At 40.3% G+C, this 288,358-nt stretch overlaps 13 protein-coding genes across 19 annotated transcripts in view; 9 read left to right on the forward strand and 4 right to left on the reverse strand.

The window, feature by feature from the left end:
- Window positions 1-23,487: 23,487 nt before the first annotated feature.
- Window positions 23,488-34,032, reverse strand: LOC114445163 (protocadherin-16-like). The gene is made up of 2 exons (XM_028420122.1): window positions 33,727-34,032; window positions 23,488-25,386 (listed from the first exon to the last, which is right to left on the reverse strand). The coding sequence occupies exon 2, from the start codon at window positions 25,363-25,365 to the stop codon at window positions 23,488-23,490; it is 1,878 nt and encodes a 625-aa protein (XP_028275923.1). The 5' UTR covers window positions 25,366-25,386; window positions 33,727-34,032.
- A 14,905-nt stretch (window positions 34,033-48,937) lies between these two features.
- Window positions 48,938-60,559, forward strand: urb1 (URB1 ribosome biogenesis homolog). Of its 4 annotated transcripts, none has more exons than XM_028419952.1 (39): window positions 48,938-49,179; window positions 49,298-49,437; window positions 49,517-49,668; window positions 49,755-49,884; window positions 49,969-50,065; window positions 50,147-50,232; window positions 50,321-50,446; window positions 50,530-50,660; window positions 50,740-50,935; window positions 51,018-51,155; window positions 51,241-51,414; window positions 51,495-51,636; window positions 51,723-51,845; window positions 51,940-52,052; window positions 52,148-52,261; window positions 52,499-52,615; window positions 52,719-52,857; window positions 52,940-53,098; window positions 53,251-53,450; window positions 53,531-53,749; window positions 53,828-54,013; window positions 54,139-54,970; window positions 55,089-55,293; window positions 55,372-55,558; window positions 55,627-55,685; window positions 55,770-55,957; window positions 56,053-56,163; window positions 56,236-56,299; window positions 56,377-56,545; window positions 56,930-57,032; window positions 57,112-57,272; window positions 57,384-57,495; window positions 57,711-57,817; window positions 58,021-58,164; window positions 58,271-58,380; window positions 58,475-58,681; window positions 58,850-59,094; window positions 59,469-60,047; window positions 60,229-60,559. In XM_028419952.1, the coding sequence occupies exons 1-39, from the start codon at window positions 49,053-49,055 to the stop codon at window positions 60,417-60,419; spliced, it is 6,783 nt and encodes a 2,260-aa protein (XP_028275753.1). In that variant the 5' UTR covers window positions 48,938-49,052; the 3' UTR covers window positions 60,420-60,559. The 4 variants fall into 4 exon arrangements, with proteins under 4 accessions (XP_028275753.1, XP_028275754.1, XP_028275755.1 ...); XM_028419953.1 differs by having other exon boundaries at window positions 58,853-59,094; XM_028419954.1 differs by having other exon boundaries at window positions 50,536-50,660.
- A 1,607-nt stretch (window positions 60,560-62,166) lies between these two features.
- On the forward strand, window positions 62,167-78,493 carry LOC114445005 (splicing factor, arginine/serine-rich 15-like). The gene is made up of 18 exons (XM_028419928.1): window positions 62,167-62,379; window positions 63,191-63,274; window positions 64,160-64,204; window positions 64,294-64,455; window positions 64,649-64,766; window positions 64,917-65,050; window positions 65,139-65,285; window positions 65,369-65,442; window positions 65,609-65,702; window positions 65,818-65,898; window positions 66,002-66,078; window positions 66,285-66,454; window positions 66,930-67,030; window positions 67,129-67,242; window positions 67,324-67,480; window positions 67,592-67,683; window positions 77,271-77,409; window positions 77,543-78,493. Exons 1-18 carry the CDS (start codon window positions 62,350-62,352, stop codon window positions 77,971-77,973), a joined length of 2,250 nt encoding a protein of 749 aa, XP_028275729.1. The 5' UTR covers window positions 62,167-62,349; the 3' UTR covers window positions 77,974-78,493.
- A 491-nt stretch (window positions 78,494-78,984) lies between these two features.
- LOC114444967 (T-lymphoma invasion and metastasis-inducing protein 1-like) lies at window positions 78,985-115,425 on the forward strand. 3 transcript variants are annotated; one of them, XM_028419878.1, is made up of 29 exons: window positions 84,751-84,778; window positions 85,925-85,985; window positions 86,577-86,726; window positions 95,429-95,516; window positions 95,610-96,525; window positions 97,512-97,968; window positions 98,298-98,470; window positions 98,663-98,887; window positions 99,778-99,963; window positions 101,009-101,155; window positions 101,264-101,338; window positions 101,649-101,819; window positions 101,975-102,079; window positions 102,432-102,513; window positions 102,696-102,782; window positions 103,434-103,646; window positions 104,366-104,466; window positions 109,464-109,649; window positions 110,601-110,669; window positions 110,978-111,103; window positions 111,193-111,301; window positions 111,937-112,116; window positions 112,209-112,327; window positions 112,406-112,514; window positions 113,018-113,076; window positions 113,165-113,270; window positions 113,362-113,449; window positions 113,578-113,750; window positions 113,951-115,425. In XM_028419878.1, exons 5-29 carry the CDS (start codon window positions 95,620-95,622, stop codon window positions 114,448-114,450), a joined length of 4,752 nt encoding a protein of 1,583 aa, XP_028275679.1. In that variant the 5' UTR covers window positions 84,751-84,778; window positions 85,925-85,985; window positions 86,577-86,726; window positions 95,429-95,516; window positions 95,610-95,619; the 3' UTR covers window positions 114,451-115,425. The 3 variants fall into 3 exon arrangements, with proteins under 3 accessions (XP_028275680.1, XP_028275679.1, XP_028275681.1); XM_028419879.1 differs by lacking the exons at window positions 84,751-84,778; window positions 85,925-85,985; window positions 86,577-86,726 and adding an exon at window positions 78,985-79,118; XM_028419880.1 differs by lacking the exons at window positions 84,751-84,778; window positions 85,925-85,985; window positions 86,577-86,726; ... (12 more) ...; window positions 103,434-103,646; window positions 104,366-104,466 and adding an exon at window positions 106,758-107,149.
- A 3,213-nt stretch (window positions 115,426-118,638) lies between these two features.
- On the forward strand, window positions 118,639-119,390 carry LOC114444968 (claudin-17-like). Its single transcript, XM_028419882.1, has one exon. It carries the CDS (start codon window positions 118,680-118,682, stop codon window positions 119,367-119,369), a length of 690 nt encoding a protein of 229 aa, XP_028275683.1. The 5' UTR covers window positions 118,639-118,679; the 3' UTR covers window positions 119,370-119,390.
- An 847-nt stretch (window positions 119,391-120,237) lies between these two features.
- On the forward strand, window positions 120,238-121,607 carry LOC114444766 (claudin-8-like). Its single transcript, XM_028419565.1, has one exon. The coding sequence runs from the start codon at window positions 120,289-120,291 to the stop codon at window positions 121,165-121,167; it is 879 nt and encodes a 292-aa protein (XP_028275366.1). The 5' UTR covers window positions 120,238-120,288; the 3' UTR covers window positions 121,168-121,607.
- Window positions 121,608-122,341: 734 nt separating this feature from the next.
- Window positions 122,342-124,415, forward strand: cldn8.1 (claudin 8.1). Its single transcript, XM_028419654.1, has one exon. It carries the CDS (start codon window positions 122,423-122,425, stop codon window positions 123,194-123,196), a length of 774 nt encoding a protein of 257 aa, XP_028275455.1. The 5' UTR covers window positions 122,342-122,422; the 3' UTR covers window positions 123,197-124,415.
- Window positions 124,416-124,731: 316 nt separating this feature from the next.
- LOC114444981 (claudin-8-like) lies at window positions 124,732-126,102 on the forward strand. Its single transcript, XM_028419898.1, has one exon. It carries the CDS (start codon window positions 124,861-124,863, stop codon window positions 125,938-125,940), a length of 1,080 nt encoding a protein of 359 aa, XP_028275699.1. The 5' UTR covers window positions 124,732-124,860; the 3' UTR covers window positions 125,941-126,102.
- Window positions 126,103-128,354: 2,252 nt separating this feature from the next.
- Window positions 128,355-148,436, forward strand: LOC114444429 (glutamate receptor ionotropic, kainate 1). 2 transcript variants are annotated; one of them, XM_028418970.1, is made up of 16 exons: window positions 128,355-128,454; window positions 135,957-136,124; window positions 136,209-136,466; window positions 138,833-139,014; window positions 139,512-139,565; window positions 139,954-140,127; window positions 141,099-141,242; window positions 144,472-144,579; window positions 145,060-145,101; window positions 145,435-145,548; window positions 146,254-146,457; window positions 146,548-146,771; window positions 146,918-147,036; window positions 147,125-147,342; window positions 147,823-148,048; window positions 148,147-148,436. In XM_028418970.1, exons 1-16 carry the CDS (start codon window positions 128,364-128,366, stop codon window positions 148,434-148,436), a joined length of 2,616 nt encoding a protein of 871 aa, XP_028274771.1. In that variant the 5' UTR covers window positions 128,355-128,363. The 2 variants fall into 2 exon arrangements, with proteins under 2 accessions (XP_028274771.1, XP_028274770.1); XM_028418969.1 differs by lacking the exon at window positions 145,060-145,101 and having other exon boundaries at window positions 128,364-128,454.
- Window positions 148,437-153,467: 5,031 nt separating this feature from the next.
- Window positions 153,468-157,665, reverse strand: LOC114444520 (transcription regulator protein BACH1-like). The gene is made up of 5 exons (XM_028419144.1): window positions 157,567-157,665; window positions 156,402-156,659; window positions 155,133-156,299; window positions 154,823-155,029; window positions 153,468-154,628 (listed from the first exon to the last, which is right to left on the reverse strand). The coding sequence occupies exons 2-5, from the start codon at window positions 156,639-156,641 to the stop codon at window positions 154,260-154,262; spliced, it is 1,983 nt and encodes a 660-aa protein (XP_028274945.1). The 5' UTR covers window positions 156,642-156,659; window positions 157,567-157,665; the 3' UTR covers window positions 153,468-154,259.
- Window positions 157,666-157,774: 109 nt separating this feature from the next.
- usp16 (ubiquitin specific peptidase 16) lies at window positions 157,775-162,679 on the reverse strand. The gene is made up of 18 exons (XM_028419143.1): window positions 162,394-162,679; window positions 162,180-162,246; window positions 161,893-162,089; window positions 161,706-161,809; window positions 161,513-161,625; window positions 161,203-161,435; window positions 161,029-161,124; window positions 160,820-160,950; window positions 160,628-160,715; window positions 160,175-160,256; window positions 159,995-160,086; window positions 159,867-159,920; window positions 159,622-159,786; window positions 158,924-159,503; window positions 158,750-158,844; window positions 158,491-158,577; window positions 158,252-158,399; window positions 157,775-158,175 (listed from the first exon to the last, which is right to left on the reverse strand). The coding sequence occupies exons 2-18, from the start codon at window positions 162,238-162,240 to the stop codon at window positions 158,057-158,059; spliced, it is 2,445 nt and encodes an 814-aa protein (XP_028274944.1). The 5' UTR covers window positions 162,241-162,246; window positions 162,394-162,679; the 3' UTR covers window positions 157,775-158,056.
- A 16-nt stretch (window positions 162,680-162,695) lies between these two features.
- On the forward strand, window positions 162,696-166,678 carry rwdd2b (RWD domain containing 2B). The gene is made up of 4 exons (XM_028419146.1): window positions 162,696-163,070; window positions 163,165-163,232; window positions 163,350-163,718; window positions 163,819-166,678. The coding sequence occupies exons 1-4, from the start codon at window positions 162,861-162,863 to the stop codon at window positions 164,069-164,071; spliced, it is 900 nt and encodes a 299-aa protein (XP_028274947.1). The 5' UTR covers window positions 162,696-162,860; the 3' UTR covers window positions 164,072-166,678.
- Window positions 166,679-177,348: 10,670 nt separating this feature from the next.
- The window catches only part of cadm2b (cell adhesion molecule 2b), a 115,211-nt gene continuing 4,201 nt past the window's right edge, over window positions 177,349-288,358 (reverse strand). The window contains exons 2-10 of the mRNA XM_028419863.1: window positions 213,678-213,704; window positions 200,267-200,416; window positions 190,949-191,101; window positions 190,252-190,389; window positions 183,393-183,551; window positions 183,017-183,107; window positions 182,714-182,892; window positions 177,574-177,696; window positions 177,349-177,467 (exon numbers count right to left, since the gene is read on the reverse strand). Coding sequence (XP_028275664.1) covers window positions 177,349-177,467; window positions 177,574-177,696; window positions 182,714-182,892; window positions 183,017-183,107; window positions 183,393-183,551; window positions 190,252-190,389; window positions 190,949-191,101; window positions 200,267-200,416; window positions 213,678-213,704 — 1,139 coding nt within the window. The remainder of the gene's footprint in view (window positions 177,468-177,573; window positions 177,697-182,713; window positions 182,893-183,016; window positions 183,108-183,392; window positions 183,552-190,251; window positions 190,390-190,948; window positions 191,102-200,266; window positions 200,417-213,677; window positions 213,705-288,358) is intronic.

Below are 288,358 nucleotides of genomic sequence, written 5' to 3' on the forward strand. Positions count from 1 at the left end.
GTCTGGCTTTGCAGTTCTATATGTTTGGAATGTTTGTTTAAGTTTAGTAAATATGACAATGGACAATTAAAGGCATCTCTGTGCTCTACTCAGAATTTGGCTGTGCCATTGCTCTAACATACACTCTCCATTCATGAAGCAGTTGTCCTGTTAGTCTATCTATTTAGGGAACAAAAGTGAGTCTGTCCTCCACAGACTGCAGACACAAAGCACACCACTGTGCCTGACACATCTTCATCACCATGATGAGAGAGTGAGCATTAGGGAATATTTAGGCACTGTCAGTAGATGTTAGCAGTGATTGAAACATGAGGCTGCAGAGAAAGACTGACAGGTGGTGGCCTTAGCTGTCTCCATGTGTTTGTCTGGGGTGTGTGTGTTCGTGTGGGTGAGTGGGAGTATTGTTGGAATCTTGGTAGGACTATTGAGACACAGTAGAAAAATACACCACCTTGAGTTATGTCAAATTGTAATTGGACAAAGAGAAATTACTATGTGTAAATTTGTAATTTGAATTTGAAATTACTTTATCCCTTTTAAATATTTTTTTTTTCTGTGAGAAATACTTTCCACGCCGGTTTTTGATGTAATTGCTAAAGCTTTGAACGTACTTTTTTTTTTTGGCCAACTAATTGAAGATAAACACAGTTTGGTTGTCAGGGGGACGAGCATGCAGTGCTGTTATTTTAACATCTTAACTGGCAGTCACAGAATGGTCTGCTTTGACTGATCCTGCTGAGATAATAGGAAGAAGTCTTTGATTTAAGGTAATTCCAGGTAATAGTTTCCAGAAAGCCATTCAGCACTGAGGAATGCAAAGTAATCTGGTCACACTGGCTGTGTTGAACCTCTTGAGGATCCCGCAGGGTCGTCACCCTCATAGCTCCAGCCCACATTTACACTCCTGTCCAATAGAAGGTTAAGAAAAGGGGAATGAATGGAGGATGGAAAGCAAGTGGGACTCACACATCATCAAGTGAACCATAGCTACTGTTCACATGTGCAATGAATGCATTGGACTGTGCCATAATCTGCAGGTGTAAGTTGTTGGCTGGCTAAATGGAAATGAATGTTTAACAGTGTTTCTGCCTCAAAGATGAGTGTGAGAGACGAGTGAAAAGGCTCTGCTGCTGCTCAGCTCAAAACCTGCTACTTTTATGCTACAAATGCCATTTAAAATTCAACTTCTCCTTCTTGATGCTAATTTTAATGGCTTGTGTTTGAAATTTTGCCACGGCAAAGGGAAGACAACAATTCAGCTGCCAGGGCCCTTCTGTAGTGGTGTAAGCCAATAAATTAAGAACGCCTGGCGTACTTTGTGAAATCCTGTTAGGGATACTGTTGATGGGCAGGGACTTTGTCACTGTGCAGACAATGGCTTCACTCTCTGCTCCCGGGTCATTTTCATTAATTAAGCAATGTGGCGCTCAAAAGTTAATCCAATCACACAGCAGTGCTTTCTCACGGTTCGAAGCCTGGCTTCTGGATGACTCTGGTGGACCTGCTGCTTGACACCACAAGCAACACAACAATGTGCGCTGCCAAACAGAGCCAAACAGAGGAGGAAGCAACGGAAATAACAAACCACCCATACATAAACCAACAAAGGAGAGGCTTAACAGTCACCTAAATTCACTGCAGTATGTCAAGATTTTATTTAATGCTTCATGGCACTGAGTTTGGACAAAAGCAGAAAGAACAAATACATCCTTTCATCTATTTACATTTTCTTTGCAACAGCCACAGGATGTTGACAGCAATGTGCCACTGGATTCACAGACACTGTGTGTGTACTGTTGAAAAGAATATTTTTCAAAGGTCAAATCAGTTTTATTGTAGCTTCTTGACCTGTCTCCCCCTTTTTTTTCTGGTATAGTCATTTGGACTTTAAAGGAATCCCTTTGGGTCAGTCAATTTGTTTGCCATCCTCTCTCTCAGCTTCATAACTTCCTGTGCACAGCACAAATGCTCTGTGTACAGCCTTGCTTTAAAACCACCGACATCTGGACTACAAAAGGGTCACAGTTAAAAAAACAACCCTTTTCAAAAAGAAACTAATGTAGGTCATTTTTTGTTAAAAAAAAAAAGCAGAAAGCTGTGAGGTCACTGATGACTGAGACTTGGGAAGAGAGAGAGGTGGGGTGTGATATCTATCACATCTGATTTAGGACCTAGAAAAACTCAGGTGCATCCTTTATTTTCTCTTGAGCCGTTTACATGTAAATGCCAAGTATATTCATCATTCTTTCCTCTAAACACTTAAGATAATCGATCAATCTGCAAATTACAAACTAATACCTTTAGTCTGTTTTTGGAATGTCAAAGCTCAGACAAATAGTCTCCATGGTTATTGGCTGACGGACTTCATTCATTCTGTCTGTCAGCCTTTTAGCGGTTTCTCTTTTGAAGCCCATGCTTTTAATTCTCTGCGTGATGCTATGTGCCAATAGACCATACACTGCTAACAGTTTGACATATTCCCTCAGACAAAGAGCCACGGGCCTCCTTGGGCTAATGGATATAACAGATCACACCAGACCCAGACGAAAAAGATAAAAGTGGAGAGAGCAGCAGAGGTAGAAGACTTGGGGAGAGACCCTCTCAGTGTTGTATTTCTTCTTGTTCCCTTTTGGAAAAAAAAACTTGATTTGATTGAGAATCCTGGAGTATGGCTCTGAGTAGAGAGTATGTCTTCAATTTACTGAAGCTTAAAGCCCCGGAGACTTGCGTAGCCTGCCCATCAGCTGACCCCTAACCCTTGGCCTTACCTACCCTGATGATCTGTGGCCAGACAAGGACAGAGTAAGTTACAGCCCTGCTACTCAAGACAATTTCATGCCTTTCACTTCTAGGCATATATCATGCCTAAATATGCATTTTGCCAATGCAAGATGTTGATTCTGTCTGTTCTGCTGCTGCCTTTTTTTATACTCGAGAAATCACCGTGTTTAAAAAGATCAATTGCAAACAGCTGCCAGCTACATGCTGCTGCACGACCCCACCCTTTATACTGTACTTTTCATATGCGGTTCATCATGTGGAAAAGAACGAATGATTACGCTAAGATTCGATCTATGACTAATTAATTATAGGTTCTTTATGAGTAATTTTGGTCTTGATGACAGCAGTGATGAAGGATGCATTTGTTTTCAATCAGTCGAACAACTGCAGGATTAAGCCAGAGAAGTCCCATCACCGAGTCAATGAAGGGCGATACCATCTAACAGCCATATTTTTACAACTGTCAGCTTCAGATTAGTGCAGCTGACGGACAACATGCGAGTGTTGATGGAATTCGTGCTAAAGCCCGTGATCCAAGCTCACTGCTCTCGCCTACACTCGGTCACTAATGCTCCCACCTGGGCATTATGCAATCCTGTGCCGGGACAGCTGCCCAGAGAAACCACCTCGCCAAACCAAACCAGTCAGCCCATGGAGGTACGCACAACATTTTCTCATTTACTGAACTGAAAATCAAAACAGAAGAAGAGTGGAAACTATTCGATTTCACAGCATGAGTAGTGTGAGACTGGGCGGACCTTCACCTCATTCATGCACTTACTAAAATAACAGTTTCACATGCTATTGGGTTAATTCTTTGGCTAGAAATATGGGTCCCAGTTCCTAAATTGAGAACAAATTAGGCAGACTAATTTCCCATCCATGTCTCATCCAAGAAAAAAAGATTTCTCAGTCTTTTTTTCCAGATAAGAAAAAGGAAAGGAAATTGAGCTTCTGGACATGGAGAGAAACTCCACGGGGCTGTAATCTGAGACACTGCACAAAGCAGAATGAAATAAATTACAAATAATGCAAAATAAATGATGTGATACCCACAAATTTTATCTAATCCACAGTAAATGCACCAGCTTTCTGTCAGTGTACTCCTGCCTGGTGCATCCTGTAGATAAGGATAACAGTATGCATAGTTGAACTGTAGCACACTGTGTTAAAGGGGTAAAGTTAGACTACTAGGTGTGCTGCAGAAAATGTACAGTTCCAGAGAGGAAAATATTAATTTGTTATTTTTTGCAAGGATGCATTTAATACCATGTGCAAAAACATAAGAATGGACAAAAGCTTAAATGGCACCATTCTCACTTTGCCTACTGTAGCCAAGTTCTGGTAATCTTTCGAAAATATTGTTCTCCAGTCTAGCCAGATCTCAGCAGACTGCTGGACTAACTCAGTGTGACATCTACTTCTAACATAAAAAAAAGGAAAACCCACCCTCAACATGCAAACGTAAAGACGCCTCTCTTTCTCAGACAAAAACACACACACGAGAAGTCTAAAAACCAGGAGAGCAAGCGGCGCACTGTTCACGGAGCCACTGGGGACACTGCAGGAACACAGAGGTGAGGGGGCTACAGACCTTGCCTTCTCTGTTATGTCCCAGAGGAGTCCTGTGCTACTTCCATTTCACAAACAACCTAAGGACTGCTGCGCAGGATGCGGGAAGTAGAGGAGCCAGCTTACAAAACAGAGAAACAGATATAAGTCTGAGTCTGGCATGGCACCAGGTTTACATCTGAACGACGAAACCTTGACAAGAAGGAAAGAGAGAAAAAGTCCTTAGTGCTTTGGAATTCCTTAAATGGTGTTGAACATTTTCTGTCTAATCATGATAAACATATACAAGAGTTACAAAACTGGCTGAACTCTTGACTGAACTTTCAGTTTGAAATGTGAATTTTTGACCTGTGGAAGTTACTGTTCAGCACAATAATGCAAAAAGTCTATATTTATTCAACAATGTTCTTCTCTATCATTTCAGTTATACAATGTAAAGTCTCTTGGTACATATACATTAAAATATATTCCAACATAAGCCAGAAACCTCTGTGGTGCAATAATGAAACAACCAATTCCTATAACACAGCCTCAGAGGGCTCAGGAGATACAAGAGGGTTATGTGATACCCAATCAGAGCGGAGCCATAACACACGTGCTTGCAGACAAAGATGAGAAGCAGCTGCTGACTCCTGGCTATTCGCTGGTCTTTACTTCACCCTGTAAAACCATTCATGTAAATGAGAAAACAAAGAGGACCAAAAATCTATATCATTAGCATGAAGTGCTGGGCATGTTGTTTAAGTTGTGTGTAAATGTACCCACTTCTGTTGAAACATACCAAGAAACACCCTTCATAAATGATGTAGTTTTAGATCTTTATTTTTGACCAATCAGCAAAAGGTTACAAGGTTAGCGGTTATGTTATGCATGAGTATAAAGACATAGTTGCTCTCAGTAATAGCCTTGGTGGGTGCTGTTATAGACGGTGGATTGCTTCAGCTCTGGTCACGCTCCGTCTCTTTGGAGCGTAACCGGAGCGTGGACTTTTGACCTGGACTGATACTGTTATATAAATTTGCATAAGGTATACATGAAGCTGCCTTAACAAGGCTTATCCCTTGTTAAGAAGAAGAATTGTATCCCCATTATATTTCAGCAAATAAAAATGTAGCAGACAATACTCACAGATAATCCATAGTCCTCCCTCATTGTTATCAAATGGCAGTAAATTAACAGCAAAATCTCTGGAACATCTCGGTGATGTTAAAAGATCCATCCACCCACACATCTACTCTGGATGCATCAATTCAATAATGTTATCTGAAGTAAATGGCTAAAGTTAAAAAAACACTACGACTTGCCTCAGACTTGGTCATGTTTAACTCAGATACTCTCATTGCTCTACAAGAGACATGCAATAATGTGGAGAAGAAAAAAAACAGTCTCCAACAGCTGTGATTAGCTAGAGCGCCTCTTCCTTATTCCTTTTTGTCTCTTGACTCTTCCTCCTCATTTATCCCTATATTATCCTAAAGTTTAGCTCATCTCGAGCCTCAAGTGAATGTGCGCTTTTTGTCTGACTCATTTTGCCTGGCTTTATTTAGACACCTCTCATTTCCTTCTCTCAGTCTAGTAAGGGCAGACATCCTGCAACCCATAATCCCGTGACGCAGCCCTCCATTGACCTCTGTGAAAGGACGCAGTGCAGCATTGACTGCATGCCCAATGCTCAGGGCAGTGAGTGAGAAGGCTGCATGCTCTTAGACAGCTTTTCATCTGTTTAGGCAGACAGTTAATATTACCCCTTATCCCAGGTCTTACTCTTTAAAGTCAGGCGAATATGAGTTGTTTTATGTGTGGGAGATAGCTGAAGGCTGTCCTGTCCTTCTATGACCTGCTGTGCTGTTATCATGTGTCCACAGGCTCAAGACAATTTGAATTAAAAAGCATGGAACCGGTTAGCGGTGTAGGTAAATATGGCTCCACTATGTGAGGACCTTGGGAAGGATTTATAAAAAAGGATATGCAGTCTACTCTCCTGAAAGAATACATATGGTGCGTATAATCTGGCAACAATCACTTACATTGCATGCACACAGCACCCATTCCCCCTGTTTGCATTGGAGTTTATATAATCTGGTGCTCATTTTCCACATCAAACCCAAACAGTGTGTGGTGACAGTCTCATGAAACATAAAAGAGGAGCCAATTAAAACCAGTCTAGTGTATAGGAGTGAAATAAGCACATTTAACGGTAATCCCACTGTTATCTTTGGGGCAACAAGTTGAAAAAGAGAAAATGTGTTTTACTTAATGCCCTGTGTTCATCTTAAAATAAATAAGGGAGTCGCTGAATTGATTTCCTTATTTTACTCTTCCCAAAAAAGCAATTATGCACAAATGAAGTTTAAACTGGTATTTTCCATTTTAAAAGAACATTATGCCTCTGTACGTTTACACTCCCTTTCACATTTCATTGCGGCACATGACAGTGGCTGATGGATTGGGCTTTTGGTGGCTGAAACTGCTCACAGGGAGATTGCTACCAGATGAAAAGGTCTTAGAGTGCAAACTGGGCGGTTTTGAATAAAGCCATAACTCTACACTCTCCCAGGAGTGTTATCAAGGACCACACTAAATAAAGAACACCAGTTTGACGTGGATAAAAATGAAACTTGCCCCCAGCAGTATGATAATGACAATTTTGAATAACAAACAGCAAATACTGAATCAAAGTCTCCCATTTTCCTGGAGCAATATATCAGAGGTATTAGAGGTATGTTAAGGTCATCTACTTCCAAAGACAATTAAAAAATTAACTCTAAGCTTTGCAGAAATTCTCATCGGCAGTGTTTTGTGGCTTCAGTCTTGTCTGAGCTGTTGGGTGATTAAGTCTGAAGGGAAATAAAACATTTACAAGCTTGCAGCTGGATGAAAGTATGTTGCATAGATGTCTGAGAAGTTTGGCTCTGAGTAAGGTCACTGACACGTGTTCTTGTGATATGAACATTTTCAGCAAACATACTTCAAAAGAAAATAATGAGTTTGCACTAAATATGCACAACATGCATCAGATGGAACCCTGGATGCATGGGCCATGTATTGACATTCTCAGACCAATTAGATGAATCCCTGTCTCCCTGTCAGTCCTCAGATTAATTGGTGTCAATTCGGTGGCCAAGTTTTCTAACACAATGGCTGAGCAGATTGAGAAGGAAAACTCCACTGTGCACAGACAAGAGCAGATAGATTATTTTTCAACTTCATTCCAGCAATTCTTTATCATTTCCTCTTTGCACTACTTACAAATTCCAACAAAGCAATGTACCCATTTAGAAAATCTAATATATACCATTTACCGATAAGCATGGTGCGCTCTATATACAAGATTTACAGAGAAGAGAATTCAGATGCCAACAAAAATAGATAAAATACCACATTTTTGTTCATATTTTAAGGAAGTTCTTTGTCTGACCAAAAAGTGGCAAATCTAAAGAAGCATAATAGCCTTTCTTAAGACACTACTAATGCAATCCAGATGTTCTTTTTTTGAATTGGGAGGAAAATATGTGTGTACAGTCCCCTTAATCCGCTTAATATGTAAAATTTCAAACAGTTATGAAAATATTTTTCCTCTGAATATCCTCCAGATGAGCAAGCATGTTGAGCTGTCTAGCTCTCTTCCCTTCTTTGTCTGTCAATATTTCCCAGATGACAGCGTAGACTTCCTGACAGATCAGGCTCAGTTGTTTTCATATGCAGAAAAAAAGTCAATTTTACTTACTGTACAAAGACACTACAAAGCAGATGCCTGGTCTACAAACAATACTGACGATTCCTTTACAAGTCAGACATCTGAAAACCGATGCAAGACTGAAATCTATTGCAAATTATGCACTTTGGATTTTTACTTGATTTTCAAAAGTGAAAGTGATAACCAAGCTGTCACATCGCAGAGCACAGAACAGGAAGAAATGTCAAGTCTGTGGAATTTTACTCTTGGGTCTTTGACCTCCTGCCAGGTTCATGTCTACTCCATCATTCTTCAACTTTCTGTGACTGATACAACCTAAGCCACAGCTTGCAGTCATATTGGCTGAGCAGGTCAAATCTCCGGCGTCTGACTCAATAGCAACCATCTCCCACACTGAGTCTGTAACTCTGATAAATCATCAGAACCACCCCAGCAGTCACACTCTCACAGGTCTGAGGTGACACCTGGCTGGAATCTTGTCCTCACTCTGGGGCATGAGTGGCTGCCCTGTCATCTAGAAAGGGGTAGCAGAGCTTTGTTGTGTTACAAAGTCTGAGATGCCCAGCCCCCCCATGAGCAGGCTGACAGAGTGAAAGAAAGAGAGAGAGAGAGAGTCGGCCTGGCGCTGGAGCCTTGGCAGTCAGAGAGATGTGTGGTGTGGCCCCTCCTTTTCACTGGGCTGGGATAAGCCAGGGAGTGTGGCGCCTCTGAGGTTAGCGGGCTGCCTCATCGAGACACCATCTCCATCATGAGCCTATTTTTATTCCATTTTCTCGCTCTCTCTTTTTCTTCACCCCTACTCAGACCACTTGAGCTCTTTTTTTCACCTCTAAAGTCTTGCCTTTCTGTCCATCTCTTTACCACCGTCGTCGTCTTCGTCTTCTTCTTCTTCTGTGATGCTGAGTTATGTTTCACTGTGTTTGCATGGCAGAGGAAAACAACAAAAAAAACCTGCTTGGCTCGGTTTCTGGTTTGGATCCTTGCACTCACTTGCTTTTTTTCCCTCTTTTCTTTTCTGCTGTATTTACTTTGTGCAGACACTTGCCAAGACAGTCAGAACTCCCCGTCACTGGTTTGGCAGTATGAGCGGAGTGTATATGAAGGGCTTTAACCATTACGCCCCAAAAGCCATTTGTCTAGGCATCTATCTGCAACAGAGGTAATGTAACCTACGTCCAGTCTTGCAGCTTTTCATCAAACATATCGTACTTACTGAATTAATCTCAACATACAGAATAAATCCTCTTTGCACCGAGACATATAATTAACCTGCAGTTTGCCATCTTCCTCACTTTAGGCAAAGAATAAATAATAAAAGCAAGACCTGAAAAGGAGTCTCTGTGGTATTAAAATGCCCTTAAATGTCACGATTGTACCTATGAGGGGAAGGATCAGTCCGTTTAACCAGCTAATCCAACATGTAGAGTCAATTCACATGCAATGTGGTTATGCTGGTGAGGTAGCAGGGGGTCCCCAGTTTACCATCATAAAGCAGCTGTCCCACATCAACAACCCCTACAGGCACAGACAGTGCCGTGTTTGTGCCATAAGCCATTCTATACCAGCACATTGTGGCAACTCCTCCGGCATTTTTTAACAGCCTGGCAACAGCGAGCTCACCAACTGAAAAGCGTCTAGACTGTCTTCTAAAGAGAGACCCTCACTCCACATTAGCACTGGGATTAAAGGAAACATTGCAACAAGGATACTGATTGTAAATACGGCATTAATTAGGACTCGTTACCAAACCCCTAATAGTAGCTACTGTAAATGTAATGAGGGTAGAAATGAGGTCATGACCACAATTATCAAACACCACTGACACTATTAATATTTTGACACTTGAGGCTTGTTTTGCATACAGGGCAAAAGCAGACAGAAGCTCCTTGGCAAAAGACAAAAGAATTATTTGATTTATTTAGAAAGACTCTGCTTTCCTCTCAGCCTCGCCCATCACTCTGCTAACAACCATAGCTAAATGAGCTCAAAAAAGAGTTTCACACAAAGTATTCTGTGAGCTGTCCTGCCTGAGTTGAATTCATTTGAATAATTTACCTTGCAGAATAGCATGAGTATGGGGAAATGGTTGATCCATCAATCTAGTCTGACATTGAGCTTTAGAAGAACACTGTTTCCTCTCTGTTCTTTGTTTCTATGTATCTAATGAGCTGCGACAAAAAAACTGCAAACAAAGGTAGGGAGTTATATAATAAAGTCTTCTTTGGTAAGCCTGGAAAGGATTCAAAAACCCGTGAATTAGTTTGGTGCTGTATGAGCAACCTATTTCCTCTCTGTCATCCACAGAGCACACCGCTGCCACAGTGTTCATTTCCACTGGTTTCCTACTCTACCCACATCTGACGTTTCCCAGGCTTAAGCAGAGACTGGAAACTAACATACTGTCCAGTGTGAACACAGTTATGTGAGCATATCATGCTACTCTTTCCAGTCAGAGCTTCCCTCTGACGTCACACCATTAATCCCTTTCACCATACCACCCAAGCCTTGAGAAGACCACACCAAATCAGTGCCCCCTGAGCTGCAGAGTGAGTACTCCTGGGGTTTATTTAATGAGGTTTGTTACATACTGTAAAGGAGTAATGAACTTCACAGAAGGCAAAGAATGAGCGGGGAGCTGCACAACTGAAGAGGGGATTGATTCAAAATTCAAAATTATATTGCTTGCCAGTTTTGAGAGCTTGTAAAAGAAAAACCCCCTGGCTGCTGTCAGGTGCAAGTTCTATTTCTTTTGGTCCACACCCTCATTATTTTAACTTTGTTATGGAATGAAAAATTAGTTGGTAGAACTTTGTAATAAACAAGACATGTATTCATTTTACTCTGTAACAATTGGGGCAAACTTTTCAAATCAATGATTCACTGCCTCAAAGAGATTAGCTGTCACTAAAGCTGGTAAAGGACTTCAGACCATCATTCTCATTCAAAAGCAATGCAAAAGTGCTTCATTCATCTTCATATACGCGATGTCTTGTGACACAAAATTTGTAATTAAAGAGCTAAAACTTTGACATGAGCCTGCAAATTGCATCAAACCGTCTCTCATAGACATTAACTGACTTCAAGGAAAAGACTGAACCACTTTAATTTTGTTTATAATAAATCAGCAGTTTCTTTTAAAGCACTAGTGCTTTTAATGGTAGCACTGCTCCTACAGATGAGAGGAGGCCCTTGAGAGAATAACAAATGACCTTAGTGGTTAGAATCATTTACAACAGCCTGGAAGTTTCTCTGGAGCTGCTGCCACAGTTAGACAAAATATTCACTGGCACCATTTTCATTCTTTTCTCTAACAGTTGTGTCCTATAACCTAAAGGAGGTTATTCCTCATTTCCTTCCCCAACCAACACTATAAATAAATACGATGTTTTTGTATTTTTCTAGTCTGCATACAGGCCTTTCCGACTGTTTAGTTCCCTTTCCCCCACAATACTGTTGAACTGTGTGTGTTAACATAATCTAATTTCCTTGACTAAGCTCCCATCTTTAAGTACTTGTCCAGTCTTATAATACCATTAACAGGCCAGTATTATGACTTCAACTCAGTCTCAAGCACACATAGAAGAACCCAGTCAATTGAGTCACAGATTGCTTTCAGATCCCACTGGCCCTTCTGTATGGATCTGCTATGATTGAAGCATTGTCTCTTGTATGCTGATGCCAAAAAAATCTTTGTGTGCTTTGGCCTCAACGTGATGCACAACTCTCTGTCTGCACACACCCTGGCTGAAATCCTGCTGCTTTGTCCCACCTTTCCAGACTGGGACAGGAACAAGTCTGTTTTCCAATTTTTAAATGCGTCACTGATTCATTTTGCAACTTATGTTCTAAAGATTTTCACAGATACTAGTTAGTTACTCGCTTCAGCCATACCAGACAAAATAAACATTATCTTGTCATGCATTCACAAGTCCCTCTTGCACAAAACACCAAACCTTTTGACAAATAGATTAAAACTATCAGGCATGTTTTCCTATTATGTGAACACATGTCCGAACTTCTGTCTGACAAGACAAGAGTAGTGTAACCTTCAAACTTGTTAGATTGAAACTTCAGACAAACACATCCTGTTTCCCCAGACAGACGCCCATCAGTCCAATGAAAACCCTCTGTGAGTGTATACACTGTTGTCAGTGCCCACATCAGCTTTGTCCAGTCTGAGATAAGAGATTTGTATTTGTTTCTTCACATGGCTAACTGTAGGAGATAAAGGCTGAATGTTAGCAGAAGCCTGGCAGCTGCTGCTAACAGGGGGATGTAGGTGTGGGACAAGTCTGTTTCTGGAGGGAAGTGTTTTTCAGACTGATAGCTCCACTCTCCCTAGAAGAAAACGAGCAACAAATTGAATCTAATCATGCTGGCACTTCATTAGGGTGCCCCTCGATCTATTATCAGAGCTCAGGAGAGCTGGGAGGGACAGGCTGAAGGAAAGTCCCTACAGTGAGACAAAAAGCAGGGACAAAGACGTCTGAGCAGAGAGGTTTGGGAGAGAGGAGGCCTTGTGAACTTAACCCCCCCCATGTGTATCCATCATGACAGATGCAGAGGCCCAGCCACCAACAACAGTTGATATACAATATAGATTCATCTGATAGCTCAGTTTATACTCTGTGTTTACACACCAGGATAAATGTACCTTCTCTAGCCAAGGGATCATGATGTTTCTATCTCCAAACAAACATCCTCAGACCCTGCTACATGTTCCCCAGACCTCTAGGATGTGTTGATAATGTCGTGTGATAGCTGAGACAGCAAGACAGTCCAAAAAGAAACAGCGATGAACTCTGGGAAAAGGACAGCTTAACTCTAAACAGGCCACTGCCTTGAAAAAAAAAAAAGTCAAAGAGATGTGTTTGCACAAGCTGCGAAGTAGCTGAACTTCCGAGGTTTCATGAGTTCACCTCTCTGCAATTCATTCAGGGACTGTCCTAGCACGTAAATACTCTGCTGCAATTACAACGGAAAAACAGGCACTTAGGGACGATGATTTGCCCATGAAATTGATGGGGTTTCTTGTTTACGCTACTCTCCACCCTCCCTTGTTTCCCAATATTGCCATGGCAACAAACCACCGCTTGAGCTTCATATACACGCCACTTTTGCACGCACACCACATGAGGTAAATCGCCTCCTTTTCCTTCTCAGCATCTGCTTTCTTTCTCACTCTGCCTCCTTCCGCGTTCCACATTTGTTTCAATCATTTTCTACTTTAAGCAGTTAGTTTTTTTTTCTGCTCAGTTTTTCAACCAATATCTTCACATTTGTTTTCTTTCACACTTTTTCTCAGTTAAAGAATTTCAAACTTTATGCATAACTTAATGCTGCAGCTCATTAGTACAACTACCAATGGTTAAATGGGAAGTTTTTAACTTATTTAGAACTAAATATACACAATTACTCACAAACTCAATTTTAAGCAAGCAGTGACTTAAAGTGACTTTTTTCCTTTTTAAAGAACTTGTCTGTAGTATTTCTTATGCAGAAATAACTTTCTGCAGAGTGTGTCAGAGCTTGGCCCAGTCCCACAACATCAGCGGTGCCCTTCCCCCAGCTCTTTAGCAAAAACATTCACCATACTTCTATGCATATGTGTGTCAGTGTGATGAATAAAGAGCGGAAGAGGGGCATAGGGTGACTTCACACTTAAACAGCCTGTTTACAAGTCATTTACACAACTGCAGGAGGGGGAGAGGCTTCGAGGAGTTTCCCAAATAAAGCCCCCTTTTCAGAAATACACAAGTGGAGCAGAAAAGTGGAGGCTTCAATCTAAAATAGTGGTTTCTTTAAAAGGAAATTTTGCTTCTAGTTGAGGTAGAAATATTATATGAGCAGACTTCCATGCAGTTCATTTTATATTGGCGATGGCGATATTTCAAAGATGACTCCTTGGTAGTAAGAGAATACAAAATTGCAGATACCCACTAAGTATGCTTGACTGTAGAATTAGTATGCTTGGGGTAAAACGGCATGGAGGAAAGACCTATGAATAAAAAATGATGCTGTAACAGCGATGACAGAAACAGTGACAGGGGAAGAGAGCTGACTGGAACTATCTGAGATTTAAAGCCAGAGAAGATGATTATTTTCTCATTTTTCCCCTTACACCGTCATGACAAACTCAGCAGATGATTTCTCACTAAAATGTCACCAATTCCAAAGCAGTGGGGATTAACTCAAATTACACATATACATTAAAAATCAGTGTTTAAAGTCTAATTTTCAGTCATGATTTAATTTTTTGAGGCACACTGATAAGGGGGACATTTCTAATACAGCCCTTCGACCTTACAATTCCAAAAGCTTTTGCATAGAAAACATGACCATGAAAGGAGCATGAGGGTCGAGGTGAGTCTCTTACAAGTGAGAGACTCTAAATTTCAGCTGTCCTGTTTACTTTGGAGCCTACACATCTATTAGATACAGCCCAGGAGTCATCTTTAAACATGACTGAATACTTTCTTATTGGTTGAAAACAGCATTTATTTTTAATCATAGCTCTTGTTATAATAAAAATGATAAAACGGTCTGCATTCAGAGTGTTGGCTGATCTGTCAGGGGTCTTTGAGCTTCGCATTACTGAGAATATGACAGCTGCGCTCCCGATGGACTGGGAAAATGTCAGCAAAAATGTGACTTGAGTAATTCACTCTTCCTCCCTCACTAACTAAGTGCTCTTATACAAAACCTGCTCACTGATCAGGAGGAGAACACTTTAGTTGTGCTGAACAGCTCTAAATGGTATGCAACTATCCCTCCTTAAATGAGCTACACTCCAGCGTGCCGTGGCTTCACATTCAAAGGGAAAATTGCTAATCACCATATCTGCTGTCTGAGCTAATCAGGGCCTGTGAGCAAAGAGTTGTAGATGGTAAGAAATTGACAGCAGGTGACATTCACTCCAGGCATCAAACCAAAGTTGTGCACAACTCTGCATGAAGATCATTCACATCTGTACGCCCCCACAGTCCAGCTCAGAGAGATTACATGAGAGCATCAACACTCACGACATGAAAGCAAGGTTGTACTCCAGCCTCTCGGCAGCTAAAAATAAGCCTCTGAAGGTGTTTTGTTTTTACCAGAGCAGCAGGTGATTGACCCTCTTTCACACACGCACAGCTGCCCCTTAAATTTTCTGGACATTACCCAGAGGAGTCGTGTGTGAAGATGCAAATGAATGATTAAGCCTGACCAGATTTTTTTCTGTCAGCTGTAATATCCAACTGAATTAGTGTGTAAACAGATCAGGTATTTGAATAGTGAGTGGGCCTGTTAAAATGTAGCTGCTCATCTATCCATTTAACTAAAACCATTAGGGACAGATATCGCAAATAGTCAGGACTAAGGCTTTGCCAGTAGTGACTTCTCTGACTCTCCAGTCTTGGTTGTGTGTGTGTGCAAATAAGAGCATATGAATCCAGTACAACAGCTGCTCAAAGATAGATAATACAGTATTCTGTGGAACGTGGCAGAAATGTCATACTGGGATTGGAGGCTTTTGCAGTTGCAAGAGGGAAGTGATGAAAAACATCATGTATAAGCTTCTCAAACCAGATGTCTGGATTCTTCCAGCTCGGACGATGATGCATTGGCCTGTTGAAATCATCTTCTTGTTTCTCCATTATTCCGGTAACTCCGCTGACCAGCTCCTTGTCTGCATCGATTTGAGTATTGAACTACTGAGTCTGCTGCAGACTATACACTTAACCATGTAGTCATTTTTCATGTATCCTCTGAGGGTGATCAACTTCACCTTAAACTCTGAAAGGGAACCTCGTCAGAGTGCACACAAAAATGTAAGGTATGATATTGTGCTTCACGTTCCAAGGCGCTGCAACTCAGTATAGTTCTGTCCCATTTACCTGCACTGGGAAGAGTGGTACAGAGCAGTGATGTGCATCATTATAGTTTGGCAATGGACAGCAAAAATCATCTTTGCTCCATCAATTTCTCTGCTCCTGAGTCTGCTGTGTTGATGCATCTGTGAAGTGATCTGGGAGAAACCCAGGGCACTGATTAGAGAATTCCTACCACCCTGAACCTTGTCTACACACACACCCTGGCTCTTTGTCTCACTTGCTCTGTTACCACATCACACATCATGTGCCCTGCATACCATCTCTGCCTAATTACAGCACAGTCCCACTGCTCCCTGTGCTCTGTCCAGGCTCCTCACAGCAGGCTACGCACAGCAATCTAAACAAAGATTTGGCCTTTCTACACACTTTCTAAAAGAAGCAGCACACTACTCGCAACATAAATTCTGCAGCACAGGACCAAATTAGCCTTATTGATGAGGCACGCAACCCTACGGTAATTAGTTCCCCCGCTAAATCTTTAAATCACCTCTGAGCACTCAGTGGACGCCAGCATTAAGCCAAGCAGTTGTCTCCTTATTACAACTAATCTACTGGGTGGATGCATTTTCACAGAAAAGAAGAGGCAAAGCAGATGTCCTCCCTTATAACACAAGGGGTATTTTCTGGTATATGTGGTGAAGGCTTCAAGATATGCAAACAACAGGGTGAGGCTGGACCACCATGGAGCATCAGTGCACACAGACTGGGAGTCTGGTTGAGGCAGACCCGGGGGCCTTTCTGTCTGAAGCCAAGACAGACAACGTTGGCAAACCGCAATGTAAAAGTGGAGCGTCTCTCGCCACAAACCTCCTTCTCTTTGTGGTTTTGCTGTTCTTTCCCTCATGCTCTGTCTTACAGGGCTTGAATAGACTGCTTTCTGGGTAGAACTGGGTCGGTTACAAGTGCCAGAAAACGTTTGCTGCTCATATATTTGATGTTTTTGTTCTAACAACTGGGTGTCATCTGAATATGCATAATACATAAATATCGGGAATGTGTTTATTGCTTTTGCAGAAAAACATGTAAAAAGGCTACATGTTAAGCTAAGAATAACTTGGATAAGTGTAGGAAATGTCATGGTTTTGGTCAAACGAACGTCTCCCGATGTTATATAACATATGCCATGAGGCAAAGTCCTACCACCAACAAGGTTTCCAGTCATTTTGTTAGTGGTTAAATCCAGACCATCCATTCTCATCGCATTAAGAATTTAGCCCCTGTTGTCCTGGTGAGGACAGGCTGCTCTAAGCACTTTTTTTGTCCACATAGGAGAAAGAACTTCCATGATGTCATCTAGTGTTAACAAACATCTGCAAAACATCCTGTTCTTAAGTGTCAAAGTAGGTCCCACATTTTCTTGGCCACACAGCGAGATAGCTTGCATGTGCTTACCTCTCTTTTACCACCTCATTCCTGAAGCAACTACCCCCTATCACCTTCTTCTCACATGGCTCAGCTAAGCCATCTTCCCAGCCCTCATCAGCCCCTCTTGTAAACCAAACCTGATCTAATTGAGAGCAGACACAACTGACTGCAGCACTCCTTCCATGAGTTCGCTGGGCTCAGTAACATTCTTCTCAGTCGTTATTTCAACTGGCAGTCTGTGCAGCAGAAAGGCCAGAGCAAAGGGGGGGGTGCTGAGGTTGCTGGCAGAGCAAAGCGATGCATTCTTTGTAACAGTCAAGTCCTGGATATGGAGACATTTGTTCTGTGGTTAAGATATTTTAGGACTGTGTATATATATATATATATGTGTGCTTTTCTAGGAAGAGGCACTTCTGTCATGATAATTCAACAAGTTGGAGACTGTTAGCTACATTACAATATGCGCCCTTTATCATCACACCAAAACTGATTTGTTGCTGTTTGTTTGGTATCTAGTCTCCTGGTTACTGATTTTTGTTACCTGGCAAGCTGTCACTCAGTGTCTGCTTTCCAGTCTGGTGGCTACTGATGGACAGCAGGGGACTGGATGGGTGATTTAACACAGATTTGCTTTGGAACAGGATGAATATCATGAGCAGATGATGCTTCCTGATGCCCAGCTTGTTTAGCACCGCCAACTGCCTTGCATGTGTGCAGCGGGACCACGGGCTGTGAGAACAGAAGGCCTGGCAGCCGCCATCGCAGTCAGCCTTGAGGTCTACCCCCCTTCTTCATTTCATTTGTCTCCAAGGAGAAGGCAACGTGAGTAACTGTCTCTATTTACAAAGGTCGAGCACAAGTGCTCCTTTTGAACTGTGAGGACACACACACCTGCAGCTTGACTTCACTCTGTTGGCAATTTACGCCCATTATTTTGTGCGTCATCTAGCTAGATTAGCCTGGGCTTGGTCTGCCTGAGACCCACAAGGCAGCCTGCTCGAGCACACTCCAAGGAGACCTGAACATCCCCAGGCAGGCAGATGTGCTGGTCTCACCTGCTCCGATCCACATGTCACTGCACCGCAGGGACACGGGAGGAAGTAAGGAGGTGTAATTAAATGACAGAGGGGACACAGCAGTGTGGGAAAAGGAAGCGAGAAGAGATAAGAAGTCTGGTCAAGCACAAAGAGTAAAGTGAGACAAACACAGACAGTGAGACAGGAAGGGTGATATCCAACCCCTCAGAGTCAGAGCATAGATGTTAGGGATCAACAGCTGGATCCATCTGCGGAGCTGGAGCTTTGTCACAGCTGCCAGATGCTGTGCGTCCCTCAGGAGACTCTCCTCTGTTTTCTTTTGCTCTCATTGTCTCCTTTCACTACACTCGTTCATAGAAACTTGGAAGCAGTGCTGTGAGGTCTGCCTCACCTGCAGCAGACAGTCTAGGCGACAGACTGTACTAATCAAATTTTGTGTCCCACAAGACAGATATATCTATAAGCCCATCTTCCTTCCTTGCCAGATGTGGGCAGGAAACCCCTCCAGCAGACTTTTATCCCTTGCAACTTTCACTTTACAGCCAGAAGTTAGAAGGCTGCACTGTTTCACTGCACAGTGATCACACAGTGTACAACAACTCAAACAGAAATGCTCATTTCATGCTTTGTAAAGCATCTGTGGCTGGTGGATGCACCTGTGTGATGCATTGTTGAAAGAGGAGGTGATGGTTAAAAGACATTTATTGTCTTTGTGTGAATAAACAGACCTAGTGTCACTCTGAAGCACCTTATGTAATCAAACTCCTGCTGCTGCTGAAATGATTATCTATGCAACTCTTGGCAAATGCATCCTTCATGAGTACATTTGAAGCAATTACCGCTCTTGTACAAAAGGTCTTTTACCAAAACACTATGTGCATATGCAGGTGAGCTTCTGATGATAAACTATTGTCTGTTGTTGAGTAATTTAGGACACATAACAGCTACATGTTTTCTGAGAACCCTTTGGTTTTTTAGCCAGAAGCTTCGCTTTAATCAACATCTCTTCTCAAATGCACTTAAACATATTCTGTCTCACCGCTTTGGCTGCAGGAGCAATTTAAACAACAAAAGGTGACTCACATAAAGCAATTTTGTTGCAACCCTAAACACAGTCGTGACACTTTTAGTCCATAAATGCAGCGGTGTTTCACTTTGCTTTTAAACTAATGAGCAGTGTTTTCTCTCTGCTTCTGTGTTCAGCCATATAACATGTAGACTTTCAGCACACATTTCTCCTCTTCCTGTTCTGCTGAACAGAAGGAGGCCTTGGATTTGCTGATGGACGTCTGAGCACAATAAAATGCATTCAGCTGTCTAAAGCACAGCAACTTTGACCTGAACACCCACACTCCATCCAGATGTACATCAGTGTTTATGTTCGCTTCATTGCCCCGTCTAGGCCCAGGAGTAAGTGTTCAAGGAAGTATTACATTCGCGAACACATTAAGTAGCACATCCAGTTTCCTGCAATTTTACCATTCCCTGAAAATACTGTTATACCGCAGAGCCACAGTGAAGCTTGGTAGTTAGCAGGAGGAAAAAGAAACAGCGAGACCAAAAAGCAGAGTCAGCTTGCCTCAAGCTAAACCAGTCTCACAGAGGGACAGGCCAGTCTGGTATTAAAACAGACAAGTGAACATTTCTTTGACACAAACCATCCACACAAAAATGTTTGGTGAGAATTGATTACATGGTTTGTGTACTGAAATACCAGCCCAAAACTGGCAATTTCCCTCATCCCCACAGTTAGTCTCACTCATTTTCAAAAAGTCTTGTTTGAATACCCTGAAAATCTTTTCTTGAGAAGGTGTCTATACATAGAATTAGTGATAGAGCAGTAAAGTGTATTTTACATGCCTGTTCAGCATAATTTCATTTTAGGTGGGAGGGAAACCAAGCACTTTTATTGCCTAAACAAAACAATCTGATATTGACGAAAAGGGTTTTAAAATCATTGACACAAATAAGGCCAAACATATCTGCAATTAAATAGTGAATTCTGATTATGAGCATTGCTGGATTATTTTTAATACATAGAAGCAGACATCAAGGCTTGCAGTGTTAGAATCTGTGTTAGCACCTGCCTGGAGATTACCAGTGGGTGGTCACACTCATGTGAAAGAAGGAGATCCTTTCAATCATTCATACTTTCTCTCCTGGGCAATTATGCATTTTCTTTTTTCCCCTAGACTGTTGGCAGGAATGGAGAAGTGCCACTTCACTGAGGTACCTCTTTCAACTCTGCTGCTTTTAAAGATTTCACTGTCTAATAATGAGTATATTTGAAATGAGACCTGCTGAAAAAGACTGTGCCCTGGTCTTAACTATAAAACTACTACTGCTGCACACAAGAAACCACAGCCAAGGCACAAGGACTTCTATTCTATAATATAACAACGGTTTTTTTTCCAAAGGAAATGATGTTTAGTAAAGAGGTTCCCAGGGCATCTTTTAAACAGGAAGCTCTTTGGGCGGTAAAGAAACTGATAAATGCAAACGTTTCAGTTACAGCTTAAAGAAGGAAAAAAAGCTGAAATGTTTGTTCCGTCAATCGCAGCAATCAGTGTTGGTCTCATGTTGCTAAGGGGGCCGCAGTGATGACAAGCGGTCCATTCTGTCATGATCATGGGGGAGGTGAGTTTAAAAATTAGGTCTGGTCTACCCTCACACCTAGGTAATGAGAAATGAAGTGAGATCAGATAAGAATTTAGAGAGAGCCAGACCAATGGACAGACAGGGAAGCCCCCCTACTCATGTCACCTCCGCCACTCATGCAAGCACTTGTCAGGGTTCATTTCCCCCTCCGCTGCCTGGAGACCCCCTCTCGCCTTTCTACTGGAGCCAGGACAACCCCCCCAAATCAGACAGAGGGACAATTCTTAGCAGAGAGCCTCCACATTAACCAAAAACCGCAATGATGTGAGGTGTAAATTATCCCCAAGTGCACGATCCTGATGTAACCAATGAACCAAGCGTCATTACTTTGTAAGTAAAATAACACATAAGAGAATGAATGGATAACTTTCAAGGCAAAGACAACCATGCTTTGCTTTACTGAATTTGGATTTATTAAAGCTGGCTCATGTGCCTCATTATCCCTAACAGCATCTTGTCAGGAATAAAAAGCCTCCATGCCTAACAAACCTAATTAAAAAAGATTGTAGTAATTACTTTTTTTCGTCTCATTACTTTTGCATTTATACTCAGAAGAACTCACACACATTTGTAATAAACCCTACACTGGCATGATATGGTTTCTTTTGAGTGCATACCCAGTCCTAATCTAAAATGGAGATTTAAAAGGGAGCAGAAGAACATAATATGCCTTATAAATGGATCAATCAGATGCAAAGATTATTGCTAGTTATTTTGGGATTGTGGTTTCTTTATGGCATTAGATCTGCGGTGTGGCATGTTATATTTGACCTCCACACCATCCAGAAATCTTGGACACAGTTGGAAAACTAATAATGGAGAATAGAATTAGTAATGCCTCATGAAACACATTCCACTGTGCAGCTCATAGTTTCTAAAATGTTGGTTTTAATGTCATATTAGATTTCCACTTTTAAGAATGACCTACTTTCTTTGCAGTAGATCTTAAATCTTGAATTGCAAAATTGATTGCTGTTAATAGGCTTAAGTCCTTATTTTTAGTTATCTTTACCCTCCATGCATCTAGTTAAAAAGTCATCTGTGTAGCAAATGATAAACATCACAAGAACAGCTCTGTAAAGTCAGAATATTCATGTGTTCGTGACCTGCATACAGAAGAAATCAAGCAAATTGACTGTCTCAATCAATGATCACAATACCCACATTGTAATGTTTTTGGACACCATTGTGTATGGAAAAGGGGACACAGAGGATTTCATCTAGAGAGCGAAAAAAGCCGTCATCAGATGTCGTGCTGAGATGTTTGGATGTAGACCTGGCACCCTAAGTAAGAGCAGTCTGTTCTCACATGGCCTGCCAAACACATGTCTGCAGCATCCAGGCAGGCCAGAGAGCAGTGGCTTTGAAGAACTACTTCATACTTGGAGCCATCATACTCTTCAGAACGGTCAGACAGCAGGTAGTGGGGTAGGCAATGGAGAGTAAAGACAAGAATTGCTAGTTTTAAAGAGAACACAATATGAGTTTTTACATATTTTCATAGAAAAGCTCTAGAACCCACATCAGAAAACAGTGATTTCAGAGTTTGACTGAACTCCTACATGCAACTCCATTTTTTAATTATTCTTTGGATCACTTTCCAAATTCCATAATCAATTTCAGTACACCTCCCTCTCTCCTTATGCTTGTGGTCCTTCTGATTTATAATTGAAGGGACCTCCCACAAGAAGCCCTCAGCTTCTATTTCAACCTTTAAGCCAGGTGTCGTAGTAAGTCCCGCATCTCCTTTCACCCCCTTTCTCTCCCATAGCCAAACCCCGGGCCAAGATCTCATCTGCTGGGCCCTCCATCTGGACTGTACTCTGTATCCAACTCCTTGATCCATGTAATACTACTGCAGCCACTTGCAGAATAGATTTTGTATGAAGCTCTGCACTTGAGAAAAGAAATGTGAGTTTGCCGACATGATAAATTACATGAATGACTTTAACACCAGACGAGCTTCTTGTTTTACACTAATTGCTCTTTTTTCAATCTGATGGCCAAGAGCAACTTCAGGAAACAATATTTTTAAAGAGACAAGACTGCAGTTACATGGGGTGCTGTAATTTGTCTAAACTCTAATTCATCTTGTCGCCTATGGCCCATTCTTCTCACGCTTAACAAGCCTCATTAAGGTGCCTTTTGAGGTTGAAGTGACATCTATTTCTTTGGATAAAGCCCTAAATTTGTCTCTGCCCGTGGAAATGTGAAAAACCCCTTTGTGCCTGTGCTGACAGAGGACTTTGCACTGCCTCTGTTACCCTGGAAACCTTTGGAGAGGTGAGAGAGAGGACAGCCAAGAAGGAGATCATCTTGGCCTAAAATCGCAGGTAAATCCTCACTAAAGCTGTCCAATATAAACAGCTTTACTATTACAAAATAACTTTTCATAGAGAAAATGAAAGGAATCAACATATTCTGACAAATTTGTCTTCTATTTATCTAACAAATTTCCATTTATTATGTTCTCCACAGTTGCCCCCAAGTTAAGTGCATGAGCTCAGCGCTTAAGTGTGGGAGTGTTGACAAAGTTAATAAATCCGTTGTTAAAAAATGCATGTCCAAGAAAATGTCCTACCTCAAGAATGCAGGTCCCCGCTGCTGTGTTCTCCTTGATGGACACGTTGTAGAAGTTTTTATCAAAAACTGGCTCGTTGTCATTTATATCCTGAAGTAAGATGTTTACCACTGCAGTGGAGGAGAGAGGTGGTTTTCCTCCATCTGTAGCCACCACAGTTATACTTGGACTTGGATTCTTTTCATAATCCAGCTGAGACAGAGTGGTGATAATGCCTGTAATGGAGTCTATACTGAACCAGCTGTGGTAAGCACTTTGGTCTTGCAGGATGCTGTAGCTAATGTCCCCATTGGGTCCCTGGTCTTTATCTCGAGCTGTTACTTGTAACACAAAGCTGCCTGGAAACACAACTTCAGGGATGACCTGCCTGTACACTGGCTGGTCAAACAGAGGGGGGTTGTCATTGATGTCAGTCACTTGGATGACAAAGGAGGATTCAGCCCTCAGAGGGGGCATGCCCGAGTCTGTCGCCATCACCCTCAGCTCATAGGTGTCTCTCTCCTCCCGATCCAGTATCTGATCCACGCAGATGAGATAGATGATGCTGTCCTTAGTAGTCAAAGCAAACTTTCCATCACCTCCCTCAAGTGACACGTTGACATTGGCATACTCTCCATAGTCAGGGTCAGTTACTGAGATCCGGGCTACATACTGTCCTGGCTGTGCTCCTTCTGAGATTCTGGGAGATCCATCCTCGCTGAGAAAGATGATGGTCATCGTGGGCTGGTTGTCGTTGTAGTCTCTGACGTGAATGGTGACAAAGGCATTGGTCACTTCTGGCTGGGTCGCGTTGTCTTGTGCTTGGACCACCAGCTCATGGACTCTCCTCATCTCAAAGTCCAATGGCTTGTTGAGGGTGATGACACCGGCGCGTGAGTCTATGACAAAGTAGCGTTCAGGGTCACTTTGTCTCCTGTTGATTTCGTACAGTACCATCCCGTTATCTCCCTCATCAGCATCTGTGGCAAACACCTGCAGGATGTTGCTTCCTGGTTGGAGGTTCTCAGATATTATAGCATGGTAGCGGCTCTGGTTGAAAACTGGAGCGTTGTCATTAATATCTTGTACAATAATATCTAATGTCATCTGATCAGTCCTTTTAGGGGAACCTCCATCAAAAGCCTCCAAAGATAAGGTATACATGGATCTTTTCTCTCTGTCGAGAATGGCATTGACCACCAAGTCCAGAAAGAGAACCTCACTGCTTCCCCTCCTGGTCTCCAACGTGAATGCCTGCCCAATATTTCCATCCTTGATAAGGTAACCCTGTGTTGTGAGCTGGCCTTTATCACTATCAACAGCTGGCTCAAGAGGAAACCTGGTGCCGATAGCCGTCTGCTCAGGAATCTTAAACGTGGCCCGTTTCCTGGGGAAATTTGGGGCATGGTCGTTTATATCATTCACCTTGATGGTCACCTCCACAGTCACACCTGTCATGGTGACTGCAATAAAGTTGTACCTGTCCCTCAATTCTCTGTCCAGCACTTTGGCAGTTTTGATAATGCCTGTGCTTTCATCTATGTCCAAATCACTGCCCACTCCTGTGCCCTCGTGGTCTGAAATGAAGTACAGGGATGCAGTGACACCAGGAGGAAGTCCTGCACTGATGTCACCTACAATTGTGCCTGCTGGTTGTTCTTCATCTAGCTGTAGCTCAAGGGTCCCCAGCACCACAGGTGAATGGACTGTCACAAGCTCCAGGGCCACATACACCATAAGCACTATCCTTTTGCTCCACCAGCCCTGGCAGTGCGAAGGATCCATTACAGACTTCCCAAAACCCTTGGCAGCTGTCTTCATTTTGGCCCCTTCGTTTTAAACCTGGAGACACACAAAAAGAGGAAAAGCTGAGCAATATCAAAACCTCACAACAGCAGAAACTAAGAAAAGGTGTATTATTTTCATAGTACGTTAGTGTAAGTTAAATAGGTATGAGCCTTAAACACTTTCCCACATGTTTTATTGGCTCTGTTCCCCACCACACCGCACGCAACAGGCTGAGCGCATAACATTCTCCTTCGCTTCTTAGTTCACCTAATAAGTCAACACCTTGTTCCTCCTACATACCAGAGAGAACCCCTTTGCTAAAGAAACATCAAAACCACAGGCTGCAGCATACCGCCTCAGATGGGGAGTCTCTGCCTGTCACCATTCAGCTCTAATTAAAAAGGTGCGAGAATCACTTTTGCCAGGCTACCCAGTGTGTGTATTCACCACAGCAGTATGCTGTATGATATCATGTCAAAGTCTGAGAGGTGAAGCCCTGGATTTAATATTTACCACCACATTTAGCTCTCATGGAGTGAGCAGTTTTAACATGCCTGCAAGAACCATTTGAAATATTTCACTTTCCCTAAGCAAACATATCTATCTATCTTGTGAGAATTAAGAGCGTGAGTGTTAAATATTGATATTTAAATGTAGCGAGGGTGTTAGAATTCCTTGCATAAACATTAGACAGACTCTGGCAATGGAACCACACTGCTGCAAAGGATCTGTAACAGAGACAATGTAGAGCAATGTGGAAATTGTTCAACAAGACTGTCACCATCTGCAGAATAATCCAAAACCACCAAGTGTCTGGCACACAGAAAATTATTGTGTCATTTTTATTAAATAAAGAGACAAGTTTCCAATTGTCTGTGGTTCTGTCTAAATTTATGTAATTCATGAATAACTATAACTTGTTTTCAAAGTAAATGTTTCCTTAATTTTAAGGAAATATATACTGAACATTAGTATACCATATTAAATCTTGTGGAAGTGAGTTTCCAGTGAAAGCTTTGCATGGCTCCCTCCAGTGGTTTAAATGATGACTGCAAGGAAACATTCTCAGGACATCTGTGCATCTGTGTGTGAGCATGCATGTGTGTGTGTGTGTGCAGTAAATGCCTCCCATGTGTGCCTGAGCGCAGTGTGGCGATCTGTCTTAGCCATGGTAGTAACAGTGTGTTTGAGTGACAGAGTAGTGCAGCAGAATTGAAGGGCTCCATGCAGTCTACCTCTTTCCCTTTTTCTGGCTCTGCAGCATTATAATTGAGGTCTGCTGGAAGTTGGCCATAAGCACACACACAAGATTCCAGGGCTAATTTCAGTCTGCTGTGATCCGGAGCCCACAACACTGAAGATGCTAACTTTAACGTCATAAATCGGATGCAACTCTGTAGTGAGAAACGTTGGAGGGCTGCTTGTTGTGAAATATGAGGTGTGAATCAGAGCCGCTAACATGGTTTCTATGATACAAGTCCAAGATTGTTTGAAAGGTCAGAAATAAAAATGAAATCTAGCTCTAATTCATATTGCAGAGAGCATAACAACTCCAAATGACAAGACCGTAACAGGCAAGCAGCACAAATTTACCCTTACATACTCTACTTCGGGTTGTTTTGTGTGCGCTGTTCTTGGCAGAAAAACATAAGCACATCTATGACAGGCTGAGAATCCTGACAGCGCTTGAACTTTAAAGTCTCCGTATTGATTTACTTTACTGCAACACTGGGGATGAACTTTTACAAAGCTCTCTCCAAAGCACAAAGGATAGCTTTTCAAGGCCAGAATCTTTGACCAAATGCCACAACTGAAATAATGCACTTTCTGGTTGAGCTACAGTGGAGGACCTCTGCTGAGCCGCGCAGCCTAATGGATGTAGCAGACACAGCTGGGTAAGCTAATTGCACAATACCAGGTTAAGTAGGACATATGGTTAAAAAAAGGATTCAATGTGAAGTTAAAGAGAAATGTCTGCACTTTAAAGCTAGGAAGTTCACCAAACACTGTCACACACCCACACAGGCCTCCATCACTGTGAGCTTCATGCCTGAAAGCGAGTAGCCACTTAGCAGTCAGGATATATTCATGTGCAGGGCCTCAGGGAAACTGATCCATAAAAAAAACAGTTCAAAAAAGCAGCTGATGGTTAAAAGCTGTTGTATTTAGTAAGCCAACCCCATTGCGGTTTGGATTCAAAACTCCTCTTGCATCACTGTCCTCCATCATGCTGAGTCCCTCCTACTGGTAGTTAAACACTGTTAATGAGTTTTGTTAAGATGACGTAACTGCCACAGAATTAACCCTCAACACAAACACTAAAACAATATTCCATTTGCACATTACAGAGGCAATTTTCCTTAAAATGACATTTGCATTATGTTCTTCATTGTTAGCAGTAACTATAGCATTGACCCAGTTTCTTTTGAATCCTCTACACCAAGTGAACTGAACAAATCCAAGGTTTGTAGGATTTACATGCAGAATGAAACTCTGTTTGAATGTAGTGGATCATTCTGAGCACTCTGCTAGCATGACTGAAATCACTATCAAAATCCCTGGCAGCCATGAATACTGCGAACATCAGGGCAGCCGTTTTCCCTCTGCTCTGGATCCCAGATCATGTTTGGCAAAAGGTGTCAGATATTCTAATTTATAATTGCTGAAAATACATACAATGCTTATTTATAGTTGGCTTTTCACTTTCTGGTAAGTATAATTTTTCTCTCTTGTGCAATTATCAAGACAAGCAGGCCTTTGGTTTGGCATATCGTGCAACAGACAATACGTGTAAACAAACACAGAGCCATTACTCAGATATGTTACTCTAAAGTTTGCCAAATGTTGTATAAAAATGTAAATATGATTCTTAAAAATGTAGAAAAAAGAAACTCTTAAACAACATAATCAAAACAGTGAACTTGCCATAGCATCTGCCAAGTCATATTATTTCATTTAAGAACACGTATTTTGGTTATTGCTGCTAAGAAAAGTTAAAATGTGTAATAATTCATGTGAAACTGGTTTCTTAGGGGTATCTGGTCTACAGATGACTGGTTAAAAATCTATCCCAGTTCATTAAAAACTTAAAAACCAAATACAGTACCTCAGCTGCTTTAATTAGCACGACCAAACGATCAAACCATTTTCAACACCAACACGCCAAGAGGGACAACTATAGTGACAGGCTACGTAAAATGAGCTTCTAATTCCATGTCATGATTCCAGTTAAGTCAAAGAAAACTTCAGTGGTTTCGAGAACATGCCAGCCTGCCTGAGGCTCAATGGAGCCATAATGGAAACCACAGACAGAACTGCAGATTGACTGGACATGAGGATGACAGGCTTAGCACAAAGCAAACTAAAACGTTCTGACTGTTTGCCAGACTAAGTGCCGCGTCTCTGTGCCGTGCATTACTCTTTGAAACTTTAGTCCCTGGGCATGAAAACAGGGCCAGGAAAAGCCATCACAGGCCTCAGATACATATGCACTTCCTGGCCATAACAAACATAGTATTGGGAAAGCACACTGGTGATCCATTCAGATCAAGCTTCTGAGGGTCCGTGACAAGGCGGATCATCGCTTTCCCACAGAAAGAGCAGCATGGGTTGGTTCAGCTGTTTGTGTAAGATGTTCCGGATAAAAAAAAAACACACCTAATGTCTTTGAAGATGACACCATCTGATGTTGCACTGGCGGTACCAGAGATTGCATCATTAAAAACACATGTGCATCGAGTTACAGTAGCAGGGGAGCAAAGATTAACAACAGTACAACTAAGGTAAAAGTTCACCTCACGTGCGAACAGCCACATATATTATCATATCTGATGAGAACTCTGGGATTTAAAAAATGCAAGGGTCTTCACAGGGGCTTTCTGCTTTCAGCATCGATGTATTCATTTTAAAGTTTGGTCACACATGATAAAATGAACTCCAGAGGTGACAGCCCTCTGGCACAACGCCCTGAAAGACCATGAATGACGTGCAAGTGACTTAAATTGTTGATGACGACACCGCAAAGAGGAGTAAAAAACCCACAGACAGGCAATTTTCAGTAACACGAGGCAACAACAAAACTCTCTGGGTGGTGTTTGTGTGGTGTGTTTTTCATTCTTGTTTTAGGAATCTGGAACACTAGCTTCATCAGCAGCATATGCACGCTACAAAGACAAGATTACTTCATGCTCCGTGCCAAGGGCTTGTGACACAATTCTTGGATTTTATTAAAAAGCTGTAAAGGTCCAGAATTCTTGATTTCATCCACCAGTGCTTTTTGTTGTTTGTTTTCTCTGTGAGTTACACATTATAACTCAAAGCAAAATCTGAAAAAATATTATTATCAGGTTCCATTGTGGAGATGGTGCAAACAGAGGAACTGATGGGCATTTTATCACACATGCAAAAGGCAAAATCCAAAAACATGTAGCCTGCAGAAATGAATGCATGCAACATTTTTAAAGCATTAGTGCTGTGTATTAAACCAAAGGCAGGATTTAAATTATTCTCCTCAAGCTGATGACTGGCATGAGTGGGAGAATGAGAGAAAAGGAGGAGTTTCTAAAAGTTTACCCAAAAAAATGCTGCATAATTACGCAGCTGCACCATGGCAACCATCACACTCACATCTAAAGTGCGCGCTGATGGAACCCAGCGGAGACTTAATTAATTTATTAATTGAGGGAAAAGAACACCTATTCACGGTCAGTGAACACAAAGTCTACCGTCACAATAACTGTGCCGACATGTGGGTAATCATTTGGTATGCTGGGAGGCAAGAAGGAGCAGCGGCTGCAGGGGCAGCAGACAATACAATAACTCTATAGGTTGGACCAATTTATGAGGAATGTCTCCGTCTCAGGGAGGCTTTAACCCTCATGCGTTGTTCGGGACATTTTTGTCCTCTGAGAGAAATTTTTCTGTTTATTTTGGCCATAACTTTGTCAATATGTGGACAAATTGAATCATTTTTCCTCAATAAGCTTAATTTTACATAAATTTTGTTAATATGATTTTAAAATTTTTCATAGGTCAACGGTACACTGTGGGCAAATTTTACCCCCTAATGTGTTGTTCGGGGACAAAAACGTCCCCTAACTTTAACGGTTTTAAAAATATATTAGATAAATATTTTTTTGAAATTTTTTTGCATAGCCCTTTTAATTAACTTCAGTTCTAATCAACAGTAGTGAAAAAATCATTTTCCCCCAGGATTTTAACCCTTTAATCACCAATTTTATAAGGGGTGGTGCTGAAAATTGAAAAAAAAACACACAAAATGGCTCATTTTTAATAGAAAAGGTGAATGTGGACTGGATTCTTTTTAACCTTTATTATAGTCTTGGTCATGTCAAACATCAGTAAAAAAATTGACTTTATTGCATTATTAGTTTTTGCACAGCACTGGATTTTCTTTTTTTCTCCCATTTTGTCCCATAGACTTACATTATAAACACACTTTTTTTGACTGCACAGCCATGGCACTAAATAATCATGCATTCTTGATTGTTGGTGGTTTACCCTGTTGGTAGGAGGTAACATTTGTGATTTTTACAGTTAACAACTTAATTACCATATTAACCCTTTACCTGCAGGCCTGTGCTCATGTACTGTAGTTTCTGGCTTAAGTATATGGAGTTATAGGGAGTATTTTAGCACATAATTGTGTGTCTACACACTGTGTGTGTATGTTAGAGAGGAAGAGAGCCATTTGCACACTGTCAGGGAAGGAAAGTCAGGAAAATAAAGTTACTAAGTAAGTGAAGTGTACCTAATTCAGATGTACAACGGCAATGCATAAGCATGTAAAATGAAAACATCCAGGAGTTCTGGCGTCTGAAGTTGTGGATGGGTAAAATACCTTTTTTTTTTTAGCTTTCGGAAAACACGTCCTCCAGTAGAGTGACTTTACTTTTAGGTTAGTGTCTCAGTTGAGATCACTGAATTAGTCTAAGTGAAGTCTAAGTGCCCCTTTTCCATGGTGTGTTGCGCTCCACACGACCATACGTACATGTGCATGTTACTAAATAGACACCATAGATAGATAACTTGATAACATAATAAATAATCATTGACTAACCAAATCTAATCTACAGTTTAGTCCCCTACTAAAATTAGTATTAAAAGTAGTTTAGTAAAGTAAAGTAAAGTAAATTTGTTGCAGCCCTAAAAGTAAGTGCCGGGCCCTTTGATGCTGAGAGGTTCAGACTAAACAAAACAAAAACACTAGTGGACTTGCATGCATCCTCCTGGTCATTTAATGGTGACAAGAGCAGCAAGCAGCATGAAGAGAGGATTCACCTGTGCATGAGTGAAGGATTCACTTGTGAACGAATGAAGGATTCGCTTGTGAACAAGTGACGGATCTACTTGTGCAGCCTTCACAGCTTCACAGCCTGGCCCTTCATAGAGCCAGGCTGCACAATCATTTCCAGAGATTGTGCACAAGTGAATCCTCTCTTCATGTTGCTTTCTGCTCTTCTCACCATCAAATGACCACCGCCTTTTTGTTTTGTTTAGTCTACACCTGTAGACATCAAAGGGCCACACGTGCATAGCAACACTTTCTTTGTTTTTGTTTACTATGAAGACTCTGTGGTTGTGTGTACTCACAGACAACAAGATCAGTGTGCAAATGGCTCTCTTCCTCTCTAACATACACACACAGTGTGTAGACACACAATTATGTGCTAAAATACTCCCTATAACTCCATATACAAGCCAGAAACTACATTACATGAGCACAGGCCTGCAGGTAAAGGGTTAATATGGTAATTAAGTTGTTAACTGTAAAAATCACAAATGTTACCTCCTACCAACAGGGTAAACCACCAACAATCAAGAATGCATGATTATGTAGTGCCATGGCTGTGCAGTCAAAAAAAGTATGTTTATAATGTAAGTCTATGGGACAAAATGGGAGAAAAAAAGAAAATCCAGTGCTGTGCAAAAACTAATAATGCAATAAAGTCAATTTTTTTACTGATGTTTGACATGACCAAGACTGTAATAAAGGTTCAAAAGAATCCAGTCCACATTCACCTTTTCTATTAAAAATGAGCCATTTTGTGTGTTTTTTTTTCAATTTTCAGCACCACCCCTTATAAAATTGGTGATTAAAGGGTTAAAATCCTGGGGGAAAATGATTTTTTCACTACTGTTGATTAGAACTGAAGTTAATTAAAAGGTCTATGCAAAAAAATTTCAAAAAAATATTTATCTAATATATTTTTAAAACCGTTAAAGTTAGGGGACGTTTTTGTCCCCGAACAACACATTAGGGAGAAAAAAAGAAAATCCAGTGCTGTGCAAAAACTAATAATGCAATCAAGTCAATTTTTTTACTGATGTTTGACATGACCAAGACTGTAATAAAGGTTCAAAAGAATCCAGTCCACATTCACCTTTTCTATTAAAAATGAGCCATTTTGTGTGTTTTTTTTTCAATCTTCAGCACCACCCCTTATAAAATTGGTGATTAAAGGGTTAAAATCCTGGGGGAAAATGATTTTTTCACTACTGTTGATTAGAACTGAAGTTAATGAAAAGGTCTATGCAAAAAAAATTCAAAAATATATTTATCTAATATATTTTTAAAACCGTTAAAGTTAGGGGACGTTTTTGTCCCCGAACAACACATTAGGGAGAAAAAAAGAAAATCCAGTGCTGTGCAAAAACTAATAATGCAATCAAGTCAATTTTTTTACTGATGTTTGACATGACCAAGACTGTAATAAAGGTTCAAAAGAATCCAGTCCACATTCACCTTTTCTATTAAAAATGAGCCATTTTGTGTTTTTTTTTTTCAATTTTCAGCACCACCCCTCATAAAATTGGTGATTAAAGGGTTAAAATCCTGGGGGAAAATGATTTTTTCACTACTGTTGATTAGAACTGAAGTTAATTAAAAGGTCTATGCAAAAAAATTTCAAAAAAATATTGATCTAATATATTTTTAAAACCGTTAAAGTTAGGGGACGTTTTTGTCCCCGAACAACACATTAGGGTAGTGTTTGCGAACAATGCATGAGGGTTAATAGGGTGCGACAACAGAGCCTGTTATAGTTTTTGGCAGCTCCTCAAAGTCTGCGCGCAATGCGGGACTCCTGTGTGGTATTACAGAACAATCACTGCTTAGAGGAGGCAAAAAATCAATCCCTAAGCTTCAGCAACATGAAGAATTTAACTTCTAGGTGACCCATGGATTCAGGGTCTGACTATGACAAGAAGAAATTCAAACCAGTACTCAGAGTCAGGAGTTTCACATAACTAATCCAGATCCATCTAATAAACGCCAGAAGATCCGTGAGACCGTGGAGAAGTGAACGAAGCGTGGATGTGGATAAACTGTAACTGGAGTGAGGAGGTCTGCGCGCTGCTGGGATGGATACTCACATTCATGTGTTCCTCTCCTGTGTTTTGAGATGATCAGCCAGATGTAAAATGTTTTCAGTATTCCTTCATGAAGACAGAGTGAAAGTTACATCCATCACAGGAAAACCGTGTTTTCTTTGCCAGTGACTCTGGAGACTTTCCCCGCCGCTGCGCACAATGTGTGTCTCTGCTAAAATCCTGTTCCTCGAAGTCTTGTCAGTGGACAGCATTAGAAGTAGAAATGCAAACTTGTACAAACTTTCCCGTCGTCCTCTCTTAGTGGACGTTATCAACTTATCGGCATCCACTGTCTGTCTGTCTGTCCGGTCGCAGACACACTGCTGCAGCACGCTAACTGAAACCAAACGTTGTGGGGGCCGAGCGGTGGACGTCCGTCTCCAAAATCTAATTTATTCAACACGTGACGGAGCACAACCTCCTGCCTACCTCTCCTCTCGCAGTGCTGCTGCTGCTGCTGCTGTAATCACCACAAGGAGCCACACTGACTGCAGAGAGGCAGGACAGGTTATTGCTGAACTTTGGTGCCACCATCCTCTGCAAAAGGGAAGTGTAAATGCACCCAACGCACTGATCCACATGGAGCTGCTTCAAGTCCAAAAACAGACTAAAGACTTGTGTGTGACAAAATGTACATGACAACACACACATGTGTTCCAGTTTCAGGAACAAGTAGCATATTTTCTATACTGAGTAGAAACATGATCTGATAAGTTGATCCATCACTCCACCAGTGATGACAGATAACTAGAAACTCACTTCTTGCACTGTTCTGTATTGATGTAGCCTTACCACACACATTTCTATACAAGGTGAACAAACACAGTGTCCACAGTGCTGAAAACATTTAACAGTCTGTGTCCTTATGTCCAGTCAACCTGCAAAGATGCAGCAGTGGGATTTAATTCACCCCAGACTGCAGACCTGGTGGTTGCAAGCATCAGCCTCTGAGGCATGAAGCCCATGCAGAAATTGCAGTTCACCCTTCAGCCTCTAGGGGCTGGCTTCAAAAGAGAGTCAATCCCCATAGACAACTATGTGAAAATATCCAACATTACAGCAGAAGAAAACATGTTTACTGCTACAAAAACATTGAAAGACATATTTATGAGAGTGGCTTGCCTCCTGCTACTTTCTGCCTGCCTCAGCTCTGCTTACCCCTCACCTATTTGCCTCTATTAGAAGTTTAGGCAGACTGTGACACTGCCAACATGACCAGGTCAGAGTCTTATGTGTGATGTCATTGACACTATATATATAGTCTATAGTTGGTTGTTTATTGTTTGAAGTGTCTCATGTCTTGGGAAACCTACTTCTTCTTTCTCTCATGTTGCCTCGACACTGCTTTTCTTGAACATATTTATTTCTTTTCATTATCTTGATGGGTTACACACACACACACACACACACACACACAAGCTAATTTTGTCTATGTAAATATCACATTCAGTTCATAATTCATTTCCTATCTGGTGCACAGTGAGGCTCATCCACCTGAAACACCTTGACAAATCAAACTCAACCAAAACACTGCATCATAAAGATAGCCTAGCTATCATGCAGACAGTAATTTCCTTCAGATGTTGGAAGACACAAAACCTCCTGGGGGTGTTTTTCATGTACGTCTAGAAAAGAGACAATGCCTGTAACTTATCCTCATATCTCAGGACTCTTTAAAAGAGCATAGTCTACATCTTCTGTCAACTCCCAAGAGGAGCTGCACTTTTATCTCTTGGAGCCATAGTGTAAGAATGCTTTGCTTTCTTGTCAATCCTTGAAAGCTCTGATACTTATTAAACCCATGTCACTTTGTAATTATAATGAGAACAGCAAAGGGACATAAAAGAGATGATTTTTATTATTATAATTAATACAGAAACATATTATAAAGCCTACAAACCCTTGGCAAAATTAAACAAAGTCAAATGATTTATACAACAATTTCTTATGAAAAAACAAAAAAAAAACTTTTGGTCAGAGTTATCCCAGAGTCATAATTCAACATTTCTCCAGCTTAACCTTGGTTTTTTTTCCATCTAGGCACCGTACTTATATCTCGCTTCTCTCAACTCCATCACCAAGTGCAATGAGTTCCAGTGGTGGCAGATTTTCATTATGACTGTGTCAGAAGAGCTGGGGAGGCAAACACACCAATCAACATGCTCCGAACAGCCGACAGCTTTGTTTCCACAGGGACAATCATCCATATTGTCTGCCCTACCTGTCTTCCCTTTAATGCCAGATAGGCGTCTCAGCTGAGAATGCCACTGAGCACTGTTTGTGCTACATGCATAAAAAGTGATTTAGGATCAGAAGAGTGATACGCTGCAGACAAAACATTTGCAAGACTGCATTCAGTGAATGAAGACACCGATGAAGCGTATAAAGAGATCTAATAAATGTTTGCATAATAAAAGAAGTATAGATCGAGCTTTATAAGGAAAACAAAGGGCTTTGTGTATGTTTATTTCTTAGATAACAGGTTGTTTTGTATTATCAAGTAATGAATGATGGATATCTGCAGTTTGATAAGCAAAGCAATATTCCATTCTCTATCAAGGTTCATTTTTATTGTAAATATCCTTTTGCTTTTATAAATGTTGTACAAATATGAATAACACCCACATACACACACGTAAGCACTGCCCCTTGACAAGATAATGGATTGTCAAATATCCTGTTAGCATACTAATCAGACAAAATGTTCCCTTGACAAAATTGTCAACTCTGACTTTAATAAAAGATGAAAAATGGAAAGATGCACTATAGCTTAAGTAAAAATGTCAAACTGAAGCATTTGTTTACGTTTTTTCAAACAACAACAGGCAGATTAGTTTTTGTACTGTGGATAAATCCCATCAAAACGTCGGAGGAGCATCTGTTGCTCATTTAGCATTTAGTTCCACTCAAAAGTACAGCTTTGGTTTCAAGCTTCTTGTTTGTCTGTCTGCAAATTTAACTTCATTCATTTTACACAAGGTCACTTCACACTTGAATTTTTCATGTCCTTTTTTCCATGCATGAGATTCTCCAGGATTTATAATGAGTTCAGTTTAGAGCCTAGTTGGTATGGAGTGTCTTGACTGCGCCTCTGAGTCATTGGAGACCATGAATAAAAAACAAGGTGCTGTAATGGTGGATAAATCTGCAATTCTACTTTGAGGTTAGATGCCGTCCACATCACAAGGTTGTGGTTTTAGTAATTTCTCTGTGATGCCTATTTTGGTGACATTTGACCATGGATTAGAGGGGAAACCACACAGCTTGGCTCTTTCAGCCTTGCTGAAAGTCCATGGAAGAAATAATAAACAGATCAAGTTTAATCAAGATGAAAGGTGAGTGTGTGTGACAGCCGCTCTGCTGGAGGAATTGAGATCAACCCGAATAAAACTGCGACCAACCTGATACACAAGGTGTACTAAAATATGATTGAGTATGTAGTTGATGCACTCTGGAAAACATTATAAATTTAGCTTCCCAAACAGTGGCTGAAGTCAATAATTATTGAGCTGCCACATGCAATATCAATACAGTGGGAAGCTGAATTATATTCAGCTGTGCCTGCAGCGTCTATATTTTTTGTATTATATTGAAAACACACTCAAAAACTTTTTCATGTAATTTCCAATATTCTTTTGTACATGAGTTGACCCATAAATCACTAATGTGTGTTGTGTTATAAAGATTTTATGGTTGGCATTTACAAGAGTGCCTTAGGCACCACAAAAGCTTTTAAATGTTTGCTTTTTTACAGTGCGTATAAACACAACTCTGAGTTTTATCAAGACTTGGAAAACAAAGCTGAGGAAATATGGCACTGATTCCACAGCACTGTGCTATGATAACATATTGTGAAAATTAAAAATAATCATCAGTGTTTGTCGAATATTGATGAAATAATAGACACTATTTTTATTAGTAGCTGTGCAAAGGTATCATAAGTAAGCAGGTGAACCAGGTCTCTAACACTGCTAATAATACCTTGTATCACAAGGTTGGACTATGTTCACATCTAGTACTGCAAGACACTCCATCTTAAAAAGGCTCACATAACCAACCTGCATGATGATCTATGGAATAAACTAGGGTCTTTGGTTGCAGACTTACCTAGCTGGTTGTCCAGTGTCTTCCCTCTGGACAATAATATAGAGTACATCTGTAACATGGTGGGTGTTTGGTCACTTCTCTTCTAGTGCAGCATTCTGGATGCTCACTTTGTTGCCAGTTCCTGCACAGATTGGTGGAAGAACCTTCTTCTCATTGCTAACGGAGTAGCAAACCTAATCTGTAGTTTATGTTTTCACATTGTTTGATGATATATAATTGTTCATTACATTGTTTCTGCACCAGCCTAATACAGTTTGAGTCACATTCCTTCTTATAACACAGCAGATCATGAAGAGCAGGGCTATTTAACAAAAACAGCAATAGCTTCCATCCCTCTAGAGAAAGGCGGTGCAGCTTTTCAAACTTTTTACAAATTGCTACTTAAAATGTAAATATCCTGCATGCCAGAAGTCATTAAGAATACTGATTGCACAACACTGTTGCGGGAGCCCCATCTGGATCAAAACACAATGAAAGGTATGTTTTCAGGTGGTTTAAATGTTCGAGGGGGGAGTGGGGGGGGGGGCACATGTTGTGGGGACAACATCTAATATAGACTTTTATTGAGACAAAACACTAACCAGAAGCACCAACGGATCATTTCCTCCAGACTGCTTTGCAGCTGAGGAAATATGAGCCTTGCTTTGTTAAATGTTACCTTTAAAAGATGTGGATGGGACCAGTTCATAAGAAATTTTAACCATGTTGTGTAAATCAAATAGAGAAACCCGAGATCACTTGATGATCATGTTGTAGACTGTACTAAAATACGCTGTATTTACACACTGTGTGCTTTTATTGTGTGTATTAACATAGCACGATTCTTCAGAGGATATTAGATATTGAGTGCACAGATGGCTTTCATTTAAGACAAAGTTGAAGGAGTACCTAGCTCTTTGTCATCTTCTGGTTAATCATGATGTACAAGATCTTTTATAGATTTCTGCTTAGTATTACTACCACCTCCTGTCCCCAGAAATTGCAGCCATAAATCTTTTATGTTAGGAAAAATAAAAATCTAAATTTTGAATCTAAATAAGTCGACGCTCATATCTATCTCATCATGGTGATGGTATAAAGTGAGTAAGCATGATGATAGTAATCAATATAAATTGGAAATTAACAGAGTATAAATCTTGATGTTTGACTTTAATCCCACACATGCAGTGTAAAACATGACAGGAGTCAATGCATACATTTAAGAGAGCAGCCTGCACAGAGGATTGTGCAGCTGTTGGGTTGAACTCACAGGGGATGCTAACCTGAAAACCTTTGTCTGAGCTGAAACAGACCTGCTTCCATTTCATTGTACTCTTTGATTTTTTTTGGTGATTACATTTGTTTCATATCAGAAGACAATTGGCAGAGGTGATGCAGCATATTAACTGCGAATAAGAAGAAAAGGCTATAAAGCATCAGGCTCATATGTCAGAACCTTAGAGGCAAAGTGTGGATCTGGGAGGATCCTGCTCAACAATTGGGGCCTCACAGAGCTCTGAGGAAAGATGCTGTACATATATATATATATAACATATATATAAAACAGGGCTGTGCTGACAAAGATCCTGTCTGCACACTATGTGTGGATTAAAAAATACATCACTGAACACAAGAACATTGTGTTTCCCATACCTCCTGCAGCAACAAAGCCAGCAAGTTTCCTGTGACTTATTTGTTATTTCTCTCATGTTTAGACAGATCTTTAAATAGTTTATTGCTGCTGCAGAACAACCAGTGCTGTGCACCTGCATGTTGTTTGTTGGTATCGTCAGTAATTCCTGGAAAGCTCTGCATCCTGTTTAGACTGTGGTTGTCAAAAATCACATTTATTTTTCAGGGCAAAAACTGTTTCAGAAGCAGTTTTATATTTCTTTAACTAATCTTCTGGCCTGGGGCATTTGTAGCTGTGATGTGTTTTAACTCTGACACAACATGATTTATTCAGTTATCATTAGTCCCACGAGTTTAATAGTGTTAAAAAATGTCTCTAGTTGCCTTTTAGACTTTACACAATGCTACACTTAATGAGAATTAATCTGCACATGAAGGTTTTAACAACAGCATCAGGACAAGTAATATACATATATATAGATAGATAGATAAAACCATATATAGCCTAGAATTGAGGAGAAAATCAATAAAGGTGGCATATTGCCTGAAGCAATGCATAAAGGAGCTATCTTCTTGTAGTGGAACCGAACCCGCTGCCAAGCATGAGAATAATTCAGCATGTCAGCAAAAGAGGATTTTTCTTGCTCTAATGTGATTTAAAATTAGGATTTGGATGCTGTTTGGAAAGCAGAAGGAAGCCCCCAAAAGCTGCTAAAACAGAAGACATCCCATCGTTTTTTATTCTTAACTCTTAAAATGTCATTGTTTATATGATACAGGATCAGATCTGCGTACCTTGGGCCTCTGTCCAGTGAACAGCAGTCTGCCTTATAACAATGACACCCACTTGAGCAATGAATGCTTCCTAATTAATACTCTATCAATCACACAGTCCAACATGTCGTTCTCCTGCAGGACGAAATTCCTGAGACATTGTAGGGAGTCTAACTGATTCTGATGGAGATCACTTTTAGTCTCCAGGAATGCATTGTGCTATGGAGGAAAGGAATGCACAGCACTGAGAGGAGATGCCCTGGAATTCCCAAAACAATTAAATTGCTCAAGCAAACATTTCTTTGAGGACTGAGAGAAAAAAAACTTGAGAGAAAAAGCCTCTAATCCCATTACTCCACACTTCACAATGCTGTCACTTGAGAAAGTTTAGAATTTGTTGACTCTACTTAGTCTGTTGTTTTTGAAACACACCACAGCAATGAGCCTTGGATCTGAAGTGAACAATCACTGTCAGGGTCAGCACGGAGCAACCTGGGTGAATTCCTCCATCTCCTCACCATGGTAGCCTTACTGAACAAAGGTTGATCACATCCCAACAAAAGGGTTGTTCAAAGCATCGTACAAATGGAGTGACAGGATAAACTGAAATAATATACAACTGTGGAAAATATTTTTCTCTGCCATGAGTGAGCTGCTGTGATCATTTTCTTTGGCAGATGTGCAACTTCTGGTTGGTTCCACAGGAAACGTACATGACCCACACCCTCCCACACCAGTAAATGACATTCCTTTATTTACGGCATGCGAGAGCAAAAGTCATCTCACTTCACAGCTTCCTCTGAACTTTAGTCAACATTATGAAAAACTAACATTAAATGATGAATGTACAGTCAGCTGCAGTAAATCTGGCTGATAAGGAGAAGTTAACCTAATATGTAGAATTGCCAAAGGAAGTGTCAATCTAATGTGGTCCGTGAAGTAGAGGATGCCAAATTCAGATCAGTCCTCATCACATGGATGGTTTGAGCTCAGACTTTCCAACTAGAGATGAGAACCAGGATAATTTATTTGTTTTGTTACACTTTAAATAAGAGCCACAAGGAAAGTTTGTTTTACCGGTTGCATGCATTTGGAGATATGACACCAACCCTCAAGGCGACCAACTTCACCAACAATTTGTCCAAGGGTCACATGATCCATATGGTCATGCTCATGAGTGAACATTTACATAACCAGAAACAGTGCTGGGTACTTAGAGATGGTAAACAGTTCCTTATGGAGATGCTAATACAAAACAGCTTTCTGTGCATAAATCTGCTCAAAACATAGAACTGATGACGTTCCTCTGTTTTATTTATTTAATGTGGTACTTCATTAAAAAAAATATATTGCCAACAGCAAACTTTTTTTAATTTTTATCAGATCAGAAGGCCCGGTTGTCACATTGCAGTGAGTTTATGGTTGTTCCAGACTCCCTTCAAATGTACCAAGTAGTTTAAAGTTACCTCAACCAAACACTTTTGAATGCTGCTCTTATCTCCCCAACCATGCTCACATCCATTCACTGGCAACTTTTATAATCCAGAGCTCAACACAAATACAAACATGACTGGGCTCTTGCTGTGTCCCTCTGTGTTTTTGTAATTGGTTTTTATGCACTTCTGCAGTTGAGTTTTCTGCAGCTTGAATTCCCTGTAAAGGGACTCCAATTAATTAATTTTATTTTTATATCAATTATTTCTGGAATTGCACGTTTAGCTTTGACTTAAAATGAGCTATATAAATACTTAATGATGGTTCCTTCTGCTGTTCCCACAGTATCAAAGTTTAATAGTCTTTAAACTGTCTTTATTTGCAGTGGTGGTTTTCTTGGTCAATTAAAAACAGAAGTCTGTAATGAGCCCAAACTGGTATCCACAGACTTACTGCCAGGTGTACAGCAGCTACAGAGCGGAGTGCTATTGTCATCATCATTCAGCTATGAGGAGAAACCCCAAAAGAGATGAGAGGTCAAGTGTATCTGGCCATCTGTCTGAGGAAGCGTGCGCTAGACGTATGCATCTTTGTGGACAATTAAGTAAAAGCCATTTCTCTTCAGCTCCCAGTGGTGATGATGGAAAGGCTGTCAGCCAGAAGAGCTATATTTATTTTAAGTGTTTTTCTTTAAGTGTCGGCAGCCTGGCATGGTATGGTCCAATTATCTTTCTGCTTGTCTTTCATAAATCTTCAGTAAATTTAAATTCCATAAGTTTGAAATATGCATCTTGACAGGTTTGTATTTAAAATAACAAAATATATATATTACTGCAAACCATGAAGGCTACAATAAAGTGTACACAACAATAATTAGAAGCTGGCAAGTAACACATGTTAAGAGAGCGAGACTTCAAAAGAATACATCAACCTACAGCATGAGTAATGTATTTTTATCATCATATTCTCAAGGGAAAGTGAGGAAAATACTTCTTTCATTTTCACAATCAACCTTCATTCTTCTGCATCTGAGGGTAAATATAAATATTTACTGAGGGATGTGCAGAAACATCCCGCTGGAATGCTATCTGGCACTTTCATGCTCCGTTGTGATTAATATGACCGTTTGATAAATAACATAAAACAAATGACTCCCTACGGACCTCTATGTACTCTCTGGTGTTTTTGTCCTTCAGGCAGAGCCTTCAAATTATAAAGACTTGTGTTGGCCGGGCTCAGCTGCTGGATGCTGGAATCCAACCTCAAATTTATACTGTGAGAATCTCAGAAATATAGTGACATCAAAGGGCCATAACACACAGCTGTGACCATGTACATCCATTTTCTGGAGGTTTGGACAGCTGGACAGTTGTAATCTCTGACTTTAAATTATCTCAGTGAAAACTGCCATAGCGTGCAACACAGGCTGAAGTGTAAAGTCTTGGGAAACGTAATAAATGCTTGTCAGAAGTTAAGGAACAATGCTAAATAGTAAAGCTAAAGAAATCCGTGGCACACGGAGGAAGAGGGATGGAGTATAAAGGTGATGGGGAGTAAATCTAACATATAAAGGACCCATGGGACGATCTTACATCAATAAGTCGTGTTTCAGTGTTAGTCATGCACAGATGTTCAAGAGGAGAGCTGCTTCGATACTGTCAAAGCCATATGTGCTTTTGGTTTGCACAAACACTATAATCAGCAGCACTCTATAAACCATCTGCTGAGGCCACAACTAAAAATATACAGTCAAGGTTTCACATTAGAAATTACAGATAAGTATACAAGTATAATCATTTTAATGGTGAAAGAAATCATTTTATAACCTCAGATATAGAAAATATCCACGTCCTGTGTTCACCCTTTGATGATTTGCTGAGGTTTTTTGAGCTCAAATCCTTTTCCAGGAGCACACAGAGACAGTTTATTCCCCAGCTCATCAGTTCAAGAACCTACAGCCAAACCCTGCAGCCAAATAATTAACAAATGGTGAGGCTGTCGCTGCAGATAAAGTAGCTGTATGATCACAGTGGTGTGAAATAAGCTCAAGATGCAAGATAGCAGACAGCTTGTGTGGCTCCTGCATGTCGCTAAAGTCATCGACCAGTTACCAGAGCCGCATCACTGTTTCCAATGGTGGAGGGTCTTTTACTCGCAGGCACTCTCATGCACACCACCCACAGTCAAACTTATAAGATAGAAAGTAGTATTAATAAGAACAAGTGGCTTCATGCAGAGAAAACTAAAGAAAATGAATGTTCAGTCAGATTAGAATTGTCTTCCAGAACTTTAAAAAACTTTAATTAAATGTTAGAATAAAAGGCTGGAGGTTGTATCATTAGTGACATTTAACCTCATTCTCTTAGTAAAAACTGAAAAGAAAACTTTAAAAAGTATGGCTTACCTTCAAATGAGAATTTTCCCTGTGATCTCTGCAACGTCAAGAGATCGGTTAATAATTAAAACATCATATGCTCACAAAAAAAGCCTCTGAAAGATGTATCACTGTCAGGCAGAGCTGCAATAGCACATCTACTGACTGATGTATCAAAATTTCATATTAACACTTCTCACCACAGCACCACATATGTGGAGTGAGGATATCATGAAGGAAGGCAGTGACATCCTCTGACAGGTGACTATTCCCTGACATTTAAGGCCTCTGAGTACATGCATGGTTCCACTTTAAGTAGCATCAAAGACCACCAGGTAGGAGCAAAGAGAGAGATGGCAGACATCTAAATCTGAGCTTAAAAACAATGGCATAGTAAGGGCACTGATATGTCTACGAAAGGAGACCTACTCATCATTACTACACTGTAGGAGAAGGCTTCAGGAGGAGATATACAGCCAGTTAAAGCCAGTATAAACAGAAACCCTCCCTTTGATGTACAGAACAAGACCATTTCATTCATGAGGGGACAAGGAGGTCACGGTGAGGGTACTTCACTGAACTTTGCTTCCGATGTCATGCTCGGCGAGACTCAGCCAAAGATGTTGCTTTAATGGTGTGCAGAGAAAGGGAACAGGCAGACACATGAGAGGGAAAAAATAACAGGGTGTAATATCCACCAAAGTGTTTTTGTGATCACCACGGGGAACCCACAGCAGCGGAAGACTCTCTCCAGACCGTCTCAAATCTGGTATTAACATCACACCCACTGCATTAATATGTCATCAGTGCAATCACACTATGGGTATTTTCGTGTCTGTGTATCATTAACTTTACATGTCCACAGGGAGTTCTAATGCATAGAGTATAATGCCACTTGTGTTTTTATCGTCTGTGTTAATCTGTCATTAGGTCACAGTGTGTGGGTTTTTGAAGAGTGTTCTCTTAAATGTGTAAAAACTCCACTTAACAACACTGTGGTGCACACTCGGATTCTAATCTAACTCAGAAATTGATGGACACACCTGTCCATGTAGGTGACATAATCTACTAAAAGTCCACAAAAGGAGGTGAAAGTAGCCATTATTACCTTTTTACTTAAAGGTTTGGATGTTAAAGACACCTGGTTAGGTTAAGGAAATAATTGTGGTTTGGTGTTTACACTGTTTCTTTTACAATATTAGGAGGCAGAATTTTCTCACTTCAACATTTTTGGCTTCCATTGTGAGGAGTCTGACCCTAAACAAAAAACCTGATGTGATTGTTATGTATATATTTTTCTGCTAATAGCTTCTCCTGTTCTGATAAGTAAATATAACTAAACCATTTATGTGTAACTGGGTGTTTTAGTTTCTGTAGAACACTTTCTGGGTTTCGACACAGAGATGGTTTGGGATGTAATAAAGTGTCCTGTGGTAAACATAAAACTGCTCCAACAGGCACCAAATTTAGGCAGCATATTTCTAGAACTGTATATACCTTATGTATGTAATATAAGCAAAATATATGCTTATATTCTTGTAGCTTTATCATCAGTAGGGTCAGATGTGATGATTGTGGTTCACGCTTTGGAAAAAAAACTCAATTTTTTGCATTCTTTACTGTAAACACTTTATACATGCAGCACTGTTTTCAATCAGCTTGGTGAATAGTGACAACCCACAAGCCGGTGGCATATCCCAAGGCACCGAACCCAATCTGGGTGCAGCACAAACAATCTAAATTTAATAGGACTTCAGAAAGCATCCCACTTCTCCTTGTGGTGAATGTCTCTGAGGAACAGAAACATCTGTACCTTACGTGAGATGATCCCCACATCTGGCCCGAGTCCTGATTGTTTCAGGGGTGTGGGCACACACCAACAGCTGCAACCAACCACTCCCAGATGTTTCTGATAGGCCAAGTGTCTAGCTGTTTGTTAAGCGTGAGATGATCTTTGATCCTTCAACAGCGTTGGCTGTAGTGTTATCGTGAGGAGGGCCTGAGAAGCTACGAGAGGCACACAACGGAAGCACAGCAACCCCACTGAAGGGCCTGTGGTTCGCTGTGGTGAAAACAGGCATGGTAAAGTGGCTTCAGCTGTGGAAAAGAGCGCCTTGGAAACCACCCAGCATCTCTATCCAGACCCAGTTGCGCTACTGGCATCGTAATAGAGGAAGTTAGAACAAGCATAGCTATGTGATTTACAGTTGCACCAATAGAACAAAGTATGTTATCTTTATATTTTTATGTAAAAGTGATGGAAATATCTGAAAATTGTAATCAAGACTAAAACCGCATAAAACCATCAATGTTATTGTATTCAGCAAAATTATGCTCTCCTCTGTTTCTAGATCCTTTTTCCATATTAGTGCTGAGTGGTGTAGCACATTGTGGTGTGGAAGCAAGAACCCAATGTCATAAATAACCTCTTTACTCTTCCATTGTAGAAAGGGAAGAAGTTTTCCCTGACATGATCACACGTGGCTGAAAACCTCTTTGAACTAATGAACATCCTGCTCCCACATCCCAGGGCTATAAAGACCTAACCATCCCTGTCAGAGCTGTGACAGGCTTTGTACACCCACCAGTTTGATTCACAGAGATGGTATTTGAGGAAGTGAAGCACACCAGGCCAGAACTTCAAAAATAAACATAACATTTATGGACGGAAGGCTGTGCCACTCCTGCTTTCTCTCTCATTCAACATACCGTCCAGCCCAGTATAGTACAGGACTTCAGGAACAGGTCCAAATCAGAGGGCACATCTGATTTTTACTACATATTTTAGCTTGCCCTGAGTCAAAATGATCAAACCTACCTGAAAACATCCTCTAATGTAGAATTACTTCCAGAACACAGAAGCCTCATCCAGAACTCACATACAGTTGACAGGTGCCAGGAGGTTCCTCATTTTTATCACAAGTGTCACAGTATTCAAGAAACACCCTGGATGAATGGAGGAAAAAAAAGAATAAAAAATGACCTCTCCTTTTACACATGAGGTGAATTTGATTTTTATGCAGCCTGAAAGTAAAGAAGTTTTTAAGAAGAACATTTCAAAGAACATTTCAGCCAATTCTTGGCTTCTTTATTCTTCTATCGTTAGATGCAATTTGAGAGTCAAGAGTCAAGACAAAGAGGGGTATCTACAGGAATGGATTTGCCATTAAAAGTCCTGTTAGTACATTTTGATATTTTAAAAAAATATAGCTCAAGGACTCATTTTCACAACACTTGACTGTCAAACCTGATGGTTACATGCATCACAGTGTGAGCTCTCCTTGAATGATTTGAAAGTGTTCAGTGATTTCAGAGGTCCAGTGTGAGGTGTTTTGCTTCTTTTTCATGTATTTTTTAAATGATCTAAGGCATGTTTCACATGCCTGTACCAAGATTAAAGCTACACCTTAATCTGTTTTGCCCTGCCTTACAGGCATTTCATCTCTAAATATTCTGTTCAGGCTGTAGCTTTGAACGACCTGGCAATCATCTTTGGCTATAGCTGCATCAGATCACACAAGTAAAAAGCCTTATTTATTATCTTGTATAAAAAAACGGGCCACAATTTAGAGCAAGACCATTGGTTTTAGTTCCAGATATCAGGCAGGAGGTTAAAAAAATAATTCTAAAAACTGAGCAGTGAGCTGAGAGTGAAGGGTTATTCTGTGTCCTGTCATATCACATAAATTTGGGACCTTATTCCAAAAAAAATTGCCATTAAAGTGAATTTTTGTGGCTTTTGCACCACAAACAGATGTGTTTTATAGCAAGCACAGCAGTGAGCTATAATCAAATCACCAGAATCCTGAGTAGCATCCCAGACAATAGCAGACTCTGCAGGCCCAGCCTCATAGTGGGTCTTAAATAATTATGCCTTAGCACAGTGAATCTGGCAGCCGGATGACTAAACTATTTCAATATACAACGTATTGCACCAGCTTCCAAAATGATTCGCATCAGCATGTCTGTCTGACTGGATTGCATCTGTAAAAAAAAAAACTGCTGTTTGACAGTCACCCTGCATGCGCTTAAACTTGGCAATGGCGCCCCCTGTTGACTGAGCAGTTGAATAACAATTTAATGGAATCATCAGAAGCTGTATTAATTTTCTGTTATTTTGAAATCCATTCTTACATGATGCCTATTCCTATTATATGATGTAAATTTTATGTAAATTTGGCCTGACTGATATTAAAAGTGGTCAACCTGAGTGAAAAAATAGATGTAATTCAGAAAGCATCTTTCAGATGCTCTGACTGAACCTCTGGGCCCTTATCACTTACACATCAACTTTTAGATTGGGTTGGGCTGGAAGAATAACTGAGAAGAGGCTCCACTTTGGTTGCAAACCACATACTCTTCAAATAGGCTACAAAGCTAAACCACAACTATGTCTACATGGTCTCAACCAAATGTGTGTTTCCCCTTGCTTATTATGTTGTTGAGTAAAGCTAAAACAAGGCATGTTGGAAACTGGAGGGTATAAAAATAACATTGCATTTATGTCAAAGTCTCTTTCTACAGGCTTATATGTAAATGGAAGAATATGAAAGTGGGTGGATTTGATTAAACAGTCAAAAGTCAGTTTTAATCAGTTTATGGATCATATGTATTTTTTCTGATGAACTATTATCTGCCATTATTTATTTTACAATAATCTATAAAAATGTTAGTATCTCACAGTTTGTACAGCTTTGTGTGTCAGGAAAACCTAAATGTAGAATGTAGAATGTCATTGTATAATTGTATAGCATGTTTATAATGAAAACTAACCTAAATGAAATCCAAATGTAAACAATATCAATAAAGAAAAACTTTTTATCAGTTTCTTAAACGTACATACAGAATACGGAACTTAAGTTCAGCAGCAAATGTTTCAGACCGGACAGCAATTTCTCTGGACGCTCCCTCTGTGTTTACGCCACAACGTGGGTCGCTGACAGCGCTTTTATGGCAGCAGAGTACGAAAAATACACAATATTGATAAATAGTTATTAGTCAGTATTTGATCTTTATCTCGTATTTAAAAATGGGTAAAAAGCGCAGCAGTGACGTCCCGCCGGACTCAAACACTCCGGCGAAAAAAAACAAAGTTCCGGAGTTCAATGGGACTGTGTTTAAATCGATGCTAAAGGAACCGACCACTGCCATGAAGGGTAAGTTCACATGAAAATCCACGAACTGATACTAAGTGGTTTATTAATCTGTTAGTTTATCACTGGATCAGTTTCTGTATAGTTTTTAATCTTCCTATTCTTCTACTCTCGCCTGCAGGACTGGAGACTTTCATATCAACTGCTAAGAAGCTGCCATGCTCTGACTTGTATGATGTGGTTGAAGGTTACCTTAAAATTTCCATGGAGTGTGCAGAAATATTCAAATTGCTAGAAGGAGAAAGGCACATAGAATCTGAGGTGAGCCAAAGTGCTTTCCTAGATTGATGCCACTGACTGTCTGTCTGATAAATGCTGATCAAATCTTATTCCTGTCTAGATGATGCTGATTTTTGAGAGCTTGGAGGTGATCCTTCTCAGGACAGCCAGTGACCTGTCCCACTTCAGCATGGTTGGCAATGCGATTGTGAAAAAGACTCTCTCTGGCTACATGAAGCTCCTGCAGGGATCTTTCCATTCAGAAAATCACAGGTTGAGTGAATGATCTCAGTTAAGGGAAATACAACTTGAAATAATCCTTCATTGTACCAAAGTTGTGTTTCTGTGGTTCTGTGCAGGTTTGTCCGTCAGTGCCTCAGCCTGCTGACTGCGTTGGTGTCTCAGGGTCAAGAAGCTGCCAGAGAGGTGTTAAGTCACATTCACATTAATAGAGGTCTGTCTGCACTGGCCAAAAGGAGGGATAAGAAGGTACGATGCAACCTTTATCTTTTCAGTTTACAGTTTGTGTCAGGATACTTTAGCTGTTGTCCTCCTCCCTCTTTATTTCTGCAGGGGAGACCTGATGTACGCCAAGCTTTTGTCCAGTTTATTCTGTCCTTTTTGGTATCTGGAGATAATGGAACTATTGGACAAATATTGGAAATCAAAGGTAATATAAGGATTACAATTGACACATCATACTCTTATATCATCAATGTGTGTGGACACATTTGTTAATTTTGTGTGGCAGAGCTGCTGCCAGAGATCCTGCGTATGGATCTGAAGGAGGACAGGATGTCCACAGTCAGTCTGATTTTGTCCACCTTAAAAAGCAGAGTGAGTCCTCGGCAGCAGTTTACATTTTTGATGTAAAATCTGTCATAACTTGTTCTAACCACGTTTATTGTTATGTGTCTTTCTGTAGGTTTTACTCAACAAGGCCATTAGTAAAACACAGAAAGTGCGTTTTTTCACACCTGCTGTCCTGGCCTCGGTTGCATCTCTGTATAAATGGAATGGGATTGTGGATGCAACCACTGATGATAACAGAGTAGGCTACTTTTTGTTCTGTCAAAACCAAGTCACACTTAAATTTGTCAGGTTATAACTTATATTTAATTACTTCCCTGTAAGATACAGGGAAACTCTGAGCTTGCTGCAGTGTGTATTATCCGGGAACTTGTCCACAGCTTCCTTCTTGACCTGTGTTGCTCCCGTAAGCATGGTCTCTGCTTCTATGATGCCAGCCTCGGCACAGCCGGCAGGTGAGTTCTTTAAAAGATACCTTGTACTCTCCTTGAAACTCTGCATGCCTGTTATAAGAGTTTACCTCCTCATTTTCAGGGGTGGCAACATTGTCTTGCTTCAGTTCTTGGTGGGGCTGAAACAGGTGACTGAGGATGAATTGGTGGCAGACTTGGTGGTGAATATCCTGAAAGCGAGCCCTGACATTCTCTCCAGATATTTCAAGGAGACTCGATATTCATACACCCCGCGCCTTAAAAGCGCTTGGCAAGACAATGTCAAGTTACTTAAAAAGGTACTTGTGCCTATATTTGGTATATTTGTTTAACTAAGAGATAACATGTGACAAAAACTACTACTTTGTGTTTTTATGTCAGATCTACGAGGCCCAGCCAGACATTTCCACAGTCTTTCAAACTCAGGAGGTTGTCCCTCTGCCTCGCCTGCTCTCCATGATCATGGTGATATCTCTTCCTCCAGTTTGTAACAAGGCCTTCTTCACTCAGGGCCTCAATGTAAGTGACTGTATCTGTTTAATAAATGCATCAGTGTTGTCAGAAGTCTGACTGTGTTATGACTGTTTTTTCTTCAATTTTACAGCTTTCCAACAAAACAGTGCAGCTCACGACTCTATCCATGATGAACTTCCTTTTGAAAAGAGCCAGTAAGAATGTGGAGTATCTTTTAGACAAGTCTGCATGCTACAACTCTGATGTTTACACTGTTGACATGATGGGGGAACTGATGCAGCAGTACAGAGAAACACTCAGCAAGGTACGCTCAAGACCATGCTGTCTGAATAAACACGTTTGATAAGGTGCATCCAACAAGTCTCAATTTTTTATATTTTGTAGATTTTGCCCGACATGACAAGCATAATCGCGACATGGCAATCGCTGAGCAAGAAGGAAAGGTCTGATGGTGAAGAAAAAAAGACAAAAACTGGAGGGAATGCTGAGCTGACAGCACTGACAGAAACTGAAAAAGAATTGCCTGGTAAATTCATACTGCGGCTTGCCTGTCCTTTAAAACAAGGTAGAACACTGTCCATTAACTGGCTTCTGTTCTTTATGTTCATGTAGGAGCTGAGACGGCTGAGGTCATTCTGCTGAAGGCGTTGATTCTTCAGGTCATATGTCTTTATCAGAAAGTGGTGCCACATCTGGTTAGCCAGTGCAAATTTGACTTCAGCAAACTCTTGAAAGGTAAGATTTTATTGGTGATAAGATCTGTTTTTTATTACCATTGTAATTGTTAAACAACAGGCCTTTAAAGCTAGCATTGTATTTGCCTCCCCAGGAATTGTGTCAGAGAAAGGACTGAGGGAAGAAGTCCCCCCAGTTTTGCAGTATCAGATACTGCAGTTAGCCTTAGACCTTCCTGCAAGCAAATTCTCCTGGTTCCGCATACAGGTGAATATGTATTGATATACAGGTGTCAGTTGTCAGTGCTTATTTTTTCTAATACATCAAGTTTTTAAAATATTCTTTATTGCTCGTCTTCATAGGATTCTTCAGATACAGAATCACCATCTGGAGAAAAATCTGTACTTTACCTGCTTCTCAAGATGTTTGTCAGCAGTAGCCACCTGAAAACCTCTACACAGATGCTGGTTCTAAAAGTAGGAAGCCTTTTCTTGTGCAAGATGAGCCATGGACATTTTTTAACAGTACAATATCCTGAATAACATCTGCAAAACAACAATTTGTGAGAACTGAATGCAGCAGTGCTCCAATGAATGTTAAAAAATGCTTTTTTTAATTAAATGGGGAATCAGCTCATCAAAAAGAAGTTGTAGTCCTAATGTCTCCTGTTACTGCTCCTAACCATTGTTCTGAAACCTCTGCTCTATATTCAGGTGCTAAAGGACACTGGAGTCTTTGAGCACACTTGGTCAGAGCTCGAGTTCTGGCTCAACCAGCTGGCCAGATTAGAACCAACCCACCAGGAGACTGTTATACAGTTTTTGGAGAGGGTAAGTCTACGTGTTTAAATTTCAACTTTGATATATATATTTCTGTTTTATATAAGATAAAACATAGTTGTACCTAATAATAAACCCCTGGCTCTTTCTCTAGGTGCTGGTTAAACTGGTGTGTAATTCTTACACATACATGGATAAAGTCGCCGGCCTGGTGCAGGAGGCAGGTTATCTGCAGGCTAACCTGAACAACCAGGAGGGCGAAGCAGCTAGTATCCCAGTCTCACACATAGATGGTGAGTGATTAAAGATGGAAACAAGGTTGAATTTGTTGAGTTATGTGCAGGTCGGTAAGATAATTCTGACATTGTGTTTCAGATGTCTTAGACATGCTGGATGTCATTATGGAGGGTAGTGATGGAGAGATGGAGGAATTTGGGCCATCACTGAGTGAAGACCTCATCATCCAAACCTTCCCCTTCAGTGCAGTGGTACCTGCTGCTCTTGAGGCTCGGAACAAACTGCCAGCAGATAAGGGTCAGACATCTGCTTCATCAAATCTGTTTAATTATTACATGAAATACTGCATAGGGAGATCTCTTGTTTTGTCTTGCATATAAAGCCTCTTCTTTATGTTTCTCCATCCTGTTCACTGTACATTATGAACCATCTGCCTTTTCCTCCCTCAGGGGTTGTATATGAATACTTGTCTGCAGTCCTCTCAGATGTGCTGCACTGTCAGAGAGATCCGCTCCCTCTCTGTCTGGCTCTGCTGCAGTATGACAAAGAGCTTGTGTCTTCCGAACTCTCTGCTCCTGCTCATTCATCCGTCATACACCTTCATCACTACTACTCCAAATGGCTGCCAAAGCAGTGCCATGAGGAACTGGTCAGTTTTTAGTGCTACGTTTGTTAACTAAATTTGTATTTTTTTAATGTATTTTTAAAATGACTGCTTTCTTTTTGCAGTTCAAGCCTTTTGAGTGCCATCCAGACGGAGGGCCAACCCCCTCCTCTTGCACTGCACTATTGAAAGCTGCCTACATCCAAGGACAGAGCGCTTTCCTCGAGGAAAGCTTAAAGAAAGATGTAGATGTGGCTCTAGCTTCCATGTCAGTGACAGAGTTTCCAGTTGCAATCAAGCAGATTTTGCTCTACATAAAAACTACAGTAGAAAACTTTGGCACAGTAAGAAAACAAAAACTCACACCTCAGTAAATTTTTGTGTTAAATCATGTACACTAAACACAATATATCTCTGCACAGTTCTCCAAAGACAGTGGAACTGCCCTTCTGAAGACCTTAATGAATATAGTCCACGATATGGTGACTAAGCTGCAAGGGTTCCATGAGACCAAAACCTTTGAGCCAGCAACAGAGGAAACCCAAGAAGGATCAGACCTTTTTCTGGAACTCAACCAGTCTTCCTCAGCAGAAGCCAGTAAAGAGCAGGTCAGCGAAAAATTAACTTTTACAATGATTTGTTTGATGGATCAAACATGGATTTTGGAACTACTAACTATAATATCTGCTTCCTATCAAGTATTTTTGAAGGTAATCCATATTTCTGTCTTTAGATCCTTGTTTCAGCTCTTGGCTCCATTTTCAAGCATCCGTGTTTAGAGCAGTGGTTTTTGGCTTTGGAGTTGTCTGCGTTGCCTCCTCACTCTCTGAACCCTGTCGGACTGAAACGCCTGTGTGCACAGCTGACTGATGACATTCTGGCCCTGCTGAAGATCAGCGCCCCCATACTTCGTGGTCTAAATCATCTGGAGCTTCTTCACAGCTACATGGAGGCTGTAGAAAGAGCTGTTCTTAAGGAACTGACAGAGAAGGTTTCTCAGCCTGTAAAGACACACTCGAGATCCTTCCAAGCACTTCTGTCACTGCACAGCTACATGCATTCCTGTAATGTCAGGGGGGTGGTCTCCAAGTTGCTACTTCTCCCCCATGATGGCCTCATCTCCCCCAGTAATGAGGGGACACATTCTGAGCTCAGTGTTTATGGTCATGCAGCACTGCAGATCCTCACAGAGTGTGAATCGACCCCAGGCCATGGCACATTCCTGACGCAGGCACACCTCCATGGTCTTGGCACTCTGCTGCTGTCCTGCTCCAACCCAGCACTGGAAACCTTCTTGCTCCAAACGCTGTCAGCTGAGCCAGGCAGCGCCAAACTCATCCACACAAATGTGCTCTTGCACTGTCTCCAGCAGCCTATCGCAGACACACTGGCAATCAGTTCTCTTTTGCTGCAGAACTGCTCCACTCACCGCCTCTGCTTTGAAGTGTGGTGTCTAGAACCTACAAACATGGAGAAGCTGTCCAGTGAGACAGAAGCCTTCCTTCCTCTCATTAATACCTACTTGCAGGTGGCCAGTAGAGAGGACCCAGCAAGACCCAGCGATGGTGGGTAGAAAATTAAATTCTGTGTTGACTTAAAACATAAAACACAAGAATTGCTTTCACACTCTATTTATATAGCCATGTATGTATTAATTTCAATGTTGCTGTTTTTTTTCCAAAGTGCAAAACGAAGTTTTAAAATCCTTGAAGCAAGCACTGCTTGTGAAATTGTCCAAGTCTCTCCTGGAAACCCTGACAGCAGACTCCGGAGCCCAGCTTGCAGAAACATTAGCTAGTCTCATTAAGCTCTCTGCAAACATTAAGGACATCAGGGATTTGATCAACGATCTCCCCGGTGCTCTTCAAAATGTGGACAGCTTGCAAAGGTAAAACTTACAGTAACACATAATACAGAGCGATCACTGTCAGACATTGTTGGCTAAATCAGTCAGTTTCTCTTTCAGATGGCAACTAGTGGATGTTATTACTGAGAAAATTGCTGACTGCACAGAAGAACAAGACAAATGGAGGAAGTCTGTCACCTCTGCAGCTGTCAAGTGTCTCAGTGCAACTTACAGTCACTTTAAAGATCAGGCCACCTCCCCATCAGACCAGGAGCAGAACATCTTAAAAAGACTGCAGCATCTTCCGGTGGGTTTACGGTCTGTGTTCATTTTGTAAACTTAGTGTTGCTGTACTAATTTATCTTCCTCACACAGACATCAGCTGAAGACATTGCTGCATCTGAGTGGAACAGTTTTGTCAAAAATGGACTAAAGTAAGATGTTTGAAATCAACTCATATACAAACAGTATTGTATCTTTTTTCATGGATGACCCAAACATATTTTTAAATATTGTAGGTATCGCTACAGAGACCACCACTTCCTGAACATTTTGAGCAGCCTGTTGGAGCTGATGTATGGTGGCAGTGAAGTCCAGAAGGACCTCATACCTTTATCCACTCTTCACATGATGACCTGCAGCCATTCTCTCTTCCTACCCATCATGCTGGACTCTAGTGAAGAGCAGAGCATGTATCAAGCTAAAGGTAACATACATTAAAAATGTTAGAAAACCTAAACCCCTCAGTCTTTTATTGGTTTCTTATTAAGCACAATCCTGCTTGTTTTGTTCTCATTTTAGAAGAGTTGGTGTCCCTTCTCCTCTTTCTGGTAAAGAAATGTCCAACTGTCTGTAACGTCAGTCACTTTGGAATTCTATTGGGAGCATACGGAGCTACACTGTGTTCTTTAGGTAAGGCTTCACACCATAAAGGTTGTGTATTGGTTTGTGTTTTCTCCTTTCAGTTTACATTTTGTTTTGCAGATCAGAAACTGTTACTGCTTCTTCAGGAATATGAAAGAAACCAAGTCAGCCTGCTGAAGTTTCAGTACGTTGCATTGTTGTTTTGACCATTTAACAGATGCACTTATTTGTTGCAAACGCTTATTAAGTTTTGAACCACAGATCCTTCTTTTGGGGCCCGGCAGCTGTGGAGCACCACAAGACCAGGAAAAGCCTGGGAGCCTCCCTGTGGAAGCAGGCAAGCTCAGACGAACTGTTGGCCCTGCTGAAAGCTGACAGGATGCTCCAGACTGTTGCACACTTTCCACAGCAGCGCAAACTCATCCTACAGGTTCATTTTTAATCACATTTGTTGTTCTAATCTGCATTTAAAAAGATATTTAGATTTTGTTTGATATTGATTCAGAATGGCACAAAAATAATCTGTTGGGTGGCACCGTGCCTGAATTTTGCATACTGATTAGAGTGCGGTGCCTCTGCATGGTGAAATATATTTCTAGAATAGATGTACAGAGAATTGTGGCCAACGCCTAGTTTGGTGAGGCTGTAAAAATGTAAGTAGTTATAGCATAAAATGTATTTTTTTCATTTTTATGATGTATGGCATTCCATTTGTGTTATATGCACGAAATGCATTTTTGAGTATCTCTTTTCCAGAACGTTGCAGGAATAAAATGAGCACACAGTGCTCATAAATCTTTTGCTCTCTTTTTAGGGTGCAGATGAACTGCTGAATAATAACGTTGCACTGAAAAACCCTGGGAATGTATATGACCCCTGTTTTCTTTTGCCTCTGTTCAGTGCCATATTGCGACCAGGTAAGATCATTGCCTGTCATTACTCAGAGTCATGGGTTTAGGTCATCAGTCAGTGTATCTGTTGCTTCCTCTGTTGCAGAATGTGTCATTGACTGTCTCAAGTTTGTATCGAGTCATGCATTCGGAGTATGTGTAATGGCACTAAGTAGCTATGATGAAAAGGTGAGAGCGGCAGCGTACCACGTCCTTAGCAGCTTCTATCATCACCTGGAGGGTGCTCGGTTCAGAGAGAAGAGACAGGTAAACTGTCAGTGAAAGTAATGTGTGTCTGTGTGTGGTGTGGGTGTGTAAAAGTTATGTGTGTGGAAAATCACCTCCAGAAACACTGACATGCTTGTTTTTGCCTAACAGCTTCTGTATTTGATGGACACCGTGAAAAATGGAATTACACAGCAGAATCAAAGGCTTCCGTTTGTCCTGACTACTTACATCTGTAAAGTGGCTCAGCAGATGCTTAAACCAGGTGCGTAACCCTTTTATTTAGGCTCTATATCTAATCACATGATCCCTGATCTGCTTTAAACATAATGTAATTCAATACTTACTTAAGACTTAGCCAAGACTAAGGAATTACAGTGAGTGGACTCTTTATTTATTGTATTTTTACATATAGCATAGTATGCTAGCCCTGCTATACCATACATATCACTGACCTCTATTCTTTTCCTGTTTCCTCAGAGGACCACATGTATGTAGTGTTAAACAGGTTCCTGCTCTCCCACCAGAGTTTGGACTTCAGAAGAGTCCCTGAGTTCTTCAAGCTGTTCTATGGCTTTGACTTAGAGGTATTACAGGAAAACATTGTTTTTGTTTTCTATTCTGCAGGTTGGTGATGTGTCCCTGAACTCATAAATCACTGTCTAAATAGCTCGTTCTTGTGTCAACAGTATTTAGCCTTCTTGTGTTTGTTTTTGTTTGTTTTTAGATAGTTATCTCTTTCTGTGAACAGGTAAGTGATCAGAGTATGATTCTGTTTTTCTTTTTGTAGCACAAGATAGAACGTGAGTGGATCCTAAATGTGCTAGAGGAAGGAATAAGTGATGGACACTGCTATGAACTGTGCAACCAACAGGGGATCTTTCAGATCCTCCTAGGCTTCAGCAGCAGTCCCCTGTGTGATGACCACTTCCAGGTACACACGGTTGGAAACATGAAAGCCCTAAGACCATAGATCAGTATGCTTATGAAGAAGAGAAATTGTTAAATGTGAAATTGTTCATGCGTGTTTCTTCTTATAGGCTCAGATCATCAGAGTTTTGTCCAAAGCTTCCTGTGCAAACAAAGCAGCTTATAATCTTACCAAGAGCTCTGCACTCCTAACCTGGATTATACAGGTAGTGGAAAAAAGGTACGCTTGGAAGTAAAGTTCGGTCATAATTTCATACTATTTATCTCTATACTCAGATTTGCAGTAGCTGTAAAATTCTCATTGTGCTCCTTAGGAACCTAGGCCAGCAGCTACTTTGTGCTGTCATTGATCTGCTCCACGTGCTGTGGTTCACAAACCTTGGACAGAAAGACAAGCAGGTGGATGGAGCCAAGGCCACCTCGTCCGCAGGGGAGAAACCTCAGAGCCGAGTCAAATGTCTTCCACTGCCACTCATTAATGAATTCTTGTGTGTAGCAGCAAGTATCAGCAGACACATCAGGTAATGCACAAACCTCAATCATGGAAAAGTGTAAACTGAATAAAACTGTATCTCTTCAGGCACAGAACTGCCTACATGTGTGTGATAACCTTGAAGCTAAAATAACACATAGTGAATGTTTACAGCCTTTTGGTGAAGGATGACAGTGTTTGTTTGTTCTCCTCTTAGCAGGTTGGGTGTGAAGGCCGCTCAGCTCAGCCTGTTTCTGCAGACTCTGTGCTCTGTGCTGAAGCATCGTAGGACTGCTCTCAGTGTCAGCAAACAGGCTGACCGGCTCACACTCCACCCACAGCCACTCTCCAGTATTGAAGCCATCACTCTACTTCACTGCTGGGCCTCCTTGTCCCATAACACAGCCCTCCTTACACAGGTGCAGGCCCTGTGTGAGAAGCACAAAGTAAAGGAGTGTATTGGTGAGTGCTTTCTACAAATGATGTTATACTGAGCTGCTTCTTTATCCCAAGTGATGGGCCAAAAAATATAAATTCCCATATTTAGAAACTGTAGGACATTTTAGCCAAATTTTCACAGACTGCATTCAGTTTAAATACTGACTAATATTTAATATTAGGACCATGTTAACAAGTTAACACCAATGGGCCCTGGCCTGTTTTTGGGCTTGTTCTCCTTACTGTAAAAAAATTAACAGCACGAAGGGTTAAAAAGTGCGCTGCTCTTTCTATATATCCTAGTTTTTAAAACATTTGGAACATTGCGTGCTTTGTTCCGTTTCATAGTAAATAACTCACTCCTTTAATGAGATTGTTTTGTTTGTCTTCCTCTTCAGGGACAGGGAAGGAGAAGGCCCGAGGTAAAAGCTTGTCTTCCCAGACCCACACACAAAAAGAGAACCTGGCAGAAGACTCTGAGACTGAGCAACATAAGGAGCGTCTCCTGACAGAATGTAAATTTTATCTCACCGGTATCTTTGTTCATTGGGAGCCTGCGTGTCACCTTTTTGAGCCCCAGACAGCTCAGCCAAGAGACAAACTGGATCCCAGTTGGCTGGCCAGTGATACTGCACACCTGCTTACAAAGTGGTCCCTGAGGTGGTTGGTGGAAGACCTCTATGATGAAAACAGAACAAAGGAATTCCTGCACTGGGTTGAAAAGGCTGTGATAAAACACAAGCAAGTCGTGGATGTTGTGCTGGTGGATCTTGGCTGGAAAGCAGACCTCCTACGGCTCTACCACCAGGCCTTTGAAACTCTGCAACACGCCAGCATTTCACCAAGAGAAGGAACCCTCCAGATGTTTACCAACATTATGACCTGCTTACTGGAGGCCCAAGGCAACCTTCCAGAACTACATCAGGCAGTCGTCTCCGCTTGCAGACCTGAACCAGGACATGATCAGTCTAGGCATGGTAAGAACATACATACAAAAAACACTCTTTTCTGTTCCTTACTAATAAAACACAACTACAATTAATGCAAAAACATTAAGATTCATGTTTATTGTCTGTTAGTATCTCAAAAGCCACACAATACCACTTCAAAACAAGTTTTACTGTAAATGAATGAAACTTCCTGTCGTCTTCCTTCCAGACTCAGGGCTGTTTCTGTTGTCTTTGTACATCCATGATATGTGGAGTGGAGCCACATCAGCAGAGCTGTTCCTGTCTCATGTCAGTCTGGTCACCAGAGTGAAGTGCAAGACGCAGAAATCCTCAAAATCACCGCAGACCCCAGACGTCATCAGAGCCATCTGTAGTGACATCATTACCATGAAGAGTTAAACATAATATCTGATAGCTACATTCTTTAAAACGTACTTTTTTGTTATTGTACACCAATTTTGTAAACATTTGTAAAAAAAAAAAAAAAAAAAAAAAAAAAAAGTTCATATTAAATGTTGAGTTACAACATTTTTTCTTAACAGTTAAGGTGTGATGTTTTTTTTTCAAATGTGTATTTGCAGGGTTAATACAAACACTGTTTAAAAGTAGTAAAGCTAATATGTTTAATCAAGGTTGATATAAATCTGTTGTCCATGTTTTTTTACACCCAGATCAGGGTTTACATACGAACACACTACTGTTTAAAGCACAAGATCAATAGGTGTTACATAACATTTGTTTATCGTGTAGCATTGCACTTCATAGGGATTCAGTCAAATGACAAGAAAAATAAATCATTTGCCAAATTGTTTACACTGCTACAAATCATCCCCTGCTACACTTTCACTAGTGATTCAGAGTTTGCGTTCAGTACCTTAAATTTTAAAGCAATTTCCTTTTGCTTTTGGTTAAGCACTTGATGCTCTGTGACATCCTTTGATTTTTGACCTGTGGCTCCTGCAACAGCATGCAAGATATTTTTGTTGTTAAATTACAATCCTGTGTTTTTAGTATAGAGTCCCTTTGAAAGATGAATACACTTACTTTTGCAAGTTACCACTGCGAGACATTAGATTCAAGCTGAGAAAGAGAAATCCTACAAAAGCTGCCAGAATGATCCAAAATATTATAACAATTGAGTCTGAAAGGGAAAAAGAAAGCTGTTATTTCTGTGTATAAAAAAAGAGGTAAATACAAAAAAGGAGAGAAACTTACATTTATTGTATTTCAGTTTGCTCTCATCCACAATCACAGGATCAAGATAATCATAATAGTATTCCCATTCATACGGAGTAATGCTGGTTGAATTCTCTGTAACATCCATCATCCCATTTTAATGTTGCTTTCTTCTCTCCAAAAGCTGGTAGAAAAATACAAAAACTAAAATTACAGCAACACAAACAACAAACAAACAGAAAATAAAGAGAAATATTGACCTGGCTGTCTGTAATTTTAGAGAATAATACGTCAAATCCTTACCCACATGCACGTATGCTCACTCTTCAGTCGTTTCTTATCAGATTTGTTGGAGCCTTACATAAACACACACACACAAACACACTCTCCCGTACAGTAGGGGGCGTAGGAGTGACCCGAGTAATAAACCTCTGCTGTACTTGGAAATGTTATAATTTATGGCACTAGCGAATGCAAATCAATATTTCATTTGTATAAGGGAGACAGAAAACAATGAGCTTCGACACCTAATAGTGCTACAATAGTGTTTCAATGCTAAAGTAAAAGTTGTTAATCAATAATATACATTATAAGGAGGGCCCAGTAACTTGGGTATTGTTAAAACTTGGTATTTTTTTATATTATGTCTGAGCTGTGAAAAGCTCAAGTAATTCTTGATTCTTCTGGTAATTACATCGAGTATTTGTTTTCGTGTCCCTGCGCCCCGCCGACAGTGCAGGCACATTCGGGTGTGTGGGAAATTCGGGTGTTTCTAGCTGCTTTTTTGGTTTGTCCACTGCAGTTTATGTCGTTAAAATGCGTTTTAGAGTAATACTGCTAAAAGACTAACATATCCTTATCACTAGCCACACGTTTGTAGATAGAAATGTAAGTCATTTGCGTGCTTATTAAACGTAGTTGACATTTTTCTGATGGTCTTGAAGGCAACAGTGTCCCGTGACATCACACGATGTCAAACGCTCACAGGGTGGAACCGCGAAGCTAGTAGCAACCTCCTAGCTAGCGTTCTGCGTCGGAGTCAAAAATACAGTGTTTTGATGTTGGTTCCTATGCTGACGGCTATGTTCTTAGGATTGAGTAGACTTAGAAAATACAAACGCTAATCAGTCGATTTCCAATATAACCAACGGTCATGGATGCGGTGAACGCTTTCAACATGGAGGTAAAGTTTCACGTATTCTAATTCAGTCCCAAAACCAAAGCTAACGCTTATGCTAACTCATAGCAGTCTCTTTGGCCCAGTCTTTTTATTTGCCAGTTAACGTGAATTACTTTGAATCTAAACCTAACTAACTAATGGCTAACTAATTTTGGTGACAACCATAGTTCTGTTGAATGTGTCCTTTTGAAAACACAGTTGTGACTTGACTGGATTTGTTAGTCGTTAGCTTAAATCGAGTAAAATGCGAGTGTGTTAATCCTACACAGCCTCTGGCTGTAGTCCACCGCTAGCATAACTATTAACTTAATACTATACTCTAGTAAAATAATAAGTAAGCTAGCAGCACACGTAGCGTTATATGTAAATGCAATGGTAACGGCTGCACGGAGTAATGTTACTTGTTTTTGAGATATTACGTGTAAGTTAATGTCAGGCATGACATCTAATAAATAGTTAACACCTATAATTATATCCCTGATGTATGCCTTTCGTGCTTAGTGGTTGTGAAATCATGATAAACGTATCTAAATGTATGTAGAGTTGGGCAAAGGTCTCTCTTACTCAAGTAAATAAGGTGATCTATTTATGTCAGGTGGTCTCCACGATTAATGTGAAGCTTCACTATTAAAAAAGGGGTATACAATTCTATTATACAGATGAGATTTCTTTTTCTATTGGTTTCATGTTGCTGTAGTGTAGAGTTCTCTGTGCTACCTGTATTATTTATAAAAGACACTAAATGTTTTCAGTGTAATTGAATGTCAGTTGTTTGTTTAAAATGAGCTAATGTAAGTCTTTTAAAACCCATCAGTTGTTCTCCATGATTGAAATGAAGCCTCCAGTATCCCGCGCTAAAATGATGTCTGTAACCAAATCAGCCATCAAAGCTATAAAGGTAAAGTATGAGTATTGTTATGTTTGAACTCCACAGAATACCAGAAAGACTCCTAACTTCTGGCTTCTTGCTGGCTCAAGCAAAAAAGTTGTTCCTGTGCTTAATGAGCATGAATTTAAACCAAACATCATTTGTGGGGGCGAAAAAAATCTCTAATTGACTGGTTCTATGTTAAAACAAAGCAGTAAATGTTATTTCATTCTTTTTACATGTAAAAGTAAAAATATGAAGAATAAAGATAGAAAAAATACTAGAAATGGGCATTTCCTGAAGAAAATTCAAGTTTGATTGCTGCAGCTGAAGGATTGCTTTGAATGCTGATGTAAAGAACTGAATTGCTGAATTATAATTTGTTTGATTGCCGTTGCGCAGTGTATCTTCAGCCTAGATTGATCGATTTCAGCCATTTAACTATTAAAATGTTCATCTCACAGAGGACATTCAGGGTCAACTTCAAGTTCTTTTCCAAAAATTATAATTTTTCAAATATTAAGCAATTTCGGTGCGCCAAAAAACGTACGGAAGAAGAAGAAGAAGAAAGAAAAATAACAATAGTTTGATTGCCAAGCAACGGAAATCAAACTAACCTAGTCCAAGTTGTCAGCTGTCACACACAGATGAGGGGTCTTGATGAGTTTGTAACAGGAAAGATTCCCTGTGGCGGTCCTTCAGACAATAAAGCTGAAGGTGCTTTTGGAGAAGGTGCTCCGTTCATTGTCCAGTACATTGTGAAGAGAGTAGTCAGGATTATCCATTTGGCTGCTGACTGGGAACCGAGGTCATGTTGTAAATGACAATTTTAGCATTAAAACATTATTCCTAGTCTTGGTTGGGAAAAGTGGCACCCACTATGGTCTGATACTATTTTTGTTTGTTTTTTCTTAGCTTTACAAGCATGTGGTCCAAATTGTTGAAAAGTTCATCAAAAAGGTATGTATAATATAGTTCACCACTGTAAACACAAGCTTCAAATCTATATTGAAAAGGAGGAATAATTTTGACCTTTTCATTTATTTCAGTGCAAGCCAGAATTAAAAGTCCCTGGGTTATATGTGGTTGATTCTATTGTCCGACAGTCACGCCATCAGTTTGGTGTTGACAAGGATGTATTTGGACCCAGATTCTTGAAGAACTTCACAGAAACCTTCCAAAATCTTTACCGCTGTCCTGAGGATGATAAGGTACTTTGTGTTGCTAGGCATTTTGCATGATTACATTGAATGAGTAGAAGCAAACTTTGGATTGGTTGGCTGTTATGGTGTCTCAGATATACTGTATCCAGTTGTGTCATGGTCAAATACACATGAATGAGTTGCACAGATGTTTCATCTTTACTAAAGAATGTTTTATCTGTTTACCTGTCTTTCTCATCAGAGTAAAATCATCCGTGTTCTAAACCTGTGGCAGAAGAATGGTGTATTTGACATGGACATCATTCAGCCTCTGATGGATATGGCCAATGGCATCATCGTACCTCCACCTGCTTTAGCAGGTAGTGATATGAATGTTGTTTTCTTGTGGCATTGCTTAGTAAAACCTGAGAGTAAAGGAAAGTGAGGATGTAATTTGTGAACTGCTTGATGTTGTGTTGCCATGCACGTCTACATAGTTTTCTTCTCTTTCTATTTGTGTATCTGAACAGTTCCTGCTGGCCCTCAACCAGAAACACAGCCTCTGGACAATAATGCCTCAACTGTGCCTGCTGTGTCCCAGCTTCCCAGTGCTGATGCCTTGGCTGCTGTGGCACAGTTGTTTCAGTCTCCCCATGGCCTGGAGGTATGCTGTTTTGTCTAAGCAATAAGTAGGTTTAAGAGGTCTAGCAGTATTGTGTCATTTCTAAATGGCTGTTTTCTCACTCTACTAGCTACAACGGATGCTTCAGAACCTCCAGCAGGCTGATAAGACCTTATCAGACCCTCTTGCAAACAACATACCAAATCCACCCGAGATGACAGGGGCCCAGCAAAACTCATACAGTTCACACTCTGAAAAGAAGAACTCTATAGCTGAGGTAGAACTAAAGCTCAGCATCTCAAAGTAATGTGATCCAATACAAATTGTTATATTAATTAATTGTATTCTATATTTCCATAGAAACTCCTTGATCGGTTTGATTATGATGATGATCCTGAGGATAATATGGCTACAGAAGGCAGAGCGCAGTCACAGTGAGTTTCAGAGAATGTTTACATTCGGTTATGTTTGGGTCTCTCTATTATATATGTTAAAATATCTGCCATAGTCTGTTAAAATGTAAAGTTTTGTGGTCCTTTAATTAAAATGTGTTTCCTCTGTATGAGTTCGTAATGTCCCGTATGTATTTTGTCATGACAGGGGCATTCTTGAAAATATGTTTAACCGGTTTCATGGTCAGATGCCCAACACAGATGTTCATCCTCACATGATGGAACAGCCTGGTAGTATGCAGGTATTAAGTAATAACTGCATCATATAACAACTCTGTCGGACCACATATATTGGCTAATACCAGCATGATACTATAATGTATGTTTCTTTGACTCTTTACTTTGTCAACCCCTCAGCACAGTGGAGAAATGCGTCATATCGAGCGTCACATGATACTGGATGGGTACCATTCTATAAATGAGGATTATTCTCGATCTGTAAGCAGTTGAACATTGTTTTAGTTCTAAATCCCTACTTACTAATTGTAAAATAAAACTGCGGTTGTAATGTAATTGTCATGTCATTCTTGTTTCTTAATAGGCAAATTCAAGAGAGGACCCTCTTAGGCGGGAGGGCAGACACAGAGGCTATAGTAGAAGATCCAGGTCTGGATCCAGGTAATATCTTTGTTAGTAGTATAGATACTTGAGCAATATTTTAGACTACATGTATATTATGCGTTCAAAAGCCTTTGTAACTACTTTTTCATGTAACGGTGAACTAAGATGTGTTTTGATAATTTGCCACAGTATGTTAATGTATTGGTGAACAGCAGTATTTTTGACACTGTTTGCCCAACTGTTGCAATCCTTTTAAATTTTAGATCTCCCAGGAGAAGGAGATCAAGATCTTCATCTCGCTCTAGAAGGTCAAGGCATCGACACTCTCGTTCTCGCTCCAGAGAACGCCACTCTCAGGATAAATTTGAAAGGGAGAAGGACAGAGAGCGGCGACAGAAGGGTCTTCCTAGCATGAAGAGCCAGACACTCAGTGGTATGTGACACAAAGAAAGATTGCAATAGCTAGGTTTATTTGTAGAGGGGAGTAGCCATGCATATTCCTAATATATGGATACCTATAGTACTTTGTACTCAATATATTTTACTTAATAGCTTAAAAATAATGTTTGTTATTCGATTTTATTCCCTTATGTATCAGAACACCAGTGAATTTGTATTTGATTGGTATGTAGCAATATCTTGTATACACTGCACACTGGTTATTTCCCATACATGACTAACAAAACATAAAACAGAATACAAGGGCGCAGTAAAGCACCTTTAAAAGTGTGGTTGGGGGAACAAGCAGATCATATATTTATCAGATCATTCATTTATCAGATTATAAATAAGATGAGTCTACAAAAATAAAATTCTTACAGTACGCTGGAAAAAGTAGATGAAATGCAAAGCTGACAACATTTATTTCATCCAACAACCCTTTTTTTCCTGTCTTTTTTTTCTTTCAGTTTGCACTACTACACTATGGGTTGGACAGCTAGACAAGAAAACCCAGCAATCTGACATAGAGTCTCTTCTGGAAGAATTTGGCCAGATTGAATCCATCAATGTAAATATGAACACATCACATCTAAGATTCTTGTCAGCCTCGATGTAAAGCAATGTTAACCTGTATTTCACTAAATACCCTTTTTATGTTGTGTCCAGATGATTCCTCCGAGGGGTTGTGCCTATATTGTTATGGTTCACAGACAAGATGCTTACACAGCCTTGAACAAACTCAGTCGAGGGTCATACAAAGTAAATCAGAAACCAGTTAAGGTAAATGTCCTCTTATGCAATATGCTTTTATTTGCAGTTATGTGTATGTTGGTAATTATGCTTAATGTCTTTTCTTTCTAGATTGCTTGGGCGTTGAACAAAGGTATAAAATCAGCACACAAAAAGTTTTGGGATGTAGAGCGGGGAGTTACTTACATTCCCTGGAACAAAGTCAAGGTTGAGGAGCTGGAGAGTTATCGGGAAGGTGGTATGCTGGATGCAGAGACCCTAAGTCCAGGTAAATTCTACAGCATTGGCAATTCTATAGCATACAACATCTGCTGTATTTATTTTTGTAACAAAAAACTTGTTGTTCTCATATTGTCATTGTTTTTTTATATCTGTACAGAGTGGAATCTAGCCAAAGATCTTAACAGCCAGGCACCTGTAAATGGAGCATTGGAAAGTGTACCAGAGGGGACGGTTGCTGCTCATGTTCAGGTAAAGCTAATACAGTCCTTACACACCTTCTTTTCAAAACTGTGGGTCTTCTCTTATCATTGATTTAGTGGCCTTGATGAAAGATTACTTTGCAATCTTTCTCTGGAGGGCTGTAAAGAAATAAATTGTTTCATGTGAGTAGTGGAGCCTATCTGAATCTCTGTCTGGTTTTCTTTCAAGAAGTCTAAGCTGAAAGTTAAAGACAACACACAATAAAACCTAGTATCCCTCTGAGTTTTTCTCTGCTTTAGCAGACTTTTATATAAAGTCCTAAAGCATTGGCAGTATTTAAGAGATACAAATTAATTTTCCATTTTAAGGGCTCATTAGGATCTGTAAAAGGTTTAAAGTTAGGCAGCAGAGGTGCTATCAACCACTGGCTTGGTAAGAAGTGCTGATGTCAGTATTGCGATTGATCTACAGTACCTACTGCGTTACAGTGGTTTTACTGTAAGTATTGCTATGACAGCTAGTGACCTTGTCTGGTCTGACTCACAGTAGACTAGCCTGTAACTGGTCCAGTCGTTGGTTGTGATTTTTCTTTTTTTTTTACTTGGCCATTTTAATACTCGTAGAAATCATAGAGGCTATATTCTGCACTTCTTTGTGCAGTTATTTCAAATGTAATTAGCTTGAATAACTACACTAAAACATCGTCTTAATAGGAATCTTTTTAAATAGGGTAAATGATCAACTGCATTTTCATTCGTGCATGTGTGCTCCAAGTGCATGCATACACATTCGCACAATTATATCACAATCTCCGATTGATGGAGTAACAGTAACCGATTAGAAAATTTGACACATTGCCTAACAGCAGAACAAATGCCCTGTTGGTTGGTATTTTTATTTCTTGTGGATTTTAAAATTCATGTTTCACAACTACTTGGTGGGGCTCTATAGTCCTGACTTGTTGTTGAGTGTGTTGAGTTTCCAACAATAGTTTTTTGGAAAACACACAATATCAGAATGGGAATATAGCACAGAAATATCATATGTCTTTCTATTTGTCACACATGTGGATCAAGTATTTATATACCAAATTTGATGATTGTTAACCACCGTGACAGTTCAAATAGGCTCCTCTGCTGGTAGACATGATATTCAATGGTGCTTATTCATCCTTCACTTACTTGCTTATTTATCACTTCTTACTTGTACTGTCATAAACTTCAAATAAAGTGGGAAAATGTTTATTACTGTGGTATGTGTAGAGGGATGCATTTCTGTTATCCTTTCTGTTTTCTGCAACTAAGCACTGTGATCCACAATGTGTAGGTTTAGCTTAACACTTTTTTGGTACCTATGAATGTTTCCAACCATTCATTAGTGGTCACATAATTACACTTCTAATAAGCAGGCAACCTTTTTCCTCTGGGATTAATACAGTTTTATCTTATCTTATAACAACAGAAATAAGTGGATAGATTGATCTGCAAAATTGTGTTGCCTAGGGTATGACTTTTACGCTTACAAATATACTTACATTTTTCTGCACCAAAAATTATTTTTACAGAAACTTGTTTAAAAGCGAGAAAATAAATGTGCATAGTTGCTTCATGACATTTAAGCTGAAATTATTACAAATATGTATTAATTTAGTACAGCCGTGACTGGGAGGAGCTGGATCATTGGTCAACAAATTAGGTTAAATAGAATGAGCTGTCATGCTAAACTGAACACCTCACCTTGGAAGAAAAGTTGCTCACATGTTTTGAAGTATATGTGACTGTTGGCTGCTGGTGGGACTTTAAGGTCCAATTGGGAAGAAGAAAGTCAAAATGGGAGAAAAAGGTAAGCCGACAGTAATGTTCCAAACCCAGTTATCAAATACTAGACAAGATACTGTGTAGTTTTTGTTTTATTTAATACAGGGCATACTGCTTAAAACAGTAGTGGCAGCTTACACCTAAATTACGTCAGCCTCTTCCAAGAATTCTTTTTAAACGGGAGGATCACAATGTTTTCTTTCTTACATTACCTGCTCATACACTGCAGCACATACAGCAGGTTCACTGTTATTTATACTAGACGAAATTCCGAAATGTCTGTCATTGGTTAAATGAAGGGAAAAATCTTAAGCTTCATAATAAAATTTTCATGCCTCTAATGTCATAGTCTCATTGGGTGGGGACGTAGGTACATATGAATTTTGAGTATTCTTTTGTGTACTTATTTTACTTCTACAAGTCAGTTTTTGCTCTTGGAGTTCACTGTGTTTGCTTTTGTCTGCCTTTGTTGTACTGTGACTGTTTCTCTGATCCTCAGAAAAGATTAGAAGAGATAGTGGGGACTAGGTCTAACAGCTTGCAGCCTTTCAAACATTTGCAATGGTGTGCACACTGCATCCTAATGTATACCCAGGGATCCATCTTAAGGGCACTTTATATCAATGAACGCAGCGTCTAATGAATATAAAGATGACATACAGCCACAATATAAAATATATGCATGAACTGGAGACCATATTGTAACAGGATAATCATGTAAGCAGATTGACGTCCCTACCTGTTGGCATACATTTATTAACTTTTTTGTCTTGGGTTCAACCACTCACCTGTAATGTTGTGACTGCATCTTTCATGGTTGTTTTATCAAATCTGTCTACAAATAGACAGGTACAAAAAAATCCCTCAAAGGGGGAGTACAGTATCAGCCATGTTACTGCAGCTGGTAATGAAAGTACCTCAGTTACATTGAGTGTTAAAGAGGGACAGTGGCATGAATTCAGTTCTTTTTGGTAAAAGTTTTGTAGTTTATGTATTGGGCCAGTCCAGAGCTGCCAATTTCCCTCCCTGTTATTTGTTTTTAGTACAGTTGTTCTTCAAAGAACATGTCTTTGATGAACAAGCAACATTTTCTCACAGATGCTGCATCTGTTGCTGTGGCAATGGTTTGTCTGTATGCATATGCCCATTGCTGTTATACAGTAACCCACACAGCCAGCCATAACCTGCTGTACTTTTATTTTTTTACATACCCAGTGCAGTGATAAACATTTTACTGTGATGGCTAATAGTTGGAGAAACCTACATTCTCTGCTGAGGTTGAGTGATTTACCTGCCAGCTGTGGAGGTGCCCAGGTAGGTCTGTCTGCAGTGGTCCACCATTATGTCTGCAGCTTGGGTGTGAATGTGCAGTCAGCACCTCCTGATGACAAAGTGATGACACCAGTATTGACAATAAGTCAAAGAAATCCCATTTCAGCTGAACTCTGAAGTTCACTCATTCAAACAACTTCAGACTTGACACTGCACTGTGTTGTATGTAAGAAAGGCATACAGAGACTGACACATTCTTAGATACCTGCCTTCATTGCTGTATTTATATTGGCTTTATTTCCTTTGGGGGAAACTGTGCAATTCAAAATTGTTAGTGTCATACAGCTAAAACTCCCTTTTGAGTTTGTGCGTTTTAGGATTTTAGATTAGATTTTGAGTTGTCAGCCTTTAATCTCATGGACTACATTTTTTTCTTTCTGTTAGAAATCTGTTCGATCACAGCTCTCGATAACTTTTATTTTGGATGATAGAAACTGCACCCATGGGAGTCATGTAGGTTTGAATTTTCTTTGAGACACCTTGTTGGTGTGTATAGGTTTGGTTGTCTGCCCCTTTGCACTTTCAGTATTTTTGATCAGCTATGCTGTTTTGTTCCACCTGTATGAATGACATGCACCACAACACCAGCTCCTATTGTTATTCATATATTTTTCAATATAATCCTGCTGCACAACATGTGTGGATGCACTTTTTATAGCTACGGTATTCTAAAAAGCCTGTACATTTTAGTTAGTTTACCTTCACAGAAATTCACTGTCTGGTGTGTGGTATGGATGTCACATGATTCTCCTTTAAGAATACCAGCTCCCTGAGAGAAAAAAACAGGTTTGCAACATTGAGACTCTTTTTCAACCATAAACTCCAGTTAAAGTCCAGAGAATCAGGTCAGGACATTTGTATGTCCCGTGACATGCAGCTCACAGCGGGAGGCTGTCTGTGCAAGACTTGCTGTGGCTGCTACACACGAGGGAAGGTGCCTCAGCAGATCCTACAAGAGGAGGAAGAGGACTCATCAGGAATATTGATGGTTTTTGTGTCAGTATCAGAACTACATAAAGTTGAGCATATTTTGTAATATTGGAGTGCAGACCACAAATCAACAGACAAAAGTATAAAGCTGTTGAACTGCCATGCTTTGCCATCAACAGCAGTGACGCTATAAACATGCTGTATCACCCAGCTTTAGTGTTAGGGAACCAGCAGGTTAAAGTCTGGGTAATGTGCAGTGAATCTGAGTCAGACATTTGTGTTCACACATACAACAGTTTAAGGGTTAGGAGGATTTAGTTTTCTCTGTCCAAACCTCCACTGTGGGAAGCTTGCAAAGTGTACACAACCTTCTTTGTCTTAATCTTAGTTAAATACTAAATATCGCTCTCGGCGTCATGGCATTCGTGTTAATGCGTCTTTTTAAAGCTTAGTGTTTTCTTCGAAGGTTAGAAATGGCTTCTTATGAGAAAAAAAATACATTCTGGGGTCTATATTTAATTTATCAATTTCTACAAACAGCAAGCCATAGCATGTGATACATACACACACATGCAGCTTTCTCAAAAGGCCTCGAAATACTATAGAATATTAAATATTTACATATAGACGATGCTTAAAGCCTAGAGTAGCTCTTCGGAATGAGCTATTCCTCTGTGTTGTAAGTCGTAAAAAAGTCAAAACTGATTTCTAGTTCCTCCACCAGCTACTGTTTCGACAGGTTACCTGGCCTGTTTACACACACATAGCCCATTGTCCAAGTGGCTGGTTGATGCTATGCTGTTTACACAGGGTCTGTTATGAGTGCACTTCCTCCTTTATGTAGTCAAAGTTACTTTTCTATTTTAAAGCCAAATTGCAATCTCAACCCATTTTCTTTCAGGTGGACGTGCTTTAGCTGAAGGGCTTTTATTTTCTGTTTAACCCACACTGCATTTTTACGAATATAAAACTTTGCACCTCGACTGAACCTAATGTGTTGTTACATAGTATTTACACACTGGGTTGTATTTGAATATAGAATTTTCATACAGGTTTTGCATTGTTAATATTGAGCATGCACATAGAAATACAGAACTGTGAACACACTATTGATTTTCCTTCTTTGTTTTTTTTCTTTATTATCATTTTTTTTTGATATGGTAGACATCACTGAATCTTAGCCACCTAGAGCCTTACAGACACTAATCAGGTCGTCCTGAATTAGTATTTATTGTTAAATCTGAGCAGTGTTCTTCTTTCAGTCATTTTCAAATGAGGTGACAGTTCAAGAAAAAGAGGGGAAATCCTCAGTTGCATAAACTAATGCAACAGTGGCCTAGATCCATGTGTGGACAACATCAGACTCACATGAGGCCTCACAAAGGTGAGTGATTTTTGGATATTCGCATTCCCACTCTTGGATGATGCGATGGCTGAAAGGTAATGAAAGGCGCATTCACAATAAAATGGACCATAGAGTGTTTTCATCTTATTACTCAGGCCAATTTACCATAGAGCTATCTCATTACCATCTGTTTTTACATGTCTTCTAAGTAACAGACAGACAAAGTAATTGTGCCTGGTGAAAGCACTGAGTCGATACCCATCATGGTTCAGAGTCCTGATCAAAGATCTAATGCCGTGCTGCCTGCCTTGTGTGGTTTCCTCTGAGGAGTTAACCTGCAGGAAAAATGAAGCAGCTGTTATCCTCTGTTTTCTGCTGATGGAGAAAAACCCCGGGGTAAGCACAGACTGCTATCTTGATATCATGGAGTACTGACTGCATCAAGGCTGAGTGGCTTGTGAGCCGCCTTTTCTTCATTTATATCTAGTTATTTAAAAACATGAAGGTCCCCATAGAAAAGGCTATTTATTTATCTCTTTTGGGTTATCTGTGTTTGTGTTTATTTCTGATGCTAAGGTTATGAATTGTTATACTTAATCTGTAAGTATTTGATGGCTTTGCTTTTGGATCTAGTCATGCAGATTCTTTAAGTTATAGGTAATTTACGTTATTGTGTGTGTAGATAACAAACTTAAAGTCCCCCTGTGCAGGACTGGAATTCCCCAGTTTCCCCTCCTACAAGATTTAGAATTAATTATATATCAAGAATAACGTGATGCACAATCAAAACGACTACAGTATTTTTTTGCTTGTCAACTACACTAATATGGCCAAATGATAATGATTGTGCAGTTCAGCCAGTGGCCACTAGATGGTCTCTAAAGTGTTAAATGTTTGTTGTATAGATACACGGGGCCAAATGTACCTAAAAAATAGTGTGAATTCTGTCCTATATAAAAATAATTTTCACCTAAAGACCACAAATTTGGGTTATGGTTAACATTTGTGTCCATCAGTCCTTGTTATTGATATAAGACAGTAAAGATGCAGCATATGTTCAGTGCTAACAGTGATAAGAAGCCTTTATCTCTTTCACAGAGCCACAGTTTTTGTCCATCTGTTTTAATGGACATTACACATGCAAACCTGTGATTTTATATAAATATATATATATATATATATATAGTACACATCCCCAAGTGCAGGACGAGTCATACTATAAGAATATCTGTGAGGATATTGTCACTGTTTGAGTGAATCCTGTCATTGTAACACAGTGTGAGATCATGTGACACACAACACAAACATTTAATTAATGACACATATTAAGTGGATATTTTTTTAAATTTCATTTTTAGCATTATTGGTCTTGTGTTTTTGAATGTAGAAAATATATTGATTATATATATGTTTTTTTATATATATATTTTTACTTGTGCATATATGTATGAATACCATCCTTTTTTGATTACCCTTATTGTGGCTCCTTAGTTTCAGTCAGAATCAGAATGCTTTTTTGTGTTTAATGAAAATCATTAAGATAAAATTGCAATACAACTGAATACAGCTTTAATGTGCATTTAATCTGTCATGCTGTGTCTCTAAAACCTTTACTTATACTGGCAGGAAAGCCTTTACAGAAGTGTAGCATAATGAACATCACTTTGTGCATGCTAAGTGATTAGTTTGTGACTCATCTATGCAGAGATAACAATTCATTCTATGACACTAATGAGATTAGTTGGAATAGAATTAGGAGCTTTTCACTTTAAGGTGAGATTGATGTGCCTTGCAGTCATGATGTTCAGTTATGACTTCTTATATTTAGACCTATTAATCAAGATTGTTTTTTTGTGTGTATTTGTTGTCCTGATGTTTTCTTGCACTGGGAGGTAGCACAGCAAGGACAGCGACTTATTGCATTCTGTGTGAGTAACAAGATTTGCTCAGTAGTCTGGGTGTCTACTGCCAGCTTGGCACCAAGGAGAAAATGTCGGGGCAGAAAACTTGGATGTGTTCAGTGACTGTGACCGATGAGAAATGTAATTTGTGTTAATTTAGGATTGTAGGTTGAAACCATGACAGGTTATTTCCATTATGGATAAAAATAAGGATACATTTAAATCAAAGTAACACATCAAAGAGCTTACATACATGTTTAAATACTACGTGCCTCATTAATTATACTTCCTATCAAACTAAATTATCAAATAGTGCCATTCAATGACTGTGTATTTAGCATAATAAATGCAATTTAGATACAGTAGCTGACCTTTAAGAATATAAGCATCTTTACCACAAATGTCATTACAAACATTAGTCAGACTGCACATTAACCATTATTTGCCAAAGACTGTCATTCACAAAAAATATTGCTAGTACTAGTATGTATATATATATATAATACAGTATACTGTGTGATGCTGTGTGAACATGAACTTTTCTTGTTTATTCTTCATTATGTCATTGTTGCATTTGTGCGTAAACCTATGTTGTCTGAGAGTGCGTGTCTTTTGCAAGCTTCACAGTACTGAATAATCTTATCAATCTAGTTTAAAGTTTTAATCAATGTAAATGTAGGTATTGCCTTGTTATTGATAAAAGGCAGTTAAGATGCAGCATATGTTCAGTGATATTGAACTTGTGTGATTATGGATATATATTGATGATAATAGTTGTCTGGCTTTGTCAAAATTATTCTTTGTCCTAAACTGTGAACTCTCTTAACTATCCTTTAACACTTCACTTGCCTGGGTATGCACCTCAGTGTTACCTCAATAGCTGATTTGGTTGCTTTGGGGTCTCGGCAGTCTCCTGGTGAAATGGTAATTGTTCAGCTTGATGATTTATACCCATGGAATGAATAAGTTTGCATATGTGTCACTCCCTCAGATTACCAACAAGTTGAAGTACCGCTCAGTCGTATAGACATATGTATATGACAGCATTAGGTTATTAATATCGCATCAGTGCGATAGATCGGTATATTACTACTATTACTATTACTAAAAAAATTATAAAATGTTCTGATATTCAATTCTGTTTTTTAGTTTTTAGACTTTTTATCTTCTTTCTTGCTGGGATATTTGATCATTTGAACATTTATTGAACTAGTACTGCTGGAGGGGAAATTCACTATTTAGTACAGCTGTCAGAAGCTCACAGAGCTCTGAAATATGAGTTTAAACTATGTACTGCTTTTAGTTAAAGGGAACCGCTGGTGTAATCTCTAATAATATCTTGTGTTTTAACAACTTTTTGAATGATCTGTTATGTCAGATAAATGTACTGGGGCAGATTTGACTACATTTTAAGTGCAGTAGAAAAGTAGAAATGCAGTAAAGTAAAAGTATTGAATAATTTGTACAGTACTTCAGAAAATGTTCTCATTCACTTTATACCAAGTAATAATATTAAAGTGTAATGCTGTGCACAAAATAAGATAATTTTAAAGACGAGTGTGACCGCTGCCTGTTAAATACAAGACAAGCCTGTGCCTGCAGGCTACAGAAAGGACAATAATGGATGAAAACCGTGGGGTTAAAACTGTATATAGTAGCTACTGAACATTATGGGTAAGTAAAAATGCCACATGTAGCTTCTTTACTTGTCCCCCCAGTTCACATTAGTAGAGTTTAAAAAAACAACTTTGACATGAGCATTTACTAGCCAGATTTTGTTTGTGATGCATATATATTTCCCAATTAACTGTATTCTGGTGAGGAACATTCTGTGTGTACTGGTCAGCATTATATACTGTGTGTGTATATATCAAAGCCTGCCTGTTCATAAACCTGACTGAATTACAGCAGTTTCATTTTTCTTCAAATATATTCAGACATGCTAACACACTCAATCCAGTCGAGAGTTTCCATCTTTGACATCCCTTTGCCTCCTTTTTTAATGTTTAATTTAAGGTTAAATTATGCAATTTCCCCATTGTGGGACTGATAAAGGTTTCTTAATCTTAATCTTAATTTTTATGATTGAATCCTTTTTATGTTTTAATATTCAGTAATTGATGTTGCTGTGCACTACTAAAAACTTCGACTGATATACATATTTCATCGAGCAAATATGAATACATATACTTCATTGTCTGGTATCATAACAGCATACAATACTAACACGCTCTCTCTTTTTTCACTTAACGAAGGTTTTGGTGGCATTTAATTTTAACAGTCGAGGCATTGTGTTTATTTGTCTTTCAGGCGCCTCCAGTTCAACAGACAGATCATATAGGAAGTCCACCTGGTTTTGCTGTCCCCATCATGCTGTCTCCTACAGCCATGCCTCCACCAGGAGCTCCTTTCATCCCCACAGACTTTGACCCTGCAAATTTGACAGCAGGTAAAAATATCTATAGAGGATAAAACACTATTTTTCATGTTGTGAGTGTTTTATCACATCTATTTTGCATTATTGTCACTGTTTTGCCTTGATATTGATTGCTTAAATAATCTTATCTTGTCCTTTTTTGCAGGCGTAAGTGTAAAAACTCCAGAGGAGTCAACAGAAGATTCTAAGGGAGACAAAGCCTCTTCCTCAGACAGTGGGACCGTCAGCCAGCTGGGATCTCCAACAACACCTGTGATGCCAAGTCCCACAATCATGCAGGTACCCAGGCCTGGTGGTATGCCACCTCTCCAGCCTCCTCCTGGCATGGCCAGTCCTCCTGTTATGCCTCCTTTCCTGCCTCCTCCAAACATGCAGCACATGCCCCTACAAATGATGCCTGGAGGAACCATGTTTCCTTCAGACAGGTTCAGAATGCCAATGCCCTTCCCGCCTCGTGTTCCTCCTTTTCATCGACCTCCATCTATGGGACCAGAGGGCATCAACGACAGGGAAGGGCATTTCCAGAATGGGAGGCCAGGGTTCGGATACCCTTCTTTTCCAAGAGGGAGGTGGTAGAGGACATTGGAGGATAAAACTGAGGGAGGAAGATGTTGAACCACTGTGATGGATACTAATCAATGTAAGGACATATGTGAACATTTGGTGGTGCTGAAACTTTTTACACTACCAGAACCTTTTCTCTGCTGTACATACTGTATGTGCTTGTTCTGAATCTTTTTGTAAATTTAAAGTTGAGTAGATAAAGCTTGAGTTTATAATGTCGGTAGGTGCAGCTATTAAAAAAAGGCAATGTCTGTATTTTTGATCCTATTACTTTATCTGAGTTTTTGTGTAAGGATGAAGACTGTAAAACCTCTTAATACCTTTTATGGTATTCAGTTTTTAGTACAAAACAAATGCCTTTGTACCACACTGATATTTAAAGCCAATTAAGCTGATTTTCATTTGAAGGAGATTTCATATCCTGCCAGTAGAGGGTAGAATAAACCCTGTTTCCATGGCCAACCTCTGTTGTACAATTAAGGTCACACCTTGTAGGATCATGTGCTGTGAATATTAAAAAGATTTTCTGCCATGTGGTCAGATGGTTTTATTTTTGTTGATCAAACTGACGTTTTGAAATTTTTTCAAAGAAAACAAGTGTGTTCATGTTTCATTACAACACATCAGCAGATTTCTGCAGACACCTTCTCAACCATGATTGTGATTCCACAGGTTATATAGATGTATCATCTAACACTGGTAAGTATGTTTTGGTTCATTTAAGTATTCCTCACATGTGTTTGCACATATTGGCATAAAAGGCATCAGTATGCATGTGTGGGGCTAATGGGATGCATAGACTGCACCAAGGAGCTTTTCAGTAATGTGTGGGGATTATTTTCAGTTTTTTTTGTATAAACCATAACACTCATTGCATTTTGACACACAGTCAATGCCGTTCGAGGTGAGCCGCACCTGATTGGCTCTGAGAATAAATAAGTGGCATTCTCATGATCCACTTGCGATCCGTCTCCAAGGGCCACGGGCTCCGCCCCTCTCAGCGGTGTGGAAATAACACGCATGGTCCGTGGACAGGCAGGCAGACCTTTGAGAAGCGGCAGGATTCTGAGAACACGGATGGGAAACACCGGCATGTGAATTATGGAGAATTTAAAGTCAGGACTGATACAGCCGAATCCCCGCGGAGGAGGAGACAGGTATGTGAGGAGACCGGGGACCATGCTGTCTCTATCATGTGAAGGAAAAATATAGCCTCGATGTCCGATCATGCTTCCGCGTGGTCCTAGCGCCTTCTACACGCATGACCGTGTCACTCAATCATACAAGTTTATCAGAGGTGGCAGACGCTGCAGCACTGAGGCGGTCGGTGCGGATCATCCCGGCGACAAGCTGCGTAATTGTGCACGGAGTGTTTTGCAGCTGGTGCCCATTCATTCAGTCACACATCAGTTGCTTTTGGGGGTATAAACATGAGCCGGGATGACAGGGGGACATGTAACAGGCGTGTGCGGGTATTTGCATTTCTGCAGAAATGCAGCTCGGATGTTTTGTAGGACTCGCAGAACAGAATTTGCCTTTTAAACCTTGGAGGTGTTTGAACGCTTCTGTGGTCAGTTTGGAGAAAGCATGAAGCCTCGAGTGGCCTGAGTGCGGTGAATTGTTGCGTTTGGATTTAATCGGAAAGCTGATCCGGCTTTGTTGTTTGTTGTGTTTACACCTTATCTTAGTAAACTGATCATGTGCAGGTGACTCAACTGAAAGGCGATATCTCGTTTGTGCAGCTGTTTTACTCCAATGACCTTATGGTGTCACGTTTGTTGCAGCGTCACTGCCACATTCTGTTGTTTTCCTGTGTGGCTGCCTGTGTAGGGATGCTTAGAAGCATTACTGGGTTGGACCAGTTTTGCTGTGACTGTGTAGAATAAATACAGCGTAGTATTTGGCAGACTTGTGTTTTGTGAACTAATGCTGCTGAAAAAAATTAGTTTTTTTACAAATAGTCTGTCTCCTGGGAGGTTTGGATGCAGCTTCTCAGTCAGCAGCTTGTGTTTATGGTTTTGCAAATATCTGCCTGGTAGCTGTAAATACCTGAAAGAGGAAAATACCCACAAACTAATGAAGTAATAGGATAACCTGCAGTGGCATGAGTTCAAACAAAAGAGCCTTTTTTTCTATTATTTTCTGCGACGTTCAACTGAAAACATACTGAGGAGGCCTCTCTCATACTGCTGCTGTCTGCAAGTCATAGCTGGCACTGCTGGAGAGACAATATATGCAGACCAGGTAGTTGTTAGGCAAGAAAGTAGCATCCAATTAAACAAGCCCAAGCTGCAGACATGTATGACATTATGGCATTAAAATGGGTTGTTCCAGTCAGCGAATCAATACTACCTGCAAAAGGGGGAAATACCACTAACCTCCTCACCCATGTTCACATCCACTGGTTCAGTAAGACTTGATTTGCCTTAAACCATGTTCTGGGCAAGAGCCAGAGGTTCAGAGGTGTGTGATCTTTGAAGATGCCCTGAATGTTTGAGAGTGTAATACTTAAAAGTTTAATATGTATGTATTTGTTGGTGAGTTTGATAACCTAGGTTACCCTGAGTGAAGTGTGGAGAGTCTTTTTGCAGAGGTCACTGTTTGAAATGGGCTTTGTTTTTTTATAGTGGAGAACTGTGTGAATAACAAAGCACACTGTGAGCATCCAGCAGAGTGACCTCAGTGTTTAGAGATGTGTCCTTAAGGTGGTAACCTGAGCCCATCTCTGTGACATGCCTGTACAGAGACCTCACCCCCCACCCCCTCTGTTAGTTGTAACTGGTTGTGCTGCTTCTATCCACACTCTTTAACTCTCAAAGATCTGCAATGTTAACTTGAGGCCTTGTAGCGACTGAAGGAATGCCCACAGATTCATATGGTAATGTGTTGGCTTTTTGTACAATCCATGGCTTTGTTCTTCATGCATGTACAACCAAACACAGTTGATTTCTTCAAATGCGCATAATCTGAGTCTCATAAGTGCTCTTTGTGAATTATTCATTTCCATCCCACTTGCACATAACTCCTCATTCATTTGCAAAGTGGTGCAAAGTAAATACTGAAGACAGCCTAGTGTGTTTTTCTTAGTGAAGTGAATAATATACAGAACCTAGTGTGATAACGTTAACACAGACTATTCATTTAATACTACTGCTACTTACAATGGGTTGAATTGTAACTTCTGTGGTTAGATTGATGTTAAATTACTGTGTTGTCTTATCAAGCCAGGCAGTTAAAGAGTGAGCAAAATAAGAAGAGGAGGTCTGTTGTGGAAATATTAATTATATGTTAGACCACAACCACAGAGCTGGAAATCTTTCACAACAGGAAACTTGTGTTTTTCTGCCAAGTGGCTGATTGTAGGTATCACAATGAGAGCACTGAACCACACTAAAGCCTCAGTGGGTGCCATGCACGCATATCTCCTGAAAATATTATCAGCAATTATTCTGCATGTTGGGTTTAAAGAGTGGAACGACCACCTCTATACTCTTTAAATGGACGCTGCTTGTAAAGTTGCTTAAATATTTGAATAGACTGCAGGCTTGGGTGGTATTTGTGAGTGTCTCTCTCAATATTAATTGTGGCTAAAGCTGAATAGAAGCTCTTAAAATATTTCAGCACTGATAAGTTGAGCCACAATAAAAACTGGAAAAACAGCATCTGACAACAGATAAATAATGAGTCACTGTGAAAATGTTAAGCATTAGGACCTCTCTTCCTCATTTGTAAGTTTAGTGGTTTTGGCTTGTCGTGCAAATTATAAAGATGAGTGACAGAAAAAGAGAATCAGTAGTTGTAGCTCTGACATTTAAATCTTGTAGCCAGTGCAGCCATGTTGTGTCACACTCTCGTGTCCATGTCTGTGTTGTCCTCTCTGATGGTTGCCAAATTTATCTTGTAAGAATGATCTGCTCTTCTTGCTCAGACTCCTTATATGCAGTACAAAGTGAGGTTGTGTCTGTCAGATTTAGTGTGAGAGTTTCAAGTTGATGGATGAAGGACAACCATGTCTTCCTCTCCACCTGTGTGCCTAAATCCATGTTATATTGAGTTTCAAACGGGAGCTCAGCCTACCCATGTTTCTCCTGACAGGACATCCGTCTCCATTAGAGGATACGTTGATGTGCCGCTCTGTCTTTTTGTCTTCTGCTACCTTCAAAAGAAAGAAATCCTCCTTTTCTGAACAATTAACCGCATTGTACACAGAGTGTAGTATATTTGTGTGTTCTGACCCACACATTGATGCACTGACTCTTTGAACCCTACTCATTCACATCACATATATTTTAAAAGGCCCTGCATGTTTTCCTAATTTATCGCCAGTTGCACATATTCCAGCAGTGAGGTCTTGTGTGATGAATTCATGATGTGCTGACAGTCAGCATAATCTGGGAAAACATCAAGATGGCTTGCCAAGATTGGATCCCAAATGCTTTCCAGAGGACAACGCCTTCAGCAATGCTGCAGATCAGGGTGAATACGATGCACTGCATGTTAGTGTTCCACTAACCTTAGTAAGCAAGGACGAAATCCAGTGTACTTTAACCTCCTCCTCCTCAGTTTAACTTCCATGTAATAAAGACACATGAATTATTAGCATCCTAGATTTACCTCCTCATCCCGTGGCTTGCACCATAGAAATAATTAAGAGCTCGACTGCTGACTGACTCGTGCTTCAAAGCCTCTTTTGAGGTTGATAGCGACTCAAAAAAGTAATTTCTGAAAGGGTTCTGTTTACAGTGGTCTGCTCCTCCAAAGTGAGAGGTCAGTGTGGGTGTGTGTACTGTATGCCGACCTACACATGGCATTTGGTTTTACTTGCATCCCATGGTGGATATAGGGTTTGCAAAGACATGACAAATGATCTCATTAACACTCTGTTCCTTCTATTTTTGAGCTGTGGGCAGGAACGAATGACCCGCTGTCAAAAATGCACATGCTGGTGATCATCAGCTTCTCACGGCTGGTTGAGTCTTGTGGTTGAGGATGAATAATAGATACTTAAGTGCACTAAACTGCTGAGGCAATGAGTCATTTTGGGGTCTCTGGAGTTGAAGCTCCAGCATGGTTGCATGGTGCTACTCGTAGCTGCCCACTGCCACTTGGTGGTGGTGTAAAAAAAATATATGTAGGGAAAGCTTGGGATGTTTTGTGTCCTTTTACTGTGGAAACATCTGGACAAAGAACTCCTTTCTTATGGTGAATTTAATGAATCAATCACATTACTGTGATTGAAATGGTAAAGGGAACAACCAGCTTGTGGTAACTGCACTTTAAAGGCCGTTTTGTTATGTTTTGATGTGTCACACATTGATTTTAAGTTATGCTGTTAGTAGAAAAATTAGTCCACAATGCTATTAAAGCAGTAAAATGTGTATATTCATTCAGTTTTATTCTTAATAGAGGTTTTCATGCAGTTTAGCTTCTTGTCAGGCACATGTTGGTCATGGTGCTTTGTGTAAGTAGCTCAGTATACAGTTGGGTCCACCCAGTAGCTTAAGGGCAGACCCCTGCTTTAATATGCTTCAAACATCTTTAATAACTAATACTGGAGAGCCACCTATGCTGTATAGTTTCGGTCCTGACCAATCAATTCCATCTTTTTCTCTGCAGTCTAAATTATTTCCCTCTCTGTACCGGCGTCTTTGATGTCGACTCTTGAGAGGCAACTCTCTGCTGGAGACCACTGGATCCTCCGCTAATGATCTCTACCCGAGCTGGGGTTACTGCTTTCATGTCTTGCATAACAGTTGCATTTTTCTTTTCAGATATCAGTTGTACATGGGGCTCTTCTTCTACAGTACAATGGATCATCCCTCTCCTCAGAGGAACATGGGTTCAGAGGGGGGGCTGCTGTGATTCAGGACACCTTTAACAGTATAAAAACAAATGCTTAAACCCTTGTGGTGATCAGTGTCCTTTCAAGCATTGTGGTCGATTCAGTTGCTGCAGGCACAGCCGACCCATATCTTTAACAGTAAAATAAACATGATGCAGTTTGTATTTTTAGACTAGAGGTTTTGTCTATTGGTCTGAGAGAAAAATTCAAATCAGCACACAGTTGCTGTTAACTCTACTGTTTGATGCAGAACTGTGGGTAATACTCATCCTCTGCATGCTAATTAAGAGATTAATTGGTGTGAGACAAGAAAGCGTGTTGGCTTTGTAGTTCAAAACTGCTGAAAGACATCAGAACTTTCATTGCACTTGACGTTTCATAGCATTTTCATGTTATTCCACAGGCAATACCAGGAAATACACACACAAACCTTAGTCCGTGGTAAAGTCTTAATACTGCAGAGCTAAACAGCCATATCTTGATATCCAAAACTGAGGTTGTGTGTATGATCCATACTTTATTTGAATCTATTCTTGGGGTGCAGTGCTATGATCAAGCTAGCCAGACATGATGGGCTCCTGTGCCTTGGGAAAGTGTTGAACCCTGTTGACTCTTGCCACATCTTGTGGTGTTAGCAGTCTGACTGCAGAACAAAGGAGGGAGAATTTATGTGACTGATCGCCATGCAATAACTGAACATGGCATTTTTTTTTAAAGAACTCCCATCCTTTTTCCCGTTCCCCTGTTTTAAATGAGGTCTGTGTTGTAGACAAAGCAAGGATCCATGCAGCAAATTCTGGTGGTAGCATCATCATTTAGTTTTTACTGGGAAAAGGTGAAGCACATGTAAATTTTGTCTCTGAAAAATTGTATTTAAAAACAGGTTTCCTGACTCAATTAAGTTAGCTCAGCTTTTACAAAACTAATGGCTAAACAGGAGGTTAGATCTGCACAACTACACAGCTGGAGAGGAAGGTACATTCTCTACCAATTGTGCTTTTTTTAAGATCTTTGACTTACTGCAAATGTATCTCTGCCATTACTCTGTCTTCAGCTGATTTTCTTTTTTCACACTATGGGTGATTGGCAGTGATTGCAGTAGGTTGTGACACCTGGACAGCATCAGCAGTCTGAAGTGTTGCTGTGGATCTGTAACAGGAGTCTCACCTGCCAAATTGCTCCAGCGGTATTGAATGGCCCGTCAATGTATTGGATGTCCAATTCAATCAGCTCCTAAATTGAGTGCGGATAGGACTGGGTTTAATAGCCTTGTGTTGGTGATGAGAAAGCAGAGCATTTTGTTTAGCTGAGCTCCATAGAGGCAATCTGCATTTCTGAGATGCCTGTGGTGACAGCAGACGTGGATTCAGCATTAGCCCACATTTCACTGATAGATGCATTTATTGCACTGCTGCCTTTTCCAGTACTGTTTGGGTGGGGAGCAGTGCAGATAAGGAGAACTCCTCATCTTGCACTTGTGAAAACACAACAGAAATCACGTTTGTGTAATATTATCAAATATTAGTAGGTTTTTGTGGTCTGTATTGGCAATGAAACCTGTTTTATGTGCTTTCAAGACTTTTTGGATGCAATTCCAGCAAATTGTTTTACTAATTGACAAGATGAAACTGGCAAACGGTGTGTTTGTGTGTCTTGGCACAACATTTCAAAGTGAAAATGAGCTAATCTGACAGATCACCTGAGCTGATGGATAAGAATGCCTCTGCAAACGGAGCGATCCTACAAAATCCCAGTGGTTCTGTTTAATATCAGGGTCACAACCTTGGCAGGACATGAAGCTACACCGAGAGGAAGCCAGCCTGACCACAGTGCTGAGTGCCTTTTATTTTGGTCATAGTCATCACAAAGTCTAGACATGGCAATTCACTCCTCCAATCTCTGGACTCCCCTCAGACAGATTAAGCTCATTACTCCCTCTGCCTCCTCTCTGTGCAGTTGTTAGGTAGCTCAGGGCATGTTTTACTGTTCAGCCTGTATACAAAGCTGCGTCTGGAGCCCATGACGCAGGCTGCAGCTGAACACGCTGCTGTGCCCTCACTCCTCCGTCATACCCCTGTCTCTCTCTCCCCCTCATGTCCTCTGCCTGTTTCATCATCTCAGAGTGAATCGGGCAACTCTGTTTCTGTGGATGTGAAGCCACACGACATCATTGCTGCTAACAGTGAGTCCTTCCTCTCTTTTTCAGATTCACAAGTTCATTGCGGGCTGTCGCTGATTTTTGCAAATTGCATGTTGCAACACATTAAGACGGTGACCTTTCGAGCCCTCAGTGCCTTTGAGGCAAACATTTGTCTCATTTTCCAGAATCTTCTTTATACAAATCCTGCTCTTTGAACCACAAAGCAATGCGATGAAAGCAAGATTAAGCTCTGTCACTGTCAAAAATAAGCTGACATTTATTCAACACTTAAGCTTTCACTGTCAAATACAGTCATGAATCTTGCTGATCTCTTTTTTTTCCTGCAATAAGAAAGGCTGCAACATTTTGTGTAAATATCATACTTCTAATAGGGGAGTGGATGGGGCAATTACAGAGGAGACGAGAGAGGGAACACACATTCCTGCTGGCAGTAGGTTTATAGTTTAGGGGGATGGAATTATAGAATGAAGGAGGGAGCAGCATGAAGGAGAAGGAGGGAGCAAAGAGTGTGAAAGAGTCAGCTGGAGGAGGGGGAAGGAGGGGACAAATGGGAGGGGGTTTACAAACAGTCACTCCCCCTCCCTCACTTCTTCAACTCATCCTTGCATATAGGAGTTAGTCTGCTGTGAAGTAGCAAGAGGAATATCAATAATCCCCTCACGTGGAGCTTGAAATTTGCCCTCTTAACTGATGTGTAGGATTTCTCTGGGTCACTGCGGGTAGAACAAGCAGTGATAACGCTTCCTGGTTGGACACAGTGAGGTAAGTTAGTTCTGTTTACTGTGCATTTCTTCTTTTTTTGCCTCTTTGCGACAGTGTGTGTTTGTGTCTGGGTAAGAGAGACAAATGGCTCTCCGGCCTCAAACCTGTGTTCCAAAAGAGGTGCTAAATATCACCAGTTTTAGTCACACACACTGAATCATTGTGTGGTCTGCAGCAAGTTAATTTTGTCAGATGCAGCCATGTGAATCATCTTGTGCCTTTAAGGGTTTGTATTTTCAGGATGCTCTCATTAGTTGCTATTAGTTTCTGTATTTTCATGCTTTCATGGTTTAGTGGCTGTGTGTAAGAGTGTGTGTGTGTGTGTGTGTGTAACCACATCCTGGGGTCTTCACAGCCTGTGTTTAGGGTGGGGTTTTCATCATGTTTGTACCTGTAGCTATCCTGTGTGGGGCAAAACTTTACCTGCAACCATTGTATTGCACCCCCTCACCCATTCACAGCCAGACGCAAACAATACTGCGTGTGTCTGTGTCGTTGTAATGACAAAGCAGCAGCAGCAGCGGTGGTGGTGGTGGTTTTGTGATGCTGAGAAAGAGAGATGATGAATTGCAAATGTTAGATGGTCAAAGTCAAGGAGAATTCCCAGAGCACATCCTGCAGGGGGGCAGGAGGACTTTATGATGTGTGAGTTCATTTAAAATCCTGGCTTTGTGTTAGAAAGCCCACTGTGACTCCTGCGGTGGGGAGAGGGGCGGGAAATGGTCATCTGGTGTCATAGTTATGGTAATGTATTGACCGTTCAAGGCTTAGTAGAACAGGAGGTCAGACTCTGGCTTTCAAGCTTGTAAATCTTGACAATGCCCGTGTTATGACTGGTGGAGAATGAGCTAAAAAAACCTTTAGGTCTGACTCCTTTTTTAAAAAGGTAGCACGCAATGGGACCTTGTTTTAATAAAGTGATTGTTCTCAGAAATGAAAACAGTACAAAATATGTTGTAAGCTTGTCTTAATTGAAAGGTACAGTGTGCAGTGAAACAAAGGCTTTATTGTAGATTTACAAGCAGCAGGGTTCATATGAGATCATGTGGTCGTTCAGATACTTGGCTTATTATAAAAGTTGGGCTATATATGGAGAGTTCAGCATAAAGGCACACATAGCTATACAGTGAGACTTTTCAAGCATGTCTCATCACTCCACTTTGTTAGACTTGTTTGTAGATGTAAACAAATGTGTCTATTCAAATGCACATGCCCAGCCCTCACAGGGACTGTCAGCTGCCAGATATTTTATTTCCTGATATTTACGATAGGATTAGGATTGTGGTCTTACTTTTATTCACTCATGAGCCTGTTGGGTTATTTTTTTTTACAGAGTAATCTGAAACTAATGTTTTCTTTATTTAGTACTGCAAAAACTGGAGTGCTAATAGACATGGTGCCATATTACTGCTGGGCTAACATAAGGCTCCTTTAAATGGAAAGTTTATTTCAACTGTTGCATCCCATTGATCCTAATGGATGATGTATTCATCAGCGTGTTTAACCTGGTAAAAAGTTGGATGAACTGGAGTCCCTTTTAAGTGACCATACCACAGGTCAGGAAACTGTGATCAGGATTGCTTGGAGGAAGCAGACACATTTTCTACCTTGCTTTGTGTAGTCGTGTGTGTCAGGATCCAGATCGACTCTGCTCCAGTGCACAATGCAACACAGGAGGGAGCTGAGGGCTCCAGGGGGTTTTATGGTTGAGGTGATGCTTAGGGATGACTTCATGGGCTGCATCCAATGATATGAAGATAGAATCTCTGCTGTGTATGTAAATCTTGGACTAGTATATGGAACATTTAACTAAAAGGAACAGCCCTGTCTAAAGAGGGCCTGTGCCTGCTGTGTTTTTGGATGACTGTTATTGGGAGTGTGTTTTTGAAAAGTTGTTCCAGGATGAGTTGGGTAACACACAGCTGCAGTCTCCTCTAGTTTACCAGGATTATAGATACACCTTCTTCTGTTTGCAACCTAAATGTGAGATGTGTATTCCCCGCTTATTAATATTGGAAACAAAATGTTGAAAACCTTGACGTTGACCCAGATGCGATTTTGAGTGCAGTGTGTGTACTTGTGGTGTATAAAAGGAAACACACTCAAAATGAAGGCATGCTTGGTATTCCCACTCACTGACCTGGAAGCAAATGATTGCATTTGTGGAAAAGCCAAAGTGAACCAGACAAAAAAAATTCTGTATTGCCAAATATTGACCTGTTTTGATTTCCCCCATTTGTACTTCAGCTCAGTGCCAATTCAATGCAGACTTTTTCAGTTTTAAGTTACCGGTACATCAATGTATCACTTACAGCTCTCTGTTGAATCAAATCATCTGAAGACAGTGGATAATATCACCTGATGCCTATACACAATTTGCTGCCAAGTTGTTTTTTTGTTTTTGTAACTGCACACCAATTCCACTGATCACAAATCCGTACTCCTAAAACAGCTAGCCTCCTTCTGTGTTTGTAATATTGTTGAGTTTGTTTGCAGTCAGACTGCGGGGGTGCAAATTGTACATCTGGAATGTGAAGCATGTAAAGGCAGAGTGGCGTTGATGCTCCATGTAGCCAGGGGAGACCTTATCACTGACAGTGACAGTTACAGGATATGAGAAGGTCAGCTTGTGAAAGTCTCTGGTGATTGTGGTTGTGATACTTTCTCACAGCAGCTGAAGCATTTTTTATTACATGACACATTTTTTTATGGTTGTGGATTCTTGTCTGGTCCTGCTGCTACTCCTAAGCAGTGAATATTTCCTCAGCTCATTACACATTTTAGGTGACAGAAATAACAACCAACATTAATGTGTAAGGATCATCCATGTGTCCTACATAATCACCACAATTAGTAATCAGATTGAGTACTTTTATTCTGGGAAAAAAACTTCATAAAAGCTGATACTTTACACACACTTTTAAAGATAACTTTACTGCTAACATCTATGGACACATTTGCCAGTGCTGTCATTTAAATAGGCAGAAATCCTCCAGCTTCCTGTTTCAGATTTTAAAACCGTTTCCCTCCGCCACAGAGCTGTATAATCATTAGAATCTCTACGACCTGTACCCTCCCCCGTATGTCCTAAACGGTGATCTGTGGGTTACATATGCTTTAGCTAACAGCTGTTTAACTACTTCAAAGGTTGTCAATGAGGAGCTAAAGAGCCGTAAGCAGGATATGGCCTGATAACACCTCAGTTGTGACCCTGCAGACAACCAACTGGCATTTGCATTGATGGTGGAGATAAAAGCACTCTGGCTCAAAACAGCCCCACACAGTGTTATTCAATGTGGAAACGTGTGAAAGGTGTAGAAAGTTTAAAAAAAAGAGCTGGTTTGCCAATTAATGGCATCACTTTGTATGTGATATAGAAATTAGACTCTTATTGTTGATTTCACCTCTCCGTATAAAGGCAAGGCATTCATCCAACCCGCTTTGTCCTGCAGCGCCGGGTCACGGGGGGCTGGGAAGCCTATCCCAGCTATCTACAGGCGAGAGGCGGGCTACACCCTGGACAGGTCACTAGTCCATCACAGGGCTAAAGGCAGGGCATAAACAACTTAATACACAAAACTATTCTGTAATTTCTATGGCACATAAACATCAGAGTAGTAGTAGTCCCTCTGTTCCTCTGCTAAACACTGAATAACCATCCAACCAGTATGATAAACTGCTAGACAAGTTTCACTATCTCTGCCAGCTGCAGCAACTAGGCCCTCTCTTGTTTTTACTTTTTAAACAATCTGACAAAAACCTGCAAGTTGTACTTTAAAGTATTTTTTTATCCGTAGATTGGACAAAGAATTTGTTGACCCAACAAATACCATGCAGCATCTGCTGTGTGCATAGGCCATACAGCTTAAATGGCAGTAGAAGAGGTGACCTCTGCACACAGTGATGCCCCAGAGAAAACACTGGCAGGGACAAAGGTGCCACTAGGCTAAACAACACCAGCTGCTGCTCAACAACGAGATCCAAAATAAGAGTCTTTATTGCAAAGATTGCTTTGTTTGCACAAACAAAGTGTCAATGAATGGATCCTTTGTGAAATGAAGTTGTATTTTTGTGCAGATTTTTAACTAGTAAAACAGAACAGTAGTACCGTACATAGAGTACATTTAGCAATAACCTTGTTTAGTTGTAGTTTGAGCTCATATGCGTCAAAGCTATTAATAAAAGAGTATGACAAAAGGAAACTGGCTTTATATAAAACTCTTGACTCTATATTCCCGGCATCTTAGTCAGTTTTGAAACATAGGTAATAACTCTAAACCCTTAAAAAACAGACAGCTTGATGTGCAGCAGCCACAGGTAACAATCTACCTCTGTACCCAAAATTCAACATTAAATTGCCAATCTATCCTTACCAAGGGTTGTTGCTGTCTGCCAGGTTTCACACCAGCTCCACTGTCAGCCATTATTCTGCTTGATATGTGCTGGCATCCTTCTAAAGGCTGCTCTCTGCTATTAACAATGTCCCATATCACACAGCCACCTGAGCCTCTTATGACGGGGTCGATCAGGTCACACACACACAGCAGCAGCATTTACCACAGTGCACTGAGAAATGTAATCAGCTCTACAGCAAATGAGAATGACAGATGGTTCGGCTTATCGCCTGCTTATATGTTTTTTCGTTTAATTGCAGTTGTTATACCTGCTCCTTATCAGTGTATTTTATACGGATTTGTTGTGAGTAGAGCTGTATGAGTATTGTCGGGATGAACCAAATGCTGGCTAGCCCATCGCTTCATGTTGCATTCTGTGCCATTACTTGGCACAAACTATTCCAAGACGAGTAGAGCTGCTTTCATTATCACTGCAAGCCCACTTTTCCAGCTGTTTGCTATTCAATGTTTCTAGGGTTACCGAACCCAGTCAGAAAAATACTCTTTGGCTATACAACACTAGGATATAGTTTCATTTAAGCTATTAAATGAAGACTTGGAGGAAGTTTGCCCCATCAACATCCCAAATAATTGCAACTTTGGAAAGAAACTCTGAATGAGGATGCAAGCTTTTCTGATGCTAAATTTCCCAGTGGCCTAATAGAATCTTAAATACAGCTGAGCACTCTTGAGAAAAGAAAATGAGTCATGAGAACAAGCATTGCTGTTTGGTACTTCCATTTCCACAGAGGCATATGACTGTACATCAGCTGGGAAATGTGAGCTGTCTTTGAGTGCAGTCTTTCAGAGGTAACCCCCCCTTTCCCCTTCACCCTCCTCCATACAACTACCTATGTTATTATCTCAAGAGACTGGAGTGTTCAGATTACAGGGCTTTGTGTTGCAGCTTGTAACTATACAGCCCCAATGCATTCTTTCCTTTCACCGGAGTGGTTAATGGCAGGAATGTGTTGCAAGAGTCCACTGACAACCTATAGACTTGACTTTTTTATCTTCTGTCATCACGTGTCTGATCTAAATTTACACTGTTAGTTATGTCATTATCTGTTTTATTTGGTGTTTACTTAAATTGTATACACTGAGCTCCTGATCACAGAAAAATGCAGCCAGGTGTTTCACAACGTGAGCAGGCCTTGTTTTTGAAACATCATAAGTTAGATTTTGGCTGCAGGGCAAGAATGTTCATTGTTTCCTCCAATGATACACACAACTTGACATTTTGTCCTTGGGGACCTAAAGGAGAAGAAGAAGAGCAGGTGGGGGTTAGGACAGTTTTCTCTTGTTCCTGTTCCAGCAGGCCCAAGAATTTGTCAAGTAGAAGTCAGACTTCTAAAGTGTTCTTTAATAACAAACGGACCCTAAATCTACCTGTCACATATTTTAGGGATGATGAAATTCCAACCCCAGTAAATTCTTTGGAAATATGAATACGACCCTCCAAAAACAGCACTGTTGTATAATCATGTGTTTCTGGGATAAATCACAGTGTGTGACATAAATGGTTCAAATCAGTCATGCAGATATTAGAAATATGTTGTAGATGGTGTTTTGAGAAGTCTCTAGTAATCTGAACTTTGAATAAATCATAAAACCTGAGAAGACATCTCACGAATTAAAAAAACTGCACCCAAACAAAGCCAGGATTTTCTGAACTTGATGTTGAGCCTGATGCTGTTAATGTTCTCACTTTTTACAACGTCCCAAATTGGTGTTAGCTGTGCTTCTCTTTGGAGCTGTTGTGGTGTTAATCTTGATCCACAATAAAACTGTTCTTCCCTCTGATTGTGTGTAGCTGAAATCTACTGTGGTTAGAATGGCTTGTGGCAGGATAAGTCTTCCGAGTCCTGCTGTCCTGTGCTCTTGTACAGCTGGCAGAAAATAAGAGGTGACCCACTTAGTCAGGTCGTCTGTCACACTGCCTAATTTGGTTATTGCCAGTTAGTTGTATACGAAAGATTATAACAGTGCTAAAAGCCTGAGACACCAGGTATGTCTAGAGGCAACATTCTGGCTGTTGGGTGGGACTCGGTGCTCTAGAATATCTTTTCCAGCCCTGGTATTTCTTCCTCATGTATTAATAAAGAGCTGATGATGGATTCTGTGCACCAGCAGCGTTGCAGCTTTAGAAAACATTGTGTTGGGGAATTGAGGCCATTTTAACCTTGTATTCAGATATTCTAGTAACTCACAGGCAATGATGTGTAATCATCTTTTTTTCCTGAGTGCTTAACCTGTTGTGTTTTCTTAAGGCCAGCCTCTTATCTGTTGTCTTCTATCTTTGGTGGAAATCACTGAGGAAATCTCTGTTCTCTTATCTCTTTCAAGGGAGGCAAAGGTAGCTTTGATTCATCCTGGACCTGCTGCAAAAAGAATTGTTCTTTAAAAAAATATTCTAAGATAACAATGATGGTGAGGTAGATTGATTTGTGGCTGTGCTGTTAAAGAGTAAATCTGTTTCCCAATAAACCTCTGACCTGTTAGTGGCTGAGTAGTCTCATGCGAGTTTTACTTCACTGGGCTTTTAATCAATTGGTTGTTTCATGTGTTTGATTAAATATACTAGTGCACAGTACCTACTGATGTAGTATCCTAATTGAGGGTACATCCACACTGAGGTTTTGCTATAGCTCAACAACTGGTAGAACTATAGGTTGGACAGAAATGTCCACACTTGCTGCTTGTCTTATCAGTCACTACATGTTTGTCATGCACAACCAGATTACCCCTTTTCTGGAAGAAAAGCAAAGACATCAGTCTTAATGTCAGAAATCATCAACAGGCATGGCAGATCATCAGCAGTTTTGAGTGTGTTGTTAGTTCCTAGCTCCGTTTGTGGTTTTATTTTGCATTTTCATCATGCAGCTACTTCCTACACACACAGGAGACATGCTATTTCTCAGGTGATTTGCAGCCACTCCCATTTTCTGCAGCATTACAATGTGCTGCTATGCATTTTCATGAGTTTAATGTTGACAGATATTATTTGTGAACCCTTCATGAAACATTAATTTGTGGTGAATTTCATAACGTATTAACATACAGAGTAACGTATAAGAACAGCCTTATAAATAACAGATACTTACACCAGGGCAAAACATGCAGTGGACATGAACTCTCTCTCTGGGGATAACATCTGCAGTGTCATTAAACTTTAACCTACACATATAAAAAATGAACAGTATTGTGTGGGAACATGCATAAAAGCCATGTCATAATGTCAGGGCCTGCATTCTGTAAGCATGTGTGTGTTTTTTCTTCCTATATAAGTGCAGTGGTATGTCATAGTTCTATCCCTCCTCCTGTGACATTCTGTTTTTTTCCTTCTTCCAAATGGAAATAAATGAAACGGACTGCAGTGCTGTATGAAAAATACATGCACATCAAACAGTGAGTGGTGGCGAGTGGACACAATGAAGAGGGAAAAGGGAGCGACAAGGTAGAAAAACAGGGTCAGCTCCAGTTTATGTAACGCTCCTCTCCACAGTAAGCATGAGTGCATGCAGCAGAGGGTTGGGCTCACACTGCTCTGCGTCAGCTACACACACAAAAACACTGCACCCCCCAAAGCGTCTGTCCTAAAAGTATGTGAACACACATCAGGAGAAACAACAGCCACAACGTGGTTAGTTAATCTTCTGTCCCATCTGTTGATGGTCTCAGGCATGGAATGGGACCTTTTTTTAGATCAGCATGTCCAGCCTAAAGGCAGGTAGATGAGTCCAAATGTGCATTATGAAGAAAAACCTCTCCTCCTCTTCTCAGCCCTCTCTAATGCAGAAGGTAGTTCCTGAGAGCAAACGACAAGACTACATGGATGTTTCACATGTAGCTATGAATAAGTCATCTTCACTGAGTCTGTCACTATGCTTGTACTGTCATTACATACCCACCACTTCACTAAACTCCTGTTGAATGGTGGTAGGTCAGTCTAAAGCTGGCTTGACCAAAACGTCTTGAAGTTATGTTGGCTGTTTTCTATTAACTGTTCGACCTCTTTTCAAGCATCATGTGTAACAAGGCTCACGTGTGAAACTAGGTAAATATAGACAAGGCATGTAAGATCATCCATTGCATTCACTTAGTAGTATGTTTCCTAAATCCTCCTCTCGGTACCAGCGAATACACCACTTTAAATATGAAAGCACAAGGATCTGAGGAATTAAGCTGTTTCAAGTTTTGCCCCATGTGTTCATGTTCATCTTTAGAAGCAGGTTCCTTGAAACACAAGTTGAAGAAGCACACACGGAACAGATTTGTAAAAGGCCCACATCTATAATTGTTTTTCAGAGCTTTGTGGATGATACATGCAGCTGAGGGACCAAACTGTCTGAAGAGCCAGTGACAAAATGCTGGAAAAACTGTTACAGCCCTACAGGTATTTTGATGCAATTCTGTTTGCTTCATGTTGGCATCAGATTACATTATGTACGTAGTTGTATTTATTAAACTTTTTATGCCTTCCATTTAGCTCCTGAATCATGGGAAATGTCGAGAGCCAGAACGGGGACCATGCCCTTTATGGTAACGGACGTGGCTATTTGTCACGTAAGCACATGTCTCGGTCTCTTCGTATTTCCAACAAGCAGTCCAGACGCTCTCGCCACGCTTCATCAGGAAAGATAGAGCACAGGAACTCTGAGACGAGCACACGCTCAAGTAGCACCCCTAGCATTCCACAGTCCCTGGCTGAAAATGGCCTGGAGCCCTTCAATGAGACCAGTATCCTACCAGACTTTGGAAGCCCCATTTGGGTGGACCGTGTGGCCATGAATCTGCGGCCTGTTTCTTATCACAATGACCTAGTCAGTCCTTCGGTGCACATGAATACGATGCACATAACCCTACCTGGTCCCACCGCAGAGGAGATGCAGGATGACGATGTAGGAGAGATGAAATACCTCCAGAAAACTCGGGACTGCCCCAAGGAGCTTCAAGTTAGCTTCAAGAAAAGGTCTAAATCTGCAGACATGTGGCGAGATGACAGCCTGGAGTTCTCCCTGTCTGATGTCAGTCAGGATCACTTGACTAGCACTGAGGAGATCATAGACATGGCCAATGAGAGAGACTTCACTGACTGTGAAGGCCACCTGCAATCCAGCCCCACAGACTGCACCGACAGGGCGAACTCACTGGATGAGCTTTACAGCCCGACAAGTCCTACCCGCAGGCAACCCCATGGCCGTTACGCCAAGTGGCACGACACCAACAGGGCTATTAGGGAAGGTGAGGATGATAAGATGCTCTCCCCGTCAGAGGAGGATGGGAACACCTATGGTGCATACACCCTGCCCTGCCGGCGCTCCCACTGCCTGTCTGAAGGCCTGAACAGCCACCAAGCTGCAATATGTGCCAGCATGCAGGGCAGGAGGGCACAGACTATACAGGTAAGAGCTGATACTCTGATTCTTCCTACCATTATTTTAGTTCAGATAATCGGCTTTAAAATGTGGCCCAGTTTGCTGAGGGCGGATCCATTCATGAATATGTAAACAGTGTAAACAATGTCCGATATTCTCTCAGGTTTGCAAAATATCAAGACCTTGACCTGTTTCAGCTCATGGCTTATTTGTGCTTTTTGAGCATGTATTAAAAGCTGTGCAGAATCTTAATCTAGTCTAGTGGCATCAGCAGTAAGACAGCTCCCTTCATTCATTTTTTCCTTCTTATTGTGTCTGAGCATTTCCTGTGCAGCATTCACCTCACGAATAATAAGCTGCTGAAACAGATTAAGTGTTAAAAGAAAGCCTGTGTCAGGGGAGCGTTGTGTAGCTTCCTGATGAAACTGTTGTTTTTCTTGGGAGAGGAGCCTGCAGTGAGGAGAGAAGGGGGGTGAGACAGCTTAAAGTCACTCCCTGTTGGAAATGCCTCAGTCTTTTGTTATGATAATGAGGGGAGGCCTGTGGAACAGTGTAACAGTAAAACGTGTATGGTGGCCCTGTCACTACGGGGCACCACTAACCCCGGTGAATGGGGCTCTGGAGCGCATGATTGGGTCATGTGACCAGATGGAGATACCAAGTTCAGTGTAACCCCATTCATCTCCCAGGAGCCTTTGGCCATGTGGGTAGGAGAGGGTAGACCCTGCGGTGCCACAGGGAGGGCAGGCTGTACTCATGCAACAGCAGACGCTTTGCTGTGAGTAATTAATTTTGAGCAAAATCTCAAGATTAAGCAACCCTTGGGCTCTCATCAGGCCTCAGTTTTTTTTGCAACATGTTTGCTTTGCCAGAGTAGCTCTATCCTGTGTCTACAGAGACTGCCTATCTGTCAGTCAGAGTAGGAGCTCTTGTTGACTGGCTGCCATCTTAGTGATGAAGAAAACGTGGCTGCCATGCCTTCTCACCTGTCTTGTGCTTCTACCACATCTCAGGATGTCACAGCTGGGGAAGGCAGCGAATATGAGGACAGTGGCATCGACGGGGTGACGGTGGAGGCAGAGCACCAGTCTCGGCGCTACAAGACCATGTCAGCCTCCTTCTCCGTGTGCTCCGTGCACGGCAGGAACATGTTCGCCGGCAGTGACAGTGGCAGCAGCAGTGGAGGCGCGGCCAGCGAGTGCGTGCAGGGCGTGTATGAGAACTTTCGCCAGGAGCTTGAGATGAGTTCCTGCCAGACAGAGAGTCTTGAGGAGGCAGGGTCCGCCCTGAGTGATGAGCAGAGCACCATGAGCTCCGCCTACCAGTCTGACCTGATACTCAGTGTTGTCCAGGGGATGGTACGCAAAGCTGGCAAACTTGCAGTCAAGAACTTTCTTGTACATAAGAAAAACAAGAAAGTGGAGTCGGCCACGAGGCGCAAGTGGAAGAGTTATTGGGTTTCCCTTAAAGGTGTGTGATGTCCCCCTCTGATGGGATACATTTTTTTTTCTTTTAGTCCATCAACTGCAGAAATACTTAAAATTAAATTAACTTCTAATTCAACCATGCTGGAAACCTCATTAACACATTTTATGTCACTTGAATTGGCTTGAAATCGGATCAGTATTCTGTTCTCAGTGATAAGTCAGCCATGATGCACTTCTTAATATTGGCCACTGGAGAGCAGAATTAAATTGCTTGAGCAAAAGTGGCTTTCCAATAAAACACTCTGAGTCTTGTTTCTCTCTTTGTGATTGAGCCAAGTAATTGCATGTTTTAATGGGATTATTATTTTTCAGGTTGCACTCTGTTCTTCTATGAAACTGATGGCCGTTCAGGGATCGACAACAACAGTATTCCTAAGCATGCTATCTGGGTAGAGAACAGTATTGTCCAGGCTGTACCAGAGCATCCCAAAAAGGACTTTGTGTTCTGCCTCAGCAATTCCCTTGGAGATGCTTTTCTGTTCCAGGTAAGAAAATGTCACCTGGTCTCTGATTTGCTGCAGACTCTCCTGTGGACAAACCTTTTTTCTTTCTTCACATGCCCCTTTAGATTTAGTTGTCATGATTACTAATAAAAACAAAACTGAATTTTATTCTGAATGCCAAGAAGCTGGTGTGATGTTTAACCTCTGACCTTTTTGCTACCTGTCCCTTTGCAGACCTGCAGCCAGACAGAGCTGGAGAACTGGATCACAGCCATCCACTCAGCTTGTGCCACTGCCGTTGCCCGCCAGCATCACAGAGAGGACACAGTCAGGCTACTTCGTGCTGAGATCAAGAAGCTGGAGCAGAAGATCGACATGGATGAGAAGATGAAGAAGATGGGAGACATGCAGCTCTCGGCTGTCACTGACACAAAGAAGAGGAAGACCATCCTCGACCAAGTAGGTTTTAAACTTTGTCTTTAGCTATGGTTGAATGATTCTTTCTGGAAAACATGATTCATCTTGTATATTAATCATATATTGTTTAAACTTCTTCTCTCTTAGCTGTTCATAAAAAATGTAAATACTAAGCGAAACTTTTTTATGAGCTGATATTATAGCAGAGATTGTTGAAGTCTGAGTTTTGTCATGGCGTTTCACATCATTCACGAGAGCTCTTTTCATCAACCTCCTGCTGTTCAGCTTGGAGATCTCCCTCAGGTTTAACTGAAGAAGCAACATGTATGTCATCAGGTAGAGCATCTTGATGAGACACATTTGTCAGACAGCCTTTTTTCCAACATGGTATGCAGTTGGCACTTGTAAATAGCCTGCCATTCTCTCAATTAATAGCATTGTCTTTAATGGGTCTGTTTACAGAGAGGGGAGATCAAATGGCCTTTGTTTGGTAGAGCCTGGTTGGAGCTGTTCTGTTTGGCAGTGTCAGGTTTCAAATTGTGCAGTGCTGAATGGATATAGGACTGCTCCTTAGAACGCTGAAACGCTCCCAGCCTTTATGTGCCAGTGGAATACGCAGTATTGTTTCTTTCTCGTCTCTGGGCTACTTGGCGGTAATACAGAACCCTTCGCCATGGTGCTAGCTGCTGCTTCCAAACACCAGTGCAGGACCGTGACTGGGAGGGGATGGCCCAGTGAATAATCACAATGTCCTGCTCCACTGCCCCAGTAAACATCAAACCATTAGGCACAGAATGTGCATGTTGGCAACAATTTGTGCAAAAGAAGCTCATGAGTTTGTGGAGACGAGAGGAGATGCTCCATCTTGGTCTGACTAACAAGAGCCCTGATGAACAATTAACTGGAAGTGTTCTGTCCCTGTCACCTTGCAGATCTTCTTGTGGGAGCAGAACTTGGAGCAGTTTCACATGGACCTATTTCGCTTCAGGTGCTACCTGGCCAGTCTGCAAGGAGGAGAGCTACCCAACCCCAAACGCCTTCTGGCCTTCGCATCTCGTCCTACCAAGCTGGCAATGGGCCGATTGGGTATATTCTCTGTCTCCTCCTTCCATGCGCTGGTAAATATCCTGCCTTTTGTTAGTCATTAAATTCCTGTATTTGTCTGGTAAACGGAATGTTATGCATGTATTTACATTTTATGCCCTCATATATATGTGACATTTAACTAGTATGTTTGAGGAGCACTCACTTCTTTCTCAAACATGTCACCTCTTGCTGGAGGATCATCTCTCTACACAATGCTGCCTGTGTATTTATCAAAGTTACTTAGATTGTAAGTGGAGCAACATACTGTATGTCTCTCCAAATAAACATTGGCATCAGTGAGTGCATCTCTCCTAAAAGCACAATTGATTGCAGAAACTAAAATGCCCTGTGTTGGATCACATGGCTGCTATTTTGGAGGCTTGGATTCACACATGGTGCACATTCGGAAGGTTTCAGTTCAGTTTTGGCCTCCTATTCCTTCATCGAGGTTATGCACTCCACAGATAAAAAGCACTGGTAGTGGAGGGATTTTTAGATATGCGTTGGCAGATCAGTGAAGTACTTTTTCCCTCAACGCCACCAACACAGTGCTGCAGAGCAGGTGGGTGTTTGAGCTGCGAGATAGCAGTTTGAGATGTCTAACAAGAGACAATTGCTAAGAGCTTGCCTATACTTTCACTCCACTCTAATTTGCTCTTGCCCGTGTTCATGAGTGCCTGTATCAGCACTATTCCAAAAATGGTCTTGACAGGCCAGAAGCCAGAATGAGTGCCTAGGTTAAGACTGGAGCATGCTTGCACCTACAGGCACAGTTCTGTAAAATGCCTAATTCAGCATATTTTAGAAGAGCTTTTACTCTTCCTACTTCATGGATGATTAGCCTGGAAATGCCATGTTTGTAAAAAATCTGCATGAATGCTTAATCCATTGGCTATATATTACTGCAGAGGAGCCCATGCAAGAACTATTTAATCAAATAGGCCTTAAAAAGAACACTGGATTGTTGTTGTAGGGTTTTGTTTTTTTAGACCCTTCTTATATTTTTTATACAAAACAAGATCCAACAGATTGTTGTCTCATTTGATCTGAACTCACTAAGCTGTTGTTTTTGGGCAGGTGGCGGCTCGCACAGAGACCGGAGTGAGACGGCGGACACAGGCCATGTCTCGTTCTTGTAGCAAGCGTAAGAGCAGGTTCTCCTCCCTCTGGGGTCTGGACACTACCTCAAAGAAAAAGACAAAAGCCCATCCTACTGTCAGCCAGGTCTGTGACATTTTCCTTTTTCTTGCAGTTCGTTTATGCATTTCCAATCATCAGTATACCACACTTGTATATACAAAGACAAACTAGATCCTGTATTTACCCCCGCAGGTCTTTGCTGATGGTGAAGAGGCAGTGAAAAAGCCCATAGAAGGCATATATGCGCATCCTGAAAAGGAAAACACTGTAAGGATGAATCATTTTCTCTTTGCATAAATCTGTCTGTGAGGAGTAGGTCAAATACACGTTGGAACTTACTCAACAAAATCTTTAGCCAGCGCTGACGTCAGTAGAATTAGCCCTCCATGTATCCTGAGTAAGCAGCAGAACAGTGGTTAGAATTTGTCAGCTACTTTGTCAGATTACATTTTTCTTTCGTTCTATTTATGCAAATGTGCAGTCATGTCCTTAACAATAAATTGCAACTATTCTGTGGGTGTAGCAATTCTTGAACAGAAAGCACTGGTTTACGTGATTCTTATGTCTCTGTTCAAAGAAAAGTGAGGAGGGAACTGTGAAAAGTCTTCCACTGCCCAGCGCGGAGAGTGACATCTGGGTCCCTGACCACCTCACTCCCTCCTGGGTGTGTCTGCCAAATGACCAGCCCGTGCTAACCATCATCCAGCCAGGGGAGTCTGCACTGTGTGTTCTTGAAACCATCTGCAAGGTAACAGCATCCGGCCTTAGTAAGCTTAACGTGGCCCAGGGGTCATTCTTGATTTGCATGACAAAGAAAATGAAGATGCATACAGAGGACTTTTGAACTAGAAGCCACTGTTGGTCCTATAATATCATCAAACTAACTTCTCCCTCATCTTACAGGCTCATCAGCTGGATCCCACCAAACACTACTTGCGACTCAAATTCCTTATTGAAAACCAAGTGCAATTTTACATTCCTAAACCAGAGGAGGATGTATGTGACTTGGTATGTAACTGCCTGCTTGAGCATGATCTGTGTCCGCAAGGCTTTTCTAGATGATAAAGGTCAAAAAACAGATTTAAAGAAATGTCAAAAATTCCATTTGAATGAGGAATCGCAGACAGCTGGGAGAACCATGCACCAAAACATTCATGAGGAGCCTTAGGAAAATACATCTGTAGAGACTTTGGTATTTACATTGTGTAATCATGACAGAGCATAGAACATCTCTCATAAAGACTCTGCTTTGTCTGAGACTACAGAAAATTAATGCTGTCAGTAACCCACCCACCAGACTATGAATAAAGTAGGCTGCAGTTTCATGCTTTATATAATAACTTCTTTTTGTTCTTCACAGCTTTACAAAGAAATTGAGCTCTGCTCCAAAATAACAAAAGTAATCCAGTTTGACAGAGATGAATCCTGCATGATTGGCTACGGTAAGACTCCTTTTTGTTTTCAGCTAAGATGCTATAATGAAGTCTGTGTCAAATATTTCATACGTAGTGCTGTTGCTTTGATTTTACCTACATATGACCTGTGTTACCATTTATAGTGCACAGATCCCTCTAATGTATTTTGTATGAATTTCGTCTCTCTACCTCTCCTTTTTTCTCTTCAGGTTTTTCCATCTCGGTGGTGGAGGAGGACGGCGTACAGCAGCTCTACATCACTGATGTGAAAGCTGGAGGATTAGCCTTTGCTAAAGGTTCATTGCACTTCATTTCTCTCAAAAGCACTCTCTTTTGAGACCCTCAATATGTCTGTAAAGATATGAGTTACAGTATACTACTTGCAGCCTATTATGCTTTTACATATGCTCTTAAGCAGGGCTGCCCCCCCAGCCCCATCAAGGTTAATAGACATTTTTTTCTATGAAAATGCATTAGTGCATGTTTATTCTTAAATCAGGGGAGGTTTAGAGGACACGGCTATTCTCAAGCGTGTTGATTACTATAATCATAACCATGCTGCCTCTTGCTGGCCTTTATGAAGGATAATGCTGAGTAAAGCCCTTCAATGCAGCTGCATGATATGAAGTTAGACAACAATGTTAAATGGTGGCATATTATCTTGCTGTAGTTGGTCATAGTGAAGGCAGAACGCATGCAGAGATGCTGTGCTGCAAACAGCAGGATGGTAGCAGCATCAGCAGCTGACACTTCTCAGGGCATAGAGAAGTGGGTCATGCTTGTGAGTCTGAAAAGCAAAGAAGTGGCTCTAATTGTCTCCAAAGACTTACAATAATGTCATTCTAACATCTCAATCAGGAATTTAATGATTAGTCAACCCTGAAACTGAGACTGATGTGTTACTGGCAGTAAATTGAATTGAAGCGAACCGTGTTCCTACTTTGCAGGTCTAAACGCAGGAGATGAAATACTTCAGCTAAACGGAAAAGACTCGCACAGTCTCAATTTCTCCGACATGAAGGCAGCGTTCTCTCAAGCCTCTCTGGCGTTGACAGTTAATACACTGCCTTCCGTGGACCGTCGTCAAATCTGCCACCTGCCCCCACGCCGATCAGGCGCAGAGGAAGATGTCTACACTGACATCTTCTCCCAGAGTCAAGGTATAAAGATGTTTTATTATTACTCTGTTATAGCCGAGTAGTTTTATCTACAGGGTATTATAGCTGTAAATTGTTGACTTGTATAGAGACAGAAAGCTTCTGCAGAGAAAATTATGTTGTCATTGCAGGCTTACAACAAAATGTAGACTAGAATGTGGAGTTCACTGGGAATTGTTTGTGATTACTGAAAGTGTTTACAGGATACTTGCAAGAGAACAGTCAGGATAGGACTATGTGCTTACCGGCTAGAGCCACAAGTTGTAGTTCAGAGAAAGGCCACTTGAGGCACAATGGACACACTGCACATCTCTTTTGTGTATGCAAGGAATTCATTGATTTTTCTGTTTAATGTGGGTGTGATTTATGGTAACTGTGCTCTGTCTCCTTGGTTATATTTATCAACCTGTCTTGTATGTAATCACTTTATACCAAAGAACACTACGTAGATGATCACAAAGACGGAAGAAAACAAATCTCAAGCTGTTTCATCTTTAAGTCGGAGAAAAGTCTCTCACTGGTGTATCAGTGACATCAATTTCATTTATGCAAAACAGTGAATCCACTGGGTCCTAATTAGGGAGGACAGGAGGCTCTGTGCAGTGTGTTGCAGCCCCTCTTAGTGGATTGGTTTGAGTAGGTCTTAAATCTTAATAAAATGACAAGGCAAAGAAAAACACGAGTCTAATAATTTTAAATAAAGCCTGTTTGTTTTGTTGTAGAGGAAATCTTGGATGATGGGGTGGGACTGCTGCTGGAGAGCTCAGGAGACAGTCTGGATGATGACTCGGAGCTCTTCAGTGAGTTTGATGAGTGCAGGAAGGTAAGAGCACAATTTCATTATTATTTTTTTGTGGTGCCTGTCTATCACCACAGGAAAAAACTGACAGCATGCCATTCATATAACATGCAGGCTGCTGAGCGTGTTTCTTGTCCTTGTCCTTCACAGCATCCCTCTCTCTGCTCTGTGTTATTATGAAGCAAGCACTCACAAACATTTTTGCTTCATCACAGTTTGAGTCACCATCTGTTACTGGCTGATTTTTATCTTGTTTATGACAGCAGTGCAGTATTTACATTAGGGCGTAAACCTCCCTGCTTGTTTAAAAAAAAGCTGTATCATGTTTCTCTGTTACCCTCATGAGACACACTTTTAACTGAATTTAGTAGCTTCATGATCAAATCAAAGCAAAGAGCATCTTGCACACTTGACACGATGCAGCTGTGAATGTTACAGCCAAGTGATGAGTCTTTGATTAGGCTTGTATTCTAATTATTTGATTATGTGCAGCTAATAGGATTAGATTTAATGAATAGAGATGTATTAATTTCAGAGACACAAATTACAAAAGACGGCACAGAAAAAGATTTTCAAGGCCTGAAAATTAAAAAAGAAACACTTTGTCTAACAAGATGGGTTTTTTCTTTCATGCTGAGTTTAAGTAAATGTGATATCAAAGCAGTAATACTCTGTGCTGACATGTTCTTATCGATTAGTTTGTCTCTTATGACAACACATCCCATTGGAAGAACTCCAAAGACACAAGTTAGATCCTCAGTCAGCCTGGTTGTCCTTCAAATTCTGGACCAGCCACCTCACTTGCTTATTCTGTCTTTTAATGTCATTGCCATCATTTTAATGGGCAGCAATTTATCAAGTTCACCCATTCTAGATAATTGCCTCAGTAATAAATAATGATATTATGTAAAGGGGCAAAATAAGGGGTGTGGCTATAGGATATGATGCTGTTAAGGTGGTGCTTTGTTCTCTTAAATTGTGTAGGTTTAGCTTTTTCATTGCTCCTCTTTGCATTTTTACATTTATGTAGTAATTGATAAATCAGTACAACTGGTGACAAATATACTGTTGCTGTTTAGCTTTGTACCACTGGCCCAGTATCAGAGTGCATGGAAACAGACTCCATCACACAACACTTCTACCTTGTAAAAATAACCATTTGCAGTGTGGCCTTCTCCTATTACATGTTCTGGATGTGTTTTCATCACATAGTGTAGTTGTGACCTTGTGAGCCAGCTGGATTCTGATGAGATTTGTGGAATCACAAGCTTGCACGATCTCCATCTTGCCAGGCTTCGAATTATGCACTTGCGACCATTCAACAGTTTCACAAACCAATGAATAGATAGCACTGCTCACATGCTGTTGTGGGGCTGTTTGTATCTTTTAGTGCTTGGTCACAGTTTTGTGTGAAAGGTATGGAGGTGGAACAGTGGAGCATTTTGTTTGTGCCCTCCGGAGACAATAGCTGTCTGGGGAAACAATTGACACCAGACAAACCTGATTGTCTAACACTGGTATGTCCTTTGGATGTTTGTGATGAGACAACGTCATTTGGCATTGTGAACAGGCAAACGGTGGCTTATGAGCAGCTTCGCGGTGCAGACTATATGTGAAAGGAGCTTCTGGGCCGTCTTAAAAGCCACCATCGGCTAGTTGCGATAACTGCAAGAGGCAGTCTGATTGGTTTAAGCTGGCAGTTGATTGGATGACCATTTGTCAGGCTTTTCCTTGAAAGTTTGCAAGGACAACTTCTTAGCTTGGTCTGTGCAAAGACCGTCTGATGTGCCAGGTTATAGCTGTTCTGTACCAGATATTCTGAACACAAATATTGGCACTGACCAAACCTGTCAGACGATGATATCGGTAGTGGCTTACAAGTCCAGCATGCAATGCAGCTGTATGGTCACTACTGTTTGCAAACGTTCTCTTTGGATGAAAGGAAAACCAAATGTTTAACTCAGGAAGAGAGGACAAATCAGAAGTGCAAGTCTTGAGATCCAGTGATTCAAACATCTTGGAGCCTCCTCAGTGAAGGAGGGAATGGAAAAACATTTTCCATTTTGTCCTGCAAAACCCTCAAACAGCTGTTTTTTCTGTGCTCACCTTTGTCGCGTAGTTTGCTCCTTTGCAGCACCCCTCTCATCTTTTCCTGAAATCCCACATTTATATTCTACTGCGGTGAGCTTTACCCAGCCAATCCTGCTCCACCCCAACCTTAAGGAGGAGACTGCTTCCCTCCTGCTCCTTTTGCTCTCTCCCCAGACCGGAGTATTATCAGGACTCATTTACAATGCTGCATGAGCTGGCCAGATCTTCACACTCACAATGTGTGTCTGACTTTACGCAGCCTGTGGAGAAGAGAGAGAGGCAGAGAGAGAAAATAGCAGAATATCAGAGCTACAGCAGACTGTGAAGGCGCAAAAGAAGGGGAGTTGGAAGGCTATAAGTGCTGGTGGGCGGAGAGGAGGAGGCTGAGCAGCTTCACTCATTCTTCATCACAAGCACCACAGCACTTTCTCCTTTTTTTTAAACGGGGAAAACAAAAGAAATGTATTGGAGAGGCGCAGTGTAGTCTTCTTCCAAAGCCCGGAGTCTCCTTCTCTCTGGCACTGACTGTCCGTTCCTGCACCTGGCTATGTCCGTTCTGAAGTGGAGTAAGCACAGCAAGCGCTCTTCAGACTCCATCTATGACGTGCTTCATCTGGTGAGATTCCTTCCATGCATCTCTTTTCTATACCTGGACAGGTCTTGCTGCTGATGCTGCTGTGAAAGCTGTTGTTATCCCAGTAGGAGAAGTAAGACACCTTTCCTTCCCAGCGTTTTGTTTCACACCTCTGCTTGGCTGCTACTGACAGAAACAGGAAGCTGTGAGTCACCGTTGTGTCGCAGAGTTGCCCCATAATCAGTGGAGTGCTCCTCAAGATGCCAAAATAAAAGAGCGTGTAGCAGCATATTCTGACCACAGATGATTTGGACTTTGCTTGACTTTGACAAACTACCCTGACCGTCACTGCAGTGACTGACTGGAGTTTTTTCTCTTTCTGCACTTCAAGCTGGGATCCCAGTTTCAGAGGGAAGACGTATAGTCTTCTCTGTCTCTTCTTCATTGATGCTTTCATGCTTTTAATCTATATTTCATCAGCTGGGGTGAAAAGATCTCTGGCATTTCCCAGTTTTTACCCATGACATCCTCTTTGATTTACGTACAGTGTTGTTCATTTAATGTGATATTGTAGGCTTTGATCCTCCCTTTTCTGTTCTGTCTCTCATCCCTCTGCCAAATCATGACTGTCCATGCACCCAAAGCTGCCAAGGTGTTAATTAGCTGAGATTGTGAAGATGATGACTGGACTGTGACTGTCTTACTAGGCTCAGTAACACTGGATGAGCTTGGTTATCAAATGGGCAGGCAGAATCACTGACAGATGTGTTTGAAGGTCTTCTATGTGTGCGCTTTTCTAACTTGTTTATGTTCTTGGCATCCCTTTTCACAAATACGGACAGAAAAGAAAACATTTTTCAAGAACATACCTCATCATCTGCACTACAATTTTGTTAATAAAGGAGTTGGTTTTGGGGGGTAATCCATTTACATGCATGTGCATTACCAAAAACATGAATGTTGACAAAATTTTTATTGCAGAAGATCTTTCATTTCAGATGTAGTTAAACATATTCCCCTGCATTTGGATTTAAATGAACTGTCAAACATTACATTCATGGACATTAATGTCTTATTTGTTCATCTGTTGCCTGATTGTTTTGGGAACGTTGTCAAGAGGGACAAATGGCTGCCATGCCTCACAGAATGTCTGTTTGATTAGATAACAAATCCTGATAACTACTGTCATCTGCATGAGCTATGACTGTCATTAGATAACAGTGTTCATGTTGTATTTTCTGCATGTCTGTTTCATTATAGTTTAGTGAATAATGTAGCCACACTGCTATCAGTCACTGTAGCGGATTGTAAAAGTTTTCCATTCCCTAGTGGGAGGACAGTTTTGTTTATGCACATCAATTTCTCATATTACAAAGTTGTTTTGATGTCCTTGGATGTGTCGACTGACAAGACCACAGATTTTAATTAAGATTAGTTTTATCTAACGATTACAACGTTCCATCCTCTGCAGCTGTGTGGAAGGACTTTTTATCATCATGATGATTATTATTTCCTAGAGGACCTTGTAGGTTTGACAGAATAAATTGCTTCTGGGTAGTCCATAAAACTTGTGTGTGTGTAAGTGTATATATGGTGTGTGTGTATATATAGATGTGTATATATATATCTATATATATCTATATATATCTATATATAGATATATATGAATTATGAATGAGAGACCTTCTATCTCCCCTGTTATTCTCTTGGTGATGTTTACACCTACTAGTGGTCCCTGCTATGTGGCCATAACTGCAACTTTCACAGTAAATCTTTTTTTAAAAATAGCCTTTTTCACATAAATTGAAGTAAGGATTTGGACTTTTGTGTTTATATTGATCCAAAATGCCATTTTGTTTTCATGGCTGGCTCGGCTGTAGCCTGTTGCGAACAAAGTAACTGTATTAGTTCAGCCATGTAGGCTGTTGCAGAGTGGGGTCTATTTTTGTCCAAAATGATAGTCTAATGCACATCAGGGCTGGTCACCATGGCAACCCATACTGTATGTGGACAGATACAGTTGTGTGTATATTTTGATTCTGTGAAATAGATGATTCATTACACCACGATCCGTCCGTAGGAAGAAAACACCAGAAAAAGGGGAATGTGAGTGAAAGAGTGGGAGGGGGAAGTCATTGTTATGACAGACTGAAAATAGACCAAATTAGTGCAAATGATTTTTTTTTTTTTTTAGAGCTGCCTCCCTGCCTCTTTCCATGCTCATTCTCTGCACAGTCATGAATCGGTGCACATCAGTAGGATTACCTGCATGTTAATATTTGAGGTGCTGCTTCTCTTTCCTTTCCTGCTTTCTTCCTGTTTTAACCTGACACTTATCCTTTTTTTATTCTTCCAGAGTACAGAGCAGGTCGCTGCCTTCTGCCGCAGTCTTCATGATATGAATCCCTTGGAGTGTGTGTCCTCTTCACCGAGCCCGGACTCTCCCTTTCCACCTCCCACGACTCTCCGACAGCTCTCTGATGCCGACAAACTCCGCAAAGTCATCTGTGAACTTGTGGAGACCGAGCGCACCTATGTCAAAGTCAGTATCAGTCATTGTACTCGTAATAGGCAGATGGTGTTTGTGTGTGCGTATGTTCCTCCTGTCCATCGATCTGTGTTTCTGTCTGCCTTAGGTCGTGTTAGCCCTACGCATTACCTATTCCACATGACCAATCCATATTTATCTCTGTGTCCCAGGAGATTTGAGGGGGACACAGCTGTGCCCTTGCCTGAATATTGCCTAATCTTTTCTTTTGCCTGGTATAACCGTGGCTCTGTGGAATAACGGGGTTAGAGAGGGTATATAATGGGATAATGTCAAGGCTATCTTAAATGTTATACCTCATTTCAGGGGGGGGGCAGGAATATACTTATCATATTGATATGGATCTAAATCATATTGTGCTAGATTGATGGTATTTTGTGCAACCTTCAGAGGCATAGGTTGATCTTTGGTGGGCGATCTGTTCTAATTACAGAGACATGTGGGAGCATTTTATGTTTCTGTGTGTGCAGCAGTGGAACCTGCAGGTCACTAGCTAATGCAGTGTGGTTGGACATTTAATTTGTGTGCTAGTTAGCCAATATAAATATAAATGTACTGACATATCCATCCTTGTTTGTCAGGACTTGTGGCTGATGTTTTATGTTAGTTGTGGTTGTTGAGACAAATATGTTTTTGCGAGAATTTTTCTACCAGTTTGGGTACAGCTGATTTAGGTTCTTATGTCACTTTTGACTGCCTGATATTTGTGGCTACGCTTGTTTAAGTGGGTTCCTCTGTTGCTCCTTTTCTTTTTAAAATTCGTGCAGGAACACATCAACCAGCTCCTTTAGATTTTATCATAAATGGACTATTTTATTTTTCACTCTTATTGTCCCTGCACTTCACACCTTGTTATGTAAAACTGTATTTTTCATGTCTGTATTCCTCATAGTGACATGGACCAGACCAGAATCAAATACGGTACATTTCACTCTTGTCTTGCAGGATCTCAATTGCCTCATTGGGAGATATTTAACCCCACTGCAGAAAGAGACCTTCCTCACTCAGGATGAGGTATGTCAATGCTCACCATGAGCCTTTTCGGAGGGTAGTGTGGCTTTTAAATGCCAGCACTGTTGAAATGTTCTAAGAAAAGTGGGTTACATAATCATGTGGAGTGTAGTCGTGTACGAGGACGAGGGGTGGAGGATGAGAGAGGAAAAAGGGAGGCTTGCAAAGTAAAGGGATGCTTTATGTGCACTTGCAATATTGAAGATTATTTAGTTATTTCTATGCTTTACCTGCTTCAAGGAAGTAATAATTAAAATGTTACATATTATGTAGCTCTTTATATTAATGCAATAATACCCCTTTACCTCCAGCTGGATGTACTGTTTGGAAACTTGCCAGAGATGGTGGAGTTTCAAGTTGAGTTTCTTAAGACCCTGGAAGATGGAACCAGACTGGTTCCAGATCTGGAGAAGCTGGAGAGTGTGGATCAGTTTAAGGTACACCCTCAAAATATGTGACCAGCAACAAACATTTCAAAAAAACGCCCATGAACTCTTTAACAACTGGTTGTGTAACTCTTTCACAGAAAATCCTCTTCTCCCTGGGAGGCTCTTTCCTGTACTATGCAGACCGTTTTAAAATCTACAGTGCTTTCTGCGCCAGCCACACCAAAGTCCCCAAGGTCCTTGTAAAAGGTAAGTAAATGTGCTCCTGGGTTGACATTCCTCCTTTCCTCAAAGGGGAGGATGCATTTACCCATCAACCATCTGCCATATACTGCAAAGCTCCATAAATCTGCTGTCAGTTGTCAGCCTCACTGTCGTCTATCTGACCCCTGTATACTTTCAAGCTGGAGGCACCCAGGACTAAAAGACATACAGCCTTGCATGATGTATAATGAGCAGTGTTGAACAGTCTGTCTTCTAGCTAGTACACCCACTCCCTTAAAGACTTGAGTGGATGGCTTTGTTTGCTGCATTTACATTCACTGAGTCAACTGGTTATCTGCCATACAGTTTGGTGAGGTGCAATTAGGATGAAGCAGTGTTGTTAAAGCAGTAAACAGATTTTTCTGCCCACTTGTTCTCTGTGCTTAGCTAAATGGCTTTTGCAGAAAAACATCAAACAGTCCAATGTTTTTACTTTGCTTTAGGTCATTTTTAATGCAAGAACAAAACACTCTTTTCAAGGCAGGATTGTTGTACTTACATTATGTTTCCCTGTTTTATGTAAAAGGTACAGAGATGGAACAGCTGAACATTTAAGCCTGTGGCAAACTAGTCTGTGTTGTATCAGTGAGCAGCATTAAGTGTTATTCATGTCATTCCAGCCAAAACTGACCCAGATTTCAAGGCTTTCCTGGATGAGCGGAACCCAAAGCAGCAGCACTCCTCCACCCTGGAATCGTACCTAATCAAACCCATACAGAGGGTGCTGAAGTATCCTCTTCTGCTGAAGGAGCTCTATTCACTCACAGACCCGGACAGTGAGGAACATTACCACCTAGATGGTAAGACATGGTCATGTGATCAGGGCCTTGTTGAATACATACATACACACACAGCCACCCATGTCTCAATCATGTTGTCTGTTTACCTGCAGTTGCCATGAAAGCCATGAACAAGGTTGCCAGCCACATTAATGAGATGCAGAAGATCCACGAGGAGTTTGGAGCTGTGTTTGATCAGCTCATTACTGAGCAGAGCGGTGAAAAGAAGGAGGTAAGCTAGAAAAATGTAGTTCTGTTGAGTTACTAGTAAACACGGAGTGACTGTAGCTATTTGTTTTGTAATTGCCAGGTTGCTGATTTGTCAATGGGTGACCTGCTTCTCCACAACACTGTGACTTGGATTAACCCACCTGCATCTCTGGGAAAATGGAAGAAAGAGCCCCAAATGTCTACATTTGGTATGTCAACTTACACTTACATGATGTGTTCTTTAATCTGAATTTTAAAACATGTAAGCATACATCACACAGCACCTGATAGGTTACCACATGCATGTACAAAGACTAATCCTGTGGTTTGTTTAAAAAAAATAAGCAAAATTTGAATTAATATCTTAGTAATAACATAGTAATAACATAGTAATTACATAGTAATAACATAGTAATTACATAGTAATAACATAGTAATTACATAGTAATAACATAGTAATTACCTGACATTTGTGAACATAGTATTTTAGCTGGGAACACGATGCAGCACTTAAAAATTTGCAAAGTGTTTGCTGTAATGCTTGTACAGAGAAAGCCATTTTTTTATCCCAGAGTTTACTTTTCTAGAAAAGATACATCTGTTGGAATGTTTTGAGTTCATTGCTTGCTTGCTTTTCAAATTGTCTTAACACTGTAATGATTCAAAGGCCTGTGGTTGCTAATTTATTTTCTTACTCTTCATTGCTCTCTAGTGTTCAAAACAGCAGTGGTCTTTGTATGCAAGGAAGGCTCTAAGCAGAAGAAAAAAATGGTAGGTCCTCACCCAAGCACAACTTAAAATAAACCCTGTGTTCTTCAAGCATTTCAGATTCACTCAGAATTTCTTTATTTGATTGAAGGGCGGCTCCCATCGAGTCTCTGTGTCATCAGATGATAAAGACCCCTTCCGATTCCGCCACATGATTCCAACTGATGCCCTTCAAGTCAGATCCTTGGCCAATGCAGGTAAATTGCACCATATGGAAAGAAAGTTTCACTCTAAATCCTGAAAAGATAGTTTAAAAATATATATTTAATATGCTTATTTCTCATTCAGATGGTGAGAGCTCTGCTGTGTGTGAGATTGTCCACACAAAATCCGAATCAGAGGGAAGGCCGGAGAGGACATTTCATCTGTGTTGTAGGTGAGGATCTGTTGTAAAAGAGTAAAGGGATTCCACCGCAGATTGGGCCTCACTCACCACTGATAGTCTGGCTTGCTGTCTAATAGAGTGACAAACTGATAACACATCCTTTTTTTTTCGCCCTGCAGCTCTCCAGAGTGCAGAAAAGACCTTCTGAAGACAGTCCATTCCATCTTGAGGGAAAAGCACCGTCGGCAGCTCCTAAAAACGGAGAGTTTACCCCTCAACCAGCAGTATGTGCCCTTTGGAGGAAAACGGCTCTGTGCCCTGAAGGGAGCCCGTCCTGCCATAAATAGAGCAGGTAAATGCCAGACTGTGGCTGCATTCACCCTACAGCTCCAAGTGTCCTAATTCTATCTCAACTGACACAGATAGAATCTAATCTATTTAATGCTTTCAGCACAAATACCACCATGTATTCAATGACTACAAGTTATGTTAATTATCTCTAGAATAATGCACTGCTAATTATTTGTTTTTTTTTATCTCTGTTTTTTGCAGCATCTGCCCCCACCAGGACTCTAGGCAGGAGGAAGTTGGTGCGCAACCGGTTCACCATAGACACCGACATTGTTTTTGACGGGGAGCCGGAACAGCAGGACCTTGTTTCACCACAGGGGCCGGAATCAAAACAGCCACAGCGGGAGGAGGAAGGAGATCAGCAGCAGTCTGAGTTAGCAGGTGACACCGACCGCTGGGTGGAAGAACAGTTCGACCTGGAAGAATACGAAGACCAGGACGAGGTGAAGGAGACCGACATCCTTAGTGACGATGATGACGAGCTGTCCCAGACACCTAGAGCTTCATCCATCGAGGCCGACCTGGAGACCCCCATCATGGCTTTGTCTTTAGAGGGTGCTGAAACAGAAGAGAGTGAGAGCCTTCAGTCCCCAACTGCCAGTGAGACACCTGACGATGTGAAGTCACCGACTGACGACGACACAGAGAAGGATAACATCTGGGTCCGAAGGAAGCAATCGGGTTCATCTCCAGACACATAGAAGGTGATAACAATCAGGCAGACAGCTTTACACAGGTTCCATAAAGATCAGTCATCACAAACAATGCATGAGCATTGATGTAATATCGCACAGCTAGTAGAAGATATATCCTTCTTTATCTTACTTATGCTGAATGCTTTTTGTACAGATAAGATCATTAGTGGAGCAATACATGAATCCAGAGTGAGGGAGCTTCATCCCAAATCAAATGCTGTTACATAGAAGCGGAGTATTAGCTTTGAGAGATGAACTAATGGTACAATCATGGAATCTAATCAGTTGCTTTGATTGGCATGGTTTGCACATTTGGGCAGCATTCTATAGTCCTGCCTGCTGTTGCCAAATTTGGATATTGTGAGAACATTAATATTTGTTTTGTCTGTGTGACTCAGAGATATTATCCTAGTTAAGGGCTGTATATTATTTGTCCTTAAGGAAATAGAATAATTAATTGCAAAGGACAGTTTTGTCTTGCATAGTTTACTGTACCTGTACATTTTCACATGAATAAAAACTGACATGTTTGGGAACAGATGTATTATATATGATTTTGATTTGATATTGTTTTACGGACTAAAAGCTCTATCTTTGCAGTCTGGAAAATATTCGGTTTGTTCTCTTGTTACATTTATAGCAGAATTATGTAATAGCCCCATGTTACAGAGGCAACGGGGATTTTAATTTGTTTTATTTAACATAATCCTGTTTTACTTGAATCTGTACTTGCTGTTTCATGTGTCATTGTTTACTGTGAAACCACTTAGTTAAGCTTTTTACACATTCGTTCTTAACACTTCACATGCACACACACTGTTGTAGATAATTTACACATCAGCTTCTTTAGAAGTTCTCGTGTGTTAAAAGATTGTTCTCTGGTAATGGATTACAAAGTTTTTATTTATTCAAATGTAAATTAATTTGTAAGCAAAAAATTTTTTTTTTCCACTTAAGAGTCCAAATTTGCTTATGCAATCAAGGGGAAAGACTTTCAGTATGCCTGAACAGTGAAAGAAGTCATACTTGTAAACAACTCATTGTGCTACTAAGACTGCATTTTTATTACCGTGTGTATATAGACGATGTATTGATCTCATAATAAAAACAGTTGTTTCCTACTTATAATTCAGAACCCCTCTCTGTAGTGAATCATCGCTTAGTGCAGCTTCGTTTAACACCCTGCTGCAGCTCTGCAAGAACAATTGTGTGAGAAAAACACATACATGTCCACTGTGCTTAGACGTGCCCGAAAACAACACTTAGCAGCTAATCGATGCTCTCCTGCCTCAAAGAAACCCAGAGAGGCAGACGGGCTGCAATTTCACAACAAACAGGGGGAAAAAAAAACTTAAAAACCGAACATTCAGAGGAGCCACTTGAAGTGTTTGCAAGCTGCGACTGAGTGAGTGTCTGAATGATGGTGAAATAGCTAAACTCCCATTATCACAGGGAAAAATGTTGTGTGAATGTCTGCAAGTAGGGTGCAATTTTCACCCCAGACAAACCAACCTTCACACTCAGGGAACAGCTGAGAAATGCTACTACAAAGATTATTGATAGAATGAAGAGCAACATTAACACTACACTAGGCAGAATGGGATGCAGAGGAAGCTTTTCTAAACAACAAACAATCAGGACATCAGCAGATAAAGTGTGTTAGCACAGACTGGCCATAAACGGGTATCAAGATCAGAATCGCAGCATTATTTCACCAAACTGGTATTCACTAGAGGGCTATTGTGTTTTTTAAGAGTTTCTTTTATATCGTCCACCCCCAAACGGCACTGGACTTTTAGATAATTGAGCAGGTGATCATGGAGGGAGATACCATGCTGCTGCAGGAAACAGGTGATAAAACATGGGCTCAGAAATGGAACAATATTCAATCATATTATTAAAAATATTTAAAATGCTCTCACATACTGATGGTTTAAGTAAAAAAAAATATCAGTCCTCTAATTTGAATTCAACCTTAATCACAACTGAAAGCAGAGATGTACTAATAATACTAACAAAAAAATAAATAATCTAGATAACAACACTCCTTTTGCTCTCCAGTGTCAGTGGTGCTGCTAGAATACAAGTGTTTATTATGGTCTGTAGACAGCCTTCCTCTTTATCCCTCCAACCGGCAGGGACTAATTTCATCAGTATTTTAAAGCCGACATGAGATTGACACTATAATCAATGGTTTTAACAATCTTATCTTTTATATCTCTGAGCTCTGTGGACATCCAGTCACCCACCATCACTACCACCCCTTTCTCATTCACGTCAATCACCACCCCCACCACAAAAGCTCTGCTGCTCCTTCAGATAAAGGGGAAAGATCAGTTCAGACTGTCTGATGTGCAGGAATACAATACAGTTCTGAATGACGGGGCCTTGTGACTGGACAGTCAGGGTTCTCTCAGCTAATGGCCGTGCTTTGAAGGATAAGACGCATATCTCGCAGGAGATAAAATGGCTCATGCTGGATTCTCTTTATCTAAATACAAAGATCTGAATCGTAAGTCTGAAAATAAACACAAATCTGCAATAAAAAGCATTCACTTTGATTTCTCTTAAATGCTGCTGGTAATACGTAGTGATGCACAATTCAATACATAATTTGACCCTGGCCCAGAAATGTGTAATTACATTTGCATACAGCAGGTGGCACACTGTTGTGCATTAAGTCTTGCTTCTGCCTGTGTACAAATTGAAACTCACTGTATATACAGCTACATGCATTTTTAGGGCCCGAGCACCGAATGGTGCGAGAGCCCTATTGAAATTAGGGCGTTTATTATTTCACATTATACTTTTAATTAAATCTACCTCATAAACTTTACACCTACTAAAGCTAGCAGCAACATAAATGAATTCACATCACAGCTTTAATGTATTCACAATGGGCTCTCTCAGCACGAGCGTATCTGTTTACCTTCAAAGCAGCTGAGGATGTGATGATAGTATCACTCAACAAACCTGCTCAACTGGCTTCCCAGTTTCTGTTCCTGTTCTATGACCTCTGCTACACCTCTCTCTCTCATTCGCTCTCTCTCTGTTACTTTTTCCTTTTTTGTATCAGCTACTTCTTAGAAACTAGGTGACCAACAGGGCGTTACCTTTCCTGGACCAAATAAGGCTTGAATAAGGGAGTATCTGCTTTCAAAAACTAAAACTCAACTCCTATCACATCATCGACCTGGTCATGTTTTAAGGACCGTCTGTTTTTTAAAAATGATACTTGGGGTAATTTGTGGTCTTACAAAACTGTTGTATGAGGTTCTGACTTCATTAGAAACAACACAAGCTGACACACACTGTAAGAAACCAGCTGTCATGGAGAGGGTGTTGATGAGAGTGTGAATGTCACATCGTCTGTTCCAACAAAGTTACAGAAAGATCTCGGGGGGGGGGGGGGTTTCTGTGGGTCTTTAACCCTTACACTTATCAGTACCACAATTCAGAAGAACAAAGCCCATCACACAACACAGACTCACAGACCAGACTTCAGCATAAATCCAGTCATAATAATAATCAGTCATAATTTGTCTTATCTCTTAAAGTGCAAATTCAAGAACAAACTTCTTCAGAATCAGAATTCCTTTATCCCAGAGGGGAAATTCTTCTTGTTCTTGTTACAGACAAGAAGTAAAAGACAGCACAGAATTAAAGTTACAAAAAAGAATGAATATCTAATTAACCACCAATCCTTGAGTTTTATCTAAAAGAAACAAATTTACCACTGTATACACCTTTACATGGTAAAAAGCATACAAGAACAATTATGTACTGTATGTCTGTATGACCATTAAAGTACAATCCAGTTATGGATTCATCTCCTCTGCACTGCATTTCTATCAATATAAACACTAGTCTTACTAGTCACAGAACACTGATTCGGCCCAGAAAGGAGCTACAGAAGTAAAAGTCACTTAAACTAAACTTCAACACTTTCACTTGCAGTCATACTTCTGTGCCATAGCACTGCAAGTCATGCATGGCAAGCAGTGATGACAAATGTAAGAACTGTTTGGTTTTCAGAGACGAAGGAAAAAAAAAACATGCACTCATTTGTATGAAACTGCATGTCAAACAGTGATAGGAGTTAAGGTCAACCCAAACCTGTAGGTTGACATTACAGGCATGATATAATCTTAGCTTTAGAGGTTTGTGAGACAGATTGGTTGGTGCTTTCACTAGGTGAGCCACGCGAGACGAGGTTGTGCTTCTCAACTGAAACCATGCGGGTAAAGTTGGAGATTTTGTCACTGGTCCTGGGCTTCATTGGCCTGGTCGGGACGGTTGCCGTCACCGCTCTGCCCACCTGGAAGGTCTCAGCCTTCATTGGCGCTAATCTGATTGTAATGGAGGAACTCTGGGAGGGCTTGTGGATGAACTGCTACAGACAGGCTGACATCAACATGCAGTGCAAGGTGTATGACTCACTGCTAATTCTCCCACCAGAGCTGCAGGCAGCGAGGGGGCTCATGTGCGTCTCCATAATCCTGGTTGTCATTGCATTGTTTATCACAGGATGTGGGATCAAGAGAAGCAACTGCTGCAGTGACAACATGAAGAGCAAGAACATCACATTGGCCTTAGGGGGCAGTTTGTATCTACTTTCCTGCTTGACCACACTCATCCCTGTCAGCTGGGTGGGCCATAGCATCATCCTCAACTTCTATAACCCAACACTGCTGGATGCTCAAAAACGTGAGCTGGGGAAGGCCCTCTTCATCGGCTGGGCTACTTCGGGTGTTTTGCTTATTGCTGGGATCATCGCCCTGATCAGGTTCTGCCAACGAAGATCAAAGGAAGAACAGCCATACAATGAAACTTATCTCATGACAGAAACGGCTGTAAAGCAAGAGGACAGTGTTGACCTGAAAAGAACACCGTCCAGCTTTTACAAGCAACAAGAATATGTATAAAAACTGCCAAGGCGAGAGAGACTGCCAAAAGTTAAAAATATTATCAAAGTAATTTAATGATTCTGAGTCTGTCTGCATTGTACTTTTTTGCACTTAATATCTGGTATTATGCACTAATTAAGTGGTATTATGTACAAAATTACTACCTGTACCTCAAAAATGTGTGCTTAATTTATATAATATATAATAAATTATTCTTTAAATTTCAGTTATTGTTTTTATTCTTTTAGTTTAGGTTAGTTTGTACTGGTTATAGAATCTTGAGTCTTGTTTTTGTTATTTCTGAAATGCCAGAAACACGTCGGCGTGAGAGCGTCAAAGTGAGAAGTTATGGCAGACAGACAGCTCTGTCTTATAGGGAAACCAAACCGGCTCAAGTTTCTGTGCTCAATAATGTTTAATCAGCTCATTTTACACAGCGAGGAGCAGGCAGGTTGACACCGGTGATCAGCCTATGAGCTGTCAGATTGGACAGATCGGACCTGTACACTGGTTTACTGTAGCCAACACCAACATCAATATATCTACAGAAACATTCTGTTTTGTGTTAAACAAGTTTAATTCAATATAAACAGTAACAGCAATGAGCATCCATGCACTGTAGCTTGCTGTCTGAATAATCCACACTTTGACTTTATGATTTAATCTTCTCTTGATTAATTGCCATCCTAATCACCTGAACAAATGGTTGATCGTTAGCAGTGGCAGTTTGAATTGTAATCAAAACAAGCAGCTCTTTTTGGTGTGTCTCTGTTTATCTGATTTGCATGAAGCAGCTTAACCAGTAAGACTACATTGCATCGCTAGCATTTTTTTTGTGGGTGTATAAGTTCTCTGACTTGTTCTTCCTCTCACAGTTGTTGTCTGAGCTGCAAGAGTGTGGCCAAAGATCTTTCTTTTGCTGTTTCTGTTAGCCACAATGGCCTCCGTTGCTTACAGCGGTTACGGCAAGCCACCTCAATCCTACATCGGTACTGGCACTTACTACGATGAGAAGCAGGCCCAGGATTATAAAGCTTACACAGACTCTGTGTATGAAGAAAAAAAGAGAATTGAAAAGAAGAAACGTCAAGATGCCATCTGCTGCGAGGTCATAGCGCTCATCATTGGTTTCATTGGACTAATCGGAGTGGCAGCCGTGACAGGCCTTCCGATGTGGAAGGTTACGGCCTTCATTGAGGAGAACATCATTGTCATGGAGACCCGCTGGGAGGGATTGTGGATGAACTGCTACAGACAAGCCAACATTAGGATGCAATGCAAGGTGTACGATTCCCTGCTGTTTCTGCCTCCAGACCTCCAGGCTGCCAGAGGTCTGATGTGCAGCGCTGTGGCTCTGACCACTTTCGCCCTCATTGTTGCAGCTGTAGGGATGAAGTGTACCAAAGTGGTGGACAGTCGGGCTCGCACAAAGCATGTGGTTCTGGTGGCTGGAGGATGTCTGTTCCTCATGGCCTGTGTCACCACCCTAATCCCTGTCTCCTGGACGGGCCACGTCATCATCAGAGATTTCTACAACCCTCTGCTGATTGATGCCCAGCGCAGGGAGCTTGGGGAGGCTCTTTACATAGGCTGGGTGACCTCAGCTTTGCTTTTCACTTCAGGGGTGATCCTGCTGTGCCGTCACGCTCCCCGCACTCAGGATCCAGAGGAGAGGATTGTTTACAATCCCGGAGGATCCATCTACCAACCTGCGTACACATACCAGCCCTACACCTACCAGCCAGCTTACACCTACCAGCCTGCCTACTCTGCACCCCCACCCGGATCTGTAGCATACACACCAAGTCAGTACTAGACAACTTTCGACATGTGAACGAGGATAAATGATTGACTGATGAGCTCAAAGGTGGTTACTGGAAATGGTCAAATGTTTTCTTACTTTCTCAAAGGGAGCCAAGTGTAATGCAGAAATTAAAATTCATAACAGACCTGTTTTAATCACAAGGAACTGTGATGAATCACTGTAAATTTTTGTTTTGTGTCCACCATATGCTTAATTTACACTAAATTATGTTACAGGCAGTGTATTTTTAATCTGTATATGCTGATATATCAGCCTCTACTGGAATGCTCTTTGAGAACATATTATGCACTAAGCCTTTTCAGATAATATACTACCACATGATTTTTGTTTACTATAGAACATTTGGTTGTAAATGTAAATATTTTTCAAAATTCTGTCCTAAATATAAGGTCGAGTGTGGTTTCCAATAAAGGAATGAACCTCATAAAAAAGAAAAAGTTTCTTCTTTTTTTAAAGAGACACACAGCATTATTGCTCTCAGTCCTGCCGAAAGCTGTCTTCCAAAAGCTGAAACTACCATGGTTTCACAGACTGGCGTGTGAATGGAACATTGTTTTTTTGTCTCCATTGTTGTTAGTGGAAATGTGCCTAAACTGGTAAAACAAGGTTGTTCAAACAGGCCCACCCACAAAACAAACTTGCCTGGAGATTTTATTTCAGCCAAGCTGAAGCTAGTTTTTCTTCCTGAGCTCAGACAGCACAAGTGACACAGTACTGACAGTAACACACGCACATTTATATCTAACAATGACATTAAAATACTTTCTGCTGCTTTCTCCTGTATAGATTTTTTTCCTTGGAGATAAGACCTCAACTATATTGACTGTTTTAAAAGTTAATATAACGTTTTATATGCACAAAGTTAGTGATTAATTGGTCAACTTTAAAAATGTCCTCCCTGTTAATAAACACCTGTTTTTAAGCTTCCTTGCAAGATGAGATCCAACAATGTAAACTGAGACTTTTGAATAAACAAAGTGGCAGCTTACAGCATTTCCTGGTGTTGGTATACAAAGAAAAAAGGCCTGGGGGATCCTGTTTCCTAGCAACAGGTCACAATTCCCACCCCTTTCCATTCTAGTTTAATATCCACAGGGAGGAGGCTGTACAGGTGAACATCAACTTGCTCCTCCTCTTTCTGGATCTGGATGCAAAGCCACTCCATACAGGAAAGCAACTACCTCGTTCCATTGTCAAATTGTGCGTCCACATATCATCGTGCTTGGGTGAGAAAGAGGACAACACGATGGCCAACTCAGCACTGGAAATAGTGGGGGTTCTATTGACCATCATTGGGTTGATTGGCGCTGCAGCGAGCACCGGGATGCCGATGTGGAGAGTAACAGCCTTTATTGGGGAAAATATCATCGTGTTTGAGACACGATATGAGGGTCTGTGGATGAATTGCTTCCGGCAGGCCGACATCAGGATGCAGTGTAAGGTGTACGACTCTCTCCTGGCCTTGTCTCCTGACCTGCAGGCGGCAAGGGGGCTGATGTGCTGTGCTGTAGCTTTGGCTGGCCTTGGTCTGCTGATCAGTGTGGTTGGACTGCAGTGCACATCATGCATTCAAAATAATGATCGAGCCAAACGACTGGTCCTCATCATTGCAGGCTGCATGATCCTAATGTCCTGCATCTGTGTCCTCATTCCTGTATCCTGGACGGGCCATGTCATCATCAGGGACTTCTACAACCCCTTGCTGATCGACGCACAGCGCAGGGAGCTCGGGGAGGCTCTTTACATCGGCTGGGTGTCCTCTGCTTTCTTGTTGGCTGGAGGATGCATGTTAACTTGTTGCAACATACAATCTGACGAGAAAGGCTCAGAGAGGTATCTGTATTCCAGAAATTCAGACTACGTGACCTATACTCCACAGCCTTTACAACCTCTGCAGCCCCAACAGCTGGTGATGCTTCCCCAGGCACGACCACAACCAATGCTGTCAAGACACCCGTCAACAAACTACAGCTACTACTCCAGACACCCCTCCATACGCAGCGGAGTCGCTTATCTATGAAAACCTAAGCTGAATGAAGTAATTTAAACTGATGATTTTATATATGCAAGTTTTTCTCTTTTTTAATATGGTCAGACATTATTTGACTACTAGTACTTAATATCTCAAAGCACTATTACACAAGCTTCATTTCAACTTAGATATGATTTCTTATGTTTGTGATAATTGAATTTTATACTGATACCCTCATGGTTTTGTATGTTTTACAGTTTTGAACATGTATATGGTGTATACAACAATTTAAACGATATAATGACAGGATATTTTCACACAGGTGTAAATGTTTGTACAAGTTTGCTAGTTGTAGCTTCAGTTATTTCAAATGTTAGGATTAGCTGTGTGTTAAGAGTGACAGACATATGTGGCACAAATAACTTCTCGCCAGCACCGGTCCCTCATACACACAAGCCATATAATTTCAGTTTTTACCAGATCGTATTACACAAACAATACACAAGCTAAAGGTGTGTTACAAAAGAAGCCACCAATTTAGAACAATGAGGGGCTATTGTTTAGACTGAAACTGTTTAGTTGTTTTACAATAGAGAGAATCGGAATGGCTTAGGAGAGCATGACTAACTGTAGGGGAATTACAACAAGGATATTTGTGTCGCAAACATGTGTCTGCTTAATCAGTAAGCAATTATGTGTCATTGTTCAAGTTTGGTATGATGTCCTGAAGCACTTGAGAAACTGATGAAGAAAATGGCTCTGTAAACATAAGATGCAGGTTTAAAAGACTGCTTGTTAAAGGTGTGGACTCTTTAACTAGAGAGCCTAAGGTTTGTGTGGAAGCCAGAGAGGTAACATGATGACATGACTGTGTGATTACATTTGCAAGTTGCTTTGAATGGGAGAGATCCAGACTTCCTGATTGCATTTCTGTGTTGTTCCCAGGTTTATGTTTTTTAGCCAGCATTTATTTCACTATAGTATAGTATTGTATAGTATACAATGTAAGTCACTTAATTTCACTTTTAGCTTATTTTTTTGACCTAAATCACAATCATCACTTTTTTAGGCTTGGACTGTCTGGTGATGTAATGGTTATGTTGTTGTATATATTGTGGCTTAAGCTTGTTCCTGTTTATTAATGTTAGACTTACAAAACATTCCTAGACCCACACAAAAATAGAACAATTGTGTTGAATACGTGTATACTCAAACTGTGTTGGAGTGAGTGGTCCCTCTCATTTCATTGCCTTAAAGGTGATTTCTGCCCCCCTGTGGATGATACAAGCACTGCAGCAGCTGTACTATGCTACACTGTATATTCACGTTTGCTTATAAATGTACTTTCACTGACAATAAAAACATTTCAAAAGATGAAAAAACTTCCTGAAGTTGTAGCTGCTTGTCTGGATGTGCCTGGACGTGATGTGAACAGAAAACACCACCATAGCCTGAGGAACCATAAACACAAAATAAGCAGACATCTAATTTACCTGCATCCTCTGAGCCAACCAGCTGACAGCAAAGCACCCTTCCCATAACAAACTCTTACAGCCAACACACTACATCAGAGGAGAACCTCAACGCCCTGGACATGTCTCTCACCAAGGTGGCCTTCTTTGAGATGTTTTACTAATTAATAGGATTTTTTTTTCCATGTGAGCAGATATAATTTTGGATTTGACCTCAGTTAGACTCTTGGATTCTGAACAATGGTTGAAGGTGTTTCTGAGATAGCCGCAGTGTGCATCGGCCTGATTGGGCTAATCGGCGCAGCAGCTACGACGGGGCTGCCCATGTGGAAGGTGACAGCTTTCATTGGAGAGAACATAATTGTGATGGAAACGCGTTGGGAGGGCTTGTGGATGAACTGCTACCGACAGGCGAACATCAGGATGCAGTGTAAGGTGTACGACTCCCTGCTGTTTCTGCCCCCGGAGCTCCAAGCAGCCAGAGGTCTGATGTGCTGTTCCCTGGCCTTGTCAGGGTTAGCGCTCCTTGTGGGTTTGGCAGGGATGCAATGTATATCCTGTTTGCAGGGCAACAATAGGGCTAAGTCTATTTTCTTAATAGTTGCAGGTGCTATGCAGTTTATGGCCTGCATCTGTGTCTTTATCCCTGTGTCGTGGACTGGTCACACCATCATTAGAGATTTTTACAATCCTTTGCTCATTGATGCTCAGAGGAGGGAGCTGGGAGAGGCTCTCTACATCGGCTGGGTGACTGGTGCCTTTCTTTTTGCCTCAGCTGTGTTGTTTGTGTGCCGCTATGCACCCTCAGACAAAGGCTCGTTTGACATACACCACCCGGCTAACTTGCTCATTTACAAGCCAGCACCCAGCAGAGGAAATCTGACCAACTATCCTCCCCTCTCAACTTTTTCAAGCATCAGATCAACTGGATACCAGAATTCTATGCCCGACAATGGATCAGTTCCCCCACAACTGGCAGTGCCACTGCAGAATGTCCCTCAGATGATGACAACTGGTGGAACGCCAATCAACCAGCCTGTTGTTTATAACCTAAATACTCCTGAAAATGCATCCCTGTTATATCAAGGCAACATGGCTCACCGTACCTCCATGCAGAGTTCTAACAATGCTGGAAGCCTTTATACTCTGGGGAACTCTTTGTACATAAGCCCAAACAACAATCCTTATTCAGTGACTTACACCAGCAATCCAACTGCATCCTTCCAGTCCAGCTTTCATCCAGTGCCACAAAATCCTGTTTTCATAAGTTATAAACAATCAAGAGTTGAGCCAGGCTCTCATGATGGTGTGTATATATAAAGATGATTACATAAGTGTGTTTGTGCAGCTGATCAATACACGGTGAACACAAGCTAATTAGGATAAAATTGTTTTTTTTCCTGCTTAGAATTCAGATCAACTTAATTGCACAGCTTTTTGTGACTATATGCATTTTTTATCATTATCATTGTGAAGGAAATATATGGGCTGTGGAATCAGGTTGAACATAACCACTGTTGTTAGTGTAAATAAAGACAAAGTGACACTGCACTGTTTTCATGAAACCCTGGCATCAGCTTACTTCCCTATAATTATTGTTTATGGGAGATCATCAGCTTGGAACATTACAGCCTTATGTTTTGCATCGTTGAAACCATCTGTTTAATTCATAATTTTTACTTTTGTGGTTATAATTGTATGTGTTTCACTGTGTTTTGTATCGTTTGAATAGTAGTTTTTATTAGCAGCGATCATTAAAAAGACATTTTGGCCTAAAACATTTAGTAGCTGGCAGGTGGAATTTGCAGGATGCTGCAATTTAATCTATACTTTCCAAAAATAAGCACGGAGACTGAGGGTTTGTTTAAAGAATTTGGCATCCTAGCATTATACTTTATACATATATATACACTTTTATTACCTGCAGTGTGGCAGATGCTGCTGGAGTGACAATGGTCATAAAAACCATTTTTAAAGGCAGAAAAAAGGTGAAACCTACAGGAATAACTTCATGTACTTTCATCATTTCAACAAAGCGAAAACTTCCACATAATGCTGATGCTCTAGTCTGACTTAGTTGTGGACACTGGTCAGTTTTCACCACTAGATGGAAGCAGAGGTCACGATATCAAACCTGATCAGACAGTGAAATCCTCCCTGCTCAGTAGTAGAGTCAGAGGAATAATAGCCTCTTTTATTGTGTCATATTAGCTGAAACACTTATGATAAAGGCTCTGAAACTATATAACTATATATCGAGGGAGTGAACTGAAACATGCAAACATATTAAGCTTCAATGACAGCGATGTGTCAAGGAATACACTAAACGTGAGGATTCTTTTTTCTCTATCTGGATTTTTAGCAAAATTTAGATTTTAGATTTTAGAAGACTGCAAAAGCACAAAAACTTCTGTTTTTTTGGTTTTTTTTCCCACAGGAAATACAAAATAATTTTTCTAGCTGTCACTGAGTGAAGAAATCTCTCTTCTTTCTTAACCGTCAACTGAGCTAATTTGTGGGGAATCAAACAACAGCAAGATCACACTAATCGCAAGAAACCTCTTCAAGACCCCTGATGCTTCCTCCTCATCTTAAAGCAATGCAGATCAGAACCGTGCCAGCTGCAGATGTGTGGTAACTTTTAACTTGCACTCAAACCCCTCTGCTTCAAAGAATAAAAAAAGTGGGTTAAGGTACCACGAACACATTTTATTTAACTACAAGACTGTGTCAGATGAACTGTTTGAGGTAGTTAATCTTCAAGGCAGCGTCACCGACCAGTTTGAAGATTAGATTTGCGTTTCCATCAGGACTGGAGCAAAGATTTAATCATTCCTCGGTGTACCAAAGCAAAGACGTTGTTGAGGTCGAATGGTGCCAGATTTGAAGTTAATCTTCAGGACGTATCCATGTTTGCGGATCAGCGGCTTGGCTGTGCCCTCAATTGAGCGCCTGTATGGTAGGGATGCTCAGCTGTGGTCAAGTCAGCCAGAGACATAGAGGCTGATACAGGAAGCCAGATGAGGCTGATTTCATAATAAAAGCATTTTTATGGAGGGCAATTTGGAAAGCAGAAGGACTTGTGTCAGCATTTAAACATGACTAAAATTCTAAAAACAAACGGATGAACTAATTGGATCAATAAAAAAACTGATCGTATGTGTGAATTTGATTACATTGGACATTAATTTGGAAAATATCCTATCATATTGATGAGACACTAGATATGACTATATTTAAATTTTGTCATAAAGTGAGCATATGAAAAAATACATATTCCTTATCTAACACATTTACGTTCATATGATTGGTAATGCATCTTTTATTTTGAAAGGTGCAACCAGAAACGCGTTTCCATTCTGTCACTTTTGACAGCAGCAGGACAGCACACGGTCCTCCTCCTCAGTTGCAGCCTACAATTCAAGAGTGCACCGGGAAAAAAAACATGATAAGAAGGATGTCTGGACAGTGAATATGGGAAGCAAAATGTTACGGGCACATAAAGGATCTTAGAATGGGAAAACTGAGGAGATTTTGATCAGTGACAACTGCAAGTGGAGTGTCTGTTTTTTTGTTTTTTTGTTGTTGTTTTTTTTTTCTCTCCCCATCACAATGTGTGAGGAATGGATGTGGGTCGGATGCCAGTTTATTTTCATTACGGATACGAGGACTGGCAAGTTTTCAGCATGAATTACTGAGGCCAGGAAAAAATTGATATCAATGTTAAATTCGACTCTGGAGGAATGACCATGGTGAAAAGGAAGGGACCGTTGTTCTCCCTGCTGTACTTTATGGCAGAGTTTTGGCTCACTTCGCAGCAAGTCCTGAGAATTGGTAAGAGACATTTAATATCATTCCTGATATCTGTTAATGTACAGTCTGCCAGGACGATGCAGCCAGAGTTACATCTTATTTTACCAGTGTGATTAACAATATTATATATAACAAATGCGGCTTGATTATGATGGATGCTATTTCTAATCTCAGTTTATGGCTCATTTACTTCTTTCTAATCAATAATTAATACTAACACCCACTACATTTTAAGACAGCTAGAGCAATTAATAAAACCTAACACGTGGATGGCATTAAACAGTATCGAACCATAGCTATTTTAAAGCTCCTGATGTACACAGTACACAAACTTTGTGTGATGTTTTTACTCTTTTTATTGTTGTATCACATTTATCTTGTGATCATACAGAAGTCCTGTGTGTTTTTCTTGTGAAATTTGTATCCTTATAAGTTTCATTATTGGATTATTTTAGTCTTTTTTAATTAATGGAGTCTGGACAAAGCAGTGTGCTGTTAAAATTAAACAACTGTGCTGATTTTTTTTCTATCAAACTCCTGTTAATCCACTTTGGTTGGCCGGTGGATGCATCCCGCTGTCTCTCTCTCTCTCTCTCTCTCTCTGTGTCTTCCATGTTGACAGCACAGACCAGAAGGAGATGGGTGATTAAGTTGGCCTACTGCTCCATCTCAAAAGCGTGTACTGTTGGCATATTGGTGTGTTTGGCACGCAGCGATGTGAAATGGATACAGTGCTACAGAATAAAGAGTGGGCAGTCCCAGAGAAACTCTTTTATATTTCCTTTCTTACACACTTTCTTTTAGGGCTTGATGTACACTGATGGTCGATGACATCTGTGAATGTGGATCTAAGTCCAAAGCTGTCGGTTAAGCCTTTGAGAGTTGACAGGAAGTCTACTTTCAACTTCGCTCTGCATTTGTAATTAAACAAACAGCGCGCTCTGCTCCAACTATCCCCCTTTGATCTCTGATGTAACTTTGCAACAATGAGCCGGTGCACGCCGGCAAATTAATGGAGCCCTTCTCTCTGCTTCGCTCTTATTGGTTAGCCACGTTTCCTCTTGTGAGTCAGAAGATTGCATCACAAAAATGACTTGGCCCTGGGACTTTCTGCGCTGCTTAAAGCCCACGGCAGCTCTGCATTTTTTTTCTGAATCTCCTTCACTTCTGAAGACTGTAACAGTTTAATAAGCGCAGCGTTGCATAACTTTGAGAACTACCAGACTCTATATGGTTAATCTCTCTCAATCATCTATCACTCTCCGAGGCCACCTAATCTTTGTCATTCTCTTCATGACCCGCACACATCTTAATCCTTCCCATATGGTGTGTGGCTTGGCTCAATTAACTTTTCTCTGTCTTGGCAAGAGTTGGTATCAGATTGTGTCTAGCTTCCACCCTTTTCACTGGGGTTGGTAATAATGGTAAATCTTCTCCCCCAAGCCCTTAAACAACTAACACTAATCTTCTTTATGCATAAAGTCTCTTCCCCAAATATGGTACTTAGGCTGCAACCAAATCTCATCACTGAGGAGAGCACAGAAGCAACAGCTTGTGGTTTGGGTTGCACTATATTTTTATGTTTAGCTCTTTTTCAGTGTTGATTGCATATTTAATTTATTGTTGTTTGAACCCTAAAATAGGTCACTGCTGAGTATTTGATGAACTTCATCTCTTTAGGGAGTATAGCTAGGGCTTTTTAACCAGGTTAAATGTTTAGGTGGTGGTTCGCAGGCAGCGATCTCTGATAAACAGAGAAACCTCAGTGCTCCACATCAAACGAACATAGTAGACTGGTTAGGACCTCCTCATTCATTCATTCACAGTCTGGCATGGGCCCAGGTTGGAGTGGTGCTGCTGCTGCTGGTGGTGGGGGTGTTGTTGAGGTGGGGGTGGGAGGAGGACTCGTTGGGTCCTGGCCCAGGATGGGGAGAGGAGAGAAAGCACAACACTACGTCATTGTGTCCCTCTGCCTTAAAAGGCTCCTCTTCATGTGATAATTGCACAAAAGCACAAACAGACAAGAGTTGAGGAGTTTCTAAAGGTCCATCCAGCTGCCTAAACCTGAACCCTGATATTTTTCCTTCTGTCTGCAGTGAAGGGAGGAACAGAAGTCTATAAAAAGCACTGCCTAAGGGTTTATCAGCATTTGCCTGCAGCACAAGCAGAATCTTTTGTTTTTGTGACCTCCTAGCATGCATCACCCCACAGCATTGTTTGGCCTATTAAAGATGAGAAGGAAGCTCAGTGATCCTGAAAATTATATTGGAATTTAATTAATGGTAGCTACAGCAGTACTTTTCTTTTTCCCCCCTTTCTCATAACATTAATCAGAAAGCTGTGATAAAACCTGCTCAGTTCAAAAAGGAAGAAAGGAAGCGTCTCCCCCTTGAAGCCTGGCTTTGATATTCATACATTCATGAATTATTTTTGAATCGTTATGTTTTTCATTCACAAAAAAAGTCACTAGTGATTTTTTCTATAAGTTAAGCACCTTCCAACTTATAACTACTGATGTATAAAATCATCACTGGCAGATAAGTTACCTTAGTGTCTCATTTTCATGCACATATCACGTTTAGATATCCCACTGATCCAATGTGTCATCTGCACTCAGACCCTATTAGACGCTTATTCAGTATTTTATCTGTATCAGTATGACAATGGAGAATATTAGAGACGCACAGAGCCGTGCTCTCCTGACCCAGATTTGGAGCTAGACTCAAAATGCAGCAACATGGCATGACTCAGAAGCTTTTGTTCAGGCAGGTTTGTTTACAGGCCACAGCGTCATGGTACAAAGTCATATACACACCCCGATACTCTACATGTGCATTACTGTTACACACATCATGAGTTTATTATTTGTTTCATCTGTAAAATGTATTTAAAACTAATTTGTTATTCACTTCTCTGATTGGTCTCTGGACCTGCAGAGAAAATGACTCTTATGGTGGCTCCTAAACTTTCTGTAAAAGACCTTATAATACAGACGTAAGTTTGGCTTCAGTAATGATATGAGGAGCTGATCATTTGTCCCCATTTGGGTCTGACTGTACGGTCAATTATTTACAATATAATGTGCATTAAATATTTGAAATTATTGGAGGATAACCTACGAAACACGAAGTAATACAATACAGACAACAAGACAGATTCTGAATACACAAACACACTGGCTTCCACTCACATGCCTGCCTCCTCACCCCCTGCCCTGCTGCAAATATATAGTACAAATGAATCAGGACGATTTAGGGCAAAACTGCACTGAGCTGCATTCAGTTCATGTCTTACACTAATCTTGGACATTTGGAGCAACTCCAAACGGCAGCAGCAAATTTTCAAATGCTGCTCTTGGCTTGCTGGAGCCTGAGCAGAGATGAGGCCAATTATTTTTTTCTAGTGATGTGATTTTTTAACCACATGAATATGTAAACCAATTTTCCATAAATAAAGTGGATGCTTCCCTGCAGATGTGTGGATGCTTGATGGTGGTCAATAACCAGCTAACAGATGCACTAGTCATTTCCAGATACAACTACCCTGAAGGCGTGCTATCCCCCAAGAGCTCAGCCACTTATTACAGTATAAATATTTTCTGTGTCTTGTGGACGTTAATCGCTTGGACAGGTGCTCCTCATGCTGAACTGCAGGCAAAGAACGCTGCTCAAAAAACTCATTATACTTTAAACACAAAACATGTAAGATGTAATCTCAGGTGGGAACAAAAAGAAGAGAGTGTGGGGCTTCAAGGGGGGAATGAATGAGCAGAAGTACAATAGAATGAGAACACTCTGCAGGTACATCTCATTTAAGCTTTACCAAATACATAATACAATACATAATATAATATAATACATAATACTGCATGCAATACAAGTTTGCATGCAGTGCTGACATGAAGCGGGCATTTAAACAGCTGTGAGCTATATGTGACGTATACCTATATAAATATATATGTCTACATATATTACATACTCAGGGCTGTAATGTTAGATCAATCTATGATTAAATAATATAATGGAGAAGGAGAAGGTTTTTTTTTTTCTATCTGGGCACATTTTGAGCTCTTGCTCAATAATAAAAAAATGTGATTATGCATTTAATTAGAGGTCAGCTACAAAAAAATGTAAATCAGACAATCAAAACAGCAGCAGCTATTTTTGCCTCTTGCACAAATGGGGCCAAAACAGCCTCTGTTGAAGTATGAGAAAAACAAAATCACTGATTGGGAAGGCTGTGGCTGCCACTTGGATTATTTTGTTGTTGAATCCTTAATAAAGTCTGTGACCTTTGCTGCAGCCTCTGTGCACAAACCTCAAGACCAGCTGGTCAAGCCTTATGTTTACGAATCATTATATATATATATAAATAAACACACACCTGACAGAAGACAGAGACGGACAGAGACGGTAGGATGGAATACATTTCTCTGGTGAATTGATTGTATTTTTCCCAGAGGATTTTTATATTCCAGTGAATAGAATTCAGGACCTTAACAGATCCCAGCAGCTGCTCACTGAGGCTTGGTGACCATAATTAGGATTGGCACTTTCAAGCATGCTTTTAGTGACCAGGGAGTCCAGACAAGGCTCTCTCAGTTTGGGGTTTGAGGCTATGCAACACCAAAGAAAAAGGTCATTCACAATCAAGGTCCCAAGGGGGGCTTTTTAAAGGCCTTTTCTCCAACCAAATCAATCACAATTTCACAGGCAATTCTTCAAAGACTGTTAGTGAGAGCAATGACCTATTGCCATCTGTAGCCTCAGATTGAAGTGAGCTCATCTGCAGCATCGAAACGGTATCTTCATAATTTGTGGTTAATATAATCATCGATTAATAAAGTCTCTTAGAGGGGCTTTGTTTTATTTTGTAAAAAATAAAACTTGTGGCTCAGCCCAGCACCGGCCTTACAGGCAAACATTTATAACTCTGACTGTATTATTGCAGAAATCCTGACAGGCCTGATGTTTTAAATGATTTACATTTGAAAGGCCTGTGTTAAAACCAGCCAGCAGGGATAAAGGCGCTGAACCTCACACGAGTCTGCCTGCCCCATAAGCAGGTAGTGACAATCCAGCGTTTTATTAATCCTAATATTTTTCACGACTGCGCTTCATGTAACTGAAATGTGAAACAATGTATGCAGCGTTCGTGCCTGGTGGGAGTAATATATGTGTCCTTCCTGCCAGCTGTGGCATGCTGGACTCGCCATCTTTGTGGACGATGGATTAGGAGTTGGATGTTTTTCAGTATGATCTTCTCAACCCCCCTGCCCTTCCTCTGCGTGGCACTGGCACACACAGCGACTGTAGCTGTGGCTCTGACTGAGCTCTGACTGAGACATGGACAGATATTTACCATGATAAAAATATATATAAAAAAATACGCTTTTTTAAGAGGCACACTTATATACGACTTTGATTGTTAATCAGCTATGGGCATTAGAACTACTGAATGTGGATTAGTAAACAAAGATATTTTAAAAAAATAGTTACACGGCTCTCATAGACACTTTGGACGAGGCTTCTGTGATGTTACTTGAAGGTTTTTGATGCACTGTTTTGAGTGTCTGTGGGAGGATCCAGCTGTCACTATGTTAGCAGTGTCACAGTCCACCTGACCTCCACAGGCAGAGGTGGAGCATAAGTGGAGCTGAGGCAGATGGGCAGTCCTGGCGTTACATCCCCAGCTCAACTAGCGGAAAAGGGGGACGTATACATTAAATAACCAAGACGAGTGTCTGGCTTTTAAAGTGTGTATCTTTACTTGAGTGGTTGTGTTAAATACAACAACAAACAAATTACAAAATAAAATGCAAAACCAGGAAGTAAAACGCAAAAAAAAATTCAGCAGGAGCCCTGCCAGGCTTTAGCGACTCTGCTATATTCAAACAAAGAAAATAGTACACAACAGAAAAAATATATAGTAAACAACAACAAAGAAGCTAAGGGCTAACTGTAGCCTGCATTTCAAAATGGGAGAACTCAAACATAGTAAGCTCACCAAGTACCAAACTAGCTAACTAGTTTCAGAATGCTGAGGAGGACTAAACAAACAAAGTCTCATCTAAATCCAATGCCACTCTTTACAATAGAAGGGCCAGCTGGAGCAGCACGGCCATTGGTGGAGTTCCTATCTAACAGCCAACCACAGGGGTATTGTATTTACCTATAGGAACACACTCATACACACACCCACACCACAAGGGCTGCCCTTCAGGCACGCACACTCACATGCTTACACATAGCCAATCAGGGGCCGTAACACCCGGAAACAGGAAATTCTTGCTGTAAGTCAGCATCCGCCTGTCACTCAAGGCGATCACTCCCATAATTATGCAACAGTCCTAATATCAAGTTGCACATTTTAACACAGACGTCTATGAGGACTGAATCACTTTTGGAGCCAGCCCCTAGAGGCTGTGGGGTGAACTGCAATTTTTAACACTTCCACATGGGCATTATTCCTCAAAGGACAGCGTGGGCCATCTGTACTGTTGCACATGCACTTACTCACATGACCACAAGAGGGCAAATATCTTTGTATCCACCAATCATTTAAATCACATGACAACAATGCACCATTATCAACGTAGCCACCATGCAAATGTAGCCCAAAGAGCACAAACAACAGCAACAAAATAAGAAGGACCTTTATACTCACTCTCCAATTTCAACTGTATTTACTAGTATTTTACTAGTAAGAGTCTGTACAGTGGAGTCTCTACATAAGATGATATATTTGTACTTGTACTATAGATGGAGGGCTCCATCTCTACGTCAGCTCTGTGTTGTGTTCATTTTAACCCAGAATGAGTAAAGACTCTTCAGTCATATCAAACTTTAGTTGTTTCTTCTATTAAAGAATCAAGCAGCAGGAAAGTTGGGCTACAAGTACGCACTGAGAAAGTCGAGTGCATTTGTTTTAATGTGAGCCTTTCATGGCTGAATGTTTTGGCCGGCAGAGCAGAAAACACTTAGCCTTTCGCCTCTTTACAGTAAATTACTTTATGTTTGGGAGCTTGATTATGTCATGCTATAAATGATGAGCCACTGCTTCATATTTAAGTATGACTTCACTGAAGGTGACTGTTGTCAGGAGCAGTAAATTGAAAAAGATTGCAAGCATGACCATCGAGGTGACTGAGAGGTGAATAAGAGCATTTTAGGAGCGAGTGTTGGTTTTGGAGGATGTTTTAAATGTGGTGATAATGTATGGCTGGATATGTTCGCCTGCTTTGGTGCAGTGACTGTGTGCTGTGTGGAATTTAGGCCATGTAAATAGGCTGCAGTCAGCACCGGTCAAGCTTTTATCTGAATGAGATTAAATTCTGTCATCTAAACCAGGTCCCTAAGTAACGTTATGTGACACATAAGAAATTGGGCTACATTATGCAACTTCATTTGTGCTAACCTTCAAACTTAAAAAAAAACCTGTGCTGGATGTGAGTGTGTGTGTGTGAATTGTTGTGGCTAACACCACCCCCCTCCCACCTGTTTCTGCTCCTCCTCTTCCTACAGGGGGCATCTTTGAGACACTGGAGAATGAGCCCATCAGTGTTGAAGAACTGGCCTTTAAATTTGCTGTAACCAACATAAACAGGAACCGGACCTTAATGCCAAACACCACATTGACCTACGATATCCAGAGAATAAACCTGTTCGACAGTTTTGAGGCCTCCAGAAGAGGTACGGATGATCTGATCTAGCGGCCTGCTGCTGCCTCTCCTGCTGCTCACTTTGTTGTCTTTTCTTTCTGTCCCATCACCTCAGCCTGCGACCAGCTGGCCCTGGGTGTCGGCGCTGTGTTCGGCCCCTCTCACAGCTCGTCTGTCAGTGCGGTCCAGTCTATCTGTAACGCTCTGGAGGTCCCTCACATCCAGACGCGCTGGAAACACCCGTCAGTGGACAACAAAGACAGCTTCTACATTAATCTCTACCCTGAATATGCCTCTATAAGCAGAGCCGTGCTGGACATAGTGCAGTTCTACAAGTGGAAGACAGTCACTGTGGTCTATGAGGACGCAACCGGTGAGTCAAAAAGAGACAAGAGAGACGACAACCAGAAGGACGTGCCCTAAAAACTTGGTGAAACAGTTGATATTCTGTCATGTGTGAGGATGTGAGCAGAGTTTCTTGGTGACTGGATAAAACGTCCTTGATGCAGAGAGGCTGGACAACATTATTTATCCATGTAAAGAAAAGCTGGCAGCTCACACCTACAGCTCAGCCTCTTTAAGCCACAAGTTAATTTACCTCACTGAAAGCTATTAATAGACCAGTGAATGTACAGTGCCCTCCAAGAGAGAGTGGACGTTTCCTGTACTTTAAGCTTTGACCATTAAGCAAGACAAACGGTACAAACATAAAGGCTCTGCAGACAGAGACAGGTGCGACTTCAGCATCACTGAGTGACACACGAACACGCGTCCCTCTGGACAACAAAGACAGTCAATACATTCAAAATCCTGACATGTGAGTCTGCAGTATTTGCTGCTCTGCACAATAGTCTCAGCAAATGAAAGCACGCATGCTTTCCAGAGGAATCAATAATAGGAAAAAGAAAACAGGTTCAACAAATGCAGAATTTTAAAGTTAAATTTATTCCAATTTTATCAGCAAACTAATGGAGGAGATGAAAGGGTTGTTTTTTATGTCTTGGGTCATGATGAAAATGCAGCTGCGTCATTACGTCATCAGAAACCCCTGCAGGCAGTGCAACAGACTGCTGAAGCACTGTGGTTCACAGCACTGATTTCCCATCAGTTACCCAAATGAAACTATAAAAACACTGAAGTAAACAATGATAAAGTCACATGTGGGCCCTGAAGACCAGGCTCAGACTAGTGCAGACACACAAACCTGCACAACATGAACACCAGCTGGAGGCTGTCACAACAAAAAACACACAATACGAGCTGTTCATGAAAACAAATGAATAACACAAGTTATCTCCATCAGCATCAGAGCCCTGCATGGCTGCTAACCAACCCCCAAACTTCACAGCAGAGAAGAAGCGCAGTCCTACCTGAAGGAGAGTTTCTTCTTCTTGTTCTTTGACCTTTTGTTTGCAGACTCACGCGTTCTGGGTCACTGCAGGGTTCCTTCAGTCTGCTGGTAATGCCACGGGTCATCTGGAAACAACAATCCGAGGTCCAAACTCCCACATGTTTCCGTGCACATGTCGCTGCTGCATCATATTTTCCAGTCTCTCATTAAGTATCGGGTGAATTTACCAAACTTCTTCATGCTAGCTCGACTAACTAGCACTAAGCACTTCTATAAAACGATTAAAACACGACAGAGCCATGGCGTCCACACCTGCGTCAACCACATCACAACGCGTCTAATTAAAACATTTTATTTTGAAAGGCTTCCGGAAACGATGTATGTTGTTGCATTGACGCTACTTTTACTAATGTAAATAGTGCTATTTCGTCTTGTGGCCACTAGAGGGCAGCGAACGTCCTTTCAACAATGATACCAAAGCTATATAGCGGCTTTGCAGCAACAGGTATACAGATATGGATCTAAATACAAATAAATCCGGTAGCTGTAGATTGATTTATTATAGTTTCTGGTGGTTTCGGTATCGCATCCGTTGACTGGACAAAGATATTCCGCCCTCTTGTGGTTACAAAGCGAAACTGCAAGTCGAATGTAAAGCTAGCATCAGTAACATTACTTCTGGTAAACCCTTTCAAATGACAGTCTTACGGAAATGACTATTCTACTGCCCTCCTGTGGTCAAAATTAGGAACTGCAACAGCTAATTAGTCAAGTTAACGTCAGTATCAACATAAAAACTTCCGGTAAATACTTTCAAAATACAACGAATTCAACGAAGAAACCAGGAACAAACAATAATGTTTACAGATTGAGACTACGTACAGTATCGTACCGCCCACAAACGTCTTTCATTTTTTTTTTTTAAAAGAAAGTTTCTCATGAAAACGAAACAATGAGAGGCAGGTGAGGTAGCTAGCTAGCATGTTCCGTAGCTGTGCTAAGTAAGCTAGGTTTATTAGCTTGAAGCATTTAGGCTAAATTGAATTTATCAAATCTGGATAAAATATTCAAATGAAAAACAATAATCGGCGTGTATAATTAGTTTAATGTTATATATATGCTAACAAAGTAGCATGCACATATTAGACAGGCTCAATTTGACTGTGTTTGTTTGGAGAGAAAAGTTGTGCATTAGAAGTAAATACAAGAATGATGATGACAGGCTTGTTAATGGATTTTGTTGTTGCCAACAGTCCAATTATGTTTTTATTAAAGGTGTCTGACTTCTGACAAAGTTAAGTAGATGGTGAGAACTCACAAGTCAATCAGAAACTGTCAACATGTTTTATTTTAATTTAAGACATCATCTTCTTGTCTTTCTGTTTAAGGTTTGATTCGTTTGCAAGAGTTGATCAAAGCTCCATCCAGATACAACATTAAAATCAAGATCCGCCAGCTGCCAACAGGAAGTAAAGATGCCCGTCCCCTGCTGAAAGAGATGAAGAAAGGGAAGGAGTTCTACGTCATCTTTGACTGCTCTTACCAAACATCAGCTGATGTCCTCAAACAGGTCAATAACACACAGATCACAGAGCTTTATTATCCTTAAAGGGCTCATTCATAACTTTTACCACCTTTAAATGCTGGCGGGATGGAGAATAGCCTCCGTGGTTATTTTGTCCTTTCTGTATTGGCCTTTTGGTTTTAATATTCACTACGTGCAAGATTAGTCGAATTCTATCCCCTTCAGAAATCCTGTGTTCATTTCCAAATCCAAGCAGAGCCTGTTTCTGAGCCAGACGTACACATTTAGAAGCACAAGCTGCACAGATTAATGGGGGGACGCTGACATACATATATATACTTTCTCAGATGCAAAACCATGCAAACAAAACAAAATGAGACAATTCAGAAAATAGATGGAGCGCCTAATTTGCAGGGTGTGGTGCTGGATATGGTTGGGTGGTCTTAGGGGAAGAGAAGATTATTTATCCTGGCTGAAGCAAAGCTCCAATTTTACAACCAGAGGGGGAGAAAAAGAGTAATATTGTCTCTTATCCTGTTCAGATCCTGTCCATGGGAATGATGACTGAATATTACCACTTCTTCTTCACCACACTGGTAAGAAAAGCATCTCTGCTCTTTATGAAAGCTGCCCGTGATTCTTTAGGTGAAGGTTGAATGACAGATATGTGCCTTGGTAACACGCCACATGATTACTGTACACAGCTGTAATGAAGTGTGCTGTGATCCTACACATGCTGTTCAGACGTGTGTGTTCACAGAGCTCCAGTCCAGCAAAGATTATGCAGATGAACTCAAACATCTGTGGTTTGTTTTATAATAAGATTGCTGGATGTTTTCGATGTCCTTGGTATAATTCCATGGTATTACACAGTTTATTGTTCCACTGTTTTAATCAAGTGTCCCTTTGCCCTCGCTCTGAAAGTCACAGCTACACTGAGGCTGTTTTTGAGTGGAGTGGTGATGTGGTCGTTGTTTTCTACAGGACCTGTTCTCTCTGGACCTGGAGCCGTACCGCTACAGCGGGGTGAACATGACCGGGTTCAGACTGCTCAACATAGACAATCCTCGGGTGGCCTCGGTGGTGGAGAGGTGGGCCATGGAGCGACTGCAGGCGCCCACCAAAGCTGAGACCGGAATGATGGAGGGGATGATGACGGTGAGCTCGCTTCTTTCTTTCATTTTCATAAAGGTGATCACTGCTGCGTGCTTCCAGGGCTTTTCTGTTTCTTTGCCAAACTTTCATTTCATTCCTACGGTACAGACGTCACAGTGATTGTATCAACCATCTGCTACGGCATTGAAATCATCCAACAGTTAACCTACACCATGACCTGTAAGTTGCGTGCGAGGAAGCAGGTGTGCAGCTAAATGTCTGCGCTCAGCAAAAAAAAAACATGCTCAGCTCTCATGCTCTTCCAGCTCGCCAGTGATTGGTTTACTCACCGAGGGCTTTAGCTCAGCCTGTGTTTAATGTTTTCCTCCATGACTACCTGCTCAGGATATTTAGGGTGGTTTCACAGTGTGTAGAGTGGAGGTTATATTACCTAATACACCCCTAATTTAAATCAGGACAAACTTGAAAACCCTGTGAATGGAAGATAATGTTGAAGCAGCACAACCCACAAACCAAGATGTTTTCACGTGTAAACATAACGAATGTCCTCATGATTAAACTGTTTACCTGCTCAACAGGTTGGTAATCTGGTGATCTTGTGGGGACGTCTATGAGCTTGTTTGTCAGCAGGGAAATAGTCTTTTTCATATTATAAAGTCACATGAGCTCAGACAGCCTGACATTACATGTAAATGCATCAACATTAGCTTATTTTGGGGGGTGGGGGGGGGTGGCTGCACCACACACATTTAATTGGCTCTCATTTCAAACACTTGAGTCACAATACAGCAATCCATCATTCTGATTATGTTTCCAATCACACAGCTGCTTTGAATAAAATTGCACACAGACTGTGCTCACCGTGGCTGATTGTGGTCGCATGTTTGATTGCCCTCCGTGGAGTTTAGTCGAACCGCTGCTGTATTTTTGGAGTCTGCTTTATAAGGGGCCACATGAAGCTGTGCAGGTACACCAACAGACCGGATATGATGAGTGACATGTGACTCTTTCAGACTGAAGCGGCTCTGATGTACGACGCCGTCTACATGGTGGCTGCAGCCTCACAACGCGCCTCCCAGATCACCGTCAGTTCCCTCCAGTGCCACCGACACAAACCCTGGCGCTTCGGATCACGCTTCATGAACATGCTCAAAGAAGTGAGTTTGGGTTATGTCTGTGGGGCCGCCAGCACTCACTCCATCCACCCACCCATCCATCCATCCATCCATCCATCCATCCATCCATCCATCCATCCATCCATCCATCTATATATCCATCCTTCCATCCATACATCCATCCATCTAGCCAGCCATTCACCCATCCATCCATAACGCACTCCATTCATCCATCCATCCATCCACTTACCCACCCACCCATCCAGCACTCCATCCATCCATCCAATCCACCCACCCACCCACCCACCGACACACCGATCGACACACCCATCATTCCATCCATGCATCCATCCATCCATCCATCCATCCATCCATCCATCCATCCATCCATCCTCCATCCATCCAGCCAGCCAGCCAGCCAGCCAGCCAGCCACCCAGCACTCCATCCATCCACTCACCCACCCATCCATCCATCCAGGATCTGCAGGAGCAGAAACAATAGAGTTAGGAGATACAATCTGGTGAATAAGGAGCGCCTGTGAGGAGTTTATTTAATATATTTTTTCTCAGGAAATGACTGATGTCATGTGTCAGTGTTAGTGGTCTCATAGATTCAGGGCTGCTGATGAGAGCTGTCCATTGAGGGCTGCTGCTGTGTGTATGGTTGTTTAATGCAGACTGAGGTAATGAAGACAGGTCTGAGGCAGTGCCTGAAAACCCTCAGTTATCCTGCAGTGTAGTTCTGCTGCATTAATTATTGATCTAACAGCAGATAAGACGATGAGACAAACACTGTCAGCGGGCTCTGACAGCTTGAAAAACACGCAGCCTGTTCTGTGGTGATTATCCCAGTTTAATTGTGGAAGCAGACTTTTTCATCTCTGCTGCGATGTATTAATTTGAGTGTGAAAGGCTCTCTTGTTTTTGCACTCTCTAATTAGATGCTTCTTTGACCGATGAGCTTTTCAATTGCTGGTGTGGACAGAGTATTGACAGACACAAGCAGAGCTGCAGAGCCCAGAGGGCAGCGTGTGGATAAATGGACTTTTTAAGCCGTACAGCCTCGGCAGATATTGCGATCAGTATTTTAACATAAATAAAGTGTGATTTTTTTCTTGTCCACCTGTGATAAACAGTGGATTTCTTTGCATTCTTTCTTCTCCTGGATAAATATGTCATCCTACAACTTTTCCAGCCCTCTTTTAAATGACAGTCATTCATTAAAAGGACCTCATCGGTGTCTTTCCATGTTTAGCTCATTCACAACAAATAATACTGTTCATACATCACACTACCAGCCAATATTTTCATTCCCACCTTACATATTTTTCTAGTTCATCACTGCAAACAAACAGCTTAAGCAAGACTACATGATCTAGAAGGAAAGCTGCTTCACATACGCACTGAGAGAGCTGATCAGGAGGTGTAGGTGAACATCAGCTTATTGAGGAACGGTGATAAAGCTGCAGGCATGTGAAGCTATAATAGATGGAGGCCAGCCAACAAGATATTTTAACTGATACTACAGATAAAGATGTCATTTAAAAAGATGATTTGGTAAACAATTTGGAAAGTGCAGAAAAATACTTGACTAACTTCAGGCTATCAGATGTACCACTCTGATGGACCATCTCATCTTATATGGATCTTATATGCCCATTGGTAAAAGAAATTCTGTTCAGATCCTGCTCAACAAACGAACCTGACCTGTGATGCAAAAGTTACGTAACTATGACAACAATAAAGTCAGAAAGTAATTTACAAGCTTGGCCAGACTCACTGAACAACACACTGCTGAATAAACAGAGGGAGCATGGTTTACACATGAGTGGAAACATGGTAAAACGCTGGTATGATCCTTTTAAGGCTGTAATGTGAACTAACAGCTGTAAAGTAGCTGTTGTCTGAAGTGCCCTTGAGCAGGACCCTGAATCAGACTCAGCTCTGTAGCTCAGCCTGCACTCTGCTCTTGTGGGGGTTGGAAGGTACGATGACAGCTTCGCCTGCAGGAATTGATGCTCTGTCACACATTCAATACAGAAAAAAAGTTTTTAACTTGTTAAAAAAAAAACACTCGGTGCACTTTGACTGTTTCCCAAAATATTAGTGAAGCTGATGTTTAGAGGCCCGCGGGGTGAAATGAAGATAGATTATTTTGTTCTCTCTGTTTCTCACAGTTTCCTTCTGTCATGCTCATGGATGGCCAGTGGCAGTGAGGGTTCAGTGGTGTGTTTAAATCTCATTCTTATCCTCTGGATTCTCCAATCCGAGGATATCCATGTCCGCTCTGCAAGTACAGTAATGATGCCAACACATGGTTGAGACAGATACACTTTTTGATTGGTGAGGATTTAAAAAAGAGACTTAATGACAAGAATAAATCTGGACTTAGGGGTCAAGTGGATCCGACAGATGTGAGCAATAAGAACTGTGTGAAGCGGTCTAATCAAAGAGCAACTTCACCAATGATAGCCTGCAACCTTCTATAGATATGACAGTTCTTTGCATTAGAAGCTGGTGTTTCTTGTGATGTGATCAAGTTTAATCCTGGATTTCAGATCTCCCTGATGTTGTAACACTCTTATTGACACGTATTTCTGTTTGTCAATGCAAGTTATATTTTGAATTTAAACAGGAAAGTGTGTAAATTAAGCTAGTAGGATGATACATAAGTTATTCAGCTTATATGACAGATGTTTGGTCTGATGTGTTGCTGTTCAGAGCTTCGGCCAAATACATGAAAGCGATGGCTTTTTTAAAAAAATGTTCATCTCTGAGATCAAACATGCACCGGTGTGACAACACATCCACACACACACACACACACACACACAGGACAGAGAATCAGCTGATGGCCAGTTACCTGGTTTCCCTGAGCCCCGTTACAGAGATTTAACCTGACTATTTTTTAGCTGAGCTCACTTCATTATCAACTGATTCCAAATATCTTTGAGCAGCTCTGCCCACCCGCTGCTCTCCTCTCAGACAGGGGGCATGCCTGCCTGCTCCATTTACATCACCGTCCACTATGTTACAGACTCAGAGACACTTAATATTTCCACTGGGGATCCAGCCGATGCAAAAACATCCATTAAGATGCAGTTAGCCTTTTGTCTGTGTACTCTGCTTAATAGAGAACTCATCAATTATTCATTTTTAGGAACTGTTCTGATTTTTTTTCCAGGCCTCTGCTCTATTTTGCATTCATGTGTATGATGGTATTAACGGAGGGATTTGTTGGTTGTGTTTTCTGCCCCTCTCTCTGCCACAGACGCAGTGGAACGGCTTGACGGGACAAATAATTATAAACAAGACAGACGGCCTGCGGAAAGAATTTGATTTAGATGTCATCAGTCTGAAGGAGGATGGCTTGGAGAAGGTGAACTATCTGACCCGTGCAGAGCTGAGCAGAATAGGATGAGTGTAGACAAACAAGCCACTGCTGTTTCTATGTAGCCTCGTCTTCTCTCCTAAACTTACAGAAAGATTTCTTCTTTTTAAAAAAGCAATGCACAGATTAATCTACACAGAATACATACAAATCTTCATATCTGCTGTCCTGATTATGCCTCAACTTTTTGAACTGTTTTGACAGATTTCTCTTTCAAATTCTTGTAGCTGTCTGAATGTGCCTAACATTTGTGGCTGCTCCTTTAATCACATTGATAATGCTGCTTTCAAATCTGACAGGCTGTTAAAAAGCCTCCTATCTCCTAATGTCATCAGCACTACAAAGAAATTAAGTTTCGAGTAGAAAGTGAAATTAAAAAAAGAAGTTATTTTCCACATTAAAGCCAGAATTCACTCTCTCTGCTGTACTCACATAATTAAAATGCCTTCTTTTTATTATTTTTGCAAGACAATCGCGGGCAACAGCCGCCTGAATAAAGTGTGGAAAAAGGTCTGTACTTTAGTTGTCCCGGCAGACTAAAGTAAAAGTGACATTTGCTAATGTTTTCCACCTGCTGCTCTCTGTGATGTCTCCCTATGTCATTAAATATAAGGGTCAGGTACTGGTGCGGAGAAATGTTCATCATTTCTGTACTGGACTTGACATTTTAAGGCGTTTCGTGCACCTTTCCTTTTATCCCTATGTGACACTCTTGCCTCTGTTTGTCATTCCATTGTTGTGTGTGTTTCTTTTCCTTTCTGTGCGTTATTTTTTCTGATGAAGGTCACTCAGCCAATAGATCTTGACATCTGGTGATTGACTTGGATGTTTCATTATTTACAGATTGGTGTGTGGAACTCTCAGATGGGCCTTAATTTAACGGAAATCAACAAGGATTCATCCACAAATGTCACAGACTCCATGGCCAACAGAACCCTGATTGTCACTACTATCCTGGTAAGCTGATTGTTTGTCTTTTCACACCCGGTGTTCTCATCTTAATAGTTATAATGGAAATGGAATGGAATAATGGAAATTATTTGGGTATTAAGAAGCCACAGAAATATTGAAATTTGTTGTGTATCATTCATGTATTATTTACCATTACGGCATATAGCTAGTGATATGTTGGTCTAACATGTTGCAAAACATAGTCAGCTGCTCTCTCAGTCCTGCTGGTCTTGGGTGTCTTTTCTGATTTATCTTTTGGATCTCAAAATTGCTCTTCATAAGATTTTCTTGTATTACATGGCACACACAGTCCCTTGAGGTGGTGTTAGTTACATACAACATACAGGAAATAATTGTGCTCATTTGTCCTCAACAATTCAGTGTCTGCATGAACATTGCTTCACATCAGAAGGCTATGCAGCTGCAGCCTCAGCCTCAGCTTGCTGGCCAGCTGTGTTCGCTAATACACTGTAGAAAAAGTAGAATGTTTACATGGCAATTCTCTGCATTCACAATAAAATATGCAATTTTGTAAAACCTGTCAGAAGCTGAACCATCTTGTACTTCTTTCTAATTGAAGTGATTTCTGAAAGATAACAGAACCTCATCTGCCACTGACTCATAAAACATCCCCTAATTTACATAAGCAGTGCTAAAGTAGATAATTCTTTAATACTAACACACTGATGAGTATTTTGTACCTTTTACCAGGAAAATCCTTATGTCATGTATAAGAAATCTGATAAGCCGCTGTATGGAAATGACCGCTTTGAGGGTTACTGCCTTGACCTGCTCAAAGAGCTCTCCAACATTTTGGGCTTCTCCTATGAGGTGAAGCTGGTGTCAGACGGCAAATACGGAGCTCAGAATGACAAAGGAGAGTGGAACGGCATGGTGCGAGAGCTCATTGATCATGTGAGTTACTGATCAGTCAGTCTTACTGGAGGAGAGAAGGCACTGACATGTTCCACAGCATCAGCTGACTGTAGTCATGTTGTGTACCAGGTGGCTGACCTTGCTGTGGCCCCGCTCACCATCACATATGTGAGAGAAAAGGTAATAGATTTTTCCAAGCCTTTCATGACACTGGGAATCAGCATCCTCTACCACAAACCCAACGGCACCAATCCAGGAGTGTTCTCCTTCCTCAACCCACTGTCCCCTGATATCTGGATGTATGTGTTGCTGGCATGCCTTGGTGTCAGCTGTGTGCTGTTTGTCATTGCAAGGTAAGCCTCCAATTTATACTGACTTAATAATTGACTTTAGACTTAATTAATTGGCTACTTAGCAACAAAACAATCCCTCACATGTCCATACATGCTGTCAAGCCTCCAAATACTATCTTATGGTGGTTTGTTTTTCTTTTCTTTAGGTTCACTCCCTATGAGTGGTACAACCCTCACCCCTGCAACCCAGACTCAGATGTGGTTGAAAACAACTTCACTCTAATCAATAGTGTCTGGTTTGGAGTTGGAGCACTTATGCAGCAAGGTATGTACTGTTTATTTTATACTTTAGAATAATGTTATTGCTTTGCCTGGAGGAAATATGTTTGATAGACCACTTTGTTATCTTACAGGATCTGAACTGATGCCTAAAGCCCTCTCTACCAGGATAGTTGGTGGAATATGGTGGTTCTTTACACTTATCATAATCTCCTCATACACTGCCAACTTGGCTGCCTTCCTCACTGTGGAGAGAATGGACTCACCAATTGACTCTGCAGACGACTTGGCCAAGCAAACAAAAATAGAGTACGGAGCTGTAAGAGACGGCTCCACCATGACCTTTTTTAAGGTAACCATCCTTCCATTTTACAGTAAAGCTACAACAGAGGGGGCGTCACTTCTGATTTCAACTAGCCTGACATGTGGTACCCCTGAGCCATCAGTCATGTGCAGCCTGATGGGTTGGCAAAAAAATTGAGTTGGGTTAAAAAAAATGGTTGTTTGTGTCTTAGAAACTTTCCCATACATCAGTTTAACAAGAACCTATGGGCAATTGTTCCACGAAGATTCCAAGGATTTATTGTTTTGCCTGTAGCACATAGAGCAGTTTCTCTGAATGTACGATGGCAATTTGATCAATCTGAGCAGATACGTGCCCACTTGTCACATTACATCTCCTGCCATTCCTGAGAACAATCTCTCCAGTCAACAGATAGTGTGCAGTTCTGTGTCATTTTAAATGTTAGGAACAAATACTAAACATACATCAACATTATCTGTTCTGTGCGGCTGTGTAAACACTTTGTGTTCATTTTCCATAAATCCTCAGAAATCTAAGATCTCGACTTATGAGAAAATGTGGGCATTCATGAGCAGCAGGAAAAACACGGCACTGGTTAAAAACAACCGAGAGGGGATTCAAAGGGTCCTCACCACAGATTACGCTCTTCTGATGGAGTCAACCAGCATCGAGTACATCAGCCAGCGCAACTGCAACCTAACACAGATCGGAGGCTTGATAGATTCAAAGGGCTATGGTGTGGGAACGCCAATTGGTAAGAATGACGAGTAACAAACAACAAAAGCATCTTTCACATGCTTCCTATCTGTCTATGAAACAACACACTGAAATGTCACTGTAATCCTGATGTAGGCTCCCCTTATCGAGACAAGGTCACCATCGCCATCTTGCAGCTGCAGGAAGAAGGCAAGCTGCACATGATGAAGGAGAAATGGTGGAGAGGGAACGGCTGTCCAGAAGAGGACAGCAAAGAGGCCAGCGCCCTGGGCGTGGAGAACATAGGTGGAATCTTTATCGTGTTGGCAGCCGGACTAGTTCTCTCAGTTTTTGTAGCAATCGGAGAATTTATTTACAAATCCAGAAAAAACCTGGACATTGAGGAGGTGAGTGTCGGCCAGTGCGAATGGCACAATAAGTATTAAGGCATTAAGAGACTCAATCAAAGACTGTTATGAACCTGCTACACACTTGTGTTGTCATTGTCTTCACAGGACTACAGTAATCACTGCGCCAATAAAAATTGGAAGTCTGAATGTGTTGAACTGCATTGTTACAATCAAAACATTTTGAATGCAGAGTTTTGTGTTTTCGGTAGTTTTTATGTAGCTCCCAAACTATTGGAAGAATACATTAGCAACCCTTTTTATGATGACAGGTGGTTGTTGACTTCTGACCATCTTGGCCTTGCTTTTTTTTTTTCTTTCTTTTTGCAAAAACATTGTAACTTTGTTTTGTGTGAACGATAAGTCGTTGTTATGCCATGACGTGGTGGGTAAGTGACGGTATCTTTTCAGGCGTGTTAGTTTCAGCAGCTACAGATTCTGCTGTGAAATGTTTTTTTGTTTTTTTCATAATGACAGCGCACAGAAACTTCGTCATAACTGCACTACTCACCACTTTTGTATGTAGTCTTTGTCTTTCAGAAAATCTTTTGATTTATTCAGTGACGGTTGTTTCGAGTTTGTTTATGAATGAGTGTTCCCTCCAGATTTTATTCATCACTTTGCTCAATGTCTTTTTTTTTTTTTGCTCTTTTGTATCATATGAAGTTTATGAACATGCATGTATAAGTTTCGTCATGTTGGAATTGTTTCTGAATGACTAAAGTTATTTGAGAATATTACATCTTTTAACCTTTATTTATTTTATTTTTTTTGCGGATCGATGCACAACCTTTTCCATTACTGGACAGACATGCATGCTTTTGATTACATCTAAATTATCTGAGGTTGCATGAAGAAGACTTGGGGAATTTACATCTTTCCTTTTTTGGTTTGTTTTGGGGAAGTGTTTTGTGGGATTTGGTAGAAAAAAAAGGTTTTGATAGTTTAGTAATCTCAGGTTTCTTTGTTATATTTCATGGCCTCCTAACATAGAAAACCTACTTTATTACAGACAGTACTTTTATGCCCTATACACTTCTATTGTTGTATCTTTTGGCATGCTTTCATAATTTGTGCATTTGCAAAGCAACTCCTGATCATTGTTTTGAATTCAAACCCTTTGGGGGATGACCTTTAGATTCTATGATAAAGTGAATATATTATAGAGCTCTGGCTTCACCGGTATAGTTCCTGCATCCTTAAATCACCTTCCTCTTTCCCTGCTCTGATCAGGCCTGCACTCACCTCACTCGGGCTTAGCCCTTTAAATAACATCCCCATTAGACAGTGGATTACACACCTCCTCCTGGTCTTAAAATTGTGGAAGAGCCCTGTGTGTCACACAGATTAAAAAATCCTGCAGATGTAATGAAATTCTTCGTGCCCCAAATCTGACAGGTAACATGAAGCTTTGCTTGTTTTGTCTGTGGATTTGTGTCACCTTTAGGGTGATGCAACAGAATTTCAGGTAATAATTATAGCTAGACAGTATGTGACAGAAGACTGTTGAGTCAGCCTATAATCTCTACAGTGTGTTTATCTGGTGCCACATGATGAATAAGTACAAAGGAAAACAATAAGCCAAATGAATTATGCTAATATGGATCAGAGTGAGTGCAACTACCAACAAAACAAGTCGGTCTAACATGAAATTAAGCCTAACATTAGGTGTCTGACGTAGTTTAAAAATTCTTCTTCACACACCAGAAAACACATGAAAACAGACACTTCCTCTTTGTAGAACTTTTTTTTTTTTAACGAAGGAACAGCTCTCAGGCAAAAACTGAAAACCTCTTAACATTATTCTCACCACCACACGTCAAGTGCATGAATAACCTCCACTGTGTGACTTTGTTGGAAGGATAAGGGGTTCCTTTAAGCTTCGTGGATTTTTTTCTGCACTGCTAAGCTGAACAAAAATGACTCACTGCTGAATCGCTTACAATAGCAAAGTTAATTAAAAACCAATGCACTTGGCAGAATTGCAGGCATCATTTTTGCTTTTCCACTTGGCTTTTGACACTGATAAATTCTGACAATTTCCCCATGACTGGTTAACTAATCACACAAGCTGATACAGCCTGACTTCTGTGAGGGAATTTGTCGTAAAAGACACTCCTTTTTGTACTAGTAATGTTCTGAAATTCAAAGCAGGCCGGATTGTTGAGACAGGAAAACAAGCGAGAGTGTAATCTGTCACTGTACAACTGACTGTTAATCTGACGGCTGCAGATCAGGGTGCTAGCTAGCTGGGGTCGGCCTGTCCCCTGCTTTCTCTCATTTCTCTGGGAGATTACAGTATTAGGATCCTCATCTATGTAATCCTGTCAATGGGATACAGCCCCCTTCTCTGCTCTACCCCTAAAATGAAGTTCATAGTCACTTCACCATGTAATCAGTTAGGATACTGTAGCTCAGCAGCTTACAAGACTCATGTTGTGTTGCAAGAAGGCCATGGACCTTATGGTGGAGTTGATTACAAGCATTGTGCCATTCTCTAGGATTTTGACCCACTAGTACTAAAGGCATGTACACTCCATCCAAGTTCAAGGGTTCTTGGGAGGAGTCAATGCTATATGACTGCTTTTATTTAAATACCAGGGCGATGAGAAGTTTATGGCCTACAGCTCTTGTGACACAGATGGGTGATAATGCAGAAAGTTCTGCTGATGTTCTGACAGCTGGACTGTGTGTCTTTTAACCTACTAGATCATATACCGGTATGTCACTAAACAGATCCTACAAGGACAGATGCCACATGAAATAGTGCCACTTTAGTAACTCTGTGAGCACTTCCAGATGTTCTAATCTCAGATCCTTGTTGTTTTCTTCCTTGCCTCCTGTTTCCTAATCACTGCTACTAAAGTATAGTAGAGTCTGTCTGTCAGACGATAACATTACAGAGGAGGGACATACATAAAAAAATGGAATCATGCATTGTATGACCATCCAAAATTAAATAAATTAAAAAAGGCAGGATTATAAACCAATTCATACAATATCTTATTGAGATTAAAGACACATGAAAGAGAAAAAGAAGGCTGAAGGGAAATGACACATAACAAAGTAGGAGATCTTCATCAAGATTTTTGGGTTAAAGGAGAAAACATAGGCTGTGACACAGAATATATATCAAGACAGATACAGAGTTCAAGGGGGCTTTTGAATTAATCTCACGTTATGACAGTTTAAGGTTTTGGTATTCTGATGAATTCCAGGATTGGGCTTTAACTGCTTTCATTTTGTTTGCTGGTCTTTAATCTTCTAACCCTGCGTTCTTAATCAGAACTCAGAGCAGGTTTTTAATCTCGCATGAATGAGGCCGCGGATTATGGGCCTCTGACCTTGCCATGCCGCACAGCTGCTTCCTCCTCAAATCAAGTCTCCCGTCCTGTGTAGCTTGCAAAAGAGGATAATCTTACTTTTGCACTACAATGCTCCAAAATCTAACACACACACACACACACACAAGGGAAGAATCCTAAATTTTGAAGGGGAAATTTATAAACTCCTGACACTGTGCAGTGTCTTGGTATTTGAAGGTGACGCCAGTTTTGACAAGCATCGACTTGAGGATTTTCCACAGATGTGTGTCATGGCAGCACAGAGAGATCATATCTGATGTCTGTGGTATTATCATCATCTAATCCTTTTGACTTTTAGATGCAACACTACTTGCCGAGAGTCACAGCTTTGTGAGTCAGTGTGAGTAAGTCAACTTCTCAAAGTCAGATACTATTTGTTGCTTCAGGGTTGCCAGTGTAATTACCACTTTAACCTTGAGGATCTTGTTCTAAACGATGAGGTTGCCTTTTCCCTCACTGTCCCCAAGTGCCACAGTCGCTGTTTTGAAGTACACAAAATAGCAACAGCTTGACAAAATTGCCTCTTGAGCTTAATAGGACCTTCATAAAATGGTTTCTCAATTGGATATTAGTTTGTTTGATCCCATTTGATACAGAGATCCTCTCGACTCCACATGAGAAACTACACTCAGACCAGTCTGCCAGTCTGTAATATTGATTTGTGAATTGCCAGCAGTTTGAACCTCAACAAATGTTTATCCCAGCTTTGATTTGGCAGCTCAAGGTTGGATATTCCCAGCCTGGCATTCAGTTCTACAGACAATCAATATAATAATAATATAATAGCTACAACGTTTAAAGATTTTAAGACATTTACTATGCTATTCATTCTGCATATACAGAACATAAGGTGTGATTTTGTTGACAACAGTCATGCAGTGGATGATCTGACCTTATCTAGGTGCAGGCTAAAAACAATGTGTTGTCTACATAACTGGATAGGTGCAACAGAGAGGGTCAAAATGAAACGAGGACAAACTCCGACAGCTGTCAGTCACATTGGTAGCCTCAGAACCTGTTGTTAATGATACACCTGAGATGTACTATATGCTACCACATAAGAAGCAACCAGCCAGTCCAACCTCACTTTATCTGCTGCAGAATGATTCCTGCACTATTACCAGTAGCTTTTGTTTTAACGTTGGCAACAACAATGGCTCTGAAGACTATGTAACGGCAGAACCACAGTTTAGTGTGCAATTATTTACAACACTTGTATCACATTATGCTGTAGATGCAGGACATTTTCCAAGTCTTACATGTCAGTCTGGACAGCAGGGTTACACAAATGCGGGCACCTTAATGTATGTCATTTCTTGTTTGTTCTTTGGCTTAGGTCATTTATCAGCCTCATTGTTTTTAGTGTTGTCGCTACAGATTAGTTGGCGACTCCTTGCAGAACCACTGTAGAAGTTTATAATTTTACAAGCTATAAATAAGTGTGAAAATACAGAGGAAAATGCAGAAATCCAGAAACAGCTCAAAGAAATGGACACATATAAAGTATTAATGCAAGTAAAATCTTTTGTGCCAATAAAATATCAAAGGAAAAGTGCAACGTGGTGCAGTCAGACAGGGGTCAGCTAAACTGGAACAATGAGGCTGTGCTGCCATCTACTGGCTAAACTGCCACTGAAATAAAAGTGACACTTCTTGTCAGTGGAAATGACAGACTGAATAGTAACAAAATTTTTATTTAAATCTGTTATACATGAAAGCATTTATTAAAAAATACTGAACATGCAGACAGACCTAAATGTAAGACAATGGCATCCATATTAGCTTTGGGTTAATGTGCAACAGTGCGTGAGAAAAGGATGTACAAAACCTGCCTTCATCTCTCTGAATCAGGACTATACTACTGCATAAGGCACGTTTCGCATTAGATCATTTTCTTATGTTCACCTGTAACATTTTTCTGACATACTAGAACCATTTCTCAATTTTCAGTGGAAGATGACAGTCATTCATTCAAACTATGCTCAGCATTCAAATAATGCTGTTGAACAGTTTTGTAAGATGTAACAATCCCCTATTACCTAGTGTAAGAAGGTCTGTTAGTGCTGTGCATATATTATTTAAAGAAAGAGCATAGTGGTGAAATAATACAGTACATGTATAGACTACAACAGATTAACAAGCACGAAATGAAAGAGTTGCTTCCTTTTCATTATGTGGCATATGTGTGCATTAGTATTCAGAACAGAGTCAGGTTATGAGTTTCCCTGAGAAAAACAAACTAATTTTAAAAAAATATCTTCCTACATTTAGAAATGGAAACTATTACCTGAACATTGCCAGCACCCTGATAATGATGAATACTTGATTGTATTTGCTACAGTGAAATGTAGATCAGAAATACAGCAAAGGAAATGATCAACATTTCTTTATCAATTTAAGATAACCTGTATCAGGCAGAAAATGAATCACGTCTATCCAAAAAGATGATTACAGTAAATGTTCGATGTGGTCCTGCATAGCTAGAAAGATACAAGAATTATAAGGTGATGTTCATGTCCAGACAGGCATCGAGTAAGGATGGTGGAACAGAGCAGCCTGCATCCTCTGTGCTCGCCTGTGGTGCAGCAACTTGAACTGAGTCTGCAGGTGGCCCGCTTCGGTCACACTCTGAGGAACAACTTACCATTTCAATGGTGATCTGCGACTCGTCGTTTTTTTCCACAAAGATGGAGGAGGAGATGGGAAAGTCTTGTGAGGAGAGCTTAGCAAGAAGCTGCAAGTGGTCCTGTTCAGAGCCAGGCTCGATGCTGACGCTCTTGCATAACCCGCACAGGCTCTGCTGCATCTCATCAAGGTTGTGTTCGAGCTCTGTTCGCTCCTGCAGCAGACGCTCTTTCTCACTTTTCTGTAAAGACAACAACAGCAAAGCTCTATTACTTCCGCTAACACTCACTGCTGAGTTTTCAGAACCGTTTGCTATGTCAAATTGACAAGATCAGAAATAGTACAGTAGTGGGGGTCATCATTAAAGGTCTTTTAAAGGTTTGGATCGTGACACTTGTTGAGAGTACAGGACAGATGCTATTAAAGTAAACGTACTAATTTTTTGATTTCACATTCCAACTGGTGTATGCTGTCTAGTTTCCTCTTTCTGCAGCGCTGTGCAGCCACACGGTTTTTACTTCGCCGACGGACATCATGGACAAACTCAAGCTGATCTGGAGTCAAGTTATGGTTTCTCAGAAGCTGCTGAAATGCACTCCGGCTCAGTGCTGAGATCTGCTCCACTGGGAATGGAAGCTGGATCTGTAGAGGTGTAAAGATGTAGAAGTTAGATTTATTTATTACTGAAAAGATTTATAAAAAATAAAATAAAAGAGATAAGATATTAGGTGTGTATTCTAATGACCTCTGCTGCTCTTTTGTTGTTGGCTTCAGTATCTCCGTCTGTGTCCAACTCTGAGTCGTCTCCAGAGTTGACTGAGGAGGACATGTAGGGACTCTTCTCTGCCTGTGACAAGTTGTCATGTTGTGTAGGGGGGTCATCGCCTGTACCAAGGTCCCTGAGGAAGGGACAATCACCTGCACTGGAGCTCAGGTCCAGCTGTTTAAGCCAATGAAAGTCTGATGCTTTTGCCAGATTGTTTTGGTCTATTGGATCCAAGGGGAGTGGTGGTGCTTGGGATGGACAGAGGTCAGACCAAAAGCCCTTTGCCAGATGTTCAGCCACCTCCCTCTCCACACGGCTCCTCTCCCCAAATCCCTCTTCATGGCTTAGGGCAGTCAGCGTAGCGTCTGAGAGATCACCGGCCATGTCCTCTTCGATGTGAGCCTCATCTTGCTCCAGTAATGTACTGCAATCTTCCACCCCTGATGTCTTGAGTGGACATGAGCTGGTGTTACAGTTGGTTTCAGCGCCAAGTGTTTCAACAGTCTGTTTACTATCTTTGCCTGCTGTCTCAATGAGTTCTGGAGGGTTCACATCGCCCGATGCTGACAGCTCGCAGGGTAAGCAACAGTCTGCCAAACTCAAATCGGTTTGATTACACTGTTCTCCTATGTGTAAAATGTCTCTTTCGCAACACTGAGAAGTATGATGTGCTTTGTCAGAATCTGGGCATGGCAAAGACAACATGGGGCACACACCGTTGGCTGTTAACTCCAAAGATAAGGAGGGCATTTGTGGCCCACAGCTGTCCAAACACAAGTGTTCCTCTCCACTACTTGTCTGGCCCTGTGTGCTCTGAGGACACTGTGATGGGAAGTGCGTTTGCTCATCACTTCCTGAAGGCACTGGGCTGTGTGACTCAAATGATTCTGGTTGGGTACTTTGTACACTGGAGCCACAACTGGAACTGCGACCCCGACTGGCACAACACGTTGTAAGCCTGACCCTCTGTGAGGTTTTTCTGCCCTCAGAAAATTTAGGTATGAGGAAATCAAAGCATGCTGACTCCAAGTTGTGAAATCCCAAAAACTCTGCGCTGCTGTAAATTGCATGAATGTTTTCTTTGGTGAAAAGCAGCCTTGATGTGTAGGCAAATTGAAGCAAAGGTTCAAACCCTTCCACAGTCACCTGTTTGGAAAAGACATGCAGCAAATTTTAGTTTGTCTAAATTCATACACAAGTAAAATAATTTGCACAATTTTTCCACAAATAATTTAGCTAAACACCAACCTCATCTGGCAAAGCGATAATGGGATTCTGTCTGCCGACACTTGTAACCCTGCTATGAAAGTATTCGCTGCAAGATGCCAAAACAGAACAATGGGCCCGAAAACTCCTGCCCTCCACCACCACTGTCACGTCACACAAGACGTCCTGCTGCCTCTGGTCATTTAGACACTGGAGAACATGTGCGCAGTGCACTGCTGACTGGAAAGTGAACACTGACATCCGAGGAGCTTGCAGCGTCATGGTTCTTAGAAGCTCAGCCTGTGTGACAAAGGAAGCAGTGAAACATCACTGTCAAACGACATTAATTGAATGAGGACTTTGAAACATTTAGAGTTTTATTAGAAATTAATTGACAATTCAACCTACCAGTTGAAATGTTATTAAAGAGCTTATAAATACCACAAATTCCAATTTCTAAGCAACATCTATAATGCTGAAACAAGCTGGATATACATTAGGTTTATGAAATGTTTTTATCTAAACACATAACATTAAAATGAGGAAAAACTTTTTTTCATTCAGAAAACTCAAAGAAGTCTAGCTGCCTCCATGTGAAGACCTGGATATAACTAATTAATACAGTGATTTTAAGTAGATAATGCCTTGTTATGCAGGAGAATGACTTTGACTCTGCTCTAAAATAAAACTTAGTAAAATGAAAACAAGAGGTACATAATCATGTATGTAGTTATTAACTAGTGGTTGCGACAGCAAGATGTTAGCAGTAACTTCTTCTAAGACTGTACTTACTGGATAAAACATTAGCTTAACAGCTGCTGACAATACATATTAAGCTAATTTAGCAAACTTGCAAAGTGGATAACATGTTAACTTTCACTCTGACACTAACTTTAACGACAAAATGCTGACTCATGTTTAGCAGAGTTGCTCAACTGGGCCTTGTGGAGAAGCGTAACTAAAATGATCCAAAGTTAGAGCTAGGACGATGTGTTATTAACGACAAAGAACAAAGTCATTACGCTGTTAAAAGTTAACAGTCATAAGGTTATCTAAACAGGGTAGCTTTATGCTAGGCCCAGACCGTTAGCTTTAACAACTGTGCCGACATCTTTTCCTGTTGTTAGCTAAGACTGAAACAAAGCCTTTTATAACACGAACTTCACATCTTAAGTATTTATCAGAGAAGGAAAAACTGTTCACTCACCTGCCATGTTAGGTGGATAACGCTGCCAATAAATTCGGAGGAGGAGAGATGTATCTGTGAACAGACTTTCTTCTCGTCATGTGACAGCTTCAACAAGGCGCTAACTGCGCATGCTCAGTGCATGTCAGAAAGTCATGGGGCATAAGATTTTCTCATTTTTTAAATCATTTAATGACATCACACAGATAAAAAATAGACATACGTTTACATATACCTAATATGCATTGTTCCCAAACTTTATTATATCTCCTGAAACGGAAAAACCTCAGTACCACAATAGGTTTAATGTCATTTTTACCTTATTCCAATCAGTGTGACACACCTACAGATGTCCTAACATTGTATGATAAAACATTTTCACAACTTTTCTTTTGTATAACTGTATAATGTTATTTCATCACAGCCCTGTCTGTGATCCCGTACACCACTGGTGCAGCTGAAGCAGCAGGTTGGTTTATTTGCATTTCCTGAGAGGTGAGGCATGGTCCTATTAGTGGATCCTTTCATAAAAGAGGAGGTAGGCTTGGCAGCTCTGTACTTTACTCTCGCTCACAGGCTGAACACTTGTGTCGCTGATATGGAACCAGGAGCCTCTGGATGGCTCTGTATCTGTATGAGGGCAAGTGACAAATTAATGGAGAGAACTACACATTTTAGGTTATTATCCTATTTATGCTACTAGTACCTTCTGCTGCAAGTCTGTTAGGTGAGACTCTCGAGCACTGAGGTCGTACTTTCACATAGGCTGTATAATGACCCGATCTCATTGTTCCACTGTGCTCTACGATGCCATACAAACTGTACAAAATCTGAGTATCTCCCTCCGTCACATTCTGCTTAGACACAAACATTTGTTAGTACTCAGACTTTTAAAAAAACATGCCTTGTACATGATTTTTATGTGATAACAGCTCTCACACTTACCTTGCATTTAAGTGCACAAAAAGGAGCTAAATCAAGTATAAGCGGGAAGTTGACATGCCGGTTAACTTTACAAATACTGTATCCATTCTAGAGGAAAACAACAAAAGTGAGCACCAAAAATGAAGCTTATTTCTGCCTTTGAAAAAAAGAAAAATCAATAAAACGACACATTTCATGGTTTCAAATAGTAATTCTGCATCAAAACAACTAGATCAATGACAAACACAGGAGTGTGGAAGCGTTTCTTCAAATGCTATACCTGTTGAAATCTTTTCAAATGAAGTGTAAGAACTGGTGGAGGAGAGGAGATCAGCATCTGCTTCAAGGCGTCAGTGTAGATATTCTTTTTAGATCCTAAACAAAGCACAAATAATAACAATAAACTCTATTGACCGCCTGATCACACAGATGTTAAAGTAGCAACTCTCTGTACCTCCATCTTTGTCTTTCCTCTGCTGCTGCTTAGTGCATGTGACACATAACAGGCTGTTGTTCTGTGTGAGAGTTTCCACCTCGGTGAACTGAAAGAGGCAGGACTGCACTGAGCACTCCTGTTTCTCTGGGGTTGTCCTAGTAGCCAGCGTTTGGAAGGCCAGCTCTGGGTCCTGACTTATTACTGTATACTCCTTAACCTCCTGCACATCTTCACTCGCCATGTCTCGTTCCTTAGCATCAGGGTCATCTATGAAGGCATCATCCAGGGTTACTCTCTCCATTTCGGTCACCAGCGGTATGTCCTCCTCTCCGTCGTCCTCTATGTTGGATATTTCATCACATAAAGTGCCTCCTTTTGAGTGCTGCTCTTCAGATAAGACAGTGAAGTGGTTGTAGACTGATGTTGCTGCAGATGCTGAATCCTCGTCCTCTTCTTTTTCTTCCTCAGCTTGCACCGCATCAAATTTGTTTTCATCTTGATCGGTCACACCGGCAGGTGCAGGATGTTGATCACTCAGTGAGGATGTGAGACTGTCCAAAGTGATTCTGCTTTCAAGCTTCTGTTGCCTTTTCTGATGCTGCAGGCAAACAACAAAACAATTTAGTTTAACCTAGTCCACCAAATAGACACAAAATTCCTACCCATCCTTAAATTCTGTACAACTCAAATAAAAATTAATCCATTCACTGAAAGACCTTTGCTTGCTTCTTTGACTGCTTCTTGGCTTTTTTCTGCTGATACTTGCTGCTAGCTGCAGTGGGAACGTCATCATTTCCATCATTTCCAGGGCTGTCTCTGCCATCCTGAGCTGACTCGCATGCCTTCTGAAACCCCTTTTTTGGGTTCTTCTTTCTGTATGCCTGCAAGGAATGGGCACAAGCATGTAACAGAAATATTTAACAAATAATTGCTCAGAAATGGTCTGAAATGATGTTTTTACCTCATCAGAAACAGGGAGGGAAAGATCTAAAAACACCTCTGTGACCACAGACACCTGGAAGAGTGGAAAATTTATGTTACATAAACGAAAACAATTTATCTCCTGCTTTTGTTGGCTACAATACATACCATCTTACACTGCTGACACATTATAGTGCTGGTCAATTCCCCGCCAAAAACTTGATCAACAAAGTTAGTTGGAACTCCATTTTTCTCATAGGCTGAAATCACAACTTCGTCGTCAGTCGTAAACATTATTAAGAGACTCAACCTACTGGTACACAGCAGAGGAACAAGCTCATCACTTACCCTTTACTTGTGTTTTCAGCTGCTCTCCATCTGTGTCACTTTTAGATTGTTTTAACACCTCCAGTATCCCTGAGTGTACTCGCTGTAAAGACAAACACCATCTTAAGGAACTCACAGGTTGTCCTAGCTGTAAACTATAGCAATGCTTATAAACTCTTAATTTCAGCCTCTTTAAAGTCATAAATTCTATGAGTTGCAGAATTGCTAAGGTAATTAAATGAGAGCGAAAAACAATATAGCCATACTTCTTGCTATTTTGTGGGACTGTGTGATTTATCGGTAAACCATAAGAAATTTAAAAAACATTATTGTGAATTCATATCCACTGGGGACTACGGATATAGACATAGAAATTTTACATCAACTGTGTTCTGTTTAAAGAGAAAATATTGTTTAGACAGACAGAAATAAAATAGAAAATATGTAGAAATTGGGTTTAAACTGAAAGCATACTTTGAGCTCTTCAGCTCGCATCCCATCCATCAGGTAGCGCAGCAGCTCCTGACTGTCTTGCTGCTGAAATCCTTTGAACCTAGCTGCCCTGCAGGGATGAGATGAACAACACTTATCAATGTAATGCTAGGAGGAATATATTGTAAGCACAACTTAAGGATGAGCTCCATCTCAAGCTGTGGTTGCACTCACTTTTTACAAACTTGCGTGAACAGCTCCCGTGGTGTAACCACATTCTTGTTTGTTTCCTGGATCTGATTAAGAAGTTGACACATCGCTATGGTTAGAGGTCCAGGCTGATCCAACTGCACATCAATAGGCTCCTGCAATCATAAATTAAAGAATATAATACTCTGACATGTGTTGGGAGGATGAAAGATAAACATGTACTGGCAACACACCAGATCCAGGGAGGCGTCGGGTCTAATGTTAAGACTGATTTTCTCTTCTGTCACTTTGTTGAGAGTTTGTCTCAAGAGCTGTGTTTGTGAGAGATTCTGGGAAAAAAAAAATCACAGCCCTTAATAATACTTATTTTAAATTAGTAGAGCATCCCATATGAGGCAAAATCTCACCTGAATGACAGCATTAAAGAAACAGGTGTTTCCCAGGTTGCTCAGCCCCTTCACTGAAACACCACAGGTTTCTTCAGGTGTCCTGTTCTTCTTTGAGTTTCCAGCACTCTCTTCCTTTGAGTGTTTCTTCTGGTTTTCCTTCTTTTCTTTGTTTTCCTTGTCCTCACTTTCTTCTACTTTTACAGTCTCTGTATTCTGTTCAGCTTCTAACATGCTGTCTTCCTCATTGACTCCTAAATAAGCAAACATGAGGGTTATTTTTATGGAGACTTATAATTCTGGTAATATGTTTTAATTAAATGCAACCTACTTTTCTGTGGTATTTTCTTGGGATCTGTAGAGGTTTGCTTTTTCAAGTTAGTCACCAGCTGAGCTAACTGACCTGTTTTGGAGTACTGGACTTCATCATCACATATGTAACACCTAAAGGTTCATAGCTTATTAAAAATAGAATTCATTTTTCCACAGCGTTTGTGATTAACATGCAAGATCAACATACTCACCACACACTCCAACTGTCCAAACTGACCACTAGGCAATGAGGATCTGACCGAGGAGTTTCATAATGTTTGATGGCATGCTGATTCTCAGAACAGCGTCCACACCCCTGATAGATACAGTTGGTTATTTAGGGGAAACTACTTCATATGCTGTCAAAATCTGAATGATGAATGAGTAGAATAAACTCACTCTATGGCCGCATTTTAAGCACATCCATGTCCCCACTGTTTCCTTTTCCTCCTCAGAGTCTTGTGGCTGAGCTGAGCTGATATTTTCCTTATTTTCTTCATGCTTACAATCCTGACAGCTCGTCCAATCAGAAACCCCAGAGAGTCTCTTCATGAGACTTTGGTCTGTCCCCTTTTTAATATGTCTACATGTTGGAACTATGAAGATAAACACACAGAAAAATGCAAACTCACACTAGGCCTTCCACAGGTTGTTTTACAACATGAAGATGATAATAAATTCTTTACCTGTGAAGTCAGTGTCATCATCCTCTCTGGAGCTCTTGTCCTTCCCCCTCTTCTTTCCCATTTTCACTTAAACACATTTAGACATGAATGTATTTTAAATATTATGCTAGCTCTACCAAATAACAACACTGAATTTTAACAATGCTAATAAAACTTTAGTATCTGTGCATTCCGTAATAAAAGAAAACACGACCTTCCACATGGTCCAACTTACTGTCACATACGGAGCTTAAAACATACACCTTCTCAGTTCAGTTTCGTTTACTTTGTGTGAATGACTAATCCGGACATTATTAAATTAGTTTCCAGATTAGAAAATGTGCCCGTTCGGATATAAAGGTGAATTTACAAAGTTTAAAATTCGAAAAATGTACTACGCTGATATGGCAGAAAAAAAATCCCAGCTGACACATGCAGACAACAGAGGAACAAAAAAATGTGATAGTGCCGCTGTTTCTGCTGCGCTGTACCAGTGTTTCCTGTGTGCTTCGCTTAAAACAGTCCGAGTTGAAACAAACTTCCGCTACACGCTAGCGCAGCAGGAGTTTAAAGAGAAGCAGCCCTATTAATGCAGCATTATTGATCATCTAAAACGGCTGTAACCATGGATTTAAATAGCAGTTAACGTTTTTATAAGACCAGTATTTGAAGTTGACGCCTCTTTTTTTTTACTCTACCAACATGTCACACTTGGAGTGGGCTGAGTCTCAGCTTGCAGAGATAGAGCTGCTAACCAGCATGGTTCCCACTGTGGAGGAGCTGGAGCTCATTGACCAGCTGGCGCTAGCTGAGCTCAGGAACTATGTGGAGGGTTTAACTTCAACAGGCAGCCCTCCTTCCTCCAGACCTCAGTTCCTCATCAAACAGAAATTGGATGCTGCAGACACTGAGGTATCCACCACAGCTGTCATAAAGTGTTTGTCTAATTGTGACAGATCATTTCACCTTTGTTTCGAATTAACTATCGTCTTTTGTTTCTGTTTAGACTAAGGTCATTTTATCCTGTGCTTACCCACCTGAATACCCAAGTGTGTTACCAGAAATAACAGTCCGGTAAGCCTTTAGTTTCTGAATAAAATAAGAAGTTAAATTGTCAGACGTCAGTGTCGCCTTTTTAAAATATATTTCCTTTAAATCCCTGGCTCTGAATATTTGTTTTTTGTGCTCTAGTTGTTCAGACCTCAGCAGAGCTCAGCAGACACAGTTCCAGGCACAGCTCAATGCATACCTCATGGAAAACTGCCAGGGGGAAGTATGTGTCCTCCCTGCTGTGGACTGGGTTAAAGACAACCTGCAGACCTTCATTAATAAGAGTTTATTAGCAGCACCAGCTTCTAAGAAAGAATCTTCACCTCAAGGGGCACAGGAAGTGTTCAGCCGACTGTGGATATATAGTCACCACATCTACAACAAGTCTAAAAGGAAGAACATTTTGGAGTGGTCGAAGGAGTTGGGCCTGTCAGGATTCAGCATGCCGGGGAAGCCGGGTATTGTGTGTGTGGAAGGTCCCCAGACTGCCTGTGAGGAGTTTTGGTCCAGGTAGCCTGAGTGTTGTTATTTTTAGCAGCTGAAGTCTCAGCCAGAAGCTTACTGAGGTACCAGGTTTTATTATTTTTCCAAACTTTTTCCCATTTCACAGAGTGAAGGTTCTGACATGGAAGAAGATCATGATTCGACATAGAGAGGATATTCCCCTTGATCGTCAGGGCGAGGACAGCAGGACTGTTGAAAGCATAGACTCCCTGCGCAAATTCACTGGCTTTGAAGAGGCAATGTTTGACCCCCATGGGAACAGAGGTAATCATATGGACCTTGGGCAGCTCTACCAGTTCTTAAATGAGAAAGGCTGTTGTGACGTCTTCCAGATATATTTTGGCATCGAAGGGAGGTAGAGGTCAGGCCAAAATGAGAAATGTATGCCTTGTTGTCCAGATTTACTCTTCGTTAGTCTCCCCTCTGGATGGGTTGTCGGAACAAGCACGGCGGATACAACTCGTAGTTTCCACACTCTTTATTTGACAAGCACACATACTACATAAACTGTGAGCTGGACGAACTTCCAACTGAACATTTAGTGACTCTTAGGACCATCAGGAACTTTCAGTGGTCTATTATGAACTTTCAGGAACTTTAAGTAACGCTCAGAAACCTTTAGCTGAACTATTAGTTGAACTATTAGAAGCTTTTAGTTTCCATCAGAACTATTAGTGGTGTTAGATCTATTAGGTTGTAAACCTGCAATAAACACACGAACAAACTTTGTTAACGGCTAACATTTTGACTGTAACATTTCAAAACTAAAAATGCCCACTCACCGACGCGTCATGCCGGTTCCGACAGGCAATCAGAAATAATAAACAAACTGTTGCTTTAGCTGCACTTCAAAGCAACAAGCGTTGATATGGCTACTCTACAAACATTGTCCAGATTTACTCTTCGTTAGTCTCCCCTCTGGATGGGTTGTCGGAACAAGCACGGCGGATACAACTCGTAGTTTCCACACTCTTTATTTCACACGTGACTCTTAGTGACTCTTAGTTTAGTGAGTCTTAGAACCATTAGGAACTTTCAGTGGTCTATTATGAACTTTCAGGAACTTTTAGTAACACTCAGAAACCTTTAGCTGAACTATTAGTTGAATTATTAGGAACTTTCAGGTGAACCATTAGCGGTGTTAGATCTATTAGAACTATTAGCTTGTAAACCTGCTACTCTACAAACATCGTTGCCATAGCTGCACTACAACTGCGCTTACTCCGCAGTTGCTTCATTCATGTATATGTCTAACTCATTCATGTATATGTCTAACAGTCATGAACATCTATTACAGTCACACACAGTATCTTTAACTTTCCACACCCATATCAGGAAATAAAGTTTTCTACTGGAAAATCCTACACTTGTTAGTAAAAAAAAAAAAGGAAAAGAAAAGAATAATTCATTATTCATTTTTATTGTCACACCAAACACACAAAGTATACTCTCACACGTGGCACCTGATTAACTTCATGGATGACCCTCGGGTGTTACACCTGATACCTCACAGAGAGAACATCTCTGCAATTTGACACACAGCATTGTCGCTCGTTTTAGTTAATGGGCATATTTTTCAAAGAGAAGCTTTAAAGGGATGTTTATCTGAGGGTCCTCTCAAGGACCTCAGTCACATTTGCAATTTTAATACTACTGCATATGCAGCGGATTACACCTTGCCCTGGGTGTTTTTCTCCTCAAATGGCAGCAGTCTGTATACTGCAAGGCTATTATAGGTTTCTCAGGTCTGATACTACTGTAATAATTGAACAACATAGTCAACAAATCTGCAGATTTGTTTTTTTTTCTTATGAATTATAGATAGCGCAATAAAGTCTTTTTCCAATTTTCCTTGAGTGATTAGCTCTAAGATAAATCGTGCATCATTGTGGATTACATGCTGGCAATTAAAAAATGTGCTATTGAATATGACTTTTAATTTTAGACCCTTAAGCCTGGATGGAAAACAGGTATTCTTATAGATTTTTCATGTCGATTGTGTTCCTCTGGAGTCATATAAAATATTTATGGATATTTTCAAGGTGATTTTATCAGCACAGTACTAAGCTGTTTATTTTTGTCACATGCATTCATAATTTATTACAAAGCCTGTTGGATGCACCATACTGTATTTTATAATTCTGCATGCTGAAAATTATCTCAAGGGAGTTTGGACCCTGAACGGGCATTGCAAAGTTCAGACTCTGTCATATATTAACCCATAACCAGAACACTGCAGTTAAATGAGGACTAATAATTAATGAGTTGTTGTATGAAAGGACATATAACTTGAATCCAGCCAATATAGTGGATTGAATCTATTCAATAAGCTTAGTCTACATTGCCCAGAAGAGGGCAGCATTACATAATCAAAGTTGGAAATCAACAACTATTGGATGTTATCTTTGATTTCAGGATGCTAACCTGTTCCAAATATAAAAGATTTAAAAGAACAACAAAAGTGTAATCAGCACAATCTAGTGCATTAGAGTAAAAATGTCCTCATTTAACTATGTAGATTTTAAACAATATAATGATATTTATGTAAAAAGTAGGTTATATCACTGGCATATTTCACAAAACTAACATTTAATGCTCAGAAATTACCCTCCACATTGTCTCAACTCAGCTTCTGTTCTCCTGGGAGATGCTGGTCATCTTTTAGTTTAGTTCCTTCTTGCTCTTGCTCATCAGAGAGAGGACACTGAGGACACTGAGGCTTTCATGCTTTCTGTGCAGTAGGTGTTACAAAACAACAGAACAGTTTAAACCACCTGTATTTTGCAATGTTTACTTCTCACTGGCTGTGGACAGATTAATCACTGCCATGTGGATGTACATCAGGTCACAGCAGCCTTGCCCTGCAATGGCCAGTGCTGTATAGATTGCCAATGTTTGTTTCAATAAAGACAGACACTTTTCCTCCATACCTTTATTTTGTTTTATTCCACGCACAAATGACTTTCCAAGCGCCTTATTGATTTTTTTTTTCATTCTATGTGGTGAATCCCTTCAGTGCTGTACACCAGTGGTAAATAAATGTACAAAACAGCAGATTACAAAAGATGGTCTTAAAAATGCAAAAGTTTTAATTCTAAGTAAACTTGTCACGCAATGTCTGGCTGCTGCATACTGTTACACACTTTGTGTGCCCTGATATTGCCGAAAAAAGATGGATAAATATGTGCTCTGAGATGTCACTATGAATAACCAAGTGGAAAACAGCGGCATTTAATCATAGCCACCTGCTCCTTCTATCAGAGGTTAATTGCCGGTATCTACCTGCCAGATGTAACCACAGTAAACATGGTGTTTCTAATAGAATACTTCTTTGTCTATACAATAAATTGAAGCAATGCTGTTGACCTGCATTTCAACTGAAGTGCAAGCCATTAACACTACATCTGATTACAAGTCAATAACACCACAGCAGGTCAAATGTAGACCAGTCTGTATTAACTTCTCTATTATAGTAACTGACCTGCAGCTTCAGTGTTCTCTATTCTTTTCTACATACTGACAAATAAAGAGTCCATGTCCATGAGAGGCGATGGATTTTTTGTCTTATTGGTCTCTGAGTTTTAGCGAAGTTTAGATCGTTGCCTTCCAGTATTGTGCTAAAACTGCCATAAAATTCTTAAACCCAGGACTCAGCACACTTAGTCATTATTTCAGCTCATTTTTAGTACATAAAATATCACTGTCAGATCCTGCAGTGAAGTAACGTTAACAAAGCACTGCATAAAGCTACATTAGGCACTTTATGGAATGATTATCCTGCCTACCTGGACACTGTGGATCTGAGCTCTGTGTCAATGAGATGGTTCAGCAGATCAGGTTTCTGCACATCTGAAAATGTTCGGGGTGCTTTCCTTACTCAGGGGACTCTTTGACTCTAACATCATTAACAAAAAACTGCAGACACAGGATGTGAAGACAAGAGGTGAAGGTTGGGCCAATGGTGGCATTCATTTTCTTCCACTTAATTGCCTCACAGAGTTTCATTGTTCTGTGACATATTAATATTTTCACATTGAATAAAAGCAGGGAACCAGACTGTTACTAAGTGGCTGAGATGGTGAGAATTACTGACGCTGAGAAGTTGTTCAAGGAAATGACTTTTCCAGCTTTGGGATATGTTTGCTTTTTTGTGACTGACAGCATTTCTGGAATCTCCAGGTTCTCATCATGAAGCTCATCACCTATATTGACTTTCCATTGACGTATTCACATCCCATGTTTGATGCAATGAGCTATCGATCATACGCGTAGCCTTGATCTAATGAGTCCACCTGTGCGAAAGAAGGAAAAAAATACTGTACACATTTGGAATATTTCTTCCTACAGTGCAGTGCATGATGCATCGTTCTCATAACCAAAAGCTGCTATACAGTAGGTAAAGTCTGCATATATAGGTTACACTTTCTGCTGTGCTTTCTTTGAAACTTTTCTGTTGTTTGCCCTACTTGGCCCACCACCATTTTGTCCTGACGTTATAGCTGTGATTAAGTATCTTTGAAGATTCTTAGTAAATGGAATGTAGTTGATGAAGAGTAAATAGCTGAGAAGATGAGTGCAGAGACCATCTGTTATCCTTTGTTCTTGAAGCCCATTTTGGCAACTCTTTGTGAAAATCATTTTTACATTACACTTCATTCACACATGATTTACTGGTATTTTTCTTTTTTTTCATTATTTCAGACAATAACCCAATTCTGTAGGTCTATTGAACTGGTCATGCATATAATTGAATTAGTTTTGAATGTCATGGTGAAGTATTTGAACATTGGGATTTCATCATGTCTCTATAGCTGTCGCTTTTTCATAGAACCAAGCTAATATAAGTAGTATTGTTTTGAATTACGTGAAGCTGCCAGCACTGAACAGAAGGTTTGGAGGGTAACATGATGAAGAGTTTTCAAACTTGATGCACACCATGATGGTTTCATACCATATTGTTTTATCTACAAAAGGCAAAAAAAAAAAACATACTTCACCCAGTATTCCCTTTGGATGAGCCTGACTCAGCTGTGTAAGCTATTTTGGAGCATTAGTTGTGATATTAACAATGTGGTGACACAAGCTGTCAATTATGGTTATGATAAATTGCGTAAAATGGTCAATGCTGTGTGCGATCTATCACTTTTTTGGAAAACCATACTCTAATCACATAAAACATGCACACAAGCATATCTGAGTTGATCGTAATAATGCAGCAGACTGAATGTGTGAGGCATATATTCATTTATATCTGCTGCTCAATGTGTTCAGCATTGTTTATTGTGGTAAATCTATTGCAATGTCACAGGAGTTGAGCTCCTTTTCACAGCATATCAGTTTGTCAATTCACTATGTGCTGCATTATCATTTTCAATTCAGCTAAAGTAAACCTGATAATCAAAGCAATTAAAAACACAATCAGTTGTGTTTCAAAGTGTTATGTGCAAACTTGAGCCCAGACACTCTTTGGGATTCTGGACCTTCTCTCCTGAAGACCCCTCAAGGTGAACTCTTGTATGGCTCTCCATCCCATGAATACTAAATATGGCTGAATTAAACATTTTCCCCACTTCTCACTACTATTTAATCAGTTGTCTTACCGAGCTGTCTGTCTGCAGTAATCCCTAAGGCCCACCATCACGCTGACTGGCATCATAAAGACCACTGGCATGCTGCTCTGGAAGTATTTAAGCCCTAGCTATCTCATTGTGCCTTCCCCTCTTGTTGTATGTGCTCTTTAGCACCCTATAAATCAAGAGATTCTCTGTTACAGGCATGCAATGTGACCAAGTTTGAAGTATTTGCAAAGTGCTTTGGTACACATATGGGTTTATTGTAGGTTTAATGAAAATCTCTCTGTGTAATCATATCAAACTCAAAATGTATTTTCTATTAGATTTTCTTTCTTACTTACTTAATATCAGGCCTGAAGTTCTGATTATTCAAATAGTAGATTTAGCAGTTTAAAAATCAACGTATGCAGTTTTTACTTACTACAATCATTGGTGGATCACATCCAGTTTGATTTTAAGCAGCAATCTATGTAAAGGTGATTCCTTATTTAGATAGGTTTGGGTTGGATGTGCCATTATAAAAGGCTCACTGCCCATTATCAATAAAAAGGCGTGCATACAACACTATGTTTTAAATTAGAGCGACCAATTCCACATTCACAGCCCACATTTGTCCCACTACTGTTTGAACAAGAGGGTTAATGAAGTCTCTGCTATAACAGTAGAAAGCTAAATGTGACATATTATTTGATATAACTGTAGTGGTTAATTGAGCCTGATGTCGTCCTATGCTATTACTATTCGTGCTGAGCTGAAGAAAAACATTCAGAGGAGGGAGAGGAAGACCTTGATGATAATGAGGCTGATGCCAACAACACCTGATGTCCACCCACATCCCAGCAGCTGGCATCCTGCAGGCACAGCACTTTGTTAGAGCCTTTTCTAATACGCTGTTTACACTGTAATGTCCTGTTTGATTAGAACATTTTCTTTATCTCGTATTATTTTCTGGGCTGTGAATAAAATAAAAGCCCATCTTTTCTCAGTACCTATGGCTTTTGATGGACAGCCAAACTGACGCGAACCTCAAAATTTCCTGTCATGTGGCTGATAGAATCAAAGACGAGCATGCCATGGTTTCAGCTACAGAACATTACCATATGACAATGGCTACGAATGTTTGAACTACAGTTTTCAGAAACATGACAAGTTTGACAGCTAGACAACAATGGCTCGTGCAGTCAGGCGGAAAATGAAGTACATCCCATGGTAATTGTTGACTTTTACAAACACATCATGATCAAACACTTGATCCTCTTTGAAACTACTTGTTAACACAGGTGATATGCTCAAACAAATGACAATCAAGATTTTACAGTCATTTCCATAATTTAAAAGAACATATCACTATTGAAGTGTATATTGTCATCATAACAAGGATCGTGGGTGACTGAATTAAGCAAGAAATTATTTAAACTAATCATTCCGCTATGAGAAAAACTCATCTACAAGTGTTGTCTGTGACTCCTCTTCAGCAAATGCAGGAGAAGAGCAGGCAGCAGATGATGCAAAAAAATAAATAAATAAAAAAAAGCCTCCAAGAACCCCAAAGGTTATCATAGTAACTGCAGGTAACTGCTGCAACTGATGGTATCAAATTGCTTGCATCTACAATCAGACTGCACACATTTGATCTGCATGGAAGATGTGCCAGGAAGAAGCCTTTGTTGTCCAAAAAGGAACTTTAGACCACAACAGTATGCCAATAGGCAAACACATCCCTGGCCTTTTAAAACGGGACACATAAATCCAAAGACAGTGTTGTTTGGTTGCAGTAGACATGTCAGACAAAGACCAAAGATTACTGTTCTGGAGAAGAACTACGTGCCAATTCTAAAACATGGTGGTGAAAATGTTGTGCCTCAGGGACTGACTGATTGATTCAAGTATGGATTCTGCATCAAATCAAAGAGTGATTAAGCATAAAGCTATCAGTGTCCATATAGTTATATAGTGTTTATGGTACCACCGATATGGAGTACTGTTTCTCAAGCTTGCTTGTCCAAATATGACAACAACAAACAAAAACAAAATAGTTTCCTTGGGATATTTTTTTGTCTTCTCTTTCAACAAGGCTGCTCAACAGAAGTTAGGTGTTGTTTCTTTTAAAATTGATCATTAAACCAAACCCTTTAGGAGTTTCAAGTATTTCATTAAAATGTTTATTTTGTTTTTGAGAAAGAAAGAAAATGAGCCACTAGCAGAAAAGCTGGCTTCATTATCCACTGATTAACTGACTAATTATTCATTTAGTGGCTACCACCTCTCCTCCATAGGCACCGTGAACATGCATCATTTCTTGTGACTCCATTAGATGTGCACATTAGCTGGAAAAGGCAGAGTCTGCCATGATGAATGGAAGCTGATATCATGAAAGGCTTTTTAGAATAAGGATGACCACTAATAAGGTACAGCATCTTCATACTTTAAAGAACTAATGTATCTGTTAACAAACTAATGCTAAGACTTCCTCTAGCTGTCATTTTTTTGGAGGAACATTGGTCTCTCACTCGCTAATATTCCAACTTTAATTAAGTCTCTGGTGAGTTCCTTGGAAAAATCTCAAGTGCTCAGATTCAAACAGATGGCAAGCTATTTATTGCATACCTTATGCCACAGGTACAGTACTAGCTCTCCTCCCCAGAAGACATACTAAGACAAGGCTCCCCTTTATGTACTCTCCAGAGCCTGCATGATTCTAAACTCACCCAAACAATTCAGAAAAGTTTGTTTTAATTAGATCTAAAAATACGATACAGAATAAATCAAATGGCAGACAGACAATCCCAGGGCAGGCTATTTAAAGATGCACCGCGGAGAATGTGAGTCAGTGTGGATGAATGAGTTTAAAATACAGTGGGTAGCCCTGTTTCAGTCATCAATCCACAGGCCTGCATGTGGCCTGATTTGCACAGCGGAGCTGCTGCTTCACAAAGTGGAAGCCCTCATGCAGCAAACAAGGGAATTGTATCTGACTGTACACATTCATCTAGACTAATGGCATAGTGATGCATCTAGGGGGATACACAAGCTCATGTTCTTTGTTCCAGATCATTTGACTCCTTCTAACTTCCACTCAGCCCTGTCACAAGTAGAAGTGTGAGTGATCTGTTTAATCTCATCAAATATGATTAGGCAAAACACACCTCAAGATAATATCCTGCAGCCTTCTGATCCAGCAGATATACAGATGAGGTGTGAAAGCTGCAGATATAAGTCAAACAGGGCAACAGAAGGTCTCAGCCGAGCTCAACTTGAACCTTTATATGAAATGTTCAAAGATATATAAAGGTCAGACGAACATTATGATAATCTATGTGACAAATCCACACTAATTCGGGAGATTAACTGCATTTGCCATCATCATGAGATGTTTTCTGCAATGAGTCTTTCCCCCCTAAGCAGCAGTGTGGTAAACATACTGTTAATATTCCAGTCAGTGCTTTGTTAGAATGAGCTGTCACTCAAAGACAAAACTATTTGCACAATCCTCGGCTTCTAAGAGCAATGATAACAGACTCCCTAAACAAAGTTCTGACAAAGAAAAGAAGGATATTGAATATTTTTTTTTGAATTTCATCTCCTTCTGTCTTTTCTTTATGCCTCAAATCTGAGTACAGGGCAATGATTATACATTAACTCCTCCAAAATACTTGCACTTCCTGACAGGGCAGATGAGAAATGACAGAGCAGTAGTAAAATAAATGTTGGATTGATTGTTTCTTGTTGGGGATATTGTTATCTGTGAATACAGTAAAGCTTCACAAGAATCATCGGGTTACTTAACAGAGTCACTAATACCTATTAAATGTGTAATTAAAAACATGATCCAAAGGACAAACATTGTTTTCATCACTTCTGTTGAGCATACTGCACTCCACTCCATCTTTTAAAATCCTTTCATCCTTTTGCCACCCACTCAAATCACCCAGTGAATTACACAAGGCAATTTACATGCTTGGATAGTGAAAACAAGTGGAATTACTATTTTATTTATTTTTGCATAAAATGTTGTACTGTTAATCCAAAAAAAAGAAGACCACTTGCTTGTGTCAGGGTTGGAGGGCTTTTTGTCTTGTTATGGCTCCTCCAGTTGTCACTAATCTACAACAGAAGTGTGGCATGAAACAGGAAAAACATGTTGACAACAGTTACCGCTCATGTTTTTATAAAAAACTTTTACTTTTGTTGCAGTCCTGGCGATGAGACCAGAAAAGAACTTCAAAAATAAATGCGATAAATAAGTACAAGAAAGCTTGCGAGGATTATCAAGTCAAAAATTAATGTTTCACATTTGAAAAACAGAATTGCGCTGTAGACTGTTGAATGTGTTTAAGTGCTACAATGTTTTTTTAAACATATCAATTTGTCCCTGAAGAATTGTTGTCAGAGACTTCTGTTCTGCTATGATAAGAGCTTATTGTGAGCTGGAGGACTGATACGGACTCTGCCTACAGGGTACAGTGGGGATCAGTTTCTTCAGTTTAGTAGGACTTACAGGGCCTCCTCAGAGGTCATGCTGTGATTGTTACATAGCCCTGGGTATGGTTCTCGCATTTCAAGGGTAAAGAGAATATCCATTTCCCAACTCCCTATTTACGATTGCACATAAATGTTCCCCATCTCAATATCCAATTACTAAATTATGATGGATTTTTAGCATTATTTTCTGTCAGGCATTATTCAAGACAGTCTATCTCAATTTACATAGCTTAACGAAGCACTGAGCTTTTAATAATGTGAAGGAGTGCGATAGTGGGAGCTGATGTTTATTTGAACTGGCTTGGCTTTTGCTAGTAATGATTATGAAGTGAGCATTGGGAACGGTGTCTGTGAGGGTGTGTGTGTGTGTGCGTAGCAGGCAGATGGTTGGCCGGACAGTGTGTTGATAATGGCGACATTAGTCTGCTGGGAAGCAACATTATGCTCAAGGTCAATGGGAGCTGAAGAATGGAGTATCATAATGACTTGGGTCCTGTGTCCTGGAACGAGATCTCCCTTTAAGGATGCTGAGATATTTAATATGAGCTCAGTAATCTGCACAAGGCCATCATATCCATCCTCGGATTTCAAAGAGTTCATTCTGTGTCACCGAAGCAGTGATAATGGACCATAAAAAGTGCATTTCTTTTTTATCCTGGTATGGATTACTATACATAGTTTACAGATAAATGCAAGATATTATCAACATTTGCTGTAAAGCTCATATACAAGCCATTACATCTAATGTCCATATATTTATCCTCATTTGAATGCACATATACACAGATTGAACTTGTCATAAAGATGGTTAGCCAGTGAGCTAGCTGGCATGAAGTTGTTGTTTGTTGCTTCACAACACATAACTCAGTTTTATTGTACAAATTCTCAGGTAAGCTGTGTACACGACAAACAACTGCAGGATTGAACGAAATGCATTTGCACACATGCAATGCACAAAAAAGGATTTTTGGATTTTTTTATTTTTTTTTATAAAACCTGATCTGTTTTAATTTGCAGATGACATTAACCTTTTTCACTGAATTTCTCCACAGGGATCAATAAAGTTTTATTTTAGGTGACTCATTTCCTTTTAAAGCAGTCAACTGCATCACAACATCTTTATCCAGGAGGTAACATCACAAAGTAATTTGCTCCCAGTTTTCACTCAGCCAGCCTGCCTCTTCTGTCTACGTTGTTAAAACAAGGCCAACAGCTGCCTGCTGTGTTGACATCTGCGGGTAGATTCATGAAGCCACTTCAAGCATATCGAACTCAGCTCCAGTCAGACAGGAAGGAATTCTGGGAGACTCAAGTCTTCCTTTTGTCACTCTCTATTAATGCACAAATCATGAGCTGCACCTCAGGCAATCTTCCTGAGGAGCTTCATGGTTTTTTAATCTTTCCACGAGTTAGACACTTTGCATATATTATTAATACTAAAGGCTGAGTACTACTTAACAGTTGTATGGAATAACAATTACAGTGCAGCCCTGGTCAGCTCTGTCCATCACGTTCTCCTTCCTCCTAACTGCAGATATGTGGACTAATACTGTGACTGCAAGTAATCAAAACACAACATCCACAAGCACTCAAGTTCATTTCAAAGCACAAATCATCACAAAAAATGGCAGATTTTCAAGTTGTTCATATTTTAATCCGCACTTTGTCTCTCTTTTTTTGTCTTTTCTTTTCTTTTTTTTTTTTTTACAGTGGCATAGTTGAAAAATGAATATTCACGAGAAAAAAGCAAACCTCACACATCCCCCATAAAAAGCAAAATAATTACAGCGATTAAATCTTTGTACAAAATGAGTTATTTATAGCATCATTGTACGGAACTAACAAAATAACATGTATGAGCATTGGCAATGTGGTTCAATGTCTTTGATACAGTGAATATATATACAGGGAGGGGATGTCTGATTCACCAATGCCTCAACATGTCATTGCAGCAAACTCAAAGGCCATAACGGTGATCCTTGTCTTTTTATGAGAACATACAGAATAAAAAATGGAAAAGTTAATGTCAGACAACTACTTTAGTAATAACAGCAATAATCAATCAATATAGTATCATATAATAAATGTCACTCATTTGTAATAATAAATACATATATTTTTTGACCAGATTTTTTATTATTTTTTTTATTTTTTTATTTTAAGCAATTCAATAGAATCCCTGTTTGAAGAAATCCTTAAATTTGTGATAATCATCAAAGTGAAAAAACTAAAATCAAAAACTGTAACCAGCATTTTTCATTTACTAAAATTGAATACTTACATATTATTTACATGCCTTACTGGCAAAACAAAGTCTTGTTAGAGAAATGCAAAAAAAAAAAAAAATGGAATATTTTAAATACTGTATATGCTAATATACAAATTGTAATGTGTCAGGGATCCCAAGACTCGACAATATTGTTCACCAATATTCACGTTAGCAAATTATTTTACAGCAATATCCACACATTGAGCATAGTTGTTCAATAAAGGTCAACATAAATAATGAACCCCTGTGAGGTTCCACTCATTCTGTTTGGATCTTACATCAAAGTTCTTCAACCGTGACGATAAGTGAACTGAAATCTGTCTGACACCATCTCTCCATCTAGACTCATATTGAATCCTGAGACAAGAAACAGTTGATGTGTTTTCCCTCCGTGTTAGTCCTCAGACTTTGTGCTTTAATTTTCTAATTTGTTCTCCATGGGTAAAAAAAAAATAAAAAAAATCAGAAGCGAAAAATAAATCAGTGCAATAAGATACAGACAGTGCTAAGAGGGAGATGACTTCATCTAAGATACAATCTCATAGATTGTGCTTCTACATCTTGCTTTGTTAAAAGTGTTTTATGTTGTTTTAAACATGTGCAGTTATGGCTGTGATGGGGTATACTCCAGGCAACATCCAGCTGTTTAGTCCCTAAAAAGATTGCTCAGTTTGATAACCTGCAGTATCTAACATAATGTGTCCTCAGACATAAACAACAAAACAGGTTGATTGCCAAGATGCCAAAACACACCGTAAAGATTAACAAAAGTTTTTATATCGTCTCTGCTCACATGGCCACAGGGAGTCGAGAGCTTCACAACTTAAACTTCAAAATTCACCACTGCTGTCATTTCTCAGTGAGGATGGGCTGCTAAAAGATTTGGCTCTAACTAAAGTTGGAGCACATGTTCTGTTTGAGTGTCTGAATTAAAAAAATCTGAAAAATGTGGAAAAACAGAGAGAACTAAGAGAGAGAGAGAGAGAGAGAGAGAGAGAGAGAGAGAGAGGGAGTAAATGATAATACAGGGAGTAAAAGAAAAGCAGAAAAGTATACAGTATTTAGGCACCATAAAACCTAAATGGAAATAATCCAATTGTATGTGATTTATTCTAATTACAAAAGGAGAAAGGCTGTTTTTGTTTTGAATGCTTTGAAAACATCCAAGCATCAGCTTTCTGAAAAAGACAAAAAGAATAATAAGTAAAACAGATCATTTAGTGCCGCGGCTGAGGCGGCTAAAAATTGCACGTCTGCTGTTGAAAGTTGTCATGAAAAGAAAAAAGAAAAGGGAGCAGAAGCAAAGGGAAGTCTAAATGAAGTACTCTTTCTTCTCCTCTGCATGCACATGGTTTCCCTCAGCATTTATAATAGCTGTGTCAGCGTCGGGGGCATCCTCTGCTCCTTTGGCCTCGTGAGTTAGATACGTCCCTGTAGACGTACAGAGTCAGAGCAAGTTATACACCGGCTGAAAAGTGCAAGACATAATCATTCGCTCAGAGAGAAGCAAATTGTTATTCAAGTGACCTCCTTTTACCTTTATGTCTAGCCAGATATCGTCCAAGAACTATTATCAAGCACAAGGTGATGAAGACCACAACAGCAACAACGCCGCCAATTAAAGCGTGGTCAGGTCCGTGCTGTCCTAAAGCATTAGGATCTGAAACGAGACAGAGAGAGGAGGAAGAGGTGGAGGGGGGGAAGAATATGAACAACTGCAAGATTTTAGAGTCTCAGACATTTATTAAACAGCACTGAAAATATTTTGCTCCTGTAATTATCCTCAAAAATTATAATCTAGATGTAGCTTTTCACGCTAGCAAACAAAGCACAACACTCCCAAATGAGCTTCTGTCATATTTAGAGCAACCTGACATCGCTGCTTTGAAGTGCCTGAGCTGTGGTATAAAAGAAGTAATCATAGGAAATACCACAAATCTCTGCACATTTAAAAACTGTGACATTAGAAACAGCCAAGTCTAGCTCTGAGTGACCCCCCCCCCCCCCCCCCCACACACACACACACTCACACACACTATCTTTTATGTTTCTCCTTGCTCGCTGTCACATTCTGCTGCTCAGGATGCTGCTTTTTTTAAATAAGTGTTATTTAACATGAGGCGTCCTCCAGGCAGAGAGCAAGCTGAGGGTTTCCCAGGCAGGAGCATGCCTTTGTGTCTGTCCTGTAATAAACTGTGACTGGCTGTGTCTTTACCGTGCACCTTGTGTGCTCTCATTATCTCAAGCTGATGAATGGCTATGGCTTTTGCTCAGTTTTGCAAAGTGACCCTGGGAAATGACGGCGGGGATGTTTTCACAAACCTCATTATACCTCCTGTGTTAACAGAATGCAAGCCTCATATTCAGAATCCCAAAGTGTGGGATGTTAAAAATAATAATAAAAACAGATGAAGCTGTGTAACATGCTTTTTTTTTAAAACTCCATGCAGAATAGAACCACCACAATTATTTTACCAGGGACTCACAAGCAGGCACTTCACTCACTGTGTAGCAATAACTGTTCTGAAACAACAGTTGAAGTCGATCAGTTTTGGTTGCATGTTGATGGGTTTAATGATCAGAACACTGTCAGCAAGGAGCATAAGCAGAGTTCATATCACACTTGGGTGGTGCATACTGCTGCAGGAATGACACACAGCAGCAAAAACACAAGCAGCTCTTGTAAATGAGCATGCAGTTTTGTATAATTGTCCAAACACATTTTTACATTTAATTTAATTCTGTCACTGCTGGATTGAATCACAGAGAGATAGATCACAAATTAGAGCTGCTCTCTAGACGTATAACATTTTAGATACTGCAGACATAGCCACAAGAGAGACAGAACTACAGACATTTCAGCAACACTGTGGGACACTGGATGTTACTGGAGTTAGAACAATGTAAACCTGGAAACATCTTTCTGTTCTGGCTCTGTTCTCTCTGCTATTTTAATCATACAAACAAATACAACGCACAAATTAATTCCTTATTAAACTCACCCACTACAACAACATACACTAAATACAATAATATGTGATTAGAGAATTGCACACTGGTATAGAACCATTCTTCAGACATCTCAGATATTCCCCTCAGACAGCACCATCTTTTTCTTTGTGCAAAAACAAACCACAATAGAAACATATTGTGTGATAACTTATGCAGCCTGCGACATGGCTGGAGAGAAGGTGACTAGCGTCAGCAGAGTGTGCATCCATGCATGGTGATGATTTGGCTCATGCTGGGTGAGGCCGTGATGTGTCCTGACCCAGAGCCAGTTTCAGCATCACACAGTCTAAATCGGGCTTGCAATGAGGATCTACCAGGATATTTACCTGTTGTAGGCCCTGGAAAGTCTTTGGCTGTTGCCATGGTTGTAGACAGTGACAGCAGTAAGGGAAAATGAGGGGGAACAACACCGTGATAAAAAAGATGACCACAGAATTCAAAGTAAAACACAAGAAAGGAGCATAGTCTTTTTTTTTCTTTTACTTTGACAGTGTGTCCAAGAGACAGAAGGTGAAGCTCACTGCCTGAGCCAAACGCATGCTTATAACTGGGCGTAGTGGGAGAGCAGCACAGGATACACCAACAGGGAGCAAAGATGTATAGTACTGAGATCTCGGGTGTGCAATAGGAAAAATAAACAAAACCAGATCTGCATGCCAACAACACAAAGATACATGTACAGTACCGCTCCCCAGTATTGGAGCATTGATGAATGTGCCACTTGTCAATGACTGACTAAAGTAAAGTAAATATAAAGTCCACATCGTTTTATACCTCTCTGCATATTTCCTTTTATATGATTGGATTTTTACATTGGTTTTTACATGGCCAAAATGTTCTCTTATAACACCAAAACTTGTTCATCAAAATGATTTTAATGCAGGAATCCATGTGTTATTGATAAGCAATGATCCTATGTGTCAGTCTTGCTAATTTTCAAATACATCACCCCAATCCAACTCCTGCTGACAGGAAAAGCTCATTTGACCACACAAAAAAATGGCCTAATGAGCAAGTCAATAAAACCAGGCTGGGGTATGAAGCAAAAAGAGACACAGCCAGAACATAGGGAGACGATGCACAATTTCATAAAAATACAAAATAGTTATGCCTTAAGTCAAAAATACATTTTTGACTTAAGGCATAACTTCTGTTTACAAGAAAATGTATGCAGAGAATCTTCTTTGATAATTAAAATAATGATAACAATAATAACAATAACACAATAAAATTCCAGCCCTAAATCTAAGTAACCTCTTTGTTTTCTCCATCATATCACCAAAGCTATTTATTACCTGCAGAGGGCTCTTGTGGCTCAATATGATAAAGTAGTAGTGTAAGAGGCCATCACAATAATTCCATCAGGACATGAAGTAAAACGAGTACATGGAGAATGCAATTTTGGTAAACATTATTCAAACATAAGTGCATGTGCTCTATTGGATGCTTGTAACAAGAGTGACCCCCCCCCCCCCATGTGCTAAGTCCTACAATGCCTGCATATTGTCAGCAATGAATAAGAGAATGTCATGAATAAGAGAACAAATCAGAAACATTGATAAAAATGCTGGTGAGCTAACTGTGCAGAGAAGGAGACAGAAAATGATGCTAAAACAATTCTATTTTCTAGCTCAAAGCCTGGCTGTTAGCTCATCCATCATCGACTGTGTGTTCAGTGTCATGTTTGTAAGAGCATGGAGCATTGAGCTGGGGGGCCAGTGTGGGGATAAGGGCGGGGGTGCAAGTGTACCTGTGAACGCAGCTGTGCCTGTGCCTGATGTGGGAATTGTCGGTGTTAGAGGACTCAGAGGAGAGAGGCTAGAGAGTGAGGCAGGGAAGCTGGAGATGGAAGGTGATGACGTCTGCTAAATGAAAATAGGAACAACGGGGAGCAAAAACAAACCTCTCTGTGGGAAACAGGCTCAACATTACATGAAACTCAAACAGCACAAATCAATTACTGTGCATGACTGGTGCAGGTTAATGCTTGCCTCTTACCTCAGCAAATGCAAGCAAAAAAAAAGGATTAAAAAAAATGCACAGATGATAAAAATGCAGAATGACTGAAGCTGTGAACGAGTAAAGCTTTGGGCGAAAGGATGAGTCATGCAAGATGGATTCATTTTGTTAGTAAACAAAGAATTTTTGAGGTGGAAATGTACAAACTGATGACAGAGGAGTGTGCGGGCAAAGGTAAGAGGTAGGGTTTTACACCATGTACAGACTTTTTCTATCAAGTGTATTAATCTATCTGTTACTACTCCTACTATGTGTCGTGCATGGCGTTCCCTTGCTTTATTTAATACATTGTATAAAGCAGCATAATTGCAGAGGGTGATAAATTGCGAAAGACCGATGACATTTATGGTTTCTCAGCTCTCCTGTCATTAGCAAATTAGGTTTAGAGGCTGAAATGAGCCGAAGAGACCTGTTAAGTATTCAGCCAGACAACACGTAGCTCTGAAGAATGGCCGTCATCGTCACTGGAAATGAGCCTGTTTCACACATCTTTTACCTGCTTGACCCAATTTTTCATTTTTTCCCAGGACTCAGGATCTTTTGTATTTAAGGGTGAAGGGGCTGCTGAGATTTCCTTAGTTAATCTTGTGAAGAGGAGGAAGTAGCACATAACAAATAATTTTAATTCAAATTTAATTTGAAATAAGAGAAAAGTCTTGGCTGTGAAATGTGAGGATTGAAACTCCAGACTTGACATTCCTGCTACCCTTGTCAAATGAACATGCTAAAGGAGACTAAGATAACAAAAGGACAGATGTGTTTTTAACCCAAAGCCTCTCAAATCAGACAAAGAAGAGCCCGCCGTCCATCACACCGCTAACTACTCGTGAGTTGAAACAGTCCACAGTCTGCGCTGTGATAAGTTTTTCCTAAACAAACTGCACTCTTGTGGCACAGTTTAATTGGCAAAAATGGAAGCAAATAAATCTATGCTGAATTGTAATATTCTGTCTTTGTTTTTGTATTTTTTACTATTAGCTGTGTTTGATAAATGTTATGAACATGGGCTGCAGAGACCTTAATGATCCATTTCCTGCACTATGTCTTCTTTATTCTCTCAGCCCCTCCGCCGTCTCGGGATTAACTTATCTGTCCTCCAGGCGGTACTTGGAAGCTAAATTCTGCATCCTTACTACACCCCTCTTCCCCCCCCCTTCCTCAGAGAAAAAGTCCAGAAGCTAAAACTGTGTAGTAATATTGTAGCTATGTAAACTGGGTTATCCTGCATTGTGCCAAGTATGAAAAACTACAGGATCTGTATGATGTAATGTAAGTGCTGGTTGTAAAGATGAAATTACATATTGAACAGATAAAAATGACAGTATTTTGCATGCTCCATCAAATTGATATTATAGGGGCTGTGCCATTGACAACAAATCACATTGACAAATCACTCTTACTTACCTCTCATATCAAGTCAGAGCATCACAGTAAATTGTGATGCTCTGACTTGTCTGAATCTGAATTGTTCTTTGTTTGTTTGCCGATTGTGCTTTGTTTTAATTTGGTTACACTTCTTTGCCATTGAGCCTCTTTAGTTTGATCTAGCTTTGAATCTTTGTCCTAAACACCCACCATCACTGAGTAAGCACTGAAAACACTGCCAAACTTTGAATATGAAGCTGTAAAGAGACTGAAGTACCCACCATATACAAACAGTACATATTCAGCACTGCTTGTCCCCAGGTGGTTGCTGGCCTCACAGCGATATGTGCCATTGTCCGTTTTGTTTAGCGTGGTGATGGTAAGTTCCCTGCCCTCCACAATCATACGCTCAATGTCAGGCAGTTCTCCTCCATCTTTAGACCACAGCACTGGTTCCGGTCTGGGATAGAAAATAGAAATGATATTGATATTTATTTTTATCTAATTATTTCCGAAATAATAATTTTGAGCCCAAATTTTTTTTGCCAATATTGAATTATAGTTGTAAATATATTCCCACTTACAATGGGTTGCCTTTGGAAACACACTCCAGTTTGAAGTATTGTCCTTCCTGCGGAATAATCAGTGAATGTGTGATCTCCAGATGGGGAGCGTCTGTGAAGAAGAGAAAAATCCAACACTATGGCTGCACAGTGTGTTCAAGGCTTCAACTCACCGACAAAGTACAACATTAGTTAGCTCAGCACCCAGTGGGCAGCTCTTAGCTCTCGCCCGTATCCCTGTTCTGCTTTAGAACTAATCCCTTACCTGAAAACTAATCCTGCACTAATCCAGAACAAATGCAAAGCTAAACCTGCAGACAAAAATGTAATCTCAATCCCTGTATTTCTTCTCAGTGCTAATCTTACACTTAATCCAGTTTTATGGGACTGCACTCACAGTGGACCTCCAGGACCTCGGTCGTCATGTAGGGGTTGGACAGAGACACATGCTCCACGCTGCAGGTGTACGCGACGCCGTTGTCCCGTCGGTCCACCTGGAACTGGAGGCTGCTCCTTACTGTGAAGGACTTCCCTGTAGCGTTCACCTCCTTAGCGCCTGCAGAGAGTCAAAAAAAAAAAATGAAGCGGGGTGCAATGTAATTGTGAATTATTAATATTTTTGGGAGAAGTTCTGACTTTTAAATACAAAAAATGATTTTTAAAAAGAAGCAGAGAAAAACAAAATCAGAGTGTACATGAGAAAAAATGTGAGAAACATGAAAATGTATTTTAAAAGTTGCTTCTCTGACATACAGCAGTGTTGTTGTTTTTCTCTGCATCCCCTTTGAGGGAGAGAATCCTTGGCCTTTGAAAGTCAAGTCAAAGTAGAGTGAATAGTGAAGGGAGAGCAATATGAGCATTGACTCGGTTGGTTGGGTGTGTTTGCTCCTCCAGGACCATCTTTCAAACATCGCAGTCAACACAAACAGGCACACACTCCCCCAGCAGCGTGTGGTGGATTTCTATTGTAGTCACACTTTTCCTTTCCTTCATCTCTTTTGTCTTGTAGTTTCAGGCCCAAACATTCACTCCATACCCGCCTTCAGATCTTGATCTATGTTTGTTTTTTCTTTGCTTGTTCTGTGATGTTGTCTTTTTATAAAGAGATGCCTTTTAACTTATAATTGGAGGCATTGCTTTGTAGTTTTCTGCAGCTCTCCTGTCAGCACTTAGTGTGGTTCTGCCACTTTCCTCTGGAAACAGATGTACAAGGCTATTGAATCTGAACAAGGCAAAGTGGACACAAACATTACCTGACAATAGCCTCAGATGGCTTTTTTCTTTGGAGATGTGACCCCCCCCCCACACCTTTTTCTCACTCCTACTCATGCTGGACTATAGGAAAACCTGAGTCAATATGCTGTACATCTATACTTCACTCCTTCAGAAACACGCCCACACATACAAAATCCCCTGCTCAATTAAATACTAAGAGCCTTTTGCGATGAAGCCCATATCACCCATATCATCCTCATTTTGTGCTGATCTGCTCTATTTGTTCCACTCCACTGATTCTCTTTGATTTTGTCTTGTGGAAGGGGGCGAACATTTTATTGGACCTACTGGCAGAAGTACTATTAACTGGTATGACTGCTCCTCTACAAGTACATACTGTACAATTTACTCCATGTAAAGCAATTTAAGATAAGTGTCACTGCTTCAGGGAAGCGCGAAAGAGCCTGCAGAGCAGTAAAGAGTTGTACTGAATATTCTGATTTTACCATTTTAAATTTTATTATTTTATTTCTCATTTATGACACATATTCAACCCATAGAATGCACAGACACACACATGTTCAATGCATGAGGTCAGATGATGCTAAAGTTGTTATATCACCTGTATACTACTTCTCATGATGCATTGTGGGATATATTGAGTGCACTACAGTGGTTTTTATGGTTCTCACTACACATTTGGACAGTACTACAAAATGGACAACACACTATAGTACACTGTATAGGGGTGATTTTAGACACATCTTGCCAGACTGTGAGCTCTGCATCATTTCAGTTATGAGTACTCTTGTTGGGTGAGGTTATCCTGTGATTTACGCTAACACATGGATCATCTACTCACTTGGGAAGTATTGGTAGTTTTTTAATGGATGGCCTCCTACAAACTTTGTAACATCTGGCACACCAGATTACTGGGAAACATATTAAGTCAGTCGTTTTTTTAATTGAACCGAAGGCATAGTTAAGGGTTAAGACCGTTTTGTAGTAGGAGTAGATGCAGATGGACTTTGAGTTTCTTGGCTCACTGTATCAATAATATGAGTTAACATGGCCTTCGACACATTATGGCACTCTGGAGTGAGCCTTGAATGAAGGTGATGTAGTGAAACCTTGTACATAGAGTAAACTTATTGCCATTGATTGAAAGATGTAGCCAAAATGTTCGTTTTGTTTTGCTGATAGGTAAGTCCAGCATATATGGACTGATATGAAATAACAGCATAATCTCTTACACATGACTTAATAATACTTCACACATCACATAGCATTTGAGCAAAGAGGAAAAGTCAGAGGCCTTACATTTTAGAGTCAAAGGCCTGGGAATTTTGCCCTGAAGTACAGGAGGAGAATGTGGCGTTAAACACAAATCTCTGCAGCTTTTTCTCTCATTTGTCAAGTCCCCTGCAGCACCAGGGCTGCCACATAGAAGCTGTCAGGTTGTTTCAAGGCGGCTGCTAGCAATGCCAGAGAGCACACAGAGGCAGCCTATGGTGGAATGGGAATGTGCTTAGGTGCCCCTAGTTTGGATTAGATCCTCATCAGACCGGCAGATCTGATTCAGATGGGAGCCAGCTGGGAGCCCCCTGTAATCATCAAGGTAAGGTACATTTGAATGTTAGCTTCCCTTCTCTTCTGATTAATTACGATTTTATGTTTACTGAAGTTGTCCTGAGTTTCTGAGGATTAATTCCAAACTGTTTAAGCCCTTGTTTATTTTATGAAGGCATTTAGAAGCATTATTTAATAGCACATTAATTTTTACCCTCACAATTTCCAACTGTGCCTGGTTTAATGCCAGAACCTCCTGCTCAGCACAGAGTGCAACTCACTGCCTGCTGACCAATAATTGCAGCAGTCTAAAATGTTGACATTTTTATTTTTTCCTCTTAGTCGGTGGCCTCATATCTAAATTCATTTTCTACTGATATCCCTTAAAGTTTAAACTCATGTTCACAAGGAAGACTATTTTTGCTTTATTTGTGCGTAAAGAACACACTGTAAATTTGTGGTTGGGTTCCTGCAGAAGACTGAGAATATAACACATTTTCTAACAGTTACAGTATGTGCTAATTCAAAGCTTTAGTTTGTCACACCTTATCCCTGCTAACATGTAGTTTTAATCATTTCATTGGTCATATTACACTTGATATGATTATTGTGTAATTGCATATCAACTTGTCATTGACTTTTTAGAATCAGTTTCACTGTAGCAAAAACCTTTACTTCAATTCAACAGCTCGGTTAAGAAGTGAGTTCCACCTCATATTTGACAAGCACCACTTATTTTTGTAGACTAAATTTGGAATGACTAACTGTATCTCTCAGGCCCAGATATAACAACTATTTATTGATCGAATTGATGTGTTTCTAAACTGTTGTTACATGATTATTTTGAAGGTCTGGTCTTTTTTCTGTATGACTATTTTTCCACATTTTGTATAAATTATGGACTGTAGATGAGCATAGGTCATCAAATATTGGTTTATGCTTGATAATTATGGCATTTTGCTAGTGAATGAATTAGACCTGATAGTGTGTTGTTTCTGCTTAAACCATGACAACAGAAGGAGAAATGAGACAGTGACTGGGAGCTGGGTTACAGTTGGCAACAGCAGGACTATGTTGCTATGTAGCACTTGGCTTCCTGTGAACTTGGAGACACACTTTAGATCACAGTTAAGATTATTACAAATGAAGGGAGGAGATAAGTGCACTGTGCTCTGGCTCCTCTTTGCATAAAGATGATCCTCATTTCTCAGTTCAACAGGAAAACTTATCAAGCTTTGTGTAGATGTATCACCTGAAAACTAGTGTTTAAGAAGAGATGTCTGGAGTGGTAGTAATGCTAGTATGTTCCAGTAATTTTAATGGATTCTCTTAGTGTTAGTATACAGTTATAAAGGTATATATATGAGCATATGAGCAGTGGCAGATGGCAGCAGGGATTTTAAGAAAACTGTCACCTTGTTCCTGCTCACCTGTCATTCTGTGGCACAGCTGCAATGAGCAGAACATGTTGAATTGTGCTCCTGATGAGGATAAGAATCAAATTTCAAGAAGTGGCAGAGGAGAAGGTCAATTTCAGACAAGTAGAACACACTAAATGTGCAAAGGAAAGAGACTGAAAATAATCCAGATGTTGACTCATCCTCAGAAAATGAGCTGATGATGCAGAGAACCCTTCTCTGTCTGACGTCTCCGCTCAATTTTCTGTTCATGCACTTTAAAAAAAGCTAACAAAAAGGCATCCGCTAATTATTCAGAAACAAAATGTGTCGAGCCAAAAGGCTGTTTGTGTTGTAATTACGCCTTTAGAGATGTTTACAAAATGAATGTCTTTGCAAAAACAGATGTATATTTATCATAAATGAGAAACGTGGGAATAGTCTCCTTCAGAGAATTAGCATATAGTCCCTCCTGAAATAACAGGCATTGGTTTACACTTAAATAACAACCTTTGAACAGTAAACACACATAGAGCTCGCTATATTTAGTATAAATTGAGTTACTTTGATCATAATTCACGTTTTATGATACCTGGCTGTCACAAAGGTTCAAATGCATTAAAGATACAACAAGAAGGCTCAAAAGTTACCTGATGACACGATGCATTGATTTGCATTTTAAAATATTTACCACAGCCCTGCTCCCTGCAGTAGAGGCTGTGTAAAACATAAAAGAACCAACAAGCCCTTCTTCTTTGGCAGCAACTCTTTTTTTTTTTTTCATCGAATGGAGAGCGAAAGTCAAGATGTTTTTAAGATCCTACACCAAACTCATGATAATAAAATCATTCTTAATTGTCTAGATTAAAATGTCTTGACTTCCCAAATGGAACGTTTGAATGCACCACAGAGAATAGGAAATATAGGCCACTTTATGCATACAAAAAGGAGGAACAGTGGGTGGATCTTTCCTCAATAGATTACAATTTGAAGCCTGGCTGTCATTCAGTGACACAAGTAATTTGTATGTACTCTATGCTATGTAAACAAATAATTTGACACTAGATGACGGTTGCATTTTGAGGTTTGTAATGCTGTGTGCTTCTAATATAAATTGTTGAAAAACAAATCATCAGAGCATGAAATAAATATGACATGTTTTTTGCTATTACACCTGCTGTCGTCTCAGAGCTTTGTAGACTGGTCCCCCAGTGGGGATAGACTTGACTGACAGCTGACACTGGCGGCAATGATCTTCCACAGAAGAACCAATGACAAAACATGCTGCTCCCAGCACATAGTCGCTAAAGAAAGCTTTAAAGCAGCACATACAAAAGCCTTGGATCCAGCGCACTGATTGACATTCCCCCTCTTTGACACTTTGACATGGAAATGAAGTTTTTAAGTCAAGCCCTCCAGTCTCTGCTGTGTTTTTTTTTATCTCCCTTACTTGGTGAGGCATCACACCAGGTCTGTTTGCCCAAGCGGCTTAATAAAACACACAGGTTAAAAGAATACAAATACATTTGACACCAGTTTTGGTCAGGCATGGGACACCTAATCTATGTTAAAGATGTCATTTCCAATCTAAAAAATGTTTTCTTTGATTTCCCCTAATTCTTGCTAGAACTTTCTCACCTCTTGAACTCTGTTAGAATCCATGATTGTGCATACGCCCATGTACGCTCAGAATAAGTGCATATTCAAAGTGCATTTCAAAACTTAAAGCACAAAAGACATCATCTTGGTGCCTCTTGAGATGGACAGCAAGTCTGGTTGTGATGCTGCGTGTCAGCTCTCCGCTGGCCTTTCAGGAAGCTACGTGCATGTCATTTCAACAAGAATACTTCATATCCCAACCCCTCTCCCATCAATCATCATGCCATGTTGGGCAGACACAGACAGAACCACCAAGAAAAAGCTCTCTGGTGCAAATCTTCAATAAAGAGCAACTGTCACACTGAGCCTCCACAGCAGGCTCCATTACATTAAAGAGCTCCATGCAGCATACCTCTGCCATCAAATTCAGGGAAAACATTCCCTTCCTATTTTTTAATGTTTTTGTCTTTTTTTAAAAGGAGAAATAAGATGCTGATAAAAGCCATAAAAGTACAAAGTGCTGAGCTTCAGACAGTTTGGAGAGAGGTATACAAGAAAGTGAAAGCTTGTAAGGCACACTGTGCAAACCACAAAAAAAAAAAAAAACTTGGTTTATTGTGATCAGCACACAGGATACAGTGCACCATCCGCTGCTGCATGCATCAGCTCTGTCTGTGCTGGGTGAAACTAGTTATCTGGCCTCTCTGAGTTTGCATTCCTGTGTGTCCTCTTGGACTAATCTAATCACTGTTTGAAAAAGTTCAGTTCAGTGGAAGTCAGTTGGGACACATAGTCTGACAAGAACAAATGGAGGAGGTCCTGCAGGAACAACTCATCACATGCAAACAGAATTTTTAAAGCTGGTATAAAATTTACATCCAGCCTATACTCAGCAGAAAAACAGCAGTTTTTACTTTGTTTTAAATAAATGCGTATACCAACGCCCTGGTGTGTTTAGACTCAAAACAAAAAAAGTTTGGATAAGGGTTATCCTTTCTGTTGTAGGTCTCAGCCAAACATGGTTAATTTTTCATTTCCTACTAATTTAATTCTATTTTAGCGCAATTTTAATTACATTTTGGGGACATTATACCAGCAAGCACACCTTAGACTTTCTCATTTGATTATCAGCTTTAGTCTCTGATAGGTGATCAACCAGCTGACATGACCACAAACAGCAAATACAAGACAGTTTGCAGAGCATGTTGTGTTTGTGTAAAATAGTCAATAGGAGGTGCTGTGCTCTGTGTCTGTCTTCAGTAGAGAAGAGTCCAGCAACATTTGACAGCTTCCAAGGACAGCAGCAGCACTGGCTGCAAGCCATGCGAATCATGGCACTGCTAAGTGAGCACAAAGCATGAATATGAACACAATGGAATGCAGCAGCTGAATGACTTGACAGAAAGAATGTCTCCCCCAGGATACAAGTGGTAGCAGAGGAGACAATGCTCGGTTAAATCCACACTACATGCTTACCTTGGACTTCCTTGTCATTTCGGAACCACCGGATGGTGGCGGCAGGTTTGCTGCCTGATGTGGTGCATGTCAGGGTGATGACATCCCCCTCCATGGCTGGCTTGGTAAAGCCTGTGATCTCTGGCCGTCCCGGCACTCCTGTGGTGCATGGACATGTCAGTCTGAATAACACACTGAAAACACGTTGAGCAACAACCCAGTGAGTTTACAGTTTAAAGTCTGTCTTCTTCTTCTCATATTTACATTTACATTCTTTTCTAAAGTTTAAATCATGTATTACAACAATGAAAACACAAACAATGCCTTCCAAAGCAGATGATTTCAAGTGCAGTTTTTTAATAGTGTTAAAATAATTCAGTCTGTCTCCTGCAGTCGTGTGGGAGCTGACTTTTATTTTTCTGCTATTTATTTATATTTACACATCCTTCAGCACACCTGTCTTACACAGGTGTGAAAAAACCTCGCTGAGTGTTTTTTATGGCTGTCCTGCCTTGCAGAAAATGAAATATGGCAACAGCTGCTCGCCTGCTAGTTTAACTGTTATCGTTTATTCTCGCAGACAATGGTAAAGTACAATGCTGAAATGTAAAACAAGAGACTATAACTCAAAACATGCACGTATTCATGCTGTCAGAATGTGAAAAATTAGCCACAACTAATTGGCCTTTGGAGATTGCACCAAAATGGACACACTCACCCAGAACGGTGAGAAAGGCTTTGGTGGTCTTGACAGGCATGGTGAAGAGCGAGCAGGTGTACTGGCCCTCGTCTGACAGGCTGACGTCACCGATTCTAATGGTGAGCTCCTGCGATGAGGCTCGAACCAACTCGATTCTGTGATCCCTCAGAGCTGTATGAAGAAGGACACAGCACAGGAATACAGAAAGGTCACTAAATACTGAATTCAGTGACGTTGGTTAAACAGAACACAGCTGGATACACAGTTTTTTGTCCAAATACTGGTGAATGCTGCAAAAACAAATTGCCCAGGGTATGAGAGATTCCCTTTATATTTGCTGACAGGCTTATTCACAGTCAGAGGGAATACAGGAGGCATCAGTGTGATGCATTGAAGCGTAGCTGAAAAAAAATTAAAGTAAAAGTTATCACTTGCAGTCTAGGTATTGATTTACAGTTTAACACTTTCAGCACGTTGCTCTTTTTGAGACATTTCTCAACACAGAGTGGTACTGCTGGCAGGCTGTAGAGCAATAATTCAACAAACTGACACTGTAGTTTATAATGTTATCATGATAACATATTAAAAATATCAAATAGTAAAATAAAAATAAAAACATTTATTCATTTAATCCTTTACAACTACATCACACTGGGTACAGGAGTTCACTATTCTATTGCAGGGCTAAACACAGGAACACACGCAACTACTCACAGTTTCCCAACCATACATGTCTTTGTAATGTTGGAGGAAGCCCTGAAGAAAACCCCACACAGGGATAATGTGCAAACTCCACAGAGACGGGTCTCAGCCAGCCAGCAGAAGCAAGATAAGAATACAATGTACATATCAAAACGCTCTGTTCACAGAGATTTGCATACAGATTCTACTTCAGACCCACCTCCTTCCTGGACCCACTGTTCAACCTTTTTCATATTTTCAGCACCACATGGTCATTCCATGAAAACTATGAGAAGCAGAGAACAGAATGTCTAAGAAGCTCTGCAGGATGTTGGAAGCCAGTTGGAACAGTTGGATTTCAAACTCAAACTGAACGTGTTGTCTGTGCATTTTAAACATTTTGTCTCATATTATTCTATGAAATGACTAATTGATGGTAAGGATTGTACAAATGGTGCTACAGCTTTGCACACAGAACAGCCTGGACATGTGGTATGACTTGCTGTGTACCTCACAGATGACACATTATTATGAAAACATTGATTTCTCTTATCTCATTCCTCCACTGCTGCTCATTCATACAGTTTCAAATTCAAAATCACCTGCTCCTATACAAGCGACCAACCACAGAGGGCAGGAAGGAAAGTGCTCTTGATTGAACAAATTACACATTCTTAATCCTCAATCCCTTCAGGCCGGCCAGCTCTCTCCCCGGACCCTCTTTCATCTGTGGTAATTTGAACTCCATTGAATTGTACTACATGGGGAACATATGACAAAATAAAGCAGGAGTAGGTGCTTGATTAATCACTGTGGCCAATGTGAAGTGGTTTCCTATCAAATAAAAAGATAGGAAGATATGAAGAGATATCTATGAAAATCATGTTGTTTGCATTTGATTTTAGTGATAAACATACACGGCAGACATGTAATGCACAATTACATTACATTGGTTGAAATTATATGTTCTAATATGTTATTAGGTTTGCACACACAAGGGTCATTATCAGGAGCGCAGTTCTTCAGCTTCAATTACACCATATCATCTCATGATTGTTATCGTATAATCGCACACATGCTAAGGAGAAAAAATAAAGATTGAAGTCCCTAAGAAGTTTCTTATTAGAGACTCTTTGTTATTCAAGAATAAAGAGTAGTGTAAATAAAAACAATCTTCAAGCCAGAATTAAAATTTAATAACAAGCTGCGCCATCAGACAGCGAGCTTATTATGCACCACAGGGCTTAATACAAACATTTGATAGTCTTACTGTAGCAAACAGCATCCTGAAACAAAGCTGCCTGATGTTCTTTGTAGTTAAGCATCCTCACTACAGAGCTTGAAAGTGCCCAGAGGCTCTGGCAGAAAAAAAAGCAAACCCTTTGGTGGATGGATGCATTGGAGAGGTGATGGGGTCTAAGCAAACATCGTACAGGAACTCAAAGATATGGAAGTACAGGCTGGGGGGATCAAAGCGCTGGACAAGATGACATACAGTATGATGCTTCCCCTAGCCCACATCCCTCTATCTCTGTAACACATACAGGAAAGGCAGAAAAAACAGGCCAACTTTTCTTTTTCTTAACCCCCTGCTCCTTGGAACACTTACACCTCTGAGATACTTATAAATGCTTCTTGCTTTGTGAAAGGGATTGCAAAGGGAAAGCTGATGTCTTTTGGCTTAAGCGATATTCTCTGAAGAATTTGTAGGCGTAAAAGCAGCAGAATTTGTGGTTTAAATTTGTACCAGCTGCCGTGATCAGTGTGACTTGTTACAACTGATTTAATGTTGACAAGAAGGATTTAAATGCCCAAAGAACCTTCACAAGCCCAGGCAGAATTATTCACTTCTTTGTGGTTTGTTAGTTATTTCGGCAAACTGTGGCTATAGTTTCACCATTGCCACCTTTACCACTCCATAGTAGCACATTTCACCAAACCTAGAAATTTATTTTGACTTTCTTTTAAATGTCTTTGTTAAAACCTTTAGAATCCATTGGAATATTAATCTCAGGACTGCTGCTGCTCTCTGAAAATAACTTTAAAAGAACCTTTTAACAATGTCTGCATGATGTGGGGTATCACTTTAAATACCAAACAGTGACTGAGTGCATTACAGACTACTGATAATTTCAAGTGACATTTAAAGCACCAAGTAGGATACAGCTCATTTTCTGTATCTCCTGAACAACAGCACATTACCACTCAAAAAATGAAATACATCTAAATGTCAGTATGTGGAATACTGATTCCCACAGATTGAACTCAGGTGGAGGCTGAGAAAAACTTAAACAAAAGATGGTCGTGACTGATGCATTTGTGTTAGACATCTAGTGGCAGTACACAGCGTGTAGGTCAATGACATATTGATAGAATGTGGTGTACAAAGGTTTGAATAACCCAAAGACAAGTGTTATCTATTACTCAAACAGCATATGGCCAGGAAACCATGCTACTAGATTCCAATCCAGGCTAGAGGCCCAGATTGTGGGCAGATCCGTCACAATCAGACCCAAATGCCAACGGCTGACAAAGCTTTTTTCCAGGTGCTTTAGGAAATCAATGTGATGAAAAGGTTCATTTCCCCCAAACCCTAGATAGCTCTTGCGCTGTTCGTTCTGTTTAGGCGGAAACATAAATCTGGACCCTGACCTTGTGTTTGCTGCAGCCTTGCAGTATGGCAGCTTAATAGCATGGCAGCGGTACATCTCCTGTGATGGAGGCCTCGCCAAGGCTGTCTCAAATCAGTAAAACTGACACCCGAGTTCTCCCCCAGGGCAAGGGACACTGTTAGTATGGCCCTTTGATGCAAAGTAATGTCTGCCTTGTTTCCCTGACAGTCCTTTGCACCACCAACCATGTCAGTGGAAGAACAAACTCCCTGTGGTCCCCTGAGACAACTCTAGGCCAATTTAGTGGAAAGTTATCTGAATGTACAATGTCCAAGAAACAGTCTTAACATATGAAGCGGCTGTTAAAATGACTTACTTTAATATTCTGTGCAGTTTTGACATGTATCAGAAGAGTTGACAGTCTGGTTAGTAGCTACAGTATGAACCCTGTCCTCAAATACAACTGCAAGCAGAGGAACTGGAACTGCAATTATCACATGGCATTCACTTTTGCACTCCACTGAGCAGCAGACAGATGTTAACCAGTGTTTCTAATCCAAAGCAAAGAAGTATCTTTTGACAGTCCAGATAGAAAAGGACATTTTACATCTATCCATTAGTCTTGGAAACGAGCTGGTGGCTCTCGGGTTCAGCCAAAACATGTTACATCTGCAGTCTGTCCCCATTTGGCCATTTTTTGCATGGCCTGTAACCACTTTGAGCTCGTCCTGCAATGTGAAAGCACTAGCTGTCCTTCAGCGAAAACACACTGGATCCTGGCAGCCCCCTACCCCGCCCGCTCTCCAGCCAGGGGCTCCACTCTTTGCAATTAGAGTGTGTTTGCTGCTGGCTGTGCTCACTCAGTGACTGTGTGGGCGATTCTGGACGTGTTCCAGGTCTATAGTGGTGCAGGCAGGGGGCTCTTTCCCACCACACATGTGACTGCAATTAAGAGAAGGAAAGAGCCTTGTTCCAGAGGGCCATTGTCACTGCCCGCACTCTCAGAGATCCCACAGAGCAGATGCTACTCAAATTGGACTCATTTTCGGCGCTTGAAGGAGAGAAGGGAAGGAGAGAAGGAGGAATTCTCCCAGCAGCTACATTACATACCTTCTTCAAGCAGTGAATAATGAGGCTGAGTATATTTTTGTCTATCCATTTCCCAGCCCTCTGACATGAGCTTTATTGTACACTATGGGTTATTTTCTGGGGTTGGGTACGGTTCTTCACATAAATTCACTAAATTCATTTTTTTAGAACAATTCCTGTGTGGGATTATGTAATTGTGTTGGTTTGTAATGCAGTGGGTTTGTAAAGACACAAACGCCAATGATTTGGATGCTGCGAATAGGTTTTTTTTTCAGGTAAGCCTCCAACTTCAAAGAATTTCTTTGTTTTTTTTCTTAAGAGCTAAAATAAAATATACACAACATCACAGTGTGGCAGATTAGGACATAATTCTTTCACGTTATAAATACCAGCCGACTGTATAGAGGCCATAATGGTGGATTCACATCTCAATGAATCTGGAGGTAAACCAGTACACTTAAAAGCCCATTAGTCCCTGAAGAAACACATTAGCTGTGGCCATGAGAGACTTTCTATGTTCTGTAAAACAGTCACTAAAATGTAAACACCTAACTTGCAGCCTGTCACCTGTGACGGTTTCTTTCTCGAGACATGTGAAGGAAATGAAGGAAAGCTTATGTTTTCATTACTGCATAGCCACCTGTAACTGTACAAAACATTGTGTTTTCATTGCTCTAGTGTGAACTCTTTACAAAGGAACTGTGTTGCATCACCATGTCTCCACAGTAGCCCAGAGCAGACAAACAACACCAATAATGATAATGATGATGATGATGATGATGATGATGATGAAGATGATGTGTTTGTATTAATATCTTTACATACAGTTATTTAAGATCAAGCTGAGGTAAGTGTCACTTGCTCACAAGCGACCCGCCATCAAATGTTGTGTGTTTACTAAAATTGAGGTTTAAATGTGCTTTCATTGGTGCTCACTGCAGTAATTGCATCCTTGGTAATTATCCTTCATTCTCTCAAGCTAATGAATGTTTTAATGCTCACATTAAAGCATTCATTTAGCACATAACAGCATTTTGATTACTACAAGCCAATTAGGATCAATTTTGCTTTGTGACCTTTATGATCCAGGCTGAATGCCCCAATTAAATGTCATGAATGATGAACCATGAACTTGCAAGAGATGGAACTGAAATGGGGGGAAAATGATGTACAGTCTGCTACAGCGGTATGCTGTATATGTCTCTATATCGCTGCACATGCTGTAGATCAAATGAGCAATTTGTTATCTGCCTGTGACATGCAACCAGCGGTAGCTTTCCATTAATTGCGTTATTCATTTTTCACCGTATCTATCAAAAGCTTCTGCTTCCATGCCCCCATGAATGTCATTACTATTCTCTCCTTCCTCACTACTTACATTTTATCCCTTTCCTGCTGAAGCCAAAAGTGAAGTAAATTATAATGAAGACAGCAAAGGACAGCTCTGTTCTCATTTGTACTGCTCACTAATAATAATTCATAACACCGGCAACATATAAAAAGGGATAATTCTGCAAAAGACATATGGCCTAAATCAATTTTTTCATCATGACAGCCAACCGCGGAGATGCTCACTTATAGTAACCACTAATTGGCCTAATGTATGAAGCATGCATTGGCCTAACTATTAAGGCAATCAATCTCTGTTGTCTTGGGTCTGTGGCAGTAGTGCGTAGGAATCTTTGCTGTAGTCTGAAGCCTCTGAGGTGGCAACAATCAACCAAGACTCAGATATTCATAATGGATGAGGAGGAGCGTGCCAAAGTGCCAGCTGGCATGGGAGAGGAAGAGGCCTGTGCTCAGGCCTCTTCCAAATATGCAGAGGCAGTCCAACCCATATGGATCGGATGTGAGAATCCAGCAAGGTTAACAATCTCTTGGAGATCCCAAGGTTTAACTGAGCCTCTTATGGGATAGGATGAGACATTGTTTACATTCTTACCTATTGTTACCTTCCTGTCTGCAACCATGAATTTGCTGTGTAAACACATTCTAGGTGACAATTTGTAAAGTGCATAGCTGTGCATAGCATGCATAGAGTAATGTTTTACCTCCCTCAGTACCCCCAGCGGGTTTCTAAAACTAATAATGCATTGTTAAGTTCTTTCTCCTTGTGCAATTAAATCAGCGCAGGGTCATCTATAGTTAATGTAACTTAATAATACCATGCTTTTAATGATGTTTAATAAAAATAATCTGATCTTGAATATGTAAACTAGCCATTAAAAAAAGATAAATCACCACTTATTGTTTTGTCCAAGCAAATCCTAAAATTCATCTGTCAGATGAAAATGAATTGGTTACTCATGGGAGAATTTGAAATAGTACACAAATTATGCCTAAACATATCCGCTATTTACATGCAATGCCAAAATAACACATAGCATAACCAGGCGTGCGTGAAATTTGAAAAAAAAAATCACATTGTAACTTGTTCCTAATAAAACCTGCAAATTAGAGTTTAAACATCTTGTATAATTCATAACCACAGCTCATATTTGATGCAACAGAAATGCAGTGTTAATTGTGGAGTAACAGTATGATCACTGAACATATCTCACTATAGAAAATAGTGTCTGTTTGTGTTTGAATAACAGATAAGAACATTTTTTGTTCCTGACTTACATTACTGACATAAATAATGTTTGATGAAAGGGACATTTTCTACTTCTGAAAGACACCTTGGCTGTTATACCTACTCTTTTTTTTTTTACATTCTCATTTGTCAGACCTGAATTAAAATGGAACAAATTATAGGCAGGGCAAAGATCAGATTTTGTCTTACTTTACCCAGCAGCTGTAAAACTCAGTAGATAATACGTCAGCTTATTTTATTTTTTATTTTTTTTTTTTTAGACGTTTCTCTTTACTATAGCTTCTCAAAGGAATTTAAAAGGTCATTTTAATACTGCTTTTCCTGCTGCACTATTTTATATCAAACCCCAAACACAGCCAGACAAATGCCCTTATCTTTAATACCAAGCTTGGGGGAATGAGCAAGAGTAGATTTCAAAAAATGCCTCACAGCATCATTACTTACTGGTATGTGTTGAGCATCCAGAATCCCACATAAAAAGACATAAAAGCTGAATCCCCTTTGGATTACACATGCACAATGACAAACTACAACCCACCCACCACTGTCTCTGTAAAGAAGGACAAGGGGAAACTTGCATGTGCATCAAATGCTAACATATGGCTATGCTGTCATGGACTCCCCAGAGGATTGTAGTACGCAGAGGTGGACAGCAGAGGAAAAAGACAGAGACAACAAGAAGCACGGACAAAAGGAGACATTTATCCAAATGGCAAGCAAAACAAACTGATACCAGAAAATGCAACATAGCTGAGATGCTAATCTATCCAGCATCTGTTCATCACACAGATAGCAGCCAGGCTGCAGTTGTTGTACTGAAAGGTAGCATAAGGTTGAGTCTAACATTTTTCACTGGCTCTTACAAGAAGGCACAACAAACGCGAGGACAGTTACAGCCCTCTGCCAAGCAATTAACTGGTGATTTGGCACAGCAGAGATTTCTTCCCAGGTGTCCCACCCTGTTCTTCGCATGAAGCTTGTGTTGTTCCACGCCTCCCCGTTTCTCCTGATGGCCTCACAGGCATCGTATTAGTTGTGCCAATAAAGCTTTTCATTTGGCTGTAGGAGATGGAGAGGAAGTGTTCCCACACTTAGCCCTGGCAACCTCTGCCGAGTGGGCTACATTCATTTTGTCCTCCTTATATTGCTCAGGAAAAGAATTCTGTCATGCAATATAAATGGGTACCAAAGATGCTCAAAGTGCCCCATATGTATTGTGCTCTCTAAGCTGTCTTTACATACTTGTACCTCTAACCTTCGGGATTCAGAAGTACAGCTTTGTAGATGAGAAATACTCATCACATTTTAGACTTCTTTTGGTTCTGCAAAATTAAACTTTATACTGCAAATTATTGTAGTGTAGATGATACAACAAAACAACCAGAAAAAGAATGCTTTTGGTTCAATGACCCCTGCTCTGGTTCAAATCCTTTTGGGAACATTCACTCCATTCACACAAGAGTATCTGTTTAAGATTCAGTTAACTTTCGTTTAATTGTATTTGGAAGTAATTTCATCTAATAAAACACCTTAGACCTCATTACTAAATCCAATCATTTGTGAGGGAGAAAGTATTTCTTCAAACCAGACTCTCATTTGGCTGGTTCACTCTGGCATCTATTTTTTTTCTCTCTCTCTGCTATCAATTGTTATTCAAAGGGAAGGTTCATCTTCAATCACTGAACCAATGATATTGTATTAGCAACTACAGCATAAATGAAATGAGTATTATGCTGCAAGAAACACTGAAAGATGAACACCCCAACCCCTTTACAAGACCAGTCCACTGTTATACTCCCTTTCACCCCAATTCCAATTTATCATCTCCAGACTTTTGTCACCTTTAAATTGGATTTGGCTGGTGAGAGCACATTATAATTCATTCTGGCTGAGGCCTTGTTTCACAAGGTTGCAACAGTGCGCTTCCTTTTTTCTAGAGTGACATCCAAACAGCTATACAAATGTAGGGCAGCTAAAATACTAATTAGGCCCAATCATCTCACAATCCACAGGCGTTGTAAACAACACTGTCAGCGTTGTGTGATTACAAAAGTACATTCAAAAACAGTCTATTTCAGTTTAGTTTTGTGCCCTGAGACATCGGCGGAAAACGTAAATTCATTAAAAGTCTGTCTTGACATTATAAGCAATGCATTTATTTTCTTCTTATCCTCTCTTTTTTTGCTGCATTCAGTCAAAGCGTGTGCGCTCAGGCAGGCAGACAGGGACAATTTTAAACATTCCAAATGTGAAAAATTAATGAATGAGACTCCTCTTGTAATATAATCTGCTCCAGACATCTTTATCATATCTCATAATTTTATCATTACAGCCATTATCCTTGGGAATATTACTCACCTTTCTTGTCCCCGAAGAACAGAGTCTGCTGTGCAGGGTTTGACCACTGGAGGGAAGTGTTATCATTGTAATCCACACGACAGGTCATGTTGGCAGTGCCCCCCTCCACCACCGTCACATTCTGAGTTATGGGGATCTGACCCTGGCTACCTGTGGGATTATAAAACAGAGTTTAAGGTCATGGCCATGGTTGTTTTTTTTACTGAATCACATTAATGTACCATTCAGACTTGACACCTTACAGACCTAATATTTTGTCAGGGTATGGTCCAATTACATTAATGTCTTCATTACATCACAGTGAACCAAAGATAGCTTAATGGGACCCTGGTTGACATCCAGCCTTCGACAGCTGGTGGATCTAGAAGACTGTGTTTTCTTTTATGGTGGAAACAATGGTAGGTTTTTAGTCCCCCAGCTTCCTTGCTGCTGTATTGCAGGGCCCTAATTGGTAGCATGGCCTAATTAGAGGTAGTCATGTTCTGCTGTAGAGTGTAGAGCTGCAGCTGGGTGGTAAATTGACACATAATCCTAGACACCGTGGGCCTTCGATCCGAGCGACTGCCGTGCCCTGAAACAGCCGCTCGTCACAGTGTGCAGAAGACATCCAAATGAGGCCTAATCACCCAGCCTTGCTGGATTTTACCTTCTTATTCCACATTTGTACTTGTCGTCTCAGCAAAGTTCCCTAATTACATTGAAGAAGCGTTTCTATCCTGCCTATTTTTATTGAACTCAGCCAAGCTTCAGAAACAGATGTGCTACACCCGTAGTTGTTTGCAGGGAATTAGACAAAGCATGAACTAATGTGAGCCTGACCAGACTGGCTACCTTTAAGAATGACAGTAAAAAAAACAGCTTTGGTTTGAGGTTTTGAATTCATGCGTGCATTCATGCATTCGTGTTTCTAGGAGGCATTTTTATTTTCCACAAGCTAATCTTTAAACATGTCTTTGCTTGATTTTGCAGGCATGCTTTGGTTTTCAGTAATATATAGTTTAATGTGGCTGAATTTGAAGGTGACACTGTCTCTCTGCCTCTCCCAGGTACAGTTCACCGCAGGGACATTTCAACTAAGGGAGCAGCTGTCTGCCTCATTAGTCCAGCTCACACAGGGGAGCAGAGGAGGCTGGGACATCCAGAGGTCTGTGGACCTTCCTTGACCTCCATTGTCCTGATGGAGACCATTGTCAGCTACAGGTGAAGGTTAGGCTGACAATAATAGGAAATTATCCCAACAGTGCCCATTGTATATCCTCACTCATTGTGCAGTCATTAGTCGCGGAAGGAGTTCTATTACATTTTTTAAATAGTGAGATGAAGTTGTTATAACCTCATTACAATATTTTAAATGCATTTGTGTGGATGTCAGATAGATAGTTCTATATAATGTTCAAAATAAAAAGCGACTCTTTTATTGTATTGTATCTCTTGTATGTGTGAAGCAATGTGGAGGTGTTGTCAGTTCCTGCATAACATATTTTCATATCATCCACCCCGTCATCTCTCCAGTATCTTTGCTGTCTCCAGTGTATACTTTATGGAAATGCTATGAAAACAGGTAAAATCCAAACAGTAATAAATATATAACTCTCATTTTCTTCTCAGCATAAGAACCTTGCTGAAATTTCTATTTATTATGCCTGCATGGTTAATAAAGCCGGTGCACATAATCAGAAGCATGCCTGTGTCATGTTGTTGTCTTCAAAAAAAAGTGCCAGCGCAGGTTTGGGTGCACTGCAGCTAACTGGTCTTCACCTAATACATTCATGAAATTCCACTGTCTTGACATTCTGTAAGAGTCTAGAGTGCGAAAACGCTGTCCTTTTGGAGGATACATAATCCCCAGCTCCAGCTACAGAGTGTATTTCTCTCTTTTTTTGAGTCTGTGATTGGAGGGCGGTCGGCTTTACTGCTACAGTACAGTGCCAAACAATATTCTGGAAAGTCAGTGAATCACAAACTGCTCCAAGGATGCTACACTGTGCAGTGCAGCTCTGTGCTCTAACCTTTAGAGGAGAATGTGTGTGATGAGGGGGGATATTCCACCACACAGTAATTTCATTTGTATAACTTGGTGTAGTTAGAACACACAAAACTCTTTTCTATCTGTAAATATTAAAACTGAGGTTAATGGAGTACGACCACGATAATAAAAATGGTAACAACCACATAATATCTTAGAAATCACAGACAGTTGTGTAATAATGCCTAGTATGTTTCGTTGCACCTGTTAAAAGTATCAAACATTTTGTGATATATTTTTTCAAAGATTGGCACAAAATTACTTCAATAAAACAAAAACAATGAGGTTTCATCTGTGCAGGTGTCTAACTGGTTAGATGAAGTGTGACTGTGTGTGTGTGTGTGTGTTTTTAACAGTTGCTTAATCTACTGTTGGAAAAGGACAGATGTATGCTTATGAACATCTGCAGCCAGATATACTGTACACACACACATGCACACACATGCACACACAGAGCGAGAGAGAGAAAGAGGGAAATCAAAACTAAATAGAACTTGGTCATGGCATTGCAGAGTCTGGATAAAAAGCTGAGGTGGTGGTTATAAGAGCTCTTAAACATAATTCAAATGATGTTTTTAAGATAAACAGTGGGTTCGTGGAACATTTTGTTTGTTTTCTTTAATGATAAAAATTTGATGGATAGCCAGGACATGATGGGATATAATGAGACAGAATGATATGATTACTTCACTGCAGCCCTCTAAAATGTATGAAGCAGAAAGTAAAATCTATCCACTGATGCTCCCATACACTGCTTAGACAAACAGAGGCAGCTTTCATTTAACTCAAAACGTCATAACAATTATTACTATAAGGAAATTGAATGGACAAACCAACCAGTGGCTCCCTTCTAGTATGTTTACACTCCTACACTTTTGGAATGGAAGTATTCCATATTCTAAGTTGGCTGCATTCTACAATGTCACCAGTAGATGTCTCTAAATCCAAAGTACATGCCCTTTAAAGGCATATTTCATTTAAAATGCAAGGCCATAGATTACCTTAACCTTTTAACATGAGGATAAATTGTATGATAAATTGTGTAATTGTACAAATAAACCGACAGGCTTTAAACAAATGACCAAATAGAAAGTTGTTAAACTTAAAGGCAAAAAAAATAACATAGAACTATGTGAAAACTAATAAAAACTAAATTCCATTCCACTATTCTAACATTAGTCTTTTACGTTCTCATCTACAAACCAAGAATGATGGCACACTTTTGAGCACAATGTAACTTTACCACTAAAAAAATATGAAGCACTGTATATATAGAAAAGATTTAGCAAGTGTCTGTATAAAAGCTACCAAGTATAGAATGTGTTGAGTCATTGCTGTGTTTTCCTATAAAAGCAAACCCAGTGAAAGGGAACAAACAGTAAAAGTAATAGAGGTATGAAGGTTGTCTGCTTCACTGATGATCCAAGACGACGGTGAAGTGCAGTTATGAAATGAGGAATAAACCTTCACTTTTGCAATATGCCTTAGGGGGAGGATAGGCCATCCCTTAAACACAAAGCCTATCAGCTCCACAGGCTAAAGAACTTCAATACTGGGCATCGCTGTATCCTTTTTCTAGAGCTTAGGTGATATTACTCTGAGAGAGAGGGAGCTACTTATTTTTCAGGCAATTGCAGCTGAAGGTTGACAGCTTGCACATATTCTCAGTAGACAACATGCAACTTGTCTGCCATGACGGCGAATAGGTGAGGACTGAGTAACCTGAGATATCTTGATGAAAGCAGCTACTGCCCTCTGAAACATGAATACCATTAGTCTTATTTCCCCCCTTTTTTCCAATCTGTGAATAACATGGAGATGCAGGTGTTTCTTTTTTTCTTCTCAGATTGAACAGTTAGGAATAAAAACATGAAACCTAAACTGAAGATGAATCTGTTAAGATTTGTGTTGTTTTTATGTTATGTTGTTATTTTTGTGTCCCTGCTTTAAATCAAAACATTTTCAACATCAGCCTGCTTAAGGGGGACACTCTTAACGCTGTAATTGGTCCCTTGGCAGCCTTTCCCCTTTCACACTGTTTTTTATGACAATCACATGGATCTGAAAGCTGTTTTTTTTGTATTTCCCTTTTTTAGTGCTGAAGCAAAGAGGCCACTCCAGTAAAAGCTGAAACTGGCAATATCACCCTGAGCCTGGGAGATTATGGTCCACATTCAGGTGGGCCACCAGCAGCACACTGATCATCAGTCACAATGTCAGCACACATGAGATTAGTCAAGTTGTTTGCTGTGCTTCACACAGTCAGAATGATGCTGACACATCTCTCTACTGTGGCATTAACTTTCATACCGAATCAAGTGACGCTGCCTCATGAATCAAATATTTACCTGCACAGCTAAAATTAGGTAGAAATGTAAATGTAGGGAGAAGGGATAGCATCTTCATTGTAAACACAAATATTTGATGATTAGATTTTAAAGGGGAAACACAGGAACAGATGTCTGCTAAAACACAGAGAGAGGGTGTGGGTGCTGCTCATCTCTATGGATGAGGTTTGAACAGCAGGTGTAGAGTATAAATATGAATACAGATGTTCAGAATGGCTGGCTGTTGAGTGTACATTAGCAATAAACTATTTCATTTCATCCCAGCCAGGCACTTTTCATGTCGCTATCAGAATGCAGCTCAGACCTCAGCCTGATGGAATCTGAGTCTGACAATATTAGAAGCCCAGAATATGATACTTAGGTTATTGATTTTGTGAGACTGGTGGTTCGGTGGGTATAAAGTGTGAATATGAAGAAGATAGAAATCTGTACATAAAGGGCTAAGGAGGTTAAGTGATGAATGTAAATAGAGTGGAAATCTTTTCATTGTGTTTTGATATGATACACATGATGGCACAACATGGTGGAAAACCCAGTCTGAAAACTGAATAACTAGGGAAGTGTGTTGCATGTATAATTCCACTGATTCGTCTAATGACCACTGATCCAGGGCATGCAGTGAAAAAAAAAAGCCAAAGAACGTCTCTGTCTAGGAGAACAGAGAGTTAGTGGAGGAAGAATGAGCCATACCACCCCAAAAGCCTTTCTCAGTTTCAGCTGACTGCACCAAATAATGGAAAGCAGTGCCTTGATGAATGGCTGGAGAGCAGTCAAGCACACCACTGCAGAATAAACTATAAACTGCAGGCGGGATAAAAAGAAAACAAATAACTCGAGAAATAAACCCAGAAATGCTTTCTTTCATTAAGGAATAATAACAATGATTAATTTTCATATGAAATGAATACCAGTCAGTTATCAAACCACAAGTTCAACTGTGGTGCTTGATTTTACAAGAGCTTCTGTGCAAATAGAGGTGTTGGAGGTGGCAAGTGCCTTCCGCATACTGATGAGCCATAGTAACTTTATACAGTGACTCCAGTGATAGAACGCCTTCTGAGAAAATGTCTCTGCATATTGCTTATATTCATATGCTCACAGCAACAAGTCTGAAATTAATGATTTGATGCTGCAGTGTAATGTGCTCATAAAGTACGATGCAGCACTCCTTATTACATAATAAGTGACACATGCTAGTTTATGACATGGCTCCAAATTAAATGTTTGCAAGGCATAAGCTGTTTTCTAAAGACAACTGATGCTAACTAGAATAGAATAGAATAGAAAATACTTTATTCATCCCAAGCTGGAAATTTTACTGTTGCAGCAGCAAAAACTGCTGTCACTCAAGCATACCAAAAAATAAAAAATATACCTCTAACAGTAAAAATTATACAGTATAAACAGTATTTACAGCAAGATTAAAAATAAACATAGGTGCAGAAGCAAAATGTGCAATTTAATGCAGTTATACATATAGTCTAAATTGGATTATAGCCTGCTAACATGGATTAACGGTGTGGTTTTTCATACTATAAGAAGAGAAGTGACTGAGGACAGACATGGATGCTGCCTAACTTCTTTAGAACAGGTCTAGAGGTTACATCTCAGTGATGGATTATTGTCACAGAACTGAGAACTTCATCTTCATTTAGAGCGTTGGAAACCATTTGTGGACATTAAGTATTTTTTCTAGTTTCTGTAGTGTACTTGTGTGCTCTGGCTCTTACAGTAGTTACGCACCTCTTCAACTTCACCATCAGAGTGTTATCACCCACTGAAATCACATTACATCATTTATATTTAAAACCTTTTAGTGGGGGTTTTAATTTAACAGACATTTCTGCACTAATTGTTTGAAAGAATTCCTAATGAATTATTTTTCTAAATCTAAATGGTGATAAAATAAGAAAAATAAATGGAAAAACACCCACGTTTCAGGTTATTTCCATTTTTCATTTTTCGGATGACTTTACTTGAATTTATTTTTCTTCTTTTATAACTACACCTAATAATGTTATGTCACCTCTCTCTGTACATGGTTCTACCCACCAAACAATCCTTAATTTACATGCACACTAAATGCAGTATATCTAAAAACCTTGGAAGTTTGGAACAAAAATAAAATGTCAAAAGATATTTAATCAGACAATATACTCTTGAGAACATAACAATTAATTACTGAAATTGCTATGGCTTGACAAAATTGTAATTAATTAGCTAACTCTGTCTAAACTGTGTGGCCTATTTGTCGGCATGTTGAGAGAGAAGGGAAGCTCCATATCCGCAGTGTATAAATATTCCATTTAATTAAAACTTGAGACCTCTTGTGGTGTGCATTTCTTGGTGGGGAGAAGAAGAAAAAAACAGAGCTTGCTGTCTCCCATGCGAGACAAATACAGACGGCCCTCTCTGTTCCAGCTCAGTGTGAAGGTTTGTAAAAGCATGGCTTACGCTGAGCTCGTCACATCCTCTTGGACGCTGTGTTTTACTCATCCTTTGCCTGCGCTGGAAAAATCTTACCATCCTTATATCAGTCACTTTCTCTAACAAGAATTAATAGATATTCACCAGTGCACCAGGCATTATACTCGATGAATACCTCAGAGAAGTCACATACACAGGTCATGAATGTTTTCTCAGACACTAATGGTTATGTCACATATTTTACTCTGGCCCCCAGTAAAGAAGCACAGCATTGATTCAGCCAGCCATGCTTTCATTTGAAGAAAATGTTTTCACTGCAACTCGTGGCGATGACAAAGATATTTTGCTAAGACGTGTGCTTTTCAATAAACATCAAGGAAACATACTTTTAGAAAATTTTCTCCAGCCCTGAAAACTGAAAATGAAATCCCACTGTCATTTCATATAAGAGCAGGTTCAGATGAAAGGTGGGTGCCTCTGGGGACAGAAACAAAGGTAGGCTCTTTTGGTGGCCTTGATTCCTCCTTACAGGTGGAGGTATTATGTCTGGGAGCAGCTTTATTCTCATTACATTGTTACAGTCATGCTAAAGTTTACTACTTTTCCAGCCTTTTCTTACCTGAAAAACAGTGGTCGAATTGGATCTAACACAAATCCCCAGGTTATTCAGATATTAGTTTTTCTTCAAAACATATTTACCATCTGAATTTAATGTGTAATTTTTTGAAAACCAGGTTCCAAACATTCAAGTGTTATCCAGGCTGTATAAACTGAATTTGCTTTCATAGCAGCTGAATGCTTTTGAAAAGAGCAGATGACCTTCAGTACAGGTTTAAATGCTGGATGGAACCCTTCAGACATGAAACTGCTGATAGCGTGCTTTTATATCATCTTGCCCTGCTGAATGTGTTTTGTATCTGTACATGTGAATATATACTGTACGACAACCAGAAGGTCTTTGGTCAGGACTTAGTGAAGGAGCCATATTGCAGCCATTGTGGCAGCCGTTCATTTTTTTTTTTTATTTCAATTGCCAGCATTTATGGCAAGGCCTTGCCCTCAGCAATTTCTCTGACCTTTTGGCCTCTTCTGAGTCTGAGTGCAGCTTTAGCACCACAGGCAGGGCTCTTGGCAGTTGCTAAGTCCAGGCTCAAGATGAAAGATGACTGGTTTTCACTTTCAGGACACCTAGGCTGTGAAATGTTCTGCCATACAATCTCAGACTGCTAAATCAGAATCATCCTTTAAACTTTTACCTAAAAAGCCATTCCATATGTGTTATTTTCAGTGTCTGATAACCAAACCAGGTGCAATATTTTACTATCATTCCAGAGCTATACATTCAATGTTACAGCATACCGGTACAAAGACATTAAATCAATATTCTGATTTTCTTTCATATACTTTTTCAGTATTAGAACCTTTGAAACCAGTGTCAGATTTCTAAATTAGTCTCAGTTTTTCAGCTATAGCCCCAATACCAGCACATTTCAGCATAACTACACACTGGTGCAAGTAGACAATGCAAAAAAAAAAAAAAAAAGCCTGAAAGAATGCTTAATACTGATTTTACCCAGGATAATACAGGATCATCTGACTAGGGCTAGTTCACTCCATAGCAGCTTAATGAGAATATAATATCTAATGCCATGCTTTCTGCCATAGGTTCAAGATCCTTAGGAATGGTGACCTTATGTTTCTGCCCACATTCTTTCCAAAAGTACAGGCTGTCAAGCTCTGCTATGGATAACTGTTGCAATTATAAAACATAATTTGTAAATGTGCCCTGTGCAAATATTATATACACTAAGAGTAAAGTGAGTCTGCTGTGAAATATAAATAACTCAAGGAGGAGAAAAATCTCAACCAGTGACCACCAGTTTCAGCAGCTTGCTCATTTATTTCTGAGTACCTGGCTGGTAGGCAGTTTGAAGCATCTTAGAGACTTAAGAGGAAATCTCTTTGCTTCTGTCTCTCTGTGTAGAGACTGGCTGTGATGTGAGTGCTGGGCTCAGCAGGGGCCATCTCTTGCAGGACGCCTTGTTCTTTGTGTTGCTGAAGATAGATCTGTATGAGGCTACTAGGTGTTGTCAAGCTGTAGAATAAATTTAGGGTTGATAACTCGCCTCCCCAGCCAAAAAGTTTTGCACAGTACTGTATTTCACTTGATATGAACTCACTGGGTCAGGCATAGATGTGCTTTGGTCTACACCACTCTTTTATTCTTTTGAACATCACCACTACTCACTGACATAGAATAAAAAAACTGAACAAATCTCGATCCCCTGAGCCCTATACTTTGATTCAGCATCATTAATAGGGCACTGTCAGAAATGTGTGCTACCACAGAGCCAGACTGAATTCAAGAGTGATAGTCTCAGCTCAGAAGGATATAATCAGGCCTGAGAGTGTCCGTCTCACGCTGTCCAGATAATGGCTGCCTGTCACATGATTCTCCACAGTAGTATTGATATTATTGCTTAGTATAGCATTTATGCGGTCTTCCTGCCAAAACTAACAACACCCCTCCCTCAAAGTGAGTGAAGTGGATTAAATTAATGCTGACCATTCTAGTGGAGGGCTATTGAAAATGACTACACACACAACACTCCATTTAGAAACACTTATACCAGTTTACACTACTGTTGGAAAACTACTAAAGAAAGCAATGTCTTCCCGAAAGATGTCAACTTTCAGCCTGTGGCACAAGATAAAAAAAAACAAGTGTCTAATTTTATTGTTTTTAAATGTATTAATCACTATAATGGCATAATAAAAGAAATATACTGGACTAAATTTGGTATTTAGAAACAGAAAACATGTTCAAAGTATAGGCTGTAGCTCACTTTTTAGAGGATACTGTCCCTAGACGCATCAAAGTTTGACCATTGACAATTACAATAATATTGTAAACAAGATGATGCATCCTTGACAGGCAAGTAAGCGATTACCAGAGCTCAATTAACCTGGTCTAAAGCAATTCTAATCACACAGTGTATGCTTAGCCCTGTAACATATATGTAAAGGTTTTGTACATTGAAGTAAATGCTAAGCTGTGAAAATATCCAATCTTGGAAAAAATCGAACTGAGCTAGAAACTGCACAAGCAGTAATCTCCATGGCTCCAAATAAAGGCCATGTCAGTGTTTAATATAGCAGTTCTACCTGCAACCTCTGGCTCAAGAGCAGGTCAAATCCCAAGGGCCTCCATGTTAAAATGCCAAACTTTGCAGTTTAAGTAAAAACATACAACTCATGCACTAATCATGAAAAAACACAAATTTTGCATAATGAGAGATGAGTGCAAACTTAGACCACATGCTTCCTGCTTCCACTTCTGCATGTGTCACCAGTTTGTCCATATTAATAGGTTAACAAAACATCATGAAAAAAACACAACTGGTCAATAATACATCGCGGGTCCCATCACGGAAGACTTTTTTTTCAAACCATGCATGTCAAACTATTAATGTGAGGAATCCATGTGAACAGGCAAATTAAAAAGTATTCAAAGGTGATGCAAAAAGCATGATGAATGTGTCCACATCCGTCATTTATATAACATCACAACATAATATCCTTGCTGTGTGCATTCATTAACTACATTCAAGTGTTGATAAAAGAAACGCTTTGAAAGTGAATGGTTATGAGGACAGATAAGAAATGACCGCTATCAGTGGGTGTATGAAGCAACCCCATCATAACTGAATGTTTTCACCTAGATCGACCTTTGGTGATCAGGGAAAAACAAGGACAAAAACATATTTCATCTAATTTATTTCTGACTGAAAGGTCACATCTGTCAACAAAAACCATCATTTACACTGACAGTGTAATTTAAGCCCGACATCAGCAGGAATCCATCCCATGTTAATGGTAAACCTGCTGATCTGGGGTGAAGTCGGCAGGAGATGCCAATTCCGAAAGCCCGTCTGAGAGGTAAGATTTAAGCAAGTATTTATAGGCAGCGGCTAATTAGCATTAAATCAAGATCTGATCCATTAACTGAGGCTAATCTGTAAATTAGATGGCCAAGGTGAAGCATGTTTGAAAACTCAACACCTCCAGGCTTGAACATTTGCTTTAAAATCAGCAGTGAACATTTGAAGTCTCTTGCAGTGAATGTTTCATGAAATATTATAGCACATGCATCCTTTATCTGCACTACAGTGATTTTCTACACTGCTGTAAACAAGACCACGGGACAGGAACAATGCACATGTTGAGATAACCCACAGCAACTGTGTATCAGCTCTCCATTGTATTCATAGCCTGCACAGACTGATTTTAAATGGTGCAGTCAGTTGATTGAGCTGATGAAGTCTGTGAGAGAGGCAGAGTAAGCTGTCTGTCAGCTTTACCCTCCATCAAAAAGAACATTTGGTTCCCGTTACTGTGTAACACCTGAGCAAAAGTGAACCCTTCCCAACACAGAGGTTGCACTGACCGCCGTCCTCCCCTGTGATTTACCACAGTGGGGGAGTTAGGGGGATAGTAGGAGGTGGGCAATCCACAGAACTAGCAATAACTATCCCTGCTGGGGGCAGAGTCTTAGCACTGTTTTTTCTGCTGTGCAAGAAGAAAAGAAAAAACACAAAAACAAAAGTGGCAATACATCAGCTTCAGAAAGTGGGCCAGAAATACTGTGCTGTCTCCAGGTGAAATGGGAAATTACATGTTCAAATGGTGCTACTTACAAGACTGTGCCACAAATTAACTTTGGGATTATGTTCTTTTTTGTCAAATCCTGGTAAGCTTTATGCTAAACACTGAAAAAAACAGCAGTGGTATATTTAGAGTCTGAAGTACAACGCTGAAATGAAAAACAAGAAGAACGTCTCAGAAGAGCGATCAACCCTCCTCTAGAAGGTTGCTAACAGAAGGATACATGCTTCTAATTTATCAGATACACGCTGGGTTGTGATTTATATGAAATAGTTGGAGTTTTATGCATTCAAACTGCACCTGGCTGAAAAGTGTGGTCAGAAATATGTTGCTCTTTTAGATACAATAAAACCTTAACACTTTAAAAATCCTTGCACTGTAACATAGCCTTCATCAGGGTGAGTTTATCTGAAATGCTGTTAAATTCACATTCAACTGTCTGAATACTAGAAACAAGCTCCATCATTCAAGCTTCAGGTCTTGCAGCTGTTACTATTTGCTGCACTTTTTTCCACTATTTGTTGCTTTAGGTGGCAACCTAATGAAACAGCACATGTTTACAGTCTTTGATATTCTTTTTGTCTTAGTCAAAGCACCACTTACACAGAGCTAAGTCCTCTGAGAGCAAATAAATCTATTCATAAGATCTCTGTAAATAAACCCTGAGGATGTATTGACAACTACTTTGCAAAGCCTACATTGTTTTGTCAGATTTTTTTTTTAGTTTTTCTACAATTTACATTTATCAGTACACTGTAAAGCTGGTAAAAGCCATTAATTACTATCTATACCATATTGTTAAATATATTATTGTCATCTTTATCAATACAAGTTATCAACCATAATTAGAGTGCTGAAAGTGCTGCCTAATGTTGAACTGGATTCTAGAGGTACAACTGCTGAATGTGTATCTTCTGGTAATTAAAATCTAGCCCCTTAATTACTTCTGTAATTAGAAAACACTGCATTTTCAAAAAAAAGGGGGAGTAAATAAAACTCTCCTGCATTCATTCATGAAAAGTACTAACATTAATCAGATGGATTTTGGTGGAAATCATGTTAAAAATATATAACAGCAGAAATTTCAAATCAGTAACCAAAGCAAACAAGCCAGAACAAGCAAAATAAAATGTGCAGAATCCATCAATAACAATTCTCACAATGGAAGCAATAACTGCACTGGCGGAGTCACTGAGACCCCGGGGGTATTGATGTGTGCGGGCGCCACACAACAAGCAGGAACATGAGCAACAGCAGAAAGTGCAGAGCATCCTGTGTATGTAAAACAAAAGTCTGAAAATCATCTCATTTTCTGCTGCATCATGTTTTCCTCCAAAGACGAGTCATCAGGGAGGTAAAAAAGCACATTCTGCTGCTCAGTAAATAATAAATAAGAAAATGACAATTTCTTAAGCAATACATCAGAATCAAAGGAAATGAAGTGAATGCCTGCACCAGCAGATGTCGGGGTATTACTGTGAAGGGCAAAGGTAACATGGCAAAGCATGAAGGGCAGACTTTTGACCAGGTTTGAATGCACAACATGTCTGGTAAAATCTGGTTATAGGTAGAGCAAATGAGAAATGCTCTCTTCCTCACTCATCTACTGCTGAGGAGGTGTCCTTGAACCAGGAACGACCTCCCAGCTGCTCCAGTGGAGCTGCACAGCAGCCACATAAAGCATGACTAGGAGAGGCAGGCGGCTCCCTGGTGGGAATCCATACATATGTGAAGCAGGCTGTATGTGGTGAAAGAGCGAGCAGGTTCAACAAACCTCTGCTGGAGAAAGAAAGGTTAAAACATGCCCAGAAAGCTGCGAAGGAAGCAGCGTATGTTAATGCTGGCCGGGGCTCTTAGGGGAGATAAAAGCCTGATCCAAACATTGTTTATTGGGAACACTGTGCAACATAAATCATGTAGGAAGAAAATGGAGGCAATAACTCACCTTTCGCTTTGCTTTTTGTCCCAGCCACTGATAGCATGAAGGGATAAAGCAAGGAGACAGCAAGTTAGATACAGGTAGTATGAAGGAGTTCCACTGATAGCATGGTGATTATTTGCTCTATCCATGGTGACGGGAAGAATCAGATTAAATGTGTGTTAATGTGACAATGGGAAAGGTACACCTAATCACAACACAGCATTAGAAAGAGGAAGGGAAGACATGAATACCAATATGATAGCTTTAGGGGTTTTTAACTCTATAACAAGCTTACATTATTCATTTTTCTGTAACTGCTGGTCCATGTAAAATAATTAAAGGTATTTACATGGAACTCAGTGTATTAGTCACAATAACACACCCACTGTGTTTCTATCGCTTCTTGCAATTGTTTTCTCTATTACCCCAATGACTGAATGTGCTACAACTGATCCACCAATAGAAGAACAACGACCAGTGAATCTGACTGACCACACAATACATATAGATAAAAGTCACTACATTCACATATGTATTTTACATTTTCCCTTATGGTGAAATTATAGTATAAAGTTATACATAATTAGGGCTTGATTATGGTTTTAGTTGGAATTAGGGTGTAGCAGGCCCTTTAGGGGAACAGTATTGGACTTGCAGTATAAATTAATGTACTCTTACATCTTCCAAGTTGCAAAAAAATAATATTTACCAGACTGTGTTATGTCTGAGTTTAGTTGACTTTGTGATTATCCTCCTCTGGAACATAGTGCAAATAAATGAATAAATAAATAAATATCAGACACGATAAAGGAAGTCAAAGCAAAGTTTTAAAGAGTCTGAAATAAGATTCTGTATTGTAGAAGAACATTGTCCTCATTAATTATGGTAAATATGGGGTGGGGGGCGATCATAATGTGTCATATGGCCAAATGATTAGGATGAAAATAATCCACTGAAGAGCTGTAAAATTGTAATCACAACAAAATGAGTGAATCTTTTTTTTCCCCTTAAGTGTTCGTCTGTCTGATGGTGTCTGGAAAGGACTTCACTCAATCACTTTCAACTTTCACCTTCTGTACAAATTACACGTTACTCAGGGTAGCATGGCAGACGAGTAAACAATTTCTTTTCATCATCACTACAGAGACAGGCACTTTGTTTGTCTTCAGTGGTTACATAAAGGAAGGTGCTTAAAAGTCTTTCAGGTAGAGATGCTTAGTTATCTGTAATGAGGACAGAACATTGTTACTAGAGGCTTCAGACTAGAACAGATTAACACTAGATTTGCCAGTGAGCCTCAGATTTTGAAAAGGACTCTCTGCGTAAACTGCAACAATCAGCCTGGAATGCTAATCAGAGGTAGAGCTGTGAGCCTGCACTACAACAAATAACAGAAAGAAAGGCCCACACCCAGACATGTGAAGATACCAAAACATTTACAAAACCAGGGGCCTGCTGGTGAGAGCACAACAGGTTTATGCCTCCACATCAGCAGCACACACACATACACACACACACACCTACTGAATTTAAAAAATAAAAATCAATAATGCAGATTTCATGCAGAGCCTCTTGAGGGATGTGAAATATTCTTGGCAGACATACATCAACACACGTCAACAAAACAGAAAATTGTACAGTTGTAAAAAAAACTAAATCCTGAAGGTAAACTTGTAGCTGGTCTTAGTGCTTGATCTTTCCTGTTAGAGCCAATAAGTAATTTATAAAACAAGTCCGATTTCACAGGGAATGTAGAAAATATTTTGTTTTTTCAGAATCTGAAGTTAAAGGTGGGAGCATCATTAGCACACCAGCCAGCCATTAATACATTTCAAATTGAAAAAAAAAAAAAAGATTTTTTTTCTAATAAAGTGGCACTTTAGTAAAGAACATGGCCTTGGAACAAACTTATAGAAGACAGCACACATGTAGAAGAAAAATAAAGTTTGCCTAAAGATTACAAGCAAACCAGCAACCAATGCACTGTTTCGTGTGTACACAGAGGCTAAATGAGAAAGGGAATAATGTCACTTGTAGATTCCCCCTCTCCTCCTCCTCTGGTCTACAGAATGCTTTGTGTGCCGACACATTCTGTCTATTATGAGAACAATAACAGTTGGTTTCCACCTAGACGGACCGGTGCCACTGTTGACTCTGCACACCTCATTTGATTCTGTTGTAAAGGATAAATTGTCACTTCTTATCATCTTTCTGCTGCATCTGTATCCATCAGTGCTGTCTTTGTTGCCGATAGCTGCTGGTCATCTCTTCAAAACAATATAACATGTTTGTTTAACAATGCTGATTGGTGTGTGTTTTACATGTTGCTGCTAAAACTAAAAGGCTGTTCTGAAATGGCTCTTTTTCTCTGTAACCAGTCTCCATGAGGCCATTTTAGCACATTTTTAAATCTTCTACTGTCAGGTCAAATATTCAGTGTTCTTCACAATGCCCACAACAGAGAGTGGAATGAAGCCTTGTGGAAAAAAAGACCTATTTCTGACTTAAAAATAGGTCAATGGTAAGCTGAAGTGCACAGAAAGGACAAAATGTTTATCTATAAAAAAATAGGTCATTTCTTGGTGATCCTTTCTCTGATCAGAAAACCAGGAAGACCATACAAGTAATGTATGCTATTCCACCATCTAAAGGAAAATGTATTGATTTGGACACTCAGTCTTTCCCTTAGCCTCTGAGAGAAACTCATTAGCAGATCACATAATGTCACACTTCTCTGTAGGAATGTCAGTGTAGTTAGTACAGTGAGGCTGTGGGAACATGCATGACTGTTCTACAGCATGTACAAATACTGCTTATGTTCTAATAAACACAATATGTTCAGTCTGGGTTTTCATATTCTGTGTTATCAACAAAATGAGCTCTGTCAAAAGTGCAGAAGAGATGAGACCATAATACTCATGGAGTTATACTTCCTCACAAACAAGGCCAACACACATTCAGTTGATAATTAATCCGCCAGATACATCAAATGGCTTCTTTAAATTGAACATATGGATGTATTGCCCAATGTCATCCCAGCATGGGACTGATACAACAAAGGTCAAAGTAAGAATATAGGTTGGGGATGGTTGGGGTTCACTCAGGAGTGCTGCAGTGTTTGTGTATCCTGGAGTCTTTTCCAATCATATTGATGATCCATATATCCGTATATTTCTATGAAAACATTGCACATTTCAGGAAAGCTAATGAAATATGAACACATTTAGGACAGTTACACTGTAGGTCTTCTAAAGGTGGGAAACAATGGACACATCCCACACTAAATAAATGCCATCTTGGCTACACAGCAGAAGGACAGAGACCAACAATTAATGTCGAAACTTGTGAAAATGGCAGCAGAGGATGCTGCAGCTGTTTGGGTTGGAACAGTATCACTGGTGCTCTCAGCAACAACAAAAACAAATCTATCAACATGTTCACGTTTTGTAATGATTCAGACGCACAAAATGGAACAGCTAGCATTAGCTGCTCATATGCTGCCATCCATATTCGGGATGTACAATTTGCTGTGTGTCCATTAACCACCCAATTGAAGTAAACACCAAAATGTCTGGCTGTGCCTCATGCAGAGTGCTCCAAATAATACAAAAAATTACTTTTTTAATAACTGCTCTGCTTCACTGCCTCTTCACGGAAGTTACTCTGTCCTTATGACCTAAATATTAAAATGGCAAAAATAACGATGGTTCAGAAATAACATAAGAGGTTGCTTTCAAGATAAAAGAACAAGACTTGTATACAAATATACATGCCTCATGTTTATGCAAGTAGTGTTTACGCATGTGCCCATATATCACAAACCTAGGATTATCTTACCTAATGATGAACAAATAAGGACTATGCAAAACATCCTTTAAAAAAATAACAGCATAGCTTCTGTAGTTTTACACCTTAGACAAGATAAAGAGAGGAAAGAGTTATGCATGAAACCATGCGCAGGATAAATAGAGATCCCACACCAGAAGGATGAATTCAATACGTGCCAGAACAGAACAATAAAATGGATAATAGTCTGTCAATGACAATGAGATAAGAAAGCAATACAAAAAGGCAAAACATAACAAGGTAGAAAGATGGGACTTAAGCCAGTTTAGCCACTAGAGGCATAAATCTAGAGCAGTCTGCCAGCTTGTTAGCTACATTTGCATTGTGTGAGTCTGTTCATTTGCCTGTCAGCCTCCTTTCTGAGGAGAGGATGCAGGGCCTGTAACAAAGCAATATCTTCTGATCCCTGCGGTGATTAGTTTAACCAGCCACTGAGAGGTTTGTCTTCTAACAGTGTGAGCTGGCCTCTGTCCCTCAGCTGGCCATCACTGGGGTCACTGCTCTCCTTCTGCCAGTGTCACACAACAAACTCTCCCGGGACAATGTGGCCGTGAGTAACCCTCTGACAGGAAAGCACTTCATCATATTCAGCTCACATCCACACACACACCTACAAGTGGAATCACAGTGAACCTTTAATAGCTGTTCTGGGCAGCTGTGCATGTTGGTGGCCCTCGAACACCTAGCTATGCCAGGTAACTTAAAATTCAGGGCTTTGAAATGGTTATTTTGACCAGCCGATATTTCACAGTTCAGCAATATCCAATTCAAAATGATGAAACTGCTGAAATGTTTCAAGTAGAAATACTGGGATCATTAAAACAGGAAAAGGAGAGAGAATAAAAGAGAGTGCTATTGTTAAGAGGGTTTAGATGAAAGGTGTAGCGTCCTCTTGTGGTTGTGTAAATTTAGGACATGGATTCTCACCAGAAAAATAAAGGATACGACTGCTGCAGGAGATGTTTGCCTTAACTCATAGTCCTTAGCATATGTCTTTAATTTGACAAAGAAAGTCTAGAGTTGTTCTGGGTCACATGTTGGACGACTACAATGTCTCTTTCCTTCTCAGTCACAGTTTAGACACTAAATCACATCTGTAATAAGCTCCTCTGCCTTTTTTTTTCTTCCTTTCTTGGCAACATGCACTGATTGACACGGCCACAGAAGGGCACTACACTGGTTGATGTAAAAATAATATATATATATTAGGGCTGTGTATTGGCAAGAATCTGGCGATACGATACATATGACGATAACATGCCACGATACAATATGATATATCCCGATACTGTAACAAAGTGTATATTGCGATATATACACTCAACAAAAATATAAACGCAACACTTTTGTTTTTGCTCCCATGTTTCATGAGATGGACTTGAAGATCTAAACTTCATTCCAGATACACAATATTACCATTCCTCTCAAACATTGTTCACAAATCTGTCTAAATGTGTGATAGTGAGCACTTCTGCTTTGCTGAGATAATCCATCCCACCTCACAGGTGTGCCACATCAAGATGCTGATCTGACATCATGATTAGTGCACAGGTGTACCTCAAACTGCCCACAATAAAAGGCCACCCTGAAATGTGCATTTTGTCTCACAGCAAAATGCCACAGATGCCACAAGCATTGAGGGAGCGTGCAATTGGCATGCTGACAGCAGGAATGTCAACCAGATCTGTTGCTCGTGCATTGAATGTTCATTTCTCCACCATAAGCCGTCTCCAAAGGCGTTTCAGAGAATATGGCAGTACATCCAACCGGCCTCAAAACCGCAGACCACGAGTAACCACACCAGCCCAGGACCTCCACATCCAGCAGGTTCACCTCCGAGATCGTCTGAGACCAGCCACTCAGACAGCTGCTGAAACAATTGGTTTGCATAACCAAACAATTTCTGCACAAGCTGTCAGAAACCGTCTCAGGGAAGCTCAACTGCATGCTCGTCGTCCTCATCGGGGTCTTAACCTGACTCCAGATCGTCGCCGTAACAGACTTGAGTGGGCAAATGCTCACATTCGATGGCGTCTAGCACGTTGGAGAGGTGTTCTCTTCACGGATGAATCTCGGTTTACATTGTTCAGGGCAGATGGCAGACAGCGTGTGTGGCATCGTGTGGGTGAGCGCTTTGCTGATGTCAATGTTGTGGATCGAGTGGCCCATGGTGGTGGTGGGGTCATGGTATGGGCAGGCATCTGTTATGGACGAAGAACACAGGTGCATTTTATTGATGGCATTTTGAATGCACAGAGATACCGTGATGAGATCCTGAGGCCCATTGTTGTGCCATACATCCATGAACATCACCTCATGTTTCAGCAAGATAATGCACGGCCCCATGTTGCAAGGATCTGTACACAATTCTTGGAAGCTGAAAATGTCCCAGTTCTTGCATGGCCAGCATACTCACCGGACATGTCACCCATTGAACATGTTTGGGATGTGCTTGACCGGCGTATACGACAGCGTGCACCAGTTCCCACTAATATCCAGCAACTTCGCACAGCCATTGAAGAGGAGTGGACCAACATTCCACAGGCCACAATAGACAATCTGATAAACTCTATGCGAAGAAGATGTGTTGCACTGCATGAGGCAAATGGTGGTCACACCAGATACTGACTGGTTCTGAGTCCCCAGACCGCCAATAAAGCAGAAACAAAATGCACATTTCAGGGTGGCCTTTTATTGTGGGCAGTTTAAGGTACACCTGTGCACTAATCATGATGTCAGATCAGCATCTTGATGTGGCACACCTGTGAGGTGGGATGGATTATCTCAGCAAAGCAGAAGTGCTCACTATCACACATTTAGACAGATTTGTGAACACTGTTTGAGAGGAATGGTAATATTGTGTATCTGGAATGAAGTTTAGATCTTCAAGTCCATCTCATGAAACATGGGAGCAAAAACAAAAGTGTTGCGTTTATATTTTTGTTGAGTGTGTATATATATATATATATATATATATTATGCTAAAAGAGACAGTGTGCACCACAAAAGTAAGATGTTGAAATTAATGTTTGCTCATAAATACTTAATAAAAAATCGATTTGGCGACAACTTAAATCGATACCAGTATCTCCAAATAAAATATCGCGATATTTCACAGAATCGATTTTTTCTTTCTTCCTGGCGAAAACATGCCGTTTTCTTCCACAATCAACCTATTCTGTGATTTATTTAGAAGGACATTCTGTGCTCTCTGAAAGTTTATTATTAAATGTTTTTGCTTCAGTTCTTAACTAACAAACAAAATTCCAAAAGATAAGAATTATATTTGAACAAATACGGAGAATCAAAGCAATTTCAGTGCAACATAAAACCAACAGGGGGGTAAGACCGCCTTTTATAGAAGACTGCAGTCCCTGAAATTGAAATGCTTTTGAGGATTTACTGTACATCTTTCAGCCACACACAAAAAAGATCAACACAAGCTGCGAGCAGCAACAGACAAGTCAAACTTTGGAAGTGCAATCTACTGAACATGACGTGGCACAGCAGGCAGAGTTCAGCAGCTGTGATATCCTCTCACCGGTGTCCAGAGTTTTCTGAATAATTTAGTATTTAGTGGATTATCACCAAGGTTTAGCTGTAACAAATGGTCAGCGCCTCCAGCTTTTTACAGTGATAAAACCAAATGAATTAAGCGATTAAAAGAGCCCCCCCCCCCAGCCCTTCACTCCATAAATAGCAGCTCCTCCCATCATAGCAACACAAGCATGTTTTTCTTTCTCCAGGCATCACCTGCACCCACAAAACCAAACACCACAAGTTAAACACACTTCTAGAGTGCTGTGAAAGGCAGGCACACATATTGAACCTCCTGACGACACCCCAAACCAATTCCTTCTTCAATTTTCTCATCTTGTCTCTACTGTGTTTCAATTGGAGCACTTCATGTAACAAAAGCCTGCGAGTGTCCCTCCACTTAGAGCAACACAAGCAAAGCAAGGCGAGCCAGAGTAATTGAGAAAACTTGATTTCATACAGCTGTGTCGGGGTGTAGCCGCAGCGAGATGAATAAGGCCAACTCATCTTTTCATGTCACACACTTATTGTAAAAAGTAAATGCAACACACAACACTGGTGCGCAGTAACAGCAGGTGTCAGTTAAACCAGAACTACATTGAAACATGTAGCAGGCATCAAAGAAGGGAAATTGAAATTTTATAATACATTTTTGTTTAAAAATCAAATACAATCAACTTTTAGGTTTGTCAGTGAAGCTCACACATTTATTGACTTCTTGCAGGCATGTGAATGTCATATTTCTGCCAGGACCTGACAAAACTTGCACAGATTACCCATTAGATTCTCAGAGAGTCTCATGAAAGGGGTTACAAATACTATACACAGCAAACAGCAACTAAAAAATGAAACAAAACAAGAGTGCAAAAAGCTACGAAGGACAGGATTTTTTTGTGTCACATTTTTGGTTAGTATGCAGTTAAAGTTGAAGCAGGACTGCCAACTTTAATGGCAGTAGGCATTAAAAAGTGCACTTCAAGTCTTAGTGCCAGTATAAATGATACTTTAACCACAGCGGCTCATTGTCAAAACAGTCATTTAATCTCACAGCTATGCTAGAAATTCTGCCATTGTTTAATTGATGACCAAAGTGTTGAAGCGTTAGGTTGTATGCAGCCATTAATCACCCTGGCAAGAACAGGAGTCATGGTTTTCAGACTGCAGACGCACTGACCACAGTCCTCAGCTTTGGCCTGTGATGCTTATTACTCTGCTTTTCTTTCTGCTGCACTCTGTCCATAGCAGCCTCAAACTAGCCTCAAATCTTTGTTTTTGCTTCAGGCACAACCTTTTAAGATTTACCATTTCAGTGGGCCATTCGACACAAAATTGCCTTTTTGACAGAGGTTGCAAGCTGTTTTCAATACAGCAACAAGAATGATTCAGACTTGCAATTTTGTATGAAAAGACACGCTCTCACTTCTGTCTGCTAGCTGTGCTTCCTGCCCTCTCCAAACAAAAATCAGGTGTGAAACAGAAAGTTTTTAATAGACCAAAACGGTTTAATTGTGGAGGTGAGCCATATGAAAAATAAAAATGCCATTTCTATGGTAGCCATGATAAGAAAAACACAACAACAAAGACAAGCCCAGCTCATGGAGCCTGCAGTTCCTGTCACTCAACATTACCTGTTAGAGGGGTTATGCTGTGCATGCCATGTAGTTCATGATGCCGTGCCGTGAGGTTGTACTTCAGTCTGCTGAGCTGTATTTGATATAAACTCATATGATTCAAAGAGATTTGGAGTGTCCATCTCTGCTCCCTGTTCTACTACAAATCAAATTTTCTTCTGTTACAGAAAATTGCTTGACATTATGTGGCTGCACCAATGCTTTGCAGAAGCCCTGCGCATGCAGATGAGGGTCCCGCTTACAGCAATTCAAGACTCAAACCTCCTAACTCTTTATCAGACAGCCCTCAGGATAACGGCAGGCATGGCCACCACTGCTCTGGTTTCAGCCGGGCATAATGGTGATGCTGTCTGACTTCATATCTTCATACGGCACACAAGGGAAATGTATAATTACAAAACTCAATTTTACAATCAATGAGCAGCGATAATGATGGAAATGAAGTTTAAATGAGAATTACCTACACATTTTACTGGCGTTTGATAAAATGATAACATTCCACTCATTTCAGAAACTTTGGTGCTCCATTTTAAAGTGCGTTTCTTCATTTGCAGGATGCCTACAAGTGCCAAGAGTTAAAGTGAAAGACTGTTTATGCAAAACATCTGTGGTGTCAAGTGGACGACTAATTATTGTCAAAATGTAACCTAATGTTTGGGAAAGTACTCTTCAAATTGATGTAATGAGCAGTGGGAGGCAGTGACAAAATTCTGAGTGTGTGTGTTTACAGTTCTCTTGATGTTAGTGGAAATCTGTTTTCAACCTTTTTATTTTTGTGCATGTTTACATGAAATTAAGACTCTTAGCGTTATGTCAAATGGAGCCTGGTTCTAATAAACTGGGGTATTTTGTAAATTGTCGTCATGTTAAAAATAAGAGACTTGGCTGTATTTCTCACTACTATTACTCAATTCTACACACATAATTGAATGAACTTCTGGGTTAAGCTTCTTCACTTGTGTGTTCACTTCTCTTGTCTCAGAGGTGAGAGACCTGATAGAAAAGAAGAAGTGATATTCAAGGTCATGCACTGATGACCAACCCCTTCAAAACAGGTCATTGATAGACAAAACCGCACATATCTGGGTGCAATACATGACTACATGGTGCACGTATAGCCATCCCTTATTTGTGAAAACACACACACACACAGATGTGTCCTGTGTCCCAGTGATGGAATTCTACAGAAGGTCAATCTCTGGAGAGTACTTCAGGCTGCAAAGATAATCCACTTTGATGAATCTGTTCACATTGACACAAGTGTCATCCCTAAAGCCTTCCACCTTGATATGTAATAGACGCCTCATAAATCACCTGGACCGGCAAAGACTGTTGCGCTTTATGACATATCCGCCTGAAATGAAAACTTGTTGAGAATGACAAGTACTGGGAGGTGTCACAATGAGGGGGCACTTCACAGCGTTAGTGGTTCGAGGACAAAATGCAGCCTAACAGTGACTTTGAAATATCCACTGAACGACCGGATGCTGCCGGTGACATAAGGGATGAATAAAAGAAAAGCAAACACTGACACTAAACAAGACTTTCTGTTTTTTTATTTTGGCGACAAAATAGCATCAACACTTACTTGTTCTGCTTTTATTTAGCATGTAGTTTCTATTTAAAATTTTAGGATATTTTTAGAAAATGATTTTCAGTTATCTGCCACTTGTAGCATAAAGAAAATGAGTCTATCAGGGCTATGAAAAGTGATCTCTATATTTACAAATAACTTTTTTCCCCAACAGGGACAGTCTCATCACAATTTTCGTCATCCATCAATCCACCAAGTCAATCCTCTTGCTAGTAAACCACACAAAGAACCACACTCAGGGTCACTGAGCTCTTTATGAAATGTGGTGTTGTGCTCCAAGGTGCTTCTAAGTCACTGATGTTGGGTTGCCTGTGGCAAGGAGAGTAATTCTGGTATCCACTGTGAATATGCTTTTGCACACAGACTCCAGCAGAGCTACCAGAGAATTTCACCAGCCACTCTTATTATTGGAGCTTAAGCACTGGGGTCCATTTGTTAGCAATGAGGGCTTTCTTTTGAGGGTTAACCTGCTGGGGCCCTACTCCAAATAACAACCTCCACTGCTTCTTAAAATACCAACTATCTAGGGCATGAGCGACTCCACCTTTGGGATTTTTGGCGTTTTAATAGAGTCCTTTTCAAAGAGTACCTGGTTTCCACTCTTCAAAGTTGCATTAAGCATGAAGGCCACACGTCGGTACAGGGAGGCAGTCCAAGAGCCTCCGAGGAAAGGAGTTAAGCAAAGCAGGTGGTGACCTGTCCAGCGCTGATACCAGTAGCAGCACCAGGCAGGTGCTCGAGGCAAGAAACAAGCTGACCAGTTCACCAGGAGCAGTCTATCGGCAAAGTGGGATGAAATCCCTCACATTTACGCCAGTAAAAATTTGAGTGTGTTTTTATGGCCTGGCATCACTTTACTAGTGCAATTCCAATTGTTTTTTATTACCATCACATTTTTTGTTTTATAGGAGGGAGTATAAAAGTCAAGCAGGAGAGAAAATATTTATCAGATATTAATCTCTTATCTTTCATTATTTCTTCGATGTTTACCATCAGCTCTGTACACCCAAAAGAACAAGCGTGCAAACAAAAAAGGGATGCGACAATAGATCAGTCAATTCCTGACCTGCAATATCTTTAAAGGTAACATGCATCATTACATATCATCCTGTAATGTGCAAAATGAATCTGATCTCTTCTGAGATATCCTTTGGAATCACCTTTTCACACAAAGGTTGATTAGGCACAGACAGGATATCGTCAGGTCAGGTAAAGTGCCAAATATTGGCTGTAGCCATGGAAACAGACATGCCAGAGACCAGATTCATCCACTCTACAACTGTCTCAAACAAACAGATACACAAAAGAGGGGAAAAGTTTTATCTTTAGAAGCTTCAACCAGTAGAAACTTTGCAACTTTGCTGTGGAGTTGGTTAAACTTGTGTTTCACTCTTGGCACAAGGATTTTGGCAAACAGTGCATCTTCACCATTTGCTCTGCTCAGAGTCCCTTTTGCACAGCCTTCAATAGCTGCTGCTGGAAGAAATTAAGAGGCTCTTTGGATCCATAGCACCCATTACCTGGTCTCATCTGGCTGTAACAATGTTCAGGTGCAGCTGAAGCAGTAGCTGGCCAGAAGACCGTGGAAGAATAAACAGAAAGTGGGCCCATGGTAACACACAAGGAAAAAGGACTAAAAGTAAAAGGAATATAAAATACAAATTTTATGAAAGTAAAAAATACAATTTTAAAGAAAAATAAATTGAATATGAGAAGTAAGTGAAAGTCTTCTTGGTGGTTTACACTGCAAAGATGTAATTTGGAAATCTCCCTGTGGAAGCCTGTAAATCAAAGAACTTTTGACATATACAGCAAAAATTATAGAGTCCTTCCCACAGAAGAGATTATGTGGAAGAGCAAAGAGGCCACCATTTGGAAAAAGAGGCAGGTAAAGTTGTTTAAAAGGGTCAAAAGTCTGTCATTTAAACAAAAAGATAGAGAAATAAAGTTATAATTGAATATGTACATGTTCACAAACTGAGCAATTACATGTTTCTTATTAATTCCATATTTCCTGTTATTTGTTTGATCACTTAAGCGAGGTGGTGTAAAGACCCACAATAAAGACAGAAACAATGATTATGTAACAGTTTGTGCTGTGCATGTTTAAAATCAGACACATTTGATAAATGCCATTACTTGCAAAGACGGTGCTGCTCAACACCATCACAACAAATTGATCTAATGAAACTAATAGCTTCATCCATGCCAGCGCATTACAGCGTTAGCTTAAGTAATGCAATTAACAGCTACTGTGGCCCCAGTCTAAAATCTATTAGTCATAGATGATGGTACAATTTATCTATTTTGATATTACTCTAATTGATCTTTTTCTGCATAGCATCTCCATAAGATATTGCTAAATAGCACGTCTATTGTTATAGAAGCTGTGTGAGCGCAGTGGCCCTCTCTAAAGTAAAGTTGCTGCCTGAGTCAGGCTTGGTGTTACAGTAAGTATACTGGTTATGGTTTTATGCTCTGATGTTTTCAGTCTTTGGACACAGTTTGTCTGATGTTGTTGACAGCCTGAGGTGTAAATTTGGGTTCATATCTGTATGTCCTGCTGAGTGCTGTTAGTAATCTATAATCGTCCAATGATAAAAGGCGGTCAGCATGACCAAACGCAGCCTTTATTTATTTTTTGGCTCATGATAGGACTGCTTAGTGCCAGCTAGTCCGGATGTCTGTGCAGTGAAACACAAAAAATGATTTGGACATTCAGCAGACTTCTCATCATTAGAGAGAGAGAGAGTAAAAATCAATTTTAGCCAGTTAGTTGAAAAAAGTATTATTACTGTGGTCACTTTTGTTTCCTTTTCTTTTTTCCTTATCATGAAAAATATTCAGCTGTTCTCATGCCACTGTCAGTGTGACTGCACCTTTAAGAGACTAAATATGATTAGTGCTTCATGAAATATTGTCATTGTTTTGACAACATACTGAGCACAGATTTCCCCTCCTTTTTCCTGGCTCATCCATCATCATCATCACACTGCCACACTTTCTCGAAGTCAGGACTGTGATAGTGGAAGCACCGACCACCCCATCCAGAGGCACGCCCTGCTGTGGATGAGACGGTGTGTCTGCTGGGAGGGAGCCAGCAGCCACACAGAGTGCAGTCCCCAGACTGGTTCTGAGGTGGGAATTCACTTTCCTTTGACAACAGCTGCACCACAGGTTCTGGCAGCACAGCAGCCACTTGGCTGACAGTGAGAAATGCAAGGAAACTACTCTGCACAAACATCCCCGTCGCTTGGGTCATTCCCAGTAGCTCAGTTCCCAGCGCCATAATTTACTCTTAATCCCTAAAAGACTCTCGTTCTCCTCTAAAACAATGCAAAAAAAATAAAAAATATCTAAGCACAGCCACGAGAGAGAGAGAGAGAGAGAGAAAAAACACAACCCTGGTGTTTAGCTTTAGCAAGCCCATTGTGTTTATTGCTGGATTTACTGCAATAGAGGACATGGTTTGAGAGAAAAATAGATAGGCAGAGGCAGGGAGAGAAAAACGAGGGTGGCACAAAAAGCAAGACAGCTCAAGGAAAAGATTGTTTGGGTTCAAACAAGGCAATACTTATCCACATTCATCCCTATGGATATGACGGATTATTCATGACACATTCACTGTGTAATTGTCAAAGTAGATTTTCAAAGTGACAAACGCAGAATGTGAAGCATGTACATGCGCTCAAAGGCTTATTTACTGAGGATGCCAAATCTTCCAGTCTGACCTACACACATCACTGCACCTTACCAGGTGTGCACTTCAGGTGAGGACTGGCTCTTTTTCAACTTCCTTTCAGACGGAGCAGGTGTGATTTTGTGTGTGTTTTTGGAAGGATTTTCAAAAAACTGCTTAATTTCTGCAACCAATTAAATTTCCAATTCAGCGGGAATTAATGCAATTGAAGTAAAAATATTCAAAAAGTAATCCATCTTTTCAGACACATTGTTCTCTGAATTTGCATAATTCAAACCCCATCATGAAAAAAAAAATGTTGACAGTGTGCTCTGTGTATTATCCAATATGACAAAGCCTGTGACACTGACTGAGAAACACAGACAAAGATTTGCTGTTGAATTATAATAAGATGCACATAGTATAAATGTTACCATGAAAAATAGACATAATAAATTGTTTTGATGCTGGGAACACAACAAAGGGAAATGAAAATTGGCTCTTTGTAAATTAGGAGAACTAGCCTGTTTTTATGAACTGTTTTAAAGGACTCTCCAGCTTCACTGCATTTCACAGCTTATAAAGAATCTTCTCCTATAAGCACTGCCGCATATGCTAATTAGTGAGTACACAGGCTGAGTGGGCACTTTAAAAATAGCTACTGTGTAGATTGGTACAGAGAATCACAGAGCGAGTGCAGCAAAGGTAGAATAAAATATGCTCTTTTTTTTGAAAAGGTATAAACAACAACTCTGCTTTTAGAATGTAGAAATGTCAATGCAAATGAAATATGTGCTTTAACAGGTGACTTAAAAGAGCTTCAGGGTAAAAGAAACCCTGTGAAGACACCTCGGAGGAGTAGACACGTCCTCATCTGTGACAAAACTTGAGTGCGCCGCAATTTAATGGATCAGAGTTCTGTGCATGGCAACAGATGGGGGTCTAGCTGGCATACCCCTCATTATTGAGCCTCCAAGCCCTCCTCTCTAGCATTGCCACCTGTCCAGCAGGTCTAATGTTATTCTCGCACCTGGGCAGGCCATCACAAGCTATCTTCAAAGTTGTGCTCTGAGGGCATCCAGCCTTTCTACAACATGTCACAGCCGGAGAGAGAAAAAAGAAGCGACACACATTCACCTTGAGACTGCACCATTCACACGTTACTGTTACTGAAAGGCCTTTGAACGAAGTTGTAAAGCAGCTTAGCAACAGGGTGTAGTTTTGAATAACCCACGGCTGTCGTAATGAATATACATTTCCTTCGGCTGACTTTGAGGGCACGTCTGCATTTATTGTTTTATAAATATGTATTTATTCAAGCCACGTAGTCACATGCTAACCTAAACTTTCTCTTAGCAGGAACAAAACCGTTGCAATCATGGGAAGGAGCAGCTGACAATGATTCAGATGGGCTTGGAAACTGCTCAGAGGCAGATAAGAGATCCATATGTATGAAGATAACAGTGGCGTCAAACAGCTGAGTCCACTTGTTTACTCCTTTCTGAACAGGAAACCTAAAAACAGCTGACCACGTCCGCCTCGCCTTCATGATTCTTCCTTTATTTTGTGTAATGACACCAGCAAAGCATGTTTTTACTTGAAATATTTCTTAGTTATCTTTAGCTTTTTCTTGTCCTTTCAGTTTTTTTCATGTCTAATAGTATTTCGGCACAAAGGTAGTAAAGATCAATCTAAAAGCAGGCAAAAAGGTGGTAGCTCACCTGCTATTCACAGTGGCCACGCCCTTAAAAGAGGTGTGCTTCCAAATAGTTGCCCAGAAAATGCAGAGAAGCCTGATACAGATTTTTTTTTCACATATTCACAACATGTCAGTGTTTTTGGTGCCCTAAACTGAGCAAAAAAATGTGAGTGAGACACATGCCACATCCTCCTGAGTATAGGTTCTTTCGTGGATTTGTATCTGCCTTTTACCAACATGCCCAAATCCCAATTTAAGCATGTCATTTAATCAACCTATTGTCTTGTTCATGTGACGATGTCTTATGGGTGAGTGAGAGATGCTATAAACTACTTGTAGACCTGCTACAGTTTTTTATAAAACATTGCTATTGAGATCAGAAGATGAGAAGAAATGTACACAATCCTGGATGTCAGCTTTCAACATATTATATATTGAGGGGTGGCCTCACAGTGGCAGCCGATACTGTCAATCCATCACGTGATCAGTTTTTTTTTTAATGTCTTTTCTCTTGGTCTAGATTGCCACAGATATCTTCAGCTAAGAACAACAAAGCTCGTCTGTCATCAGGACATCCTTTCAGCCTGCCCACTTCAGATGACGCCCGGAAGTTAAACAGTCTGCCTATGAGTGCAGAGTATGTGCCTCTTTGGTGCATTCATTAGCATATTTTTAAAGCTACTCCTCAGCACAAGGTCTAGAAGTTGATTAAAGGCATGTTTGCTTGGAGGCAGGAAGAACAAAGGTTTCGCAGCGCTGTAAGGGGAGCATAGTATCTGCACGGCTAAAAACTGTAATATCAGTTTAGCCTCCCGGACCTCAGCCATCAATAAGAAGGTCTTCATGACTGACAAAGGCAAACAGGCAAACAGCTCACAGGCACAATCCCACCTGATAAGGCCCATAACCTCATTCACTCTTCACTGGAGGAGTTAATCGAGTCAGGCTGACATCATGAACTGAGATAATGCCAATAAATACAATTTTCTCACACCATGTTCGATAATTATAGCTCTTTAATCCACCAATTGCCAAGGTCTAAGGGTGAAGACACAGCTTCAAGATAAGGCTCGGTAAGTTCATTATTGCAATCACATGGAGGCTGTTCTTTTTTTGGCCTAAGAATTGTATCCATTGTACATTACAGCAACTTTCTTAAACTTTCATGGCATGTTTCCTCCTGTTCTTATTGCCCAGGCAGCAACACTGGAGAAAACCTGAAATTAGTTTTTTTTTTTTTTTTTTTGTTCAGCACAAGCAGCTCATACTAATGGGTCTTACAGGGGTTGTTGTTTGTACTGGACCGTTTTGCCTTTGTTCAATTATGTATTCACAGCTTTACTCTTTACTCCAGAGGAAACAGGAAATACATAACTATTGACTGCTGTGCTTGCTTGGACCAGCTTCTCATATTCTCAATACAACTACTTCAGCATGTTCTGATCTCAGCCCCCTGTCCAAACAAGTGTCTCTTTCATTCGCTTCTCTGCCTGTCGTGTCGTGCCGTGTGTAATTGTGCGCTGTCACAACTGATATCTATGACAGTCTTGCTGATAGTTCCTTTCATAGACTAACAATCGTCAGATTTGCTCGTGTCCCCATGTTGACAGAAAAACAAGTTCTTCAATTTTATCAGCATTGCCAGTCCGGCAGTCACACCCCCCGAACGCCCTTGACTACAAAAAGCTAGGCTAATATTTATATGTTTGTTTACTGCATGCCACAAAGCAAGGACAAACGTTGACAGTTACTTTACTTTTACTAACCCATCTTACAGGTAACATCTTCGCAATTAAAACTGCATCACCTTGGACTAATGCGCTTATATCACTGCGTGTCTGTCATGATGGATGTATGGAGTGGGATGGGAGGGTTCACACACCACTGGTAAAGTATCATTTCAGCCCCTGGGGAGAGGGCAGAGCTGGGGTTGGGTGTTCGCTAAGTGATGTCCCTGGCTGAGCCCTCCATCACACTTCTCATGAGATGGACAGAGAGAATACTCTTCCTCCACAGAGATTGATTACCTGCAGTTGGCTGTCGGGAGAGATTAACCTTGTACGCTTAGAAATGTAAGGTTCTCTCTGTGTCCAGGGAAGTTGTGATATATTAAGAGCATCCAATATGCGGGGTAATTAGAATATTTAGGTTATTGAGGCTAATATTATAAAGGTGTAATCAAAGTCAATGATGTGTGAGGAAATTACTTCTAATCTTATTGTAGATGAACTGCTCTGAACAGTTTATTGTCATTATTTCACATATTTCTCTGCTACTGGAAGGTTAAAAAACACACACACATTCACAACTCAGCCTTACAATAAAATCTGGCTACATTGGTCCATACGTCCTTTCACCTTCACCCATAAATGTGTGTGTAAGTGGTGTCCAGTACAGTGACATCAGATGATGTGGTCCTGCTGGCTTCATCGAGCTGTGACCATCCGCATGCACTGGAACGGCTGGCAGCCATGTGTAAAGCGGTTGGGATGAGGATCAGCACCTCCAAATCCGAGGACATGGTGCTCGGCCAGAAAAACAGTGGAACACCCAATGCAAGGGCGGAGAGATTTGCTGCCTCAAGTGAAGTGTCTTCTGGGAAGAGAGCTAGGAGCAAGAGATCACTATGGCACTCAACAATCATCTATGATCACAGGTTCCATAGGATCAGTGAAAATATACAGTTGGTGGCTAACATTACTTTTTTTGTGTAGAATCTGTGGAATCATCCAGTATAGGACAAATCGATGTTTTTTCACACTGAAAGGAGCCTGCGGAGAAGGCTGCCAGAATGCCACCTGGATACTTCCCAAGAGAGGTATTCTGGGAAAGTCCAATTGGAAAGAGACCACGGGGCAGACCCAGCCTATGCTGGCGGGATTATACATCCCTTCTGGCCTGGTAATGCTATGGGATCCCCCAAAAGGGGATGAAGGAACAAGCCAGGGATCAAGATGACTGGACTCCACAACCTAATAACAGATAACTGGCTGTAGATTATTAGACAAAAAATGGTTGCTCATGTTTAAAAACAATAAACTTCAACACGTTTTTTATGAATGATAGATAAAAAAAACATTCATTTCTTGGTACTGCACAGATGTTTATTATTTGCATTTGGACCCCACAAAAAGCTCAAGCAGAAGCTTGTACATCAAATGTCACGATGGGCCGTTTTCTTGTGAAGTGCAGTGTCACAAAAATCCAAACTTCACAAATCAGAAACACATTACTGATCTCACTTCAGCTGAGCTCCACCTTTTAAGTTGGATATCATCCACATCACATAATTATTAGCAGTCCTTGGTTATAAGCACTGTTTTGATCATCTGTTGTGTTCTTACTGGATTCAATCTAAAAGGACGTACATCCTCAGCAGAGCGATCACTGTCACATCTCAGTGTCCTGCCGGCATGCCGCTGTCAACATTTTTTAAAGTTATCGAAATCTTTTCATTATGCTGTCTTCTTTAGCAATAAACCAATAATGTTAGCAGGCTAGATAACTGCAGAGAGTGTAAGCAACTTTAAACTAATGCTAATGCAATGGTTACTTGCATACATTGGAAAATGTATTATAATACACCATTTAAAGTGTTCCCACTTCCCAACAACAATGGAGACCTTGCCCCTAAGCAGACTAAGTCTTAGTGTTCATTTAAAATGGGGCATTAACTAACACAGCCACCCACAAAATAAAAGTACAACAATAACCGTTAAGTGCTCTTGTTCGTCTAACCGGTTAATAAATGTGTTTGTAACAGTGAGGTGTGAAGAGGTTCATTCAGCAGCACAGACTCTCGCCATATGGTGGATGCATACATCCTCTGAGAAAAACTGTAAAGTTTTATTCTGCTCGCAGCTGCTAATGAGGCTAAAAGACACTTCAGAGACTGCATGACCACAAGAGATGATCTGTAAAGCTAATGGGCATGAGTATGTACTTCAGCCAATGCTTAATTCAAAATCACTTTGTATTACATCTAAGTACAAAGATATTACTAATCCGATGTGGAGTGTAAGCTCTCAGTATTGTCTTTTTAGGAGAAAGAAAAAAAAATCTCATTCAAACGTCCAGTCAGAGAAACAGCAAGTTAATATTCATTCAATAGCCAGTGAGCTGGTATGATATCTCAGATGAAGTTAAGCATGACTTTAAAAGCCTTGGTTTATTTGTTGCCAGCCAATAATACCAACATGTCCACTATCTGGGCCACATTACTGACACATCTGTCGTGAGATGAACATCATTTAACACGGCCGCACACAGAGATTGCTCCGGTTTTTACAGGGCAGCTGATATTGGACCACAGATTGCAGCCCAAACAACATTTTACACATGAGTTGCCGTAAAAGTGAAGGTTAGAACAGCAGCAGAATCTTCAAAAGTGAGCCACAAATTCATAATGATTTGTTGACACGGTTGACGGAACATCACTTTATCTGGCCACAAGTGGTCACAGCTAGGGGTGCAACAACCCAAGCTCAAGAAAATGTGCAAGGATTGAGGCTCTGTTGTCATCCTGCCTATCTGTCGTTGTCTCACAGTTAATTCATGTTTCTGTGTGGTTTGGCTGACAGAGTTTAGAAATATAACACCAACCAAGGCCAGCAAGCATAAAGTATTTCATGCTCCACTGTAAAATCTCAACATCTCTATTTTCAGGCATTGGGAAATAATATTTAACTTTCCTTGGGTACATTTACACCTGTCACTGATGTGATGCGGATAATGTCCAATTAGGTCAGACAAAAATAGCAGAGCAAATAAATCATGTTCTCTGCTCCTGAGAAAGGAATGCACATCACAGACTGTCAGGTGTGGAAACAAAATTACACCTCCCATGGGGAACACAGACCATGTACTTCATTATTCCTCTTTTAAAGGAGAAGAAAGTGCACTCATCGCACCTTTTCTTACCTATACACCTACAGTGCCATATTTTTTGACACAACAGCTTGGCCTGACAGAGCTACTATAGAAGAAGCATCTGGGCCAAATCCATAGCAACAACATACACAAAAAAATTATGAGCATCTAATGAGAACTAGAAGTGTCACAGGTCTGTTTTTTTTATTTATTCATTCCTGCCTGCTGTTTTTCTATGTCACAAACTGTCTTTTCTGACCCCCCACAAAACACACACACACCTGCATGGTGCATTACTGCTCCCCACTATCTTGGTCACCTGTTTTCTGTACTTCTTTACTATTCTTTGACTTTGTAGTGTAATAAAATCTATTTCTCATCTCTGTCTTAGTTTGTTTTGTTTGCTATGCTAACATTGTGGTCTCAGAAATGTCATGGAGGGAATTTCATAGTAGTGGTTATGATCAAAGCTCAAAACTAACAGTGACCTCAAGACAACACATTTAAGACTATAATACAAAACAACGTATATATGCTAATTATAGCAAAATTGGACATTCAAGATTAGGTAAAGAATATCACCAAAGTAATTTCAATCTGGTGGAGGTGTGTAACTGTGATGAATCTCAAAGGTTAGGGTTTTGTTGTCCTGTTGCACTCAAAGCTGTAAACGCATGTCTCACAAAGCCATGTTTCTTTTGCTTCGCCTGCCTGTTTGGATTTTTTCTGTTCAGATTCCACTAACCCCGTTTGTCTGATTTCCACTCTCCTGCGGCTGACACCAGCCTCCTGCTTTGCCCTTTTGCCTGTTCTTTTCTTATTAAAATCCAAGTAAAGGTGAACAGCTACACTTTTACCCTTGATGCTCTGAGACATTCTTTTTTATTTTAAGTTTATGTCTTTTTATACAAAAACCGAGGTCTCTGAGTCCAGATTTTCATCGACAGAATTAGTGCAATAACATTTGTTTGTTTGTCCAGGCAAATTGACACCATTTATATTATTAATAGTAACAAGCAATGTTTGTGTATACAGTCAGTTTCATCGCTGCATAGGAAAGAGCCAGACTGAACAGGTTTCACATCTCTGAAAAGAACCAACGACTCATGACAGAAGGATAGTATCCAATTTTTTGCGAGGAAGAACAGGCAGAAGACAGAGACACAAAAATTTGCAGGAGTTCCAGCAGACTGTATCATCGGCTCAGCATGAACATTCTTTTTCACTAGAAGTATCGAGCCTTGACTTCCCAGAACTCACAGCAGTGGCTCACTACAACAACTCCTCCAGCGCTGCAGCCAAACACATACACTCACACTGCTTAGACAGACACCTTACACAGTACAGCCGGTAGGACACAACTCTCAGACCTCCTTCTACATGTGCTTGGCATTACTTTCCATCTGCATCTGCAGCTCCTTGTCCTACTTCTACAAGCATGGCTACTTCAGCCACAAGTGGAGGAAGTATGTTCTCAGCGCTTTGGATTGAAGCACATCCATTCAATGCATGATAAATCTAAGAGATTGCAATATTATGACATGCCTTAAATTACAGATAATTATCAATGAGGTGCCCACAAATCACAGACATAATTCATTATTTAGCTGCTTTCCTCCAAAAGTCGTGCAAGCTGCTGATGAAATTAAATAATAATTTAACGATTTGAAGAATTCCCCTTTTCTCCTTGGAGGTAATGTAAGAATGTATTTGTAGCCATACATAAAGGAATCAAATAAAACGCAAACAAACAACATCTGTTAGAAGTTGGAGCAGTGGATGCTCCAAAAAGACTCACACAGAAAAGTTTCTAGAGAGGTGTTAGAGGATTTGACAAGCCTGATCGCTTCAACAAGTTGCTCAAGAGCCTGATGAAAAATGTCTGATCATCTTTCACAAACAAATCACTGACTGGATTGATTGAAACAAAATACTAAAATTGTATTGTGAGGATTTGAAAAACCGCAGCTTGTACAGTCAACGTATCTCAGCAGACAGATCAATGTGCATCAGAAAACCTACGGTGTGTGACCCCACTTCAACGCCTCCTATACTCAAATCCTCAAGGACATTCATACACACTCTGTTTCTCCTCTCACTCACACACACACACACACACACACACACTATGCACTTCTCTGTTGTATGAGGGTAGGAAGCCACACTCTTAAATTAACTGGTCTACTGAAGCAGTCAGGGATAAGCTGACACTCTTAAGAATTATCATTATTATACTGCTCTGTCAGAAATGGGTATCAGATTATCAGTGATGAGAGTGAATACTAACAAATCTCCCTGCAGCCAAGTGGCTTGAAGAAAGTGAGGTGGCAGCTGTTGCCCTATAAATCTGATCATGTTTCTGCTCCCGGAGGGGCCCAGGAGGCTTCCAGAAAGAGCAACCAGAGCTGCCCAATATGTTGGCATCGAGTATCAGTGTTCAACTGCACTCAACTCACAGCCTGGCTTTATTTTTCTCTTTGACCTCGGACTTAGCCGTGACTCTCAGTGCCAAGCGCCTCTGTGTATGCACAGGATGAGATGTCTATAAATGGCAGAACCCATGGGCTTTTTTAAATGTATAGCATTGTTCCATTGGCTGTAGCGGTCAATGCCCTGACTCAATTTTACAGCAGAAATGTAACAGGGAAAACTCAGACTTCACCAGTATCACTGGTTTTTGTACTGCACGATATCTTACAACATTTGAATCGTCTCATAGGTGCTTAGCTGAAGCGAGAAGCACCTCTTACACTAACCTCTGCATAATCCCTCACAGAGCTTAGACAGTCGTCTGCAATTCTCACTAACCTGTCCATCACAACCATTTATTTTTTTGCCTTCCACTCTGTTATGTTGGAGGCAAGGTGTTTGTCCTCAGCAAGGTAAGATGACTGTAAACCATAAACCTGCAAACAACCTAAATATGCTGTCATTTCCGTGAGAGAAAAAAATGACCAAAAAAATGTTGTGTGATCCTTTCTAGCTTTCATCACAATCCTGTAAATGTACAATTTGATATCAAAGAAACTGAAAAAGCTCACGCACTTAAAAAGACATCAGTAAACCAACAGTCTGCTCTGTGAGATGCTGAAAGGTATTAAAGAAAGCTACACACTTACACTGGTTTTGAATTATGTCTGATACATCACTGACACACTGACCATAACAGAAAAATAGCTCCTCCGTCTGTGTGGCACATCCCAAGGGTAAACTCTATATCAAATCACAACCACTGGTGATTCGGTAATGTCCACTGCCCACTGGTGGTCTGTGGTGCCATGGGGTCTGCACACTGTGATCTGCGGCTCCATAACTAAGTGCTAACAGCCGAGGGCGTTATTTCATCCGGTACCACAGGCCCATAGCCTGACTCATCTTTTCTGATATATATCTAGCCCTGGGGAGGATGTTCGGTTTAATTATGGATACATGGGACATCAGTCAGAGTTAATGTTGTTCTTGTTTTACACAGCCATCCATACAAACCGCCTCTGCCATGCCGTGAACATCCCAAAGAGAATTGTAAGGATCGTCTCTGCATCTTAGGGCTAGGAAGTGAGGAAAGAAGCCAGGTGAATCTTTGAATAATTGATAAGGTCTAATTTTCAAACCAGAGCACGCCTCCAGCTGCTGTCATCTAATCATCATTTCACGGGGAAGACATCAGAGCTTTGTTACAGCAATGGTTAATATCAGCAGGATCTTCCTCCGTGCATAACTAGGGAAAGCTGTCTGCCTAGGTAGCAGCCATGACAAATATTGAGCTCAGACCTCCTCTCCTGACAATGGCCTCCGGCAACACTCATCCCTCCCTTGGTAGGGCTACAGGCAATATGGCCATTACCTTCAGCCGTGTGGAGCTTTACTACCCCGGACAGCCGCACACTCAGAGATGCTGATGCTTCTTATGAAGGCTCCTCCTCATGGCAAGAATATTAAAACCGTGCCTGGTGGTGCCCACCTGGGAAGCTGTCCGTCTTTATTGTGTGGGGAAGTGAGCAGAAACTTGCAGGTAATGTGAACATATGGGATTAGTCTCTCTCTACAGAGGCCACTTAATGTTAGAGTGAGAGGCTGAATTAGACCTTTCGATTGTTTAATACATCTGTGTCTAAAAACTGAATGTATTCCGTCCTTTGGTTCGACAGTGTATATGCGGGCTGGTGTATCAGGAAGGCACAAATTTCTTTTTGAAATAACAAGAAGCGCGTAGATTAATTGCAACAATTCCAGCAACAGAACAGCAGTTTCTCCAAAAATATGCTGCTAATGACTGGGTGTCACCCTCCCTCTCTGTGTCAGTATGTATGTGCCTATGTGTGCGTGCCAGATTGTAACCAGTCAAACTGATGTGATAAAAGAACAGGGAGGTGCACAGACGGCTACGATCATTGCTTGATTGATTTGCATCGTGAGTGTTCTTAAAATTTGGGCCATTATACTGAATCTGTAGAACAATGAGGGGAAAAAAAGCTTTTTCCAAGAAGAGTTAATGACTACCTTTTTATCTGCTGACATATTCCCCAATTACCTTCATGATTTCCAAGCGGATGATGAAGACTGTCAGGAGCGAAAATGCAAAGTAACTCAAACATTGAGACCAACACATGTTCTCCACTGCTGGAGCCAGAGACTCTTGGCTCTGAGCGAGAGCTTCTCAGCCAGCTCGTCTTGGCACTGCTGGCTCTCTGTCCTGGGCAGACTGATTCTCATATCAGGGCTCATTTACATAATCCTGCCTGCGACTGGTCTCAGTTTAATGAAGGGTGGTAATGCATTTCTATAACAATGTTTCACCCCTCAACATGCCAACATAAACAGAGCAGCGTGATGACATCTGGTGAAGCACTCGTTGACTCTATAATCATAAAGAAGAAAGGCCGGCCATCGCTCAGTGGTGTCAAGGCCCCGGCATTTTCAGAAGCAAAGAAGCTGTCAAACTTCCTTCTGGATGCTGCCTGTTGGCCTCTAACGTGGCAAACTGTGAAAAGTGAGTAGAGCCAATATGCACTGATAGACAACATAAAATCCTTCTCTCACAAACACTGCAGCCTGCTCTCTAGACTCTTCAATACTGTAGATTAGTGGAAGCAAAATAGGAGTTTTTCTTCTTACATAAACCTCTCATTTAAACCTTCTTGTCTACACAATCCATCATTGGATAACCCCCTTATTAAATATGATATTATATATTATTCATAGTCAGTTCTGTCATACCCTCACTAAAGATCAAATGAACTAATAAACATTTTAACTGACAGCAACACACCATCATTTGTTGAGGGCAGCTGTTTCCTCTCATCAATGGATGGCTTTCGCCTGAACAGATACTGTGCACACCAGATTTATTGTGCTGGGCTGTATCTACATTGACTTTTCCCTCCATTTAAACCTTGTTTTGACAAATTTTTGCATGTGTGAATCAACCAATATTCTTACAAAGGTGCCCTGTTACTATATTTGCAATTTTTGTTTGTTTTGCAATTACGCAATTTTGGAGAGAGTATTGGCAAGTTGCTTTTCGCACTGATTAAATAAAATTAAAAATACATTTTATTAATTTTTTTTATCCCTGTACACCTTTAGCACATCAGTGCTGCTGCACAACATCCTAGTTTTTTACAGATGCTTCAACGGCACAAATTTTACAATCAGCAAAATCTAAACATTCTGAATCAACTAAAACAATGGTGTTCAACTCTGACTGAACCCTGAACTGATTGTAACACCTCAACAGATGGCACCTTATGTTGACTCTGAACCCCTAGTGGGAAGTCGGGCTCACACCTCCAACCTCACAACCTAGGGTTTCTTCTCAAACAAAGCAGCCAAGGTGGAGAGATTAAGTAGTCTGCCACAGGAGTGCATGATGCTTCATTAGGCCAAGCAAGGATGGATGCCAGCGCCTGAAGCAATCTGGGACCCAGTGAAGTGTCAAAGGCCCTTTAATGCAGTCTTACATGCTACTCATTACTGCCCACTGTATTGACTAAATTTAAGGAGGGCCTGAATGATTATTCAAAGGATCAAATCAATTCTTCAAATAATGCTTTCACTCAACATCTAATCACGGCATGCTCAATGCACCTAATGGTGTCGAGGCCAGCAGTGCATGAAAGCATGTATGTGACGGTGGCGATGTTAAAAACTAATAAGTAACTTGTGACTTCTAGAAAAAATCCTATAAGGAACGCTGCTGTGCTCAGACACTGGAAACTGTTTAGAGTTAATTGTACAGGTATATTTTTATCAGTCGAACTACAGGTCGGCTTTCAGCACATTCTCTGTTGCAGTAGGTGTTACAGTAATAAAAGGAAGGTTTCTGTCATCTTTAAACTTATAATAGTAATTAGCACTGCTGCAGGATTGGGGAAAGAAATTTATACCAAATTATTAAGAAAAAGAACATGTTGATTGGTAAATTATAGGTGATATTGACTGAACTCAGCATGTATCCCTTCACTGATTCTTTAGCCAGCCAGTCTTCTTTCCTGCCTTTTCATTGCTATGTTTCTTGGTACATTACCACCCACATTGAAACAGTGTGAAATTGTTGGTGAGAATATGTGTTGCACCTACACATTCTCATGCATCCCTGTACATATGTATGAGATACTAACAAAACAAGAACATCGCTGCAGAGCCTCGCCAGCCTGAACAGATTACATGCAAAATCATTTCTACACATTTGTTCACACAATCTTGCAATGTGCTAAACTTACTGTATTTACAGTTGCAGCATCACTACAGCCTTCAATTCCACCATAAGAATAATATCTATGCATCGCTTTTGAGCTTTGTGCACAATAATAAAAGATCTCAAATCAGTTACATGATTCTAATTTACTTCATCCCACTGCTATTCATCAGCTTATTGACAAATACCTTCACATAATGTAACGGCTTGCGTTGAACTCAACTTTCAACAGAAAGAGAGGGGTTATAAAAAGACAAAAGATTTTATTTACCTGTTTAAGTTGTTGACAAGTTTGAGAAAAACAAAATGCCTGCACTGTTGAAAGGGAGCATCATTGTTACAGTAAACCCTTCTGTCTTTCATTATAATGATGTAATGTGTAGCAACAACATACATGTAGAAGCTTTACTTATCTTAAGAGCTGAGGAAACCCCTGCATTTGTATGCAGCATGCAATTGGCACGAGACAACCTGTAAGTAATTGTGTTATGTCTGCGCTCTCAGACGTTAATTCAGTGATCGACGTTAATTAATTCCTCTCTGTATATGGAATAATAATGCAGCATGCATGTAATAGTATGTAACCCTGGCGTAATTTAACAGCATAAACATGGTTGTATAGAAATCAGAGATTGCATTGGCTTCCCTGTGTTTCTGTTGAGTGAAATGCAATCCCAGAGGAACAATCTCTTGGCATCTTCCAATGAAGCAGTGGCCTGAGCTTTGAATTTGTTTGGGCTTTATCAGCACTCCGACAGTAATTTTCAAACAGCAGCGAGCAAAGCAGATTAGCCTGGCTCTACACCGGTGACACTGTTGACTCATTTGACTCACACAGATGAATACAAAATTATCTCTAATTCGTTCAGAACGAGCAAACAGATGAAACATCGTCCGGCATTAGACCGGATGGAAGGTGTCGTTCCAGGATTGCTCTGCTTTTCACCTCTGCTTGTAGGACACGAAGGTCACAGCACACGAGGCTCTGTGTGGGCCAGCTCTCGGCAGCGAGACAGGATGGAGGGGCTGAGCTCCATCTCCAGGAGGACAACGGAGTGCCACTGTCACAGGGAGTATATACCCTCTCTGCCACCGAGAGCGGTCAAGTGGAAGGGGCCAGCCCTTGAGCAGGCGAGTGTGTATGTGTGTGTGCGTATGTATGCAGAGGGAGCAATCTGGAGTGTGCTGGAGGCTATGGCCTCTTTGACGTGATAGATTCCCTTTGCAGCCCACAAAAGCCAGGAGGGACCTAGTCAACATCCTGCCACATGCCCTGCTGTTTGTCTTCCAAAATCTGGTGGCGGGCTCTATCCTCTGGGCGTGCCCCAGCCGCGCTCTGCTCTCACCATAATCACCATAACTTATGGCAACATAAATTACCATGCACTTTCTAGTGTTTTATTGTTTTCCTACTACACTAAAAACTGCTTTTTATCCCCATGGATTTTCTGCTATTGAACAAAGAACACAGTAACCTGCAAGTAGCATTTGTATGAGGATGCAAATGTCCACTGTGTTTTAACAGTCAGGCTGAATCAGGTTTCCTTGAAAAAACAAGGTAGATAGCTCAGAGCTCTGAGATCATAGCCTCTTACTGAAGAGAGAGAGAGAGAGCTGGGAGGAGAAAAAAATTCAATTCCAAATCTGCGGCTTCAAAAGTGGATGGAAGCTGAATGCAAATAAAGTTCTGTTTCTCTGTGTTGTGATTTATCACTGTGCCGAGGCAGGCAGTGTATTGAACGGAATGACTCTCCTCACATATTGGAAAAGCAACTCAACAACAAAGCACAGGAAAAATAGAGCCAGACAGATGGATGACCTTCAGTCCTCCTTGATGGGAATAGGTAGAGGAATTTGTTTAGAGAGCTAATCGTTCTCTCTGGTAAAATGATTGTCTAGAAAGCCCATTTATACATAAAAAAAATCATTTGGCAAAAGCCACATTCTGTGGATAAAACAAAGAGTAGATGAAAGTAATGTATGTGGTAAAACAATAAATGGAGCTAGGAATAGGGGCATATGTCATTTTGTACACTGCTTTTATCTCGCATGAAACATTATTATTGAATACATCTCCCATTACAAACTCTGTATCCATCTCTGAATGAGAATACAAATGCATTTCTTACCCTATTATGGATGCACCATCAACAATATTAACACAGAGTTTGACATTTGTCTGTGACACAGTGACATTGCAGCACTCCACCCATACCACCCATTGGTAAACAAGCCTGTTGTAGAGAGCATCTGTGTATTCAGAATCCCATTTCGGCTAACCTGCCACAATTCTGCTGAAATGCATCTTTTTATGCTCTTTGTAGCTCATTTCTCCATCTAAACAGTCTGACAAGGGTTTACCATCATCCATTGTTGACTAAAAGGAAGAAATGCATGGGGAATTCAGGCTTTTTTTCTGCTATTTGTTGCAACCATTATGTTTTGTTGGTTTGTTTGTGAACCGCTGGGTTGCTGTGCTTTTCAACACATCAGGCAATGTTTAATAAAAATGCTACTGCTGGCAATGGGCTTCTTGTCGGACTGTAATCTGATGCTCCATTTGATTTTTTTACTCCTTTGGAAATCATTGTAAGCAGGATTTATTGAATAAGGGGCTTGTGTTTTTCATCTCCCTTCCCTTCTTATAATCTCTGGTAACGAGTCATGTCACCATTGCTCTAGAATCGGTGAGCTTCAATCTCCGTGCCCCTTGACTGCACCAGAGAGCAATCCTTCAATGTTCAGTTCTGGCATCAATTTTTCTTGGAAGCACTTGGTGATGATCCTGGACTGTCTAAAAAAGGTTCTTCTGCTGACATCTTCCATGATAAACCAATCACAAGTTGGCTGCCTGATTCTTCAACAGACATGGAGACATGGAGGTCAAAACTCCACATGTGAGATGTTCAATAGAAGGACCAGTCATGGTCACATACAGGAATCTGCCATTTCACCAACCCTGGTATAAAGTTGCAATAATCTGTGTCAGAAGGCAGGAGTGGTAGTGGGTTGGATTGTGTCACATATTTAACCAAAACCTTGCATATTCAAGACTCTTTAATTCAAATGGATTTAAAAGGTGATTTACATTTCTCCACCGCACATTTTTTTTTCTCTAACGCAAGGTTAAAATTACCCTCAAATCTTTGTTAAACAAAGTCTACATCACCTTGGAGAAGCGACAGAAATGTCAGGCATTCTATCTCTCCCCGTCTGCCTCTCATTAAGGCTAGGTTAACTGCCCTGCAGACATACAGTATTAAGGTCATTTTGTGCCATGAAACGTTAAAATAGTACCTTATTCTAAAACAGGGGTAGTGGCAGACCAAAACTGATGTCCTTGACTGTAATATTTTATGTAATATGTGCAAAGTATAATAACAGCACCTTAAATCTCTGCATCAAAAAACTTCTTTACACTGAGCCTCAGAATGCTAATAACATCAGGGTGGGCTTATGTTGCTCTGTATGCTCATACAAAGGGCAGAAATAGGCTGTTCTCACTAACCGACAGAGCTCCCTGCCTCTAATCCTCACCGGCTAATCTGGGAAAAATGTTGTCATTCAGTCGTTCACAGGTGTGCTCCAGTTTTCTTTCCTCCACGCAAACTGGGGGAGTCTGATCCATCATCATGTGATGAGACTCCGTTAATCCATTATTATGTTAATGGTGTGAAGGTAATGTTTACACACTTATCATCCAAACACATATAATTCTTTAATCTGACATTCACACTGTTTGGATAATTAACACTTATCCATTTTATTCATCAGTATTTGAACTCTAATCCAAAGTGCAATGTTCCTGTATTATTATAAGGTCACAGCAGGGATGTCTTTGGCTGCTGCATGATAATGAGTGATTCTTTGGCCCACTTCCACTACTTAGTGTGATGTTTGAGGAGCTAACATTTGGCCAAGATATACGTGACCAATGATTACCCCTCCTTTGTTTTGTCATGCTGCAGACACTTGCTGGCTCATCCCCAGCGGAAAAAGAAAAATCAATTTCTTTGGCTCATATTTGAACACTGCATTTACATACAGGGAGGAGGGAGACATTACTTTTTGTAGGGAATAATCTGAGGTCATGTTATCGAAATGCAGAAAGTTATTAAGTATTCCCGGACATAATATGGATGACATATTATCCAGCATAAAGTAATATTGTTTGCTTGTAAATGAAAGCACTGATTTGCTGCAGACAAAGATTGAAGACTTAGAGTAAAGAAATCAAAACCATGACAAGCTTATAAAGCAGCTTTCTTGTGTCTTCAAGCTATTATGCATTCTTTTGCCAGCACTGCAGAGGGGAGTTGTGCTCTAATTAAACTCACCTCCAAATATCCTTGCCGACACCTCCAGAATACTCAAAAGCTTTTAAAATGTGGCTGAGATGGGAATTTGTTATGCATGTACGCAGGAGTGCTAATAAATTCCCTGTTTAGACTTCAGCCAAGATTAGCGTTGCAACCTGCAGAACACATCTCCAGCGTGCCACTGAGTCACAAAGGTCACTATTCAGACTCTTTGACACATGAAAACCCCCTGTGATTGAACCAATCCTCAGAGGTAACGCCAGCTGCCGGAGCAGGGCTGTGTGAACTGTTAGCTGCTGATTGCTGCTGCAAACATCTGTGTGGATAAAAAGCTTTGCTACCATTAAACACTATCAAAGCCTAAACAACAGAAGCAGGAAAATGTGTCCGCAACTAACTTTCTCTGAGGTAATGCTGAAGTTTTTAAATTATGGTAACAAAGAATTATGAACAAATTACTGAGCACAGGATAATGCCTGCATTGTTGCTCTGTATAGAACCTTTTGGTTAAAGCAGGAGTCTGATGTTAAACAGGTGCCCAAATGCAGTGAGGATGGCAGTGTCTTTGCACCATCCCTACACAAAGAAAAGGAGAATACCTCTTCTGTGGCTCAGGCCCTGGTCTTACTGGAGAAAGTCAATCTAGCTAGAGTAGGATTCAATCCATATAGCCTTTAAACTGGATACGTTCAGACCTATTTTCAAATCTGGCTATCACACGTGCATGTCCGCACTCAATCCAGCTTAATCCAGTTTGTTTGTTGTCCTCCAAACCGCTAGGTGGCACCTTGTAATATACAGAGTCCGTTCAGGCCGCAGTAGGACCGCATGTGCGCATGCTTTTTTATTGTCCTATGTCGTTCATTGTTTTTTTTTTTTCACTTCAAAAAGCAGTTCCTTTGTAGCCCTGTCAAAAACAAACTCGGGGCAAAGCTGTCCTAGTTCGAAGGTTGTTTACATATGGCTTTTGTATGTGACCCGGACACTGTCCCTGCGACAGTGTCCGGGTCACATCTAGGATTCGTGTTTTTTAGAAAAAAAACTATCCGGATATATCGAGATATGGCCCGAATCCGCTCTAGCCAGATTGATTTCCCCAGTGTGAATGGCGTATGACTCAATAGCTACCTGCAAGAACTAAATCAGTATGTGCTGTTGTGGAAACAGTAAATAGACTGTTGCTACTGTAAAAATGATGTGATTCCACTAAAACCTCACAAACAATCTCTGTTGGGAAACATTTTTTTTTGCCTCCTGAAAAAGTGACATTCCTGTCATCTTTGGAGATAGACTGCTAATCCACTGCATTGGATAAGTGCTTGGGGGGAGGGGGGTTTTATTAAGATTGAAAGTAAAGACACCCTAAACGATTAAACACATAATTAACAGCTACCGCATGAAGGGCATGACTTGTCAAATCTTTAGGGATTCCTGATCTGCCAGCTTAAATCTTCTGCTGCAAACACATCAGCTGAAACACATAAACTAAACCACTGTGGGCCTGAAGCAAAAGAAAACTTCCCCAATCATTTAAAATATGTCTGCTGCTATTTTTGCGATTATACCATCCAAACATCCCTGGAATCCAACCTGAATTCACGTTTCTGCCGCAGACTTCCAAGATGTTTTAAAGCAGCAAAAATCTCTGCCCTGCATTTCCCCCTCACAACCAAAGCAAGTTCAACAATTACATCCCTTTGAGAAGAGATAATTATTCACCAGCGTGCCAAATGAGCAATTTTGTTTGTCAGACAACAAAGTATAAACCACAAGTCTTGTGTGACAGTCCAGAAAAATCAAGCTGAGCTTTGGCCGCTGCCCTAGAACAAGCATCTGTCAAAACAAATGGATCTTTTCTTTTTTTTTTCAAAATATATAAATAAGTAAACAACTCATGATTCACGGATGAAATGAAAACATTGACAAAGAAGTGTGAAATCTCAACAGAATGTGTGACGATCATGGCAATTTCACTTTTGGAGGGAAGTTAAATAGCTTCCAGCACAACAAATAAAGGCATTATCCCGAACTGCAAGATGATACTTGGGATGCTGAAGTCTGAGGGATTCAAATGCTGAAGACGTAACAGTACATTAAGACATTATATATAGGCTAGACTGTACAAAAGGTGGAACTTTCACACTAGAAATATGATTACCCTAGAAATGACCCTGATGAGTGTCAAAGCTGATTCTCTGCACTGCATGCCTATGACTTCAATCATGCAACAAAGATGACCCAGGTCACAACCGAGGCAGATTATGACACACACAGCTCAAGTAGGACAAAACACAAGCAAATAAAATCCAGGGCCTTGCACCCAACAGAAGGCACTTCAGATGTCGACTTAGGCTAATGAGATTGAAAGGGAAGCCCCATCATTTACGACAGAAGATGATGCACCACATCCAAACTGCACTACAGTCCATAAGCACACATAGGCAGTTCAATCAAATGGGAAAATGAATGATATAAAATAAATAATTCATCCTCCTCCTTATTGTTATTCAGGGTCACACAGACAATCCCAGCACACATTGAGAGAAGGCGGGGAAACACCACAGACAGCTCAACAGTTAATCATGGGGCTACAGGAGACGATCATTCGCTTACATTTATGCCTAAGGGCAATCAATGTGACTTACATGTGCTTCCAATATACAAGTAGTTCAGATTACATGCCACATTTTTTAATTCTCGTTTTTTACGCACATCAGATTTGCTCATTGAAGGTTCACAGTTGCATGACCACATGCATCTGATCAAGGACCAGTGACTCAAGTCTGTTTCAAAAGTAAAGGTACAGACCCTAGAAAATCCAATTTATACTTGCTGCATCCTGGTTGTCTGAGTCAAAGTCAGACTAAAAAACTGGCTGAAATTAGCCTCCGATAGATGTCATTCTTCTTCCTTCCACACCAAGCAAGCACCTAATCTATGCAAACAGTTTCCACGAATGACTTTCAGAAGGATCTGTGTAACAAACTGATGCTCCAGGTTAATTTTAGGTCTCTGTATCATACCTACCCAATGGCAAAATCCAATGATTTCACTTTTCCTTTTTTTACTCCTATTCAGTCTCTTCTACACACTAAAACAAAAACCATTACCATCTCTGAATGTTTGGCACAGTTGTTTTGCTGCCACGCTGGCATTCAAAAGCAAACAACAAAAGCAGCCAAAGGGACACAATAGGACCATTTCACAATGACCACTTCAACTGGAAATGACACCTACTTTGGATGGCCGAGTGGCATGGAAGGGCAAAATGATGCAGGAATTTTTCCCCATAAACACAATCCATTCATAACCAACAGTGAACTGCATGATGTGATATCAAACCAAGATGTGAGCAGTTATTAGGTGAGTGTAAAGTTGTTTAATTCCACACAGTCCCCCATGCTCATAAATGGGAAAGATGGCCACTGTCAGTTGGCATCACAGTTATAGTGTGCTGCTGGTTTATTAGCTGAAAACACACACACACAGGTTATGTGCATTCAGGATTTACACAAAGCGACAAGTTCAGAAACAAAGCAAATAACAGCAGTTGATTTGCAGTTTGAGATGATTGAACTTTGATTAGAAAGCCTTATAGTTCGATATTTCAGCTGCTAATAGGTGTCCTGTTATTGGGTTTAGGTTCCACACTGCAAAATGCACAAAGATGCCATATCTCAAATGTTTTGCCTGCTTCCATCACATATTTTCACAGCTATGGGTCCTAATTTCTCCTGTCTAATCTAAAGAAGCGCCGTGAAGATGATCCTTTACTAGCAAACATTTGACCACTGTTACATAGGAATGCATTCTTCTCCTGTTTTTGTTGTCTCGACCATTAACAAAGCACAGCTAGACCTGCAATCTACTCTGGAGCAGCTGATTGTTAAGGTCATCACATGGAGGCGGTGCGGTTTGCCGCCCACCATGTGTCAAGCCCATTACACTGTACTTCCTGAATCAACAGAACAGATTGTCGAAACAGACTGAATTCCAGTAAATAAAAGCTAATCAGTTGTATCTCAGAACAAATGATCCATTTTACGCTGCCAGATGAGCACGACTCTACGATGGCAGCCACAGGGTGCTTGACATGCTTTATGGAGAAGACACAAAAATCACTTAATGGAGGTTAACTGAGCAGGTTATCACCTCTTAATCTGCATTTCTATTATTTAAAATAAGAAAAGGTTTATTTTAGCGCCTTTTATCCGCAACTGTCAAAAAGGTCAAGAAGAGAAAACTCATCAGTGAGAATACCTATTGATGGGCATTTGCTTTGACAGGGTGTGTCACTGTCTTGCACAACTGCTGTCATTAAAAAAAAACATGCAAGTATAATTACACTTAATAGAGAAGTACAATTTCTTCTTTTCTTTTGCATCTCATGGTGTGGTGTGTCCTGTATTATGAAGCTAATTAGGTCATTTGCTCTATTGAAGGCATTGTTTGGAGATTAAGTTGCTCTGACCCATCTGGCTAATGGCCTGGTAGGGTCTCAACTCCTATTAAAATATCTGCCACAGAGGACAAAGAAATATATTGAATCCTATTATTGTCCTAATCTAATTATTCGACATCAGTGGACTATCATTTCCCCATAGCCCCTGACAATTCAACCATAATTGAATAAGGAAGCCAAGAGGATTTTCAAACATACATCAGTTAAATGCTGTTAATTTGTGCATTATTGTATGTGTTCATTTCATTTGTATGAATGTCTCCTTTGGGAAATTATAGTGTGTGTGTGTGTGTGTTTTCATCATCTGTGAAAAAACATTTTTTGATGTTCTTCTTAGAGTCATGTTGCAGAAAACCCAGCATAAAAGTCATTTTTCCTGCTGCCTTTTCCACCAAGAATGGTGACCTTCTTAATGATCCCGAAGTGAAAAAGTAATTAAGATGATAACAGTTATGCCACACAGCTAATGGGATGCTTTACAAGTTCCCATCCGTCTGCCATTTCATCGGCCACTGGTTGGGGTAATCTTTTCCTGTGACTCACATCCATCTGTCAAATCTGAAAAGGACTGCAGTGATACTCTGGCCAGCTCCACGGCCATTGTAACTAAACTGCCAGCCACTGGCATCGAATGTGAAACTGCAGAGACAGATGCCGTCTCTGGCACATGTTGTGGACACTGGCAAAATGTAGATAAAAAACAGATAATAATAAACATTTCATCTCCAAACTGCTGGCCTTATCTGTGAACAAACTGCAAAACAACTTAAATACACAAATGTGTATGTTGCAGGGCTTGATCAGGGCGCCATGTTTAACACAAAATGGTTATTCATCTTCTAATGTTCACAGAGAAAAATATTAGATTTTTCAGAGGAACACAAAATTATTTTGCTAAATTAAACATCACATCACAGATTTTTTCAATAAGATTCCCTTACAGATGTGTAAAAAGCTCTTTAAGTAACGTTGTGCTTTGACTAAACATTAAGAGACATAAGCACATCATTAGAGCCTTTTAATTACATCACAGAGGCACGACAAGAACTCATCATTAATCTGCCATGAAGAGGTAATGGCACTGTTGTAACTAAGTATGTAAGTCATTAAAAACAAGGCCCCAGGATAAATTAATGTGCAGTCTATGTACAGCCTGAATCCCCAACAGACTCCATGAAACATCAACATTCAGCAGCACTATGTTATGATAAGAGCAAGAATATTACAGCTGCTGAAATATTGAACTGGAATTATTCATTTGAAGGTGCTACAAAGGTCCTAAAAACTTTAACAGCCAACACATGCTTTAAATTGCATAAGATGTCTTTTGAGAGCTCTCCGAACATGATTCTGGTGATTTTCAGGTCAAATGTCACCCTTAAGAGACCGCTTCAAAGCATCAGCACAAATCTAAAGTTTGTTCAGGCTCCCTGATTATAATGGGGTCATTTGTATAAACCTTCAACAATCAGGTAAGACAGATACCGACAGCAGCATCAGAGTTACTCTTTAATCAAGGATAATCATTGCTGCTGTGACTGTACACGCTGAAAACAAGAAAAAAAACACTTAAAAAAACAATTTTCTGAGATGTAATTGATCTGTCAGTGTCCATATTTATCTAATGACACAAACACCACAGTGATCTGAATGAGGTCTTCTAAACTTCCAGCGACTGACAAACCAATTGTCGGTTAAATTATGGGGCAATTGTCATTTTATAAATTAGTGTGTGTGTGTGTGATAGCCTGCAAGGTTTTCATTTTTATGACAGCTTGATTACTTATTTACACAAAGATTGAGAGATAAATGGCTGCAATCTTACGTTCAGAAAATTAACTTAATTTTCGTGGAGGAGTGCTGAGAAATAGCCTTGAAATGGGACATCAAGGCCTGGATGCTAACTCTTCCATCTCAATTATAAAGGCTAATATCTTTTCCAGAAAGACAAACATGGCCACAAGCAGTGCTTAAGTCGAGCAACAGGAGGCCTCGCCAAGGGCAATGTAACTGCTGATAAACCCACAAGTCAACAGCAGATTTAATCTCTTTGTCCCACTTGGCACATAATGGGAGAGTTCAAGCAGATCCAGCTTAGTAAGTCTTTTGGACCAACAATTTGCTCTGTTTCTTTATCTCATCATGTGAACGTGGCATTGAAGAAAGTATGACAAGTTTCATTTCCACTGGGTGGCCATGACAAGCAAGCCCCAGATCCCAGTGCAACAAACAAACTTAATTAGAAAGGAGCAAGTGCCGCGGTGTACCTTCTGTCACGCCTGCAGAAGCAAAGCTTTGGTGCACAGTAGTAAACCCGCAGTATTTTCACCTTGATGTCACTCTGTGTGACATTAATGATGCAGAGTGTGACCATCACTGACCTCTTACTACGTGACATTTCATTCAACACATCTTCCATCTTCCTACTGATGACATGTTTTACAACATTTTGTTTAAAGTTTTTTTTTTACTATAGTAGAAAGTTGGCTGAAATGTTGTAACCAATGCAAAACAACAGATCTGGTCTTCACTGCAGAGTAGATTTAACAAATTTAATAAATTCCATTCCATGTGCTTGTCATGTGTTGCTATCTATGGAGACAAGCCTAGCTTGCTACCAGGCCAGGTTGCCCTGCTCTATCAATTATAGCTCCTTGTTTCCTAGCCAACCAAATACCTGGAAATCCATTGTCGAGCTTGATGTGATGTGGCTTTGTCGACAAATGTTTATGACTACCTTCAGGAGCAAGAGTCATTCTGTGAAGAATAAACTCAAACTGGGACACAAATTATTATGTGACAGGATCAAAACAACGTTTGTACATATTCAGATAAGGGATCTAAATAGTCAGAGTTGTCTTGTTATTCTTTGTAGCCACCTATTTATGTGAGAAACCAGTAGAAAGTCACGTCAGCAGCATGTGCATAATGAAGGAGGCTGTTTGACTGTATAATTAACAGCGATCCACTGAAAGTAAAAGCTAATCAATAAAAAAAAAACACCATGATCTGAGAGGGTTTCCTCTTTTTCCCCCCACACACTTTTCCTCAAAGCAGGAGCTATTTACAGAAACTGGTAAATTCCAGGCCTCTCTACATGCCTATGTACCAGAGTTTCTCCTCAGCCTCCCAGCGACCACACCTGACTCCAGCCTTCTGTGTTTGCTTCACTATGCAGTATATAGTCCTGCAGAATACACCGAGTGGGCTGGGCTGGCTGTGGGAAATACAAGCTGATAATATCTAATCCTCTGTGTGAAGGACATATTAATGTTTCCACCCAGTATCCGAGATGTTTAATAAACCCGCAGGCTGAAATTTGACTGCAGTGCACCCCTCTACAAGCTGGTGGGAGCCATTTGAAACTATGATGCATCACAATGGAGGAAATGTAAGAGGATTAACATGAACATTTGTGTCAGGATGAAGACAAATAAGGCTTAAAGTGGTCATTTTTGATTGCAGTACATGACTAATCTACCACAGCTGTGACTCTATGTGTCAGACTCCTGCACCTTTTAGGATAAACACAATTCTTTGTGGTATTGTGCTGCAAGTCGATCTCTACATCCTGGTGAACCAGATAAGACTTCATAAGTTCATCATACTGTGCGCAGGGGAAACAAGATATCTCACTCCGGCCCCATGTCTTCATATCACATCATCAGCACATGGATGGCAGAAAAAAAACACTCTGCTGCTCTAGTCTGGTCTGAAGCTGGAGTATTTCTGACAGTCCTATGAAAGGTGTATTTACAAGATTACAGATTCAGGATAATATTTGTGCCAAATTTAGTGGTGTGGTGGCTTTCCAGCAAATGGCCCAGTGTGCCAAAAATAAATGTTTTGCATTGTATTTCTTCTAAAACTCCACTTATATCTGTAATAAATAAATAAATAACTTGTGTAATACAGACTCTGCTTGACCAGCTGGCCTAAAGCTACTGAGATAGAATACAAACACAGCATGCAAGCACTACTTATTACTTTCAAAATAAGAGGACACATTTTCAATTAAATGATGGGTTAAACCAGGGGTCAGCAACCTTCAGCATTAAAGGAGCCATTTGGGCCGGTTTCCCACTGAATAGAGCACACTCGGAGCCACAAACCCCTAACTACTAATCTACACCTATTTGACCACTGAATTGAAGGTAATATTAATCTATATATAATATAGAGAGCTAGATTTATATGATATTTATCTGAACAAAAAGGCCAGTTTATGTTATTTTGATTTTAGTGTGCCTTCATTAATTTCCTCCATGCCGTAGGCTACAGTAGTCAATCTGAATATGAAACACGTTAGTTCAGGGTCCGATATGAAAATGTGTATTTTCAAAATAATAGCTTGTTTAATTATTTTTTTTTTGCCTGGTTGATTTTGATTTCTGCTCTTGAACTTCACTGCACAGCGTATCGTATCCATTTCAGGGTGACGTCACGTCACTTTGATTTTCATGAAGGATTGAGCGCTCATCTGGCTCGAGCTATGTTTACTTTTAATGTAGTTCATGATGGAAAACACCAGCTCGCACAAGTATGAAGATCCAGATCGACAGGACTCCAAATGCATACTTTTCTATGTTCATATAAGTGTCAGGAATGTCATTCCATGTAGGCTATCGAACACGAGTTTGTCTGGTGTCACAGGTGCTGCGTACAGGATGCAACCGTGACGCATATTTTCAAAGAGCATCTCAATCTCCAAAGAAATAACTATAACTATGAAAAAAACTAAATGAATAAAATAAAATACATTTAAATTAAACAGCCATTATTTATTCACATTATTATTATTTTGTTCCAAAAATGAGCTCGCCGCCTGGGAGCCACAACCGAGGGATGAAAGAGCCTCATGCAGCTCCGGAGCCACAGGTTGCCGACCCCTGGGCTAAACAAAGAAGAGAGGGGGCAGGATGATAGCAGCAGCAATGTGACGTGACATATCATACAGAAGTAAGGCCAAAACACCTCACTTACAGGTGTTGCCATGATGGAAAGAAATGCCATCTTAGACTAAAAAAACACTCAAACATCCACCCACTTCTGCATCAAGCATCAACATGTAGGCTACAGGTAAATAAAATAACTAGTGTGATAGCTTGTTAAAAATATATATTTTTTCCACCATCTTGACTGATGTAAACATTTTTTACTATTGCTCTACATCACCAATATACAAGCACCACATGGCAATAACAACAGGAAGAGTAAGGTAAGAGGGAAGAATTTAGCCTACCTTTGGGTACCTGTATTAAATTAAAAGGCTGCTTGTACCAGGATTGGTCATGAATAGAAAAACTTCAAACCCTTTCCACTGCTCAAGAATCAGCAATTAGAAAATACAAACAATCACTTGTTTTCTCCTGTGGCTCTTCTGTTCCCATTGTAGTCTTTCTGTGGAAACGTGTTGGCACCCACTCTGCAGAAAGCCACATTTGAATCTTTGCATATGCGCCATCCTTGGTGAGACACATCTGGCTGCCATCTCATCTAAAACAATTTTACCCGAGGGGATTGCCACCTTGCAATACTTGCATTATGCAAAACAGTCAAACCAATCAGGCCAAAGCATGTACAGTGTGCACATACCAGCTGTTGTAACAGAGATCACTCTTCATTTTCATATTCATGCCTTATTTTACCTGCTCAGGGCACTGCCTACATGTGATGTGCATGGCATATATTAAGAAATCTTTGACTTCCATGTCCAATTTGTGCAACAAAATGCACAATAACCCCTTATTTATTAAAATGCTATATAATTAACTGATGCACCAAAACAATGTTTATCTGGAAGCAAAAAAAAAGGAGTTTCAAAGAGTGAGCTCCTGATGAACAGGGCGTGCAGACAAATCTCATTCTCTTCTGAACACAAAGCAGCTTATTCGGCGAGATTTCTTATTGTTCTAACTGTAAACTACTGTGACGGCATTACTGCCAAGACGTGGCACCAAGAAAGCTTTCCCCTCGTAGAGTCTGGGACCTTGAAATTTAGCTGCATGCAGCGAAACACAAAGGGGGGATATGCCAACATCAATCCATTGCATGCATTGTATAATTATATCAATCATGGTGAGCGCAACACTTTAAAACACAGTAAAGGCTTAAATATACACTCGCAGGATGTAGTGATAACAAGATGTGTCGTACCAAGAACAACTCACATCATGAAGCCAGAAGCAGCCTGGCAGGGCTATGTGACAGTTTTTCATCTGTATAACAGAAAGTTGCTAAGTCACAATAAAGGGTGGCACTTTTTTTTAAATTTAATTTACAGCACAGCCAGAACTGCTGTTTGTATTTTAATAGCAGTTCTCTGAATTGTTCAGTATGCATCAGCGGCCTCTGGCCATAGAGCCGTGGAGAAGCAGAGCCTCCTCTACGTTCCAGACAAAATAATATTACGCTAACACACCAGGCTTGTTATCAAGCTAACTACCACTTGATAACAAAGAAAATAAATATTCTTTACACTGGCTCAGTATAATTCAGAGTCTACGTGTGCCGAGGGGTTTAGTGGTGTAATTGTGTGACACAGCATAGTGTTATCTTGTTTTTTTGTTTTTTTTCTGACATAAACTGGTGCATTTCCACCGGATACTAAAGCAAGCTGTGCCAGTTCCTTCACTCCCTCTGCACAAATGAACAAGGAAACAGGATCCATTTAGCTTAAAGAGCTTTAGGGTGATAGGCAACTGGCGGTGTGATATTACATGACATCTGAGAAATGCTGACAGAACAGATTCTAAATGAGGTTGCAGAACACACGCTTCTCAACCATAAGGTGAGCAATATATACAGCACCTGCTCCGGGGATGTGGAGAAATATTGACAAGTAAAGCACCACTGGAGTGTGTCCAAGCAAACTGAGCACTTCATAATATAATTATCACCGCTGCCTCAGCTTCATCAAGACGCACCGGGAGAGTGTTTTCGGATTGTTTCTGATTGTCACTTGAAGTTTGAAGTACAGCTCGAACTTTTTAAGTGAACACTGCAGAAGTAAAAGAGCTCCAATGAAAAATGTCAATCATTCACACAACAAACTTGGCCTATTCATCACAAAACTTGTCACATTTTCCTTCAACATAAATTTAATATCTATATTTTTTAGACTGTTAGACAGAAATTTAGGCCATTGAGGATTTAATATAAACTTTTTTCCAATTGTTTCACACATAACACAAAAAAAACCCACACACAAGCCATGAATACTGCAAATCTAAAGGTGGGAGATCTCCAAACAGCCAATAAACATACATCAGTGTGAAGCATTTTAAACTAAAGGCCCCAAATGTAAGGTGCATAATGTAAAATGAAATGGACTACTAACAAGAGGCGGCTGAGTCCAGGTAAAAACCAAAGTCCAACTGTTAATATCAAACATAAACCAAGGACACACAAAAACCATGGGGAGCACACGAGGAGGTGACAGGCAACTACACCGTGAGGTCAAACAAGCAAAGGACAGAAGCACAGGACTAAACACACCGAGAGCTAATTGGGAAAAAGAAGACACAGGTGAAACTAATGAGGGCGGAGGAGACGATCTCAAAGGGCCGAGAGGGACCAAAGACACAAAGTAACCCTGACACACAAGCACGAGAAACAACCCAAACAAAACAGAAAATCATGACAGTGTCTGTCTTGGAGTAGACATTCATTATTAGGTCTCTTTTAAGAGAAGTTCATCCTGCACTTAAGTGTAAATTAATTTTGTGTCCAATTAAAAATGTGAATGTCAGGATTGATACTGAATGAGACAAGCTGTCAGCTCAGGCCTTTTAAAAGGACGAACACTCCGAATGCTGGAGTGGCTTCACTTCCTGTATTTAAGGACACAAAACAAACAATCAGCACATCAGCAGCTGGTTCTGTTTTGAGCTGTGACGTCAATCAGTCATATGTTCATGATAACGTGCGAAAGACTGACACAGATCTGGAAAAGACGCAGTGAGATGGTAAAACGTCCTCTGGGGCCGGCTGTCTTAACAACTTTATGTTCAGCCTCGTATCAGGATCCCAAAAACGGAGGAGGAAGCAGAGAAGCTATTAAAACATCACTCTGAGGTGAAGTGCTAATGTTATGTAAGGTTTTCAGTCAGACTTTAGTAACAATATAGCTTGGGTGTCAGGGTTTCATTGTGTCCCTAATGCAGCATTACTTTGGCCTCTTGTGCTGTATATATGTTTAAAGATTAGCTGCTGCACCCTGTGGGACTATTAATACCAGCAGAAAAACTATTGCAAGTTGTTTCTGCATTGCCGTACATAGTACAGGAACAGTTTTCCCTATAACCCTAAAGCTCAATGTATCAGATGTTGTATGGCTTCACCTTAAAACAAATTGGGGTGATGTTTCTTAAAGGACCTGTATTGCACTTTTGTTGTTTTCTGATTCTTCTACCTGCAATTCAGCAGAGTCTTTGTGAGAAGTAGTGCTCCCATGCTCTTTCCAGGCCATGGGCTGTACAGTAATCAATGTTGATGAATGAGTAGGAAGGCTCTCTTTATTCCAGCCCTCGCTGAATAGAAAGTTTCCATTATCTCTCACAATGTATTCACTCTATCAAAGTGACAGGGTTGAGGCAAGCCACACTCCATTGCCCTCACTGTGCCCATATACCTACCTTCATCCGTCTACTCAAAAAAAAACAAAAAAAAAAAAAAACAGGGAAAGCCGGAAGAGACGGCTAAAACAACACTGCAGAAACCTACAAAATCTATATGACTTTGATTCCTGAGTCTCATCCATCAAAGCTGTGAGGATGCAATGACATGCACGGTGCAAAACTTTGAATAATTCAAGAGAGGAGCAAGGTCATCAGTTCCTCCTTTGAAAACATAGTCATAATTTTATTTTGAAAATACAATTAGGAGGGAAAAAAAATTCATTAAATAAACAGAACTACTCTGTGTGTCTGTGTTTCCATTGCTCATGTGTCACATAGTTGTCACTGTTTCCACTTGCCATTGTGTTTGTGTTGGATATGTGTGTTGTGTAATTTACCCTTTAAAAGCTCTAGGTTAATATTTTAGCTGTGTGCAAATGAGATCAGATTTCCTTTAGAAGAATTATATTCAAATAAATATATCGCTGGATTCTTCACTGTTAATCTGAGGCCAGGTTATATCATTCTATTACTCTGCACACTAATCATTCACAGTATTTCTAATAAAGAGCTGAGGAGAGGGATGCAGAGCAGCGGTGGTGGCCATAAAAAGCATGGACAGCGGGCCTGGCCTCCCACATCATTATGTTACTCTGCTGTGGTTGCTTTTTTAGAGGCTGAATTCATTATTTTTTCATGTTGTTGATCTCCAGACTTTACAGTCCCGTGAGAACAGGGTCACACTCTTCTCCATTCATTCAGTTAAATGGCCTGCACATGCTCGTGTTACAGAGCTACAGCTCCAAACCGAAAGAAATGAGCCGGTGCAGACTTTATGTTTGTAAGAAAGAGGAACAGAGAGGAAAACATGGAATGGTGACAAAATCATCTTGTTGTTTTACATCATTCATTTGTTTTTCCAGTTCTCTCCAGTCTGGAGCATTTGCTGATCAGATGTCTTTGAGACAAATTCATGGCTTGTGATGTGATTAAACATGACAGCTCCACAGTCCCATAACTGTAATGGTTAATATCACTGCTGAGTGTTTAAAACAAAAGAAAATGAAGAAAAAAAAATCATGGATGCCAAACAAAAACTGTTCTCTTCCTGTTCTGTAGCTTTAGCATCTTGCAGCTCAGCTCTGAAGGTTACGGGGTCCTACACCTCCAATACTAAAATGCAGGATGTAAAAAACATCCATTAAAACTTTAGTGTAATTAAGAATAAAATCAGAGCTGTCTTTGAAAAATACTTTCAGACAGCTGTAGTTATTTCCTCTTAGAAATTTCTCATATTGCTCAAAAACAATCCATTCATCATTTTCACATATCTGACAGAAAACCACATGTGTCTTGCTGTGCTGCGAAGCACCGAGTGTAAACAAGATGAAGAGGCACAGAAACATTCTATCAAAGGAATTCTTAAGCTTGATGATTACATTTTCTCTGTATTGTGTAAAGCCTTAAAAACCTGAGCAATAATGTACTTTTCATTTGTAATAGGCACAAAAAAGAGAGAACAACAACAACAGTCGCCATGCAGCCTGTCATCCAGCAGGAGATGGGCTCCTAATAAAACTCTAATATGAGGTGAAACATTTAGAATGTGAGTTATTCTCCACCATTTAGTGTGTGCCCTTCATTTTTATTTATTAAACATAAAAGTGCACATTATCAGTATAATGGTCAAGATGACCCATGTATAAAATGTTGATTCACTTCTCCCCGGTAAAGCTCTGACCTTCCTAATGTAAACCTTGAATATAAAAAGCTGCTAGGTTTGAATGGCCTTGCCTGGAAAACCGTGGCACCATCTGGATTTTGCTCTTTTACATCATTTCATTTAGCACTGCCTGCATGTACGTACAGTTAAAGAAACCACTTTGTATTTTTTTCTTTCAATTAGTTCCAATAAAAAAAAAACCTCCACGAAGCTTAAAAGGTCCTCTGACCTGAAATCTGTGCTTAACTCTCATCTACAGGAAGACACAGATGTGACGGACATGAAAAGAGACACATGTCTGTATCTGACAGAGATCTATTCCCACTCAACAGTACTTTGCCCTTGCAAAGGCTTTCATCATTGATTCTCAAGAGGCCAATTTCTATCTGCTTCGAATATTTATGTTACCTAAAACAAACCCCTCCTTGCCTGTGCACCTCCTCATCAAGTAAAGGTCTGCCTATCAGTGTCAGCGGCTTACTGGGACACAAAGAGTCCTCGCTGTGGCCGCGGTTTGTGCCCAGGTGGATGAGTGAAATGACAAACTGTTATTGTGATGCAACAGCTCTTTGGCATTAAGCTTATAAGACTGCAGGGATCATCGCTGCATGCTAATGTTCCTGACGGGAAGGACCACAGCACTTCCAAGGTGACTGAAAAGCCTGGTGTGATGTCGAATTAAAAACAGAGGTGGATCAACAAGCTAATTATTTTGTTGTTTCTTTTCTTTCTGGGCAGGCTTTTTTTCTAAACTTAATGAATCCTTCATTCACTGGCAGCCTTCCTCACTCAGAGCCTTTATATAACCGCACATAATATAAACCTGGAAAATGGAATTGCAGGTTTTTATCAAACTAAATCTTAGATATTCAGTGCAGTGTCCCAGTGCCTCAGATAAAAAAAGGCAGCAGCTTTACCTTTGTTCTGCCTTAAAATGGCTTCATCTCTGTTACTCAGAGAGATATGCTGTAATGCTGAGCTTTAGGGTTAAGATGTGTTTTTTTATTTCTGTGTTTCAGCAGACTTCTCAAGCAGGATTTGTCACCGGCAATTCTGTCTAAAACACTAAAACAACACCATCATCCATCAGCTAAAGGGGAGCTAAACCGATAGCGTTGTGTGTCGGTAACTGTCAATTACTATGACTTCACTGATTCAGGAATGTTAAAGTTATTGTGTTGTTGATGAGTAAACATAGCACCTCTGCCTCTTTGAGTCCCTAAAGCCTCCTAAGCTTCAAAAGCCTGAGTTAACACAAACAACAACAATCCAATATGTGTTTAATTTCACACAGCATCTTCAGGGTTGGCTCACATTGCTTCCTGCCACCTGCACCGTGTTTGTGTTGAGATCAGTGAAGCCACTTCTTCACTCTTCTATTGTGATCCCAGCGCCGACTATTTTATCATGTCGTCCCGACATATCTCACAGTCACAGTTGGTCATTTGGATGTTTATCTGTTACCCTAAGAGGTAAACAGCAGGGCTGGCCACTCTGACAAGCTGAAAGATAACACAGGATCCTGGAAATGAGTGAGAAAACCCAACAATTCTTAACAAATCTCCTGCCTAATCACCTCTCACCAGCGCAAAAAAAACACACACACAAAAGTATAATGAAGCAGGCCCAGCACAAAAACCAAAAATAATTAGCCAATTAAAGGTGTGAAGGAACAAAGAGGAGGCAGAGTGTGCAGAGTCTCAAGGTCAAACACATTTAAATGCAAATTTAAATATCCGATCAGCGAGGAGGATGTGTGGTTTAACGACCACATACAAATGAAACCATCTGCCTCCGTGTAGCCCAAGTAGCTGAATAGTTTGCAGGAATGCACTTACATTTCGCAATAAATTAACAAATGAGCTTTTGCAGTGCAATTACCAGGCATCTAAAAGTCATATTCACAAAGCAGGGGCAGTGGTATGATGAGAAATACAACTCAGAATCCTTAGAGGGGAGCAAAACCACAACTATTGCTGCTCCGTAGTTTGCTGCATCTATTGCTTGTTGATTGATAGCATGTGCCAAAACATAGCATTTTATTGATAAGTGATTTTTCAAGCCAGGCTCCACGCAATAGCTGCCAAGATAAGACAAAGTGGAGGAAAACCACATTTGAAATGCCGGGGGTGTAGAAACACGGATTACACGATCGATACAGCTAAAAATCAGGCTACACAATTTCTTAGTGTCAAACATGTTGAAGGCTTTCTGAGAATAAATCTGTCAAATATGCAAATGACATACTATATTCTGGACATGGTTACATTTCAAAAGGTAGACTGAATCATCAATAAGACACTGATAATGTAAAACAATGAATAGATATAACTCTCACAACTTTAATCTGCCTCTCTCACATAAACAACATTTACTTTCACTCAAAGTAAACTTGATCCTCCATGATGTGTTTTCGCTTGAGTGTACCGCCCATTATTTTCTGCCTCCACTGTGAAGAACTCCTAAATGAATTTAAATGGACGCAGCCGCCACACACACACACACACACACACACACACTCAGACATGCTGCACACACAAACACACACACTGTCTGCACTCAAGTGTGAATTCCTCAGATTTAATTAGAAGCTAATTTTGAGTCATTATACAACAGCAAACAATATGGAAATGAGCTCATAGGTTGCTGACAGTTCAGTTGACTTTGACCAGAAAGAAGCATGACGAATTGCAGGAAAAAAAAAAAGGATCTCGTTTATTAACGTCTAGTTTACTAACCAATTATCTGATAGCTGAACGGGGGCATCATAAGTGGAATGTGAGTGGCTTGTGAAGACTTGTATCCAAAGTGTTATCTTCAGCACGTCTGCTTTCAGAATAACAAAGGACTTCCTTTGCCAGCAGCGGCCTCATTGTCAAATGCATTAAAAACCAACCTTCATGAGACGCCGGTGTAACCACTGACGCATCCTCCCAGTCATTACTGAGAGTCTAACCCAGTGCTGCACAGCCTCACACTGAAATATTCAAATATGTTTGCGCTTATGTTTCAAATTCCCGCCTAGTGACGATCTGTTTCATTTGAAATAGGATGGAGAAACTATGTAAAATGTTGAATCTCTGCAGTCCAGAGAGTGCAATTTCTGGAATTTTTCTATAATCGAATCACTTGTTGCCACTCCAGAGCAGACATTTCGGAAATACCTCCTGCACCCACAGTGCTGCGTGAACCGTGCACATTCTGGTGAAAGTATTCCAAATCCTTCATGACTAGAGAACTTGTATTACTTCACCACATAGAGTTTAAATACAGTCCAGCTCATTCCCAGCATTGAAGGAACAGTTCTCTCCAATATTAAATATTCATTCCTGTTTTTCCATCCCGTTTTTGGCCATAGAGATTTTCTGTCTTCACCTTGTTTAGTACTGACAATTAGCTCCTACATAGTATCTGTGAAAGACAGAATCATTATTTTTTTTAGTTATTTATTTATTTTGTGTAAAATCCCATGCAATGACTGCATATCATTCTATCGATACTCTTTTGGAGCTTTACTTCTATCTGTATTTTCATCAGTTTAATGCAGCCTGATATCAGAGTTTGTCCAGGAAAGTATATTCTAACCTTCCACACATTTAAGTCTCGATTCTTTTTTCACCTCTGTGTACATACAGGCTGATAATGATGGACAATGCCGGCTTAATTTAAACGGAAGCTGTCAACCCTGTTTGGGCCATTTAGTGTGTGAAACATTACACTAATGCACAAGAAACTTTTCAGTGTCTGCTTATTTTTAAAACCACTGTAAGGACTGTAAGGTGCTTTGAATACATAAGCTGAGGTCTGGTTTGCTTTAATTATGCACTTTAAACTACATTTCTGTACTTCACTGTCAGCCAGATGACTTTATTGATTTGATGTTCATTACACTGCCATAACACTGTTCTCTATATAGATACATACAACTTTCTTTTTTAATTTAATGCCGTCAGTCAGCATCAGTGCTAAACTTGTTTGATTACATTATATGATATGTACTGTATAATGCACAGTAGGCTGTAGGAGTAATTTCACAATAAATCAGAATGCTAATGAAACCTAATTGTGTTGTGCAGTGTTGTCTTAAGCACAAGCATGTTTCCATATCTCCCTCTTACACCTTACTGATTTTTAACTTCAGATGATTAGAACTAAAAAAGTAGGAGGTAATAATATTATAAATTGAAAAAACTAATCTCAAATGAGCAGATCTGGCTTAACACTGATGACAAAATGCTGGGAAACTAAGATAGATAATTACATTACATACTTTAAATCAAGCAAACTAACTGTCGACTAAGATGATTTAATAAGATAATAGCAAAGTTTTTATTTAAAATGTGTTTAATATAATGTTAATCTTTTCTTAAACCTGGAGCAAATGTATGGGCACCGTCTACCATCTATACACATTTATTATTATTGTATATTGAAACATAGCTTTATGATGTTTAGCTGAAATAATTTGCATAGCAGATTTAATTTATGGCACATATTTTCCTGTATTTTTTTTTTTAATAAACCAGCAGTAACTTCATTAAAGTGGAAAAACACTGTCCTCATCACTTTCAGCAGTCTAAATGAATTCTCAGACCCCTGGGAGGGGATCGCTATCTCCCACATGGAAATGTAAATAATTTCACACTGGATGATATGCGGTATATTAAAATATGCAAGTGTGATTAAATGATTAATTTTCAAACTTTATGTACTTGATAATCAAAAAAAAAGTCAATATTGCACCAGGTTATTAATAGTGAAAGGATATTAATAGCGAATGATTAGGCCTATTCTCTTTGCTCAGTGAGACCTATTAAGAGTCACAGATACTGGATGTCTAATTAACACTTAAGAACAAAGTCAGCCTCCGTATTTCTGGACTTCAGTTTGGCTCAAAGATACGTACTTGTCACTTGAAATAATACATAATTACCTGTCTAGTTTATTTATTTATTTAATAATAAATAAATAATTAAAAAAAACACCCGTCCTTCGCTTGAATATGGAAAGCACTTTGTTCGAACAACCTTCGTCACTCTTCTGCACAGGTTCCACAGCTCACAGCCAACGCAGCATAATGGAGACAAACGTACGGCTGAGCAAAATAAAAACAGTGATTTGTCTGAGTTTGAATCCATTAGGCTTTTATCCTTGCAGGGATAAGTATGTTCAGATGAGAGCTGAACTTGTTGCAGCAGAAGTATAAAGAGTGGTTGCTTTCAGAACTTCTTTGAATTGTTCATAAATCTGAAACCTACTTTCAGGCCTGCAGTGTCACATCAGCAGATCTTCAGTTCTCTGCTGCAGCTGCTGCACTGTTCCTAATTGCTAAAAAATGTCACATTTTACAGGATAATCATCTTTTATAATAAGAGCCTCTACAACCAAACTAGCGAAAATGATTATCTTTTAGAATTTAAATGATTCTTACAAAGCACACTGCATGAGGATGCACACACAACATATTGCTGTAATGACTGAGCGTGGGAGATTAGATAGGACCGATAATCCTCTCGTCTCCTCTGACACTTCCTTTTATCTGAGTAAGTGCGCTTTTTGCCGAGTTCTTGTGCCACATGGAGATTATTTGCAAATTTTTGCTGGTTATCTTGTTTAACATATTTAACAGACTGGCAGGGCAGACAGAGGTGAGCACACACAGATATGTGGATTATGAATTATGAATATACTGAGAATCCAGGGATTAGTGAATCTGAACACCTGTGAGGGTCACCCTCGCTAAATTACCAAAAAAACAGGACTTTGTTATGCTTTATACATAGGGATTATAGAAGAGAAACATCTGCTTTCACCAGTAAAGTGGAGCAGAAAGCAGTGTCTGTTCTGGAAAATGTAAAGACAAAGGCGCTGCAGTGAAATGTAATCTTGGTTTATTATTGTAGAGTCCTGTTTGATATAATTCCATCATCATCTACCCTGTATGAGAGAAACATAAATCTTAAAGAGACAGAACTTATAACAGAAATTCCCTCTCTGCATGGATCAGTAAATTAACTACAAGGCTTTATATAATTTGGGTGAAGTGACCCTTTAAAGCCTTATACAGAAAGTTGTTCTGACTCAACAATGCGAATCCAGATATTTCCTGATTGATTTCAATCCACCTCTAGTCAGATTAGGTCAAATGTGGCTCAGGTCTGAATGCAAATGCAGCTAGCGAATCCTGCTAGTGACGTGATACTTCAGGGTTCACAAGGACAGTGTCCGGGTCACGTACAAAAGCCGTTGAACTACAACAGCTTTGCCCCGAGTTCATTTCCGGTTGGGCTACAAAGGAATAAACTGTTTTTTAAACCGAAAAAAAACGACAGAACGAGCCATACGGGATTAAAAAAATGCATGACGCATGCACGCATGTGGTCCTACCGCGTTCCCGAAAGGACTCTGTATATATTACGATGTGCCACCTAGCAGTTTGGAGGACAACAAACAAGCCGGGTCAAGCTGGATTGAGCGCGAACATGCGCATGTGATAGCCAGATATAAAAATAGGTCTGAACAGATCCAGTTTAAAGGCTATCCGGAGTCAATCCTACTCTAGCTGGATTTATTTCTCCAGTGTGAACGGGGCCTAAAACAGCTCACAGGTGTGGTTGTATTTTCTGCTATGGAGAGATTGAAGATGAGCTTTATAAGGACTGCTGCAATCCACTACAACACATCAACATATGTACGTATGCATGAGTCAAAATCACCATCGCAGAACTGATACAGTTGCAAAAGTCAAGGTTAGAAAAAAAAGGTGGGGGTGGTGGTGGTGCACGCAGCATAGCAGACCTTATCCCAGGATTTACCACCCACTGACTGCAGGAGCTCTTTTGTACTTGCACTTGCTGTTAAGTGCTGTTTTCGCTCAAGGTTAGGTATTAAAAACCGCTGGTTAAGCACTATAGAATAAAGACCAGTATTCGTTTGGTTGGCCATTTTCTGCTACCATGACAACAAGTCCCACCCCCATAAACAAGCGCAGACGTGGCAAGAGAAAATGGAAAGCTTTTACCTCTTCTAAGGACTGAACTCATAACTTATAAGAACTCATATTACATTTTCCTGGCGAGGATGGGCTGATTCATTTAGAGGAGGAAGAAGTGGTTCTGCTTGCAGCCACCACCTCAGCACTGCTGTATCTGACCTGAGCTAAAAGGTTTAAAGCAGCAAGCTGCTAATGTCAGCACACTGGGACTGCAAACAGTCTGGCAGGTATCAGGAAAAATCCTTCTTTGCATTTTACATTATAGATCCAGGTTTGTTTGGATTGGCTGAACCTATAAAGTAATGACAAAAATATTTATTATAGCTTTGTGGGATTTTTGTATTTGATGTGACTGAGAGTAAATATCTGAATAATCTAACTGCACATTTTTTTTCTGATTCAGGGTCTGAGCAGCTAAGTTTAACAGACCTGTATCCCTGAACTGTATCACTGTGTCAGTAGCCAGCAGCTGGCAAATAATGCACACTAAAATATTTTTGGTGATTTCTCTCAAGGACTGTGTCTCCTTATAGTCCTTATTGACTGAAGCTACCAGTGTCTGACATGGGATCTGACACTGCAACTTGGAGAAATGAGTGTCGAGGTGAATTTGTATCTTAAGGTGAAGGTACATTGGTAACTATTATGGGAAATAAATAACAATTTGTACATACTGGTGAGTTGAATCCCGGCTGCATCACAGCCTTTTCCTGCAGGTCAGCAGCTCCCTTTCTTTGGTTGCATGGTTTATTAAGGGTAATCTTTTTTGTCTGTCTTTGTACTTTCTTTTTTTGCTAAACTTTACATTTTGTTCCAGATGTTCCTTTGAAACTAATTTGTGCAATAAATCACTTTCATTGGTTTACTCTCTGCGCTTGCTTCTGTTATTTGTTATGACCTAAGAGCAAGGCTGTGGCAGTGCGCATGATAGAAAATCTGCAAAATCAGCCACAACAGAAACTATTTTCTTTGCACATATTCTGGCAATGCTCACAGTCTAGGGATGGTACGGTCTGGGTAGCACGCAGAGAACATTCAAACCTCCAGCCTCACAGACAGCTGTCAAATGTGTGTGGAATGTTTGGAGCATTTTGTTCCAAGGTTAATATTTTGGTAAAAAGTAAGACTATATTGTGGCCTTAAGACTGAAGAGTGTGAAATAGTGTTGAAAATACTTCAGCTTTCTTTGTTTGTGATCTCTTATATCAAGATTTTGATTGATCGATGATGCCTATCTCTGTCTGCCAAGGTATTTAGACACATACATACAGTCAAAAATACACAAATGGAGATTTACTTTGGTATCACAGGGTCGAAGTCTATTCACTGTCACAAAAATAAGGAATATTTTTTAATGAAAAATGGATCAAGCATTTGAGTATTTCACCATAAACTTCCATTGTTGTGACTACTTTTTCTCAGCTGTTACTTGATTCATTCAATTTCAAGCTTCATAGTCCATTCAGTTGAACATATATTAGGAACTATTTAGTATAAAAGAACAATATATCACCTCATAAAAAATATAAATACAGCAATATAAAGGCCTGTGTGTTTCTATTCTAAGCAGCATGAGTCACAGTGTGCCTAAACTGACCTCCCCCTCCTCTGATTTCTCATCACCTCTCAACTTCCTGTAGCACATTTGCAATTACATTAATTCCATCATCACCTTGCATTTACAACTTAGGGCTTAGGTGCAAATACTCTTCCAAAGCACTTATTACCTGCTGATCAGGAGGTCTTTACATCACTTAATACCAGCAGTAGGAAACTTCACACCGATGTAGCCCCAGGTGTTAGCAGTAGATAGTCATTTCAATTTTAGAAAGTTTGAAGGTCTTCATTACCTGATATCTAAGATGACGTCAGTAAATTACTTGGGCCGAGAATATTTTCCTGAGCTGCTGGCAGGAACAAATGAAGGATATTTTATTTCTCTCACAGGTTGCTTGATCAATAACTTTAAAAAAAAAAACAAAGAGGAAAGTTTAAATGATGGTTATCAGAATTGCCCTCAACAACAGGACAACTGTCATGCATGGGTTCAACTTAATTTCCTGACTAGCAGCTAGACTGAATGTAAGCAATATGGTTCACTGTGAGCGTGTGCGCGCTCAGCTACACGCTGCCAAACTCTGCCAGGCGCTTGTAATTGCACAGAGTGTCAGAGGGGATGGGATGTGCCTTCACAGTAGATGTCTATAGACAGATGGACTGAGGATCTGCACTGACATCCTGATGGTGACAGGCCACAATACCTCACACTATGTTGGCCTGACAACAAAGGAGCCTTCCACAGTGAAATAATCTGATGTTCTGCCCAACAAGCTGTTACTGAGCTGTTCAGTTAGCAACAGGCTTAAAGAATGACATACACTACAGGGATGAAAAATTTAATATACACATCCTCTGTTAAAGGCTTGACAAACCATAAGGAGATACATATCTTTTAACATCTACTTTAGCACCAGTCATTTTAGTCTCTCACCTTGTGCGTCCGGCCATATTAACATGCAAGGTGTGCCAAGGTCTTGGATCCACAACCTTAAAGGTATGGCAGTTAGTCGATGCAAATACTGAATAATTTATGGGAGGACAAATAAATTCCAGGCAACAACACAACAGCAGACTCTGGGGCCGATTGGTTATTAACGTGAAGTTAGTGAGGAAACTTTGGGCTGTTAAAAAAAGGGCAACGGCTGAATATCTTATTCAATGAATTACAATGGGGTTTGCTGGTACACACAGAGGCTAAATCAATGCATGGCAGGTAATGAATTTAAACAGTAGTCGAGGTAAAAAAATATTAACATGAGGATGTAATGTAGTATTACTTTTTACTTTATTTGCCTGACACCAGTGGTGAGTGCAGGTCTGTTGCATTGATAGACATTAAATTTGACGTCTCTTCAAAAAGCTCAGACCTTGTCGACTTTGCACAGAAGCACCATTTACCCTCTTTCATGCATCTGTGTGGTGAGAGTCTGCAGGCACTTTATTTCATATCAGTGTTTTGACGCATCTGAAGAAATCAGTTGAGCGCTCATGAATATTAAAGGTTTAATTTAAGATGATTTGAGTGCATTTGAAGTTGAGAGGACTGATTATCTGACAAAAAGCTGACAGACTGTATGGGCTAAAAGCCTTTAGCACAAGCATGATAGAAGTGATTTGTATGTGCCAGGGTTGTGCAAAATTCACAATTTCAGAATTTAATTTAATTCAATGAAGGAATTTGAATTGACTCCACCCTATGTACCCTATGTTGAATGTGATCTGAATTGTTCTGAGTGTTTATGTTTTGGATAACAGTGTCAGTAAGTTTTATGTTATACTAAAATAACATTTGAACTGCAAAATTTTTTGGATTCTCTGCCTCCCTATAATGCTGTGCCCAGACCTCTGCCTCCAAGGCTACTTTGCTTTCACATGACATGCCAAGATTCATGATTTGGACTTGTACAAACAAATGAGAAATAGTGTGATTAGATAGTCATTGCATTTCAAAGAGAGAAGGGTAAAAAGCAATATATTACATATTTCAAGTGGTGAGTGTAAAGTGTAATATTACTGATTGATTCACAGTTCAGTGCAAATACATGGCCTGGTCATCAAAATAAAAGACAGATTACCAATCTGTAAACTTACCTGGAGGTGCTGCTTGAGGTGTTGCAGTTTTCTCTCTGTGGTTTCCATGTGTGTTGTGGGGATTGGCTCACCAAAATGAACGAGCATATATGTCCTTTTTACGTGTGTTATCATTTTGCATATGGCTGTAATCACAAAAATCAAAAGTACAAACCAGCTCTGGAGGTCAGTCAGCTTATTTCACTGGAGTGCACTCCAAACAAAATGGCCTAAATATTTGGACAACCATTTTGAAGACTTGGATACAGCAAGGTATTCTGGGAAATGAAGTGCAAACTGTGTCAGAGTGAAGAACTAAGTTATGTTGAGAGGCAGGTCATATTTGTTAGGGTATTTGGCCATAGTTTGAATAAAGCTGATTTACACGATAATGTCCACAACTACAGCTGCAAGCTACAATGTGGTTTTTGTATTTCTTTCCATTGCTAAATCATCGACCCCTTCCTGCAAAGATAATTCAAACTAAAATCCTTGAGTGTCTTCCCCATGCTTTAAATGGACTGTAGACCATTGCATAACACATCTAATAATATAAACAGACCATTTAGTCAATGCAGCATTTAGCCTTAGTCCAACAAGAGAGTATAATCAGGTAGAACTGCGCAGGCATTTAACATGGACATTGAAGAAACAGGTGTTTATGTATCTTGCACAGAAATTATACAACAACCAACCAGCAATATGAGGCTGCTTGATTTCAGCCTTCTGCTGAGACCAGGCCTCAAGGCAGGAAGGGCTCACAGTGGTGGCTGACATGTCTGTGCTAGTTTCTAGTTAGTTTAACATTAGTGGTGTAGTGGATCAGCTCTGGATGTCACATTTCTACTTTGTATGACTATAATTTTGTTTGTTTATTTGTTTGTTTTTGCTCCTTTTAGTTAGTTATTCACAGCACATCTCCTGCACATCGTCATGATGCTGTTACATTTCTGACGCCTTTGGCTTGTGCTCTACAATTTTCCACAACAGGTTTGACCTTAATGCAACTGCGTGTGATAGATGTCGATCAGAAGGTACAGCTGGTCAACGCATATTATAATGAAATCCAGAACGACGTCGTGTTCACTATAACAGCTCGTGCAGCAACTCGTGTTGTTCTTCAAAAACAATTAACAGATGCCTTTAAGGGACTTTCACTTGAGGCATCTCCTTGCCATCTGCTGCATTGTGGCATTAACACCTACTGTGAGAACACTGAACCAGCACATATACTGCAGCATTTCACCCATAGCTGTAACACAATTGCACTCAAGGTAATAATGAAAATTAATTTAGTTCACAAAATAGTGTAATCTTTGAAAGGTTCATGCTTTATAATGGAGCAAAACTAGAAACATGTTGGTTAGATGACACCCTTCATTCCTTCATTCATTTGATGGGTTGGTATTTCTACATCAAACGGCCACACATCTGTTATTCAGCTGTCTGTAGTAAAAAAGCTGCACATTAACAGCAGCAGTGTCATCCTGTAAGAATCTGTATTACACAGACATACAGAAAAAAAATCTCAATTCAAGTAACTGGTGAAGCAGAAAGTGTTCCCTCTGAGATAAGCTCTTTGGAATAGTGGAGTGACAGATATCCGCAGCATGTGCCTTCCCTGCAGGCTCCTGTGCGCACACACACACACACACCACCACCACTATCATCACCAGCACTACTCTGACAACTGGAACACAGGGCAGCAGTTATCCAATACTGAAAACACCGCTGCTCGATAATTACCTTATGCTGCAATGAATGTAAAGGGTAAAAAAAAGGAAAAATAGGTCACACTATGAAATTAGTACTTTTAAACAAAGAAGTCAGAATAATGTGGTCTAGATTGTAGACTTTTGTTGTTATCTGGTTTTGTCTGAAGGGAACTGCATTATAAGGATTTTTAAATAGGTATTTAAAGCATATGTTTAATGTGTTGTATTCAGTGTTTAAACAGAGACATCATAGACAAGTTTCTATTTATTCTTATTCATATTACAGATTTATTATATGGGCTTTGTCAGGTCTGTTAAGTGTTCAGACAGAAGAATAGTTTACCTTCTAAATGCGTCAACACAAAGGTGACAAGCAGAGTTATTGAAATTAATTAAGTGTGATGTGACTGTCAGCTCTTTTGTGCTGTACTTTATCAAAACATCTAAACCTTAGTTCATACAGACGGCAAGCTGATTCAACTTTATTTATTTAAAAAAATAAAAAAAATAAACTTCTTTAGATTCTAAACTTTTTAAACAAATTTTCAGTCATTGTGAAAAAAGAAAAGAAGGAAGAAATGCCAAGGTCCACAGATGCCATATTGAGAACAGAGCGCCAACAACCACGGATGAATGCTGAAATTAGTATGGAAGTGCCTTAAGATGCAGAGCCCTGATGGCTGCGAGATGCTGGCTCTGAATAAATCTGTTTTGAAGTGAATGGGAAAACTTCCAACTTCTCTCTAGAGACACAAAGTCAACTGTGTTTTGTGTTTGTTTGTTTTACAGAAGTTCGCTCTAAACAACTCAGCCGTCCTACCTCAGACCCTGTCCGCTGGTTTTGTTTGTTTGTTTGTTTGTTGTTTCTTCCATAGATTGCTTTGAAAAAAAACTATTAATTTATTATAAAACATAAGGAGTCAGTGAAATATCATATCTAAATACCTAAAGAAATAACAAGGGAACAATAAAATATGAAAACTGCCACTGTTTTACAAAACATATGACCAAGTCACAAGGCCACATGGCAGGTGAGATTAGGTAGATTAGGCTCATGGTTAGGTTTACAAAAACATAGTTAAAAAACATTTACTGCAATGGCCTTAAAAATGTGATTTTTGGATGAAAACAAAACTCACAGTGGAGCCATTACTGTAGAAAAACAGCAGCACTTCCTTTATTAGTTTAATACAGCCAAAGGTAAGCGCAGTTCTTTGCCCAAGGTAACATCATGTTTGTTTTTCAAAGGTCTTCAGTGTTCAGACAGAATAACTGAGACAGGCAGCATGTGTATATTTGAGAAGCGGGAACCAGCTGAGCTTAAACACATCCCTGCAGAAGCATGCTGATCCAGTTACTATGCTGCATGCATTGTCTTTCTCATAGTCTACGCACGGAGCTTGCAGCAGGTATGTAAATCCAACAACACGTGAAAAAAAAAACACTCTGATTAAATGGCACACACGCTCTCCTCTCGTTCTACTTTCTGGTCAAGGCATTTTTTTTTTTTTTAGCAACAATCATGCACTCGCGAGGCTATACAGAGGATAAGACACGCAGCAGCCCCACCTCCTCTTGCTCAGCTCTGCAGTAAACATCTCGAGACATCAAAATCGCTGCCTTGCTACTTGCTTTACCAAAGAGTCTGGAAACCTGTCTGAGAGCTCACTCAGGTATAGCAGAAGGCCCAGCAGTGACAATGCAAATCACCTCCGCACATTGGCAGCTCTTTTGTTGTTATCTCCTCTGATACAGTACGTCAGGTTCATTTAGAGATCTCAGAGAAGCCTGGCCAGGAAGCATTTACATTCCTGGGTCCGGAAAGCGCCATATTGGCAAAGGCTGCTCATAGCCAAGCCGTGCCTTTGAGCATTAGCCTATGATTCATCACTTTAAACCCCATTTCATGGTAAACATTGCATTTAAAAAAAAAGAAAAACAGCCAAAGCACATTCAGTCTCTTTACTGTACTATTCTGCAGAGTTCTGACACATTTTAAGAGGATCACCATTACAGCGGAGACAGCATACCACCAGCTGCATACAGGCCAGAGAGATTTTAATTGCTGAAATTTGATGAGCAGTTAGAAAGAGCTGCCTCACATTACATTATTAAGTGGCAGGAAGGAAAACATAAATCACTGCCACCCAGCCCACTTTTAAAATCTTTGGCTAAGTTTCACTTTGAATCTGTTATACAAAAGGGTCAATTACAGAGAGATAATCCATAACTAATTTATTTGATTGATGGTCTAATTATGCCTGTTTATGTCATGCTTGATAATTCACTCTTTGATAAGCACAAGCACCCTCTTGAAGCTCAGAGCACGGGCAATAATGAGCATAGAAACTTGGAGGTATTGCTTGGAGCTTTTCTAGAACGGTCAATACAGTCCTAAGCAAGCGAGATGTAATCTGATGATTAAACACACACACACACACACACACACACACACACACACACACACACCTCTTACTGAAGAGGAAACATTTTGCATCTCGGAAAGGCTGACTTCCACAGGAAGCTGAATGTGTTTTTTTAATTTGTTCCTATGTGAAAGCAGCAGCTTTTTTTACTGCATGCTACATTGTAAAAAATGATATTACAGCAGAAATCAAGCACTACACGGCTTTTACAACAGATCACGTCACACTATAAGAACAGAACAGGTCGCAAGGAGGCTGAGGGTTGTGTCTGTGGTGATCAATCCTGCACCAAACGATACAATTCACATTCACTTTTAAAAGAATAGGACTACGAGCCTGGTTCCTTCAAAGGCCTGGAAATACTGAGCATGGTCTGCATTTTACACATAATGCAAGGTTCTTTTATTTCTACTCAACTATTATCATAGGAGGCACTAAATATGTAAACCTCTGTGGTTTCAGCCACCTCTCCTTGTGAGCACAGAGTGGGTTTTTGAGACAAATACTGATAAATGTTTCTAAAGACACTTTTACACACCCACTCCTTTCCATTAATCTGATGGTACGGAGCATGACAGCTTCATGTCAGACAGCACCTTGGTCCGTAACAGCTACAACTTGACTACAAGTCTGAACAGCACTCAGTCGCATTAAGGGATTGGCACGCACAAGATTACAACCAAAAGAGAAGCCTTAGCATCGTTACACTGTGGGTCTAGAATGAGTCTGTAATAAAAGAGAAGCTGTCTGCACCCGGGAGCAGAGGGGAGATGAGGACAGGGTTCACAGGGAGGCAAGAATGGGCCATAAAGATGGAAGTTTCTCTGTACTCTGTACTGGTTTTTGGATGACTTTGGCACATGATACAGCAGCTCATTTTTAGATTAAATAATTAGATCTAAAAACTTCTTTTCAGCAGCCCTGAATATGATTAATAAAGCACATCTCTTGATCTCCATGGGATAAAAGCATCCCTGAGCACCTCATGAAATATGATTATTTTTATTATGAGTGTTACAGTTCAAATCCCCAAATCTAGGCCTGATTCAGTTTTTCATTGAACTTAAAAAATCCCAAGCTACAAACACACCTCTATAATCTCCTGTGAATGCAGGCCAATTATGTAACTGCTTAACATAAACAGGACTACAGTGCAGCTTTTCAGACACACTAAGTCGGAGCATAAAGCACTTAAACACCCCGGTTTAGGAATAATATAACCATTTTAGAAACTCGAGTGTTGTCTACGTATGCCCCGCTATCACTGAAATAGGGTTGCCACCATTTATGAGAAAGGGATGATTTTCCTTTCTGCATGCACCGGGTTTCTTATTTAACGGTCAGATTGTTCCCTAAACAAATAAAGCACCTAAATTCCCCTGCAGCACCACGTAGGAGGCCAGTGTAAAGAAAAGAGACAGGATCAGGAAGTTATTAAAAACCTGAGCAAAGTTTCAGAGGCTGAGCATTTTTTTTAAGACAACATTTCTGGTCTCAGCGTTAGTTCGAGAAACAATCCTTCAGCAAGGAAGGCATCTGACAAAATTCACAGTGACTGATGAATGAAGCAAATATGTAATTCGCTGGAGAGTGCATTACTGTAAATGTGTTTTGCAAAAAAAGAAAAAGAACATGGGGCACTTCCAGGTAAATCAGCTTAGCTTCTAATGGAGGAGAGATGGAAGGAAGGAAAGGTGTAATGTGATCACATGTCAAGAGACCGTAAGTGTATAGTAAAGTGAACATGTGCTGGAATTGATAATGCAACAAGGAGAAGAATCTGGGTGGGTGTGTTAAAAAGCAACATTGGCCAGTTAGCAAAGCGTTAGCCTGGCCACCACTGTACCTTATGTTGCAAACTCACCCTGGTCAGGACCAGGTTCTGTACAGGTTTAGAGAGTTTGGAGATCGTAGTGATGCCTCATGGGATTCTCTGTGAGCGCCTTCAGCAGAAGTTCTGTATGTTGGTAACATCACCAAACAAGCGGTCAGTATGCGGAATGTTGGCCATCAGCAGCCTAATTTGATCAATTCCCTCAAGATATTCTTGAGTTATTAGCAAGCAGCATCATCTGGGGAAGCCCGTGCAGAAGTGTTCAAAGAAAGAGTTCACCCTGCAACCTCTAGGGGGCTGGCTCCAAAGATGAGTCAAATCTTTGGCTGTTTTGGGAGTTTAGGCAGACTGTGTGCCAACATGGCGACAGTCAGAGCTTTAAAATGACACCTCAGAAACCTATAGGTGATGTCATGGAGGCTTCATCAATACTTGTATACTATCTGTGGTTATGGGTCATGTTCACCCGCGACAGATATGAGATCACAATAAAATTGATCTTTGACTTTAGAGCATCTTTGATTTGAAGTAAATGTTTGCACCAAATCTGAAAAACATTCTGTAGCTTAAATCTTGATCAGATTCTGCAGCTGTGAAGATGGATGGTATCTTTGTGAATGAACATAAATCCCAGAGTTTATCTACTGTTTTTCTGTTTGCTGCAAGTAATCAAAACTTTGAACAAAACAAGTGCAGCACTGAGTGACATTTAATACGTATATATATCACAACAAAAGTACGCACACATTCAAGGCTGCTGTCGTACAGTAAAGTAATTTAATAACTCTCTATTGATTGACTCAGAAGTGATGAATACAAGCAATAATATGGGAGGAAACACAGAATCAGAAACACTGCTGTAATGAAAAGCAATGGGTATTTGTGCATGATTTGGCATCCTCAATGCAGGAAGTGATGCATAATTCCACAAGTATATTTTCAAAGACAGGACTTTAAAGTGCTGATTAATGCCAGACGTGAAGTGAACTGTTTTCATAGTAAATGAAAAGGTTGACTGCTCCTCTCTAAACTCCTGTGATTAATCTAGTGTGGTATCATTACGTACAGCCTAGTGCCCAGCAGACACTCTGCTGCTACACCTGACTAAGTGTGCGTGGTGTATACATTAAAAAAATAAAAATAAAATATCGTACTGTACCTGCAAGGAAATAATTTGCATGAATAACATCAGCTTCAGAAAAAAAGTGAATCATGATTTTAAGAGGTTTTCATGTCTTCCATGGTGACTACAGGCAGCTCATAGTCTGATGTTTTTCACAGTGTTAGCAAAGATTAAATAATCAATCAAATTCTCTGTTCAATTCAATACATGCAGCATGTGCATGTATGAATGAGTAGTAATGACCTTTAAGGATTTGCTCCTGCTCTGTATTTTGATAAAAAAAAAACAGAAATCAAGATGTTCAATTAAAGGTACATTTCATTTTAATGCATAATATTACCTAACAAAAAGTCAAAATAATGGTGCACAATAATAATTACAGTATGTTGGTTCCAGCTGAAATGTACTTTTCCCTGTTCTTTTGGAGAGATGTGTTATAATATGTTGAAGTACGAAGCCAATTATTGGAAAAGATTCTAAAAGCTGTGCTCTTTGACTTCATGACAGCATATTGCAAGTGCAGTTTCCATGGTTTCTGTTATTTCACAGAAATAATGTGTCGCATTATTTGCCTCTTAAAGCAAAGAATTTGAGGGCTATTAATCATTCGCAAAGGCCAAAATATGAATGTGCCCTCTGCTACTTGGAAAGGGTGGGTCAGAATGTGCTTCTTTTTTAATAAAATAAAAGTAATGTTCTACCATGAAATGTCACATCGACGTGGGGCATATCAAACACCATGATGCTGTGATGTTGAGTGTGTAAGCACTCAGCTCTTAAACACACTTGCTTAATATTGCTTGCACAAAAGTGCAGCTGATGACAACCTGGAAATGTGTACAATTACAGAGGACAGACTGTGATACAGTGAATTTATGCACCAATCAGCACTCCTTACTTATTTAACAGGTTAAAAGCTATACATGTGAAAAAGTGATTGACGAGAACTGTGAAACAAGAAGATCATTATCTGAGAATGTAGTAGATTTTCAGTGTTAACCTTCCATGATCCCCATTGAGGCATAGGCAACTGATCAAATGTGTACCAACTCTTTCACCATTTCCTGTGTTAACTCTGGTCTTATAGAGAAGAAATGACAGTTTCAGTGTTACTGCCGAATGTGAAAATCCCCACTGGAGCCTGTCAATCTGGGATAAATTTGACAAAGCCTTTGTAGAGCTAAGAATATCTTGAAAACCCATATTTCCTATTACTGCTCCTGTGCTGCCATTGGCAAAAGTGTAAGTAATTCAGGATCAGCCCAGTGCAGCGCTGGAAAAAAGAATATCTTAAAATATCCTGATTGCGTTTCACAGATTGTTTGGAGGTAAGAAAAGCAGAGCACAGAGTGTTCAGACATAATTAGAAGTATCATCAGTTATACCTGCACCACACACACTATAATGTTTTTCATTAGATGAAGCCCAGTAATAAACTGTTTTTTCTTCTGTAGGTGAAGAGACACGAAGCTGCTACTGAATCCTATAGCCTTTTTTTATACCTGTGATAATAATTCGTTTAAGGAGGCTGTTCTTTCTCAGGTTCTGACGACTCCTGACACTGATGCCGGGGTCCCACTGGGATCCTGTGTGCCGCCATCCAGCTGTGCCACAGTTTTGTTCAGTCCTCAGTGTGACCTCAGCTCCCACCAGGAGCTTTTTTAGAAGTGGAACGCTTTGAGTCCTGGCTGTCCGGCTGGATTTGTGAGACTAGCCAAAAGTTTGCATGAGATTCACAGGATCACATTCTGATCACATCTCATCGGAGGCATTCACACTGGAGTTATGATGTCATATTAGTGGAATGTGATGTATGTGATGCTGTTTGTGCCATTCCTGTGTCAGACTTCCTTTATGTTTGGTCTACTTAATGCAGATTGATGTGGCTCGGCCTTGTCTGAACACCAATATAGACTCGTCATTTTAGCATGTGATGAGACCACACAAATTATATGTAGTGGCTGATCTGCAAACATGCCTCCTTTCCACTTGGATGTTCTGACTGGCCCTAGGAGACCACACTGGGACACTGACTACTTAAAATGAAGATCATTTCTTGAAACCTGTTAACTGTCTTTACATTACTAGATCACTAATGCACTTTTGCTCACCTTGCACACTTTTGTAGTTCTGTATTTTTACAGTTGTATTTTATTTATTTATTACTTAATTCTTTCTTATCTCTCTATTGGTAGCAACTGCAACATTTTGATTCTGATTTCTAACTCTCTAAAAGTGTCAAACCTTTAAGGTGGAAACACATTTTTAAGACATAAATCTATCACACTAGAACATCAAATTACATTTTCTCACCCAGCTATTTCTACCAGGTCCACATAACCCATTCTGAGGTTTGTTTACTATCAGCTAACTCAACTTACTATCTCTTGCTATCTAATCACAAACAGGAAAAACTGAGAAAAATGCACGATCAGACATCATTCTGTTGAGATTAGATATGTAGACACACATCACACAGTAACATCAGACATAAATGAGGTCAGAGAGAGTTTAGCTGTCCCACTGTTGCATCCAGTTTGCATTATGTTTGGTTGAGAACGAGGTTACATCTATAATGTAAGCTTGAGCTGCTGTGATGTTATCCAGGTTGCTCACACACACACAAAGTATTTATAAAAACATGCATATTCTAATACAGATGTTCACTCATTCAAACACGCTTCCCGTCTCTGTCTCAAGTTCATTGACCTGGCTATAAGTCAGCGGCATAATTTAACACGGACAAAATTAACATGGATGATTTTTCTTCATTTGTGAATATCTTACAATAAAAATACACATGAAATCTGATCATTGTGTTAGTATTAAAGTAAAACTACTAACTATAAAACTATGTGTATATATATATTTATATATATATATATATATAACTATAAAATGCAAGAAAAAAAATGGCCGCTTTAATGAAGCAACACCGCAGATATCTCCACATATCATAAAGAACCTGCGTTGAGGCACCATCATATTGCAGATTGCAAATCCATGCTTGAGTCATATGAATGTTGGGAGCTCGCAGAAGTGGTTGGTTTGTCACCAACACAAAAAGCAATTGTGTCTGGAAGGCCTGCTTTTACATCAAACTACCTCCCGCAGTGACTGTTCAATCTGGGCTGGAATTATAGAACCAGGAAACCCCCATACGCTTTGTTGCGGAAGGCTGCCCTTTAGAAGGAAAGGGATCTAAATTTTTAATCATCTCCAAGCTTTGAAAACCTGAACGGTTTTATAGAGATCAATTTGTTATTTCAAAGCAGCCACTTTTTTTCCAGAAAAGCCTCGTTTCAGGGCTCGCACACCTGCAGGTTGTTGCAAACTCCTCTTTTTCTACCAGATTTTGTCTTTCTGGAAACAGATTCTCTGTAAATAATCTGCTAATCTGTGGCTGGGAAATAGAACTTTCAGTATATCTTTTACAAAGTCTGACCAAGGACCTTTAACATTCACAAGCAATTCTCTACAAATACCAACTCAGTCTGTATATCAGATCACATAAGCGTTTTCTTCCACTATTCACAAAATCTGCCATTTGGCCCATGTAACCGAACTACAGCCTCCACAAAAAACAGTGTTCATGAACCGCTGAATGCAGTTTTTTTTTTTAAAGCACAAAAGCCTCCTGCAAGTATACGTCTATTTGAAAAGTGACTGTCGGCAGCTTTCCACCGAGAGTCCATATGGTCCCTGTATTTATGAGGTGATGAGGCCTGCTCCTGGGGTTCAGAGTGGTCATTATCTGGGGGAGGCTGCAGCTCCAGTAGTTAAGGTCACCAGGTACACACCGGATGTCCTCACACTCCACCAGAACTGGAGGATACTAAATGTATAATCATCTCTGAGTCTGTAAAAGGTAGGGTCTATCCAGACTGGCTATTATAGGAGCTTATTGTCGGGTCCATCCTGGCTTTATGTCCTGCTATTTCAGCAGCACAATCCCACATCTTTCCTCTGATATTTTTGAACACAGGAAGGCAGGAGTCCTATTGGGCTCAAAGTTCACTCTGGTATCTATAAACTTCTTACTGGTGTCCAAAATTCTGCTGCAGCAAATGCATAACACGGTGAACCATGTTGGTAAAATTAATTTATCTAATCACCCATAGAGCCCAGTACATCCAGCACTACAATGGAAACACAAACTCAAACACTGATCAGTGGGTCATCAATACGATTCTGCTCAAATTTAGTAGACAGAGACACAGGAAGTGACATGGCTGTGGTTACTCTGGAACAATGCAAGGAAAACTGAGAGTAGGACAGTAATCACAGGAAGTAAAAAAAAAAGAGAGTTTTAGAGAGAGATCTAAAACCTAGGCTCACCGGGAGTTGTTTGCCTCAGACTACAAGGTCAGTGACCCTGTTTTAAATGAAAGACCTTATGACTCATTGATGATAATTGGCTGTTAAACAATTATAAAGCAAAGGCCCCTATGATAACATTTAATCACTGTGTGTACTTAAAGCCCAAACATCAGCAGGTATCATTAACAAAATCTGGGAAATAGCAATTAACTTAATAGAGCAGAATACAGAGAACATTACATATACCGTACATTAAATTAATAACCCCAATCTGTGGCCTTTATTCTTTATATCAATGCAGTCTACACATGGGAACAAACCTTTTCAGGTGATTTTATCATTGTTATTGTAAAATAGAAATGTATCTGCATCTCAGCCCTCCTGCAGGATATTTCTACTCTAAAGACACTAAGGAAAGCTATGTAGAAAATAAGCATCCTTGCCATGTAGACTGTAAATAAAGTTCAAACACCCCATGAAGTCACCTGTGAAGGAGCAGTTTTAAAGCTCAGGCTCTGGCCGTCGCCATCATGGCAGCGCTTGAGTTCTTGTAACTTCCAAATATGGGCAAAGAGGTGGAAGTGAGGTGAGGACACAGAAGGCAGGAAGCTCATGATATGAGACGGCACCCATCTGTCATCATGCAATTAATTAAGCATATCTTTAATCCTTCATTTTATTACATTTTCTTAGTAAATTAAATCAGCCTTAAGTGGTCACTCAAAGAACTGCAGTGTTTGTCACTTGCGTGCTGGTTTGATTTCTCAATGCTAGAAGTTGTTTGTTTGTTTGGTGCACAAAATGAAGAATAATTTTTTTTAAAAAAAAGTGTTTTTAACACTTCTGTTTTTAACAAAAAATTAAGGGTTGTCATGCTGAATCATACTCTTAATTCTGAAAGTTGTTAGTTTATTGGCACACCTGAAGGTGAGAGGTACAGTTCATATTATGAACATGAAGTGAAATATTAATAAAACCAAAGTCAAGTGCCGATGTGCATGCCACATATAAAGGTTTTGTAACAATTGCATTTTATAGGAATGCAAGGAACCCCTTTTTTCACGTCCCAGCCACAGCAGGTGAAGGAAATAGCAGTTACATCTTACACAATAAGACTTCACTCTGCGTTCTTCCATTTGTGTACCTGCCTGCTTCACACCTTCTCTTCCTCTTGCTCTCAGCTTAGCACCTTTAAGGCTTTTTTTTTTTTTTTTTTTAGCAAAGCTTGCTCTCTGGCTCTGAGCACTGGCATCTCCTGCATCGGTATGCAGGTCCCGTTCACACTGCTGATCCCTCTTTATGAGGACATGAGTTTCAGTGCTTTTATCCCCCACCTTCACTTGCAAATATGCCTGCATTCAGTATCTACACTCCAGCTTTAGAGACCTGTGGGAAGCCTTTAAAGAGGAAGTCAATAAAAGGGTATAAACATGCATGAGCCTTAAGTTTGTGCTTTTTGTGCCTTTATTCTAAAGTTAGGTTTTTGTGATGGCATCTTACTTGAGCAGGCTCATAGAATAAAATCATTTTTCAGACAGTGCACTGCAGCAGAACCAGCATTTTAAATATGTCTAAACAGTGCATGTTTCTTGTTATAGTTCATTTAGACAGTGCATGCACTTAACTTATTTGCAATAATGTTTTTAATAATGAGTGTGGAGTAAAAACACCCACAACATAAGATGTCCATAAATGTGTCCTGGTGTGAGGACATTTTTAGAGTTCTCTTTAATAACTTTTCAAAGTGTGCCCTCTTCACATTAACATGTTTTTCCCAGGCGAAGACATAAAAGTCTGCATGAACTGCCAGAATGTATTATTGTCAGACGGTGCATGGTAGCCTCTGTGATGGACAGCTGACCTGCCAGATGCACCTGTCTGCATTCTGCCAAACGTATGCTCAGACGGTCTACACAGCTCCACATAACCTGAGAGGAATTCAGCGAGCCGAGAATATGAATGCTTTTCATTTTTGCCTCGACAAATGGTTACAGGCCTGTCTACAATCTGTTCTTAGCACAGACTTTGCCTTTTCATCATTTTTATTTATTTACAGGCTCTTTAATTTTGCATTGTGCACAAACCATATCAAATCACAAAGCCATAAAATGCAAAACATTACTCTGGAATAAATAACTACATTTGCAATGATTTGCTGCTTACAAGTCTATGAAAATGTGCGACTTATTCCAGCGAGCTATCAAATTTCCAAAGATAGTGCAACAGAGTCTCCTTTATCTGGAGCTCAGACGTCCAGCCTGACTGCTCGACTGAGGGGCCTTTATGAGCACGGAAACACAGCAGTGATGCAAAATCCCTCCGACTCTGAAAGTAAAGGACTTTCTGAATTAATACAAACAATTAAAAACATGAAATCATGCACAGCTACACCTGCTGTATTGTTTGGACAAACTGTACACTGTTTAGAAAAATGTTCTAAGAGATGGGACAACAAGTTACGGAGGTTTGTCAACTAACAGGTGCTGAGATAATAGTTTCAGCTTTTGTGAAGCAAACTGCAGAGCAGCCACTGGTTTCCATCATCATAAAATAGATATTTAGGAACGAATTTAGTCTCCTGAGAAACTGTAAGAAATATTATCATAAAGGCAGAGCTAGAACAGAGAGACCACAGCAGACTGGATGTTGTTTGTCCTCCAGCCTTCAACACAAAAGCTAAAAATTTGTCAATTTTCCACTGACGTACTTTGACGTAATCAAAGAAAGTAATATCTTTGATTCCCTGTTTGAAGACCGCTCCCTCCCACTCTTCACTCTCTTGCTTTCTTAAACATGTCTGAATGCCTTTTATGGTGTTAGGTATTGAAACCACCACCACAGAAAGGAATCTCTGTGTGCACTAAACACACATGTCGCTCACCATATCTGAACACTACACTAAGCAGCTCTGCATTGTTTGTACATTCACAAATGATCCTGACATTACGCAAAGCAGGCCTGGTCAATCATTTCACTGGAAGCCACCCAAATATTCTCAGCAGAAAGAGAAGAAGCCATTTATTACAGCAAATGATGCTCACAGTGTTTTATACTTAACGCCCTGCACTTTCATTTACTTATTTTTATAGAGGTGCAGGGACTTAGGCTTCTACCTCTCTCCAATTATTATCAGAAAAAAAAAGAAGATAGAAAACAAAGATGACATAACTTCTAGGCAATACAACATCCACTGAAAAGAAAAAGTGCGTAAAACAAATCACATGCCCGTTGGGTCATGGATAGGCGCATGGCGGTCATTCCTGAACAAAAATTATTAACTTTGTTCATAGGGACTGCAGTAAAAGGAGAAAGGGGAGATCACCACGCAGGGTAAATGAGATTCACAGGCTCATCCATAGTCGGGCACAAAGCCCACTTCAACAGAGATGAGGGCCAAGAGAGATTGGTAAAGGTCAACACTGCAAACGGGCATAAAATGAAGTATAGGCTTCATTCCAGGCGTAATACTGGAATGTAGGGAATGCATAAACCTCTGGCAGAACAGACGCCTCCCACCTTTCCAACAGTGCAGCCGACGCTTCATCATATAATGTTCAATAAGATTGTTTTTTCTTTTTGCACTAATTTGTTGTAAAACATAAAGTGTGGTTCATCATTAAAGAAGTTACTTTAATGCCCGGTTTACACTGTGTGATTTTGGGCTGTCCCAGACGAAAGACGAGCATCGTAGGTAAATCGTGGAGACTCGGTGAAGAATCGGTGGTCTTAGGTCGCACTGTGAGGCAGCTTCCAAGATGGTTGTTGTCTGCATCTTGTGACCAAAGACAAGCTGAGATAAAATTCTAGCAGTGTCAGAAATTTAGGATGACTGACTCACAGTGTGATAGCTGCTACGACCTGTCACCCTGCATCCACGTCTTCCTCCTCCTCCTCCTCGCATGTTGACGTACGTGATAACCTGTGATCGCCTGCGATTCAGTGAATGGTCATCGTACAATCTGCACGCATCAAACTTGACGTCGTACCAAAGTTTATTAGATTCACGTCATGTAGTGTGTCATGCAATGGTCTTATAAGATCGCTAAAAATCGCACAGTGTAGAAAGGCCATTAGACAATAAAAAAACTATAAAGTGCAGTATCACCCCTGTGGAGGACATTTAACCCTTAATAACATTTGCAAAAATTAAGTTAATGGGGCATTAGAACAGTCAAAGTTGAAATATTGCATCACCAAATGTGTTATTAAACTGTGTAGAGGCAGGAGACAGGATGTGGAGACAGGAGAAGTCTCCACATCTTCAAGCAGTTTTTATAATATTTGACACATATTGCCTATTGCATTATAACATGGTCAGAGCCATTCATTCCAACAGGGTCCTGGTATTGTTAAATCACTCTGAGAGGGAATCCTATCCTGTCTCTAAAATCAGGCTGATTCACACACACACACACACAGAAGAAAAAACTGCTGACAAGCTGGCTAATGCTTGCACATGCTGACAAAGATCACATGTGTGTTCAGTTTTTATGTCGGATGCCGGATGTGGATGTCGGATTTAAATGTGTGAACGCAGGTGGCTCTTCAGGAGCCGGAGATTGATGGGAGCACTGCTTTAACCACTTTTCAGTGTGACCGATTGTAGCATTAAACTTATCACGAGTATCTTGAGACAGTCTTCTTGGCAAGAAGACAAATCTCTTAACCTTTTTTTGTTCAAATATGGGTCAAAATAATCTTTAATAGTGCAATTGCCCTTGCAGTCTATCAGCTTCATTGCATAGCTCATACCCACTCAGAGGGGGCATGGTGAGTTGAAGTGCTATGACAAAGAGCATGGCGAAGGGAGACTGACAGCACGCGGCATAGTCGTGGCAGCGAGCAGCTAATCTTAAAGCCCCTTCCCCACTTGTCTGAGCACATTTGCCTCTGGCTTGAGGCTTATCCCTACAGATGTATATCTGTCAACAGAAAGCAGGCAGGGCAGCAGTGGCTCTTTTGGAGCACATTTGTCCCCTTTTACTGGATTATCATTTGCAGCGGTATACAGCACATCACCAGAGCCAGCACTTGGCAGCAGGGAGACATTCTGCAGGGATAAGCTCACCCTCAGCAGTGGGGAACGGGGATCCATGAATGTAAACCACCTTCTTTTGCCATACCTTGCCTTCAGCTCAGCCAGCCTATTTCCTGCTGACTGATTATTCCGACTCACAGGAGAAGCGCCCGTGCATACATCTCAAAGTCTCCCTGTGTCTCACTGTGTGACATTTTTTGGGGTTCACTTGTGCTTGGTTCCAATATGTGTTCATCTCAAGAGATTTCAAATACAGCCAGATTCAAGCTGAAACAGAACTCAATTTTCACAAAAGAAGAAATAAGAAGTGGAGCACCAAGAGCCGTCTTCCAGTACAGTACACTCAAAATGACAAATCAACTGTAGAGACAGGACATTTATCTTATATATGTCCTCTTTTGGAGCTTGGAAAACTGCTTGAATCAAGCATTTTAATGGTGGTTGTCACTTCTACACTAGGCCACAAGGTTGTGCTTTAAAATATATAGAGTGTATTAACATGAATGCTCTTATTGTTCATAACATCATTACTGAATCTTCTGTAAATCTGTTTACACATTTTCTGTCATGACTAATGTCTTTAAAATTAAATGTTTTCATAAAAAAGATTCTACATTACATCAACATCTTACCCTCAAACACGGATGGATTCTGTCTTGTACCAATATTTAAAGAAAATATCAAACACTTTACGAGACAGTTTTGCATTTTTAATGACTTGCTTCAATCCCCTCCTTAATCAGGCACATTATTAAGGAATTATTCATCCTCAACCTCTTTGTCTCTTTTTGTCATTTTAGTTTTGATGTCTTTAGTTTTGATACCAGATTAAATGCTGGGGGGGAAGGGAAAAAAGCCACTTTCATTTATTCTCTGCTTTGCCCTCATTACTGCCCCCACACATTATGGTCAAACACACACCAACGCTGAAATGTCACCTGCAGGCTGTAC

The sequence above is a fragment of the Parambassis ranga genome, chromosome 13 (genome assembly GCF_900634625.1).
Source record: "Parambassis ranga chromosome 13, fParRan2.1, whole genome shotgun sequence".
NCBI lineage: Eukaryota > Metazoa > Chordata > Actinopteri > Ambassidae > Parambassis > Parambassis ranga.

Bases quoted from the DNA above. Each gene is read 5' to 3' on its own strand.
- LOC114445163 (XM_028420122.1), bottom strand. From the start codon at position 25,365: ATGAAGACAGCTGCCAAGGGTTTTGGGAAGTCTGTAATGGATCCTTCG.
- urb1 (XM_028419952.1), top strand. From the start codon at position 49,053: ATGGGTAAAAAGCGCAGCAGTGACGTCCCGCCGGACTCAAACACTCCG. The intron at 50,066-50,146 runs GTAATATAAGGA...TTTGTGTGGCAG, and splicing joins ACAAATATTGGAAATCAAAG to AGCTGCTGCCAGAGATCCTG. The intron at 51,415-51,494 runs GTACGCTCAAGA...TATATTTTGTAG, and splicing joins ACAGAGAAACACTCAGCAAG to ATTTTGCCCGACATGACAAG.
- LOC114445005 (XM_028419928.1), top strand. From the start codon at position 62,350: ATGGATGCGGTGAACGCTTTCAACATGGAG. The intron at 65,899-66,001 runs GTAAGCAGTTGA...GTTTCTTAATAG, and splicing joins ATGAGGATTATTCTCGATCT to GCAAATTCAAGAGAGGACCC. The intron at 67,031-67,128 runs GTAAATATGAAC...TGTTGTGTCCAG, and splicing joins GCCAGATTGAATCCATCAAT to ATGATTCCTCCGAGGGGTTG.
- LOC114444967 (XM_028419879.1), top strand. From the start codon at position 95,620: ATGGGAAATGTCGAGAGCCAGAACGGGGACCATGCCCTTTATGGTAAC. The intron at 96,526-97,511 runs GTAAGAGCTGAT...ACCACATCTCAG, and splicing joins GGAGGGCACAGACTATACAG to GATGTCACAGCTGGGGAAGG. The intron at 102,514-102,695 runs GTAAGACTCCTT...TTTTCTCTTCAG, and splicing joins ATCCTGCATGATTGGCTACG to GTTTTTCCATCTCGGTGGTG.
- LOC114444968 (XM_028419882.1), top strand. From the start codon at position 118,680: ATGCGGGTAAAGTTGGAGATTTTGTCACTGGTCCTGGGCTTCATTGGC.
- LOC114444766 (XM_028419565.1), top strand. From the start codon at position 120,289: ATGGCCTCCGTTGCTTACAGCGGTTACGGCAAGCCACCTCAATCCTAC.
- cldn8.1 (XM_028419654.1), top strand. From the start codon at position 122,423: ATGGCCAACTCAGCACTGGAAATAGTGGGGGTTCTATTGACCATCATT.
- LOC114444981 (XM_028419898.1), top strand. From the start codon at position 124,861: ATGGTTGAAGGTGTTTCTGAGATAGCCGCAGTGTGCATCGGCCTGATT.
- LOC114444429 (XM_028418970.1), top strand. From the start codon at position 128,364: ATGACCATGGTGAAAAGGAAGGGACCGTTGTTCTCCCTGCTGTACTTT. The intron at 136,467-138,832 runs GTGAGTCAAAAA...TTTCTGTTTAAG, and splicing joins GGTCTATGAGGACGCAACCG to GTTTGATTCGTTTGCAAGAG. The intron at 146,772-146,917 runs GTAAGCCTCCAA...TCTTTTCTTTAG, and splicing joins GTGCTGTTTGTCATTGCAAG to GTTCACTCCCTATGAGTGGT.
- LOC114444520 (XM_028419144.1), bottom strand. From the start codon at position 156,641: ATGACGCTGCAAGCTCCTCGGATGTCAGTGTTCACTTTCCAGTCAGCA. The intron at 156,300-156,401 runs GTTGGTGTTTAG...TTTTCCAAACAG, and splicing joins TTATCGCTTTGCCAGATGAG to GTGACTGTGGAAGGGTTTGA. The intron at 155,030-155,132 runs GTCATTAGAATA...ACACCTCTACAG, and splicing joins ACAACAAAAGAGCAGCAGAG to ATCCAGCTTCCATTCCCAGT.
- usp16 (XM_028419143.1), bottom strand. From the start codon at position 162,240: ATGGGAAAGAAGAGGGGGAAGGACAAGAGCTCCAGAGAGGATGATGAC. The intron at 159,787-159,866 runs GTAAAAACATCA...CATTCCTTGCAG, and splicing joins CCCTCCCTGTTTCTGATGAG to GCATACAGAAAGAAGAACCC. The intron at 158,845-158,923 runs GTACAGAGAGTT...TGCTTTGTTTAG, and splicing joins GAGGAAAGACAAAGATGGAG to GATCTAAAAAGAATATCTAC.
- rwdd2b (XM_028419146.1), top strand. From the start codon at position 162,861: ATGTCACACTTGGAGTGGGCTGAGTCTCAGCTTGCAGAGATAGAGCTG. The intron at 163,233-163,349 runs GTAAGCCTTTAG...TTTGTGCTCTAG, and splicing joins TTACCAGAAATAACAGTCCG to TTGTTCAGACCTCAGCAGAG. The intron at 163,719-163,818 runs GTAGCCTGAGTG...CCCATTTCACAG, and splicing joins TGTGAGGAGTTTTGGTCCAG to AGTGAAGGTTCTGACATGGA.